Below are 288,358 nucleotides of genomic sequence, written 5' to 3' on the forward strand. Positions count from 1 at the left end.
AACAAGTCTCACCTCAAATTGTAATCCCCATAATCCCCACAAATCAAGGGCACGACCAGGAGGAGGAGGAGGCGGCGGCGGCGGCGGAGGAGGAGGAGGCGGCGGCGGCGGAGGAGGAGGCGGCGGCGGAGGAGGAGGAGGCGGTGGCGGAGGAGGCGGTGGCGGAGGAGGAGGAGGAGGAGGCGGCGGCGGAGGAGGAGGAGGAGGAGGCGGCGGCGGAGGAGGAGGCGGCGGCGGAGGAGGAGGAGGCGGCGGCGGAGGAGGAGGAGGAGGCGGCGGCGGCGGAGGAGGAGGTGGAGGATGCGGCGGCGGATGAGGAGGCGGCGGTGGCGGAGGAGGAGGAGGCGGCGGCGGCGGCGGAGGAGGCGGCGGCGGCGGAGGAGGAGGCGGCGGCGGAGGAGGAGGCGGCGGCGGAGGAGGCGGCGGCGGCGGAGGAGGAGGAGGAGGAGGTGGCGGCGGAGGAGGAGAAGGCGGCGGCGGAGGAGGAGGAGGAGGCGGAGGAGGAGGAGGAGGCGGCGGCGGCGGAGGAGGAGGCGGCGGCGGAGGAGGAGGCGGCGGCGGAGGAGGAGGAAGTGGCGGCGGAGGAGGAGGAGGAGGCGGCGGAGGAGGAGGAGGAGGAGGCGGCGGCGGAGGAGGAGGCGGCGGAGGAGGAGGCGGCGGCGGAGGAGGAGGAGGCGGCGGCGGAGGAGGAGGAGTAGGAGGAGGCGGCAGAGGAGGAGGAGGGCGGCGGAGGAGGAGGAGGAGGCGGCGGCGGAGGAGGAGGAGGAAGAGGCGGCGGCGGAGGAGGAGGAGGAGGCGGCGGCGGAGGAGGAGGAGGCGGCGGCGGAGGAGGAGGAGGAGGCGGCGGAGGAGGCGGTGGCGGAGGAGGAGGAGGAGGAGGCGGCGGCGGAGGAGGAGGAGGAGGAGGCGGCGGCGGCGGAGGAGGCGGCGGCGGAGGAGGAGGGCGGTGGCGGAGGAGGCGGTGGCGGAGGAGGAGGAGGAGGCGGCGGCGGAGGAGGAGGAGGCGGCGGCGGAGGAGGAGGAGGAGGAGGCGGCGGCGGCGGAGGAGGAGGAGGCGGCGGCAGAGGAGGAGGAGGAGGCGGCGGCGGAGGAGGAGGAGGCGGCGGCGGAGGAGGAGGAGGAGGCGGCGGAGGAGGAGGAGGCGGCGGCGGAGGAGGAGGCGGCGGCGGCGGAGGAGGAGGAGGAGGCGGCGGCGGAGGAGGAGGCGGCGGCGGCGGCGGAGGAGGAGGAGGCGGCCGCGGAGGAGGAGGAGGCGGCGGCGGAGGAGGAGGAGGAGGAGGCGGCGGGGGCGGAGGAGGAGGCGGCGGCGGAGGAGGAGGCGGCGGAGGAGGAGGAGCGGCGGCGGAGGAGGCGGCGGCGGCGGAGGTGGAGGCGGTGGCGGCGGAGGAGGCGGCCGAGGAGGAGGAGGAGGAGGGCGGCGGCGGAGGAGGAGGCGGCGGAGGAGGAGGAGTAGGAGGCGGCGGGTGGCGGAGGAGGAGGAGGCGGCGGCGGCGAGCCGGCGGCGGCGGAGGAGGAGGAGGAAGCGGCAGCGGCGGAGGAGGAGGAGGCGGCGGGCGGCGGCGGCGGAGGAGGAGGAGGCGGAGGAGGAGGAGGCGGAGGAGGCGGCGGCGGCGGCGGCGGAGGAGGAGGGCGGCGGCGGAGGAGGAGGAGGCGGTGGCGGCGGAGGAGGAGGAGGCGGCGGCGGAGGAGGAGGAGGAGGCGGCGGAGGAGGAGGAGGCGGCGGCGGAAGAGGAGGAGGAGGCGGCGGAGGAGGAGGAGGAGGCGGCGGCGGCGGAGGAGGAGGAGGAGGCGGCGGAGGAGGAGGCGGCGGCGGCGGCGGAGGAGGAGGAGGAGGCGGCGGCGGAGGAGGAGGGCGGCGGCGGAGGAGGAGGCGGCGGAGGAGGCGGCGGCGGAGGAGGAGGAGGAGGCGGCGGCGGAGGAGGAGGAGGAGGCGGCGGCGGAGGAGGAGGAGGAGGCGGCGGCGGAGGAGGAGGCGGGCGGCGGCCGAGGAGGAGGAGGAGGCGGCGGGCGGAGGAGGAGGAGGAGGCGGCGGCGGAGGAGGAGGCGGAGGAGGCGGCGGCGGAGGAGGTGGCGGCGGCGGAGGAGGAGGAGGAGGCGGGCGGCGGCGGAGGAGGAGGAGGGGCGGGCGGCGGCGGAGGAGGAGGCGGCGGCGGCGGAGGAGGAGGAGGAGGAGGCGGCGGCGGAGGAGGAGGAGGAGGCGGCGGCGGAGGAGGAGGAGGCGGCGGCGGAGGAGGAGGAGGAGGCGGCGGAGGAGGAGGAGGCGGCGGCGGAGGAGGAGGAGGCGGCGGCGGCGGAGGAGGAGGCGGCGGCGGAGGAGGCGGCGGCGGCGGAGGAGGAGGCGGCGGCGGAGGAGGAGGCCGAGGCGGAGGAGGAGGAGGAGGAGGAGGCGGCGGCGGAGGAGGAGGAGGAGGTGGAGGAGGCGGCGGCGGAGGAGGAGGCGGGGGCGGAGGAGGAGGAGGAGGCGGCGGAGGAGGAGGAGGCGGCGGCGGAGAAGGAGGAGGAGGAGGCGGCGGAGGAGGAGGAGAGGGCGGCGGCGGAGGAGGAGGACGAGGAGGAGGAGGCGGTGGCGGCGGAGAAGGAGGAGGCAGCGAAGGAGGAGGATGAGGCGCCGCCGCCTCCTCCTCCTCCACCTCCTACCGCCGCATCCTCCTCCTCCTCCTCCTCCGCCACCGCCTCCTCCTCCACCTCCTCTGCCGCATCCTCCTCCTCCTCCTCCGCCGCCGCCGCCTCCTCCTCCAAAATTCACGGAACCAGTAACATCTCCTCCACTGCAGTTAACAGCACTACTACCTGCCCATTTGCTCAAGTAAGAAAAAAAAAAAAAAAAAAAAAAAATGTTATTCTCGATTCCTCCTTTTCCTTCACATCCCACATCCAATCCATCAACAAGTCTCACCTCAAATTGTAATCCCCATAATCCCCACAAATCAAGGGCACGACCAGGAGGAGGAGGAGGCGGAGGAGGAGGAGGAGGCGGCGGCGGAGGAGGAGGATTCTAATTCCTAATCACACTAGCAACATTTCAAGTGCTCAACAGCCACATGTGGTAAGCGGCTTCTGTAATGAACAAGACAGACATAGACCATTTTAGTCATTGTAGAAAGTTCTATCAGACTTCTGCTCAAATGGGCTAAACTTCTACTTAGCCCTGCAGAGGCACTCCAGGTGACATCAGTGACTATAACCTTCTTTTGGGTGTTTCTTACATATTATTGTATTAGGCCATTCTTACATTGCTATAAAGAAATACCTGAGGCTTGGTAATTTAAAGAAAAGTTTTAATTGGCTCGCAGTTCTGCAGGTTGTACAGGAGGTATGGTACCAGCATCTACTCCACTTCTGGGAAGGCCTTAAGAAGCTTCTAATCATGGCAGCAGGTGAAAGGGGAGCAGGCATGTCACATGGCCAGAGCCAAAATGTATGTGTTGGCCAGGGTGTGGGTGGGGGAAGGCACAGTTTTAAATGATGAGATCTTGCAAGAACTCTATCACAAAGACAGCACCAAGCCATAAGGAATCAGACCCATGATCCAAACACTTCCCACCAGGTCCCACATCCAGCACTAGAGATTACAATTCAACATGAGATTTAGGTGGGGACAAACATCTAATCTTTATCATTCTGCCCTTAGCCCTTCCCAAATATCATATCCTTTTAAAATTACAAAATGCAATCATGCCTTTCTAATAGTTCCCCAAAGTCTTAATTCATTCCAGCATTAACTCAAAAGTCCAAAGTGCAAAGTCTCATTTGAGACAAGGCAAGTTCCTTCTACCTATAAGCCTGTAAAATCAAAAATTTTACTTCCAAGATATAATGGAGGTACAGCTGTTAGGTAAATGTTCCCATTCCAAATGGGAGAAATTAGCCAAAACCAAGGGGCTATAGGTCCCAAGCAAGTTTGAAACCCAATCTTAAAGCTCCAAAATAATCTTGACTCCATGTCCCACATTCAAGCCACACTGGTGCAAGGGGTGGGCTCCCAACGCCTTAGGTAGCTCTGCCCCTGTGGCTTTGCAGAGTGTACCACCCACAGCTGCTCTCAGGTGCTGGAATTGAGTGTCTGTGGCTTTTCCAGGTGCAAGATGCAAGCTGCTGGTGTATCTACCAACCTTGAGTCTAAAGAAAAGTGACCCCCTTCTCACAACTCCACTAGGTAGTGCCCCACTGGGAACTCTGTGTAAAAGGTCCAACCCCATGTTTTTCCTTGGCACTACCTTAGCAGAGGCTCTGTGTAAGATTCTGCCAGCCCCTGCAGCAGTCTTCTATCCAGACACCCAGGCTTTTCCATAAATACTCTAAAATCTAGGCGGAGGCTACCAAACCTCAACTCTTGCACTCTGTGTACCCACTGGCTCAACACCACATCGAAGTCTCCAAGACTTACAGCTTGCACTCTCTGGAGTGTGGCCCGAGCTGTACCTGGGCCCCTTTGAGCTGAGGCTGATGCCACAGTAGCAGGGAAGCAGGGAGCAGTGTCTCAAGACTGCACAGAGCAGCAGGGCCCTGGGCCTGGCCCTCAAAACTATTCTTCCCTCCTAGGCCTCTGATGAGAAGGGCTGCCAAAGATCTCCGAAATGCCTTCATGGTTTTTCCCTCATTGTCTTAGACATTAACTCTTGGCTCCTTTTTAGTTATGCAAATTTATCTAGCAAGTGGTTGTTTCACAGCCTGCTAGAGTTCCTCTCTGAAAAAAGCTTCTTCTATGTCACATGGTCAGGCTGCAAATTTTCCAAACTTTTATGCTCGTCTTCCTGTTTAAATGTAAATTTCTTTGCTCTGACATTGGAGCATAGGCTATGAGAAGAAGCCAGGGCACATCTTGAATGCTTTGCTGCTTAGAAGTTTATTCCACTTTGGTCAAGCACAGTGGCTTACACCTGTAATCCCAACACTTTGGGAGGCCAGGGCGGACAGATCACAAGGTCAACAGTTTGAGACCAGCCTGTCCAACATGGTGAAACCCCTTCTCTACTAAAAATACAAAAAATTGGCTAGGCGTGGTGGCAGGCGCCTGTAATCCCAGCTACTCGGGAGGCTAAGCAGGAGAATTGCTTGAACCCAGGAGGCGGAGGTTGCAGTGAGCTGAGGCTGCACCACAGCACTCCAGCCTGGACAACAGAGTGAGACTCTGTTGTTTGTTTTTTTGGAAAAAAAAAAAAAAGGAATTTCTTACATCTGATACCCTAAATCACTCTGAAGTTCAACTTTCCACAAATCCCTAGGGCAGGAGCAAAATGCAGCCAAATTGTTTACTAAGCCATAACATTCATGACCTTTGCTCTGGTTCCCAGTAAGTTCCTCATTTGTATCTAAGAACGTCTCAGCATGGATTTCACTTTCAATATTACTATCAGCATTTTGGTCACAATCATTTAACCAGTCTGTAGGAAGTTTCAAACTTTCCCTTATTTCCTGTATTCTTCTGAGCTCTCCAAATTCTTCCAACCTCTGCCTGTCACCCACTTCCAAAGTTCCTTCCACATTTTCAGGTATTTTTACAGCAGTGCCCCACTCTTTGCTACCAATTTTCTGTATTAAGCAATTCTTGCATTTCTATAAAGAAATATCTGCATCTCAGTAATTTCTAATGAAAAGAGGTTTAATTGGCTCATGGCTCTGCAGGCTGTACAGGAAGCATGACACCAACATCTGCTTGCCTTCTGGGTTGGCCTTAGGAAGTTTCCGATCATGATGGAAGGTGAATCAGGAACAGGCATCTCACATGGTGAGACCAGGAGCAAGAGACAGAGTGTGGGCAGAGGTGACATACACTTTTAAATGACCAGATATCATGAGAATTCACTCACTATTGCTAATACAGCACCAAGTTCATAGGGATCTACTCCCATGATCCAAACCACCTCCCACCAGGCCCCACCCTTAGCACTGGGGATTACAATTCAACAGGAGATCTGGCCAAAAACAAATATCCAAACTATATCAATTATTAAGAAATTTAATATATAATAAAGGCTGAAATAAACTGTACCTGTTCCTTTCAGACCTATACTGCCCCTCTAATACAAGAATTAGAAATCTATTGCCAATCTAGTTGATAAAATTGAGTTTTACTCTTACAAAGTTTTCTGAATCATAAAAATTAAAGCTTGCTTCTATTGTCAATGTGATCCCTTCCTTTGTATTAAGGCCTTTCTTTATGTATAGATATGTAAGGGAATACCAAGATAAACATCATCATTATAAAAATCTTTTACTTAACCGACTTAGCAATACACTAAGACATAATAACAAGCCTAGAAAATTAATCTAAGGAATAAACTATGCTGATTCTTTGTATGTAAAATACTAATCACTAGAGGCTTCACTGTCTGCAGTTCAATAATTTCTCTCATTTAATATCTCCGAACAGAAACCAAAGAAACCAAAATATCCAGTTAATAACTACATACTGATCGCCGTATAGCCATAAACACATAAGGTTTACATTCTCAGAAAACAAGCAAAAACATTAAAAAAAAAAAAAAAAAGCAAGTTTCTTATATTTCACCTTTATATCCATAAGAAACTGTAAAGTTTAATGGTATTTTTTTCCAAATTGTTTTGGCTTAACACTCTACCTTTTGTTGTTGTCTTTTAAATAGTAAACTGATAGTTTCAAATAATTAGGTTTGTTTCATTTTGCTTTGTTTTGTTTTGTTTTGTTTTAAGAGGCAAGGACTCACTATGTCGCCCATGCTAGAGTGTAGTGGCTATTCACAACCACAATTCCACTGCTGTTCAGCATGGGAGTTTAAGCTACTCCATTTCTGACCTGGGCCAGTTCACCCCTCATTGTGCCATCTGGTGGTACCCTGCTGTCAGGAGGTCACCATATTGATGCTGAACTTAGTGTGGATACCTGACTGGCATAGTGCACCACATCCCAGAATTCCTGGACTCAAGAGATCCTCCTGCCTCAGCCTCCCATGTTACTGGGACTACAGGCATGTGCCACCATGCCTGGTTCAAATAATTAGGTTCTAATTACATTTCCTTTGAGTTATACTTAAATATCAGTAACATAGGGTCCAAAATCTATGTTTAATAGAGTAGCTGCATATACCTACTCTAGAAATATATGAGCTCTTGTAGTTATATGAAACTACATTAAAAATGAAGATTTTGGATTCTGTGTCACATTGTGATCTTTAACCTTTACATATTAAAGAATTTTTTTAAAAAAACATAATCTCGGCCATTCAAACAGAAATTTATATTTTAAATAAACTGGGAGACATATATGGCATTTCATATATATAGGAGACATATATGGCATATGATATATGGCATCTATATATCATATGCCATATATGTCTCCCAGTTTACTTAAAATATAAATATAAACCAAATATTTATATATTTTATTACATATATATGGCATATATACACCATATTTTATATATATATATATCTCTCATATGCCATATATATGTGCATGGCATATATAGATATACATACAACTGCAAAAAATAGATTTGGAGCACTTTATGATTACAGGCCCTCTCAGGTCAACTATAAATTGAGCTGAGCAACTATTTACCATCTACAGAAAATACACATTTGTCTGTTAAAAGCAAATTAATAAATTTTCAATGTGCTCTTTGTTTACTGTTAACCCTGTATTCAAAGTCAAAATATCTATACATTTTACTACATCTATAAACCAAAACAAAGCTATAGAATGAATGACAATATACAAAAGAAGCAGCCTCCTACCCTTAGGGAAGAATCAGTTTTCTAGAGAGTCTCTTAGAGAAATGGTGCTGGGTTTGGAAGGACTATGAAAGCATGAGAAAGTAGTGGCTTGTCCTTTGAAAATATAAAGTTAGTACTTATTTGAAAACATTAATAGTTACTTTCTTCCAGGACATTTTTTCATTAATATTTCATCAATTTCACATGCTTTTAGAAAGGACAGTCACATGACCTAAAATTGGAAGATATTTTCAACCAGTATTTATTTAATAAGCAGTGTTACTTGTCATAAGCATTACAAACTCTGAATGGCAATTAAAAAATAATAGAAGACAGATTCAAAGATATATGGCAGTGTCAAAGAGGTAAAAAAGAATATTAATATCCCACCTAATGCTTTTTGACTTCTTATTGGAAAGTAATCTTGAAAAAATGCCTTTAAGGGTTATAAGTAGGCACATTTCTCTAGCAAAAACTCTTTAAAAAATGCATCTCGCTAATATTTTTAATTTACCAAAGGAGATGTTTCTACAACTTCTATGATGCACCATACTGCTGATTCCTTCATCCTTGCTACAGGCAGTTACATCAACGACTTCCAGGGACCATAACTATAGCACTTGCTGTCAGACAGATTTCACCTCTCCTTTTCTATTCCTTAATACCTGGTACAAAGCTCACTCACTCCCTTAGCCTCATCCTGCAAGGACAGCACTCCCTGCTGAAGGCAACCTTCCTTAGACCACTCTTTTATTCACTTGGGACTCTCTTAAGATGAATGATCAATTATCCTTGTAATTTTTTTAAAATAATCTTCAATCTGTCAGAGTTTATCTTCTCTATATAGTCTCACCATCTGGAATATAACACTGAGAGTGTAATAATCTTGCAGTTAATATATCAAAGAAGTAGATATGCAGAACCAAGTCCCCTTAGGCAGTACTGTCTAATAGAATTGTTTACAATGACAGAAATGGCCTATATGTATTGTCCAATATGGTAGCCACTAACTACATGTGGCTCTCAAGCAATTAATACGTTTTGGGGTTTCTTTTCATTCATTTTTAGTTAATTAAATTTAATAGCCACAGAGAGCTGGTGGCTACCATATTGAACAACAGGAAAGAAAACAGAGAGCTGCCTGTATTACCTACCTCTGTGGTATCAATATTAAAGAGAAAGGAAAAAAAGAGAGAGAAAGAAAAACAAAGGAAAGGAAAAAGAGAAAAGAAATACACCCAGGAAAACCTTTACTCCTCCTGCCCATTTCAGAAATTATCACTACTAGTATCAACACGAATCTGAATACATCGTTAATTCTCAAACTCTATTATATATTATATATTGTTAATTCTCAAACTCTAAGGTGAATTTTTAATAAGTTTTTATATCTTGTTAATCTAAATTCTAAACATGTCATGCAAATCTAAAAATATATATCCAGAATGTAGTAGAGAGAGACAAATAAATAGAAAGTATTAATGATAGGATAGGAAAAAAATAGAGTATAGAGCAAGAAGGTCTAACATATAAAATTAGAGGGGAAAAGGCAATACTTGACAAAACAATGGCAAAATTTTCACGGAATTTAAGAAAGATATCCATCATATTCAAAATGCTAAAAAAAAATCCCCATCAGAATAAAAAAAAAAGAAATCCCACCTAGACACATAAAAGAAACTCTAAAACATCAAAGACAAAGAAAACATCATAGAACCACACAAAGAGAAAAGTCAGATTACCTAGAAAGGAATGAGTTCTACTAAATGCCAAGTTATCAAAAAATAGCAATGAAAGCCAGAAGAGAAAATAATATCTTCAATGTGCTAAGCAAAGATATCTAAAACCCTCAATTGCATCTCAATTGCAGCCTAGGAAAGCTATCCTTCCAAAGCAAAGGCGAATAGATATTTTGATATCTTTCTGAGGTAAAGGTGAAATATCACAACAACAACAAAAAAATTGTGGGTCAACTTGATTAAATATAATATTGAAAAAAGAGACTTTCAAACCAAAAATTTTGCCATTACACTTTCACTAAGGTACCTTAATAATATACTTGAAGCAAAAATAAAATAAGCAGAGGGGGGAAAGATAAAAATCAAAAAGAATGATGTGCGTGGAAACATATATACATATACACATATTTTGTAATATGACTCAATAGTAAAATCTAACTTATTAAAAAGAAAACAGATACACTGAAATATCACTCAAAACTAGCATACAAGTGAAGTAAGATATTGAAGTATTATTTGGTTCAAGAGGAGATATTGCTTACTTTGGTACCTTTTAAGTACATGCAAGTTAAATTTCTTTTTAAAGTATGTTCGTGTAAAATTTCTTTTCTAAGATTAGAAAATGATCATTTGTCTTCCAAATTAGTAAATGAGGAAAAATAAAATAAGGAATTAAATATTAATCCAAAAGAAGTTAAGGAAAATAAAGAGGAAGGACAAAGCAGAAAGGAAGAAGCAGAAAGAAAAGATGAGGAGCAGCAGGAGCAGTTTAGTTTGGATGATGAACCTGGAAAAAGTAGCATAAATTAAAAATTCAAAATGAAATATCAGATACAAATTCCAAAATATTTTCACAATTGATACAGAAAGTTAAAACTACCAGGTAAAGACAAAGAGTATCAGACAGGATTTAAAAAATTATTCATATTCTATTTATAATAGATAATACTAAATTATAAGGTACAAAAATGATTAGTTGAAAAAAATATGAACAGTTGCACACCTCAAGATGGATACATCTATCCATCTTGAAACAATATTGAGAAGAAATACAAGTCTCAGAAGAATGCATGAAAGATGATCTATTAACATACAGTTAAAAAGCATATAAAATCAAACCGTATGTTAATTAGGAATACATATATGCTAAAATTATAATGGAAAGGAATGATAAACCCAAATTTCAGGACAGTGGTTACCACAGAATAGTGGGGGGAAGGGGCGCTTAGGAATGAATGAGAGTATAGGATTAAGAAGAGATGAAAGGAAGCTTCAAGCTATAGGCAATATTATATATCTCAGCCTCATTAGTAGGCAAGAAGATGCATGTTTTACTGTTATGACAAATTGTCTTTTGAAAATGTTTAATATTTTATTTAAAAATTTAAAGTAAGTCAAAGTATTTGCAACTTCACATTTCTGATCTTGAAAGACTTCCTCAGATCATGTTGATAAAAATGAGTACGCTGATCTCACTGCTTGTCACAAGTTTTTCTATTTCTATATTTACACATGTGACATATGGCATAAAACAGATCAACTCTTCCACCTGCTTTGTTTTTAACCCCAGAAATAAAGAAAAAATAGATTCAAAAAATGACACTGATTAAACAGAATAATGACATTCAAAGGCTGTTTACTTGTTTTGATGTAAACATATACTTTTCTGCAAAATTTTCCAAAATAATTTTCTCAAAATTATAGTTATCAACTTAAAAATCTCTTTATAAATCTATCAAAACTACAACTTTGTCAGAAAAAAATTCTTAATTTGAAAATGCAAATGTTAACTATGATTAATGGAAAATAATGCCTAAACTCTCAAAACACAAAAACCTGATAAGACTCGATTTTCTGAGACAAAAAATCTTGCCCTTGACAGACATGTCAAATCAAGAAAATAAAGATACCTTCTATCACTAATTTGCTCTATACATAGATGGGTATAATCTATAAATGCTTGATATCAATCATAATGTTACTGTCTATTTTTTCTGTTTCTACTCAAATGTATTCCATAATTAAAACATAATTATTGACTATGTCAAGATGCACTAAAGTAATATTTGATAATTTGAAGAAATTGATCTTGCCCTAGTGTTCAGAACTAGCTCCAAACTGTTACCAAGAATGCAAGATAATCAATAAATCACAACAAATAGAAGAAGTTTGTGATCTCTACATCAAATCTTCACAAAGCAAGGCAAATAATCTAGTATTTAGCATACTGGTTTTCACATAATTTACTAGATAGTAAAAGACTAATGTGACTCACAATTGCTAGGCAGTTTCAAAAGTTGAAGAGTGGCTCTAAAAATACCAGAGCCGAGAGAGGAGAGCTAATTGGGAGTACGGAGGAGTCTACTTTTTCCTTGATTTCTTTCTTTCTTTCTTTTTTTTTTTTTTTCCTAGATAGAGTCTCACTCTATTGCCCAAGCTGGAGTGCAGTGGCATGATCTCAGGCCACTGCAACCTCTGCCTCCCATGATCAAGGATTCTCATGCCTCAGCCTCCTGAGTAGCTGAGATTACAGGCACACGCCACCATGCCCAGCTAATTTTTTGTATTTTTAGTAGAGACGGAGTTTCACCATGTTGATTAGGATGGTCTCGATCTCTTGACCTCGTGATCCACCTGCCTCGGCCTCCCAAAGTGCTGGGATTACAGGCGTGAGCCACCGCGCCCGGCCTAATTGTTTTTTTTTTTTTTGAAACAGAGTTTCGCTCTGGTCACCCAAGCTGAAGTGCAGTGGCATGATCCCAGCTCACTGTGATCTCCACTTCCCAGGTTCAAGTGATTCTCCTGCCTCAGCCTCCCGAGTAGTTAAGATTATAGGCACGTGCCACCACACCCGGCTAATTTTTGTATTTTTAGTAGAGACAGGGTTCTGCCATGTTGGCCAGACTGGTCATGAACTCCTGACCTCATCTGTCTGCCTCGGCTTCCCAAAGTGCTGGGATTACAAGCATGAGCCACCGCACCTGGCCAAATATTTTTTCAAATGAACATATTTTACAGGCAAAGATTAAACTGGAAATCAAAGTCCTTCAGTTATGAATATACCTGTCAAATAAATTCCCTCATCCATTCTCAGTTTCTAACATTAGCCAAGGTAAAACTAAAAAAGGCTGAAATTAAAATCTCGTTGTTTCAATCAACAAATCTTTACAGAGCATTTCCTACATGCTAAACAGTGTGTCTGGTTAAAAAGAGGTAGATAACACAAAAGAAGCCCTAATCTCATGCCCACCATTAGTTTGCAGTCTAGAAGACAGACTAGAAAAAATAAAGTTGAAATATACTAAAATGTGTTTGTTTACTCATCATACTCCTCAGTTAAATGTGACTCAGTCTCACATCTCAGCAGGTAAGATCATTTTCTTTTAAACACTTGTATGCTCAAGGATTTCTGCATACTATATCCCAGCCTCAGAAATGTCCAAAGAGTAATAATCAGAGCAAATCCTTCTCCATATCAACTTCCAATTCTAGTATGCAATTCTGGCCTTCAGAACACACACACACACACACACACACACACATACATAATGTATCTATACATAACTACATATACATACATTCTTATGCAGAAATAATCATTCATTTCTTATACAATAAAAACCCGAACCTGGTCTACCTTAGATCCTCGTAGCTCTGAAATTCTTTGATTCTGACTGCTTAGGTATTTCCTAACAACTTCTGCTTTAATTTTTTCAAGAATACTCTTGTTTAGCCACCTACCTAATTCAGAGTTAGCATATAGCCTCTGAATAGATTGAAATCTCTCTTTTTAGGCACCACAATTAACATACATGATTTACTTCAGGTACATCTTCCTGGTTTTTGTTTTTGTTTTTTAACAAGTCTGTCTTCTACCAGGCAATCATCTGACAGGTTTAATAAGCCCAATGTATCAAAATATATTTATATTGATTGTTAAATTTTGTTCACAACTATTTCTCAGAGGCACCAAAAATTAGCCTCATTCCAAAACTGACTCATGGAAACACCTATGGTACTGTTTTCAGATAAAATACAGGATACTCAATTAAATCTGGACTTCAGATAAACAATTTTTTTTTAGTGTAATTGTGTCCAGCATTGAATATTTCTGGTTGTTCTATACTTTTATTTGGTAAATATAGCAAAAATAACCTATAGGCCCCTACAACAACATCATTTCCAACAACAGAAAAAACATAATTAGTAGTATTTCTTACTGTGTCAAATAAGATCAGCAAGTAAATATACAATGACAAAATTCAGGGTGAAACTCGGTCATATTAAATTAATAGCTTCTCATCATAACAGTTATTTTGTAGAAAACACCTTGTTTGTAGAAATTCTATGGGAGAAAAAAGTTTTTTGTAAAGTCCCCCAGCAATGTACCACTTAGTAATAAATGCAAAAGGTACTATTGAGACTATACTTCGTCTTGCATATACGTATTAGGTATTCAGTTTGTACCTTGAGAAACTGTTGGGGTTTAACAGGCAAAATGAAAAAAAAATATTAAATTAAAATAACACATTAATGACATCTGCCCTGTTGGTGTTCAGATAGATGAATTACCTCACGGGATTGCTGGTCAAAGACACTCGGAGAGACTCCAAGCATGTGACAAGTCTCTCATCTGCAGACCCCATTTTCAGCTCATGAATGAATTCCTGAGGTGAGATCTGTCGGCTTCTCTTAAGACTTCCCTATAAAATAAGTCAAAAAAATTTTTGATTAGTACTGCATGGAGACTATCCATTAAAAAATAACAAGATAATCCCCCTAACAGCTGCACATACTGCTATAATTAGCACTATTTGGGCAGGGGTGGTAGATAATTTCCTTACTTCTGCCCAAAAATCTATAAATTCATAATCTGTGGTATCCACAAAAGATAGTGATATAATATCAGAAGGTATACAAATTGAAATAACTGCTTTCTCAAATGTAAAATGTCATGGAGAACAACTGTGTAGTATAGAAAATATCTTAAAACATAGTAATATATTTTAGACACACACAAAATAAAACTCAAAACTCAATATAAGAACTACCCTATTAAAATTAGTATTCTGAGCAATGATGAAAAGGCTATTAGCCATTGATTCATTCAACTAACATTATAAGTTTAGTTCTAGGCAATGCAGACATATAACGAAGTCTGGAAGAAATGCAAGCAAGAAAATAATAATTTTCAGTACAGTCTAGTTCCTGTAACACAGCACCAAGAGACTCAAAGGAAGAACATCTAACTTGGCAGAGCAGATCAGGGAAGCTTGCATAAGAGGGATAAAGGTAAGTAAGCATTAGGGAGGCAAAGAATGAGAAAGGAATTAATTTCCAGACCAAAACATAACACTCACACACACATCCAGAGAAAAACAAAAACATATGCAACTGACAATAGGGGCCAGATCATGGAGTGATACAGCACTACTATACAATTAGTTTTCCCTGGGGAATTCTGGAAGAATCACTCCAGTATGAAATATGAATTAGAAGAGTTAGAGTTCACTCATTATTCAACAAACATTAAGTACCTACTAAATACTAGGTACTGTTTTAAGGACTGAGAATACAACAGGGATGAAATAAGAATAAGAGATGAAAATTCCTACCTACGTGTAGCTTTACTACATGTGAGGAGAAAAAGGTAATATATAAAATAACTAAAATGTGTTGTATTGTAAATAATAAACGTTGTAGAGAAGAATAAAAGCAAGAGGGAGAATAAGTAGCATCGTATGAGACATGCAATTTTAAACAGAATGGTCAAAAAAAGCCTCACAGAAAAGAATTCAAAGGCCTCAAACTTAGTGTTTAAATAAAAAGTCTAAAGGAGATAAGACAGCTAACCATGCAGATACAGGAAAAAATGCTGTGATGGAGGGGACTGTAGGTTTTACATCCGCTCAAAGAACTTGGACTTTTACTCTGAGATCAGAAACAGAGATCTGTTGAGAAGAAACCTATATAGCCTAGATAGGAAATGATGAGGATGATGAACTAACAATAAAGTCCTAAATTATATTATTTAAATTACAGATTAGCCATCCAATGGCAGGAAATGAATTGTATAAGTTCAAAAGAAGATCAGCTAAAGTGGCAGGAAATTAGGTGTTTTTCATGTCTTTTGTTTTTATTAATTTGCTATACGGTTATTCAAGAAAACATTCCCAATAAAGAAAAGCACTGTAAAGGCAGTTATTTTTATTCATGTCAATATCAAAGTCATAATTTAATAAAGAAGAATTCAATGGTAAAATCTCAGAAAATAAAAGGGGAAATGGTGAGAGTTATGAAAATGAACATCCAATTATTTTTATCATAGTCACTGACATCATTCAAAGAAGATATTAAACTTGCACCATCACAGCACTAATCAATGTCTTTTTTTGCTCTGAATTACCAAAAGATTGATTGCTCAACAGAGAAAACCTGGAAAACACAGAAAAGCAACAGAAACAAAGGTGCCTCAAAATAACTATTAATATATTTCTACATAAAGCATTTTTTCTCATATATATATACAGAATATTTCTATATTTGTATGTATTTATATTTAAAAACATGTATGATATGCTTTGGCTGTGTGCCCACCCAAATCTCATCTTGACTAGTAGTTCCCATAATCCCCTCATGTTGTAGGTGGGACTCAGTGGGAGGTAACTGAATCATGGTGGTGGTTACCTCCATGCTGTACTCATGATAATCAGTGATTTTTCACAAGATCAGATGGTTTTATAAGGGGCTTTTCCCCAACCTTCGCTTGGTACTTGTCGCCTGTTGCCATATAAGATGTGCCTTTGCTCCTCCACCTTCCACCATGACTGTGAGTCTTCTCTCAGGCATGTGAAACTGAGTCCATTAAACCTTTTTATTTATAATTACCCAGTCTTAGGTAAGTCTTTACTGGCAGCATGAAAACAAACTAATACACTTTACTTATTCAAAACATTCTTTGATACCTACTGTTCTACAGGCTACTGTTATCTTTAAGCAATATTTCATGAACATATTCCAATTTCAATAAATAAGCCATAAATAATATGACCTCTTCCTGCCTACAGACTAGAGCATTACTTAATTAGTCCCTTACTGTTGGGCAAGTAGGTTGTTTACAATTTCTTGATATCATAAATTTTTCAAGTTTCCTGTGCGTGATGCAAAGCCAATATTTTTATTCAAAAATATAGCAGCGGAGGTTAACTAGATGATCTCTTGCAGACCATTCTAAATTTATTACCGAAAAATATACAATTCAAGTAGGATCAAAATAAACCACAACTGAATAAACAGATTTTTTCTTCAACAATCTATAAGTAAGCTCCATGTAGCAAATACTTTTTAAGTATAATAATAACTAATAAGTGCATGTGCATAAAATAAAAGTGGTATTAAACGATAAAAAACAAAAGCCACTTGTCCTACATCTTAGCCGTGTCTCACAAAGGCAATAATCCTTAATTCCTTTAACAGTTTCTTCTGGTAGTTACTTAATATGTCTAAATAATATACCTGATATTTTTAGATTCCTAAATATTCATTATTACTTTAGATTTATATTATGAAAGATAAGGATTTAATTACCTTAAAACATTGGAAACTCTTACCTTCCAGCTTCTAAATAGTAACAGACTCAATTGAACCAAAAGATACCATTCCATGAAATGAGAGCTAATTGAATCTACATTGTACAAAGTCCTTACAGCAACATCCCTAAAGAGATGAGTTCAGGCATCCAAAAATTTTAATGCTTGAGTTCATTTTATCAACACTCAATTGGATATTTTATGTCCCCAATCATAAAATCATCCAATTACTATAATTTCCATGTTGATCAAACTGAACACTTTCCCACAATAATTGAGAACACAAGAAGTATGTCTGCCTTTTCTCTTCTTATTCAATATTGTAGTGCAGGTGTCAGCTAGTACAATAAGGCAATAATAACAAAAACAATAATAATAAACACACATTAGAAGTAAACCTACTTCTATTTGCAAATGACATGACTATCTACATGAATTTAACAAGGTCACAGAATAAAAGCTCAATATATAAAAATAATTTCTAAATCCAAATACTACCCGCAGTTGGAAAATAAAATTTTAAAATAGAATATTTTTAATAGCATCAAAAAAGGTAATTAGTGAGAAGTATAAAAAAAGAAAATACCTACAGATAGAACTACAACACATTTGTGGAGAGAAATTGAGGACAACCTACAAAAATAAAGATGTTATACCATATTCATAAATCAGAAGACTTAATTTTATTAAGAAATCCAGAAAGTACATTTTTCTGAAAAAATAATCTATAGATTCAATGTGATTACTATCAAAATTCCAACAAGTGTTTCTAGAAATTGAGAAGCATGTTCTAAAATTTATATGAAAATAAAGGAGATCTAAAATAGGAAAAACAATTTTGATAAAGAACAAAGTTAGGGGGATTACACCACCTGATTTCAAGATTAACTATAAAGTTATAGTAATCAAATTAGAATGGTACATGTATCGATGGAATTGGGAGTCCAGAAATATAATTCATATCATCAACAATTTTCACAAAAGGTGCCATGAAATTCAATGGAGAAGAAACATCTCTTCAACAAATGGTGCTGGAACAACTGGACTTTCATATGAAAGAAAGTGAACCTGGATGGTAGACCTAAAAGTAAAAGCTAAAACTATGAAACATCTAGAAGAAAACAGGTAAAAATCCTCCCTGCCTTGGAGAAGGCAAAGATCTCTTAAATAGGACACAAAAAGTACTAGCTATAGAACTAAAATACTGATAAGGTGTACCTCATTATATTCAAAAGTCTTGTATTAGTTTCAATAAAAAAATAAAAGGTAAGCACAGACCAGGAGAAAATAGTTGCAATACGTTTAAGAACTGTATAGAGTTAGAGATTTCACCTTACTTACAAGATAACTTAGCCTGTTACTATTTTATGGATGCTGGCAGAAAACACAAGACTCCTGGATTAGAGACAAATGACTTTACTATGCACGTGTTGAGTACCCAACCCACCAAATCACAGGAGGACAATGCATGGCCCATGATGAATGCCTGCACATGCAGTGGATTGCATTATAAGAGAAGAACACTGAGCTTGGGGGATTCATCAATTTTTATAGTGACCAGTAATAAGCACACTCATTGTGCAGAAGGAGGCGAAACCTCGCCTCTGAAGGCTATTCACTGCAAATACAAGTCTGAAAAATGGGATGGGTAAAGAGCAATCAAACCTTGCATTCTTGGCATAGCCAGCACAAAGATGTAGGGAAACTCAGGACTCATGGAAGACTGCCTCTCCCAATGATATATTTCATAAAGGATGAGTATTCAGAATAAAGAACTCCTATAACTCAATAGTAACAAGACAAAGAAATTAACAAACAGATTAAAAACTTTGTAACAGAAGATATGTGAATGGCCAGTAATCACATAAGGACACATTCAACATTTCCTGCTGAATTTCGTCAGCAGGGAAATTCAAATTAAAACCACAAATGAGGGAGTGCTACATAGTCCCTATAGTAGTCTCCTAGAGTGGTGAGAATCTGATACTCTTCGAACTCTTCTACATTACTGGTGGACATATAAAATGATACTGTCACCTTGAAAAATGTTTGTTTCTTTTAAGTTAAATATACATTGCCCATATTACTCAGCAATTGCACAGTTAGGTGTTAAGCAGGATTAAAAAAATGAAAACAATCTATGATGTATGGAACGCCTTTATTCTTAATAGCCAAAAACTGAGAACAACCCAAGTATTCCTCAACAAATTATAGTATAACCACACAATGGAATACTGTGCAGCGATAAAAAGAATTCACTACTGATAAATGCAACAAGATAGAGGAATCAAAAAATTATGCTAAGTTAAAGTAGCCAAACAAAAAATACACAGTGGATGGTTCTATTTATATGAAAAACCAAAACTAACCTGTCAATCTTTTCTCTGGAGCCATTAAAATTCAGGCACAGAAGCAGAGCTAGAGCTATTAATTTTTGGTGTTTTCGGCCAGAGGATGGGAATAAAAGGAGGCAACATTTTAAATAGGGCAGCAAATAAATCTAACCAAAAAAACGCTGGGAAAGAAAGACTAAATTCACTAGCTAACGATAATTATTTCAGCCATATTGGAAACAGTTTGTTGCCTCAAGGATTCTGCATTTGCACCTCAGAATCCTGCCTCTAAAATACTCCCCCCTTACCCAAACCCTCACCACCACTACTACACCCCTTACCCAGGCCTACTCCTAAACATTGGTTAGACCTGAGCTGAGAGTGACTTCCCACAGGAGGCTGCTCGTGAGCCACACAATGAGTCCCCTCCTCCAATCTATGGATTCATTTTTCATAACTCTTACTCTGTATTAAAATAACTTTCAATACTACTTATTATTTAAATGATATATTGAACACCTACTGTGTGCCAAGCAATTTAGATGATGTAGACACAGGAGCGAAATAAAAGTCAAAGATACGTCCTAGGACTTTGGTCTAAGCCAAAACATGGTACCCTCCACTTAGCTGGGGAAGACAGAATAAAGAGAGTGAATGATAGGGGAAGTAGTCTCTACTTGTGAGGCTAAGCATAGTGGCTCATGCCTGTAATTCCAGTACTTTGGGAGGCTGGGGCAGGAAGAGTGTTTGATGCCAGGAGTTTGAGACCAGACTGAACAATATAGTGTGAGACCCCATCTCTACAAAAAACTTTTTTTTTTTTTTAGATAGATATAGATATATTAGATATGTACATATACACATATGTATATATACACATACATATACATACACACACAGACACCCACATGCACCATCTTGTTAATTAGAACATCTACTATTGCTAAGGTGTTGTTACCTCAAACTGATATGTAAATTTTGGTGTAGATGTTGAAAAACTAAATTTTTTTTTTTTTATTGCATTTTAGGTTTTGGGGTACATGTGAAAAACATGCAAGGTTGTTGCATAGGTGCATACGTGGCAGTGTGATTTGCTGCCTTCCTCCCCTTCACATAGCAAAGACCTGGAACCAACCCAAAAAACTTTTTTTTAAACTAACCCAGCATGGTGGTGCATGCCTGTAGATCTAGAAACTTAGGAGACTGAGGTTGGAAGATAACTTGAGCCCAAAAGTTTGAGGTTGCAATGAGCCATGGTCGCACCACTGCACTCCAGCCTCGGCAACAGAGCAAAACTGTGTCTCAAAAAAAGAAAAGACCGAAAGAAAGAAAATATCACTTGTGCAGAGACCAGAATGAAGAGGCAAGGATATGGAAAAACTGAGAAAAGGAACTTCAAGCAACCAGAAGAGAAAATACAGGACCTTGTGGAAGGAATGAACTTGGCATATTTAGAGGACAGTAAAAAGACTAAGTGAACACGATAAGAGTTACAGATGACAAGGGCAGACAGAAAAAGGGGGGACTCCAATCTTGTAGGCAGGCAGTTGAAAAACTATAGCCTGAGGGTCAAATGTTTTTGTATGATCTTTGGGATGAGAATGATTTTTACATTTTCAAAATGCTTGTTAAAAAGAAGAGGAAGAGAATGAAAAAGGAGGATGAGGAGGAAAGAGGAGGAGAAAAGAGAAGCAGAAAGGAGGCAGAAGGAATGAGGAAGGAGGAGGGGATGAGGAGGAGGAATCAGAATCAGAAGCAGCAGCAGCAGCAGCAGCAGATGCAACTGAGACCATATGTGACAAAGCCTAAAATATTTACTGTCTGGCCATTTAAAAATGTTTGCCAGCCCCTGATAGGAAAACCATGGTAAGGACTTCAGGTTTTATTCTGAGCAGGATGGGTAAGTATTGGAGAGTTCTGAGTATAGAAAGTATAAGATGAAATAAACATTTTTTTTAAGGATCTTTCTAACTACTATGTGTTAACAGAGTATACATGGCAAAACATGAAACAAAGACATCAGCTAGAAGACTACTGCATTGTCTGGTCAAGAGCTGTTGGTAGCCTGGCATAAGACATGGGGATGGAGAGCATTAGATGTCCTCAATATGAAAGTAAATTTTCAATGTAGAGCAGATAGGAGGATGATAGTTTATATGTAAATATGAAAAAGTAAACTTGGAAAATATGCCCAGGTTTTTGTCCTCAGCAAGTAAATGAATGTTGTCTACTGATCACTGTGACCTTGAAAAGACTAGCTGTAGTGGTGGATTAGGGATAAGCCTGAACACAAATTCAAGAAGAAAAGCAAGAAGAATGGACAACTCAGGAGATTTTCTGTAAAGGGGAGATAAGAACTGGGGCAGTAGCTAGAGGGAATCCTGGGGTGTAATTTTTGGGAAGCGGGCAGAAAAAAAAATATGGTAATGTTTGCATGTGGATGAGAATGGCCAAGTAAAGGAAACAAAACTGATGATGCAGGGAGGCAGGTACAGACGCAGAAAAAACAGCAAAGAAAAACCACTTGAGTAGATGACAGAGGATGTGCCCTGCAATACAAGGAGAGAGACTGACCTTATACAGCTGGAAGGAAAGTTTATCACTGTAAAAAGAGCAAAAGCAGGGTTTAAGAGAACAGATTCTCATGCACTGTCAGATCTGGTGATTAGAAAGTGAGCTATGGCAGTTCTATTCTGATTACATCAACATTCTTAGTGATAAAAGCAGCAATATAATAAACTAAAAGTGAGAACACCAAACTGAAGGTAGGAATAAACTAAAAGTGAGAACACCGAGTTGAAGGTAGGAAATTGTTTTTAGGAAGTAAAGAAATGCAATAAAAAGGGTAATGTGGTAGGATATCTGAGCACTGTTAAGGGCTTTCTTGTTAACTGTGGTCATTCAAAAAAAACTAGTCAGTGTAGCAGCTACCTGCTTCCTCCCAGATGCATGCGTGCTGAGGTGCACGTGCAGAGGAGGGGGGCAAACTTAACCAAAGGCAGAGTTTATAGGAACAAAGAGGCAAACGAACTGATGGTTTGTGTGAGAGTAAACATTTGAGGGTCTTAAGTAGATAAGGAGAGAAGTAAGGGCGTGGCAGGAATGGGGAAGTGACAAACATGAAAAATGTAGAGTCAAATGATCAAAATTGTCAATGGGGTTACAGAATTCTAAAAGTGAAGATACTACGTAAGCAGGCAAGATACACAGTGCTCAGGAAAGGAAGTCTGTAAATCATATTTAGAAGTGGTATTTTACTGTCCCAGGTAGCTGAGACTGGGTGAAAAAACAAAGTTCACTAGGAGTGATAAAGTCAAGTAAATGAGAAAGTGGAATGCCGGACAGATCACCTATGTGAATAATGAAATCATTAGGGATGATGGAGGTGGTAGTAGCATAAGGAAAAGCAACCAACTAGGTACTCCAGTCTTCAAGGTATAAGAAGTCTGTCATACATGACAGCATCTCTGTGTGATGCCATCTTCTTTACTAGAATACATCCAGCAGGGCAGTGTCTGCTTCGGCCTAATTCATCACTGTGTCACCAGTCCTTTGCAAAGTGAATGGCATTCAGTGAATGAATGAAGTTATAATAAAATGGAAGGTATACATAGACTAAGGGTTAAAATAAGAGCCAAGGCAGGCAGATCACCTGAGGTCAGGAGTTCAAGATCAGCCTGGTCAACATAGTGAAACTCTGTCTCTACTAAAAATACAAAAACCAGCCAGGTGTGGTAGTGTGTACATCTGTAGTCCCAGCTACTTGGGAGACTGACGCAGAAGAATCACTTGAACCCAGGAGGCAGAGGTTGTAGTGAGCCAAGATCGTGCCACTGTACCCCAGCCTGAGAGACAGAGCCAGGCTCCATCTCAAAAAAAGAAAAAGGAAAGAAAGAAAAGAAATAATAAGAAAGAATAAGATAAGTCACACACACACACTCCAAAGTAAAGACATAAGAAATAGATGAGAGAGATTATTTTTCAATACAATTAACTACTTATTATTATATTACTATCCAAACACAGGTATAAAAGAAAGGAAATTGAGGGGAGAAAATAATGTATTACAAGAACAATCAGAAATACTCCTTTTAAGAACAGCTGTTTGTATTTCATTTTACATAACTTCAAAGGAAGAGGAAAGTAGAGGGAGAGGGGGAAAGGATACTCGCGGCTGCATATCTCTAAGTCCATTAGCCATGAAGATGAAAATACTTAGAAAGCTTTATCCCTTGTGGTATCAAAACACATTAGTGAGATAAGGATGTCTGCCTGACATCACAAAAATTAGAAGGATATTTATCCAATATAATTTTTAAATCCCTTAGCAAAGTTTATTCTAAAATATCAAATGCAGGATAGAAAGAAAAATACATAGATTCCTCTTATCATTTTCTTTATTAAATGTATTCTAAGGTATAAAAAGTAATGTAGCCTTTCCCATACTTATTTCCCTTACCATTTCTGTTTGTCTACAACTAAACACGCTTTCTTTTGCTGGGTAATGATTATGGGCAATAGTAACCCTCTCCTTTGACCTGTCTTGAAAAGATTATTTTGTCCCTACCTGAATGACTACATTTCATCTCAGTTCAGGTGTAACATTTATTCAGTGTACACTGACTCACTATTCTATCTCATTTGTTTGCTTTCATAGAAATGGTATTTGGAAAGGAAGTCTGTAAATCATATTTAGATGGTATTTGGAATACCATTTCTATGGCAAAAATACATTGAATTTCTAGCTAACAGTTATTTTTGAAATAACTGAATAGTTTTATACAACCATGAAGAATCTACCATTTACTAATGACCAGATTTTAAGATAATAAACATAAAAGAAACTAAATATAGAAAGTCTGCACATTCTGAAAGAAGGTGATACAGCATAATGCCCGTATCAGTCAGGACAGTGACTTGTCTTTATTTGCCTAATAAAGTATCTAACATATGGTAGTTGCTTAAAGCAAAAGTTTGCCTAGATTATCTGTGATATCAAAGGAGTCAGAAATTATATTCTTAAACACGACTCCAGTCACTGTAGACTGTTATTCAACTCACTAAACAATACCTTATTTCTCCCAGACAGTATCCTACACCAAAACTCACCATGCAACATCTTCAACTGCTGGTGATAGCTTAATCTTAAATCACACTTAAACCTATAGAGAAAACCAGTATTTTTTAACATGAAGGCCCATAATATATAGCCTCTAGAGATCAACATATCAAAATATCAGAAAACTGTAAGAATAGGTTGAAACTTTAATTTTTATGTGCAGTTACTAGATTCTAGATCCTTCTCCATAACATTTACTTTGTAATTTTATGCAAGTAAATTACATAAAACAGAAAAATGTTATCTACATAAAGCCTAAATAGTGAAAAAGCTTACATTCTCATAGTGATAACAGAGTTATACGCACTCTTACATGGGTATATGTGTCTATCTCTATGCCTGTAGGTTTCTATTTATGTTAATCTTTGGTTTTACAATTTCTGAATTCCTAGTACGTACTCAGGTGATGAGACTTGTGAAGAAGAATGAGATGATATGAAATGTCAAGACTATTTAAGGAAATAGTTTGCACTGATAGGAACAATATTTTAAGAAAAGAGCAGAGTCAGCACAGTACAAAACAAGGGTAAGCACAGTTGCTGCCAAGAGGGTAATTATAATCTAAATTACTATCATGCATATTACTATTAAAATGCATTGCGACAATTTCCTTACATTTTTCAAATGATTTCAAGCATCTCTAATGTCACTGATCAACAGAAACACTTAGCTGTCACTGCTGTATGAATAACTCATTTTCAGAACATATATAAACAGATCTCCATTGCCAATAAAATCTGTTATTCACAGATAATTTTATGCAAATTCATTGTAGAAACTATGAAAGCTGAAGAATATTGCAGAAAGGTGCATTCACCACCAAAATAAAGTTTAGCAAGGAATTCCCTTCAAGAGTTACTTGGCTTTTTAAACAAACATTTAATGAGTATCATTACGTGCCAAAAATTCTGCCTATAATTTGGAAGCTGGTTTTAGTGTACATTAAAAAGCTTAAAATTACTAACCATATTTTACTAAAAAAAGATAAAGTACAAATAATATGCTATTTCCCCCCCTTTTCACTTCTAAAATATCTCTATAAAGAATAATTATAATGATCTAATACTAATTTTAGACAGTTAGAAATTAACATGAAATAACAGAAGAAATTTGACACACAACATTCTATTATTATCCATCAATATTTAACCAGCATTGATCTCTATTCTAATGGAAAAGCTTTCTTGCATTGGCCCATTGCCTTCAATAAGACACTTGATTATTTAGACTATTTTACATATTTAAGAAGTGTTGCTTCAACTGCTGAATGCAATACTCCAGTGTTATAACACTTCTACTTGCTTACCATGACCAAAACTGAAGAATTCCTTTAGCTCTTAAGCCTCAAAAAGGATATACTATACATAACAGTCAACTGTTTCTCCCATAGCCAGAGAATACTAGTTTAAACAAACCAAGATGGAACACATAATGGAGTAGCATGCAATTATTAAAAAAAAAAAGACAGTATCTCTATAAGCTCATAAAATCATATCCTGAAAATCTTGAGTAACCAGAAAACATGCCAAAAAAATCTACAGTATATTACCTTATGCTTATGAAAGAAAGAAATTTAAAAATACACATATTTCCTCATTTGTACAAAAAGGCACAGGAAGGAACAAGGAACTGTTCCTTATACCTTAACTCTTCCATATACCTTCAGGATGGATGGGAATATAGTAGACAAAATAGGAGAGGAAATTTCCAGAGAAGAGAGGGGAAATTTCCAGAGAAAAGAGACTAAGCAACAACTTTTTTTGCATAGGTATTTTTTTTAAAGTTCTGACTCTTTTAGTATAGTTCTCTATAGAGTTATGACTTTTGGAACTATGTTAAGGTTTCATATACTCTAAATGATAAATATAATATCAAAGGGTGGAAGGAAATCCTAAAATTAATCCAAACACAAGAAACCGAATTGTATTTCAAATGAGTAATATCAGAGAAATAAGAATATGAAAATATGGAAGGATAGAATGAACCCTGTAATGTTACACTTTAACTGAAGATTATCAACATGAACTTGAGGTTTAATATATATATAATACATGTATTATCTATTATTTATTATATATGTTATATATTATATGCTATAAGGTATTATCTATATAGAGAGTGAAGAGAGATGGAGAAATAGAAGCAGAGAAAGGAGAGAGTCAGAGGGCTACAGATAGAGAGATACAGATAGATGAGAAGAGAAATAAAGATGGGCATGTGTATACACATATCATGTGTGTTCTATATACGGATCTACATATATTTCTATACATGCATATACTCATGTACATATATATGTGTATCACATACATGTAAATACATGTAAATATACACGTGTGTGTGTGTGTGTGTGTGTGTATCTTTTTTTCTTTCCCCCTAGCTCTGTCTGTAAGGGCCCAGATGATATACCATTAAAAGACCTAGCATCCAGATCTTGGATTCTAAATAACATTCTCCACTAAAAGGAACTAAGAGGAAGCAGGGATCCTTGGATAAATGCCTGACTCCAAGGCTGGGTATAGAACAGTACAGTACCAGATGATCCTGGAAGAAAGTGTGCAAGATAATGAGGAAGTATTTCAAAGAACGATAGGTACAAAATAAGACAAAGGAACTAGCTTGAAGAGATTTCTACTGGCCAAATCTACTGGAAGAGATAGGGAGTTACTACTTAAAGCATATGAAGTTTCCTTTTGGGTTGGTAACAATGTGCTGGAACTAGATGGTAGTGCTAGTTGCATTAACATTGTAAAGATATTGAATGCCACTGAATTGTGTACTTTAAAATGATAAATTTTATATTATTTAAATTTTGCCCAATTAAAAAAAGTTTTTAATTCTGCCTAAGAACTCGAACAAGACAAGGATACTCACTTTCACCATTTCTATTCAACATAGTACTAGAAGTCCTAGCTAGAGCAATCAGGCAAGAGCAAGAAATAAATGGTATTAAGAGGAAGTCAAACTATCTCTGTTTGTGGATGATGTTATCTTACAACGAAGACTCCTAGATCTGATCAATGAATTCAGTAAAGTCTCAGGTTACAAAATCAATGTACACAAATCAGTAGCACTGCTATATGCCAACAACCACCAAGCCGAGAATCAAATCAAGAACTCAATCTCTTTTCTTGTAGCTGTTTTACAACAGCTACAAAATAAAAATAAAAAACCAAGGAATATACTTAACCAAGGAGGTAAAAGATCTCTTCAAGGAGAACAAGAAAATGCTGGTTAAAGAAATCACAAACAACACAAACAGAAATAGATCCCGTGCTCCTCAGTTGGAAGAATCAATATCATGAAAATGACCAAACTACCTAAAGCAATCTACAGATTCAATGCAATTCCTATTAAGATAACAACCCCATTCTTCACAGAATTAGAAAAAGCATTCCTAAAATTTTTATGGAACCAAAAAAGAACCTGAATAGCCAAAGCAATATTGAGCAAAAACAACAAATCTGGAGGCATCACATTACCTGACTTCCAATTACACAACAGGGATATATTAACCAAAACTGCATAGTACTGGTACAATAGTAGACGTATAGACCAAGGGAACAGAATAGAGAATGCAGGAATAAAGCCAAATACTTAAAACCAAGTGATCTTCAACAAAGCATACAAAAACATAAATTGGGGAAAGGACACCTTATTCAATTAACAGTGCTGAGAAAATTGGATAGCCACATGTAGAAGAATAAAACTGGATCCCTATCTCTCACCATATATAAAAATTAACTTTAAATACATTAAAGACTTAATCTAAGACCTGAAATCATTAAAAGTCTAGATGAAAACCTAAGAAAAACTCTTGGACATCAGCCCTGGTAAATAATTTATGAGTGAGACCCCAAAAGCAAATGCAACAAAAAGAAAAAATAAATAAATGGGACCTAATTAAACTTAAAAGCTTCTGCATAGCAAAAACAGACAACCTACAAAATTGCAGAAAATATTTGCAAATTATGCAGCTGACAAAGAATTAATATCCAGAATCTAAAAGGAATTCAAATCAGCAAGAAACAAAACAGACAATCCCATTAAGAAGTGGGCAAATGGCATGAATAGACACTTCTCAAAAGAAGATATAAAAATGGACAAAAAAAATGAAAAATTGCTCAACATCACTAATCATCATGGAAATGCAAATTAAAACTACAATGAGATACTGCCTTACTCAGCTAGAATGATCATTATTAAAAAGCCAAAAAATAACAAATATCAGCATGTATGTAATGTAAAGGGAACATTTATACACTGCTGATTTAAATTAGTACAACCTTTACAGAAAACAGTAGGGAGATTTCTCAAAGAACTAAAAGTAGATCTACCATTTGATCCAGCAGTTCCACAAGTCACTTAGTCAAAAAGACACCTGGACATGTATGTTTATCACAGCACAATCCACAATTGCAAAGATATGGAATTAACCTAACTGCCCACCAACTGGTGAGTGGATAAAGAAATGTGGTGTGTGTCAGTGTATGTGCGTGTATATATATACACACACTGTAATAACTACTCAGCCATTAAAAAAGAACAAAATCGTATGTTGCAGCAACTTGGAGGGACCTGGATGCCATGATTCTATGTGAAGTAGAATTCAGGAATTGAAAACCAAATATTGCGTGTTCTCATTTATAAGTTGGAGCTATGCTATGTATATACAAAGGCATACAGAGTGGCATAATAAGCACTAGAGGATGAAAAATTACCTATTGAGTACAACGTACACTATCTGAGTGACAAGTGCACCAATTCCCAGACTTCACCACTATCCAATTCATACATGTAACCAAAAACCACTTGTACCCCTAAACCTGTTGAAATAAAATTTAAAATATTAGATTAAAAACTGTTAATATGATATGTATAAAAAGTATGATTTACATGTTCTATAAATGTATTATATGTTCAGGAAAAATTTATTAATGGTTACAAAACTAAAAAATACAAACTTAAAAAACATTTATAAAATATAAAAAGAAACTAATATTTAGTGTTAGAAGCCAGAAGTGACGCTGTCTTGAAGAGGAGGAAGGCTAGTACCTGAAACATTTGAGTTTGTGGGCTTTATCCTATTTCTCCAGCTAGGTACCGATTACATAGGTGTGTTTACTCATTGATAATTTATCGAGTGGTATCCTTAAGATTTGTGGATTTTACTATATGAACATAATCTAAAAGTACTAGACAACTATTTATAAATTTACAAATGTTTTATGCTTTATGCTATTTATAAGGTACATTCAAATCTAATTCTTCTGAAATCCTTAATTCAGGTTTTTAAGCATGTCACTTAAAATACTTTACACAGATTATCATTATATGTTTCCTTTCTGAACAACAAAATTACATGGAAAGGTCATATGGTGTCAGACAGGACCATTTATTCTTATTTAGCAACTTCAGTGTACCTGTAGTACTGGCAAATGTTTAATCTCACCTAAAAAACAAATTGTGATTTAAAGATTTAAAGCAGCCCAAAGTTGGGGGTGGGGGAGCTGATTAAATAAACATGGATGTTCTAATTTGCCAGCCTCTATTTGATGGTTCAGTGAAGGATGAAGATGTGTTCAGCACATCTGAACAGATTTTAAAAAATGCACTGATGCTGTTAGTCATTTGTTCATTATCGTCTTTATTGTGTTGATTATGTTTATATAAAAAGAAAAGCCACAACAAAACTTCATTGGGCATTTACCAACAAAAGGGGAGGAGGGACAAGAAAACACCAGCTGTTCTAGTCTTTAAAATTAGACAATTTGTTTTTCAATCCCTCCAGGTAATTGCACAATTATTTGCCTCCACAATTCAGAGTACTACCTTCAAGTGTCACTGTTACATTTATACTTTAAGTCTGTCTTCCTCTTTTTCTTCTTTCTTTTTCTTGATTTTTGGAAGAACATCACCTTGCCCCTTCATACGTACAAGCTAGCCTATAAATGTAATCTGTTTATATTAGTAAAAAGCTTAAAAACATAAATAGAACTAAAATCTAATTCACTTTCTAGATTATTTTTCATATAAATAATAGTATGAGCCAAATACTGGCAAAAAATAAATAGTAGCGAGGATAAACCAAAATCTTTAGATCATTGGATCATGTCCCACTAAGATCCGTTATGGGACTTTAGCCTCTGGTTTCCTCAGTATAAAATGCTCACAGTGGTTATGGAGTAGAAGAAGATGCAAAATTGAAATACACTGGGAAAACGCCTGCATTGTGGTCACAATAAGCAAATACTCTCTTTTATAACTAACAGTTTTTAAAGCTGTGCGGTTTATAGAGTAAAGCAAAAGAAGAAAGTACTGACCCACAGTTTGCGGGTTAGGGTAAGGGAACAACTTGACAAATGAATAGATCAAAATGAGAAACAACTGAAATCCAACCAAAAGAGTTTTGTTGTTCATTTGTTTATATTTCATTCTCCCTGTAACTAACTGGACAGAATGTCTCATAATGCCTTTAATATGTCCCAGAATCCTGGGCACTATTATGTTCTAAACAGATAATGTATAAATACTTCCTAAATACACTGGAGGGTAAAAAGGATAATAGACCTAAATTTACTAAATTACCATGCTAAGAAAATTCACAAACATGAAAATTTTAAATTTTAATAATATATAAAATTATATATAGTGATTTTATAAATTCATAATTTCTAGGATATTCTGTAAAAACCCAGCTATTCACCTAAAAGATACATTCAATAACCATATAAGTATCTATTATCTACTGTTATAATAACTACTGGAACTCAAAAAGAAATAAGAAAATTCTGCCCATGAGGTTCTCATCATCAGCTGAGTAAGAACATCTAAACAGTTAAAAAGTAAGGGAGCCTACACATGAACCTAGTCTCTGCGAGCAGAAGGGAAGATATCCTAATTGTTGCCTAGAAGGTCAGGAAAGCTTCCCAGCAGAGATCCTACAAGAACCAGGACTTAAAAGACCAGGATTGGAAAGCAGAATAACAAAGGCAATATGGGCCAAGGCAGAATCTGGTGGAAGAGCTGGTGTGTTTTAGGAGCTATATGCCCATATTACAGGTTTTATAGGAAGGAAGAGAATAAAAGCACAAAACACACAAGAACAAGAAAGTGAAAAATGCCTACCTCATACTAAGGAAAGGAGACTTTAACCCACAAACAGGATGGCACTGCAAAATTGATTGGAAGTCAAGTTTAAAAAGCTGTATGCACTTTGGAAGGCCGAGGTGGGTGGATCACAAGGTCAAGAGATCGAGAACATCCCGGCCAACATGGTGAAACCCGGTCTCTACTAAAAATACAAAAAATTAGCTGGGCATGATGGCGCGTGCCTGTAATCCCATCTACTCAGGAGGCTGAAGCAGGAGAATTGCCTGAACCCAGGCGGCGGAGGTTGCGGTGAGCCGAGATGGCGCCATTGCACTCCAGCCTGGGTAACAAGAGCGAAACTCCGTCTCAAAAAAAAAAAAAAAAAAAAGCTGTATGTTAGAAATATACTCAAGCAACAGTGAGCCTATCCAGAGGCTTATAAGGTTACAGAGACAAGGAGGCACGTTCAGGTGGACATGAATAAAAGATACATCTTCTCAGTTCTATCATAATATTAAAAAAAAAAAATCAAGAAAGAAACAGCTGGAAAAAGTTGCTATATTTGATCACAAAACACGCCCCTCCCCACAACACCCATCACCTCCACACATAAGAAGGAAACTAAACACATCTGACTTCAAGGAACTTAAAAGACGAAATATAGGGAGAATTGCTATTTCCTGTCAATAGACACACAGGAGCCTCTCTCAAACAATTTCACTCTTCTCAAAAATATTCAACTTTCTACTATCTAAAAAAGGTCAAAATTTTCCAAAACTTACCTTTCCAACCTCATATCCCATGGTTCTCTTACATGAGAGCTTAACTCCAGAGAGGGAAAAAAAAAAACAAAAAAAAACAAAAAACTTTCCAATTCAGCTATGCATACCATGATTTTCCCTATATACAAACATCTTTACTGCCTACACCCCCACCTCCAAATGTTCAAATCCTATCTGTTCCTTCCCAACAAAACCTCTTCTAACCCCCTCAGCAGGAGATAGTGCTGACCCTCAAATTCCTACCTTAGATTTATTTCCCCTGTTTTATCTTAATTACTTCTACCTTGTTTCAGTGACATATTTATACATTTTATGACTACAAGATTAAAGACTCCTTGGGAGTAAGATAAATGTTGGGTTTATCTTTATATGCATCTCAGAAGATAGAAACTCAAAATCCATTACAAAACTTTTTGTAATCCTTCCTTGATTAAAACCATATTAGGGCTACTGGCTAAAACAAGATACTTACACTCATTTATTCATTCTACATTTGCTGAACATCTATTATAAGCAAGCAGTGTTTTACATGTTAAAAATACAAAAATGAACAAAACCTGCAAAATTCCTGTTAAGCTCTGGAAATGGATGCTTGGGAATTTTACCAATTTGCTGGGTAATTCTTTCCAGAGTAGTTTTTTTATGATTACTACTTACATCAGTGTTTCTGTATACTATTTCCTTCCAATTACCTTTAAACCTTTACATTCTGATATCTATCAAGCACATCCCCTCATGAACATCATGAATAAATAAGGATATCTGTGCTAGTAGAAAAGATGAACATGTCAGATTCTCAAGTTCTGTGGTACTAAGAAGGAACTTGAACAAAAATACACGCATACCTCAGAGGTATTACAGGATCAGTTACAAATCGTGAATGATGAAGTAGATAGATATTACAAAAAGTGACTCGTGAACTTTTTGGTTTCACAGTACACAGAAAAGTTATGTTTATACTATACTGCAGTCTATCAAATGAGCAACAGCATCAGGTCTTAAAACAACATACATATGTTAATTTTCAAATATTTTGCTGCCTAAAAATGGTAACTATCATCCGAGCCTTCAGCAAGTCATATTTTTGCTGGTGAAGGGTCTTGCCTTCAATGTTGATGGTGGCTGATTGATCAGCGTGGTGGTTGCTGAAGATTAATGTGGCTGTGGCAATTTCTTAAAATCAGACAACAATGAAGTCTGCTGCATCAATTGACTCTTCCTTTCATGAAAGATTTCTCTGTAGCATGCAATGCTATTTGATAGCATTTTACTTTCAAACTTGTTTCAAAATTGGTGTCAGTCATCACAAATACTACTTTATCAACTAAGCTTATGGAAGATTCTGAATCTTTTATTTAATAATTTGAACAATGTTTATAACATCTTCACCAGGAGTCATTTCTGTCTCAATAAACCATTTTCTTTGCCCATCCATAAGAAGCAACTCCTTATTTGTTGAGCTTTATCATAAAATTGCAGCAATTGTCACATCTTCAGGCTCCACTTCTAATTCTAATTCTCTTGCTATTTCCACCACATCTGCAGTGTTTCCTTCACTGAAGTGTTGAACCCCACAAAGTCATTAGAGTTGAAGTCAACTTCTTCAAAACTCATGTTAATGTTCCTAGTTAGACCTCCCCCCATGAATTACAAATGTTGTCAATGGCATCAAGAATGGTGGATCTTATTCATAACATTTTCCATGAAAGGAATCACTATCTAGGGCAGCTATAGCCTTGGGAAATGTATTTCTTAATTAAGACTTGAAAATTGAAATGACACCTTGATCCATGGGATGCAAAATGAACATTGTGTTCACAAGCATAAAAACAACATTACTCTCCTGGCCAGGAATGGTGGCTCACGCCTGTAATCTCAGAACTTTGGAAGGCCGAGATGGGTGTATCACCTGAGATCAGAAGTTCGAGACCAGCCTGGCCAACATGGTGAAACCCTGTCTCTACTAAAAAATACCAAAAATTAGCCAGGCATGGTGGTGTGCACCTGTAATCCCAGCTACTCAGGAGGCTGAGGCAGAAAAATCGCTCGAACCCAGGAGGCACAGGTTGCAGTGAGCCAAGGTCGCACCATGCATTCCAGCCTGGGCAACAAGAACAAAACTCCATCTCAAAAAAAAAATTACTATTCTTATACATCTTCATCAGAACTCTTGGGTGACTAAATGCATTGTCATTAAGCAGAAATATTTTAAAAAGAATATTTTTTCTGAGCAGTAGGTCTCAAAAAGTGGGCTTAAAATTTTCAGTAAACCATGTTGGAAACAGGTGTGTTGCCATCCAGCATTTGTTCTTCCATTTCTGAAGCACAGGCAGAGAAGATTTAACATAATTCCTAGGGCTGAGGATTTTTAGAATGGTAATTGAGCACTGGCTTCAACTTCAAGTTATCAGCTGCATTACCCCAGCAAGGAGTCAGCCTGTCCTTTGAAGCATTAAAGCCAGACATTGACTTACCTGTAGCTGTGAAAGTCCTATATGGCATCTTTTTCAAATGTAAACTGTTTCATCTAAATCGAAAATCTGTTGTTTAATGTAGCCACCCTCATCAAAATCTATTGTTTAATATAGCCACACCTTCTGAATAACTTGCTGCCGTTGCTACACCAGCATTTGCTGCTTGCTTCAGCCTTGCACTTTTATGCTATGAAGACAGTTTCTTTCCTTAAATCTCATGAACCAACCTCTGCTAGGTTCCAACTTTTCTTCTGCAGCTTCCTCACCTCTCTCCACCTTCACAGAACTGAAGAGAGTTAGGGCCTTGCTATGGAATAGACTCTGGATTAAGAGAATGTTACAGCTAGTTTGATCTTCTATCTGAATCACTCAGATTTTCTCTATATCGACTGTAAGATTGTTTTGCTTTCTTATTATTTGCAATGTTCACTGGAGTAGCACTTTTAATTCCCTTAAAAACTTTTCCTTTGCATTCACAACATGGCTGTTTAGCACAAGAGGATTAGCTTTTGGCCTATCTCAATATGTTGACATACCTTCTTCACTAAGTTTAATCATTTTTAGCTTTTGATTTAAAATGAGAGACATGGGATTATTCCTTTCACTTGAACACTTAGAAGTCATTGTAGGGTTATTAGCTGCCTTAATTTTAACATTGCTGTGCCTCAGGGAATAGGGAGGCCCAAGGAGAGGGAAACAGAAAATAGCTGGTCGATGGAGCAGTCACAACACACACATTTATTAAGTTCACTTTCTAACATGGGTGTGGTTTGTGGCACCTTAAAACAATTACAAAAGTAACATCAAAGACTACTGATCCCAGATCACCATAACAGATATACAAACAAATACTGGAAAAGTTTGCAATATTGCAAGAATTACCAAAATGTGACACAGAAATATGAAGTGAACACACGCTTTTGGAAAAATGGCATCAATAGATTTGCTCAATGCAGGGTTTCCACAGACCTTTGTTTTTGTTTTTTTTTTAAAGCAGCATCTGTGCAGACCAATAAAGCAAAGCACAATAAAACAAGGTATACCTATATTAATAATAGTAAAAATACAACTATCACAATACAACTATTATAATTTCTTCTGTCCCCAATCTGATCTTATGTTACATATTTACTGATTGTTTGACTTCCCTATTAAAATGTAAGCTAATTACTATAGGGACATAGTCAACTTTGTTTATCATAATATGCCTACTGCCATTAACAGTGCCTGACACACAGCAATATTTGTCAAAAGAAAAATGAATGAATGAACGAGGAAGGGACAGATGAAACAATTCTACTAACCTAAGAGATACACTGCTTTTACAGTATTTCAAACTAAATGTCATGACTTGGAGACCTGACCCATGTCAACTCATCAACAAATTTTTATTTCTGGAGTTGATCTTTAAAAAATTTTCAGAAATTCCCAGAATAGTTCACAAATATGCTATCTTCCAAGTCCTGTCATTAACTACTAAAATAACTACTAACAGGAGAGAAAAGCACACCAATCACAGCTTTGGGCAACAGAAAAATGTTTGGGGTGAGTAGGTAATTAAATATCTTTCTAATTTTGAATGGAAAACCAAGGAGAAAATACAGTGGTCCTGTAGAGCCATTATTTAATCATTGTTTGGGATGAAATATTTCAGAATGATTAATATTCATGATGATCTGCAGAAACCTACACATTTCCTACAAATCATATATATCAAAATAAAATATCATTTTTAATAAATCATTTCTTTAGAAACAGGCTAAGAAAATACAAGAATATAGTATGACTTTCACAGAAATACAATTTTTTAGTGTCATTTGCACTCAATAACATGTATCGTAAGCAATAAGCCATTCACTAAACATAAAAGTAAATTGAGCTATCCTTGAAATACTACCACCCTCCAATCTAATAGTGGAAATGGAGTAATTGACACTTGGATTAATGGATTAATTTTCAATAATCAATAAAATAATAAATTTTTTAAGTGAGAAAAACATCCTATATGTTATAAATGTTGTATCTAATTTCTGATGAAGACAAATCACAAATTACAGAATGTAATATTCACCTTCATGAATTAATTTTTATAGTCGCCATATCACAGGTCATGATTCATACTTAAATACAGTGGTGTTGCTGATAAATGTTTAACAACCATTTCTCAGTAACAGAAAAACAGTTTAATATTGTTTGCCAATCTATGTGATGTAAATACTCCCAGATGGCTGATTACAAGCAACCAGTGCAATGTCACTGAATGCAAAAGAGAAAGTGAATCTAGAACACCACTGAAGGATATATTGTGCTAGACTAATTTGTGTTTGAGATATGCTGTAGTTATAAATCACTCTTATTCATCAATAACTTATAGTTCATATGCTACATTCCAGGCTGAGGATATAAAAATTACACAATCCCTGCCCTCAATGAAATTAAAGTTCTTATGAAAATCAGAAATGGCACAATGCCGAATGAATTTGAAACTGCTTAAAAATCTAAAACAAACTGATATTTATTTTTTCCATCTTAAATTGGCAACAGCTTACATTCATTTTAGATTGCTCAATCATCAATCTGATTTCATACCTATCTCAATATCATCAAGTTAACCAAAATGTTCAAAGTGACAATGAATTACAGATCTTTCCTAAAAGGAACTATACATTTTTATTAAAGTATGTAATTGGTATTCTAAATTCCATTTTTAAAAAATTATTTTCATGGCTGGGTGAGGTGGCTTATGCCTATAATCCCAGTACTTTGGGAGGCTGAGGTCAGAGGATCACTTGAGTCCAGGAGTTCAAGACCAGTCTAAGCAATACAGTGAGACACCCATCTCTACAAAAAATAAAAATAAAACATTAGGCAGGCCTAATGTTGTATTGGTGTATGCCTGTAGTCCCAGCTACTCTGGAAGCTAAGGTGAGAGGATTGCTTGAGCATGAGGAATTGAAACTGCAGTAAGCCATGATCTGCCACTGCACTCCAGCCTGAGCAAGTGTGAGATCCTATTCCCCCCACAAAAAAAGAAAAGAAAATTATTTTCTTACTGAATGCGACTCTATTTACATCTTCCAATGCATTTACTCAACCAACATTTATTAAGCCAAATATATACAGGTCTGATATGTATACATATTAGAGAAATAGGCATAAACATATCTCTTTATCCAACCAACATGTATTAAATGCCAGATGCAGCCATGGATATGTACATATAGACAGCTGACCCATTGCTAGGATGAGGAGATACAACTGGACTTAGATATGCCATTACCTTAAGCTAATTTCCTCCACAATAAGTCTATCTACCATCTTCAAACTACGCCCAGAAATTAGTTTTAATGTTTCTCAACTTCTTTAGTTTGAAAACTGTAATTTAAATATGGCATTCTGAAATCCGTTAGTCATAATTCCTAAAAGTAACCAAATCTATATTACCCTTTTAATATGGTTTTCTAAATAATTTTTAAACTCTTAACTTCTTTGATTGTATATATATCTGATTTTTTTTCATAAATCCACAACAGCACAATTTTTTGCCTAGTTTCTCTATCTCCTTCCCATCATAAAGTAATCCATGTTAAAAGCCTGGTATACATACTCTTTTGCATTTTATTCCCTACAGATAAAATCCTATATAGGTGTGTGCATGCACACATCATCTTAATGATTTTCTGCAGATTTGCTTTTCTCAATTTTCACCTTATGAAAGTTCCTCAAGTTATCTGGTATTCAAATTCATTCTTTTTAAGATGGGCATACTACTCCATAACATAAATAGTGGTAATTCACTTCACCATCTCCTTTTGTTTCCAACTGTTTTATAGCAGTAAATAATATTGCAGAAAACACATCTTTGTGCGTATGTCTTCATCTATTGGTGGTTTTATTTCTATATCATAGAGTTCCAGGAGTGAACTCTTGGGTCAAGGAGCATGTATATTTTCTTTTTTCATAGACACTTAAGCTAGCTTTATCAAAAATGCTATGTTATATCACAGGTCCAACAGCCATGTATGAAGGTATTTTTTCTCCACTAAAAAAGATACTTGGTAGGGATAAGGTGACTTTAATTTGGATATCCATACTGTAAGTCTTTACATATTTACTTATTTGAATCTGTTCTTTCTGAATTGACTTTTCAAATCCTTAGCCCGTTTTTTTTTTTTTAATTCCAACATTGATTTTAGGTTCAAAGGGTACTTGTGCCGGTTTGTTACATGGATAAACCGAGTATCATGGGGTTTGGCACACAGATTATTTTGCCACCCAGGCAATGAGCACAGTACCTGATAGTCTTTCAATCCTCACCCTCCTCCTACCCTCCACCCTCAAGTAAGCTCCAGTGTCTATTGTTCTCTTCTTCATGTTCATGTGTACTCAATGTTTAGCTCCCACTTATAAAAGCATTATTTAGTTTTCTGTTTCTGCATCAATCTGCTTAGGATAATGGCCTCTAGCTCCATCCATGTTGCTGCAAAGATCATGATTTCATCTTTTTTGTGCCTGTGTAGTATTCCATGATATATATGTACCACATTTTCCTTATGCAGTCCACTGTGGATGGGTATTTAGGTTGATTCCATGTCTTTGCTATTGTGAAAAGTGCTGCAATGAACATGTGCATGCATGTGTCTTTATGGGAGAAAGATTCATATTTCTTTGGGTGTATACCCAGTAATGGGATTGCTGGACTGAATGGTGGTTGTTTTTAGGTCTTTAAGGAAATGCCATACTGTTTTCAACAATGGTTGAACTAATTTACACTCTAACCAACAGTGTATAAGCATTTCTTTTTCTTCACGATCTCGCCAGCACCTGTTATTTTTTGACTTTCTAATAATGGCCATTCTGACTGGTATGAGATGGTATCTCATTATGGTTTAGCTTTGTATTTCTCTAATGAGTAGTGACATTGAGTACTTTTTCACATGCTTATTGGTTATTTGTATGCTTTCTTTTGAAAAGGGTCTGTTCATGTCCTTTGCCCATTTTTTAATGAGGTTGTTTTTTGCTTGTTGATTCAAGTTCCTTTTAGATTCAGGATATCAAACCTTTGTTGGATGCATAGTTTGCAAATCTTTTCTCCGATTCTGTAGGTTGTCTCTTTACTCCCTTGATGGTTTCTTTTGCTGTGAAGGTGCTCTTTAGTTTAATTAGGTCCCATTTGTCAATTTTTGGTTTTGCTGCAATTGCTTTTGCAGTCTTCATCATGAAATCTTTGCCAGGTCCTATGTCCAAAATGGTGTTTCCTAGGTTTTCTTATAAGGGTTTTTGTAGTTTTAGGTTTTACATTTAAGTCTTCAATCCATCCTGAGTTGATGTTGGCATATGGCATAAGGAAGAGGTTAGTTTCAATCTTCTGCATATGGCTAGCCAGTTATTCTAGCACCATTAATTGAATAGGGAGTCCTTTCCCATTAGCTTGTTACTGTCAACTTTGTCGAAGATCAGGTGATTACAGATGTGTGGCTTTCTCACTTCTCTGACCTGTTCCATTGATCTATATGTCTGTTTTTGTACCAATACCATTCTGTTTTGGTTAATGTAGTCTTATAGTATAGTTTGAAATCAGGTAGTGAAATGCCTCCGGCTTTATTCTTTTTGCTTAAAATTGCTTTGGCTATTCAAGCTCTTTTTTGGCTCACAGAAATTTTAGAATACTTTTTTTTTTTCCTAATTCTGTGAAAAATATTGTTGGTAGCTTGATAGGTATAGCACTGAATCTGTAAATTGCTTTGGGCAGTATGGCCATTTTAACAATATCAATTCTTTCTATTCATGAGCACAGGGTATTTTTCCATTATTGTGTTGTCTCTAATTTATCTCAGCAGTGTTTTGTAATTCTCATTGTAGAGATCTTTCACGTCTCGGTTAGCTGTATTCCTAAGTATTTTATTCTTTTTGTGGCTAATGTGAATAGGATTACATTCTTGATTTGGCTTTTCTGTTGGATTTTTTTTTTTTTTTTTTGGTCTTTTTTTCTAGCCAAGTCCTAAAAGCCCACTGCAGAGTATTGGTAGTAGGTCTTTGTCAAAGTCATTAGAAATATTTTTTACCAGATCTATTATTTGTCTTTTGCCTGTGCTTAATTTGACATAAAAACAGTTTTAGTTTTTTTTTTTTTAAACAGATTATTATGCCTATGTTTTATCTTAGTTTCAGGTTTTCAATTTTTGGAGAAAACTACTCTGCAGTCTGCAAAAAGGAAATCAACATTCAGAAAGAGGCCAAGGGAAGAGGAGAGAAAATTCTAGTCATCCCAAACCTTATCCCTTCCCTTCCAGATATTCAAGCCAATAAAATTTCCCTTTTTCCTCAGATTAACTCAAGTTAGGCTTCTATCACTGACAACCCAAAGAAATTTGACTAACACTGCCATGTATTAGTCAACTGAATTGTTGAGTTTGATACACTGCAGTTTTTATGTCAGTACCAGAAAATTGGTATTATATAAATTATTTTCCATTCTCACTACCCGTGTCAGTGTTCCTAAGTCTCCACATGTTTATACAAAGAACATATCATTACATGGTTTATTTTGAGAGAAATGGAATTGAATTATTTCTTGATACACAATAGCGGAAGCTTTTAAAATTGATGTATAATTGGCATTATTATTTAAATTACTCCTAAGAACCACAGTAATACACTTAGAATTTCCATTTGACAAAGTTTCCTTTTTCTTAAATACACAAAATTTTTATTCTCATTTCCACTCACCCAAAAGTTATGTATACAATGGTTAATACTTAATTTCAGAAAATATTTCCCATTTTACATGTTTGTTCACTAGCCTTAATCTCAGAGTCACTATTGTGTTATTTACAGATTGAGATTGTTCTGATCTATTTGGAGCCAAGGAGAAGCTGATCCCAAAGTTTCTCTTTCATTATCTTCCTTTTCTGATCACTGTACTCCTCTCCCATCAGGACAGACAGTATCAGTCTACATTGCACTTCTCAGAGTTCTATAATTCAGAACTGACTGTAAGAGAGTTGACCATGGCTTCTAAGGCCCACTATCCTTTTTCAAAGAGAATAGCTCCCCATTTATCTTTCACATACAGGGGCAAGGGAGGACTGTGTAAGACTCCATTTTTCAGAAAGGTTCCTGCACTGAACAGAATTTAAGAACCATTGTTCCGCATAATTATTTGTTTACATTTTCCAATCTCAAATGGGCCCTCAAGACAGCTTTCAGATATTTTTATCATACCCCATTTCCTTCAATGCCTCTTCAAAACCTATGAGCTCTTCTCAAAACTATCCTGAAATCTCTTCTACTCAGAATACATAACTTTGCCCCTTACTTCACTGATAATAGTGAAGCTCTGCAGTATAAGCTGACTCAAATTTCCTCTTTGTCAAGGAAACAAGTTTTCTTCTATCTATACCTGATCTCTCTGCCCAGAGAAATATGTGTGATTCCTTATGTTTAAAACTTTTAACCCTAAACCATCAATCTAATCCCAATACCTATTTGCCTCTTTTATCTTCAGTCTCTTTCTCCCTAGTGACTCCTTTTCTACAAACCTTTCAACCACTCTCTCTCTCACCCAAACCTCCCTCAATTCTGCTTCCCATCAGGCTACTAATTCATCCCTCAATGCTAACCACCAAACATCTGAGCAGTGTGGGGTACATTTGCCAACCCCCTTCCTCACTAGACACTCAATTCAGAAAGCTCCACAGATTTGGTTACCTTCCCCATGGGCCTTCTCTCATGGTAGCTCTTATAAATGATCAGGAACCTCCTAATCTACACATCTCTTCTCGATGTGCACCTGTCAATGCCCTGAAGCAGGATACTTTGTGTTTTCCTACCTAAACTGATCTTCCTAGACTAGCTCATCTAATTCTTCTCTACCTCTCTCCACTGTACCTATAGATATGGGTATACCTGTAGCACCAGGTCAGTCCTTTCATAGGTTTCTCCTCCTTTATCCCCTTAACAGAGTCTTTCACTATCACTCCATCTTTTCTCTCTTCTTAAGATAACTTCATTGTTAAGTTTTTATACATGCCTTTACACACATGAACAAGAAAACCAATCTATAGCAGACCATAATTAATTTTATTAATTTCAGGGGAAAATGTGTATTCCTTGCTCTTCTCTACAGAGAAGTACTCTATCAGACTTAACTTTCATATCTATGTACATTAAAATTTTCCTTGAAGTGGAAAATTGGATAGTAACAAGAAATACTAGATTACAAATGTATCTCCAATCAAACAGTACCTTATACTGCTAACTGTAAGTTATAGTTACTAAAGGTCTCTAACAAACCTCAGAATAAAAAGTTGAAACATAATCTGGACATTATTGAAATAAAAGAGAGATAATATCAAAAATAAGGCTGACACTTAAAAGATAACTAAAGAATGCACCTATGTTTAGTACTGCTAGGTGCTTTGCCAAATATATATGCCAGCCAACACACATAAAGTAATATTCATTTATTCTTCACAACAACCATTTGAGGTTAGTGTCTTCAATCTCATTATCAGGGACTGAAAATAAAGTAACCAAAAATGTTAACAACCGTTACCGCTCTTGGAGAAATTATGGATGGATTGCATTTTGTTTTTTGTATTTTCTACAATGATAATACATTACTTTGGAAAAGTTGTGTTCAGATAAAAATATCAGCCGGGCACAGTGGCTCACACCTGTAATCCCAGCACTTTGGAAGGCTGAGCCAGTAAGATCACCTGAGATCAGGAGTTCAACACCAGACTGGTCAACACGGCGAAACCCTGTCTCTACTAAAAACACAAAAACTAGCCGGGGTGGTGGCAGGTGCCTGTAATCCCAGGTACTCAGGAGGCCGAGGCAGAAGAATCACTTGCACCTGGGAGGTGGAGGTTGCAGCAGTGAGCTGAGATGGTGCCACTGCACTCCAGCCTGGGCAACAGAGTGGGACTTTCTCTCAAAAAAAAAAAAAAAACACAAGATGAAAATACCAAGTTTTCAACTGAATGGTTTTGGAAGCAGGAATTATAATTGAGTGGCATTTCCTGGTAAATGAAGGAATCAAAGAACTTTGCAAAACAGAAAATAACTTAATGTTATCAAATCCAGTCCTCTAATTGTTTAGAGTAAAAGAAATCTGTTTATGTAATAAACTCTCAGATGAACAACACATAAATTCTTCAAATATAAAATCATACTTTTCATATATTTTAATGTAGTAACATACCTCCTTCATGAGGTAAATAACCAGGCTAACTCTATTTTTCATTTATGGTGATATTTATGACATCCAGCATTGTAACACATAGGTAAATGCTTAATAAACACTATTTGGCAACGATCACAAACTGAACATTTATATTATTCATAGATTTACACAGATGTTTCCAAAACTTTAAATTCTGTAAATAAAAGGGATTATTAAATGAGTGCCAATTTACTACAAGAATATAAAATGAATCTGTGTGCTATTCCAAGTCACATTTAAAACCTTTGCAAACAGCATACTATTAGCTCTGCTGATTTGTTTTTATTTTTCCTAATTGAAATGTGGTCCATGTTATCAGGCCATCTGCACTGTGGTAAAATGACCTGGTAAACAAGGCAAAAATGGTGTTTCTCGGTTAGGAACAACATCAGATTTTGTTTCTGCTAAGAAAACATTATTCTTAAGGGATATTTTCTGGTACCAACACTGAAAACTTTGATAAAGAAAGTCACAGTAGGAGATGCTTGTTGCACTGTTTAGGTTGCCAGCTAAGATGCTGATGACAATCCAGGGTCTCTCCCATTAACTCCAGTAAGTCAGAGTACTGCGTTTTCAACACTGTGCTTCTGGCAATAATTCAGCACTCTAGCACATACTCAGGGCCCATATATCACATTGTACTCCTCTTACCTGCTTATACATTTTGTCTCCACTAAACTGTGAGCTCTCTGAAGTGCTAGAGATCTTATCTTATTCACATTAACTACTCCAAGTTTCTTATACTTAACAGAAGAAAGTCTGGATTATTTTAGCCTACAGTCAAGGAGCAATCGTTTACACTATGATTTACATCTCACCACTCCAGAAGTTAGATGTAATCCGAGATGGCTGCCCTTCCTATTCCCCTAGCTCTTTGTACTGCATTATCCGCTCCCCTTCCCGCCGCTTTTTTTTTTTTTTTGGTCAAAAAACGCTATCCTGAGACACACAAAAACACCAAAAATAAAAAGTCACCCATAATCTCACTACTCCTTTTTAAGTATACAAGGAAACGAAAGTTCTTGCCCCAGTTTCTCCAACCCTAGTGGAAGATGATCACTGCAAATGCTTTTACAAGTTTGGTTAGAATCCATCAAGGGTTTTCCTTTACACGGGCAGACACATACAGCACCAACTCATTCATAGGATAAACTCACACACTGTCTTTAACAAAAACTGGTTCATACTATACATATGCTTTTATATCCTTTTTAATATTAGGTAACTTTCTAAGTCAGATCTACCTCATTGGTTTTAATAGCTGTGTTATCCATCAACTGCATGACTGTACTACAAATTACTTAATCATGTCTCTGTTGATAAATATTTTTGTTTTAAATTTCCTGACATTTCACACAGTGATGCAAGAACATCCTGATATATAGATCTTTATATACTCAAGCTATTCTTATAAAATAGGTTCAAAATAGTGGAACTGTTACATCAGTAGGGTATACAAGTGTTTATTTTGATAGATACTGCCGAATTACACTAGCAATAGTTTGCATTGATATATATTTCTATACCCTCACCAAACATTTACTGTCAAAAATCTTTAGTTTCTCTATTATGACAGACAAAAAATGCTCTCCATATCTATTTTAATTTACATATTGAAATTGAATGTCTTTTCATATGGATGTATGACATTCATAATTTTTCTTGGGTGAACTGCCTATTCACGTAAAGTAAATTTCTTCCTATTGGTTATTCATCTTTTTCTTAATGATTCATAGGTGTTCTTTACACATTATTGATACACAGCAAAAATTTTCTTCCAGTTTTTTATTTCTTCTAACTTTGTTTACTCCCTCTCTCTCTATCCTTCACTAACCACACAAAAGGTTTTTGTTGTATTAGCAAATGTAGCCATCTTTTTTCCCTATGACTTCTGGATTTTAACCTGCTTAATAACATTCTCTCTCTCCAAGATTTATTTTGGTAATATCATCTCAGTATGATATTCTAATTTTCAGATAACTTATCTAGCCTCATGAGGTAAGTTTCTTTCTGAAGATAAAGAAAATATTAAAACTCCAGTCTTAACTATGTAAAAAGTTTCTCCCCTTTCTCAGTGTGAACCTCACTCAAATCTATAGTGGATGAACAGGGCTACAGATCTTCACCATTTTCCCACCTTATTCTTCCACTCCACCATGCCAACTCATCAGGTTTCCTCCAGTACCTTCAGGGCTGAAGACAGTGAAGAGGAAAGAGAGACAGATGCAGACAACTGCTGTAATCAAGCATTACTGTTATACTCTGGTGCCACAGTCCTCTACATGTAGCTGATATCCAAGTGTTGACTACATCTTCCATGGAATTTGTATATGGATTACCAATACAGTAAAGAAATACTACTAAAGAAATAGCAGTCTACCCTACATAAACTGTCCCTATTGGGGTTCACTGCACATACAGGGGAGCCCCTTGGGAAAAAACTCCTCCTAAGACAAGTCAGTCAATGCTTTCTGAAAGATCCACATCTGGCCAATGTTATAGCACAAGTCCAGCTTGTTCCAACTATAAGTCTAATCTTTTTTCTTTGCTCTGCCACCAAAGCAGCTCAAATAGCCTCTTGCCTTTAAAGCCTAGCAGAATGAATAAAGTCCCAATCTGTCTCCAAACTGGAAGGGATACACATCAACCTCTGAGTGTTTCTCTCAAATTACCACTCATGTGGCTCCAGTCCATCAGGAGGGGTCAGAAATAATATCATACCACTCTGACACCTCTCTCTCAGAAGAAAGCCCCTCTGTCAATCTTCCATTTCTTAAATTATTGTGAACCTTATCTTGTATAGTTTCAAGTAGATGACAGGCTAATGGTAGCACAGTAGGCTTCACAGTCTCTTTTCATGGCTGTGTTGTTTCAGCACCTGATAGCCTCAGCCTCTGGGCTTCTGTCAAAACTCTGACATAACAGGAAAAGTCATACTTAATCTTTCTGTTATAGAAATCTTGGTTTTACTGTTAAAATATTCCAACAGGCTTTTCAAAAATCAAAACAACCTTAATATTATAGGTAAATGCCCCATCTTTGGTAGGATTTTTATTCTTTCCTCATAATGTCTTATATATTCTAAATTTTCTATAACAATGCATCACTTTTGAAAGAAGAAAAGAAGATTGTTAAAATTGTTATATTTTAAATACCTTTATTTAGCACATTACCCATTGGTCACATTCTTAACTTGGATTTTGCTATTAAATAAGCATTATATAAAAGTAATTATTTAGAGACATTTTATTCACTCATGTACCTTTTTACTTATTTATTGGGCATTAAAATGATATCTGAATTCTGATCATACATCACAAGAAAAGCATTCCTTCTATAGCACTGTTAATGTGAAAAGTATATATAAATCATATACCTTTTTCACATAAGTAGACAAAACAAAGCAATAAAATAGTAACAAATTATTTCACCCTAGTTGAAGACTGCTTCATTAAGAGATACTCTATTCTTTAAAGTTGTATCTTTGATTTTAATAATTTTAAATTCGAGCATATGAATAAATGAATGATACTTGGAATGTTACTTGATTACTAAACAAGTTGATCTTAGAATTTCTAATCATTTTATTTTGATTACTGAAACAACCTTTGTGTCCTAAAAACTCCTCAAAAATAACGAAGAAAATGTGTAAAGATCATGAGCTATAAAATCTAAATAGTGCAAAGTTAAAATGAGAACACTAGTTCTCATCTAACTCTTCTCTAAAAGAAAACCAGACAAGAAGTATACTTTAGGAGAGATACATTTTGCCAACTATAAGATACTCCCGAATCTTAAATTATAATTAACTTCAGATTAAATTAAGGAAAATAAAAATTTGAGATAATGTAAGCCTCCCAACAAAATGACTCAGGAGATTATACACATGTATACCAATATCAGAATAAAATAAATTTATGACCTCAAAATAAAATAAATTTATTTAAGTTGCCATAAGAAAGCATGATCTTATCAATTTCAGAGTACTCTAAGAGAAGTGAGCATGTGTTACAGGAGGAGGCAGTCTGCACAGTACCTGCAAACATGTCCATAGACCTAAAGTGCTGCAAAATCACATTGCGACTCCCCAGGAAAGGGAGTGCCCAGACACATAAACATAAATATATAGTTTTTGCTGCAGCAAGAATTCTCTGCCTTCATGGAGCTTCTAATTTATCACATTAAAGGAAAGCACATGATGCTGGGTGCGTGCACAGTTGTAGGATGTCTATTAGTCTAAATATACACCCTATTATCTCCATAGTGGATCATCCAACAAACCTAGTAAGCAACTCTCTATCATCTGGCTTCCTGTGTAGCCTAGCATTATAAGGAGAGAAGAAACTACAAGAGTCTTCTTAAGAATAGTATTTCTGATTGTAAATTACTAAAGTGATATTTGGATTTTTATACATCAGTCTCCATCAAAATAGATAGTATGCCTGCTCATGGAACACAAACTGAATCTTTGTATGTTGACCAATCAAGTTTATGGGCCTCCAAGATCCCCATCAATGTGGATTCTTTTAAGGATTTATTTTGCCTGAATAACACATGACCTCAGTGCATGTCTTTTCCTCCAAGTGCAACATAAAAAGGGAGAACCAAAGCATTGTATATCTCATTCAGTGCCCTCAAGTACTAATTCAATAGGCAAAAAGGGTGGCAACGCTGAAGTCAAAACAGCAAATTACAACTGAGTACTTAAAAATGGCTAAAGGGAGAACAGGAGCTGGTTTGTGGTATAAGAAGGGCAGAACTAGTACAGGCAAGGCAAGAACAAAAAAAGAGTTGAAGTGGGCAAGGTGGAGGTCAGCATGAACTTTGGAGAAGTGTAATGGTTACTGCATGTTTGCACGTGATCCCAGAACATCCCTGAGTGAATATGGTTAAGTTCAGTTATACGGGACAGAATAGAATGGATAATTTAAAGTTAAAATTCAGGAGGGGAAATGGGTATAATTTTTAGAAGAAAACTAATGAATGGAATTATGTCATGAATCCAACATACCTAAAATGTGATAAAAATTAAAGAGAAACCAAACTGATTTCATTTGAGGCAAAATTTTCAAATGAAATAGTAATACATTATTTTATTTATATTTTCAATTCATATATATTTGAATTAAAACTCTATTACATATAAAATGAATGTAACAAATAGGAGGTATAGACATATTCACATAAAATATATATTAGCTAAGTAACATATAATCAACTTTTTAAAAATCAATGGGGTAAGTGACCTAAAGTTTCTGAAGACTACTAGACCTAAAATACAGGTGTTAAATCAGGAGGTTCTACTAATCTTCTACATATAAAAAGAACCTACATGAATAAAGCCAAGATTAGAAAAGTAGGTGTAAGAGATACAGAAAGAACCTATCCTTAGGTCATTTGAGAACCCAGATCTATGCCTGCCTCAAGTCAATACTAGGCTTCTCAGATGCACGAGCCAATATGCTCCGCTTTTGAGTCAATTTGAATTCATTCTGTCATTTCTGACAGAAAGAGAGCAAAAAACTTAACTGGGGGAAAAATAAAACAAGCTTTAGAAAAATATATTGCTATGACCCCATTGGAGAAAGAGTAGAAAACAAAGTTCACCAGAAAAAATAAAGCATGGATTTAGTTAAGGTTCTAGAGATAGATGTTCGTTATTAGGCTTTCCATTATTCTATTACACATATTAAGTAAGAGATGCTCAAAGCATACTGAAGGCTACACATCTACTTCCATAAAGTGAATTATGTGAATATCAAGAGTTGATGTTTTGTACCCCTGTTTATGAACTGTTATAATATCTGTGTTCATTAATGTAATCATATAAGAATCAAAGGAAAGAGCATTATTAGGGATCGAGAAAGACAAGATTAGGGTAAGTTGCTTAAAAAAACTTATTTTAAAAATTAGGTAAAGGTTTAAGGTAACAGAAAAAATCTCATTGTAAAAACCATATACATCTCCTATAAGTCTAAACTCATATTACTTCACAAGTATAAATTATTGGTCTACTCAAAACATACATAAATGGTGATCACAAATGATATCTTATGGGCATGTCTTATGTATGAAAAAAAACAAGAGCCACTCCTACTCAAAGAAAAGGGTTTGACTCAATTTCTAAAGACTGGTTGTGAATACATACTTGCATATTTCATGTGCAGGAAAAATACTACATGTGTTATTTTTTCTTATATTTAGTTTTGTTAACTTTTTATTCAACTTTTTATTCCACATATGAATCCGATTTAAGAAGGCTTCAACTGTAACATTTATTTACTCAGGCTCATTTTACACTTTACTTGAACTTGGATTAGAAGACTGAACTGTTAAGATTTTAAACATAGCCACTAGTCCATACTTACCCGTACAAAAACCCCTAAATTTTATAATTTAGTAAACTGAGTTAGAGAAGAATAATGATTTTCTGAAATCACAAAGTTAGAAACAACAAAGCTAGATTCTTAACTCCAAGAAACAAAGTATACTCTTAGGAGTTAAATAAGTTATTATAAGATATTGCAGAACACAACTTTAATTTTTACCGTCTAGAAAAAATATTTTGTATTCTTTGTTCCTATTTAAAAATCATTAACGTCGTTACCCTTCAAATAATATTTCAGTGATTTTCAGTATTTAAAAACAGTAGCAAAATACAATTACTCACCATTTTTCCACTTTATTTTACTACTATATATATAATAAAGCCCTAATGTCCATAACATTTTACAATGTGTTATAGAAATTAATGAGTTTAATTACTTAATCTGCACAGATCAATTTGAAATAAATTGAAAATGAACATACCATACACTCTACTTAATCTTGTTATAGTTTGGTTTCAGAATTCACTTTCTAATTTGAAACCAGTATGTTATATTTGAAAATAATAACTAGAAAAGTTTTACATTTCAGCTCAAATAAAGCAAAAGCAAATTAAGTAGGTAGAGTTCAATTAGTCAAAAGTTCTGACCTCAAGGTTAAAAAAACATCTTATGCTTCTATAATCTAAGCTAACTCATTTGACTTCTTTGTCATACTCATTTTTCTCTTCTTAAAAATTGAATGAAATAACATTACACTTTCTGTCTATAGGATAATTTTTAAATAAATTATAGGCACGAAAGGTAGATAAAGTAATCAGTAGATGAATTAGCAAAGGAAATAATCATTCAGTGTCAATTTTAGTTGGTTAAGGATGGCATGGAACTATATACTTAAGACAAATAATACACATATATCCAAAGTAATACAAGTATCTGCACAAAGGGATCACACATCACTTTTCACATTGCTAAGCCATTTTAAAACAGAAGGTGATAAAAACTCTTAGATGTCTATGAACTCCATTTACATGGAGTACATCACTAATTTTTTTAAATGCATTCATATTCAAATCTGAGAAACATGATTCTGAGCTCATCAGGCCTGCTTAATTGCACTAACATCTGCAATCAATTTAAATTCTTTAAGATAGTCTTTCACAGCGCTTGAAGTGATTTCATGCTGTGATAGCTTTAACACACTCACTAATTTATAGACATACACAAGCAGATGAGACCTATTTTTCCACGGGTGGGGTATAGTACTGAAGGGCAGTCTGAATTTCCCAACTATCAATGGGATTCAGAAAGGGATGCATCTTGCATAACTTACTGAACCTACTTAAGGAAATGGTAACACTGCATAAGCATAGCATAGAAATTAAGCTTAAAACTATTTGTAGGTCATGGACCATTAAGAGGTTTAATGAAAGTTTATGGATGAAATAACACCAAACCCAAGAGCTAACAGCTAAAAGTTACAGAGAAAAATGTCATTATTTTCTACTCTAATAGTTAGGGCAGGGGGGTGCTAATAACCCTGAATTGTTTTTTAACCCAAGACATAAATTGGCATAGAATTAAAATAATAATAACACAAGATTCAAAATCAGAAGACTAGAGGATCTAGGCAGATGGAGGCAGCAATACAGTTTTGAAAACTCCCCGATCTCCCACAAAAAAAAAAAGGTCAAACAACTAAATAGCAAAATCAAACACTCAACAAAATTGGGTGACAGAGTATCTCCTCAACAATCCTCAAACTACAGGAAGTGGAAGACAAACCACCAACAGCCACAAGATCGCACAGCAGCAACATCCATATGGGAAGAACCAAAGGGAAGCAACAGGGTAACCCACAAACATGAAAACAGGGTAACTCCAAAATGGCCCAGAGATTTCCACTGGACATCTCAGTAGGCCAATCTGAAAGCAGCAGCTCAAACTGGAAAGAGTATGGGTGACTACAAGAGACCCAGAAAAGATCTGAAGGAGCTGGAGCACTCCATGTCCCATCAATAGCCAGAGCTCCTCCAGAACAGAACCCTACCTTCAGGAGAAAGTGCTGAAAGTGAAATCAAAATTGAGTAGAAAATTCCTGTAAAAGACAAAAGACACCTCAAAGACAAACCCATAAATCAAATTGTAACTTACAGTTTCAAAGTGAGCTAACAGACATTAAGAGAATATATAAGACATAAAAAAATATTTAAAGTAGACTAAGACACACTCAAAAATGCAGTGAGGGAATTCAAGAAAAAAACAGAAATAAAAAATCATTTCAGAAATAAAAACTAACAAGGAACACAAGAATAAACATAATGTCATAAGAGATGCAGACATGAAATAAATAAAATTTTTTAAGCTTAAAAAGAAATAAAGAATAAGATAAAAGGCATTTGGGAGAAGACGGCATATTAAAGATAGACAAAAATCCAACATACAGATACCAGAATCCATGAAAAAGAAAACCAAAGCAAAAAACTAGAACACATCCATGAAAGAAAAAGAAAAATAAGAAAAAAAGAGAAACACAATAAAAGAGAACACCGCATACTTGATAATCCTAACTCAGACATTCCAGATAAAGACAGACAATAACTTATAACTAAAAGTTAGTTATCAGCTGACCTTTTGACAATAATGCAGTTAAGCTTTATACTAGAAAAAAATATATAGTATTATTCAAGGTCCTAAGTAAAAAAACATGTGAGCCAAGGATTTTATATCCAACAAAACTGACTCAACAATAAAGGGCACATACTATTATCAACATGCAAAACCCAGGAAATATTGTTTCCATGAGACCTACTAAAGAACAAACTTTGGACAAATAAAATGTCTGGAGAAATATCAACATAAGGATGGTGGTGAGCATTCAAATATAGTTACTAAATGAAGTTAAAACTATGTGCAGAAACCAGAAACTGGACCCCTTCCTGATACCTTACACTAAAATTAACTCCAGATAGATTAAAGATTTAAACATAAGACCTAACACCATAAAAACCCTAGAAGAAACTCTAGGCAAAACCATTCAGGACATAGGTATAGGCAAGGACTTCATGACTAAAACACCAAAAGCAATGGCAACAAAAGCCAAAATAGACAAATGGGATCTAATTAAACTCCAGAGCTTCTGTACAGCAAAAGAAACAATCTTTAGAGTGAACCAGCAACCAACAGATGGGAAAAAATTTTTGCAATCTACCCAACTGACAAAGGGCTAATATCCAGAATCTACAAAGAACTAAAACAGATTTACAGGAAAAAAACAAAAGTGGGTGAAGGATATGAACAGACACTTTTCAAAAGAAGACATTTATGAGGCCAACAAACATATGAAAACATGCTCATCATCACTGGTCATTAGAGAAATACAGATCAAAACCACAATGAGATCTCATGCCAGTTAGAATGGCGATCATCAAAAAGTCTGGAGACAACAGATGCTGGAGAGGATGTGGAGAAATAGGAACACTTTTTACACTGTTGGGTGGGAGTGTAAATTAGTTCAACCATTGTGTTAGACAGTGTGGCGATTTCTCAAGGATCTAGAAATAGAAATTCCATTTGACCCAGCAATCCCATTACTGGGTATATATCCAAGGGATTATAAATCATTCTATTATAAAGGCACATGCACACGTATGTTCATTGCAGCACTGTTTACAATAGCAAAGACCTGGAACCAACCCAAATACCCATAGATGATAGACTGGACAAGGAAAATGTGGCACATATAGACCAGGGAATACTATGCAGCCATAAAAAATGATGAGTTTGTGTCCTTTGTAGGGACATGGATGAATCTGGAAACCATCATTCTCAGCAAACTGACACAACAACAGAAAATCAAACACTGCATGTTCTCGCTCATAGGCAAGTGTTAAACAATGAGAACACATGGACACAGAGAGGGGAGCATCACACAATGGGGTCTGTTGGGGGGAACCAGGGGAGGGACAACTGGAGGTGGGAGGTTAGGGAGGGATAACATGGGGTGAAATGCCAAATATAGGTGATGGGGGCATGGAGGCAGCAAACCACCTTGCCATCTAAGTACCTATGCAACAACCCCACATGATCTGCACATGTACTACAGAACCTGAAGTACAATGAAAACAAACAAACAAAACAAAACAGAAAAACTAAATGAAGACTAAAAGGAAGAATGTGAAATGTTATGGCTATATCCTTGGTCAATGTAGATACAGGATGACAAAATTTGCAGTTGGAGACAGAACATACGCAAAATAAAAACTTTTTAAATACACATACACACATGCTTTTTTATTTTTCTATCTCTCCACTAAAAACAGCAATTAAATCAAAAGAACAGTAAATATCCTTGGCCCTCAGACTGTAAACTTTGAAATATCATTCCCCACACTAAAGGAAAGAGTCAATTGATACCAGGTCTAGCAGGATAAATATACTAGAGGAGCAGCTTGATCATCAGACCAAAATGAGTAGGAGCCAACTAGACAGGTCCCAATAGCCAAAGATGGGACACTTTGACCTTCACTAAAAATAATTGTAATGCATAAATTTTTAATATTAAAAATAATTGGTCATCTTCAGAGAATGACAGAGAATAACATCAATATGTTGAAAGCTGGTAAATAAAGGAAAAGAATCAAGCATTTATCCTAAATTTCCTATATCACAAGCTAACCAAACAGTGTATGAGAGATGTCTCTTTGTAAAAGTACTCCAATAAATGAAAATGAAATTATAGAATTCTAATTGCAAACCAGATTAATGAAAGAATATATTACTTCCTATGATCTTGGTAAACAGATGAAACCTGAGTCTGATCATGTCTCTAGATCTAGCTGTCTCTGTGCAGGAAATACAGAGGATAGGAAAACATGTTAACTTTACCACAAATATACAAATCAGTGAAATTCAGAATGTCCTGGATAAAATAACTGAAGATTAAACAAAACATAAAGATATTCCAAATTTTAAAATACAAGCAACAGCAGCACATCTGGTGGCCCCATGGATCTATCACTTGCTTCAATAGTGTTTGGACAGAACAGACCCAAGGACTTCCTCTCAAAAAACTTTTTAAATAAAAAAAGGCCAAGCACAGTGGTGCATGTCTATAATCCCAGCACTCTGGAAGGCTGAGACAGGAGGATCACTTGAGCCCAGGAGTTCAATATTACAGTGAACTATGATCACTACTGCACTCTAGCCTGGGTGACAGAGCAAGACCCTATCGAAGTATGGATGGATGGATGGCTGGCTGGCTGGCTGGCTGGACGGACTATAGTCTGAGGATACACTTTTGAGTGAGAAAGAAAGGAAAAAAGGAAAGAAAGAAAGGAAGGAAGGAAGGAAGGAAGGAAGGAAGGAAGGAAGGAGAAAGAAAGATAGATAGATAGAAAGAATATACTATAATCCAAGGATGTACTTTTGAGTGATAAAATTATAAAGAAACTCAAGGAAATGATTCCCATAAATTCAAGATAGTGATTACATTTAGGCTAAAATATACACAAAACTTAAAAAAGGGTTTTAAGTGGGACAGGGCAGATAGAGGGCCTTCCAGGACGACTGGCAAGGTTCTATTTATTTATCTGTGTGGTGTTCTCTTTATGATAATTCATTAAGGTACACATTTGTTTTTTGATGTTTTCTATAACTATTTTTATTTCACAAAGTTTTTTTTTTTTAAGTCAAAAACCCTAGTTCCTAGTCCTACCTACAGCATTAATGTGGGAATGTCACACACTCCCTCAGACCATTCCCTCATGTGCAAAATGTAGAGATGCTATAGCTTCCAGACCTAAAGTAAATAAAAAAACAACTGAACTACCACTAAGTATATCTACTAAACAAGAGAGTATAACAAAGTGATCCTTAACAAAAATGCAGAAAAAGTTTTAAACTCATCAAGGCAGTACAAAGCCGTTTCCCAATGAAAAAACATTCATAAATAAAATCTACCATTACAGTAATATACAAGGAATAGTCAAAACCTAAGATTAAATTTACTGTTGGACTATTTGGTTTCCACACCTCAACAAATCCTAAGAACAGATCCTTAATTTACTTAATCTACTCTGGAAGGCCTTCCGGTAATAAAAGCATTTGAAAAATTTTTGTATCACATTGATAGTAAGAGGCTATACCAACCATATTTATCGTCTTGAGGGTTGTGGGGGAAACCACTACACTGAGCTGGTTAGGAAATGGCAGTAAGTCAGGAAACCATTAAATTGGGAACAAATGCCTTTTGGGCATCAAGGTGATTGATTAGCCTATTAAAGATTTTTTTAAGTATGTATAGAATTTATGCCCTTAAGGAATAACTAAGAAATCAAAGGAAATCTCTTAAGTACAAAATAGCTTAGGTGTTTAAGTTTAATGCCACCAACTAGGAAGGTGAATTAGTTCACTAAAGTTTTAAAATCAGGTGTACTCTTCTCCTTACTGATACCTGCTCTATTGGGCATCTTTTTCCAAAATAGAACAGGTTCTTTTCTGTTACAATAGTTAACTTTCCCCTTTGATTATTTTTACTAGTGACCAAATGTCATAGGAACTTCTTAGCAGCTACCAGTATGTATGCTACTTGAATACTCATTTAGATGCTATGCATATGGCAAACTATCCTTGAAGCCACAGTGACTAGATAATAGTTTTATTAGTAAATGGTCCATGCTTAGCCTTTAAATTCTATCAATTCCTGGTCTCTTGTTAAATTAATGTTATACTAAGAGACATCTGGTGATAAGGCTCATCTTCTACAGCCCAATAGTTCTCATTCTTGGCTGCACCCTAGAATCACCAGGAGGGCTTTACTCAATATTGACGCCTGGGTCCCATCCACAGGAACTATTTTATGGACGTGTTAAATGCTAAAGCCTGGACACTGAAATACTTTAAGTTCCCCAGATGATTCTACTGAATATCAAGATCAAGAGATATTGCTCCTGGACACTTTTTCATCATTTCATCAATTACTTAGCCCCTTTGTTCACTTAAAGACACTGCACATATGTAGCATTTATTTTCTTAAATTTTCACTTTTTCCTTCAGAGGTTCTCCTACTTTTAAAAGGTCCTTTATATTTGTATATATGGATTTCATGTGTCTCTTGTGGCACTTTCAAAGTTATCAATACATTCATGGTTATCTGACATAAGTTTAATTATGTTCATAAAAATCTAAAAAGTAAGTACGAGCATAGCAAAATGTCTTAGGCCAAGAAACAACTCAGTGACAAAATGAAAACAACCTTGGATGACCTCTAATGCCAACAAGTGGTATAAACATCATTAACCAACTCAGGCTCTAATAAAAATTCAACTAGTAAATAGCAGTTTTTCTATATCTGATGAAGGCTTTAAAAGAAAATGCTACAATAAAAGAAAAGCTGTCTTAACTACCTACAAGATTTTTAAAAGACCTAAAGTATATAATTATAATGTGAGCCTAATATAATGTATTCCTATAAAAAAAGAAAAGATGATCAGTTTCCTTATTATCATCTACCTAAACAAAAACACAATACAGTAATACTAGAGAACATGACACAACTCATAAGGAATCTGGATAAATTTTAGCTCTTGGAAGATTATTTTAATTGTGCATACATAAAACCTATCCGATAGAGGGAAAAGTGAAAACTAAAGTGCCAGCTAGATTATTAGAAAATACTTTTAATAGGAAATCGGTTCATTGTGCTGAGGCTCTGAAATTTTCTGCTAGTCAGCAAGTAAGACCTGGAAACAAGCAGGCAAAGCATCATAAGCAAGGGCATTGTGTTTATCAGATATATCAAATGTCAATCACAACTATTTTACTAAGCTTTTTTGCTATGGGGTGTTCTTATCAAATCCCTAATCTTAAATAGAAGCAAAGAAAAAAATCCATGTTAATGTTAACAAGAATGTGTGAAATTTTGGTTCTTCTAAGTTTCTAGTGGATACAATATAAGCCTCCTTTAAGTAACAACAAACAAAAAGTGAGAGAAAATAAAAAGAACCTAATTTACTTGTACCTGATAATGTTTTCCAAAATTAACATTGGAAACTGTAACTCCACGCAAGAAAAACTGACACTGAAATCTATTAAAATGTCCTACTGATATTACAATATTAACAAATCAATGCTAAAACTAACAACTCAATTCACAGATTTTCCATCTAGAGAAAATATAGTCATCCCTCAGTATCTGGAGGATCGGTTCCAGGACCTCCCACAGACATCAGAATCCAGAGATGCTCTAGTCTCTGATATAAAATTTGCACATAACATTCACATCCTCCCATATACTTTAAATCGTCCCCAGATAACTTATGATACCTACTACAATGTAAATGCTATGTAAATAGTCATTATATTGTTTAGGAAATAACAAGAAAAAAAAAGTTGGGCATGTTCAATACAGACACGATTGTTTTTCCAAATGCTTTCAACCTGTGGTTAGTTGAATTCACGGATGCAAAAAACACATGGATACAGAGGGTTGACTGAATATATAAATCTAAATATATGACTAATATGTTCTCAAAACATAGTTCTTTTCTGATCAAAAAGAACAAAGTGGCTCTCCAGCTCCGGATCCTTTCACGAGGGAGGAAAATCTTTCTCAAAAACCCCCAAGTGGAAGTGCTCACCAGAGTGTACTGGACAAACCTGGATCACATTCTCATATCCTGGAAGTTGAAAAAATGTAAATCCGATATTTTCTGCTTCTAAATACGACACTTGCTTAATAAAATTTTAATAATCCTTCCTAATTGCACAAATTCCGTTTTATTCTTGTGCTACCTAAAGTCAAACTTACTAAGGTCTTACAAATAACCTAGTTTGATTGGTGGCATTTTTTTTTTAATTCTAAAAACCAACCTTATCTACGTTAAGCCCACTTTAAGGGTTAATACTTTCAGGGTTAAATATTTTCAAATCATACACTATAGACATCAGTACTATTTTCCAAAAAATAATATTAATGCTTACCCACAAAAGAGAACTTTGAAGCAAATTCCAAGCCTAAAACCATAACAAAAGTATATCTTTTTTATCCTCTATTCTTTTTATATCCTTTCTAGAACAACCTATCTTTGAAATTTGATTCTGTTCTTTTCAGATAACTTTTTCACCAGTCATTAATGTAAATAAAGTAGCATGACAAAGTCTGTACCCCAAAGTTAATAAAATGTGTTTCTACTTCCAGAGCAAAAATAAATGACTGGTCAGCTTGAACTTTCTATAATGGCAACCATCTGCCAAATTATTCAGAACCTTCCTAGGAAGAGCCATGATCCTCCACACACTAATTAAATGAGTCAATGCTGTAATCACACTTTAGCTAACTAATCTATTTCAATCCTGATAATTTAATTACCTAATTCTGGTAAACAAATTTCAACCTTAGTCCAAAATGATTAGAGGATTAAAGTTTAAAATGTGTGAATGCAAACTGAAATAGATCCACTATAACAAAGTTCAAAACAGTTTATTCGTTTCTTAAAACTATGTTTATTATCTCAAATTCAAGAATTAATATGAACTATCATGCCAAGGTTTTCTAAGCCAGTTCTAACCGATGTCATATCTCTTATATTAAATGAATTCCTACTTGTTAGATTTACAATTCCCTAACAGGGTAATCTTCACTGGCTACTCTACACAAAACATGAACATCATCTCCACTCACCCACTTTGTTATTTTTTCCCGCATCACATTTGACCTCCTATTATATATGTTTATGGTTTCTGTTATGTACGTCCAGTGCTGCTCCATAGGACACAGTGATAGACTGTCTTCGTGCACCATCTCTAGTGCCTAAAATGTTGCCTGACCTGCAGTGGTGCGATCTCGGTTCACTGCAACCTCTGCCTCCTGGGCTCAAGCAATCCTCCCACCTCAGCCTCCTGAGTAGCTGGGACTACAGGCATAAGCCACCACATCCCGCTAATTTTGGTATCTTTTGTCGAGACAGAGCCTTATTATGTTGCCCAGGCTAGTCTTGAACTCCTGGGCTCAACTGATCTGCCTGCCTCGGCCTCCCAAGGCTCTGGAATTACAGGCATGAGCCACCACACCTGGCCTTATAGACACTTAAAAAAACAAAAAAAAAGCCTTAGAAATGTAAACTTACAAATAGTAAATCTGTATATTTACTGATGTACTTTTCTCTATATTTTAAATTGTGGTATAATGATTACAATAACAAGAACAATAAACAAATTACAAAGAAAAACGATTGCTACCACCACCACTACCACAAGAGGCAATCACCAGCTGTAAAATATGTTGTGTTCAAGAACAGAAAATCAAACACCGCATGTTCTCACTCATAGCGGGTGTTGAACAATGAGAACACATGGACTCAGGGAGGGGAGCATCACACACTAGGGTCCGTGGGGGAGAACTAGTGGAGGGACAGCTGGGGGTGGGGAGTTGGGGAGGGATAACATGGGGAGAAACACCAGATATAGTTGATGGGTAGGAAGGCAGCAAACCACATTGCCATGTATATACCTATGCAACAATCCTGCATGTTCTTCACATGCACCCCAAAACATAAAACGCAATAAAATCTATATATAAAATATATATACATGTTGTATTCTAATCATGGAATAAACAATTTAATCTTGTTTTTATTATTATTATTATTTTAGAGACAAGGTCTCACTGTGTTACCCAGGCTGGAATACAGTGATGTGATAGAAGCTCACTGCAGCCTCAAACTCCTGGGTTCAAGCAATCCTCCCACCTCAGCCTCTCGAGTAGCCAGGACTACAGGCTTTCATCACTATATCCAGATAATTTCTTTTTTTGGTCAAGACAAAGTCTCACTATGTTGTCCAGGCTGCTCTCAAACTCCTGGCCTCAAGAGATCCTCCCACCTTGACCTCTCAAATCACCATACCTAGCCAATTTAACTCTGATAAGTACACTATATAGGTATTCCCATTTTATGGATAAGGAAATTGGTAATCAAAGATGTAAAATAAGATTTCCAAAGCCAAGCAGAGATACATAAGCAGATCCAAAACACCAGAGCTCTGACTCTTAAACCCCCAATACCAATTTGTGATATATAAGTATCATTAAAGGACAAAGGCAAATAGTATCAGTATCATAGTAGCAGGATACAGAGCCGGTCTATATAAAGAACTAAAAAAAGCACAGTACTCATAGTGATTTCTATACCTGAAGAACAGGCTGCCAGAACATGAGACATGTTTAAAAATTAAACATCACTTGAGTCTTTCTTTCAAAAGAAATACCTCAGAGTCACTGACTGGTCTAGTACATAAGTGGAGTTAAAGTATAAATAACTTACGTTCTTGTAACCTGAACTTAGGTTAAAATACACAAGGAAAACTAGTGTGTTAAGCTACTTTTTTCTAATCCAATTCTGTTGTAAACTGAGCCAAAATCATTTCCTACTGTCTTTCTACTGATTGCTTCTTCATTGGCTTCCATTTTACATTTTTCATCCAATCCATTTATTCACAATTTGTATATGACTAGTCAAGCTCATTTGTTGTTCCATGAAATAAATGCAATTGATTCTGTGTGCCAGTCATGGTTTCTTAGACATTTAGTCATTACTTCCACCCACATATTTCATGTTTCTCTAGAAAATTGGCAGCCATGTAGAGGCCTAATGCTCTTTTCAATACCAACATTTATAATTTGTTACAAGATAATTTTATTCATAGGGAGATTCACATTAAAGATACAATTCTAAGCCATTATTATGTACCCTGATGTAGACAGAGTAAAATTCGACTCACTTTTCTATAATACAAACATCACTCTGATTTATAAGTGACATTAAAAAATCAATAAATATATTAATTCACTAACAAGGAAAGGTGACAGAGTAGACCCCCTCCCACCGACCAGTGTTTCTTAGCAATGTAACTGGCTAAAAAACATAAGCAGCTTAAAAGTTATAAGATGAGAAATATTTTTAATTTAAACAAATGTATAATACTTGTGCCCTTAATTATATATTCAAAAGCCCTCTGATTACAGTTGCCCACAAACTTAAGTACTTCATTAGACAAATGTGTTGTTTTCCATACTGAAACATGTTCAGCAGTATTTTTCAACTTGACAGTTTTACTTACTGTCTTAGAAGCAGTATTAATGTACTGCATCACCATTTCTTTTTTGATACTGAAGTCCTTTTCCCGCAATGGTGCCTTTTTATCTTCATTTAAATTCATATCTTCCTGGAAAACACAATTAAAATGCCTCATTTTAGAATCTAAGGAGAGCAGCAATTCTACATGCACTACGAATGGAAAAATCAATAATTTGTGACTAAAGCAGCATTAATTGTTTTGGAATGATTTACGTGTAGTTCAGCCTGAAGGAAGGAGAGAGAAAAAAGCTGGAGAGAGAGAGAAGAAAGTATTCCAGATCATTTTAACAGGTAAAACACTTACCAAAAGAACCTTTAAAATTCACAGCAAGCAAATAAAATTATATTCACATCACTATAGATAATTAGACAGTTGCAGATTTCTGCCATTCATAAGGTCATTAGGATTCACAATTTCAATATATTTATTTATTTTTACAACAGCTGCACCTGAAGCTATCTTGTACTGCTTTGAAAGAGCTGCTCTTTTTGTCATAAAAATTAAAAACTAAATAAACCAATTTTCAGATTCTGATACTCACAAGCACATATCAAATATCCAGTACTGATTCTAGTAAAAGACAAAGCATTTTATAGTTTTGTCTTTTCCCTACTCTTATAAAAAATGTTAACTAGTTAATTTATTGAATGTTCATATCACATAAAAGTTGTACTTATAAAAATAGCCACCACCTAAAATCTAACATTGCTCAACAGCACCAACCAAAATAAAGGTTTAAGTATCCAAGATCTTGCTACAGGCTTAATTTTGACTAAAAATTCAAGTCAGGTATATGTTCACATAAATATATGAATTGCTCTTAATTAACTGCTAAAATAAGAGGCTGTTCTGGCTAAGGAAAGGGTGCCTGAGGTAAGACAGAAATGGCTAAAGGAGAAGGGCAGCTCAAACGAATTTCCTCCTGAACTTAGCCCTAAGTCATTTGTGATATGCAATGTGAAATACCTGAATGTATATAAACTACTATTCTACTCAGAATAGATCCATAAAATTCAAGACTTTGAATCACCGATGGAGCCTAGCAAGTTAAATTTCTTCCAGATTTTATAAGGGTGCTACATTCATCAAATGCTGTAGTTTATGCCTTCAGCTGACTCAATTCTTGGCTACCAAACTCTTCAAGCAATTAAAAGTCAAAATTCCCTTCATTTTACCTTGATAGAAATATTTAAGATCTTAGAAGATGTTCCATTTGACTCTACAATAAAAGGTAGTAATTAGTAATGTCACTTTTCCTGTTCTAGTTAGAAACACCCTGTTATGTGAATAATGGTTTGTTTTGTTTTGTTTTTTTCTCTAAGCTAGTGAGAGAAGGCTCAATAGGACTTAACACCACATAGGAAGCATTTTGGAAATTTTGGAAACTTCTGTAAGCATGTTTGTTAGTTGTCACAATAATTGAGGTGATGCTAGCAGCATTTACAAGGGTAGCATCACAGTTTGACCTGTACAGTAAAAACTACCTGTGCCCCATAAAGAGATTCACATACATTAAAAAGACAGAGAGAAAGAATCATCCTTAACTAAGCCTAGACTTTAATTCAATGGAACTGTTCTAGGACAAGTGAGTCCCAAATCTGGGGCTTAGCCCAGAAGGGCTCTTGGCTTCATCACAGGAAGAATTCAAAGGCAAGATGGTGGTATTACACAGCAACCTTTTATTGAATGGTGCTGCTCCTTGCAGAACAGAGCTAACTCAGGCAGTGTGCACAGAGTCAGAAATGTATGTGCTCTTGGCAATTGTAATTATACTCACTTAAAACCGCTTCACTGTATGCAAATTAGGGGGTGGGTCAATGTAAATTAAGGGATGGGTTATTTAGAATTTTCTAGGAAAGGGGTGGTAACTTATGGGCCATTGCCATGGCATTTGTAAATTACTATGGCACTAGCGGGAGTGTCTTATGCTAACGAGTAATGAGGGCAGCTAGGGATTGCTTTTGTCCCATCGGCCAGTTTTTTTTTCAATGCTGTCTGGACCAGTTTCTGTTATGATCAGCAGGGTTGAGACTAAAAAACAAGTTCTGCCAGTCTCCTATTCCAGAAATAGATGTAAAATGTAAAATTATTACATATTAAATACTTTGTATTGCATGCTTTTACTTTATACTGAATTTTCCAAAAATCAAACTATCCTGTAAATTATAGTTACACGGTGCTTTCTTTAAGCTTTACTAACAGTTATGCTTCATTCTTGAAATGTAGGTGTCCCAGGGAAATACTGATGGTGGTATTTGAATCCCCAAAACAGCACAGCTATATCAATCTACCAATCTACAATGACACTGCTGTACTTGCAGAGGTAATGAAGCAGAGATTCAAGTGTGTGAATTTACTATACCTTCTTGAGTGGTCATGGCCAGTTGTTTAAATTGAAATATATATTTTATTATAGAGTACAAAAAGACATTGATTTTCTTAATTTATGAACATAGGTAACATTATCTATAACGAATTTCATAGGAAAAAATGTAATGAGGCAGTTAGGTGATAACTGTTATAAAAGGTGGGGGAACCTGAGAGCACTGGGAAATTCTGTTTTAAATTATTCACTTTATTTTTATTTTCAGTGTAATGGCCAAACATTATCCAGTCTCTTTAGTAAATTAAAATACTTAATAGATACAGAATACCAAAAAAACAGAAAGCCCTTTAGTTATGGCTGAAATTGAAATACAATTTCAAGGTGAATAGTAGAAGGAATTTTTTTTAAAAGTCCTCTGCTTTCTTTTTGGAAAGACATCTTCGTGATAACACCAGTTCATACACAAAAGTGGTTGTAACGGTTAATTCTGGGGGTTGGTTACTTTTAGGTGTGATGGTTAATTTTGGGTTAGTCTTCTGGCTTAAAGGATACCCAGATGGCTGGTAAAGCATTATCTCTAGGTATGTCTTTCAGAATAGATTGGCACTTGAATCAGTGTACTGGGTAAGGAAGATCCGCCCTCAGTGTGGGCAGGCACCATCTTATCAGCTGATAGCTTGGATAAAACGAAAAGGTAGATGAAAGGCTAAGTCTCTCTCTCTCTCTCTCTTCTGGAACTGGAACAACCTTCTTCTGCCCTTAGACATCAGAACTCCAAGTTCTTCAGCCTCTGGACCCTGGAACTTGCACCAGTGGCACCCTTCCTGGAGTTTTCAGGCCTTAGGCCACCTCAGCCTCCAACTGAGTTACAGCAACAACTTCCCTGGTTTTGAAAACTTTGTACCTGAACTGAGCCACACTGCTGACTTTCCTGATTCTCCAGCTTGCAGACAGCATACTGTAGGACTTCTTACCCTTTATAATCATGTGAGCCAGGTCTCCTAATAAATCCCCTCTCATACAGACAGGCAGACAGGCGGACATCCTACTGGTTCTGTTTCGCTGGAGAACTCTGACTAGTAGAGTGATACACCTGGAATTAAAGGAGACACCCAAAGTTCTCCCAGCTGCTTTCTCTGGTTTATCCTGCCTCTTGCGCCTAAATATTATACTTACCTTCCTGACAAAAGTAATGATGACAGTCCTAGTGTAAAAACAAAAAGGAGACAAATAATACTTGCTCTAATATGGATGCTGTCCCATGCAAATCTCACAGTTAAATTTGAACCCCAGTGTTGGAAGCAGGGCCTAGTGGGAGGTGTCTGGGTCATGAGTGCATGTCCCTCATGAATAGATTAGTGACCTTGCTAGGGTAGAAGTGAGTTCTTGCCCTACTAATTTCCATGAGAGCAGGCTGTTAATAAGAGCCTGGCACCTCCCCACCACCTTCTCTCTTGCCTCCTTTCTCGCCATGTGATCTCTGCACCCACCAGCTGCTCCTTGCCTTTCATCATGAGTGGAAGCTCCCTGAGGCCCTCACCATGCTGGTCCCATGCTTCTTATACAGCCTGCAGAACTGAAAGCCAAATAAACCTCTCTTTTAAATTACTCAGCCTCAGGTATTCCTTTATGGCAACACAAAATGGACTAAGACAATACTACAAAAAGATTGGAATCAATTACATAACACACTAAACCTTTGTGAGATACCCACTAGGCATGTAACTTCATCTAACAGGTCATTTTCCATATGTCCAGGAGGAAATGGCATTTGAAAGAGTAAGAAAAGCTCTGCCCTTTAAAAAGAGAGAAAGAGAGATAAGGAGGCAGTAGAGAGAAAAAATATGCATGAAGGCATGAGGGGTACAGTATTTTTAGAATATATTTTGAATTTCTATTTATGGAAAACAAGGCTGAAAGAAGAAAATCCCATGAGGCAGATAGCACTTAACTTCTGGGAGTAACAAAGTCCTTGGAAATTTTATTGGGAGCCTTTTCCCCTAAAAATCGCATATCCATATTTTATGTTGAAATTCCAGAAGGGTTAAGCATCTTCCAAGGCTATCTAAGAAAATGGAGTTGGGAAAGGTCAGTGGGGGAAAAGTGAGCAAGCCATCATTTTTTTTTTATGTTTCTTAGTTTATATTTCCTCAAAATTATCATGTTGTATCTCCATTATCTATGGTCATGTTCTGTTAAAAGCAGAGCCTGAAACAGGGATTCAGGTGCAGGTGGGGCTGCTCTCAGGATAAAGGAAGTAAGACAGAAGAGGAAAAAAAAAAGACATACTGAAGGTGGCCTCTGGTGGATTCTCACTTCACCCTGAAATGCACCACAGTCAGGATGACCTGGAAGCAGAAACCAGCCTCCACAACCTCAAGTTAGTCATTAGCTGCAGAATCCTAGTTTTGATGAGGGCGAATCTCTGGAGAAAGGGGCATCTATAAGCCATTAGAAGCCAACACTCATCACCTGGGGCCTGGGTGCACCAGCCTGGTAAAAAGGGGCTGGGAGGGGGTACCAACAGTACCCACTATGCCATTTGAAAAGAATTCACTTGATATTAAAATAAGACTTCTTTCAAATAGAACTGAATAAATGTAGAAACACATAGAGATTGCCTTAAAAAAAAAGAGCAATATAAACTATTGTGTATTAACTGATTAACTGATCCTTCCACTCACACATAGGTCAATAAAACGTGCTGTTTTACTGTGCTACCACACTGCCTAGGTACAAAATGACACTGTAGACAGACTTTAAAACAGCTCTAAAATGGCCGTTTTACCTCAATATATCAGCATGTTGATATATGTATGTATCTCATTAAATGTCGATTATAGGTAAATACTTAGCAGGAAATGTAAAAAAAAACACAAATACATAAGGCTCAGTGAGTAATTTGAAAGAGGTTAAAATTTCCATGGATATATGAAATAAATCTCTACCCTTTAAATGGAAAAATTTATCAACTGGCTATTGGGCTGAATATATGTCGTTCAAAAAAATTATTTGACAAGTCACCTATTCAAAATTTTAATGTCTGAAGAGCATATTATTGTCTTTGATGTTAAAGTTCTGTTAATATGTTAACAATTTGCATTATGAATTATCTCATTTATAGTACTCCTTAATATACAGATGCTCAACTTACAATGCGGTTATGTCCCAAAAAAGCCATTAAAAATTGAAATGCAGAAATGCATTTAATACATCTAACCTACTGCATGTCACAGCTCAGCCTGGCCTCCCTTAAACATGCTCAGAACGCTTGCATTGGCCTACAGTTGGGCAAAATCATCTAGCATAAATGCTATTTTATAATAACATTTTGTATACACAGATGCACATTTTGTAGACATAGTGGGATACGAAAACACAAAGCACAATATCCAAAAAATGCTGGGGAACCAGTACAGGTGGTTGTTCAGCCTCATGATTGCATGACTGACGGGGGAGTTGCAGCTCTCAGTTTCTGCCCCGCATCACAACAGAGTGTCAAACTGCATATTGCTAGCACAGAAAAAGAATAAAATTCAAAATTCGAAGTACAGTCTCTACACAATGCATGTTGCTTTCTCACCACTGTAAAGTCGAAAATCATTCCATCGAACTGATGTATGTTGGAGATCACCTGTACATGTGTAGACATAGTTTTGCCAGGGAAAACTGGGAGTTGCAACATCAAAAAAAATAGTTTTCCTTTTGCCAATTACTTTCTAATTAAAATCTATACCTAAATGGAATCACTGTGCTGTTTTACTGTGCTAATCTGACTGGCACTAGAAATAGATTTCAGAAGTACAATACTTGAAAAACTTTTTTTTCTTCATTCAATACATAGAAACACAGCTATGCCATCCAAAAAGACCAGAATTTAAAAGACCAAATTAACATGGTACCAGAAAGTAAAAAAAAAGTACTCCAAAAGGAAGAAAGAAAGAAAATATGTCAAAAGGACATGAGCCAAACTGCAAAAGCTATAAATGGCCAAAACTGGAACAATTTGAAAAATAAAATGATAGAATTAGATTACAACCTAAAAAGCAAAATAAATTAAGGAGATGCTTTCAGACCATGCAGATATCCTGTTTCTCCTTAATTATAAAGGAAAAAAATAGTAACTTTACAAGGGTGGAAGCTGGCAGATGCCACCTTAACAAAGTCATCCGGGCTAACACCACCAATAATAGGACATATTGATACTTCATACCTCCAGCTATGATATAATGAGAAGGGTGATCACATCTGTAGTATTCATCCCAAAATAAACCTTAATCTAATCACAAAAATAAAAAAGTCAGACAAACCCAAATTGAGAGAACTCTACACAATAAGTAACCATAAATCTTCAAAAGAATCAAGGTCATAAAAGATAAGGAACTGTCATTGACTAGAAGAGTCATAACAAACAGATACAAGATGTGATCCTGGATTTGATACTGGAAGGGAAAAAAAAGGGACATTTGTGGGAAAACTGGCAAAATCTGAAGAAAGTCTGTAGTTTAGTCAGTGACATTGTCTGAGTATTCAATTCTCAGCTTTAATAATTGTACGAATGTTATATAAGATGTTAACATTGGGGTAGTTGGGTGAAAAATATACAAGAATTCTCTATACTATTTTTGCAGTTCTTCTGTAAGGATAAAGTTATTTTAAAAGATAAAATTGAAGTATTTTAATAGCAGAATTTTTTATAAATAATTTGGGGCAAAAAAAGAAAAACAGAACATCATTATTCAAAAAAAAAGAAGAAGAAGAAAAAGGAGATTTTTTTTTTACCTCCTCTAAATAAAAAGAATAGGTTTGTAGACTATTTGGCTATAGTAAATACACACTGAAGTGAAGGAGAAAAGGGGACTAAAGAAACCACAATCAATACAAATCCAAGGGTCCTAAGAGGAAGGGTTAAGTAAGTCAGACACAGGTAACAGAATTCCATTCAAAACCCAAACTTCTCCGACTGTTTACATTTCCGATTTTCATTCTAAACCTGTTCTATGAACTGACCTTCTCACCCATCCTCCCAGAACCATTTTACAAAGACCTCTAGGTATTCCTGTAATCTTAAATGATGGTCAAATTCTTGAGCCAGGTAGTGTGCTAAACATTTATAAGCTTTACGTAACTAATCCTCACTAATTTGAGGTATGTCCTCTTTATTAAGGAGAGAGCTGAGATTTAGGAAAATTCTGCAAGTTGACCATGGTTCTTTAACTTAGACTTGAACTCTGTTCTATCTTATCTTCCTCACTCTTATTTTCATATTATTCATCACTATTAGCATCTAAAATCCCTTTTCCTTGGGGCTAGTACCATCTGACTGAACAATTCCACTGCCATCAACTTGGGTTTATTCCTCTAACACTCCACACCTTGCTATCACCCACAATGGCCCTAGAGCCAGCTTGTCCAACTTGCAGCCCAGGACAGCTTTGAATGTGGCCCAATACTTTCTTAAAACATTATGAGATTTTTTTGTGATTTTTTTTAAGCTCATCAGCTATTGTGTTAGTGTCTTTTAGGTGTGGCTCAAGACAAGTATTCTTCCAATGTGGCCCAGGGAAGCCAAAAGATTGAGCATGCCTGCCCTAGAGTGTCCTTGGCTTCCCTGCCAATGCAACCTTCACTTCCACTGTCCGCAGCTACAGTCCTCATGACCACACCTGGACCTTTTCATTATCTAAAACCTGCTACACCAGAGGCATCATCAGAATCTCTATAATCCTTATCTATGACCTCAATCTTCCATTTTGTCACTTCTCCCACTCTCAGACCACCTTTTTCTTGACCCCAATGAAAACCTCCACTTTCTTGACCATTCCAATTTCTTCCAATGAAGGCCAACTGTTGATTCATCAATTCTCACAACATTTATAGTAAATCCTACTAGTCTCTTTTCATATTTCATATGGTACTTATTTCAAACCTTGGCTATTTTCCAGGAACTATGAAACTACTACTTCTGCCTATCACTCTCAGTAAGTAAATTTCAATTCCTTCTATGAAAACAAAGCTACAATTCCATTTCCTGCTGTTTCACCACTTTATTTACACACTAATATCTTTCCCTACCCAACCACTGCATCTATCCAAAGACAGTCCTGTTCATTTATGCTCAAGATCCCCTTTCCTCCCACCTCCAGAAAGGGTATTACACATCTATTATCCTCTTCTATTTTATTTCACTGAATTCTCTCAGTTGGTTCAGTATCAATATATAAGCAAGTTAATCTTTAATCAATTAAAGTTAAACAAAAAAACTTCCCTCAACTCTGGCTCTTTATATGTAACTCTCTCTTTCTCCCTCACGATAACATTTAAAAGAAATTTTTCTATACTTGATGCCTCTTTCACAGTGCATGGAACATGATGGTCACTTTTTAAATACTTGCTAAATAAAGATGATATCAGAAAAGTTCTCAAATAGAATTTGCTCATCCTATTTTAGGAAAAACATATGAGATGTAGGTAATCTTCTGAGAGATGGAACTGAAGCTGGAGATGATACAGACCTAGACTAGAACACTGAGCAATTGCTGCTCCTAAGAAGATTCTCAAGAATCTTCAGATAACAGTAATGGGAATGAGTTCCAACTCCGGGGGTAGAAATCTTCAGGTCATGACACTGACACAGAGATGGCCAAGCTAAAATCCATCATTTTTCAGGAACACTAGCAGAACCACACTAAACCTCAGTGACCTAGAACAGAGTCAATATAACGACTGACCCCTGCCAAGAAGTATCTAGTTGAGGAATGAATGGGACCAAGGTTCCTTCCAGATTTCACTTCATCATCCCTTTCAAACTTTCAAACTTATGACCTTGTGTGGTGCTGTGTCCACCCAGAATGAAAGGATAGACCTATTTTGTAATTTGCACAAGGACCAAATTGGTCAGTGGTGGTCCTGACCTGGAAACCAGGTCAAGCAAGCAACTTTTAAGACACTCCAAAAGAGTCTTCCTACAGGTTGCATGGGGCCAGAAGTTCCCACACACCAGCAAACTGCCAGTTTGCTACTGTTTTTAGGGACCCTAACTCCCTACTAGGCTGTTTTTTAAAGTGGTATAAAATAAATATTATCCACATTTTCTTTGGCAAAACTGAAAGGCGGAAGGATATAATTTAATACCTGTGCACATACATGCAACTAGTTGGAGCACTAAGGTGCAATCAAACAGAGAACAGCAATGAGAGAGTGGACATTTTTTTCAACTGAATTACACACGTTAGACTCAATATTTTCATTCATGGCTGTGGATTTTACAAGACAGCATACTCATTAAATTTACATACATCAAGTTGAGTGGGACAGTTAACACCATGGAGAGTCAGATTAAATTTACAATGATTGACTATTTGCAGAATTAAGTGAATATGTACAAGCAGCAAGTTGCTGAAGATGGTCAGGTGGAAGGCTATTCAGCCAAAAAGGAAAAACACTACAGACAGGCAGAGCATGACTAGCGTTACAAAAATGGATACAGGAAATATAGTACTATAATGGACCAAAATATTTGTATGGGCCAATAAGCATAATATTGGAAGACAAAAATTGAAAGCACTACAATAGCAAAACCAAACATTAATTCCAATTAAGTCAACAGCAATCACCTAATTTCAATATTATTATGTTTTGTTTTAGGGGTTAAAGCCAACATAATTTTTCTTGGTAGCAGTCTCTGTTTTGCTAGCATTATATTATTAAAACCACAAACTGGTTAAGCATCTTAAGAGGTGCGCAGTGATCCCCTAATTCCCTCTCTTGTGACAGAGCTCAACATCAGATATGCACAATTTTATCTAGAGTTCTGCTAAAAGTGTTATTCTGTTCTTAACTACATTTGAATTCATCTTCGACATCACACAATATCAAATAGTCGGGCTTTTTATTACACTAAGGGTTTTATTACCATAAATGGCTTAGTGCCAAATAAAAAAATAGATTTCATGACCTCATTCAAGGTCATTATACACTGTCAAATAGGGCAGACTAAATGAATCTTACCTAGTTCTGCAACTTAATAAATTTTATTCTTAGATTGGGTTTAGACATAATTAGAAAACTAAAAGATAAATACTACCAAGAATCTGGAACTTAGTTCTATCTTTAATACTACTTTTCTATATTCAAGATGTCTATAAAATACATTGAAGCTATAAAACAGCTATAAAATCTTTTGCCTATCAGTTTTGCTATGTCCTTATATAAACCTTTGAATAATCATTTTTTAACATAAATGTCATTATAAAAAAGGTGTATTTTTTGGTTTTACCAATAGTGGGGTTGACTTACTACTATACTATCCAGTAGACACTGGATTCCTCAATTCTCATTAAAATTAAAAGAAAGTCTCTGGCTGCTCATTAATAGAACAGCAGCCAGAGAATGACATTTACCCAAAGATTGATAATGAACTCATAAACACTATTTTTTGGCCAAATATTCTAACTGGAGAATATGGGCAGAGTGTAAACTATCTTAATTGAAAAGCACATTTCAGTTTATCCTAATGCAGTATCAAGGAACACACACACACACACACACACACACACACAAAGAAATTTAAATATCAGTTTTCTTTCACATACTGTAAATTTTAGCAGAACAGACAAGAAGTGAGCTGAATATTCAGAAAGCTGCACAACTAATTTATTTTGGAATGTAACCTTGCCAGGATTATTCTGTGTATGCTTAAGCGCATACGATCACAGACAACTGTTATGTAATCCTACAGATAAGAACACTTTCAGTGATGAAAAAGGGTTTTCATTCATATATTTGTTTTTCAACTTTTCTAAGTAAATTTCTTCATAAATTACATAAAGGATAAGATGGTCATTTGACTCAAGATACAACTTTTATCTTAAGGCCAATTTTTCTACAGAAAATATGACTGAGAAAAGGCCTTCACAGGTATACACAAATTGCCTGCACAGCTCCTAATTGGCGAAACAGCATGCTGAAATATTACCAAAACATTTACCCCTTTAAAAGTCCTCCCTCTAACCATTTTATTGGTGCTACAAAATCCCACCAGGCAAAATCCAATACACCTAAATCGTTTATTTTCTCATTTATCTGGATCTAGAAGAAACAACTAAACATTGACATTATCCCCCTGACAAACACAACCCATGAATCAACTTGATAATTGCCTTGAACTACTATACTCTCTCCCTCTTCCTCCTCATACTTCGATTATTATTTGGATTACTTTTAAACCACCTTTCCCTGAAATTTTCAATTTCTAGCCAATGGAGAGGGAAAAGAGTGACAAGTAATAAATCAGAACAAAGCATTCCCACAGAACCTCTCTCATTTTATCTGATCAAGCCTTAATATATTTTTTTAGTTTGTAAGAAATAGAAAATGTTCACAATACAGGAAAGTAGATTTGTAAAGAATACTAATACTTGAAATAAACTGCTGGTAGGAATCTATAGCAGTCAATAAACACTTAAGAGAATTAACACAAAGGGGTCTTTGTTGGTTTTTATTTTCATTCAGACTCCTGGTGACCCTTAAGATATTCCTTGCACACTCAACACAATAGGCATCCATTTATCTGACCAAAGTAATAGCTATTCATAAATCTTTAACACCAAGAATTAAAGAGAACAAAGAAAGATTGTCATTTGCATGTACCCAAAGAGTGGCAACATGGAATAAGCTTATCAAGAGGAACACTCCCCACCTCCATACCAAAAGTATCAAAAGAACATGGTCACATTTGATTTTTATCGGTTCACCTGAGCTCTTCTTTTTCCCTCTGAAAAAGGGCTCTTAGATATTAAGGTTTTATACATTTGTGGTGACTAAGACAACAGACATAAATGCAGAACTAGACAAACGAACTGATGGACAAAAATCAAACCTCAGAAACAAACCCACATGTGCAAAAACTTGATCTATAACATTAGAGATTTTACACATCATAAAAAAGAATGAACTATTCAATAAATGCTGCTGGAAAAACTATGTAGAAAGAAATTGGATCCACATCTCACATCAGACATAGAGATACATATTTCTAATAATTTTAAGTGAATATCTACGAGAATAGATTAATGATGTCAGGATTGATTTCTTCAATAATATACAAAAAGCACAAGCCATAAAAAGATTGATAAATCTGACCACAAATTTTACATTTTTGTACTTCAGCTCTTCATCCCCCCTAATGAAAGTAAAAAGACAAGATTCGGACTAGGACAAGATATTTACAACACATATAAACTGAACACATGAGTATTATTCAGGTTATATGGGAAATTTTACAAATCAATATGAAAAAGATAGAAATCTCAAACAACAAAATGGGCAAAAATATAAACAGGAAATCACAGAGGAGTAGACCAAAGGGCCAATAAGCATGTGAAAAGCTGTTCGGTCACATTTATAATCTGAAAAATATAAATTCTTTAAAGCATGAGACATACTGTTTACATTTGTTTACTTGCAAAACTTAAAAATCTAATACTAATGCAAACAGGGATGTTCTACAAATTAACCAGCCTGCAATCTTCCAAACTGTCAAATTCATAAAATTCATAAGGAAACATAGGAACTATTCCAGACTGAAGAAGATTTTGAAAACATAACTGAAGGCAACATATGATTCTGAACTAGACTTTTTCGCTATAAAGAGCATACTCGTACTGTTGGTAAAACTTGAATAGTGTCTGAGGTAGAAATTGATCATTGTTAACTTTCTGATTTTGCTGGTTGTATTGTGGTTATACAGAAGGAAGTCCTTACTTGTAGAAAATATAAACTAAAGTATTAGAGGATTATGTGTCATTGAATCAGAAATTTCCCATCAAATATATCAGAAGAAAAAAGGTTTTATTCCATACAACTGTATTCTTATACAGAAAAAAAAAATTTCTTTAATGTATGGGAACAAACTATTGGATTCAGGGTACTGTTCACCTCAGGGAAGAAAGGAAGATAAAAGTGGGGTTTAGAAGAATTACACAAGGGAGTTCAATTATATCTGTGGTGGTATTTTTTATACTATGTTCTATACTTTTTTTGTATGCCTGAAATACTTTATAATTAAAAAAACACTACAGAACAAAAATAGATTTCACTCTATGTTATACACTGAAAATTGTTTCAAAGTCAAATATGAATGCCTTTGGTATTATCTAAATTATGTTTCCCACACTGAAAAACCAGTATATGTATTAGATATAGATAGCAGGTTATCTAAGTTCTTACTGCCAGGACATACATACTTCAAACACATGCTTACAAGATGACGATGGCATTTTATAAGTGTGCTTTCTCCTACATTACAAAAAAGCCTGATAAACATCTTCCCAATAAAAGAATAGAGATCACTATTCATACTTAAGTACTTCATGCAATTTTATCAGATCTTTTTTTCCCATACTTACCACAATTCTAGATAGGAAGTCCAGAATCTAAATAATTTTTGTCAGAATGATTGTGGTATCACTAGCACTCATTTAATGCCTGTTATGATAGCATCCTGATAGACGAGTTTTCTTGCATAGCTTTCATTCTCTCAACTGATATAGTGAAAATAAGAAAAGGTACGAATGCATGAAAAAAGCTATCTTCCATTCATTAGTTTAATGTTTTTGTGTTATTGGGCTGACAAGCAGTTAAAGCTAATCTCCATCTAAGTATAGTGTCTAAGGTGAAGAGAAATATAGTATCCTAGAAATCTTAAGTTTGGAAGCTGCACTTAACAGACATTTGTTGGAACGATAAACCAATGGATGATACTGCATGAATTTAATCTAATGGGAAAACAGATATGTAAAAAATGAAAAGTGAAAAAAAAGAATGAATTTCATAAGGGACTCATACACAAGCAGTTCTGAGGCAGGTTTAAGGGGTCCTTAACTCAGAGAGAGCGTGGGAAGATAATTAAAGAAGAGTAATGTCTGAAATAAGATAAAAAGTATGTATAAGGCCAGGCGCGGTGGCTCACATCTGTAATCCCATCACTTTGGGAGACCGAGGCAAGTGGATCACTTGAAGTCAGGAGTTCAAGACCAGCCTGGCCAACATGGTAAAACTCCGTCTCTACCAAAAATACAAAAATTAGCTGCCATGGTAGCGCATGCCTGTAGTCTCAGCTCCTCAGGAGGCTGAGGTAGGGATTCCTTGAACCCAGGAAGTAGAGGTTGCAATAAGCCAAGATCACACCACTGCACTACAGCCTGGGAGACACAGCAAGACTCTGTCTCAAAAAAAATAACAATAAAGTATAAGAGTTCTCTAATAGAGGCATGGAGGGAGATAAATGGCAGAGAACACCGCAATATCCTAGATAAGAGGTCATGAAAGCTTGAACTAAAGCAGGGGAGAAATAAAATTAAGAGCTAATAAGGATAGAGAAGTAAATGGATGTAACCAATGCCTTAATGAAATCAAGTATGACTCCCAGGTATGATTTCAGTGTGGACTTCTCAGACAGGAAATTAAAAGTAAAGCAGAAATTTTGGTGGCAGGGTGCAGGGCAGGGGGGATGTATGTATGTTTAAGAAATATGATGAGTTCACCTTCTGATGTGTTGAGGTTCAGCTTCTTGTAGAGAGCTGGATTATAACTGCTTTTCTGTAGAAGAAATAAGCTGAGAAGGCTGATTTAAAGACATAACGGCCAGAATAAACTAGCCACTTCCAACTTACACCTATAATGTTCACCTCATTCAAAAAAACTACTTAAAGGTATCTAAGAGTTCAAGACTAATCACTGAAACTGACTTCAGAAATCTAAGTTGTAAATGCAGTGATGAACACAACTATTTCACATATCTAATAGTCATACAGAAACCAATATTGGCTTTCAGCTAGAATTTCAGTGTTTGCCAAAAGACAAATGGGGGGTGGGAAGAAAGCCTTTAAGTATAACTAAAAATTCAACACCACTTTTAAGATGCACACAGAAACTAGACTATTACCCAGAGACCAAGTAAATCAATTTCCCAAGTGAAATGAGTACGAATGTTGAAGTATTATACTGTACTTCACATTCGTTAAGTAATCAAGTCAGCACAGTCTTTCAAAGGACTGTCTTGAGGAGAGAAAAGAGGTGCTCTTCACAACAAAGTTGTTACTTCATGTAAAAATTACTAAATACCTTTGATAATGATAAATAAGAACAATCATTTTAAAAATTGCACAATGCCAAAGCAAAGAACCTAGATGTAAACTTTAAATGGTATAAAGCCTCTGTACCTACAAATGCTAAAAAGTTACTATGGCTGATTATTCAATGTTGCTTTCTCAAGAGAATTTTTATTAATAAAAATGTAATAGATATGTACAAGCCAAAACTAAAACTAGTTTAAATCTAGCATTCTCCACAGACATAGAAATAGCTCTAAATTTGTCAAAAATATGGTACCCTGAGAAGCTTGAAAAATATCCTAATCCACATTTAAAGAAGGTAGCAATACCCTTCTCGGCTTCAAAAGCCTTTCAGCTTCAGAATCAACAGCAGATTTTTCCCTACAGAGTATTGTAATATACTGAAAGAATCAGTAAGGAAAAGAAAGAACCTGTTTCTTTTTTTGTTTGGCGATGGAGTTTCACTCTTGTCGCCCAGACTGGAGTGCAGGGATGAGATCTCGGCTCACTGCAGCTTCTGCCTCCCAGGTTCAAGAGATTCTCCTGCCTCAGCCTCCTGAGTAGCTGGGATTACAGGCGTCCAAGCCCAGCTAATCTTTGCATTTTGGGCAGAGATGGATTTCACCATGTTGGCCAGGCTGGTCTCGAACTCCTGACCTCAGGTAATCTGCCCGCCTCGGTCTCCCAAAGTGCTGGGATTACAGGCGTGAGCCACCACACCTAGCCCTGTTCTTTATTTTTTAAAAAGGCCTTAATTATAACTATCTCATCCCTTAGCAAATGGGACAGCCCTGAGAAAACAACAATTTCATCTTATTCTGCTGAGTCACTCCAGTGAGGGTTTTCTCACAAAAATCTAATGCCTATAGGTAGACCTGCTTAAGGACGAACAAGTGGTCTGGCCTACTTATTTAAAAGGTATTCTATAAATACTTCAAAAATGCTGATATTCATCTGTCCTCTATTAGCCCTCTCCTAGCTAAGAGTAACAGAAAACTAGCATAAACTATACTCAGTTGTACTTGGTAGTTGTACTTTTAACTTGTGGAAGTAAAATGTGGCCTCCATAAATGTTTAACATCAGTGGGTTACTTACTCCACTTACTCAGATGCCACCCTCAATCATCATGAAAGTTTTTAACCTAGTAGCCAAAGTGAACCACAAAAGTACCATCCTGGAATCTCATGGATGGACAACTTAGGTGAGTGGTTCAATATATAGTAGAGAGATGAGAGAAAAGGGCACTTTATGATCTTGAGTCCTCAAAGATAGTAGTGAAGAGAGTTACCTTTGTAAAAGCCTCATTAACAGAGGCAAAGGCTAATCAAAAAAAGGTTAGGCACCCAGAAAAAGACTTAAAAGTGAGTTCAAGTCTCTATAGATATAAGTGTTGCATAAAGAACCTAGTCATCCTAAAAACTAAGGAATAAAACAAGTCAAGTCTAAGATCCAGCCCATAACAATGCAAACAATAGAGCACAATGACTATCATTTTAACATGGAATGGACTCAAACCACTTAGATCAGGGGTCCCCAACCCCGTTAGGAACTGGGCCACACAGCAGCAAATGAGCAGGAGGTGAGCAGCAGGCCAGCCAGCATTACCGGCTGAGATCCGCCTCCTGTCCGATCAGTAGTGGCATTAGACTCTCAGAGGAGCATAAACCCCATGGTGAACTGCACATGCTCCTTATCAGAATCTAGCTAATGCCTGATGATCTGAGGTGGAACAGTTTCATTCCAAAATCATCTCCACCGCCCCCCAATCACTCATGGAAAAATTGTCTTTGACAAAACCAAAAACGTTGGGGACTGCTGATTTAGATAATCTACTCAAGACAAAAATATACCATTCGATACTTTAGATTATTTGTTTTTATGCACTCTCTACAAAACCGAAACCTGGTATGTTGTTTTTCTTCAGATTTCATATTTTTGTAATCCAAAAACTCTTTGTGGCTAAGGTGCTATCTTAAGTGACATCAGAAATCACCCCACGGAATATGAATATCAAAAATGCTTAGAGTTCCATTAAGATGAGCAAAGGCTAAGGGTTTTTCCTCAAACATTTCCTAAAGAATCAAAATTCTTACCATCATTTTTTCAAAAAGTTCTAAGAGTTCATTCTCTGACAGTGGCTTTGCAAAGTTCTCCATCATCTCTAAAGGTGCTGCCGAGCAATCACTGCTTGCAAATGTAGTCTTCAGGCTGGGAAGTGGAGGTCTCTCTTTCTTGCTGCCTGGAATTCTTATGCTGGCAAATTTGTCCAGCTACAAAGAAAGACAGAATGACAAACATGTGAGTACTTCCTTTCTCAACTTTTATCTCATCTCAAAAATTAGAAAAACAAAGAGAGCCAAACACGTTATCATTGTGATTTCATCAAGAGGCATTCAACATTGGATATTGAAAATTAAAAATAATAACAAATAGTGGTAAAAATTTTTCAGGAACCATTCTATCTACAGATCAGACAACCTTGAAAGATTCCTTCTAATCTTCACACCACACATAAACTTGAGATTCTAATAACAGATAAATCGTTTGCTTTATATGTTACGAAATTAAGCCGTTTTAGAAAGATTACTTAGATAATTTAGTGTTGGCACCAAACTAGTACTCAGTGTCCCATCCCCTACCCCCTCCTTGTCCCTTTGCCTATTGCCCTTTCCATAATGCATACTATCTCTTGGAGTGGGGGTGTGAGGGGAAAATGATTTAGAAATTGTTAGGAATTGAATTCTACTTATATCTTCATAGCTTATTGGCCTGATAAACTATTTATCTTTGTTCAGGCTGGTATGTATGTGAACTTCTTGAATATCTACAGGGCAGAATGGTGAAAACCTTAGGAAATAAAGCTAGATTTTTGTTGCAATGAGATTTCTTCTACAACTAGATCATCAAATAGCTTGCTGATATTCGAAAAAGCATAGATATTAGTTTACAAAGCTAAGTATTCATTCATTCAAAATTATTTGAATTTCACAAGTTCTATTACTCATAAAGAACCCAGACTCATACAGTTCATGACTCATACAATGTTTCAGCAATCAAAAATGCAAAAAGTCTTAAGCTGAAGCAGGCATCAAGAACAGAAGTATACTCAAACAGCACAATCAGTGATTCCATGAGTTTTTCATCATTGCTGTATACATTTTTAATCTACTGTCTTCACCATGTACACTGTATGCAGACCTGTACTATTCATTATGGTAGCCACTAGCTATGTATGACTATTAAATTAAATTGAATGATATTGAAAATTCAGTTCCTTCATTGGACTAGCCACATTTCAAGTGCTCAAGAGCCACAGGTGGCTGGTGGCTAGCATACTAATACATATAGAACATTTCCATCACTGCAAACAGTTTTATTGGACAGAGTTAGTATAGCCATTAAAAATATCTGATACCTCAAAGTCTAAAAGGACAATAAGTCACAGTATTGATTACTCAAATCACTAAAGAAATAGGACTTCTTCAAATAATGAGACATACAGATAATATTTATCTTTCAAAATAGGTTTCTAAATTTACTATGAAGGTAACGTCTAGGAAAAACTCTGTGTATTGCATTCACCCATGGTCCATCTAACATCACTTAAACATTAAGTACTAAGAATATGACAGCTTCCTGTAGGATTTAGAAAGTTGTCATAAAACACCACTGCTCTCATTCTAACAACCGAAACAAACCAGAAAACATACAAAGTTATATTTGCTGCTGTTGTCCACCCAAGCGAAAACTGAGGACCCAAAGAAACCTACAAGAATAAAATACCAGAAAATGACAAGCCGCTCCTATCCCTGACAAACAGTTGAGGAAGCAGAATAAGTTAAACAAGGGTAAAGAAAAGCCAGCCACATTTTTAAGGAAATATTGATAGTTGCATGGGTGCTGGCATGGCATTAAAGAAATAGTGAGAGCTGCATGGGTGCTAGCATTAGAATTTCAAGGAGCCCCACATGAAGTCCCAGCCCTATGGCAAGTCTTCACCCACCTACCAACGCTTTCCCCCAGTCTTCACCAACTGGAGTAGTATGCCAATGGCTTGGAACAGAACAGGAAAGCTGTATGAATACTCTGTGAGGCATATGCAAACAGCTGCCCTCCAAAGGCCACAGACTAGGCAAAAGACTAGAGATAAATCCCCATGACACATTCTGGACTTTCAAAGAGCATGCCATAGTGCCATCTAAAGCTGGGGCAGAGTACCCGGTCAGAGAGATTTCCTGAAGAAATAGCCAGAAGTAGAACTGAAAACAAAAGAGAATTCTACATTAACCCTAAAATGGGCATTCTCTTTTCCCGAAAGGACATAATGAAGAGTGGACATTACATATGAGATGGATAATTTCAGCAGCGAAGTCACAGAAACTATTTTAATAAAAAGTAACAGATGAATTATAAATGAAAAATATATCAGAAATGAAGAGTTTTCTTGGATGAGCTTAACAGTAACCTGGACATAGCTCAGGAAGAATCAGTGAACCTAAACCCACATCAATAGAAAGTTCCGAACTCAAACACAAACAAAATAATGAGATTAAAAAAAAGTGAGTAAGATCTGAGATGCAACATCAAATGTTGTAACACAAGTGTAATTGGAGTTCAGAAGCAGAAGAGAGAATAGAAATGGTGCGGAAGAAATATTTCAGAAGAGAATGACTAAGAATTTTCCAAAACTGATTAAGTATATATGTATAACTTAATTCACAGATCCAAGAGGCTCAGCAAAACCCAAAAAGAATACAAAACACAGACACAGACACAGACACTCACACACACACCCCTACCCCTAGCACTTCGTGGTCAAACTGCTGAAAGTTAAAAATAAACAGTAAACCTATAAGTACAGCCAGAGAAATAAAAATACATTATATACATGGGAAAAAAATGATATGACAGCTAATTTCTCACCAGAAACAATGGTGGCAAAAAACAACAGAATGGCATCTTTGAAGTGCTGAAAGAAAGGTAGGGCTGACTCTTGCACAACACAGGGATTAGGCCAGTCAAAGTCCACATATAACTTTAGACTCCCTAGAAACTTAACTACTTATAGCCTCCTGTTGACAGGAAACCTTACCAATAACATAGACAGTCAATTAATACATTGTTGTATGTTATATGTACTTACTGTATTCTTACAATAAGTTAAAGAAAATGTTATTAAAATCATAAGAGAAAATACATTTACAATACTATACTTTATTTATCAATACTGTAAGTTTATATCATCTGTTCACAAGGTAAATTGTCTGCTGAAATGGTGACCAACGCAGCCTCAGACCTCAATCTATACAATTCACATATCAAGCAATTCACCTTTTTCTTGTAATGTCATGAGTTTTCTCTGATTCTTGGGAGCACTTCTAACATCACTAGTGGCACTTTGTATGGGTCCCATGGTGTTACTCAGGGTTTATGGTATTGCACTAAACACGATGAAAAATACTCAAGAACTGCAAGAGATCAGCTTTTACTGTAATACGCAATTTACTGGAGAGATTAACTGCTCAAGCGGAGATGATTAGTGTCACATGACATTTTAAGTAGATACTCAACACACTTGAGCTCACCGGAATAGCAACCAGAGGTGACTACAACATTAATACAGTAGTATAGTATGCGGTACAGTTAATTTTATGAAGTTATAGTTTAATACTCCATCTTTACATTTGTTCACATTTCTCTTGACTGCAAATGACACCATCCTTTAGTTCAAGTTTGTGTGCATAAGTTTTGATTAATTTTAACTTTTTATAATAGATTCGTAAATATTTTATGGTATTGAGAAAAGACTACTATTTAAATATATTCAAAACATATATAACTTTTTCTTAACTTTTTCGATATTTCTAATCAGTTTATCTGCAAGTTTTTTCGAATTATTGCAAATCTCCAAAAATTTCCAATATATTTCTTTGAAAAAAACCTTTCTGTAAGGGGGCCTGTGCAGTTCAAATCAATGTTGTTCCAGGATCAACTGTACTGTTATCCTGGGATTCTATAACCAATGAAACTGCCTTTCATTAAGTATAAGCAAAAGAAGGACACTTTCCAACAAAAACTGAGATCATCTGTCTCCAGCAGACCTGTACTAAAAGGTGTAAAAGAAGTTTTTCAGGCTGTAAGGAACTGATACACATATAACTTTTTCTTAACTTGTTCTGGGATGAAATCCCAGATCTACAAAAGAGAAATGAAGCGCAATGGACAGTTGTCTATTAAATGTTGGTGATACAAAGATAAATGAGCTATAACGTAAGACTTACTTTAAATAATTATCAAGTGGAGGAGACAAGCACATAAACAATTATATAGTTATACAGAAAATGCAGGAGGGATGTTAAATGTATTATAATAGCAAAAAAGAGTGGCATCTAACTCATCACCATAAGTGTTTCCTACTTTGGAATCAGTCAGAAACATAAAACTGTCTCCACATGAATATATATGTCCAGAAGTTATATCTCTATGTACATTTGTACTCTGATTATTAATGTTTGTTTAAAAAAACAACAGAGAGAAACAAACAAGAAAAACTGCTTTAGGAAATGGGACTGGTTAACTATCTCCCAAGTCACTACTTCATTGCCATCATTTCTGTACAGATAATATCAATTCCTGAGCACAGAAACTATCTGGCTCTTTACACACACACACACGAACACACACGCACCCAAATTAAAAAAAAAAACAGTGTAACGTAATTAATATGCCAAACTTATAATGAAGTGAAATTAAGCAAAACTTCATTAATGCAACATCAATATTATAAATGTAAACATGTCAATAAATGGGAATAATAAGCTTAAGCACCTCACAAGCTAATTTGTAAATGCATAACCTAATGGCTTTAAGAGTGACAGAAGATATAAAATCTCAGTTTTCACCAAAAACCGAAACTTTTTAAAATAAGAATCTCTAAAAGTCATAAAAATTAATAATATTTTTACTAATATTTACTGAGCCTTTTCTATATGTCAAGCACCAGCTAAGAGCTTGAAATGCAGCATCAGGTTGAACACATTGGTTTAATCCTTACAGTGAGAAAACTGCGTATCTAAAAAATAAAGAAGAAGCTGCAAAACAGTTTTGTACCTAACAATTTCACAGCACTGAGCTCAAAAATGAGATATAGGAAAAAAATCAGCCCTTTATGTTTTCAGGAGTAAAACTACACTTTTATCAATAATATAATTTGTAAAAGTAATAACATTAATAACAAAATATAATTATCATACCTACCCCATATGCTTAGCACCTAAAACTCTAGGGAAAGGATAAATTTTACCCAAATGGAAAAAAAAGTTTTAACACTACCACTAGCATAGATGGATGAAGGCAAGATAAGAAAAATTAGCATTCCCCTCTTCTAGTTTCTAAATCCACAGTGGTCAAAATAATATATGAGATATAAAAGGATCAATCACTATTTCATATTTTCAATATTATGCTTTTATTTCTTTTCCCAGATACGAAAGGATAAAAGAAAAAGATAAGGAAAGAATCATAAAAGAAAAATAAGTACAATCCTTCCTCCTATACTGGAATAGCAACTTGAATCTAGTGAATACCTCAGACTAAAGGTAAAAGCATTCCATGCTCTATTGAGCACTCCAGGTAGATTCTACAAAATCTGGGCACTTTAACAAAGCTAGGTGGAAAGTGAGCTTTACTATCAAATCATTTTAAATGTTTTAAAAGAAGTTTCGTTTTTGTAAAAGAGAGGTTACTATGACTCTATTCAGACATGGAAAAATCACTCCTAATTTATCTTTCATTAAATTGCACACACAACTTGCTTAAACCAAGGCACCATGGAACACTTGAGTAAACTTTAAAAATACTCTTACATAAAAATATGACAGGAATCCCCCAATATTGGTTATCTTGTATTTGGCAATTTGGCTGGGAGTTGTTTGTGTATATCACAGTTTGTGCACTTTCTATTTGCATGTAAAATTTTCATAATTTTATACAAAATTCTTCTCTTAAAATTGAGCAAGAAACACAACACAGATAGGTGAAATATACAAACTATTTGCCTTTGTTAAAGAATTAGTTAAACACATGCAAGACTGAGGAGATTCTGTTATAATGCCATTTGGAGGTGGTATACCACACTTAATTAATATGGCTTTGACTGTGTCTGGGGTATACTAAATTTTATAAATTAATATCATTTATCTTCAGGGGAAGCTAAATGAGCACCCTACTGAGTATTATCTCATACTGAGTATTATCTCATACTGAGTAATCACACTGATAATCAGTAATGACAGTTTAAATAAAACTAATTAAACAAAAAACAGGTTCAAAAAATCTCTATCTGAATTTTTAGTTACAGTATATTACTGTGAAAGTGAAAACTCAGTGTTTTAGGTTTTCAGTATTACATCTTAAATCCCAAAAGGGAAGTAATTTTTTTTATTTAAAAGAAAAGGAAAATATAATTAGTCATCTTTTTCACAAGTATGAAAAACTATGTATGATCATAAACATACTTCAATAGAACCCAGAAGGGAGTAGAAATTTTCATGTAATCCAGGAGAATTATTAAGCAAATAAAAGTTCCTTCTCATTATAGAATCAATTCTATCCAAACACATACCTAAAATACAGAAAAATATACTGCTTGAAATTATCTCATGCAATTTTAAACTATATTTAAGAGGAGGCAAAAACCTAACAACTAACATAGCTTGGCTCTTTAGTTAACTTTATTACTAACCTGGGAACTTACTGATTGAAAACAAGCAAGGCTCTGGAGTCTGACTTCAGAATCATGTCCAACAAACCTTCCATGATAGTACCTATCACAGAGAGGTGTTAACAGGAAATAAAAGTACTATTCACTCTCAGCTTTGGATGAAATGCCTCCCCTGACCACTCTATCTCAAGTAGTGCATGTATCTACTCCTTCTCCATCACAGCACACAGTACATTCTCTTATGATGTCCTTTCACATGACTTATGAAAATCTGTAATTATCTCATTTATTTTCTAATTGTTAACTCTGTCTCTTTCAAACTAAAATGTAAGTGCCATGCTAGACAAACCGTCAACTGTCTTAATCACTGTGGCAGCCTGTCTTTAAGATGGCCCCAGTGATCCTGACTTATATAACCAATAGGTTTTGTGGAAATTATGGAGTGCAATTTTCAAGACTAGATCATAAAAGATTTTACAGCCTTTGTTTTGCTCCCTCTTGAATCACTGACTCTGGAATATACCAGCTGCCAGATCATGAGAACACTCAAGAACTCCTAAGGGGAGGCAAAGAACATGACAAAAAATGGAGGGCTTCCACCCAAAGATGAATAGGTTTCTTGCCAACTGCCATGTGAGTGAGCCATCCTGGAAGTCCCAGTCAAGCCTTCACACATTCATAGATCCAGCCAACATTTTTTCTGCAAACTCAAGGCAGACCTCAACCCAGAACCACCCAGAGAAGTAACTACCAAATTCCTGACACACAGAAGTGGTATGAGATAATAAATGCTTGCTATTTAAAATCACTAAGTTTTGGGGCAATTTGTTACATACCAACAGATAACCATTACAGCCACGTTGTATATGCAGCCTACATGTGTCGGGGACCAGCCCTGACATGGACCGTGGGGGTTGCAAGAGATGTCGGAGACAAAGGAATGAGAAAAGATAAGCTAAGAGTGCATAAAGTGGGGAACAGGGGGCCAACTCGAGTATGGAGGCCGCAAAGGCCCCGAGCTCTGGAGACCCACACCATTTATTGGTGTACAACACAAAGCAAGTATGTGGTAGGGGTGCGGGGGGAGATAGCTAGAGAGGTTTGGCATTTCCTTTGAGGCATACAGAACAAATTTTATTCTAGATTTAATCATTAAACAAGCTAGAGAGGTCGTAGATAGGAGCCAGCAAGTCTGGTCGCATTCTTGTGCTTCCAAGAGGTGTTCCTCCCTTGAGCACAGAGCATGGCATTCCATAAGCTCTCTCCTTCTGTGCCAGATAAGCAGGTTATGCGACAACCTTCCTTCCAGCATACATGCACTGTTTCTACCTGATAGCTAGCAGTCAGTCAATTAATACTTGTTGAAGGTATGAACGCATGAGCAATTATTAGATGATAAAATATATAAAATATAGTTACCATCCCTGCAGGTGCTTACCATTTGAAAGAAAAATATATAATAAAGGATCATAATTTAAGGTACAATATTGTAAATGCCCCCAAGAAAATAAGCCAAGTGAACTAGCAACAGGAATGAATGATTAATTCAAGAGTGCAGAAAAGTACCTTAAAAGGGGCTTTGGAATGGGAGTACAACAGGGAACTTGTGATGCTGATATGAAATTATAGCAATGTTAACTGCTAAGCAGTAGGTCTGCTTGTTCCATGGCCTTTACATTTAAGCACTAGTGACATCACTGGTACAAAGATATATCATCATGGAGAGAAAAACTGACCATTCAATCTTGCAGGTATGATAAACTGAGGCCAGTTTTAGGCCACAGACTTATCACCCAGGAGCAATTCCTACCATTCCACCATTCTGACTTTGATATTCCTCAGTGTTAGAAATTTGGTTTTTTCAGCTCTTAATTTGTATTTTAGTGAAATTTATAAGAAGTTCTTTAGCCAGAGACTTCTTTGAAAAGACCAAAACTTACTGTTCCCTCCCTACCAAAAAATACTTGATCATCTACTTATAATATTTTGTCCACATTTAGGTTTCACATAGTATTTTAATATTATTAAATGAAAAACACATTTATGCTCTAAAATTTCTTCAGTTGCTTGAAAATAAGTTACAATATGCAATATGTGTTCTAAAGCCAGCTGTCATGCATGGAGTAGCATTTGGAGATGCTTGCAAAGGGAAGAACTGAGACCTCACCCCACCAATTAGCACCCACTTGCCAGTCATGAGTGAGCCACTTTGGAAATGGATACTCCAGTCCCATCAAGGTTTCAGATGATTATAATCTCATCAAAGATCTCAAAACAGAACCATCCTGTAAGCTGTTTCAAAATTTTTGATGCAAGAAACTGAAATACCAAGTGTTTATCATTACTTGAAGCCACCAAGTTTTGAGAAATGTTATATAGCAATAGATTATTAATACAGAACTCCTCACAGAATACTTTCAAATGTCTAAAATATATATATGAAGAACTAAAGTAAAATGAGGTAATCAAAATATTAATAAATTTTATTATATAAATGTTCTTCACTATTGCATTAAATAACAAAGGTAATGGCAAGTCCAATTTCGATATAGTGTCAAATGCAAACCATATTTTGAAATATCTTCAGTAACTACTGTGCTTTGAAAATATCTGTGATTTCTGTTGGTGATAAAGTCACAGGTCAAATACTACTGTGGGTTTTTCTGGTATGCTGATAGGTTTTTTCCTATATGCATAACTGAAAGAAATACTAAATTTCATTTACAGATTAAAGAAAAAAATGATTTAATTTTTTCTTCAATGACACCACGACCCTTTAGTGGTCCATAGATCACAAGCTAAGAACCCCTGGTAGGTAATAAAAATAATAGCAGAAATTGTGGTGGAAAAGAAAAAAGTAACTCAAGTTCCAATGCCTTCAGTGAATCAGTGGGAGGGACTGGAAGACCTACAGTTGAGACCACCAACAAGGAGGAACCAACAGGTTGTATACTCTGATGGTTTATGCTTCAAAGAGAGCTGGAAGCTTTTGAAGTAAGAAGCCACCAGGAAAATAAAGCCATCAAAGAACATCCATGTTTCAACTACTGCAAGGAGGAAAGAGAACATTCAAAGACGACGACAGACTTTGAGTTGCAAAGGGCAAAGTAGGAGGGTTTGGGAAGCCTGGAGGACTTGAGAGATAATATCAGATTAGAAGACTGAATGCACCTGAATGGTGAGAGAAGCAAAGGGGTACTTACTGATGATATGAATTGATTATGACTCAGCTCTGCTGAAAGGTGATTTGAATTGTGATAACTGTAATGAAAATTAATAAAGAAACCAAACCATGTGGACTGCACCTCCTTAATTCATCTTCTCTCTGTCCCTACTGCCGCTAGCTCAGGCCACTTCTAACCTGCCTCCATCTCTTCACTGCCCTCTCCCCCTACCATGCTACAGCAATTATCTACCCTAACACCACTTAATCTCCTAAAAATATAAATCCAATCATGCCCCTCACTCCTGTGGTTAAACTCTTTCAATAGCCCCTCATTACTCAAAGGATGACATTCTTGGCTCAAAGATCCATCTTGATCTGAACCTATTTCCTCTCTAGACAATCTCTTCACCACTCCGCCACCTTACACTGTATGATCTAGAAATAAAGAATAACTTAGAGCCTTCTAAACATGCACAGGCTGTTTCTTGTGCCTAATACCTACCCACACCTCATACCCCATCCCCTTACCTGGCTAATTTCAACTCAGTCTTCAGCTCCCAACTTAAACTATAGCTCATGTTAGAGCCCATTTTGATTCCTCAAGACTAGGTTAGATGCTCAAAGACTTAGTGCTTGCATCATATAATATGTATACAATTCTTTAACTGCTTGTGAACATATATGTTTACTGAACTAGACTTTTAAGTCCTTGAGAACAGGTACTATTTTATTCACTAAAACCATCTCTGAATTTACCACAGTTCTAAACATGTAGTGGATGTTATATTAATATTTGTTGTTAAGTGAATAAATTAATTAGCTTCCTATCTTCCAGGCCTGGAACGCCACAGCCATTGCTTCTTGCCTTGCTAAATTTTTCTCAACAATATTCTAAATAAAAAATAATTAACATAGCATATCAGGGAGAATGCCAGGTGTTATGTCTTTTATATATTAAATAGGAAAACCCAGCCTCTTCCTAACACTAATAACTTATAGTCCCCTACACTAAAAAGAAGCATAAATTTGTTACTTAATATCATGATATCAGGTAGTAAGAAAAATATCCATTCAAAAAGGAACATGAATATCATTGAAAAAAAATTTAACATTCAAGAAACCCCAAAGTTCTATCTATCTATCTACTCAAAAGTACAATTCTAACTGCATATATTTAAATATTAATACCATATACTTGAAAGGTAATGTAAATTAGCTCTGTATATATTACATTTTAAAGAGCATAGACCTATATTATCTATACACAAAAATCATCTGAAGACATCAATAATTGCTTTCTTCTTGTCAACCTGACATGCTTTCACTACAAATCCATTTCATTGGTATGCCAGAAGTAAAATTATTAAGGAGTAAAAAATTACACCAACTCCTGCAGCCCAGACTCCAACCTGTCCTTCAAAACTCAGCTGAAAAGTCACCTTCACATGAAGTCTTTCAAGATCAAATTAACCTTCCAGCCCCTATCACACCACACTGAAACTACTGATTATCTATGCATCCATTTCTCTACTGTACCCAGAGGACAGAGACCTTCTTTTTCCATATTTCTATTTCTAAAACAGTACTAGGCACTTAACAAATTCTTAATGAATGAGTGGACAAAAGAATGAATAAACAAGTCTGTACACCCCACTACATCTTAGTTTGTTCTACTCTGAGAGCTCTTGATCTTATTCCCAAGTTTGTGCTGATTTGAGGAGGAGCTCTCTAAACTATCCTATAAATATTTAAAGATTCTAAGATAGTACTTAAGTATTACTACTGAAAATTTAAGTACAGGAAGTCCTAATTAACTCATTATGGGCTAAAAAAGGCCCACCTGACTAAGTGAATAGTTTAAGTTCTTTAAAACAGAACTTGTTTTGATGTATTTTACATTCAGTTACCCCAGTCCATGCTGGTATTTCCACTTTATACAGAAGAGTATAATATGAATATATAGTTTTACTGAAAAACTGTGGTAGGGCAGACAGGGAAGGTCATACTTTTTATCACTCGTTGTTATTAACTTACCAAGGAAAATATAAAAAGTTAGTAAAAATAGAAAATAAATTATAATACAGAAAGCCTTATATCCTACTAAAAAAATAAGATAAAACTATTTTAAATGATTCTAGGTTGAGCTTTTATTTTTAAAAGCTACTGACTTATCTTCTATTACTTGACGTTAAAGGTAGGCACAAATTCAGGTAATGAAAGTCATTTTCCTTTCTTTCATAAATATGATGTCTAATTTAGCACATGTCCCACAAGACACATCACATCTAGGTAGGTACAGGTAAACAAAGCTCAGTCCTATTAGGCTACATTGAAGTTTCACAGAAATCACACAGTAATATACTAGAGTTGTTTGGTAACAGTTAGTTATACCGAGTAAGAAAGCCCAGAGAAGTCAGGAGGCGAGAGAATAGTGAGGTGAAAGCTTCCACAGCATGTGATTTCCACAGTGGCTCTATGACCCCAGTACCCTAGGGAACTTTGAGGAGAACGAAGAAAGCCTATATCTGTATTTGGGTGCAGGCTGCAGTTGTTCTGAGATCTGTGAGGTGTTTTCCATACAGAAAAGTTTTTCCAAGTCCTTTACAACTAAAAGTATCTCATATCCTTTAACTGTTGACCTCTCTCAGTCAAACACCTCACTATTTCTTTGGGATAGATCTTTTTCAGTTTTGTTTACTTGAAATATTCAAAATAGTTCATTTCTCATCTTAGAAAACATCTTAGATATAGTATGTCTTTACAATTATAATGATTTTCTCAGGATTAAGGTCAATGGCTATGATACAATTTCTCCTTTTCCATTTAAAAGTCAGGTGTCTCAAACAGATGGCATCAAGGGAAAAGCAGAAAATAATGAGATACAGCCTTGGTAACATGGAGAAACCCCATCACTATAAAAAAGAAATATAAAAATTAGCCAGGCAAAGTGGTATATGCCTGTAGTCTCTGCTACTTAGAGGTCTGAGCTGGAGCCCAGGAGGTTGGGGCTACAGTGAACTGTGTCTGCACCACTGCCCTGAGTGACAAAGCGAGACCCTGTCTCACAAAAAAAAAAAAAATTAAAAAAAATAAGATATACTTCTAGATTTTACACTTGGTGCTCTCAGTGGAGTAAAGGATAGTACTTAAATGGCAGTATAATGCTTTTGATAAAAATCATGTTATCTGGAGCCAATCTGCCAGAGTTATCCCATGGCTCCCTAAGACTCTTAACAAGTTACTTAAAATTTCTCCTCCCCCAGTTTCCCCATCTTTAAAGATGGGAACAATATCAGTGCTTACTCAGAGTCTTGGTGTTACAATTAAATGTATTTACATAGTAAACATCTGGACCACTATTTAGCACATCGCTAACAATTCCATAGTCCTTACCATAACTTAACACACAGTTCTTCTAATTAGCAAACATAATTCACTAGTTATGTTGTTTTGTTTTGTTAAGATAAGGTTTTGCTCTGTCACCCAGACTGGAGTACAGTGGCACAATCATAGCTCACTGTAACCTCAAACTCCTGGCTCAAACGATTCTCCTGCCTCAGTCTCCCAAGTAGCTAGGACTATAAGTCCATGCCTCTACACCATCACACACAGCTAATTTTTTTTGGTGGGGTTATGGGTGGTAGAGACAGGGTCTCCTTATCTTGCCCAGGCTAATCTCGAACATCTGGGCTCAAGCAATCCTCCCACTTCAGCCCAAAGTGCTACGATTACAGGCATGAGCCACTGCACCCAGCCCCCTAGTTATGTTTTTACACTCCTTAAGTAAAGTCTCCAGCAACTTGTATCTTTTTATTCCCTAGAAGGTTTCTGCATGCTAATGAGAGATGCATTATCAAGTTAGAGAGGCAGGGTTCTGCCATGAAGGCTTTATCTGCCATGTTAGACTTCACCTATATAAAACAGGTGCAATTAAAGTAGTTTCAAACAGCATAAAACATGATCAGATAGGCAATGTAGACAGATCATTCCGACAACTGTGTGGGAAGATAGCATTTTGGGTAGCAATTGGAAGCTGCCAGAGTCCAGAAAAGAAAAAATGAGGGGACTAGCACTCTGATAGAAGGAATCAAGAAAAAAGAGATTCAAGTAATAATTAGAAAGAAATATTGGAAAGGTGAAGCTACTTTCTAAGAAAATATAAGGAATAAAACAAGTTTACAAGGAAAGTAAAGGGTTTAACTTAGAACACACAGAGCTTCTAGAATAGATGAGATACCCAGTGAGTCATTCAGTAGGCCAATGAATTATCTCTCAATTGGAGGAAAAGGTCCTAAACAGAGATATACATGGTTAGCTGAAAACTTCAGAGGTGATTATCCAAGGAAAACACTACGTACTGAGAAAAACAGTAGAATCAGGAAAACAACTTAGAAAAAAACAATAAGGCAAAAAGAAAAAATTATGCAATACAGATAGATAATGACAGGTCAAAGGGGTATGAAATTGAGAAAATCTGATGTCACAGAAGTCAAGAAATCTTTGCTCTCCAAAGAGGAAGCATACATTACATCAAGTAGAGTAGGTAAATCCAATACATTTCCAAGAACTAAAAACTAAGGAAAGTTACTTGTGATTTTAAAATGTCATTTATGAAAGATAAAGAAGTCACAACAATCTTAAATATATATGTGCTTTACTGCAAAGCTTCAAAATACATGAAGCAAAAACTGATCGAACAGGAAAAATAAAATCTAAAATCACAGTTGCAAACTTCAACACTTCTGTCAATAATTATTAGAACAAACAGAAAATCAACAAGAATACAGAAGATGTCAACAGCACTACCAACCATCCGGAATACACACAAACATTAACCAAGATAGACCACATTCTGGGATATAAAGTAAGACTTAAAAATTAGAAAAAACAGAATTAATACAAACTATAGTCTCTGACCACAAGGGAATTAAATTACAAATCAGACACAGTAAGGTATCAGGAAAATTCCTAAATATCTGAAAGTTAAATAACACATACCAAAATAACCATGGGTCAAAGAAAATTAAAAATTAAAAAATATTCAACTCAATGAAATTTTTGTGGGATGCAGCTAAAGCAGCTGTCAGATGAAAATTTATACCATAAAAAATCTTTTAGCCAGGTGGAATGGCTCACACCTGTAATCCCAGCACTTTGGGAGGCCAAGGCAGGTGGATCGCCTGAGGTCAGGAGTTCGAGACCAGTCTAGCCAACATAGTGAAACCCCATCTCTACTAAAAATATGAAAAATTAGCTGGGCGCGGTAGCAAGCGCCTGTAATCCCAACTACTACGGAGGCTGAGGCAGAAGAATTGCTTGAGCCCGGGAGGCAGAGGTTGCAGTGAGTCAAGATTGCGCCACTGCACTCCAGCCTGGGCAACAAGACCGAAACTCCATCTCAAAAGAACAAAAACATTTTATGTTAGCAAACAAAGGCCTTAAATCAATGTCTTAGACTTCTACCTTAAGGAATCAGAGAAAAAAAATAATAAAAGAAGGTAAATAATAAAGGTAACACAAACAAAAACAAAAGAACTATAAAGAAAATGAGTGAAAACAAAAGCTAGTTTTTAAAGAGATCAATAAAAATGGCAAACCTCTAGCCAGACTAATTACAGAGAGAAAAACACAGAAAACACCAATTATCAATATGAGGATTGGAAAGGGGGTAATTAATATAGATCCTGCATTAAAGGGATAAGAAAATAACACAAACAACTTTATGCTCACAAGTTCAAAAATATAGGCAAAATTTAAGATATAGGTAAAAATTTAAATTTAACAATATAGGTAAAATTTATGTCCTTGAAAGACATAAAATACCAAGGCTCACTTAGAAAAAAATAAATTACTTGAATAGTCTTATTTCTAGTAACAGACATTTAAACAAGAAAATAATGGCAAATAATCACATTAAAAAATGTTCACTATTAGTAACTGTGGAAAGCAATTTGTCAGTTTCTTATCAAGTTAAACACACACTAACTATATGACTCCCACCAAAATACAAAAACATACACACACACACACACACACACACACAAAACACTGTACTCAAATGCTCATAGCAACTTTACTTATAACAGCCAAAAACTGGAAACAACCCAAACTGTTGAATAGTCAAACCAATTGTAGTATTACCAAACAATGAGCCTGACCCAAAGTCAACACACTGTGTGACTCCATTTATATGAAATTCTAATAAACTGAACTATAGATCAGCATGCTGATAAGTGTTTGTCAAAAGCCAAGATGGGAGAAGAGAATTGACTGCAAGGGGGCACAGAGGGAACAATTTGGGGTAATGGAAATATTTCATATCACAAATAGTGCACATATTATTGTATACACTTGTCAAAATTCATCAGATTATACTCAATACTGGTGCATCATATTGTAAGTAAATCATATCTCAATTTTTTAAAAACTTTCATTTTAGGTTAAGAGGTACATGTGCAGGTTTGTTATATAGGTAAACTCATGTCACATGAGTTCGGTGTACAGATTATTTCAGCCAGGTACTGGTCCTAGTACTAATACCTAATATATTTTTTTTTCTGATATTCTCCCTCCTCCCACCCATCACCCTCAAGTATGTCCCAGTGTCTGTTTTTCTCCCCTTTGTGTCCATGTCTTCTCATCATTTAGCTCTCACTTATAAGTAAGAACATGCAGTATTTGGTTTTCTGTTCCTGTGTTAGTTTGCTAGGATAATGGCCCCCAGCTCCATCCATGTTCCTGCAAAGGACATGATCTTGTTCTTTTTTATGGCTGCACAGTATTCCATGGTGTACATGTACCATATTTTCTTTATCCAATCTGCCATTGATGGGCATTTAGATCGATTTCACGTTTTTGCTATTGTAAATGATCCTGCAATCACCATAAATGCATGTGTCTTAACAGTAGAAAAATTTATATTCCTTTGGGTATATACCCAGCAATGAGACTGCTGGATCATACCTCAGTTTTTAAAAGTGTATGTTACTAATCATAGCACTAAATTACAAATGCATGGTTTACCAAGCATCTTACTTAATTTGTCCCTTAAACTAGCCCTATACCAAGGCTCAAAAGCTACCTAACTTACACAAAGTCACACAGCTAGTAAATGGCAGAGGTGGCACTCTAACCTGAGTTTCCTACATGCAACTATATATAATAAAGAATACACACTAATGAAAATGACTTCCTCTAGTTTCTGTGTAGGCCAATGTTTGGTTTTCTAGCTATAGCTGTTAACCATTTGTGGGTCATGAAATCAATTTAGTGGATTCAATCACCCTTTTTTTTTTTTTAAAGAATGGAGAGAAGAAAATTAGAAAGAAATGGAAAAAAAGGATCAGAGTTCATTTTGCTTAGAAATGTTAAGTATTGGTTTTTAAACTTTTGTTTCAACTGAGAAGCAGAGAGTTTAGGAGTTTATGCATGCCAGGCTACAAAATAAAATGTTATTTCTTACTGTAGCACCTAGTCGAAAAGATTTGAAAAACCATTGCTGCAGGCCAAACAAGGGATTACAACAGTAAAGCAGGCTGCAGTCAGATAAACAAAGAGATGAAGATCATAGAAGTACTGTACTGTAGACAAATGGTTGTGAAGGACAGGGGAGAAAAGAGCAAGTCAAAAACAACGCCTAGATTCCAAAGTCACTCAGTGGACACACTGATGGATAATTCAGCATTGTCACATCCACATTCCACGTGTTCCAAATTACCTTTTCAAACTTGTCTCCCCTCACTCTACCTCCTCCCAACCTTTTTGCCTCTATGAAGAAAACCTTCTTCAAAACCCAAGTATAAACAGTAGAAGTTATAAGCTAAACAATTATTTATTCACCTTTATTTATTACCCTAGCACCTAAGCTGCACTTTATACAAAGAGAATGCTCAGATATTTGTAGAACAAACACTGCTTATAGTCTATTAACTTTGCCTACGGACTCCAACACTATAGTAATCCTTTATTCCCTTAATGAGACAGTGAAATTCAATTCTGACAGTAATTCAAGAAATAACCTTAAAGTATGAAGTACTTTTGCAGACCTTTAACAAAACAACTTAAAGAGAGAAGTTTTTAACGTTAATGCTTCTCGTGATGTTTTCCATTTAGTGTTTCTAAAATACTGCTATTCAAATGTATGACTACAGCACAATGCTATTCTTATATGCCTCTCTCAAGCTCTGCCCCAAAAAAGGCTATTCACATTAAGAATTTCTACGTTGAAAGCATACATGCAACGTGTATGTTGTGAGGGAGCAAACTTCAAACAGAAAACATACTGCCAGCACATATCAAAGCATCATTGGCAAATGCTGCCCTGAGCTCTAAATACCAGAAATAGTTTAAAGAGCCCTCAAAATATCCAGCTACCCTTTCCCTTCTCACAACTCTGCATTGATCTATAACACATATACCCTGGAAGTCTCAGCTGCAAATGTGTCACACCACTACTCTATCCATACATAAGGAAATATTTTTAAAAGGGGTTAAAAAAAGACAGAACTGAATGCAGCAGGTCAACATACTTAAACCTAAGAATAAACTCACCAAAACTCTACGAGAAAGGAAGACACAGTATAACTAGTCCCAATTTACAAATAAATGAACAATCAAATAATTGATTTGCCAAGGTAACAAAGCTAAGAAGCATTAAAATTCTGTCTTTCAACAAGAATCTTCTGATTCCAGATCCAACAATGCTCTTTCTACACTGCATCTATCAACAATGAATAAGAAAAAATTTACTCTTTGGTGTCTCCTGTTGAAGATAGCCACACTTATTCTCAAATCTCTACAGCAAGAGATACAGCTGCCTAAACCAGGCTACCTGCCTGATCCTTCCCTGAACTAACTCTGGGCCTACTCAAGAGACAAGCTAAAGCACAAGATCAGAAGAGAACAGTGAGAGTGAGGAGACAGGACTTCCATCAGCAAGTCCATGTGAAGAGGGTCAATGAGGAATCCAGGAGAAACAGACATGTGTACACCTAAGAAGAAAGCAGGGGCAAGGAAACATTCAGCAATCCAGGCAGGTGGTCAGAAAGACTGACAGAAGGCCTTCATCACAGCTCCCATACCTTGTGCAAAAAAGGCAAGACTCTGCCTCTGGGAAGCTGACTAGGGACAAGCCAGGCTGAGAGCCAACACAAGGCAGGTTATTAGAGCAGTGACTCTTTTACTTGTTCAACAAAAAATTTATTAAAATACTCACTATGTACAGAAAGCATGCTAGGTACTAGAAGTATTAATTACACATCATCCCTGCCTTCAAAAGGTTAATCTATTGGCAGATTAGGAGCAGCTCAGGATTGCAACTCCCAGCAAAAGCGCGGAGGGTGAGTGGACGCCGCATTTCCAGACAGATTTTTATTGCCCACAGACCAGGAAATTCCCAGGCGGAGGAGCCCCACAGGTCGCCAGCGTGGCTGGTTTGGCCGGCGTGGCTGTTTTGGCCGGCATGGCTGTTTTCACCGGCACGGCTGTTTTGCCGGCACCCCGGTGCAGCAGTTCTCCATACAAAATACATGGGTCCGGCCACCGTTTTAGCCAGTGATTGGAGCTCCTGGGAAACAGAGTCACCCATTCAACTGAATAAAAAGGGGACTGAAACAGGGAGCCAGGCCAGGAGATTCCCAAGCAAAAAAGCACCACGAATCTCAGCGCAGCTGTTTCAGCTGGTGCAGTGGGTCACCGCATGGGAAATCACACAGATCCCGGTGCCTTTTCAACAGGCAACTGGAACACCTGGGAGACAGAGTCAACCATTCAACTAAAAAAAAAAAAAAAAAGGGCTCTGAGGCAGGGAGCCAGGTGATCAGGCTCGGCTGGTCCCACCCCCCAAAAAAAACAGCAATCGGAAACACTCTGGATTGAGAGTTTCACAGCAAGCACAGCTGAACCCGGGAGGGTCCAGCTCTGTGGGGGAGGCGTGTCTGCCATTACCGAGGCAGTCCACCGCTACAGAGGTAGGTTGCCATTGTGGAGGCAGCCCGCCATTGCCAAGGCAGTCCGTCATTACAGAGAGAGTCTGCCATTATATAGGTGAGCCGCCACTGCCGAGGCAGTTCTAACTAAACCTGTATAAACAGGACTGCAGGGAAGTTCACACGGCAGCTGGGCAGAGCCCATAGCAGCTCAGCAAAGTCTCTGCAGGCAGACAGTGACTAGGGCTGCCTCCTCGCTGGTCAGGGGAGCCCTAAAAAAAGCCAGCAGTGGCTGGGCGCAGTGGTTCACACCTATAATCCCAGCATTTTGGGAGGCCAAGGTGGGTGGATCACGAGATCAAGAGATTGAGACCATCCTGGTTAACATGGTGAAATCCCGTCTCTACTAAAAAAAAAAAAATACAAAAATTAGCTGGGCATGGTGGCACAGCTTGTAGTCACAGCTACTTGGGAGGCTGAGGTAGGAGAATTGCTTGAACCCAGGAAGCAGAGGTTGCAGTGAGCCAAGATCGCGCCATTGCACTCCAGCGTGGGTAACAAGAGCGAAACTCTGTCAAAAAAAAAAAAAAGCCAGCAGCACAACAGAAACGCATAAATAAAGCCCTAATTCACCTGGACAGAGAACCTGGGAAAAAAAAAGGGGGGGACTTATGACTTCTGCTGCAGCAGACTTACACATACCTGCCCAGCAGCTCTGAATGAACAACGGAGCTCACAGCTCAACACTTGAGCTCCTATAGAGGACACACTGTCTCCTCAAGCAGCTCCCTGACCCCTGTATATCCAAAGAGTCACGTCATAAAGTAGAGTTCAGACTGACATCTGGCGGGTATCCTTCTGGGACAAAGATAGCAGAAGAAGAAACTGGCAGCAACCCTTACTGTTCTGCAGCTGCTGCAGGTGATCCCCAGGCAAGCAGGGCCTGGAGTGGACCTCAGCAGTCCTACAGCAGAGGGGCCTGACTGTTAGAAGGAAAACTAAGAAATAGAAAGAAATAACTTCATCATCAGCAAACTGGACGTCCACTCAGAGACCCAATCTGAAAGTCAACAACTACAAAGACTACAGGTGGATAAATCCACAAAGATGGGAAGAAACCAGCGCAAAAAGAATTAAAACACCCAAAACTAGAATGCCTCTCCTCCTACAGGGGATCGCAGCTCCTCACCAGCAAGGGAACACGGCTGGATGGAGAATGAGTGTCATGAAATGACAGAATCAGGCTTCAGAAGGTGGGTAATAAGAAACTTCTGTGAGCTAAAAGAACATATTCTAACCCAATGCAAAGAAACTAAGAACCTTGAAAAAAGATTTGATGAGATGCTAACAAGAATAAACAATTTAGAGAGGAATATAAGTGAATTGATGGAGCTGAAAAACACAACACAGAACTTCGTGAAGCATACACAAGATTCAACAGCCAAACTGACCAAGCAGAAGAAAGGATATCAGAGGTAGAAGATCAACTCAATGAAATAAAACGAGATGGCAAGATTAGAGAAAAAAAGGTAAAAAGGAATGAACAAAGTCTCCAAGAAATATGGGACTATGTGAAAAGACCTAATCTACATTTAATAGGTGTACCTGAATGTGACAGAGACAATGAATCCAAGCTGGAAAATACTCTTCAGGATATTATCCAGGAAAACTTCCCCAACCTAGCAAGGCAGGCCAATATTCAAGTCCAGAAATACAGAGAACACCACAAGACATTCCTCAAGAAGAGCAACCCCAAGGCACATAATCATCAGATTCACCAGGGTTGAAATGAAGGAGAAAATGCTAAGGGCATCCAGAGAAAAACGTCAGGTTACCCAAAAAGGGAAGCCTATCAGACTCACAGCAGATCTCTCAGCAGAAACCCTACGAGCCAGAAGAGAGTGAGGGCCCATATTCAACATCCTTAAAGAAAAGAACTTTCAACCCAGAATTTCATATCCAGCCAAACTAAGCTTCATAGGTGAAGGAAAAATAAAATCCTTTGCAAACAAGCAAGTACTCAGAGATTTCATCACCACCAGGCCTGCTTTACAAGAGCTCCTGAAAGAGGCACTAAACACAGAAAAAGGAATAACCAGTACCAGCCACTCCAAAAACATACCAAATGGTAAAGAGCATGAACACAATGAAGAAAGGGCATCAACTAACGGGCAAAACAACCAGCTAGCATCAAAACGGCAGGATCAAATTGACACATAACAATATTAACCCTAAATGTAAATGGGCTAAATGCCCCAATCAAAAGACACAAACTGGCAAATTGGATAAAAAGCCAAAACCCATCGGTGTGCTGTATCCGGGAAACCCATCTCATATGTAAGGATACACAAAGGCTCAAAATAAAGGGATGGAGGAAGATGTACCAAGCAAATGGAGAGCAAGAAAAAGCAGGAGTTGCAATTCTCGTCTCTGATAAAATAGACTTTAAAGCAACAAAGATCAAAAGAGACAAAGAAGGACATTACATAATGGTAAAAGGATCAATGCAACAAGAAGAGCTAACGATCCTAAATATATACGCACCCAATACGGGAGCACCTAGATACATAAGGCAAGTTCTTAATAACTTACAAAGAGATATAGGATCCCACACAATAATAGTGGGAGAGACTTTAACACCCCACTGTCAATATTAGACAGATCAGTGAGACAGAAAATTGACAAGGATATCCAGGACTTGAACTCAGACCTGGAACAAGCAAACCTAATAGACATTTACAGAACTCTCCACCCCAAAACCAAAGAATATACATTCTTCTCAGCACCACATCATACCTACTCTAAAATTGACCACATAATTGGAAGTAACTCACTCCTCAGCAAATGCAAAAGAACAGAAATCATAACAAACAGTCTCTCAGACCACAGTGCAATAAGTTAGAACTCAGAATTCAGAAACTAACTCAGAACCACACAGCTTCATGGAAACTGAACAACTGGCTCTTGAATGTTGACTGGATAAACAATGAAATGAAGGCAGAAATAAAGATGTTCTTCAAAACCAATGAGAATGAAGACACAGCATACTAGAATATCTGGGGCACATTTTAAGCAGTCTCTAGAGGAAAATATATAGCAATAAATGCCCACATAAGAAGGAAGGAGAGATCTAAAATCCACATCCTATCATTAAAATTGAAAGAGCTAGAGGAGCAAGATCAAAAAAACTCAAAACCTAGCAAAAGACAAGAAATAACTAAGATCAGAGCAGAACTGAAGGAGACAGAGACACAAAAAACCCTGCAAAAAATCAATAAATCCAGGAGCTGGTTTTTCAAAAAGATAAACAAAATAGACCACTAGCCAGATAATAAAAAAGAAAAGAGAGAATAACCAAATAGATGCAATAAAAAACAATAAAGGGGATATCACCACAGATTCCACAGAAATACAAACCATCATCAGAGATTATTACAAACAACTCTATGCATATAAACTAGTAAACCTGGAAGAAATGGATAAATTCCTGGACACTTGCAGCCTCCCAAGCCTAAACCAGGAAGAAGTCAACACTCTGAATAGACCAATAACAAGGGCTGAAGTTAAGGCAGCAATTAATAGCCTACGGACCAAAAAAAGCCCAGGTCCAGATGGGTTCACAGCTGAATTCTACCAGACATACAAAGAGGAGCTGGAACCATTCCTTCTGGAACTATTCCAAACAATCCAAAAAGAGGGAATCCTTCCCAAATCATTTTATGAGACCAACATCATCCTGATACCAAAACCCGGCAGAGACTCAGCAAGAAAAGAAAACTTCAGGCCAATATCCATGATGAACACAGATGCAAAAATCTTCAATAAAATACTGGCAAACCAATTGCAACAGCATATCAAAAAGCTTATTCATCATGATCAAGTAGGCTTCATCCTGGGGATGCAAGGCTGGTTCAACATACACAAGTCTATAAACATAATTCACCCCATAAACAGAACCAAATATAAAAATCACATGATTATCTCAATTGATGCAGAGATGGCCTTTGACAAAATTCAACAGCCCTTTATGCTTAAAACCCTCAATAAACTAGGTATTGATGGAATGTATCTCAAAATAATAAAAGCTATTTACAACAAACCAACAGCCAATATCATGCTGAATGGGCAAAAACTGGAAGCATTCCCTTTGAAATCTGGCACTAGACAAGGATGCCCTCTCTCACCACTCCTATTCAATATAGTACTGGAAGTTCTAGCCAGAGCAATCAGGCAAGAAAAAGAAATAAAAGATATTCAAATAGGAAAGGAGGAAGTCAAATTGTCTCTATTTGCAGACAACATGATTGTATATCTAGAAGACCCCATCATCTCAGCCCAAAATCTCCTGAAACTGATAAGAAACTTCAGCAAAGTCTCAGGATACAAAATCAATGTGCGAAAATCACAAGCACTCCTATACACCAATAACAGACTTAAAGAGAGCCAAATCAAGAACGAACTGCCATTCACGATTGCTACAAAGAGAATAAAATACCTAGGAATACACTAACAAGGAATGTAAAGGACCTCTTCAAGGAGAACTATGAACCACTGCTCAACGAAATAAGAGAGGACACAAACAGATGGAGAAACATTCCATGTTCATGGTTAGGAAGAATCAGTATTGTGAAAATGGCCATACTGCCCAAAGTAATTTACAAGATTCAATGCTATCTCCATCAAGCTACCAATGACCTTCTTCAAAGAACTGGAAAAAATCATCTTAAACTTCATATGAAACCAAAAGAGAGCCCACATAGCCAAGTCAATTTTAAACAAAAAGGACAAAGTGGGAGGCATCACACTACCAGACTTCAAACTATACTACAAGGCTATAGTATTCAAAACAGCATGGTACTGGTACCAAAACAGAGATATAGACCAATGGAACAGAACAGAGGCCTCAGAAGCAACACAACACATCTACAACCATCCGATCTTTGACAAACCTGACAAAAACAAGCAATAGGGAAAGGATTCCCTGTTTAACAAATGGTATTGGGAAAACTGGCTAGCCATGTGCAGAAAGCAGAAACTGGACCTCTTCCTGACACCTTACACTAAAATTAACTCCAGATGGATTAAAGACTTAAACATAAGACCTAACACCATAAAAACCATAGAAGAAAATCTAGGCAAAACCATTCAGGACATAGGCGTAGGCAAGGACTTCATGACCAAAACACCAAAAGCATTGGAAACAAAAGCCACAATAGACAAACTGGACCTAATCAAACTCCATGGCTTCTGCACAGCAAAAGAAGCAGTCATTAGAGTGAACCAGCAACCAACAGAATGTGAAAAAATCTTTGCAGTCCACCCATCTGACAAAGGGCTGATATCCAGAATCTACAAAGAACTAAAACAGATTTACAAGAAAAAAACAAACAAGTCCATTCAAAAGTGGGCGAAGGATATGGACAGACACTTTACAAAAGAAGACATATATGAGGCCAACAAACATATGAAAAAATGCTCATCATCACAGGTCATTAGAGAAATGCAAATCAAAACTACATTGAGATACCATCTCACACCAGTTAGAATGGCGATAATTTAAAAATCTGGAGACAACAGATGCTGGAGAGGATGTGGAGAAATAGGAACACTTTTACACTGTTGGTGGGAGTGTAAATTAGTTCAACCATTATAGAAGACAGTGTGGCAATTCCCAAGGACCTAGAAATAGAAATTCCATTTGACCCAGCAATCCCATTACTGGGTATATATTCAAAGGATTATAAATCGTTCTACTATAAGGACACATGCACATGAATGTTCATTGCAGCACTGTTTACAATAGCAAAGACCTGGAACCAACCCAAATGCCCATCGATGACAGACTGGACAGGGAAAATGTGGCACATATACACCATGGAATATTATGCAGCCATCAAAAACGATGAGTTTGTGTCCTTTGTAGGGAAATGGATGAACCTGGAAACCATCATTCTCAGGAAACTGACACAAGAACAGAAAATCAAACACTGCATGTTCTCATTCACATGTAGGTGTTGAACAGTGAGATCACATGGACACAGGGAGGGTAGCATCACACACTGGGATCTGTAGGGAGGATATAGGGGAGAGACAGCAGGGGGTGGGGAGTTGGGGAGAGATAGCATGGGGAGAAATGCCAAATATAGGTTATAGGGAGGAAGACAGCAAATCACACTGCCATGTGTGTACCTATGCAACAATCTTGCATGTTCTTCACATGTACCCTAAAACCTAAAATGCAATTTAGAAAAAAAAAAAAAAAGGTTAAACCATTGAGAAAGGCAGATAATAAATGATGTTTTATTGAAGATATGCACTAAGCATCATGGTAACAACTCAAAAGTTTTTACCTTATCAAGGCCAGTTGCAAGGATAAGGAGAGAGGTGAGGAATTGGGGAAGGTCAGAGAAAGAGCTAAGAAGGTCCTCAATAAGGAACCCAATTATTAATTTAAGATAGAGCAACATGGCTTTTGGAATGGCATGCTGAAGCCTCCCCATTACTCTAGTTTCTAAAACTTAAGATAAAGATTGTGGGTTGGCCATGTGCAAGGACTGTCATATAATGAAAGTAAGGGCAGTGTTTGAAAGAGAAAAAAATACCATGTCCATAAAATATGAATAAACCTCAAAAATGTCATCATGCAGAATACCATCCAGCACTAAAAGTGAATGAGGCTGGTGCAGAGGCCCTACAATCTCAAAACTTTGGGAGGCCAAAGCAGGAGGATCACTTGAGCCCAGGAGTTCAAAACCAGCCTGGGCAACATAGGGAGACCTTGTCTCTCCAAAACATTAAAAATGAACCAAGTGAGGTAGTGCATGCCTGTAATCTCAGCTACTCAGGAGGCTGAGGTGGGAGGATTGCTTGAGCCCAGGTGGTCAAGATTGCAGTGAGTCTGCAGATCTCTCAGCAGAAACCCTACAGGCCAGAAGAGAGTGGGGGCCGATATTCAACATCCTTAAGGAAAAGAACTTTCAACCCAGAATTTCGTATCCAGCGAAACTAAGCTTCATAAGTGAAGGAAAAATAAAATCCTTTGTGAACAAGCAAGAACTCAGAGAGTTCATCACCACCAGACCAGCTCTACAAGAGCTCCTGAAGGAGGCACTACACATAGAAAAGAATAACCAGTACCAGCCACTCCAAAAACACACGAAAAGGTAAAGAGCATCAACACAATGAAGAATCTGCATCAACCAAAGGGCAAAATAGCCACCTAGCACCAAAATGACAGGATCAAATTCACACATAACAATATTAACCCTAAATGTAAACGGACTAAATGCCCCAATCAAAAGACACAGACTGGCAAATTGGATAAAAAGCCAAAACCCATCAGTGTGCTGTATCCAGGAAATCCATCTCGCATGCAAGGATACACAAAGGCTCAAAATAAAGGGATGGAGGAAGATTTACCAAGCAAATGGAGAGCAAAAAAAAGCAGGAGTTGCAATTCTCATCTCTGATAAAATAGACTTTAAAGCAACAAAGATCAAAATAGACAAAGAAGGACATTACATAATGGTAAAAGGATCAATGCAGCAAGAAGAGCTAACGATCCTAAATATATATGCACCTAATACAGGAGCACCCAGATACATAAGGCAAGTTCTTAAAGACTTACAAAGAGACTTAGACTCCCACACAATAATAGTGGGAGACTTCAACACACAATTGTCAATATTAGACAGATCAACGAGACAGAAAATTAACAAGGATATCCAGGACTTGAACTCAGACCTGGAACAAGCAAACCTAATAGACATTTACAGAACTCTCCACCCCAAATCCACAGAATATACATTCTTCTCAGCACCACATCACACCTACTGTAAAATTGACCACATAATTGGAAGTAAATCACTCCTCAGCAAATGCAAAAGAACGGAAACCATAACAAACAGTCTCTCAGACCACAGTGCAATCAAGTTAGAACTCAGAATTCAGAAACCAACCCAGAACCGCACAGCCTCATGGAAAATGAACAACTTTCTCCTGAATGTTGACTGGATACACAATGAAATGAAGGCAGAAATAAAGACGTTCTTCGAAACCAACGAGAATGAAGACACCACATACCAGAATCTCTGGGACACATTTAAAGCAGTCTCTAGAGGAAAATATATAGCAATAAGTGCCCACATGAGAAGAAAGGAGAGATCTAAAATTGACACCCTATCGTCAAAATTGAAAGAGCTAGAGGAGCAAGATCAAAAAAACTCAAAACCTAGCAGAAGACAAGAAATAACTAAGATCAAAGCAGAATTGAAGGAGATAGAGACACGAAAAACCCTTCAAATAATCAATAAATCCAGGAGCTGGTTTTTTGAAAAGATCAACAAAATAGACAGACCACTAGCCAGACTAATAAAAAAGAAAAGAGAGAAGAATCAAATAGATGCAATAAAAAATGACAAAGGGGATATCACCACAGATGCCACAGAAATTCAAACCATCATCAGAGATTATTACAAACAACTCTATGCATATAAACTAGAAAACCTGGAGGAAATGGATAAATTCCTGGACAGCTGCCTCCTCTCAAGCCTAAACCAGGAAGAAGCCGAAACCCTGAATAGACCAATAACAAGGTCTGAAGTTGAGGCAGCAATTAAGAGCCTACCACCCAAAAAAAGCCCAGGTCCAGATGGGTTCACAGCAGAATTCTACCAGACATACAAAGAGGAACTGATACCATTCCTACTGAAACTATTCCAAATAATCCAAAAAGAGGGAATCCTTCCCAAATCATTTTATGAGACCAACATCATCCTAATACCAAAACCTGGCAGAGACTCAACAAGAAAAGAAAACTATAGGCCAATATCCATGATGAACATAGATGCAAAAATCTTCAATAAAATACTGGCAAGCCGATTACAACAGCACATCAAAAAGCTTATCCACCATGATCAAGTAGGATTCATCCTGGGGATGCAAGGCTGGTTCAATATACGCAAGTCTATAAATGTAATTCACCACATAAACAGAACCAAAGACAAAAACTACATGATTATCTCAATCGATGCAGAGAAGGCCTTCGACAAAATTCAACAGCCCTTTATGCTAAAAACCCTCAATAAACTAGGTATCGACGGAACGTATCTCAAAATAATAAAAGCTATTTGTGACAAACCGACAGCTAATATCATACTGAATGGGCAAAAACTGGAAGCATTCCCTTTGAAATCTGGCACTAGACAAGGATGCCCTCTCTCACCACTCCTATTCAATATAGTACTGGAAGTTCTAGCCAGAGCAATCAGGCAAGAAAAAGAAATAAAGGGTATTCAATTAGGAAAGGAGGAAGTCAAATTGTCTCCATTTGCAGACGACATGATTGTATATCTAGAAGACCTCATCATCTCAGCCCAAAATCTCCTGAAACTGATAAGAAACTTCAGCAAAGTCTCAGGATACAAAATCAACGTGCAAAAATCACAAGCATTCCTATACACCAATGACAGACTTAAAGAGAGCCAAATCAAGAACGAACTGCCATTCACAATTGCTACAAAGAGAATAAAATACCTAGGAATACAACTAACAAGGAATGTAAAGGACCTCTTCAAGGAGAACTACAAACCACTACTCAACGAAATAAGAGAGGACACAAACAGATGGAGAAACATTCCATGTTCATGGTTAGGAAGAATTAATATCGTGAAAATGGCCATACTGCCCAAAGTAATATACAGATTCAATGCTATCCCCATCAAGCTACCAATGACCTTCTTCACAGAACTGGAAAAAACCACCTTAAACTTCATATGGAACTAAAAGAGAGCCCGCATAGCCAAGTCAATTCTAAGCAAAAAGAACAAAGCGGAAGGCATCACACTACCAGACATCAAACTCTACTACAAGGCTACAGTAATCAAAACAGCATGGTACTGGTACCAAAACAGAGATATAGACCAATGGAACAGAACAGAGGCGTCGGAGGCGACACAACATATCTACAACCACCCGATCTTTGACAAACCTGATAAAAACAAGCAATGGGGAAAGGATTCCCTGTTCAATAAGTGGTGTTGGGAAAACTGGCTAGCCATATGCAGAAAGCAGAAACTCGACCCCTTCCTGACACCTTACACTAAAATTGACTCCAGATGGATTAAAGACTTAAACATAAGACCTAACACCATAAAATCACTAGAAGGAAACCTAGGCAAAACCATTCAGGACATAGGCGTAGGCAAGGACTTCATGACCAAAACACCAAAAGCATTGGCAACAAAAGCCAAAATAGACAAATGGGACCTAATCAAACTCCACAGCTTCTGCACGGCAAAAGAAACAGTCAATAGAGTGAATCGGCAACCAACAGAATGGGAAAAAATTTTTGCAGCCTACCCATCTGACAAAGGGCTGATATCCAGAATTTACAACGAGCTAAAAAAGATTTACAAGAAAAAAACAAACAAGCCCATTCAAAAGTGGGCGAAGGATATGAACAGATACTTTACAAAAGAAGACATACATGAGGCCAACAAGCATATGAAAAAATGCTCATCATCACTGGCCATTAGAGAAATGCAAATCAAAACTACATTGAGATACCATCTCACACCAGTTAGAATGGCAATCATTAAAAAATCTGGAGACAACAGATGCTGGAGAGGATGTGGAGAAATAGGAACACTTTTACACTGTTGGTGGGAGTGTAAATTAGTTCAATCATTGTGGAAAACAGTGTGGCGATTCCTCAAGGACCTAGAAATAGAAATTCCATTTGACCCAGCAATCCCATTACTGGGCACATATCCAAAGGATTATAAATCGTTCTACTATAAGGACACATGCACACGAATGTTCATAGCAGCACAGTTTACAATAGCAAAGACCTGGAACCAACCCAAATGCCCATCGATGATAGACTGGACAGGAAAAATGTGGCACATATACACCATGGAATATTATGCAGCCATTAAAAACGAGGAGTTCGCGTCCTTTGTAGGGACATGGATGAACCTGGAAACCATCATTCTCAGCAAACTGACACAAGAACACAAAATCAAACACCACATGTTCTCACTTATAGGCGGGTGTTGAACAAGGAGAACACATGGACACAGGGAGGGGAGCACTATACACGGGGGTCTGTTGTGGGGGAGTAGTGGGGGGGACAGCGGGGGGGTGGGGAGTTGGGGAGGGATAGCATGGGGAGAAATGCCAGATATGGGTGAAGGGGAGGAAGGCAGCAAATCACACTGCCACGTATGCACCTATGCAACAACTTTGCATGTTTTTCACATGTACCCCAAAACCTAAAATGCAATTAAAAAAAAAAAAAAAAAGATTGCAGTGAGTCATGATTATGTCACTGCACTTCAGCCTGGACAACAGAGTGAGACCCTGTCTCAAAAAAAAGAAAAAGAAAAAGTGAATGAAGTACTGATACACGCAACAACGTGGATGAACCTTGAACACATTATGGTAAGTGAAATAAGTCAATCACAAAAGACCACATATAAAATCAGTCAATTTATATAAAAAAGTCCAGAACAGGCAAATCTATACAGTCAGAAAGTAGACTAGTGGTTACCTAGAACTGAGGGAATTGAGGGAAAATAGGTAGGACCATTTATGAACATGATGACAATGTTCTAAAATGACTAGTAATTGTTGTACAATTCTTCTAAATATACTAAAAACCACTAAATTATACACTTTTAATGGGTAAATTGTATGTTCCATGAATATATATCAAAGCTATTACAAATATACCATTGTATATTATCATAAAAATTCAAACATTAAAATTGCAGATGGTTTATCAGCCTTAAGAAGCCATTTGCAAGCTAAGTTAGCACAGTAAGTATATAAGACCTGAAGCACTGTGGAACAAAATTCAAGCTATGGCTGCACCACTTGCCAGCTAGGCAGACTTGGGCAAGCTACTTAATCTTTCTGAGCCTCAATATTGTCAACTGTAAAATAAAGACATCTACCTTGCAATGTGAGAAATAACTTCCATAATCTATATAAGTGCTCTGTATTGTTACCAATTTCTATGTATTAGTATATCAAAATGTCATCCAGAAAATTGTATGTAAATATGCTTTTCTTAGGTACTATTCAAAGGAATAAAACATATCAACATTCTAATACAATTTTTAAAATCATTCATGTGAAGATCTATGCTTCATCTTTGTATTCTGCCTTACCCAGGTGCATAAGACAGTACTTTGGATATTAGAGGTGCTGTTTTCTAAGTGTTACTACGTTCTAGGCATTCTTCTTCATGCTTCATATATGGTGAAGTTGAATCCAAAGCCTGGTCAATGGGGGGCCATGTTTTTTCCTCTATATCACACTTACATATTTTTGGTGTCATTGTTTATTTGGGTTTTGTTGTTATTCTTGTTGTTATTCCTTTACCATTAACCAGAAGTTACATTTAAAAATACATTGCTCAGAAAAACTTACTTGAGTATGCAAGAATCTGCTATAAAGTGTTACTTACTTATGAGAAGCCCTATTACTTTCAACATAAAAAAACATAGTAAGGCATGCCTGGTTCTCTCATTTTTAAGCAAAATTTTTTTAAAAAAATAAATGTATAATATTTTTGTCTGGTTTACTTTAATTAGCAACTACATATTTCTGAGAAGCTGACATGTCTTTAGCTATTTTTTACCTTTTGAAGTGTGCAAATCATTCCTAAAGAATGAGAGCTGATTTGAATAATTCAAAGTTGACTAACAATTTGTAATTGAACAAATTTTCTAACTTAACATATCCACCATTCACTTTACAACCTAAAACCAACAATTTAGTGTATTTTACCGGTTCTGCCTCTTATCTTAGCACTATAAGAGCAGTATATTTCCAATATATGTGACTTTTAGCAATTTCAGAGATGTTACCACACCACCACACATCAACGTTACATAGTTAGTTACAATTCATAACAAAGGAAAAGTTGAGGATAATCTTACCATATCATCCGTCAGTGTCCTAATATTTAAATGCTGCAAATAAAAAAAAAGCAATCATATGAGTAATTTATAACAGCTTTTTTATTTTAGTTAATAGGGTACATTCAAAATTCTTCAATGCTAACTTGAATGTAATTAAATTCCTGACAGTCCAATAAAAGCACATTATATATCACTTTAATCTCTTTCTCAAAAAGATGGACAAAAGTTATTCTGCATGCAGTAGCTCCAAACACTTAATAAAATTTTTTGACTTTGTAAACCTCACAAACTAAAAAATTAACTATGGTACAATAAATATATTATCCGAATTAAGAGTATTAATTACCATTAATATATGAACTTAGAACACAATGGATCTGTATAAGAATGAGGGTATAAAGTAAAAAAAAAAAAACAAAAATGAATACAATGAATATAAAAGATTTTAATATGATGATTTTCAGAAAATTTTTCATATTATAAAACAGTGAAACTTTAAATTTACCATTAGTATTCAGCATAACAGATAATGAAATCCTTTGCTGGCTTAATTAACTTAAACAATTCTGGTAATGGAGAAGAATGTACTAAAATGACTATTTGCATCTTTAACATCAGTTTGATTTATCACCAGTGGTGATGGTAGACACTTTTCAATTTCATTGCTAGCTTCAAGAACCCTTTTGCTGATTTCCTTGCTAGACAAACATAAGACCACTCTAGAGAGTGAATAAATTAGTTTCCTACAAAGTACAATTCAAAAGAAAAAATAATTATTTACAGAAAAAAACACAGAAATCTAAGTTTTGTAAGTCCCAGTGTCAGGCAAGATTTTGTACTGAAGTAACTGGAATCAATTACCAATTCTCCTTTCTCTTATTCACTGGAGCATTCAATTTTTAAAGGGGCAGGGAAAGGGTCAAACACGTTTTCTAAATAGAAAACCAGGTCTACTCTTTTATAAGGACAGGTGTTAAAAACATTATCTAACAGACTAAGTGGTACATAGTTAAATCAACGTTTATTTATTAGAATGAAATTTATCATTCATGTTTGTATACTCAAGTACACCTTCATGCTCATGAATCTATCTCAGTGATGATCCAGATTATAAATCTGTGCAATGTAAATCACTATCCCAGATTCTCTTCTCCCTTTCTTTCACCAGATGTTCCTTCTTCTAGTGGAAAGGAAAAAGGGTAACTGGAATCTAAAATGAATTTTGTGTATACCAAAGAAAATGTAGCCAAATGAATGACCATTAGCCATACCACTAGGCTCCAGATTGAACTGCCTGTTGAGTTAGAATCACCTACTTTGACCTGGGAATAAGGAAGTAATAATAGTGGATTAACTAAGGGTTGGTGTCTAATACCACGCTTATAGAATTTGCTTTTTTAACAATACTATCTTCAGCCTTTGAAATTAACAAGTATGCACAGTGGTCCTTAAAAGTGGTTGTAATCCTTACCATAAAGTCCATAAGGAACTTAGAGCCAGAGTATCACGTTGGAGACCGTTACTAAAATTAAACTCAAAAGTAGAGGGCTCTTGAGTTTGCAGAGAAAGGAGCTGGGGCAATGCCTGTGTGGGGTGCCTGTCCTCTAACAGCCTGTCGTATGTGTGCCTTCCTGCCAGTAGAGACTTCCAGCCTATTGCATTTGGTTAATCACATTTCACTCTTGCTATTCTACAATCAGAGGTATCGCCCCAATCACATCTCATGTCACTCTCCAAATGGTTCAAGTTCCTGTGACCAAAAAAAAGGGGGGGAAAAAAGTGTCATGTAGTGAACTTCTGGCACAATGACATGCCAAGCGGCCTCATGCTTAAAAAGTAAAGCCAAAGAAATAAAGTATAAAACTGAAATTCTATCTAGGATGGTAAGTTACAATAAAGAGAAAACATCTATTTCAACAAATAAAATATTCCGAAAAACCAGCTTGAGTTGCTTCAGGAAAATGCCATAAAAGTGATGTTTTAAAAAGTAAAAGACAATAAAAATAGATAAATAATTTTAAAATAAAATTTTAGAAATTTAAAATAAAATTTCTAGGGTCCAGACAAGATTTTTGGTCTAAAAACTGCATAAAAGATACAGAAAGTAAAAGTACTAGATGAGAAAATAGGAAACGTAAGTTACACGATGAAAAAATTCAGATATAAACATCCAAGAGAAATAATTTTATATACTATCCAAGTTCTAAAATTAGACAGTGTTTTAAAAGTTTCAGCTGGGCTCACAACATTCAAGAAAAAGAATAGCCACTCTTATGTAAAAACAAGGCAACCCAGGAATCCATTTTTGGTCATTTTTTTAAATATATTTATTCTGAAACTATCTCACTGAGGGTCTAGCTTTTTGGAAGATTTAATTTCCTAAATGCTTGACCTGTTTTCAAACTATATAAACATGTACATAAGCCCAGTTATTACCTGTATTACTATATTTCACAAAGAACATGTGATGAATCACAACAGAATTGAGATGCAGGTTTATCTTGCACGGAGAAGTAAAAAAAACTCAAAGGGATATAGATGTGGAAAGTATAACCGAGTCTGAGAGAAAAGAAGAAGGTCAAATTCATTATTCCTTCTCTTCTGGAAAACACTTACCTATCAATTCTCACCATCAGCAAGAGAAGCCAATAGGGCAGAAAATCACAGGAAATTCAAGGGTCCAGACAGGACTGGAAAAACTGACTAACAGAGTAAGGAGCTGGAAAACTGATCTGAGAATTGTGTTTCCATGTCAAAACAATAAAGTCAGAATAGTTTTCATTTCAAGATTTAGCTTGCTGAAGAATAGAGATTGCATAGTTATGTATACACATGCAATCTTAAAGAAACCACTAAAGATAGGCTAGCATTAAAAATCTAAATAAATCTAAGCACTAGTAATTTCCCATAAAAACTGGAATGTCTCATCATAGTTTACTTCAAACATGAAATAAAGAAAAACTAAACACTAAATACTTAGTGAAAAAAATATAAACACTATATGAAGTAGCATCCTTTTGTAGGATGTTTGAATGTTAATACTAAATTCAAGTTTATCATTAAAAAGTTTACATGATCTCAAGGTCCTGCCTGCTTGGCTTATACACGGAAAACAGGGACTATCCATGAAGTTGAAATTGCCAAGAGGAGGGACAAAGGAAAAGAATGACTGACTAAATCCTCAGATAATTCTGTGGGGTTTTAGCCTTACTTTTTTTATTTTTTTTGAGACAGAGTCTAGCTCTGTCACCCAGGCTGAAGTGCAGTGGCACAATCTCAGCTCACTGCAACCTCTGCCTCCTGGGATCAAGCAATTCTCCTCTACCAGCCTCCTAAGTAGCTGGAATTAGAGGCACCTGCCACCATGCCTAGCTCATTTTTGTATTTTTAGTAGAGATAGGGTTTCACTGTGTTGACCAGGCTGGTCTCGAACTCCTGACCTCATGATCCATCTGCCTTGGCTTCCCAAAGTGCTTGAATTACAAGTGTGAGCCACTGCGCCTGGCCTTAGCCTTACTTTCGTAGGTACAAACCTATAAGGGTAATATCCTTAATTAAAATAAGGAAAACCTTTGTAACACAAAAATACCGATTTTTTGCTGGTACTTGAGGTACTATTTAAAATGAAGTACTTCTGTTTTATAGCCACCAGCAATGCTCTTTACTATCTTCTAGTTCAGGAAAATAGGAACTGCAAACATCAATCCGGTTCATGAGTAGCCTTTGTGGGCATCCACTCCAAAAAGGAAATAGAAACATAAAATTGATTATTAAATGGAAGCAACTAGGAACACCTTTAAAAATAATAATAACCCGATAACAACTTTTTAAGGTTATTTTTACCAAAAAGAAAAAAAAGTTAGAAGCATACAGTTTGAAACATATTAAGACTTTCATATCTAAATGTGACTTTGTGACCTTTAGTTTTATCACCTGGCCTATGATTCTTACAGGTGTTCCTAATGTTTTATGGCATTGAAATCAAATAAAACTCATGATATTAAAATATAAACAGTTCTGTCCACAGGACTACTGGTAATTGGTTAAGGTGTGACATTAGGACTCTTTTCCTAAGCTAAAAACTCATCCTTCTTTCTATGGTCCTATGTTTCTCAACTTGCTAATTCTATTTTCTCTCTAAAAAGTAAGGAGAACCACATACAGATGGGTAACAATGTTTTCTGTTAATGACAGTTCCTAGGATGAATGGTCAAGAGGGTCACTCTGGAATTGAAAGAAGAAAAAAAGCCTTTATAGATTTTTCTTCAAAAGAACATAGGAGTCGGGGGGAAAAAAGTAGAAACACAGAACACAGGTCTCTATATTCCCATTTAAGCAATGCATCAAAACTTTTATTGAAGATAGTACATGCTGTCAAAAAATGGATTTAGAGCTTTCAGAGAACTGTGCTAAATGCTGTGAATATCAAGAGGCATGTGAAATAGTTTCCCCACTAACTTAGTTTACAAGTAACAAAGACAGATAAATTGTAGTACACAAAGCAATACACAAACCCAGGAGGTCCACACACAGTGAAAAAGATACCAAGCTGTAGCCCAAGACTTTTCACAAATTTTACGTTTTCTTTCATTGGTTAGCACATCTGAACCTGCAGACCAGCAAAGCAAAGGATCTGTCCATTGATATCATTAGGAACATGACAGCCACCCACAGATATAAGCTAGCAGGCTTATATCAATTTATTATTATCATCAGAACCAAATATGTGGTAGCATTTTTAAATAATCTTTGGCTGACACAGTTTAATTCCATTAAAATTTCCATCTTTTTCTTTTTTAAGACACAGTTCGCTCTGTCACCCAGACTGGAATACAGTGGTACGACCTCAGGTTCAAGAGATGCTCCTGCCTCAGACTCCCAAGTAGCTGGGACCACAGGCGTGCGCCACCACGCCCAGCTAATCTTTGTATTTTTACTGGAGACAGGGTTTCCCCATGTTGGCTAGACTAGTCTCAAACTCCTGACCTCAGGTGATCTGCCCACTTCGGCCTCCCAAAGTGCTGGGATTACAGGCATGAACCACCGTGCCTGGCCAAAAAATTGTATCATTTAAGTGGATCGTTATGAGGGATTACCAATGAGAGGAAAACTTGTAAGATTAAAGACTCAGACACAATTTTCATAAGCTAGATCCTCTAGACCAGCTGGTCTTTTCAGGTTTTCGTTCGTTTGTTTGGTGCGCATAAGAATCAAAGCAAGACTTTCTTTGTAAAACTGGATTACAGGGCCTCAGTCTACCAATATTCTTATTTAATAAGTCAAGTTGGGACCTGGGATCCCACATGTTTAACGAGTCATGCCTGTTATGATGTGGCAGCATGCCCAGGACCACGTGAGAAACTCTACTCCACACTCCACCACTATCAGCCATTAAACATTCCCTCAACCTGCACACATACAAATTTCCCATCATATGGCTCACTCTAAAAATCGGACACACCTTAAACAAGCCATATGAAAGGTACAGATAAGTATAAGAGGATTTCAAAGAAGTGAAGATAGGGAGCTGACAGAGTTGGGGCAAGCCTTACTGCCATGAAGTGACAGGTCCCAATTAATACTGTATTAAGACAATTCAACAATCTCTGATAAACAACTTTATCATTTATTTAAATGCTTCGTCTAAGACACAAATCATTCAGTCTCATAAGCATAAACTTAGTACCTAAGTATTACAGACTGTTCATTATATAGACTATGACATAACACCATTGCCTTGGCAAAATGAATAAATCACAGGTTACTGACGAAAGAAGGAAGGGAGGGAGGGAGGGGAGGGAAGGGGAGTGGAGGGGAGGGGAGTAGAGGGGAGGGGAGGGGACGGGAGGGGGAATCTTATAGGAAAAAAGAAAGGATCAGTCTTCTCTTAATCATAATCTATGACTGATGATAATAGGTTGAGATGTTGCTCAGTTTTGTTTTGAAGTCCAGATTAGATTATTCCTTTCCACCAATAATTTATGAATATGTGCTTCAATCTAATAAAATGTCTAGCCCACACAACTGTGTTTATCTTAACGCCAACACCAATTATAAAGACTATGGAAATTTAAAGTAATATTCTTGCCAGCCATGACACTAAACACACCTACAGAGTCTATCTATGGATCATCTCCCTGGCAACTACACAACACACATAGATGTGAAAATATTATTCTTCAAGGGCTCCAGATTTAACATCTAAGAAAGGTCCAAAAATAACACTGAAGCTTTCATAGCACTGAGGACAAGAGTAGAGCTGGCTCTTTGATACTACAAAGAAAAACTTTTAAGTTCACATGATTTTCAGTCCAAGGAGGAAAAAAGTGAAAGGGGAGATGTTAGGAACAGATGAGAATTAGGAAAAGCTCTCCAGCCTCTTTTAATCTGCTCATTTGTTCATAACTGCAATTCTGCCAACCTCAGAAAGACAAATATACCATGTATTACTCATTATCCAAGGCTTCTCTACTGTCATGCACCCCAGTATCCAGACCTCCCTATCCCTCAATTCCTACGTCGTGAAAGGTGAGCGAACAAGAGAGATCGGTTTTAAGGAGGAAGCATCATTCAAGTGTCCACAGAAGTGAAAAGATTCATTTCTCTGAGAACACAAGGTTTAAGGAGGCAACATAGCTGCTAGGAAAGAACTGTTTCTCTAGAAAAAATAATTCTCAAATTGCAGCTTGGAACTCTGACCTAGATTCCACCCCACAGAGGCTAGGTATCTAACAAGTCATTTTTCATTCTAACATAACTCCAATATTCTTTTTCCTTGAATGAATTCATTCAATGTTGGGGTAAAATCAAAGGGAAAAATACAATGGCTAATTTACTAACACAGCTTTTATATTTATTTTAAGATGGTCTCTTCGTCTATTCCAGTTCCTTTCACCTATAGTACCAGATCAAAAACTCTTTTGCAACATGTTGAGGGAAAAGCAAATCGAATCTCTGAACCACTTTACAAGTAGGTTCAGTTCTAGGTTACAGGAATCTAAGACCTTTTTCATCGTCTGGAGAAGGCTGAAAAGCATTTACAGCATTTGCTATCCAGAGAATTAGACTGATCCCAGAACTCCCAGAACCACTTGAAGCTTATCCAAACTACTAAATTACTTCTGAGAGTGGCTTAGCACCCTACACATCTTGTCTACGACACAAATTTAGATTGGATGGTCCTGAGACTAATAGAGCATCACCCATTCTTTCACATACATTTGAGAAAGATTTTGTTTATATTTCAGTATCACAGTAACAGAAATTTAGTTTAGCCATTTTAGAAACAATTTGGTAAAACAAGTCCCATGTTCACACTTTAACCTAATAATTTTACTTCTAAAATCTGTACTTGGGAATTAAGAAATACAATAAAAAGTTTATATACAAATATGTATCACTACAGCATTACTTTAAATGTTAGGCTGTAATCAGCCTAACATTCCCTCAAACATGGGAAAGATTAAATAAATCACAGTTCTGCCATATGGACTATAATGACATGGAAAAATGCTTACAATACAATGGTACATGAAAAAAAGTTGCATTTAAAATTGCTTATGTAATATAATGCCAACTTCATTAATGTATATATGTATAGAAAAATAAGACAGAAATCATAGGTAATTTTATACACCTGAATTGTGGGATTTGTTTCATATTTTCATGTATTTTCCCAGTAGTGTACAATGAGCACATTTACTTTAATACAAAAAGTTTTTTTAAGTTACTATGGATATTACTTTTCATATTGAGCAGAAAATATAGATTAGTTCCTTTTCAAATAAAAATGTATGTATTAGTAAAAAGAAAAAATAAAAATCTTAAAAAATCTAATAAATATTGTGTGCACAGACTTTTTAATAGGCTAGGCTTTTTAATGCATATTTTCAAGTATGTCAGAATATATTAAGCACATTATTCATTTGTTTTCTAATTCACATATATAAATTAACCAATCTCAAAAAGCTCCTTGGTTCTGTGAATTATTGATGTTGTCACCTGCTACAGACTTAATTCCAAGAAAAATATACGAATCACTACATCACAAGCACAAATCCTTTTGACACAAATTCAATTTCTGTGGCAACAATAATATATTGACTTTGCTTTATTTTTCTACTTTATGACACTTATTAATGACAGAGTTAAAAGAAATCTACATTTTTCTTTATTGTAAATGTATATGATATCATGCCATCTTGAGAAAGTTAGGGTAAATACCACTTACTAGATAATTCCTTAATGTAAATAAGGTCCTGATGCCAAAATATAAGAAATAAAATAAAGGGTTAAGATTTTTAAAGCAAGACCTAGTCTCATAATTCTAAGTTTCTTCTACTATACGATATAATTAGGCCAACAACATGTGTAAAACACAACATTAATGAAGATCCAGTCTCTGCCCTTAGGAACTTACAAACAAAAGAACAAGATAAACCAATAACCAAAATGCATCATAACAAAGTATTCAATGGTGAGTGGAAGAAAAGGCGAAGTCTCCACCTGCTAATCATACATGCTTAAATGCATGCTAATTAACATGCAAGCATTATAGCAATGATCTAAGACAAAATGCAAATAAAATTTTAGCCACGATTCAGGTAAAACTCGTAATGTAGAATTTGTTCTTCTAACAGAATGAGAGATTCCTAAAACATTCATGCATGCAACAACTGTTAATTAACATTGTTGTATTTTTGACAAGGGAGATAGCAATAAATTAAGATTTTTGCCCTAAAGGAACTTATCTTTGAGAAAACAGACAATAAGCACAATAAGTAAATTCTTACTTAAGATGTTAGAAGGTGATGAATGCTCTGATAAAATGAAAAAGTAGTGTAGGCCAAAAGGGTATGCAGGTTGCAATTTTAAATATGGGGAATTGAAGTAGGCCTAGGCCTCATTGACAAAGTGGTGTTTGAGCAAAGAGTTACCAGTGGGCTAAGGCGTCATCTATGTGGATGGGCAGGGGAGTGTTTCCAATAGAAACAATAGCCATAACAAGGCTGTCAGGAGGAGGATGCCTGATGTTCAAGAAACTAGGGAGCCAGTGTGGCTCCAACAGCACAAAACGAAGTCACGAGAGGGAAGGAGGAAGCAGATCATTCCCAAACCATTTGAAAGACATAGGCTTTTACTTTTCTAACTGAATAGTCACAAATATTGTGTTAGTATACAAATATAAGTAATCCACTTAACACAGTAAATAATAATCAAATCAGTATATTCAGCATATTATACGAATTATCCAAGGTGGTGGGGAAGGTCTGTACTCAAATAATCATTATTTACTTGAGGGCCCTTTGAGTGGCTTGGTTATGCTGCCAGGAGTCGTTTGCCAGAAGATATTAGAAATACTTTCAAAACACTGGAAAGCCAATAAAGGCAATTTTTGGAAAAACTCAGTTAATTCTATCAACTATTTTTTTTTAATATGGAATTAGTCGGGGGTAGAAGGACCAGAGGGTAAGGAAAACAGTATTTACAACCATTTAAACATAGCTCTGAGGACCCCTTGGAAGTTTGAGCGTCAGCCCTCAGAAGTCCTCGGAAGCATCTCCAATATGCCCTTTCCCTTTCTTTTTTTTTTATTTTTTATTATTTTTTTTGAAAGACAGGGTCTTGCTGTGTCACCCAAGCTGGAATGCAGTAGAGTGATGATAGCTCACTACAGTCTTGAACTACTGAGCTCAAGCGATCAGTCTCCTAAGTAGCTGGGATTACAGGAGCACACCACCATGGCCCATAATTTTTTTTTTGGTATAGATTGAGGCGGGGCGGCGGCGGCGGGGGGGGGGGGGGTCCCACTATGCTGCCCAGGCAGGTATTGAACTGAGATGGAGTCTTGCTCTGTCACTAGGCTGGAGTACGGTCGCGGGATCTGGGCTCACTGCAACCTCCACCTCCTGGGTTCAAGCAATTCCCCTGCCTCAGTCTCCCGAGTAGCTGGAACTACAGGCGCGCCACCACGCCTGGCTAATTCGTTTGTATTTTAGAAGAGACGGGAATTTCACCATGTTGGCCAGGATGGTCTCAATCTCCTGACCTCATGATGCGCCCACTTTGGCCTCCCAAAGTGCTGGTATTACAAGTGTGAGCCACTGCGCCCGGCCCAGCCTTTCTCTTTTAATACTTCCTAAATAATATCCATGTTAAAGCAAACTACCTTGGTTTCTGTTTATTTCTGGGCCTTGACCAAGACACTACGGCAGTCCTCTCCGTTTCAATACCTGGCTCACCTTTCAAATGCTGCCTGATTCAGGAAGTTTCTCTAAGCTTGCCCACACCAAGCGTGCCTCTCCTGGGACATCCTTCCTCGCGCCGTGGCACGATAAAGCAATATTGAGCACAGGTGAAGAGACTGAGCTCTGGGATAAAACTCACCTGGATTAGAATCCAGCTCTGATACCAATCATCTGTGTGATCTTGGGCACTTAAACACTGAGCCTGAATTTCTTAACTGTACCACCAGGCAAACAAGCATCTTCCCCATAGGCTTGGTAGGAGACTTAATAGAAAAGGCCAGTACACAAAATACTACACCTGAGTTTAGGAAACTTTGCCCAATGTTGTTCCACTTCCTTCACAATAAGATCCACATAAGCATCTCCTGGATTCAGCTCATCATCATTCTCCTCAAAGATACTCCCAACAGTCTTCTCCTCCTCTAGGGCCCCATAACCATTCTGTAATCCATCTAAATCCATTTTAAATGTGTGCTGCCTCTCCTGTGGGCTCGATTTTTGTCATGGTCACTTTACCAGCAGCTCTGTTTTGCTGGGTGTCAGTTATGTTGGACTGCCCTCTGGGGCCTTTCAAGTGTTATCATATTTCTTTGGGGCTCAAATATGGCAGTTAAGAAGTCTAAGCAGTGGCAGTTTCCTAATGCCATCCCCAGAGCCAGCATGCTGCCAGGGCCTCCAGAGACTCACAGTCAGATGCATGAATGAGGTGAGCTAAACAAATCGAGTAAGTACTGCAGATATAAATTTAGAGTAAGGATGGGTCAACCTTCATTATTACCAAGAAATAATCTCATTTCGGTCATCCCATATCCCTTTTGTTTATAACTCCCTTGGGTCACTGATCTTTGTTTGTCTTGCAATTTGTGTGTATGCCTCCTCTTCTGCTTGTATGTGGCGGGTACCATGTTCCCCTCAACTTTGAATCCCCAGCCCTGTCATTGGTGGAGGGAACATTTTAGGCAGTGGTTATCAACCTGACTACATATGAGAATCACCTGAAAGCTTGTTTTCTTTTCCCAATACAGATTCCTATGTGATATCCCAGGCCAAATGAATCAACACCCAAAGATGGAGGCTGCTGTGGATAATTTTAAAGATCCCCCAGGTAACTCTAATGTGTAACCAGGATATACACTACTAAAACTAGGCAAACTATTTTAGACTCAGTCTTTCAGTACCAAGACTATCATCAAGGAATCTCCAAAGATCCCCACAAGCAAACATGGTAGATGCCTGTGGGTTTATCTGCATCCTGCACACCATCTCTTCTCTGAGAATGCCTATGCCATAGAGGTGGACCCACCAGTCTTCACTGTTCCTTGTAAGCCAGCTCTTGCCGCAGCTAAACCCAAGCAGAGTCGATCAAATCCCCATTATCCCACAATTCTGGAATTGGAATTCAGAGAGAAAAATCAGGCCCTACTCTTGCATGGACCAAGGATATATATGTCTATCTGGAATTATGAGGTTCTAGGCTTGGCTATGTGAAGATCAAAGCAGTGGAAGCCACACAATGCAAAGAACCAACAGTGGACCTACGCCTACTGAGAAACAGAGAGATGCTGGATGGCCTGAGAGGGAGAAAGAAGCTGTCAGCTTTTAGTTCCTGGTTCCACTCCTACTTGAGTGCCAGCTTGATTCTAGGTGCTATTCCTGTATATCTTTAATTCCTCCTTTCAGGATTAAAGTAGATATTGTATAGGGGTCTGTTCTTTAGACCAAATGGACCTTTAACTGAGACAGAACCAAAGATTCCTAAATGGCCCCCTAGGTACCCATATGATATAGCCCACCTTATCATTACTACTACAACTTACTGTTATTAGTATACCCAGCAACCCTAAAATTTCACTATTATCCCCATCTTAGAGAACTGGAAATGGAATAGCACAGAAGTGCTTCCATCATAAGGGTTGATGAGTGTCCAGGCTGGGAATGAGTCAAAAATCCACCCTCATTCTCCTTCCTTTCCCTCAGTCCCCAGTACTATGATGGGACAGCCAACTGCTGAAGCAGTTTCTGAATTATTTATGGGGCAAAGAATTCAAAAATGAAATCTTAACAAGAAAGATGAGCATAATTCCCATTGGATGGTTATTAAATGGTAACAACAACACTGACTACAAAACCACACCTTAAAACCTCAGAGATTTACTTGGTATATTCTCCGGAGTTATTGGTGATAAAAAAAAATAAAGAAAAAAGAAAATAAATAATAAATAATAAACCTCAGAGATAAATGAGCATGGCGGGGTGCAATTTCTGTAAACTAACTAAAAATAATAAGAATACATAGTTTGCTAGGAGGTTTCCTTCTTTTAAGTTGCTCTCAAATATATAATAGAAATGAAAAGCTTTTTTATTTCTCTTTTATAGGTTTTTTTTTAAAGCTGTGGTATATACCACAAACCTTATAAACCATGCACTCCCAATTCAGACTGAAACATAAACCAAAATTATCCACATTCCAACATGTCACTAAAACATGCTTGTCAGGAATACAGCATAATACAACAGCTAAAGAAAATTTAATTTCTTAAATTACTGATAAAGTTTGAACACTTTCCAAATAACTAAATTACCATTAAGTTTTCTTGCATAATTTAAATAGTAGTTTTTATTATACCCTCTGAATTGTTTTATCTCTTAAGGAGAATCAAAAAGATGATTACATATTTATAAACTTAGCATCCGAAAAATGAAGAAAAAGCACAATTCAAGTTTTTACATGCTGTTCCAGTACTATGCATAAAATGTAGGTTACATTTTACATTTATTTCAGAAATATTAACCAAGCAGGATATAGTTACTCCGCATCTAAGTTACCAGGCCACCAGGTGAGGGCTGGCTCATAAAGACCTATAAAATATGGTACCTGCCCTGAAGAAGTTTACAATCCAATAAGTTCTAGCAGAACAAGAAATAGGCTGGGTCACTTATTTTCCCTTTTTGGTGATTCAAAAAATAATATAACATTAGTAATTGCCTGCCACAGCTAAACATAGTGAAAAACACAGGTTCATCACCTTAATGCTTTCCTTTGCACTTGTCATCCAAAGCAATGTAGGGAATTTGGAGAGATAAATCTAGAAGGGGATTTGATACAGAGCAGCCCAATACTGTACCTAATTTGCACTGTGCCATATGCAGTACAGTGAAATCTTAACACATTACATTCTATGTTGCAGTCTGGTTATGAACACACCAGTTTCTGTAGTCCAGCCACAAGCTCAAACAACTGCAGCCTAACTGTCCTTGGCAATCCTCCAGCAATGCCAAAGGAAACTTCAGCAATGATTCAAGCATATTTGTATAGGACTTTTAAAAGTACAATAGTTTTATATTGATTATGGCACCATTCAAACACACTAATTAAAAAAGGCAACAAGGGTTGCCGGAAGTCAGCAGCTGACAGCTACAGGTAAGGGAAGGCACCCAATGAGCCTCATAATCTAGTGCAAATTACTAAGCACTGTAGATCTCACGAGGATATGTAGATAATTTTCACATGCCTGTTTCTGTCATCACTGATGTTGTTTCACTCATAAACTTATTGAGGGTAGCTTTATAGGCTATAAAGGTGCATCATTTTTGCCAGAATAAAATGTCCATGTTATCTAGAAGGCTTAAATCATGTTACTGGAAGGTAGTCTATAAGAAACACCTGACTCACAGGTGAAGCCTCCAAGGGCCATTTAAACCTGACTGTAGGCCAATGTCTGTCAGCTGAAGAAGAACTAGAAACAAACAAAAAAATGCTGCCAAGAATGTCACAGGAAAACTCTCAGCATGTGTCTTCAACGTGTGCAAATTTCTATTTACAGAGAAAAGATCATTTGAAAAAAAAAAGGTCATTTTGGAAGACTGAGCAGCCAAGGTTCTTAAGAATAGGAGATTGGGACCAAAAAAAAAAAGGTAAATTTGTTCATCAGTCTACTTGGTACATATTGGAACTAGAGACTCAAATAGGGAAAATTTCCTTCTAGGCCTCCCCTTCCCCTCTCCAACACATCTATCAGATAAGTAAGCTTAACAGAAAATTCAATCTGTAAGGTACAGTACAATGAGATTAGTGCTATAACAGATACTGATCTAAGCATTCCAGAAGAGTTGCTTACAGATACCAGGGAACACCTCAGGGTCCAGATTCACTTCAAGCATGCACAGAGGACACTGGAATGGACCAAACAAGCACAGAGCAAAAGCTTTCCAGACAGGAGGTCTAGCTTGTAAAAATGCATTGCAATCATGCAGGGACATACAAGTAAATTGTGTGGATGAGGAATTGGAATTTCAGGTGGAAATTGAGGGATTCAATCTAGAAATATGGGTAACTACAAAATCATTAAATGACAAGATCATGGTACTCGGCCTTTAAGTTGTGAATGATGCAGGAGAGAAACTGAAGAGTTTTAAGCAGGTTCCATAATCACACTTGTGTTCCAAAGAAAACTGTTGTAGCAGCAACATGCTGGATGAAACAGAGTAGACTCAAGAACCAGAGCCAAGGAAATCAGTTAGGAAGCTACTGCAATAACCCAGCAGAGAGATGGAAGGTATGAGAAATGAGGTCAGGGACAGTAGGAGTGGAGAAGAGGCAAATGCTGTTAAGTACCCTGGAAGCATAACCAAGGTTGCTGGATAACCATTGGATATGGTAGTTAAAAGATCAAGAACTTGAGAATAAATCCAAGGATAAAATGATGACATTGACTAAGAGAATATAAAAGAAAGAAGTTTATGAGAAAGCAGATAAATTCAAGTTGAGATACGTTGAGTTTGAGATACCTCTAAGCCAACCATGTAAAATAGGTTGAATATGTTGGACAGAAGCTCAAAACAGCATCCTAAAATAAAGATGGAGTTTAAGAAGTCATCAACTTCTAAATCTGTGCTGTTCAATATGCTAGTCATTAGCCACATATGGCTATTTAAACACAACTTAATTCAAATTACATCAAATTAAAAATTCAGCTCTTTGGTAGCAGTAGCCACATTCAAGTGCTCAAAAGCCACATATAGCTAGTGACTATCAAGTTGAACATGGCAGGACACAACATTTCCATCATCTCAGAAAGCACTAATCTAAGTAGTAGTAAAAGCTAAAAAAACGGATGAGTTCACATTAGAATTACGATAAAGTAAAAAGAGAAAATCAAAGAGACATTACTTGTGAACACTCACGTTAAAGGGTAGGGAAGGGAATAACCAAACATCAGAAGAGAAGAACATGTTAGACAATGGTTTCAAGGAGGGCAAGTTTAGTACAAAATACAATGAAGAAGTTATATAGGGTGAGGCTTAAAAAAAAATCAGCATTGAGTTTGGCAGTTGTTGATCTGCCAAAGCAATTTGAGAGGACTGACAGAAGCAAAGGCAAGGTTGAAGAACCAATGAGAGATGGCTCATCCCTCCTTAATGAGTATACCCTCCCTCTACCAATGCTATCATAATAGCAGCAACACTCTATAGCACAGTGGATCATCATACGTAACCTATAATATAGATACTATTATTCCTGTTTCACAGATGAAGAACCAAAAAAAGAAAAAAATGCATTAATTCTCCAAGGTCACACAGCTATCAAACATCAGAACCAGGACTTAAGCCCAGGTTAGGACAGGCAAACTTGGCCAAGGTTGGGGGATGACTTGAGACTAAGAGATCAAGACCAGCCTGGGCAACATAGTGAGACCCCATCTCTATAAAAAATTTTCTTAAATATTAGCTGGGCATGGGAATGCACACCTATAATCCTAACTACTCAGGAAGCTGAGGTGGGAGGATCACTGGAGCCCAGGAGCACGAGGCTACAATGAGCCAGATCATGTGTCTGCCCTCCAGCAAACAGAGCAAGACCCTGACTCAAAAAAAAGCCCAAGTTAACTCCACAGCCCGAGTTCTTCAAGATTATGCTACATGAACTCCCCAGTAACACTGCAGCCTATCTGTTGATTGAAACCTCTCTTTCCCCATATGAGACTGAATATAAACCTCTTGAAATCAAGGACCAACCTGCATCTACTTGACTGTGTGCTATGCTCGGTAAAACTGACATTCAAAAATTTACTGAATAAATGAAAACAAGCAATGCACAGAAAGTGGCTACAAAGGAAGGAAGCAGAGCATGGTATTCAGAGACACAAAGGGTCAAGGGAAAGTTGAGGAGAGGGGTTGTTTGGTTTTGGTTTTCCTTCTGCTTTTTCTTTCACAATAGTAAACATTTCAGCATCCTTACAGGATGGAACGTGTAAAGAGTGAAAGCTTCCTTACTGAGTGCGCATGGGCCAAGAACAGCAATAAAGAGATTAACCTCGAACAGGAAAATATATTCCTTCCGTGGATATTGGAGGAGAAACGATGAAGAATGGTTGCAGATATAAACAATTACAGCAAGCTCTAGGAAAATTTTCTCTCTGAAAAAGGTATCAAGGGGCGTGCTAAGAGTCAGGAGCAATCATTTCTGAGATCTTAAGCGAATGCCGTGGTATGTTCCCATGTGGGAAAAAAGGAGGGGCTTGACATATACACACTATATCACTGGAAGGATAGAAAAGAGCCAGGTGCTGTGGCTCACATCTGCGATCCCAGCACCTTGAGAAGTTGAGGTAGAAAAACTACTTAAGAGCAAGAGTTCAAGATGAGCCAGGGTAACACGGTGAGACCCTGGCTCTACAATAAATAAATAAATAAATAAATAAATAAATAAATAAATAAATAAATAAATAAGCCAAGCGGTTCAGCATGCCTGTAGTCCCAGCTACTCCAGAAGCTGAGGTAGGAGGATCACTTGAGCCCAAGAGGTGGAGGCTGCAGTGAGCCATGATTGTACCACTGCACACCAGCCTGTGTGACAAAGTAAGACACTGTCTCAAAAAAAAAAACAATGATGTAAAAGAAAATAATAAGCTAACCAGCAGCCCTTGGGGCTGCTCTGACTACAGAGTACCCATCTTTTGTTTTTTCTCTGATACTTTCTTTCATGTTAAAAAAGAAAAAATAATAAATGTCATCATGGTGGGTGGTGGAGGGGACCTTACTGGTGGTCTGAGACAGAAGGGAGGCTTAGGGAATTTCCCTTTTTACTGTTACATCGTTGGACTTTTTAAGAAGTACATTGTTTTTCAGTTTATTTATTTTTTGAGACAGGATCCTGCACTGTTTCCCATACTGGAGTGCAGTGACACAATCATGGCTCACTACCACCTCCGCTTTCCGGGCTCAAGCAATCCTCCCACCTCAGCCTCCCAAGCAGCTGGGACTACAGGCATGCACCACCATGCCAGGCTAATTTTTTTGTATTTTTTGTATAGACGGGGTTTCACCTTGTTGCCCAGGCTGGTCTTGAACTCCTGGACTCAAGCAATCCATGCGCCTTGGCCTCCCAAAAAGTGCTGGGATTATAGACATGAGCCATTGTGCCTGGCCACTTTTTCAATTGAAAAAACCATTTAGGACAAAAAAGAATCAGGCCCATAGATGAGGTAAAGACAGTGATAAAAGTTTAGCATAAACACTGTGAGAAATGGAAAAGAAAATGACCAAAGAGCTAGTTAAACGCCAGGACAAATCATGCCCTATTCCCAGTTAACCTCTCTATGTCTCAATCCTATCATGTGCAAAATGACAGTAGGGAGAGTGCCCATTTCAGAGCACTATGTGAGGGATAAGTGATGAAAACAGTGCCCAGCCCATTGTATGAGCTGAACAAATGTAGCTATTGTGATGATGATTGCTATCTAGCAGCACCAAGGACACATAGATACCCGATGTCTAAGTGTGTCAGTTCACAAAGCTGGGGGTGGTTTCCACCAGGATGTAGGAACCCGGTTCAGCCACAGAAGCCTGCCAGGTTGCTCCAGGCTTGGAGATCTGAGACAACTGAACAAGGAGGCCAAAGGTTCTATTATTTATTGATATGCTACCTTATGTGAGGTGTGAGGAAGGGAGGAGTTTGAAGGCATCCCAGTTCAAAGGGAGCTCCATGGTTACTTTTGTGGAGTGTAGGTTTAGTGTGGAGCAAACGTTGACAGCAGGAGGCAGACAGAGAAAGAGAGGCAATGTCAAGGGGCTGGAGGTCTACATGAAACAGAAAGGAAGAGAATATATCCAGGCACCAAACCTCTGGTGTGTGTCCCACTGCAATGAATGACTGAGTTCCTGGACATAATCTCAGTGTCCCCCAGGAAAAAAAAAAAAGCTGTGAGGAGAAAGGAAGTAGGAAGCAAGAAGAAGAAGTTAAAATGCTGTCAGTAACTGGGGATTTAATACAATAGTGATGGGATCTCCCCTGTTGATAGTAGCTGTTACATATTCACTGTGCTGTGACTAAGCTATTGTAACATGCATTAACTCAACTAACCCTCACAACAATCTATAAGCATAGAGACTAATTACTTCCATTTTACAGATGGGAAAACAGAGGCACAAAGGTTGATAATTTACCCAAAGATATACAGCCACATTTGAATCTCCCTCAAGTCCTTTTTATCACAGTTTAGGGGTGGGACTTTAGAGCCACATTGTCAAGCCCAAGTTCTCCAATAACCCACATATGTTTCTGGTAGTCTTTCCATACCCTTGCCCACCACCACTGGGATCTCTTATAAAAAGAAATGAACAATTAGGGTATATTAATAACATTCAAACAAATCAATCATGAATGGATTAATGAACCACACAATATAAGGTTACAAGAGTACTTTGTTTAGATTTTCAATTAGCCAAGTATTCAGATTCCTTACTGTAAACACAAGTCAATACCAGGCTTGTGAAAGTGACTTCCAAAAGCTTACAAACACATGTATAAAGTAACTAAAAGCAGGTTCAATATAACATAACAATAAGAGCAAAATTATACCCTCAAAAGAGACTGAGTAGAGATAGAACACGGTTTTAACTGGAGACCGTCACCTTTTATAAAGAAGTGAAATTGTCACATTGAATTTCTCAATGCAGATTATATGCACTCCATTTTTTCATGTTTATTTCTCAGCCTGTCAATTTTTTCATTAAAAAAGAATTGTAATTGTCATTATGTAATGAATTTAATCAAAGGTTTTAATAAAAAAAGTTTAATTCTAAAGTCCATAATTAATGTCACCAATTTACAAATCTTTTATTTAAAAACTGAATGTTACAAAGTTTCATTTTATAACACCCAAATAAACAGCCAACATCGGAAAAAATGCAGCAATTACAGGATAAACTCTCCGTATTTTGGGAAGATACTTCATAATAAAATTAACCAAATAAATGCAGCATTATAGATCTCACAATTAATCCACTAAGGGCTTTTACTAAGGGCTTCAAGAAATTCTACACTATAACTCCTTTGAGAGAGCTGTAGTACTCTGAACAGGTATTCAGTTATCTCTAACTCAAGAGGGTGTGACTTAGATCACAGCTACTTAGGTATATCCCAAATCCCTTAGCACACAGAATGACCTCACATTTGGTATATTAAATCATAGTCTCCTCCTTCCTTTCCAGTATTTAAGATCTGCCATGATCCTCAAAGATGGAGAGATCAGAAAGCTACTGAGTTTTAATTCCATTCACAGATTTACTTTTAGGAAAAGAGATGTATATAAATTGGAACTCTAAAAATAATCAAAATTTAAAAAAAAAAAAAAAAAGCCTGGTAAATCCAGGAAATAAAGAGCAAAGATTAAAAGGAGATAAAGATAGGAAGAGAGAAAATGAACATTTCAATGGAATTCATATTTCATTTTTAAGCTTATTGTTGAGTATCCAGTGCTTTACACCTCTTTTGTGTGATACATATATGATAAAATTGTTTAAAGATTGCAAGTTTCTTGTTTACTCAAAAAGACTATTAGAAGCAAACTGTTTTGAAACACATTGTATACATCCTTCACTACTGATAAATACTAATCACTTTTATCTCATCACTAAACAGAGGACTAAGGAGGAAAACCTCTGCCTGGTTCAGGTACACATCTAATTTCTTGACTCAAGTCATCTCTGGGTACCCCAAACTGTGGTCTACAAAGGCCTTCCACAAATTCTACTTAAGTCTTAGTTTTTTCAAGATTATCTTAAACCTTAGAACTAAAGTAAGCCTATTCTGGACATTGTGAATGACCCATTCTATAACGACGTTCTGTCAGGAACTTTTGGTGACTATACTTGTATTTACTACCAAGATGGTACCCAATGAGGGCCAAGCAACATCATGACACACTAGATTTTCACAAGCTCTTCCACTTAGGAAGAATTCAGTTCCAAATGGCTATTTGTAATTCCAAAATCACACTACTCTGGGAACTATGCACCCACAGCTATGGAAAATTAGATTTCAAGAGAAAAATGAACACAGTAGCTGGTAGTATGAATTCTGATTTTTTCTGCTGCTTCAACAGTTTCATAACATTTACTAACAAATGTTTACAAATGGCTGTTTTCTTTTTAAAAACAAGTTTATAACAGTTCACTACTTCATCTACAGCCTCAAGCCAAGACCTATGAAAAAGATGGTGGTGTCCAATGACAAGGCCCTACTAACAGTGTAAGGCTGTCTTGTGAACTCCTCAGTCTACATGTATCTTCCTCAGCCTCTAGGATTCCATTTCTACCCAAGAATCAAATTGAAAGAAAGAAAAACAGCAAAATATACACGTATTTTTCCACTATTAAATCCAATAATGATGACTTAATTTCAGCAAAACATCATCAATTGCATTAAATTAATGTTGTTGTTAATTTGAATTTTATTGGTTTTATAGTTTTGTTTTGGATTTTAGATGTAAATCTGTTCTAGTTTTATAGCTATAAAAAGTAATAGGCATAAAGAGTTATACTTGGTTTTAGAACTGTACATATATTAGTAACATTATTTTTATTATTATTCAAGTCCATATCAGAGCATCACAAGAATTTTTTTTTCCTAAGTTTGAAGTTGTTTCCTTTATAGGTTCTTTTTGTAAGTTACATTTATACCCCAAGTTTCATCATCATATGAGCCCCATTTTAGAAATAAAGAACAGGCCCCTAAGAAATCTTCAGAAACTTGCTCTGACCATTCAGCTATCAGATCAGAACTCTGCATGAATCCAAATGTCACCTGGTATGCCAACATAAGAACTAAGAACAGAATGGCTCTGCCTCCACCACACCAAGAGGAAAAAGCCTGGTTCAATTAAGTTTTCCAGTATTAGAAAGTTATTCAAATATCCAGTGTATTCCTAATGCCCTAAAGTATAGAGAAAAATTGTACTGCTACTACTGTTACTAATGATAACAACAACAACAACCCTATAAATATTTACAAAAATCCCATAAATATTTACATAGAGGTTACAATGAGCCAGGTACTATTCTAGGCCCATAACATAGCTCTTAATCTTCATGACAATCCCATGTTAAACATGAGAAAGGGGAGGCACAGAGAAAGGTTAAGTAACTGCTCAGTTCTTAACTCAGTTCTTCACACAGCTAATAAGTGATATTGCTGGGATTCAACCCTGAGAGTGGTTCAAGTCACTGCTCATAAATGTTACTCATAATGCCTCTTCTACAAAAAAACTATAAGTAAAGATAGCAGTGGGTGTTTTGAAGAGGAAAATCTATGGCAAGCATTTCCAAATAGTTTTCACCAAGTACCCAGTAACATGAATGTTTCAGCACCAAAACCTATTTAAACTCTTAAAATAATGACTATTCAATTTGCTCTTTGAGAAAAATTACTCCCAATGGTAAGGTATTTCAATGCCATCCTGCTGCTACTGAGAGAACAGTTACCTTTGTAGATCCTGTTCAAAGAAAGCCCATGCTTTGATCCTTAATATCCCATGAAGTAAAAGGTTATGCTTAATCTATATTTTATAGATCTGAAAGTCAAATTAGTTTCTGACATAAACAAGAATATAAGAATAAGCATATTCTTTAGCATTCATTTTATTCCCAGTTTAGAGGATACTATGTGCTGAGTTAAAGACAATTATATTAGTGTAATACATAGCAGTTTTTTCCTGTATTATTCTGCAAGCATAAACAAGTTATACACATGTTAATTTACATTCTATATAAAAAGCCAATTTTAAATACAATTTATAAGGCAATAAATATATAAAGATTCTAGGACACAGCAATAAAGTTATGCCGTAGAGTTAATTCAAGACAACAATAATAAAAGCATGACAAATTTTAGCATTCCACCAACTACACAAAGGTGTTTCAGCTAACATCTGTTAAGAAGCAATTGCTACAAGATAGACTAGATGAGATGCAACGTTTCACCATGTAATAAATGTATGTCAGTTTGCTTGCTTCATAATTAAAGACATGAGTCTTTGAAAAAAGCAATTAAGCCTTGCTCTAAATGTGAGACAATCATCCCTACCCGCACCCCTTTTTACCCTCAAAGAAAAGTCCCAGAGTGGTCCAGGAGTATTAAATACCATATGTTATATGCTTTCAGCAACTAAATGTATCCCCCCAAAAGCCACTTAACATATATTGTTTTTTTAAATAAATCATTTATTTTTTTAAAAAACTGGGTTTTTCTGTTTTATTAACAAGACTAGAAAGGAAAGAAAGGCTGGGAAAATTCAGAGCAATTTCTTAGAAGAGCAGCCTTAATAAAATGATTTTACCTTCTTCTGAAGGTTACAATGTCTGGTGTGTGTTAGGCAGAATTCTGACATGAATAAAACTCAGTTGCCTAAAGCTTTCAACTAAGAACAGTATCTCAATTCTTGACAGTTTAACCCTAGGAAAGCTGAGAGCATGACTTAAACTGAGAACTCAATGAAGGAACAAATTCAAAAAAGCAAAAACAGCAGTCAGAAATCACCTCCATATTTTCCCAGCTTTCTAGCAACTATAAATATCATAGAGTAGACAAAACAAGAATGGAAGTTTTGTTTGTTATTCCAGTTGTGGTTTATTTTATTATTGTAATTTGGTTATCTTCTATCCTCCCAAATTACAATAAAGTGAAGGGAGAGATTTAAATGAATCTGATGATCCTCCTTATAACTACACCTAGCTTCATTTCTTATGGCAGGTGTAACACATTACCACAAATTGGCAGCTTAAAACAACAGAAATTCATTCTCAGTTCTGGAGGCCAGAAGTTCCAAATCTGTTTCACTGCGCCAAAATCAAGGTGGGCTGCTCTCCTTCTAGCAGCTCTAAGGGAGTGGCATTCCTTGACTCTTCCAGCTTCAGATGGCTGCATTACCAATCTCTGCCTCTGCAGTTACAACACCTTTTCCTCTTCTGTGGTAAAATAACAATACATGTGTTTGCATTTAGGGGCCACTGTGATAATCCAGAATAATCTCATTTTAAAATCCTTGATCATCTGTGTAAAGTCCTTTAAAAAAGAAAACAGGAGAAAAGGTATACAAATGTATTATGTGCAAGTGTGGCAAGTGTGGAGTTATGCAAAGTATGAAACTCAAAGAAGGGCCAGATGGCTAAAGCTTAAATACCCTCTTCATAAGGAACAGGGAAGTGGGGGATGGAAGGCAATTTACAGGAGGAGTAAATGATCTTTAGGGGAGATGAATGGACCCAAAGAAAGAGACAGCAGTCTGCCACAAAGTTTGTCTTGGCTCTGGGTGTAGTGTCAACTCTAGTCTTCCTTCCTTCAGTACGCATCTATTTGAGTTGAGATATCTAGGGAAGAGATTCACAACAGTTGAATATATTCTGGGGGTCTTCTGGAGAACACAAATCTTTAGGTAGATAGGGGAACTTCAGAGCAGACCCTTTCTTGCATTTCCGGCTCCCCAGGTTCTCTCAATTTGAAGTCCAAAGTGGCATATTTGGGGGTATAATTTTCTAAACCCTAACAATGCTTTATTTCTCATATTAGTATCATAAGTTTCAAACAGATAACTGCATTTTCTTTTTCTCCCAATACAAGAAGTCTGGTGGCAGGTAAGTTCCCAGATTAACCTAACCTATAGTGGCTCAGAGACCCTGATCCTTCATTCATGTATATACACACACACACACACACACACACACAGAGAGAGAGAGAGAGAGAGAAACAGACAGACAGACAGAGGAATCTCACTCTGTCACCCGGGCTAGAGTATAGTGGCGTGATCTTGTCTCACTGCAACATTTGCCTCCTGGATTCAAGTGATTCTCCTGCCTCAGCCTCCTGAGTAACTGGTATTACAGGCGCCCACCACCATGCCTGGCTAATTTTGGTATTTTTAGTAGAGATGGGGTTTCACCATGTTGGCCAAGCTGGCATCGAACTCCTGACCTCAAGTGATCTGCCCGCCCTGGCCTCCCAAAGTGCTGGGATTACAGTTATCAGCCATTGCACCTGGCCCCTTCCTGTATTCTTGCTCTGCCATAAGTAGCACAGCACATGGGCCTTGTCCTTAGGCTAGCTATCCCCATGATCAGAAGACGACTATGGCAAAATAAGCATCACATCCCGATGATGGCCAAAGGCAAAAAATGGACTATTGCTTCTTGTTAGCCTTTTTGTTTCAGACTTTGTGTTTTTCAGTGCTAGAATTTCCACTGTGATCTTTTTATAGTTTCTGTTTCTATGCTGAGGTTTCCTATCTTTTCATTCATTATGAGCATATTTCATTTATATTCTTAAACATGGTTATACAACTGCTTTAAAATCCTTGTCTTTTAATGTTTATAGCTGAGTTATCTTGAGGTTGGTCTCCATTGATTCCTTTTTCTCATTTGTATGGGTCACATTTTCTTGTTTTTTTCTGTTAAGTACATTTGCACTGTATCCCAAACATTGTGAAAGCATGGTGTAGGGACTCTGAATTCCTTTTGTTCTTCTGAGAAGTACTGCTTTATGTGTTTGTTTTAGCAAGCAGTTAACTCGGCTGAACTCTCAAACTGTACATACTGTCCCACCTGCTGGATGGAACCTGAAATCTGTTTAGATATTTTAGCCCTAGCTGTGCTGCTTGCAGTCTGTCCCACACATGTGAGGTTTAGAAATTTGAGCAGTCTACACACCGAATTTGGGTCTACCCATTTGTGGCTTCCTCTCCTTTCCAGGATTTCCTCCTCACTTATCAGCTATATGGTCACCGAACTCTGTTTTCTGGTTTTTTATGCCAGTACAACTGTGGGCTTCTATTCTAGTTTTAACCACCCCACATAACCCTGACTAGGGGCTCCCCTTAGGCAAAAAGCTAGAAAAAAATCAACTAATCCCTTCCTCCAAGTATTGACTCCAATAGCCATGACTTTTGATCACGCTCCAGTGTTTTAAGAGTTCCTTTTATAATTTTGTCATGTGAGAGGTTTGTGGTCCAATGAGAGCCACTCAGCCATTAGTGAATGCAAAATTTTTGTTAGTCCCTTTTTACAGAGCAAAGACGTGTTTCTCAGAATTCCCCAGCAGATTTCTCCTCTAGCTTACTGGCCAGAACTGTTTTCATCTGCTCTTTTTTTTTTTTTTAATTACATTTTAGGTTTTGGGGTACATGTAAAGAACATGCAAGATTGTTGCATAGGTGCATATGCGGCAGTGGGATTAGCTGCATTCCTCCCCTTCACCTATATGTGGCATTTCTCCCCCATGCTATCTGTCCCCAACTCCCCACCCCCCACTGTCCCTCCCCTATTTCCCCCCAACAGACCCCAGTGTATAGTGCTCCCCTCCCTGTGTCCATGTGTTCTCCTTGTTCAACACCCACCTATGAGTGAGAACATGCGGTGTTTGATTTTGTATTCTTGTGTCAGTTTGCTGAGAATGATGGTTTCCAGGTTCATCCATGTCCCTACAAAGGACACGAACTCATCGTTTTTGATGGCTGCATAATATTCCATGGTGTATATGTGCCACATTTTTCCTGTCCAGTCTATCATCGATGGGCATTTGGGTTGGTTCCAGGTCTTTGCTATTGTAAACTGTGCTGCAATGAACATTCGTGTGCATGTGTCCTTATAGTAGAATGATTTATAATCCTTTGGATATATACCCAGTAATGGGATTGCTGGGTCAAATGGAATTTCTATTTCTAGGTCCTTGAGGTATCGCCACACTGTCTTCCACAATGGTTGAACTAATTTACACTCCCACCAACAGTGTAAAAGTGTTCCTATTTCTCCACATCCTCTCCAGCATCTGTTGTCTCCAGATTTTTTAATGATCGCCATTCTAACTGGCGTGAGATGGTATCTCAATGTAGTTTTGATTTGCATTTCTCTAATGACCAGTGATGATGAGCATTTTTTCATATGCTTGTTGGCCTCATGTGTATCTTCTTTTGTAAAGTATCTGTTCATATCCTTCGCCCACTTTTGAATGGGCTTGTTTTTTTCTTGTAAATCTGTTTTAGTTCTTTGTAAATTCTGGTATCAGCCCTTTGTCAGATATAGACCAATGGAACAGAACAGAGGCCTTGGAGGCAACACAACATATCTACAACCATCCGATCTTTGACAAACCTGACAAAAACAAGCAATGGGGAAAGGATTCCCTCTTTAATAAGTGGTGTTGGGAAAACTGGCTAGCCATATGCAGAAAGCAGAAACTGGACCCCTTCCTGACACCTTACACTAAAATTAACTCCAGATGGATTAAAGACTGAAACATAAGACCTAACACCATAAAAACCATAGAAGAAAATCTAGGCAAAACCATTCAGGACATAGGCATAGGCAAGGACTTCATGACCAAAACACCAAAAGCATTAGCAACAAAAGCCAAAATAGACAAATGGGACCTAATCAAACTCCACAGCTTCTGCACGGCGAAAGAAACAGTCAATAGAGTGAATCGGCAACCAACAGAATGGGAAAAAAATTTTGCAGCTTACTCATCTTCTCTTTCTTAATCCCTTTTGTTCTGGGGCCTGCATACCCTGAAGGATTTTGCTGCCACACACTGGCTGGTATACATTAATAAGTTGGGTTACAGCTTATTCATCAAGCTTGTGAGCTTAGTTAATGCGTATCCACCCTCAGAGATAGACTCAGTCTCCATGTGCTGACCATATCACTGTCCAAGGCCCCAGATGTCCAGATGGGGCTGCCTCCTGGTGGAGTTCAACAGGCCCAGGTGGAGCCTGGTTGCCCCAGCCAAAGGACTGGAAGCAGCCACATTCCATGATCTGGGCTGGCTAGGAAGCTGAGCACAGAGTTCCAACACAGTGGCAGCCCAAACTCAGGCAGGCAAGCACTGAAGGGTGGTAGTTCCTCCTCCCGGCAGGGGGCTGGAGGCTATGAGTTACCCGGTCTCTCAGAGCCTGGGAGAGCAAAGAGCAGTATCTCTTTCAAACATTCTGCTATCATTAGTTATACCACAGCACAGTTATTCATTGGGTTTAACTGTGGCTCCTGCCTGGCCCCTCTTTGAAAAAAAAAATCTGTAAAGTCCTTTTTTGCCATATACAGTAACATTCCCAGGTTCCAGGGATTAAGGAGTTTCTATCCTTTGGAAGATCATTGCTCAGCCTACTACACTTGCTTCCAAGTAACCCAAAGTAATTGGCAGACATGCACCAATCTCCTTAAGCTTACTGAGATTTCATCTCTACTCAAAGTCCTACTATCTGTACAATCAACAAAAATTCTCCAACCTCATAAATCTTCTCACCTCGCAGTCTGCCTATAATCAGAATATCCATTCTATATTCATATTATATATTCATTAAAGGCATCACTAATTATTGCTAATGGTTCCTGGATGAGAAAAAAAGCAGTAAAGATTAAAGTTCTCAACAGCTATGGGAGATAATTCAGGACAGTGACTAAGAATGTGTACTCTGGGCTGGGCATGATGGCTCACGCCTGTAATCCCAACACTTTGGGAGGCTGAAGCAGGTACATCACTTGAGGTCAGGAGTTCAAGACCAGCCTGACCAACATGGTGAAACCTCGTCTCTACTGAAAATACAAAATTAGCTGGTAGTGATGGCACACGCCTGTCATCCCAGTTAATCGGAGGCTGAGGCAGGAGAAGCATTTGAACTCGGGAGGTAGAGGTTGCAAAGAGCCAAGATTGTGCCACTGCACTCCCATCTGGGAACAGAATAAGACTCCGTATCAAAAAATAAATAAATAAATAATAAAATTAAAAAAGGAATGTATACTCTGAAGCCAGCTTGCCTAGGTTCAAATCCCAGCCTCATGAACTGGCAGCTGTGTGATTTTAGGCAACGAATCTCTCTATGCCTTGGTTTCCTCCTACGGCAAACAAGGCTAATAATACTATCTACCTCACATGGTTGTTCTAAGAATTAGAGTTTATAATTATAACGCACCTAAAACAGTGCTTAGCTCACTCAGAAAGGCTAACTGGTATTACTATCAATGCCCAAACATGGTAAATATACAGAAATTAAAGGAAAAGGTGAAAAATCTAAAACCAAAACTGAAGGTACTACAATGACATAATAAATCAATAATTAACAATCTATTCGATGGAAATGATTAGATGATTTACACTGAAGTCCGTGAGAACTTTTAAAGAACTCTCCTAATTAAAAAGAAGTCTTTCATCAACTTGGACCACCACTTTACAGGCCCCCTTTAAATGGACTGACCTACATCCTAGAGATGGACACTTCTCCCAGAAGCCACATGTCCTGCTCTCAGTCTGTAGCTAGTGGCCGCCACCATCTGTGTGTTGTTAAGAACAACGGGAAACAGGTATTACTGAAAGGCTTTCCATAATCAGTAGGACATTTGTTCTGTTCTACAAAGGATATAGGACTCAGGTCCAGGAACTAACAGTGTGACCTAGGGCAGGTTCTGAGTTTAATGATCCCACTGAATTTTATCTGCCTTCACAAAGTCTCCGCCCAGATACTTGCTCTGTCCTCTCAGCCTCCTCCATGTATCTTCTATGCCCCAGTAGCTATCCCTATCATCTCTATACTCATGGCTTAAGATATTTCCAAATGAGACCAAGTTGGTTAATTTGCAATCAGCCCAAAGTCAATTGATTCATAGCACAGCGAAAGTATCATACAATTACAATAGACTAATTTCTGCTATCTATACTTACCTATGAGAAGAGGTTTCTATGCTACAAACTTTTTTACAAACTTTTTTACCCAACTCACAAGTGACTTGAAGCCCACAACTATAAACTTGGTAGAAAACAAGAATTTGTTTACCTGCTTTATCAGGACTCAAAGTAAAACAAGATTTCAGTGGGCACCAGAGCTCCTGCTTTCTTACACTAAGACAGAAGGGAGTGACCAGTTTACCACTCCATTCCACTACCAGCTTGCTGCTTTGCAGAAGTGTGCAAAACACTGGCCACCTAAATTATTCTTACCCATCACATCACCAACCTATATTACTTGCTCCAATCAAAAGCAGCTGCCTCAGGTTTGGATAATGACTGGGTGACCTGAAAAGATTTAGGATAACATCACTTCATCCAATCAAGAAAAAGCCAAGAACTGACTTGACATCTGCAAGAACAGTGACTGACTTCACACCTGCAAGTACAATTACTTTCTGAGGCATTGCTGGGACCTTTGATGGTCTCAAAGATCCCTCTCCATCCTAAAAACAGGAGTTACTGGTGTGCAATCAAGAGCAGTGATAGGCAGCAAACTGGGAAAAGCTGCTCAGGAAGCAGGCTTGAGACTGAGATACTGAGCTTTTAGGACAAGAGAAGAGTAGAGCTGTGCCTGGAACTTCTGCCCATCTTAAGATTCCCAGTTCAACAGGAAGGTGGTCCAAAATCAGTAGCATGCCCAGGTTCCTGGTAGACAGACTCAAATTCTCTCCAAAGAAAAGCATCCCTGGAATCCTACAGGTAAAGATAAAGCAACGAGCTTACAAAGATAACAAGAAAGACAGCAAGCCATCATGAATATGAGTCAATGTAGACAGCCCAGGTTACAAATAGCAGAACTGTCAAATAAAGAATAAGAACCACCAAGTAGGAAATGTCTGAAGAAATAAACGAATAAGAAAAACAAAGAACTATCAAGAATGCTCAGGCAGATTTGAAAAATAAGCAAATGGAACTTATTAAAATAAAAAATAATTGCTAAAACCAAATATTCATAAAAGTAGATTAGACATAGCTGATAACAAAATTAATGAACTGGAAGATATAACTAAAGAAATTACCATATAAGCAAGAATCTAAATTAGCTTCAAAGTACCAAGAGTCCAAATTACTTCTAAATTAATTGGAAGTCATGATTCAACTCAAACTCCCATCCAAAAACACAGTGTTTTAGATGTGTTTATTACCTTTACAACTTAAAAGTGTTATCTTTTAGATGTCATTTCATCTTTATGAGAACCCTTTTAACAAATGGCATGCTGAGGTGGTCAATGTGACGTACAAAGAATGAAAAACAGCAGAGAGACTAGAAATGAAATAATCAAATCCTTCAATGAAACTAAACATAACTATTAATTTAGATCCTGTTTTCATTAACTCCTTGCTGGGAATGAGTCACAGAAAATAACACCTCCTGTATTCTGGACCACAGAAGTTAAGACAAAATAAAATAAGATTATTAACCCAGAGAGTAGACTATAAAAGGAAGAAAAGTCATTGCCTTAGTGGATTCTTCTCACATTAGGCAAAAATCTTTCATTGGGAAGTTAATTCTGTCCTATTCATTCTTCAGATCTGTCAAGATAATAATAAAGTCCATATTTAATCTTTCTGCAAAATGTCAGTATTCCTATGACCATTTTGATGCTTAATTTGGCATAATTAATCTATGCTGTTCCTCATTTTCAGTATTCTGATATATATGGGCTTTCTTTTTTATTCAACTATTATTTTTAACTAAATGTTATAGTTAGCAACTGGTTCACAAACCATTATTCCCTTAATTTGTGAATCATGACTTAAATTTCTCACAATTTTTACTTGTCCACATAAGGCAAAGGCTGTACTATCACACACAAAAAAAAGTTTTTCCATATTCCTAAGCAAAATGGTGTAGTCAATGTGAAATTTCAATTATGTTGGATTCATCCCAAATCTATCAACCCTCTATGTGATTTATTTACATAAACGCACTGCAAAATAATCATCACTGCCTATACTTTCACTAGTTGATACCAACGAAAAGACAAGGTGTTAATCATGACACTTTCCTTAAGTGTTAAAGTAAGACAAGCAAACCAGAATAGCAAGTTTCAAATATTTAGAATTCTTTCCAAGATAAGCAAAACATTCTTTAGCAGTGACCACGCCACCCGCCAAGTTTCAAAACCAGCTGTTTCAACTTGGAAAATTATATCTACCTTAAAAGTTCTTATTAGATAAAAATATTAAGCAGGAAAAAAAAATCACCTAAAAGTTCACTTTGATATATCTTATAACTTCTTACACTTGGGAAGAAGGGAGAAGTTCAACTTAAAAAATGCAATGTCCACCGAGATGACGTCAATACATACATACATTTGAACTACTTTTTACATCAGCCTTAAGAAATCTGGGGACAAGACAAAGATCTGGGCATTTGCCACAGGATCCAACTAGAACTAGACTCGGTCGTTGTCAATCTATGATGACTAGCAGCACTGAATCTCTAGAATAAAATTTGCTCCCCCCCCAAGTCCCTGTGGGCCCACCCTCGTCGGTCAACACTACGGCGAAGTGGGAGCAGCCCCACCCTAGCTCCAGACGATACTTACAAACTTGGGGCGTTTCTCCCCAGGCTCCTCGGGGCCACCGGGCGGCGGAGGGTGCTGGGGGCCCTTCCTGCGCGGCATCCTGCTTTCCCGGCAACCGCGGAGCGAGGCAGAGGAAGCGTAGGGAGCCCCTGCGGCTGAGCTTTGGGCCGGGTGATGCAGCCGCGGCCGATGCCTTTCCATCTTTCCCCGCAGCTTCGGAGGCCGGAAAGAAGGTGGACACTTAGCAAGTTGCAAGCGGGGAGCTGAGGGATCGGCAAAGGTTTCCTTCCCGAGGTCCTCCACCCACACAGTCAGCACAGCCTAGCCCAACTGTTGAAGCCGGGGCCGCAGCCAACACAACTGAAAACTCCCGCCACCCTTGTTGGTCCGGGACTGACCAATCCCGCGCCGCCGGATCTATGACACGCTGGGGTACCGCCCCTTCCGGACATCGTGAAACATGATTGGCCATGCCGCCTGTCCGTGCCGCTGCTCAACCCTTCTGGCGGTCCGGGCAGCTCACCTTAAGGGTATAGAGTGGCGTCAGATTTAGAGGAGCGCTGGGGACCGTGGAGGAAGTCATTTGACTGTATTTCTTTGGATTCGGAGATAGGGTTCCAGCAGAAATGGAAGGCGGACGAGACCGGCCCTGGGCCACCATTTGATCAGAGCTGGAATACAAAACCATCTGCTAGGCCTCTCCTTGCACGTCTGAGGCTGGAAAAAGTAGTTCTGGGACTGGGTACGATGATGGAGGGGGTACTAGGCAGGACTAAACGACGGGGCCCATGATGCTCCAAAAGGAAGCCTTCTGGACGTATTTCTTGCCGAAGTGCTCACTCTGGGGTGGCAGAGGGGTCCACCCAAAATCAGACAGAGCTAGGCTAGGCTGAGCCTTTGAGAAGCTCACAGTCTCCTGTGGTTCGCAAACCCTAGCACAATTAACCAAGGAATGCAAATGCTATAGCAGGTGTTTTAGAAGTTCCTTGAGAACAAAAAGGGGAGTTATTAAATCTGAAGGAGTGGATCTGGAAAGGTAAAAGAAAGGCTGCACAGGTTTTCACTAGGCAGGAAAGAGTGGTGGGGCATTCCTTTGAAAGGCATTCCAGGCAGGAGCAAGGCCAAGAGAGCACAGAGGTGAAGAAACTTCAAGTTCACAAAGGGCCTTGAACTGAAACCATGCAAAAGAGTTTGTTGTGTAAACCCAAGATCAAGCTACAAGGCCAACACCGTTTTCTCACACATCAATGTATGTTTCCCCCCTTTAAAAATGAGCTTTTCCTTTGAACTATTCCTTTAAGATATCTATCTTCTGATTATATGGAGGTGGTGTAGGCCAAGACTCTGGGAAACATGCAGTATTGATTTTGGTACAAGAACAACTCTAGGTACTCTGAGGTGATTGGTACAGAGGTTCAAAAAATGAGCTTTAGTTCTGAGTAAGTCTTCACGCTACAGCTTTTCTTTTTTTTTTTTGAGACGGAGTTTCGCTCTTGTTACCCAGGCTGGAGTGCAATGGCGCGATCTCGGCTCACCGCAACCTCCGCCTCCTGGGTTCAGGCAATTCTCCTGCCTCAGCCTCCTAAGTAGCTGGGATTACAGGCACGCACCACCATGCCCCGCTAATTTTTTGTATTTTTAGTAGAGATGGCGTTTCACCATGTTGACCAGGATGGTCTCGATATCTTGACCTCGTGATCTACCCTCGGCCTCGCCTCGGCCTCCCAAAGTGCTGGGATTACAGGCGTGAGCCAACGCGGCCGGCCAGCTTTTCTTTTTTTAATATTTGTTTTACTGTGCCAGACTCTGTACAGCTCTGTCCTCAAAGAGCACATAATCTTTAGGGAAACTTTCAGAACAGCAAGGTCAGGAGAATTACAAGTAGTTCCTTATGACTTGATGACAGTTAGACCCAGATGCAGCTTTTATTCCTGCCATTTACTAGCTATTTGGTACCAGAGATCACGTTTAACTTTCTTTGCTGCTTCATCTACGAAAGTGGGCTAATTATACTAATACCTATGAAAGAGGGGCACTTTCAGGCTTAATTAAGATAGCATGTGTAAAGCCCTCAGAGTTTTCTCAATGCTCTCCGAGCCAAAGACTCCTAGAAGGAATACATGTAGTTGAACAAGTTGGGATTATTACTCAGGGAGGGAAAACATGCACTATGGGGAGCCAGGGAGTGTCTTAGGTAAATGGTACTAGAAAGCACTTAAAGGATTTGGGCTTTGGTTAGGTGATTTAGGGAAGACTGTAGAAAGAGGTGGGAATGGTTGCTCAAGATTAGGTGCATTCAGGAAGTGGAGACAGTTCAGTGATTATTTTAACTAGGAGGATGGCAGGCTAAAAAGCAAGCCTAAAGCCCTAAATGACAAAGAAGCATTAGTCACCCATACCATGGAGATAGGGGAATATTTGATTTTGAAAGACAAAACAAATTTACTTTAAAGATCTAATTGGCTTTTATTTGCATTCTCTAAAATAGAATCAGTGTTCCAGTGAGCTAAGCAGAGGAGATTGGCTTTATAGGCAGAAAAGAGATAGAGAAAAGAAATAAGGAATGAGAAGCAGATGAGTTGTTTCAAAGTTTCTTTCCTTATAGGGTTAAAATAGAGGGGAACTTTATTAACATACCAGCTCAGGTAAACTTGGCCCTTTCTGATTGGTTGCTGTGAATCTCCTCTCTTTTTGGATAACTGGCTGGTTTCAGAGTTGAGTTTGATTATGTGGCAACAAGCATGAGGGACCATTCTGCTTTGGTCTGGTCTGCTGGGGCCTAGCGTAGCAGATGAGTCCAAAACTAAGGTTAGTCTATAATGGTTTCCCATGAATTTATTTAACATTGATATTTTGTGATTTGCACACTGAGCTTGTTATTGTCTGTGCTTAGACAAAACATGGAAGTGGTCTTGTTTTGTCTCACTTCATCATGATCACAGAGTGACCCTGTCTGATATTGCTGTTCTGTGAGATGCTGTTCACCAGGAGAACAACATGTTCTAGCTGTGAGTGGCAGGCCAGTTTCTAAAAACACTGAGGCTTAGCTGTAAGTGTCACACTCGTTCCCTGATGTCAAGCACTGCTCCTTTCTTTCTCATGTCCTTGGCACATAGAAGGTACTAAATATAAATAAAAAGGAGCCATAATAATTCATTTTCAAGTTTACATAGAGCACTCTGAATTTTTTCTCATAGAAATACACTGGAACTGCAGTGTACCAATGAAAATAACATCTTTGTATAAGTTTTATGTTTTTTAATGTACATTTTATATATGTGCTTACAACATATTTAAACCTCATAACAGCACGCACCGAGCCTCAATTTGATCACCCAGCAAGATGATACACCCCACTGAGTCAATAGTCATGGAAATGCTACCTTCTGCCAGGCCTAGCTTGCAGGACTGGTAAAAAGTTGAAGGTAAAAAAAAGTCCTGGAAAAGCTTGGAATCTAGGAATACATTTCTTTCCTTTATCATTTCTGTTCCGTGTCAACATCCAGAAAATTACTAATGCCATTCTTTTGATGGTTCATTCTTACAGACCATGTGAGAAAGTTGTTGAAAGCTGAGGGAAGGAATTGATTATCCTTAATATCCTTAATCAATGTTTTAAAATGAGATGTCATTTATCCTCTTTAAATTGGCAAATAGTACAAAGTTCCGTGTCTCCAAGTTTTGGCCTAGTTAGGAATTCCTAGATAGATAGTGGAAGTGCAAAACTGATATAGGCACTTTGGGAAACAACTTAGTAATACCTTGTAAAGATGAAGGTATATGTACCTATGACCCTGAATTCCATGTCTAGATGTCTCCCTGGAAAAACCCAAACATAACACTTATAAAGATATTCCTTAAATACTTCTACGAATTATGATTATATGTGTATATATAGATAAATACAGACTTTAGCCCATGGGTCCTAGTTCATAACTCTCATAACCCTTGTTACAGCCTTTTGTTGTAATGTGGGAGTGTTTAGGCCACAGAAGTAGGCCTCAGGGAACAGAATCTCTCTCTGGGAACTTCTCCTGCTCTTTTTTCACCTGCCCAAGACAGGGATTTAATCTGATTTGGGTCATAAGACCTTCAGGCCAGAGAGACTCCTGCCCCATACTCTGGAAGAAGGAATGCTGCACAGAGAGACCAGGAAGAATTGGAACAGACAGGCTTTGCTGGGTTTAGAGCATACCCTTTATGCAATCACATTTTGACACAATTGTCCATGCTTCAATCATGGACAACCAATGAAGTCTCCATAAATGACCCAAGGACAGGCTTCAGAGAGCTAAACACGTGGGGGCTGACAGGAAGGTGAACAAAAACTCATCCACATGCTAGGAGGGTGGTGCACTCCAACTCCACTGGGATAGAATCTCATTTGGGACCCTTCCAAATGCCCTCATATATCCTATTCTAAGCACTTCAATATGCTCCCAAATGCCCATCAATGATAGACTGGATAATGAAAATGTGGCACATATATACCATGGAATACTCTGTAGCCATAAAAAAGGATGAGTTCATGTCCTTTGCAGGGACATGAATAAAGCTGGAAACCATCATTCTCAGCAAACTAACACAAGAACAGAAAACCAAACACCACATGTTTTCATTAGTAAGTGGGTGTTGAACAGTGAGAACACATGGACACAGGGAGAGGAACATCACACACTGGGGCCTGTCGGGGGGCAGGGGCCTAGGGGAAGGATAGCAGGGGCTTGAGGGATAGGGGAGAGAGAACATTAGGAGAAATACCTAATGGAGATGATGGGGTGATGGATGTAGCAAACCACCATGGCACGTGTATACCTACCTAACAAACCTGCACATTCTGTACACATACCCCAGAACTTAAAGTATAATGATAAAATATAATAATAATTATCGTGCCAACAGCACTGATTTTGCACCTTCATTTCAAACCCTCAGTGGCAAGATATAACACTGTTACTTGCCTTACAGGATTCGGCAAGATATGACACTGTTACTTGCCTTACAGGATTCGGCAAGATATGACACTGTTAATTGCCTTACAGGATTTGGCAAGATATAACACTATTACTTGCCTTACATGATTTGTGGCATGGCACTTTCCACACTCTCCACATGCTTGTCTGTCTTAAGATTGCTGCTGTTTAACAATATAAGGTTACATGGGAAAGAAGCAATATAGGTATAAAGAATGACCTCTGATATAGTCCCATAATGTGTGTGTCTACACTAAGGCTTCTCAACCTCAGCACCATTGATATTTGGGACTGGATAATTGTTTGTTTGGGAGCTCTCCTGTGCATTGCAGGATGTTTAACAGGATTCCCATCCTTTACTCAGTAGATGCCAGTAGCAGACCCATGGTTGTGACAACTGAAGATTTCCCCAGACGTTGCCAAATAACCCTCAGGGACTGAGTAATATTCCATTATATGGACTTAACACTTCCATTTGGCTTATCCACTCAGTTGATGGACATTTGGGACATTTCTACCTTTCAGCTATGATGAATAATGCTGCTACAAATACTCATGTACAACTTTTTGTGTGGACTTACATATTTACTTTTCTCCAGTATACACTGTTAAGGAAAAAATTATCCATGACACTTATTAAAGAAAGTAAGGTGGACTTTCTTCAAGAAGCTACCATCAAGATAAATATAGGGACCACTGCAATAGGGTTTTGCAGGGCAGGAGAGAAATTGGGCTTGACTTCTAATACAAGAAGGTCAAGTGGGGATTTATAGCCAAGGAGCTTGCGTTGAGAGGTCAGTGGACAGAAAATTACTAAGAAAAAACATCAGGGGTAAGGAGATTCTTGCTAAATCAACTCAACAGAATTATTGTTGAAGACAAACCAAAGTGATAAAAATAGTCAGATACCATTGGTGGAGGATACACTGACTTAGCAGGATTCTTCTTCAATCTGGATTCTACAAAGACAGGGTAGCTCAAGGTCAAGCCTAGTCAGAAAGAACTCAGAGAACGCTGACTCAAGTTTGGTTAAAGGAAAGAATCTTTGTCAATATGCAGGAGAGGAATTTCTGGGTCATACAGTAATCCTGTGTTGGAGGAATGGTGAGACATTTCCAAAGTGGCTGCACCATTTTGCATTCTCACCAGCAGTGCATGAGGGTTTTAATTTCACCACATCCTAATCAACAGTATTTTAAAATCTGACTTTTTGAATTTAGCTATCCTCGTGGGTGTGAAGTAGTTTTGATCTGCTGCTTATTTTCTGTTAAAAAAAAGTTATTGGAATATAGCTACACTCATTCTTTTACACATTGTCTACAGCTGCTTTTGCTCTACAATAGTAGAGGTAAGAAGTTTTAACAGAGATCACATAGCCTGAAAAGTCTAAAGAATTTGCTATCAAACCCTTTACAGAAAATGTTTTCTGAGCCCTGCTAAAGGATGTTTTTTCCCTTATTATATCACAATTACTTTTGTTCAGTTATTTCTTTTTCTTCAATGACAGTAGTATTCTAGTATAAAGTAAATGTTAATTTTGGACGAGGGTTCACAACTGAGCTAAGTACTTGCCTTTGCCATATGATACACCCTTACAGGCTTTAATACATTTTTTCTTTAACCTATTTAACAAGGTCAAGAAGGTCTTGCCATCATAACGAATCACTGTGGAGAACCAAGTTGATTTAAGGTACATATGAAAAGCAAAATCATAGCAGGGAGAGAGGGCAAAAAAAAGCAAAATTATTAAAGTTATTATATGGATATGTGATTCTTCTTAAAATACATTAAAGCAATTTGTGCCCTGATAAGTTTTCTCCAGGGTCTTATGCTCTAAGTTCAGATAGAAATTATTCTTAGGGAATGTAATTAGTATAACACAGTTTAATGTCATGCTTAATAGTTTCCCAGAATGTTTTGATTAGAAAATTAATCTGCCCCTGTTTGTAGATGATAGAGCCATTTAAAGGAGAACAGAAATATTCCTATTAGTTTGAGATACTTAACTAAGGTTCAATTGAAAGTGTTAGATGTCACTACCAGATCATATTCCCAGTATTAAATAAGTAGAAAAAAGGAATTAGGTAATTATTAAGACTGTTGTAAGATTACAGTTTAATTCCTTTAAAGCACAATTACTAAGACCTAAATATAATTTGTTGAGTCACTTGGAAAATAATTTGTCTGACAATAGCAAATATAAATTATGTCACTCAAAGCTAAAAATAAGTGTAAAATAAACGATGAGAATTCTGTGGTTCCCAATAGAGATTTTCAAATAGTCTATTTCTTTCATCTATATCTCTGTCTCATCACCACATATGGTTTTCTTTTTATCCTCAGGTGAATTGCTGTGTTGTGGATATTCCTTAAGATCAAATGTACATAAAACCTGTCTGTATCTACGTCTCTCCTTAGGGTGTCCATTTGTGTGCATTATTTGCTTTGTGTTTTGTTCTGTAACTGAACCCACTGTAACACAGTAGACTTAAAATTGTTGACCAAATTTGTTTTGTTTAAGGTATTGGTGTTTATATTTGGGTCATGAAAGAGTAATCTGTAATTAGTTACAATAGTTACAAGGGCAAATTTGTGTCCTTACCTTTTTGCTGAGATGTCTGAAATATTTACAGTTTCTTGTGAAATCAAGCTGTGCCTGCATGCTGTCCTGACACTGCAGTCACAAGTCACCAGAGAATTTTATACTGCCAGAGCCTCATTCTCAGTCTTTGATCCCTCTTTATTTGCTGCTGTTGATCACAGTATCCTTCTTGAGACTCTTTTCTCACTTATTTCTCTCATCATATCTCTAAAAATTCCCTCCCTGACCTCTGCTTGGGCTTTTCTTTCTCTTCCCATCTTCTAGTGGGATGGTATGCCTCTTTGTGTAGAATGCTTTGAGACAAAAAGCCCGATTTAGTTTCACAATGTGTGTACCTTCCAAATAATAAAACGACTGAAGGAGTGAATGCTTACACATAACAAATCTGCCTCAGTTTACTCATCTGCAAAATGAGGAGGTTAAATTGTATTCTTCAGACATTCAAACTGGGATGCTCAGAGCTCTAAGCTTTCACACCAGTATTTCAAGGACCACAGCAGAAGGCGAGGGAAAAGGCATCCACACAGTATGATTCTTACCCTCCTTCTAGTGACATTTAAACTGACTTTGCTTTTACCTATTTGTTTTATTATTCAATATAAAATGTGTAACCTGTTTGTTTTATTATTCAGCATGAGGTACCATGTGTAACAAAAAAAGAATAAAAACTTTATTAAATGAAATAGATTAAAAATCAGTGTTTCTTTTTTGTTTCAGTTTTAGAGATGAGGGTCTTGTGTGGCCCAGGCTGGTTTTGAACATCTGAGCTCAAGTGATCCTCCCACCTCGGCCTCCCAAAGTGCTGGATTACAGGCATGAGCTACCACACCCGGCCAAATTAATGTTTCTTAACTTTTTAAAAAATCGTCCTTTTAGGCTGGGCATAGTGGCTCATGCCTGTAATCCCAGCACTTTAGGAGGCAGAGGCATGCGGATCACCCGAGATCAGAAGTTCAAGACCAGCCTGGCCAACATGGCAAAACCTAGTCCCCACTAAAAAAAATACAAACATTTGCCAGGCATGGTGGCACATGCCTGTAATCCCAGCTACTTGGTAGGCTGACAGGAGAATCGCTTGAACCCAGGAGGTGGAGGTTGCAGTGAGCCGAGATTGCATCATCACACTACAGCCTGGGCAACAAGAGAGACACTCCATCTCAAAATAAATAAATAAATATAAATAAGTCATCCTTTAAAAAAATCTTTTAAACGTTTTTTCCTAATTTCCCTCCTCTATAAAATTTTAATACCTTAGATATACTGTATATGTTTATGCACTGTATGTATATCACTGCTTTATATCTAAAAAGAAAACACTTCTTTGCCCCCTAAGGACCAATTTTCATAACCTTGATATGTAAATTTTCATAATAAATTTTCAAGGGTAATATTGCCCCTCTGTACTCTAAATCCCATATATAACCCACTAAATAACTAGGTAACTTCAAGCTACTTTCTTATCCTTGAGAATCTCTATTTCCATTTACAAAACAGGAGACAGCACTTGGTACATATTACATACTCAGTAAAGGTTAATTTTTTTTTCACCTTGAAAGTCCCACGCAGTCTGACATTCTACGAAATTACAATTCTACTTAGATCTTCCCAATTTAAACATATAAAAACCACTTCTCACAGTCCTGCTGCTATTATCTTCCCCTCTCAATTGCCAGTGTCTGCCAGCATTAGTGCTGTTCTTTAGTATTCCAGGCAGAAATCCTGAATGTTCTCTTTGATTTTTCCCTCTCTTTGACAAACTACACAAATTCAAGGTAGCATAGGGTGAACAAAGAGTACCATCCCAAAACTCTGGAAAGGAGAAATGAAATATGTTGCCTCGCTGAGAATTAAACCAATTACATTAACATACAATAGGAAGGAGATTATATTTTGTTTGTTTTCTGAATTAAAGGACTGGTAACTTTGATTTCAAGAGTATATTAATCTATCAGCAAAGAAGAATATTCATCAGAAGTTTGGCAGTCAGAATTGGAAAGGAGAACAAAAATGAGCCTATACCATAGACATGTAAAAATCCAACACATTACAAATGTAAACTCAGCATTTTTGCCCCTACACCTGCCTCACCCAATAAACTCACCTCACTGAATAGCAACACAGCCTACCCAATTACCTAAGCAGAAATCTGCTCCATTTCACATCCAGTCTCTAAATCCTGTCAATTCTTCATCCTTAATATCATTGAAATCCATTCTCTCTGCACCATTGCCCTGCCTGAGAACAGGCTTTGCCCCTGCTCCCCTGGACAAGGGGAGTTTAAACTGTAACTCCCACAGTTTAAAATCCAGCGATTCCACCTCATACCCCTCCAGTATCTCTAAAGAATGAGAGGACGGAAGTCTCTCCAGGATAAACTACCACAAAGCAATGTAGCAATATTGCCTTGACTAGAAAACTGGCAGCAAACTAGTTAGAAAACTGACTAGAAAACTAGTTAAAAATCTTTTAACCAGTTGCTTTATGTCACAAAACCTACCTTCTGTTGACCTTAAAAGAAACAAACTGGGGCCTAGCCTAGGTAAAGGAGTAATCCCTGAGTTTGCTAAACTTTTACTTTAAATAACTTTGACTTGTTTTATTTTCAGTGACAAAATGTTTTTTATTACCTCTCATAAATAATTTGTTTGGGAACTCTTGAATTTGTCAGGGACATAACTACATGTGTCATAGTCCCTGTAGTTATAATGAAATCCTGGATTCAGTGACACAGAATGGCTAATTTTATAGGTCACATGAGCCTCAACTTTCTCATTCTAAATTTCAGTATACAGAGTATGTTGTAACACAATATTCTACTATTCTTAAAATTAAGCCTGATTCATAGTTCTGTATTGTTTCAATTACTACCTAAAGTCATGCACCACATAACATTTTGGTCAATGACGGACCACAAATACAATGGTGGTCCATAAGATTATTATACTGTGTTTTTCCTGTACCTTTCCTATGTTTAAGCATGTTTGAATACACACGTTTGCCATTGTGTTATAATTGTGTGTCTCTCAAATTCTCAAATATTAGAATGACATCTGTATTCTGAAATCCCAGTTTAGAAAGTTAGGTCAAACTCTAAGTACCATTTAATTTTAAAAAGCATTTGACTAAGCTTACTAAAGACAGAGGAATAAGTGGTTACTAAAAGAAAACAGACTGAACATTAGGGTTTAACACATATTTGAAGGAGGCTAATACATGTTTCCACAGTCTTATGATATTTAGGTGGGACCATTGGCAGGTGACTAGGACATGAAGGCAGAGCACTCGTAAATGGGGTTTGTGTCCTTATAATAGGGACCTCAGAGAACTTCCTTGCCCCTCTACATTGTGGGGCTATAGCAAGAAGACAAACAAAATAAAATAAAATTATAAATACAATATATAAGCAAAATAAACAAAATAAAATTATTTTCACAGTATTCACAGTATATTATACTGTGAAGAGTATTATATATATTATACTGTGAATAGTACAGTATTCAGTACAGTAACGTGCTATACAGGTTTCCACCTACGAGTAATAGGCTATACTACATAGTCTAGATGTGTAGTAGGCTGTATCACCTAGGTTTGTGTAAGCTCACTCTATGATGTTTGCACAATGATGAAATCACCTATGATGCATTTTGCAGAACGTATCCCCGCCATTAAGCAGTGTATAACTGTATTTCCTTCCTACATTTTCCTAGTCTCAATTTTCCTTTAAAATCTCTCCAAAACTCTTCAGTTTAAACCTATATCATCATTTTTTCTTCTTCTCTTCTCCTATAATTCTTTTCCTTCACCTCAGGTTGTGTCTTCATAAATAAGACTCCAAGATTTTTCTTTTCTTAAAGGCAAATACTTGAGCCTAATTATCATCTCACCATATGGTTTCTCTTCTCTTCTTTATTCCTCAAAACTATCACGCAGTTCTTCTGCAATTGCTATGGAAATTCACCTGACCTCTTCCCATTATATTTGTACACCTCTAAACTTACCATCTGTCATTGTCCTTCAGATGGTTACTAAATTCCTGAATTCATTTTAAGGTCTTGCCATTCTATAACTCTGTTTCTCACCTCTTCAGTTATATGATTCCCCAAACCTAATTTCCACTTCTTACTAACAGGAGAGCGTGAACCGTCATAAACAAAATAAAACATTCACTTTGACAAGAAAGAGTTGCAACTTACCCGTTTCCTGAAAGCGATCTTGAGCAAGGACAAACCATGTTGGCAAAGGAAGAAAGGAGGAGAGCTACTGAAGATGCTGAAAACACAATTCTGGTGCACCATGGCCCTGTTGAAGTACTTCTGAGATACGAACACCTAGGAGACTTGTCTTAGTCCATGTGGGCTGTTATAATAAAATACCATAAACTGGATAGCTTATAAACAACAGAAACTTATTTCTCATAGTTCTGCAGGCTGGAAACTCCAAGAAGAAGGTACCAGCAGATTGAGTGTCTGGCAAGAGACAGCTTCCTGGTTCACCGGCACATGTCTTCCTGCTGCAGCCTCACATGGTGGAGGGGCAAGAAAGTTCTCTGAGGTCCCTTTTATAAGGACACTAACCCCATTCATGAGCACTCTGCCTCCCAAAGGTCCTACCTAAAACCCACAAGACTGTGGGAACCTGTGTTAGCCTCCTTCAAATGTACATTAAACCTTATTGTTCAGGCATAGCATGTTTTCTTTTGGTAACCACATATTCCTCTGTCTTTAGTAAGTTTAGCCAAATGCTTTTTAAAATTATATGGTACTTCTAGTTTGGCCTAACTTTCTACACTGGGATTTCAGAACACAGGACTTCATTCTAATACTTCAGAATTTGAAGTACATGTTCTTTTCCATATAATTAGCACATATGATTTTAGGCATTTTGAGCATGTCCTCTTCCAGTCTCATTCTTTTGATGGAAAGTATTCTCATCTTTGAGTTCTACCTCGATATAGCAGCACCCAGCCCCTTCAGATGTTTTGGTTGATTATAGATTAATTTTTTTCTATTTCTCTGTATCTTTACTAACAAGTAATAATCAGAACCACAGACTGAATTTCATATATAAATGAACCATGCTTTTATATGGCAATGGGATACGGTTTTCATTCATTTTCAAAAGATTCGAATGTGAAAATGTACCAATTTCAAAATAGATAGCTTACCTATCAACAATGCATGAGTTCTTTTCAAAACAGAAAACTTCTTCTTCCCTCACCCCCTGCCCCCACCCCGGAGACGTGTCTGGCTCTGTCACCCAGACTGGAGTGCAGTGGCATGATCTCTCGGCTCACTGCAACCTCCATCCCCCGGATTCAAGCAATTTTCCTGCCTCAGCCTCCTGAGTAGCTGGGATTACAGATGCCAGCCACCATACCCATATAATTTTTGTACTTTTAGTAGAGATGGGGTTTCATCACATGGCCAGGCTGGTCTTGAACTCCTGATCTTGTAATCCACCGGCCTCAAAATTCTTATAGGAATACGTTGTAAGTAAAAGCATTTTATATACTGGAAATCACTCTAAACATACAAATTATAGGCTGAGCATGATGGCTCATGCCTGTAACTTTAGCATTTTGGGTGGCTGAAGAGGGAAGTTCTCTAGAGCCCAGGAGTTCGAGACCAGCCTGTGCAACATAGTAAGACCCTATCTTCACAAACAAATTTTAAAAATTACCTAAGCATGGTAGCACGCACTTGTACTCCCACCTATTTGCCGGGTTGACATAGGAGGATTGCTTGAGCCTGGGAGGTTGAGGCTGCAATGAGCAGTAATTGCACACCATTGCACTCTAGCCTGAGTGACAAAGTAAGAGCCTGTCTTCAAATATACATATACATACACACACATATATATATAAATATAGACATATATACATTAAAAATTACAATTATTTCTTGTACGTGTTATAATTTTCTCCAGTATATTTTTCTCTGGTATGCTATATAGGTATCAGAATATATAAATATATATATATGATATATAGTTACATACATATGAGATATAGTTATATAGGTACACAAATATATAGAATATATATTTTCAAATGTGTTATATTTTAAATTTTTATATTATTTTTATATTATATATTAAAATATAATTTATATATATAAGAAATAGATATATTTTAAGATGTTAACATTAGTTTTCATCCCATGGACTGACTATCTAATTGACGTTGTAAAGTTAGCTGAAAGCATGACAGATGGCAGGAAAATAACATTTAGTGTTAGAACTGTGTTATAAATCATTCATAAGTGAATATTTTATCCTTAACAGATAATCAGGGGTTGATAGTACCACAACCTGAGGACTGATAGAAAGTGTAGGTTCAGAGATATGTTTGTCAAAACCTCTTCATTGCAAGTCACAGATTCCCAATTCAAACTAGTTTAAGCACACAGGGGCATTTTATTTTCTCACAACACTGAGAAAAATACTTGGGAAGTTCACATGATAGAAGGAACTGGATCTGGAGGTAGTGATGAGGCCTGCCTACATACTTTACAAAATTAAAAGGCAAATTGCCTTATTTAAAAATTATTAAGAATTTCTAGATGGTAGATAGAGCGTGAAACCAAGTGTGGGGGCCCTTCTAGGATCAGAATTGTGTGTGACTGTATATTTGACATGTCCATAAAGCTGGTCCTGCTGGGGATTCAAGTCAACCAGGACTTACCTTCTCTCTTACAGTCTGAAATGTCTCCTATCTACTTTTCTCTGCTTTTCTTTTTCTTCTTCTCTGTTTTCCTCATTGTCTCCTACTGCAGAGGAGTTGAGCCCAGTCTTCTTCGCCAGTTCAAGCACATAAGATCTCAGAGAGGGCTCTGATCATTCAGGCATAAGTGAAAAGCCTCTCTGTTGAGGTGATCTGCAAGGGAGAGGTGGAGTTATCCTTGTGAAATAATGGTATGGAAGAGCTCCTCAAAGGAAATTGGAACGCTCTTACCAGTAAAAATGAGATGAAATAGTATCCTAAACAAGGAAAACTGAAATTACCACATAAAACCCACTGGGTTTGATTTGCCACCCTACTGGTTGTAGTTTTTTAATCTTTCTAATTGACAGTTGTGAAGATTAAACGAAATGATTAATACTACATTACAGGCATTCAACAAATATTAGTTTGTTTTATCTTTTCTTTACCTTTTTTTTTTTTTTTTTGAGATGAGTCTTATTCTGCCCCCTAGGCTGGAGTGCAGTGGCGCAATTGTGGCTCACTGCAACCTCCACCTCCTGAGTAGCTGGGATTACAGGTATGCACCACCACACCCAGCTAATTTTTGTATTTTTACTAGAGACAGGGTTTCACCATGTTTGTCAGGCTGGTCTCTAACTCCTGACCTCAGGTGATCCACCTGCCTCAGCCTCCCAAAGTGCTGGGATTACAGGTGTGAGCCACTCCACCTGGACTGTGTTCTATTTCCTAATGTTAGTGTGGGCCCCAGATAAAAAATTGTATCATTAATTTGGGGTAGAGGTATGGTTTTCAAATTTGTATGTAAAGATGAACTGCACACTGATTCTGGCTGGTTCTAAATCTCTTCTGCAAAACCTCTTAACATAATGGTAGAGAGAAAGCTGAAGGACAAATGGCAGGCCAGGTGACAAGAAACTTGTGTTTACAATATAAAGAGACTTTTTTTTACATTGTAGACTTGCGTTTACAATATAAAGGGACTTTTTATATTGAAACTTGTGTTTACAATATAAAGAGACTATGTGAAGGACAAATGGCAGGACAGGTGACAAGAAACTTGTGTTTACAATATAAAGAGAATTTTTGTGGAACAGGTTTTCCTAAATAGAGATGGTGCACATTATTTCTAGAAACTTTATCATCTGTCTTTTAACTCCCCTCAGTATAGATGGACAGTTTGTAATGATAAACAAAGCTGTTTTGAAAATTTGGAGATAACAAGATGGAATTTTAAAAATTTACCAAATAAAACTTTTTCAAGAATCTTAGGACAACCCTTTTTCTAAAGGTTCCCTACTAGTCATTAACTGTTCAGGTATCCTGCTTTATTTCTGTGCCTTTCTCATTCAACTTTAGGAAGTGTATTTCAGAGCTTCCTTTCTTTTACACACAGGTATACTGGTTACAGCTTAGCCCATGCATTATTGAAAGTTTATCAAAGAATATAAAGCAGCTCTCTATACCCTCAAAGAGAAGGACTAAAGTTAAATTTCTAGGACGAGTTGAATAGAGAATTTATTACAAACAAGAGAACTGGTAAAAGATAAAGTATAATCAACATTTTATTTTTATTACATTGGCAGAGTAACACAGAGAATTCACTCTTAACTGATATAAATAGCCAGTTTTCTTAAAAGCTAAACATCTTGAAAATTATCTGTTTAACGACCTTGAGGTTTTTTATGTACTTCACTTAGGTTAATATGAACATATCTTCAGAACTACATGGAGGACTAAAAAATTTTTCATCATGTCAGATGGTTGATAGGTCTTTTTCTGTATGTATGTTTGCAAAATATAATACCTAACTAAAAGGTTATAATCGTTTTAATGTGCACTCATTTATGGAACCTCTGTAAATATTGAATATTTTCTTCATGAAGGAAGCATGCTAAATGTTAAATACATGCCCTATTTCTCTCTCTTTTTTTTTTAAACATAAAGTCAAAGTCTTGGAAAAGCAATAGTCATTCCTGCAAAATGGATTTTCCCATGCATTCAGAAATAGCTGATACCAAAAAATAGGCAAATAAATAAGTCTATTTGCCTTAATTACCATGTATAAGATTGGACAACAGATGTTCTCCTCCATGTGGTTTGCTAATTTATTTTATTCTTTCTGTCCATTTACATGAGCCATTCTGAAAATTAGTATTGAGAAGGATAATCAAATTTTCTCCTCTTGATAAGTAAAATCTAATCTCTCTCATTAATATGTCATCCTTTCAATACCAAAATTTAGGGAGAAGAATGCCTGTTACCAACCAGAGTCTCATGTCATTCGCAAATAAAAACTCACACCAGACTTCAGCTTCATACGAAAATGCCAGCTTCATTTTTCCTTTTTTTTTTTTTTCTTTTTTTGAGATGGAGTTTTGCTCTTGTTGCCCAGGCTGGAATGCAATGGCGCAATCTTGGCTCACCGCAACCTCCGCCTCCTGGGTTCAATTCATTTTTCTAATAACAGCAGCAGGAAAACAGAGCTACTACCACACTATCATGTTCTTGAAGGGTTTTAACACTTTTAAAATATTATTTGGTCTTCACTCATATATTTTGGCAAATTCAATCATTGCCCCTTCCAATACTGGTGTACATACACATGTTCTCTGAAAGTCTGGAAATTTGCCACAATTATATCTGGAACCATGATTTAAATATGGCTAATTTTGAAAGAAATGAATAACTTCTACTTAAATTACTCAATATCAAGGATGTTCGAGAAAACCTTTTAAATTGCGATCCATTTTTCTATTATGTCTGCCTCATACAAGTAATGCTAAAGTGCCTCGGTACACTTAAGGAGGAAACTGACATGCTTATCCATTATATTGTATAGCTGACCAAAGACTATTTAAATTGGCTTCAAATTTTAGGTTAATGTTCTTACTGCTGTCCTGCTACTTACCTTAATCCATCTTAGTATTTTATGGTGTTAGATATTACTGTCTGCATAATGATCACAGAAGTTTTAAATGTAGTGCTTCCTTTCTCCTCATTAATGCTGCTACTAACTTACTTCTTAAGGGAAAAATGATCATATTAGATACATATTTCAAAACAGATAATTATGGTGTCAAATGATACTCCCCTATATGGTACTTTTATTAATATGTGATATATAACTTGATAGTAAGCACCTAGAGAATATGTACTGTTTACTATTTCTTAAAATTATAAAAATAAGACAAATGTGATAATAAAAATATTTAACGTTATAAAAGATGATAAAATACCAAGTAAAAATCTCCTGTTCTCTACTCCTAATTCTATTTGGCAAGGATAACCACGTTTAACTGTTTCTATTTCAAGTTCTACTGGTCATTACCTCCGAAATACTGAATTTTATGCTTAGGTCTCATTTTCTCAATTTATTGGTGCTTAGTTGTATCAACTGGCTATTATGAAAAAGTGAAAAAGTTAACTTATTTCTACCTTCTGCCATCTCTTCTCCTCCTCCCAACTTTTGCTAATGTTTATTTCTATCCAATTAGCTATCTTTTTTATTTATAAGTATACACCAAATATATATTTATCATAACTAAATAAATATAACATTATATATGTTTTGTTTAAATGCAGTCTTTTTTCTTTTTATTTTTTTCACCTAATTCTCCCTCCCTCAATTCAGAAATAGTCTCTTCCCATTAACACATATTTACAACCTATGAAGAATGCTTCAATATTTCTTCATGATTATATAATTATACAAAACATATACTTTGTTTAATGGATATAAAGTTTCAGTTTTGCAAGGTGAAAAGATTTGAACATGTTTGTTTTTGTTTTGTTTTTTATCGAGACAGGGTCTCACTCTGTTGCCCAGGCTGGAGTAAGGTGGCTTTATCTCAGCTCACTGCAGTCTCACCCTTCTAGACTTATGAGGTTCTCCTGCCTGAGCCTCCTAGGTAGATGGGACTACAGGTGCATATCACTTCCCCAGCTAATTTTTGTATTTTCTTGTAGATACGAGGTTTTGCCATGTAGTCCAGTTTGGTCTTGAACTCCTGAGCTCAAAGGATCCACCTGTCTTGGCCTCCCAAAGTGCTAGGATTACAGGCGTGAGCCACTGCACCTCTCCTGGACGTCTGTTCCACAATAATGTGAACGTATTTAACACTACCAGAAAGTACACTTAAAAATAATTGCCGGTTGCAGTGGCTCACACCTGTAATCCCAGCACTTTAGGAGGCCAAGGCGGGCAGATCATAAGGTCAGGAGTTCAAGACCAGCCTGGCCAACATGGTGAAACTCCATCTCTACTAAAAATACAAAAATTAGCCAGGGGTGGTGGCAGGTGTCTGTAATCTCAGCTCCTTGGAGGCTGAGGCAGGAGAATCGCTTAAACCCAGAAGGTGATGGATACAGTGAGCTGAGATCACGCCACTGCACTCCAGCCTGGGTGACAGAGTGAGACTCCATCTAAAAAAAAAAAAAAAAAAGAATTCAAGTTTGATAAATGTTTGACCAGGTGTAGTGACTCAAGCCTGTAATCCCAGCACTTTGGAAGGCTGAGGAGTGCAGATCATCTGAGGTCAGGAGTTCGAGATCAGTCTGGCCAAAGTGGTGAAACCCTGTTTCTACTAAAAATATAAAAATTAGCAGAGCATAGTGGCAAGCACCTGTAATCCCAGCTAGTTGGGAGGCTGAGATAGGAGAATCACTTGAACCCAGGAGGCAGAAGTTGCAGTTAGCAGAGATCATGCCACTGCACTCCGCCTGGGCAACAAAGAGCAAAACTCTGTCTCAAAACAAAACAAAACAAAACAAAATTATTACGATGGCTGGACACAGTGGCTCATACTGGTAATCCTAGCATTTTGGGAGGCCGTAGCTAGGGAAACTTCTGAGTCCAGGAGTTGGAGATCATCCAAGGCAACATAGTGAGACCCTGTCTCTACAAATAATTTTTTTAAATTACCAGGTATGGTGATGCATACATGTAGTCTCAGCTACTTGGGAAGCTGAGACAGAAGGGTCACTTGAGGCCAGGAGGTCAAGGCAGCAGTGAGCCATTCATTGCACCTCTGCACTCCAGTCTGGGTGACAGGGTGAGATTCTGTCTCAAAACAAAACAAAACAAAACAAAAAGATAAGATGTTAAATTTTGTTACATGTTTTTTTCACCACAATTAAAAATTTTTTAAATACATAATTGTATAATTGAAAACACATGTATGTGTATACATATTTATAATCATACACATATGTATCTATATACATATGTATAATCATACAGATGCAGAAATTCTTTACTTTTTACAGTTTTTATACATAAATTTCAGTTACCCTCATTCAATTAAATAACACTACTCCCCCAAAAACATGGGACAAATTTCAGTTGCCACGGTATATTAATGTGAATGATTGCATAAAGTATAAACTTCATTGCTAACTTGTTAATCTACAAATCACCATAGATAACAAATATACATCATGATTGGTAACCAATCATGTCATTTCTTAAAATCTTTTGGTGATTGGTCACAACATATTTTTTCATCGTTCATGCACAGACAACAAAGCATATAGTTGTGTTGCTTCCTTGTCTCCTTGAGATAAACACACATGACATCATACAAAAATGAATAATCAAAAGAGGAAAATGGTCAACAAAGATGAAAATGCTATAAATAAGTGAAAATAATGCTGAAAGAAAAATTTAAATTGATCATAAATGGAGTTAGAGAAGAAAATAGCTGGGTACAATGTAATCAATTCAGGTGATGCATTCATCCATGTAATCAAAAACCACTTGTACCCTAAAAGCTGTTGAAATAAAATTATATATACGTATGTTTAAAAAAATAGCTGGCCATAAAAATGTTGACACTGCCAATGTTGGGAAGACTCCAGCTATTGTGGCTATAGGAACTTAGTGAAGGTGAACTTATTGACTTAAATGAGAACAAAAAGGGTGATGTCCCAGAGGAAGCAACACCAACAAAAACTTCACAGTAAGGGAATTTCTGGAGATACTTGACAACATTGAAAGCACAATGGATAAAAAGTCAGAGCTGATCTAAACTTAGAAAGAAGTATGACAAATTGCCAAGGCATAGAAAAGTAGCTCGCTCAATTTGTAAGTTATACATTAAAAAGGCAGCACTATTGCAACTACACTTAATAAGTTTGCTTTAATAAGACTTTACAAAAAAGACGGTTTAATTTTTAATGCTTCTAGTATTTTCATTACAGTATACTAAATAAATACTAGTTTTAAAATGTTTAATTTTCCTACATATTTATAACTGACAGGAAAATAAATCTTAATGTTTGGACTGCATTTCCTAAAAGTCTCATAGTTTTCTCCATTTTCTATTAAGATCACTTTGCTGTCTGGCGTGGTGGTTCATGCCTATAATCCCAACAGTTTGGGAGGCCAATGTGGGAGGATCCCTTGATTCAGGAGTTTGAGACCAGCCTGAATAACATAGTAAGACCTCATTTCTACCAAAAAAAAATTTTTTTTTTAATTAGCAGGGGGTGGTGGCATACACCTGTAGTCCCAGCTACTTGGGAGGCTGAGGTGGGAGGATCACTTGAACCCAGGAGATTGATGCTGCAGTGAGCCATGATAGCGTCACTGTACTCAGCCTGGGCTACAAAGTGAGACCCTATATCAAAGAAAAAAAAGTCTCAATGACCAACAGACTATAAACTATGTTCAAATTCTTTAATAGTCAATAATAGTTAATTAAATTAACAATGAGATATAATCTTATCCTATCAGTCTGGCAAGAATTTAATAGCTCTAATCATTTCTGGTGAGGAACTTTTTAACTTTACTTTCCTTACCTTAACTTACTTACAGGTAATAGAGTGTATAACATCACAACCTTTTGGGAAATTTGTCTGATGACATTTAAGAGAATCTTTAAAGACCACATATTTTCAACCTAGCAATCTCATACCTAGGAATCCATTTCACATAAATATATCAAGCAATATTTAAGCTTATTTGTACAGAATGGTTATTGAAGCAATTATCATTGTCATACAAAAAGAAGCATTTTACTGCACATTAGAAGGGAATAGTTCAATAAGTTATAGTACATGTATATCACAAAATTAGCAACAATTATTTTAAAATCCATTAAAGCTGTATCAGTTGATTTAGAAAGATTTCCACGAAGAACTGTCAAATGAGAAAAACAAAATGAAGAAAAGTACAGGTAACATGATCAACATTAAACAATGGCCAAAAAAATCTAAAGAGGCAAAATCAATCTCTTTGTATGTAGGATAGCACTATTGAAATGACCATGCAAGTTAAAATCATGCAAAGAGATTTTTTCTTTTTTTGAGACAGGTCTTCGTCATCCAGGCTGGAGAGCAATGGTGCAATCAAGGCTCACTGTAGTCTCAACTTTCTGGCTACTCAGCCTTCTGTGTAGCTGGGACTACAGGTGTGTGCCACCATGCCCCGCTGATTAAAAAAAATTTTTTAATGGAGACAGGTCTTACAATGTCACCCAGGCTGGTCTCAAACACCTAAATTCAAGTAATCTTCCCTAAACTCAAGCAATCTGTGCTCCTAAGCCTCCTGAAGAACTGGGATTACATGCATGAGCCACCATACCCAGACAGTTTTGCTATTTTGTAATTACTGTTGTGTTCTTTGCCCATTTAAAAAATTGAGCTGTCTTTTTCTTACCCATCTTAATCTCCTTGTATGTTATAGGTTGAATAGCCAATAAATGTAGAAAAGAAAAGCATTTTGGATGGGCCAGACCTTGCTTTACTATTAGGTTGGTGCAAAAGTAATTGCGGTTTCTTTTTTTTTTCAAAAATCACAATTACTTTTGCACTATCATAAGTAGCAGAGTGTGCATTTATCAAATCAATGATATTTGTATAGGAAGAGGCAAATGGATCTGTAGAAAAGAATAGTCTCCAGAAACAAATTCAAGTATATATAATAGTTCATTAAACTTACTATATTCATTCATGTAGATGGAAAAAATGATCAATTATTGAATAAATGTTGCTGGCAAAACTGACTGATTATATAAGAAAAGTAAATTACTCCATTTTAAAAAGTTTATAAAAGATAGGACTTCAGAAAGACTATGAAGAAGGTGAGGAGGTTTAGTTGAATGAGAAGAAAAAGGCATATTAAACATAAGTGACAGTGAAAAATAAATTTTATATGGATTAAGAATATAAATGTAAAATGAAAAAACATTCTTACACAAATACCTGTGATACTATATGTACAATCTATGAAGAGGAAAACTAAAATTTCTGTAGGAAATGATGAGACATATTTGATTACACAAAAACTCAAAGTTTACAAAGTCAATAGACAAATTATATGTGTGTGTAAATACACATATAAATATGTATATTCATTATTGCTGCATAATAAATTACCTTCATAATATGTAAATAATACAATAATAATACATAACAAATAAATAATACAAAAATAAACAGAGCACAATTTACTATCTCATTGTTTCTTTGGATCAAGAGTCTTTTGCTCAAGATTCTCATGAGGCTACAGTCAAATTATGAGCCAGGATCTCAGTCTCAATGGAAGGTTCACCTCTGGAAGAAGGCCTTTCCACAGGACTGTCCCATAACCTGGGAGCTAAGCAATCCATGATAGAGCAGGAGAAAGCACTTAAGGTGGAAGTCAGTCTTTCTTATAATCTAGTCTCAAGTGAAATCTGCTTGTGCTGTATTCTGTTTGTTTAGAAGTTAGTAAATCTACCCCACGGGCAAGGTGTGGGGATCACACAAAATGTGAATAACAGGAGGCAGGGACCCGTAGGGATGATCCTAGCGGCTGTCTACCACAATAGATCACACTTATAATTTTAAACAATATACATAATTGAATCTTGTTTCTTTTATTTCAATATCTAGCTAATATCTCTCAAACACCATAAAATGAGGAAATTAATTCTCTCTACCTCCCTGGTGGCGACACACCCCCATCATTTCTATCAACTAGTTATGTTTACATTGTCAAAGTTTATCCCACTTACCCAAAAGTATAATTAAGTTTATTGACTCTTAAGTACCCCATCCAGGAACAGACAGGAAGTCTTCTTTCCCACATTTCACTATGAAGAGGGCTTACACCAGTGGACAATCCCCACTCTGGAAACTTTACTCTTCTGGCAGATTATTTCACTAATTATTTAACCCAGGACTGGGAATGAAGAAACTTGCACAGCTAATATATAGATATTTCTTCTCACAGTCACTGATTTCTGTCTCACTTCTCACTCCCTAGTTTTAAACCGCCAGTCTTCCAGGACTTGGCAGGAAATGGCCATGCTTGCTTCCACCACAGGCTTGTCTGTGCAGGTTTGGGTCTCTAAATTCTTCCACTTCAGCTTACTCATCAAGATGTTCCCAACTACTTTCTATCTTCTACAGTTCGTTAAGTATCTGTGGATGTTCCTTCTCCCGGTTTTGATTCCTTTCTTTTAAACCTGTCAAATTTAGCAGTGAGGGCTTGTAGACTAACTTTAGTGACACTAATGTTATATTTTGATAACCCACTACCATCAGATCCAGCTTTGTTTTCCAGTCTTTTATGAATTTTTTCTTCTATTTACTAATATTTCATTGGAATTCTGGGAAGAGTGGGAGATAAAGGCCTTTGGCTCAGTTTGCCACAGTGGAACAGAAGCAACTCTCTATATAGGCTTAAAACAACAGAAATGTATTATCTTACAGTTCTGGAGTTCAGAACTTTGAAAATGGGTCTCACCGGGCTAAAATCAATGTGTCCGGTAAGGCTGTGTTTCTGTCCGGAGGCTCTGGGGAAGAATTCATTTTTTATGCTCATCCAGATTGTTGACAGAATGTATTTCCCTGCTGTTGTAGACTAAGCTTCCATTCCTTTTCTGGTTGTCAGTTGAGGGCTGGGCCCAGCATCTAGAGACCACTCAGATGCCTTGACTCAAGGCTGTCTTCCTCCATCTTCAAATCTAGTGACTAAGGGTCAACATCTCTCAAACCGTAAACCTCAACTGTTTCTTCATCTATCATTGCATCCCTAACTGACTCAATCTTTTGGTTCTGTTTTTAAGACTCCTATAATTACATTGGGTCCACCACAATAATAATCTCCCTATTTTAAGGTCAGCTCATTAACAACCTTCATTCCATCTGTACCCTTTATTTTCTTTTCCTGTGTAAGATAACATATTCACCAGTTTCAGGGGTTTAGGACATGGACATCTTTGGTGGGCCATTATTCTCTCTACCAGAGTAATCAACATCCCTTATCATCATTTACTGTAAAAGGCAACTGTCCCATTCTAGTTATTTTAAAAAGTTTATAAAAGATAGGACTTCAGAAAGACTATGAAGAAGGTGAGGAGGTTTAGTTGAATGAGAAGAAAAAGGCATATTAAACATAAGTGACAGTGAAAAAGAAAACATGAAACATTAATTCATAATCTTCAAAATGGAATAAATAGCTGGGCAAGAATGTTCTATGTGTTAGATCATTCTACTTATAAGAATGAAAATATTTTTAGAGTAGAACTGTTATTTACAAATTAAGACAGATAGTTAAATAAATGTGTATTACTGGGACTAAAAATAGGTGTGGAAAAAATTAATTTGGTACAACCAGCAAAGATTTTTCTGGTTAAAATGAAGATGTTTCCAGTGGAACTATAATAAACCCTGAGATTTCAAAATGTTTTCTTAGAGAGTCAACATATATAATAAAGATAGTGAAACATAACTGTTTACTGGAGTATATAAAAATGATAATTTGCTATACAAGATTTAACTATCCCCTAAAATCTGAAAACAAACCCATTCATAAAATCCTTGTTTCCACATTTGCCATATGATAAAGCCAAATGTCTGCTCTGTAAAATAGTAAATATCATTTTCTTCATCATAAAGAAAAAAAGGATACTTTTTTGTTTTTTTATGGCACAGAGAAAAACATACCTTTTAAATGTCCCTTCATTGTTATTATAGAGTCATTTGTGTGATTAAATGTATTTGTAATAAATTTGCAGGTACCTTGTGTATTTCTAGCACTGCACAAACTGGATCATTAACTGATACTTGCTTCTAATCCCAGGTGAAATGAAGCTAAGGGATAGGTTCTGACTTCCATTTAAAAGTTGACTATCTGTCAATGTCACTTTACTATATTGACAAAAATAAATAAACATGTTCCATATTTTATTGATAGGTGAATACAATTCATCCTCAGTGCTAAGTTGACTATATATGGTGCCTAATAAGGTATCACATTGCTAAGAAATGTACCTTTAACATGTTTAAATGTGCATATAAATATTGAAAGCTGTTCTAAATATAAATTTGCTAGTGTTTCTTACAAACTGGAGAACTAAATATGTGACAAAAATAAAAAGTAAATGTAACTCACCAGGTTTGAATATGCACTTGATGCTCATATTTACTGTTCACAAATGCAAAAGTTACTCAAAGTAGACTTCAAACATCTTTAGGAATGTTAATTTTATTTAATAAAATTCTTCTATCTAATTTCTTTGTTCAGAGTACAATTTCTAGGTAATATTATTTTTTAATGACTATAATATCATCCTGACATCAAATGATAGTTATGGGGTTATGAGCATTTTTATAATGTCAGAATTTTAATATTTTAATTGCGAATTCTTAATAACGTGAATTCATTCTTCTGTGCTAACTTTGACATCTTTTCTTTTAAGAGGGAATATGTAATTTTATTTTAAGCAGAACGGAGTCAGTATTTATGCTCTTAAAAAATTTCCATTTGTTTCATTTTGTGCCTCTTCTAAAGAATGTTAGATTAATCGAGAAAACTTTTAGTTTGTTACAGGACTTTATTAGAAAGAGAATAATGACTAAGCCTCTTTCCTTTTTTCTTTCTAGCTGCATTTATTGAAGACTTCTCTCGTGGCATCTAAAAGACAACAAAACTAAAATCCTGTGAGATATGTCATTCTTTTATGTTTTATAGACTTAGTTTTTCAACTATAGTGGACCTTTACCACACATTTTCAAATCCCTCTTTTCCTAAATACCACTCTAATGCATAATTTCTGACATAAAATGATGATTACTAAACACAAAGTTTTTTAGCTGATTTGCGTTGGTCATAAAAGTTGCTAAACACAAAGCTTATTTGAATGTTCACACAGGATGGGTGTCCAGCCTTACCTCACTAGCCAAGGGACAGCTACCATGTAACACAAAGAACTAAAATCAGCAACCCCAGCAAAATTATAAATCGCAGTCATGTGTGCATAAGACCTTTCAGTCAAAGAAAGACTGCATATACGAGATGGTCTCATAAGATTATAAGGGAGCTGAAAAATTCCTATTGCCTGGTGACATTGTACCTGTCATAAAGTTTTAGCACAATGGGTTACCTTTTCTGTGTTTACACATGTTTACATACATGAATACTTCCATTGTGTTACAACTGCCTACAGTATTCAGTACAGTAATATGCTGTACAAGTTTGTGGCCTAAGAACAATAGACTATACCAATATAGCCTTGATGTATAGTAGGCTATACCATCTAGATTTGTGTAAGTACATTCTGTGATCTTCCTACAGCAAAATTGCCCTAATGAAGCATTTGTTAGAACATAAGCCCATTGCTACTCAATAGATGTCTGTATTATATGGCATGAAAATTTGGGATTATTGATGAGTCAAAAGTGGAAAAGTCAAATATGTGAATGCTTGAAAACAATTTATTAGGTATGATTTTTATAACTATTAATACTACTTGTGAAATTCTAATGGAAGGAAGTCTTTCTCTTAACATTTTACAAGTAGTATTAATAGTTATAAACTGGACACTTTCAGGAAAGAGCTGGAAAATTTGGGTCAGTAAGAGAAATGTAGTGACACAATGTGGTACACCAGAAAAGCCCTGGAGTATATTAGAGATTTAAACACAAGTTTTAATTTTTTTCTATCACTTCTCTTGGGCCTCATTTATTCTTTTAAATGAAATATTTTATTCAACGCTTTTAGGCTACATCCCTGGCAGAACCTAATTTAACTAAGAAAATCCATCAAGATGCCCTCAGTATACTGTCATCAGTCCTGGCACAAGATTTGAGGACTCCTGCCTTGAAGATCTGGGAAGAAGATGTAGGTGTTGAATTGGCCTAGCCATTGCTGTTTGTTTTGTGTATTGTATTTAACTCTCTCTTTATTGCTCTGATTTCCTGTCTGCTCTGTCTCCTCTAGAGCATCAGCAAATCTGACTTTTGACTTTGTCTATTCTCAAAACCATTGTATTTCAATGTATTGAAATATATTCAAATAGGTTGAGTGTATTTCATGACTATTGGCTTACTGTCTGTCTTAAGATCTTCTGTTCACCCATCCAGACCCACTCTTCACCCTTCTTTCAGCTCTGTGTCCTAGAAAGCTGATCTATACAGACTATGACTGTGAACACTTTTGTCTCCTGGCTTTCTGCTGTGTTCAGCCAAGGAGAGCCTTACTATAAGAGTGGACAGGAAGAGGAGGATGAACTTGAAGAATTAATTATACTGTCTCTCCACCATAGCACAAATTTTCAGTAAGGACAGTATTACCTCTAGGAGGGTAAAAATTGTCACTTAGGGTAAAAAAAAATCAGCAATTGCAATGGATTGTGGCTTCCTGAAGGGTCACGCTACAAAAACATATACACACTAAATCTATGGTATTAAACTTTCATGGGGGAGAGGTGATTAGATATAAAATATTTATAAAGGCTCCATCAGGCGATAGTGACCTACCAAACTCCAGACTTAGTATGACCTGGCTGCATCCTCCAACTCAAGGTCAACACTGTCCTGAGATGATGGGGTCGTGGCAAGGTAGAAAAGAGCAATGATGGGAGAGAGAAGAGGTGCTCTCTTAATTAACTTTAACCATTGAAAATTGAGAAAAGAGAATTAAATCCACCAACAGAAGAATGAGAAGTCCTCTCCTCCTTTCTCCAACCTTGATTTCTACACCTAATCTTCTTTTAATTTATATGCTTTCCCTGATCAAATCTTTACATATGAATCAATTCACATCACATTTTCTGATCTCATACCTAAAGAGGAAGTTTGAACAGAAACTGATGTCTAGAAAGTGCTACATTTTATGTAGCTCTTTCAATTATACACTCTTAATTGTTCTCAAAGTACTTTTGCATTATTTTACAGATAAAGATGCTAGACATAGATTGCTTATGTAATTCATCCAAGATCATGGCTGGTAAACAGCAGTATTAAAACTTGAATAATTTATAAAAATACAGATTTCACGCTTTTTCAATTTCAACAAGTTGCCTCGAGTTACTTGCTAATAAGTAAGTAGAAGGTAATCATTTCAAGATCCAAATAAGGCTGAGGTGTGGTGGCTCACACCTGTAATCTCAATACTTTGGGAAGCTGAGAAAGGAGGATCACTTGAGGACAGGAGTTTCAGACCAGCCTGGGCAACACAGCTAGACAGCATCTCTACCAAAAAAAAAAAAAAAAAGAGCCAGATGTGGTGGTGCATCTGGCATCTGTAGTCCCAGCTACACAGGAGGCTGAAGTGGGAGGATAACTTGAGCCCAGGAGTTTGAGACTGCAGTGAGCTATGATTGCATTACTGCACTCTCCAGCCTGGGCAACAGAGTAAGACCCTGTCTCAAAAAAAGAAAAAAAATTCCAAAGAATCCTCAATATGAATGAATCACTATGTTCTTTTTTTTTTTTTTTTTTTTGACACAGGGTCTCAATGCATCATCCAGGCTGGAGTGCAATGGCATGTTTTTGGTTCACTGCAACCTCTGCCACCTGGGTTCAAGCAATTCTCCTGCCTCAACCTCCTGAGTAGCTGAGACTACAGGCATGTGCCTCCATGCCTCGCTAATTTTTTTGTATTTTTAGTAAAGATGGGGTTTCACCATGTTGGCCAGGCTAGTCTTGAACTCCTACCCTCAGGTGATCCACCCACTTTGGCCTCCCAAAGTGCTGGGATTACAGGCGTGAGCCGCCATACCTGGCCCACTATATTCTTAAATTAGTTCTTCATCTTAAATGTTAGGTGATACAAAAAAGGTAGAGTACAATGACTAAGTCTTTTTTAGAAATTCTTAAAAGATGTTTTGTTGATTAAATATAAATAAGTGTTTTGTGGAACATTAAAAACAGGTATGGGTGCAGAAGGGTGTTAGCTCCAGTATAATAGTAGAGACTTAACTATATAATAACTCTTGAAAACTGCTCAGAGGAAAAAAAATGTACTAAAATCAAGAAATATGAAGAAAGTATTCAGTTTAAGAGATGTTAATTAAAACCCAGCATATCTTTTCACTTTTTTAAGAATGAGAACTCTGTAGAGCAGTGACTTGAGTATCTATCACTAAAAGAATTTTTGACAAATAAAATCTGTGTGGGAAATGAAAAGATGACAAGGAACCAAAGCAAACACATCAGATAAGGAGGAGGTACTTTAGATGAAAAGATATGTGTTTGCAAGTAAACAAAGTATGCTACTAATACAAAGGATTAACACTAATTAGTAGGATGTTAACAAATATATCAGGCGAAGGAGATTGCCAAAAGGAAATAAATTTGCTAATACATGAGGACAAGCATAAAACTATGACTGTGCCACTGAAGTCGTTTTTTAAAATTCTTTCTTTAAAAAGAAAAACAAAAAGACATTTTTACCACTGAGAAATTATAAAGATCTTGCCAAAGTAATAGTTGATAACATGATAGCATGGTAAGGAAGTTAGGGATTCTGGATACATGTAAATCAGCAGCCGCAAATGACAAGTTGGTCAGAGATGAAAAGCAATTAGACAGAGGACCTACCGGGTTCCTTGCTAATGTAATTGTTAAAAGCTGGTGGATATCTTTAGAAAGCATTTGTTGAAAAGAATTTTACACTGCTGAAGGAAAAGGTCATGGAACCAAAGCAGAGGGAATGACCATCTGGGAGATATATTGTTAACTATTAGCAAAACAGTGGTTTCACCACCACAGGAGAAAAACTATATATATCAGAAAAAAATAGTTCCAAGAAAAATGAATAGCAACACATTATCAAGATAAAAAATCCCATTCAAAATTATCTTTTGTAGAATTATCTGGAAAATGTTTGGTATTTCAACATTAATAATATTTCTGTGCTGTCTTCCTGAACTTTTTGTTGAAGAAAAATGAATTTGATTTAGATAGACTGTGGTCAAGAGGAATCAAAGCTTTCTTTATGTCTGTAGTAAAGATTATAAGATGAAAATATATCAGATTTTTTTAATGCAAGCTACTTGAATTTATCAGGGGAAAAACATAGCATGTATGGTCTCAACTTTTAACCAAACTGTTTTAGAAAATCAGATTAAAGATTTCTAACATTTCAGCTATCTGACATTTAGAAATAGTCAACATAAAATTTTTGAGCCAGAAGTTATTATTTTAAGAAATAAATGCATCAGTTTTGCTTCCATTCATAGCTTAACAATTCTTGAATGTATATATCAGTTAGATAAAGTAAGTTTCAACCGATAAAGGTACATTAGAGAGAAAAAGCCAACAAATATAATTTTTAATTTATGTTCATTTGTTTTGGTGGCTGTGTACTATTCCACAGTATCTTTTATGTAACTATTTTAAGTAGGAGTATTAAAGTTATCTGGCATATAAGTATAATAGTACTTATTTAGAGAACTGTTTATTAATCAGTTAATTAATCAACTCATCAAGAATATCTTTGAAAGTCATTGATGTTTAAAAAAATCCCATGTTAAAACAGTTTTATCTGTAAACAATTACATGGCATGGATTTCTCTCTTTGCTACCGCTTTCCAACACACACACACCCACTCACACTCACACTCACACATGCACAGAAACTTTAGAGTACCAAGGGCAACAATGCGTTGAAATCAAATACCAATTCTGGGGATGTGATGTACAGCCTGGTGACTGTAGTTCATAATACTGTATTATTTACTTGAAATTTGATAAAAGAGAAGAATTTTAAGTGTTCTCACTACCCTCGTCTCACACACACACATATACATACACAAATGAATACACACACATGAATGGTAACTATGAGTGGTGATGGATACATTAATTAATTTGATGTGGTCATCAGTATACAATGTATACATATATCAAATCATGTATTTTCCACTTTAAATACATAGAAGTTTCATTTGTCAATTAAATATTTTAAAATTTTAAGAGGAATGTAAAAAAGAAATAAAATATCAAGACCATGGCAATGATTTCAGTTTTAAAGAATCCCAAATAGAGTGTGTATTTACAAAATACCAAATCATTAATTGATTTCATTAATTTATACAAACAACTGCTTGCTTAACAGCCAGTTTAGTTGCCTAACCAAATTGATGTTCATTTTAGTTCAAATGTTTAATCTGGTAGCTTAATATAAATACTGCCCCAGTGTTTTCCCCATGGTTACTTTCAAGGTTACATTTCCCTCAGAGACTGAAGACATGCACCTACTGAACAAAGCATGCTAACCTTTCAGCAGACACAGAGGTAATTCTGGTGTGTTCAACAGTGATTTGACTCCTGTCACATGTGTCTGAAGAGCAAAGGGCTACGTTGAAAGAAACTGTCTAGAGAGTAAGTGTTTCAAATTCTCTTGAAAATTCAAACAATCCTGCAAAGGACAGGCATGGTAGAAAAAGAAATATCAGGTGAATAGGTTCTGGAGACTCTATTAGTTTGTAGAAGAAAAAGATGCCAAATGTGAAATATAAATCATTAGTTGAACCAGAAACATTAAATGAGTGTGTTTTGTGGAGACGTGCTGCTATGAACGTTACTGTAAAATTTCAGAAAGCCATTCAATTATGCCTGACAGCTTTTAAAATCCTGCATCTTTAGTTACATCAAAGTGTATTTACTTATTATGAAATAAACTCTGTTGACGTGTGTCATTGAAAAGTTTTTTGAAAACTTTCCTACTTAATCCCACTATTCAGATATCACATTTTCAAATCATTCACAGCACCAAAATTAAAAGCTGGAGTAATATCTAAATCAGAAAATTCAAAGGAATGATTGACATACTTGAAAACCTCCTAGGGCAAAGAAACCATGAAAGTAAAATAAAAAGTAAAAATTTTTTAAAAGGCAAGCAAAAAGCATGTTGAAAATTTTTATAGTGACACATAAAGCTAACATAAAGCAGACAAACATAGAAAAATGGGCTGAAAGCTGGGTGTGTGGCACACACCTGTAGTCCTAGCTACTTGAGAAGCTGAGGTGGGAGGATCATTTGAGCCCAGGTGGTTGAGGCTGCAGTGAGCCGTGATCATGCTATTGCACTCCAGCCTGGGTGACAGAGAGAAACCTTGAATCTAAAAAGATATTAAAAAATTTTAAAAAACGGCTGTGAATACAATTGGAAAATCTGGAGAAAAAATAGAAATTGTCAATAAACATTGGAAAAGATAACGTGACTAATAATCACAGATGTAAAAAGTCAAATATCAATTTGATATTATTTTGCTTATTAAGGTAATAAAGAAAAAATGAATAACCTATAATTGGCAGCATGTGGATAAACTAGGACTTTCACACATTGGGGTATATATGAAAGCAAAAATTTATAAAAGCAGTGAAATGATTCCTCTTTTACATCAAGAATAAAAGTAATTTGATACATACCTCTAATATAAACTTATCTCTTAGTACTCCTTTTGTTGTATCCCATAGGTTTTGGCATATTGTTTCTGTTTTCATTCATATCTAGAAAATTTTTCATTTTCTTCTCAATTTCTTCAATGACCCATTGTTCATTTAAAATCATATTATTTAATTTTCATGTACAGGTATATCTCAGAAAAGTGTGGATTCAGTTCCTGACCATTGTAGCAAATATTGCAATAAAGTCTGGAGACTAAGCATTTTGAATTCTCTCAAAAATTCAAACAATCCTGCAAAGGACAGATATGGCAGAAAAAGTATTAAATATTCTTTTAGATAAAGTGAGTCACAATATTTTGGTTTCTCAGTACATATAAAAGTTATGTTTACACTATACCATAGTCTATGAAGGGTGCAATAGCATTATGTTTTAAAAAGAAAAGTACGTACCTTAATTTAAAATACTTTATTGCTACAAAAACAAAAAAACAAAAAAAAACCTAACAATCAGCTGAGTCATCGGCAAGTCATAATCTTTCTGGTGGAGGGTCTTGCCTCAATGCTGATGGCTGCTGACTGATTACAGTGGTGGCTGCTAAAGGTTGGGGTGGCTGTGTCCATTTCTTAAAATAAGACAGTGTAGCTTGCTTGACCCTTCCTTTCATGAAAGATTTCTCTGTAGCATGTGATGCTGTTTGATAGCATTTTACCCACAAACTTCTGTCAAAATTGCTGTTAATCCTCTCAAATCCTGCCACTTCATTATCAACTAAGCTTATATGATATTTTAAATTATTTGTTGTCATTTCAACAATGTTTATAGCATCTTGACCAGAAGTGGATTCCATCTCAAGAAACCACTTTCTTGGCTCATCCATAAGAAGGAACTCCTCATCTGTTAAAGTTTTATCATTATATTGTAACAATTCAGGCATATCTTCAGGTTTCACTTCTAATTCTAGTCTCTAGCTATTTCTATCACATCTGTAGTTATCTCCTCCACTGAAGACTTGAACCTCTAAAAGTCATCCATGAAGGCTGGAATCAACTTCTTCCAAATTCACATTAATATTGGTTGATATTTTGAAGACCTTCCATGAATCCCAGATGTTCTCAATGGAATCCAGAATGGTGAATCCTATCCAGAAGGTTTTCAATGCACATTGTTCAGATACATCAGGAGAATCACTATCTATAGCAGCTATAGCTTTGTGAAATGTATTTCTTATATAAGACTTGAAAGTTAAAATGACTCCTTGATCCATAAGATGCAGAATGGATGTTGTGTTAGCATGCAATAAATACACTAGGCCAGGTGAGGTGGCTCATGCCTGTAATCCCAACACTTTGGGAGGCCGAGGAGGGCAGATCATGAGGTCAGGAGAGCGAGATCATCCTGGCCATCATGCTGAAACTCCATCTATACTAAAAATACAAAAAAGTAGCTGGGTGTGGTGGCCTGTGCCTGTAATCCCAGCTACTTGGGAGGCTAAAGCATGAGAATCGCTTGAACCCAGGAGGTGGAGGTTGCAGTGAGCCGAGATTGCGCCACTGCACTCCAGCCTGGGAGACAGAGCAAGACTCCATCTCAAACAAACAAACAAAAAACACATTAATCTCCTCACAAATTTCTATCAGCACTCTTGGATGATTAGGTGCATTGTCAACAAGAAGTCATATTTTGAAATGAACCATTTTTCTCTGAGCAGGTCTCAGCAGCGGGTTTAAAGTAATCAGTAAAGCATTCTTACACAGATGTGCTGCCACTCAGAATTTGTTTTTCCATTTCTGGAACATAGGTAGAGAGGATTTAGCTTAATTCTTAAGGTCCCTAGGATTTTTAGAATGGTAAATGAGCATTGGCATTAGCTTTCACTCACCAACTGCATTAGCCCCTAACAAGGGAGTCAGTCTGTCCTTTGTAGTTTTGAGGCCAGGCGTTGACTTCTCTCAAGCTATGAAAGTCCTAGATGGCATCTTCTTCCAGTATAAGGCTGCTTGTCTGCACTGAAAATCTGTTATTTAGTATAGCCACCCTCATCGATAATCTTGGTTACATCTTCTGGATAACTCGCTGCAGCTTCTAGATCAGCATTTGCTGCTTGCTTCACTTTGCATTTTTATATTATTGAGATGCCTTCTTTCCTTAAATTTCATGAACCAACCTCTGCTAGGTGCCAACTTTTCTTCTGTGGCTTCCTCACCTCTCTCAGCCTTCATATAATTGAATAGAGTTAGGGCCTTGCTCTGGATTAGGCTTTGGTTTAAGAGAGTGTTGAGGTAGGTTTGATCTTTTATCCAGACCACCCAAACTTTCTCCATAGCAGCAATAAGACTGTTTTGCTTTCTTATCATTTGTGTGTTCACTTGGAGTAGCACTTGCAGCACTTTTAACTTCCTTAAGACCTTTCCTTTGCATTCATGACTCAGCTAATGGCACAAGAGGCCTAGCTTTCAGAGTGTCTCAGTTTTGGACATGCCTTCCTCACTAAACTTAATCATTTCTAGATTTCGTTCATTTTTTTTTTTTTTTTTTTTAAAAGACAGAATCTTGCTCTCTCACTTAGGCTAGAGTGCAATAGTCTGATCTCAGCTCACTGCAACCTCCGCCTTCTGGGTTCAAGGGATTCTCTGCCTCAGCCTCTCAAGTAGCTGGAATTACAGGCATGCACCATCACGCCTGGCTAATGTTTGTATTTTTAGTAGAGATGGGGTTTCAGCATGTTGGCCAGGCTGGTTTTGAATTCCTGACCTCAGGTAATCCACCCACCTCAGCCTCCCAAAGTGCTGGGATTAAAGGTGTGAGCCACAGTGCCTGACCAAAGCTGAACTTTTTAAGAGAAAGATGTTTAATTTGAAAAGTTGGCTTTGCATGTTAAAAGCCAAATCCTTGAGATGTTAAAAATAAATGGTAGATTTGGAAGCATAATGTCTGGACAGGTTTTTCCCCTTACTGGACAGAGAAACAGGTTTATTTTTCACAGAGATGAGAGTAGTGGAGTTGGCTGCAGGTGGTGGTCTCTGAGAAGAAGTAACAGTTCTCTGCTGACCTTTTGGCCAAGCTTTGAAGGTGGGATGAGTAGGACCAGTAGAAATCCAATGAGTGTGGGTGGGGAACATTCATGGAGAAGGTACCTGTGTTTTAATTTTCTAGGCATAGCCCAGGAATACTGCAGGACTTTTAAAGAAACTTCCTGTTCAGCATGTATTAATATATTAGTTTCCTATGGCTGCTTAACAAACTACCACAAATTTGGTGGTTTAAAACAACACATATTTATTATCTTATAATTCTAGAAGCCAGAAGTCCAAAATCAGTTTCAGTGGGCTAAACATTGAGACAGATGAGAGAGCTTCATTCTTTCTGAAGGCTTGAAGGGAGGATCTGTTGTTCTTTGACTCTTCTGGTTTCCAGAGGCTGCCTCCATTCTTGGCTCCTGACTTCTTCCTCCATCTCTAAAGCCAGCAGCATAGCACCTTTGAATCTTTCTGTCTCTGCTTCCATCATCTCACCTCCTTTTCTGCTTCTCACTCTCCTGCTTCCCTCTTACAAGGTCTCTTGTGATTGCATTTGGCCCACCAGGACAAGCCAGTATAATCTCTCCATACCAAGGTCTTTAATTTAGTCACATCTGCAAAGTCCCTTTCATCATGTAAGGTAGTACATTCACAGGTTCTGGGGATGAGAATTTGAACATCTTTGGGAGTCATTATTCTGCATACTACCACATTACCCCTAACAGTGGAATAGCAATAACTGTTTTAAATGTGCCAGCAAATGGTCCCAAGAGCAGCTTCAGTTTGGGCTGAGAAGTCACAGACAGACTGATGGGCAGAATGCGAGAGGCCTTCTAATTGGAATAAGGAGGATGAAGAATGAGGAATCTGACAGGCAGATGTCAAGGAATGATTCCAGCCTCTTCACAGATGTAGCAAGTACAGAGGCCATTGTCCAAAGGACAGATGCAACTTTAGCCTTTCTGCTGTCCAGATGATTTTTACGTCATGTCTGATTATTGAAAAATTATCCCAGGTGAAGGGATGGAGAAGAGAGAGAGAAAAAAATCCTGAAGTGATGAGATTAAGTTAAACCAGAGTAACCAAGAAAACAATGGAGTGACTGAGTTGACCATGAATTGGCCAGATTGACTTTTCTACTAGGTGCAGATCTTAAGAATAAATGAAGTAGCATTTTAGAAAGGTAAAATTTTCTGCATCTTAGTAAATACTTTGAAATGCATAAATAAAATATATATGTATTGATAGGGAAATGTGTCAACAATATATTATTATATGAAAGAACCACATTATAAAACATATTATTATTATATTCAAATTGTTATATTGTAGTTACATGTGTTTATGCATAGCAAAGTGCCTCATTTATTTGCTTAGAGGTAAGGTCTCACTATGTTGTGCAGGCTGGTCTTGAATTTCTGAGCTCAAGTGATCCACCTGCCTCAGCCTCCCAAGTAGTTGGAACTACAGGTGCAGGCCACCATGTCCAGCTAGAAAAATGTCCTACAGTTTACATTCCTATTTAGACATGACTCTCTCTGGGCGATTAAGAGATTTTTTTGTGTGTACTTTTTATATTGATTCAATTTTAGATCTGTGCCATTGTCCTTACACTAAGCATGTACTGTTTGGATAATCGGTAAAAACAGCAGAGTCATTTCCTTCTTACAAAAAGCGATGGTAAAAGCTACCATCATTTGTTTTAGATAGTGAAATAGTATGTAAAGAACACTGAACAAAAATTGTTGACCACCAAATGAGATCAAGCATCAGTCTTCCAATTTACTAGTCATGTAACCTTGGGCAAGCTACCTACAATTTCTGGGCCCCATCAGAAAACCGGGGATAATAATGCACAGTGATACCAAATGGAAAGCAGTGGGCTTGACATTTAATGTGTTATTTAATTCTCAAAACAACTCTTGATGTGACTATTATCATCTCATTATGTGAAATCAAATAAAGAGACTATGTACTGCAGCTCTTTGAAAAACTGTAATAGAAACCTAAGATATTCCTGCAACATAATCAAGAAATGCTTACAGTGCTCAGCATAGATACAGATGCCACATATAAGCTCTTTAAACAATATATTGATAAATTAATTTTCAGTATGAATATTAGGCTTCTCTAAAAAGTCAATTTGAAATGACCCATGAGTTCTCTGCCTAAAGATAGCCTCTTTAAAACCAGACAATATTTCAGTGGTATACTTTCCTACCTGCTGGCAGCCTGGGCTCTTGATTAAAGCTTTGTTTTTGAGAAAGTTTGCTGTTCAGAGAGTTGAGTGAAAGTATCCATTATCGATTGTGTTTACTAAATTCAAGGTATTTGCTGTAGCAGCTCTGTGTGTGTTTGTAAACATATGAATATATATATGTTTTTATAATGTATGTAAACAAATTATCATTTTTAAAGCTTAGCTATTATTAATTACCTAGTACTCTGGTTAAGATGAGATACATTAAGGATACAAATTAAGAAACTAGGATCAGGAATATGAACCAAGTATAAGGCTATATAAAGTAAAAGTGTCTAGAAATATTCCATATAATTTAAATAGGAAAAACTAGTATAAATTCACCCTTTCTTATTAAAAACCATTAAGGCTAGAAATATTTTAGCATTCAGAATTGTTGGCTTTCAGGAAGCTACTTGAATGCTTATACCTTCTGTAATGTACTGATATATATTATATAACATCGCCAACAGGTCTGTGCCCTGTAATTAAGCACATTGTTACTTCTGCAGAAAAAGGAATGAATATTCATAGTAAGTTGGATAAATAAAGCCTTTAAATAGCCTTGTATCAGCTCAGGTTTTGCTGCCAAATGAGTTTGTACCAAACTCAGGGAAAACTTTTCAGTTAATTAAACTCCATAATGAGAAATGAGGTGCTTCTGTTTTCTCCAAGTTGTTTTCAGGTTTACATTTTCCTGCTCTTGATGATATGCTGAGAAGGGCAGGGCTTACGGTTGTAGAAAGAGATAATGTGAAGGCACAGCATTGACTCCTATCAGGAGCTTTATCGCTAGTGGTGATGAGTAAGTTGTCTATAGGGATGGAATTTCTTCCTTCACAGCATCAATGTGCACTCCTGAGAAGAATAAAATGTTCCCACGTCATTGGATGCTAAGAGTTGATCAACACTTTACTGTGTTAAGCTTTTAGAATCCTTTAGTTTATACGAAAATCTAACTCTTGGCCTCTGCTCCCTGGGCTTCTGCTAATAGTAATGCTTATTATCTATTTCAAGTTCTGATGACCTAGTTGCAATTATTTCTAGTGTTGATACACTTAGGACTGTAGATACTTTCATAATTTGAGTTATTATGTGAGTAAGGTGAGTAAAGGGTACATTTTTCCTGGACTTTGGATAAAATATTTCCATTAGCAATAGGCCAAACATAAATAGTGATAAGGTTGGAGAACAGTTTTCAAGGAGTAGCTTTAAAATCTTGCTTCAAAAGGAAGCAGAAGGCTGGGCATGGTGGCTCACACTTGTCATCCCAGCACCTTGGGAGACCAAGGCAGGTGACTCTCTTGAGTCTAGCAGTTTCAGAACAGCCTGGGCAACATGGAAAAATCCTGTCTCTATAAAATATACAAAAATTAGCTGGGCATAGTGGCATCCATCTTTAGTCCCAGTTACTTGGGAGGCTGAGGTGGGAGGACGCTTGAGATCAGGAGGTCGAGGCTACAATGAGCAGAGATTGAACCACTGTACTTCAGCCTGGGCAAAAGAGTGAGACCCCATCTCACATAATAACAACAACAAAAAGGAAGCGGATATCTAAGTATTTATGTCAACATTTAGGATATAATAATGGATGGAATATCCATGGAAGAGATAACAATGAGAAAGGATACAGAAACAGTTTTAAACTTCTTCCCACTCCTCAATCTTCCAGCAATTCTGTCAACACGGATCCAGCTAGGATTGATGATAATGGGCATGTTATATTCATCTAAGTGTGAGTAAGGAAACTTACAATTGAAGGTTAATGAGAGCAAAAGTTTGGCAGACCCTCCCAACAACCTCAAAAGGAAAGAATGGGAAAACTGAGACCCAGTAAGGTTAGATGACTTGTACTAGGATTATGTAGATATAAATGATAGCACCTGCAGACTTGTCTAGTTCAAACAACGAAATGAAAACGATAACTTGGGAAGAAAGAGAACTGTATTCAATGTACTCTCTAGCGAGCTTCTGGTGATAGCTATACTTTTAAAGTTATACATATGGAAATGTATTTTGTGGGGATGATTTTTAAAGCATAGAATCAGTGTCAATTTATGATCAGGAGAAACGGACTAAAATAGAAGAAGGGAAAACCTAAGAATGATGAAAACAAAGTCAACTTTTCTCCCCACCCTCCATATAGTCTGCACAGACATTATTTCTGTAGTTCTGGAATGGGAAGAAGTTGTATAACTGTGTGCAATACCCATCCAGTGTGACAACAGAGTGGGAGATCAAAATCTCCTAACCCGATGGCAGTTTTTGTTTCTGGTGACAGTGCAAAGAGCCAACAAAACTCTTGTTTACCAGCCAGTTTAAATTACTTTCTTGAGACAGACTTTAAGAGTAATTTGGTTCCTAATCTGTGCTAGCAAAAATACACCATTGTGCCTCTGTGTGTTTTATTTACTCTTCCTGGATTTCAAATCATATACCCACAGTCACCTTCACACACACACACACAATAACCCACACAAAATATATTTGGAATAGGACTTTTCCAGATCTAATCACAAATGATACATTTTTTAATGGGGGAGGTACAGGCACTGTGGGGAATAACAGCTTATACCAACTGGTCTTCTTAAACAAATGCTTGACCTTAGAGTGGGCTCATTAAGTGTTTTCTTATACAATTGGCTCCTTATTAACATAGTGGACAAAATTAATTTTTGAATATACATATTTGTTAAATTTTTTATTCCTAATGTGTTATACTCCTGAAATGAAAAAGAGAAAGTTGAATTAGATGTTGAACTGAGTGTTCAGGCATGATACACAGTAAGTCAAATTCACTGATGGCAACACACAGCAAGAAGTCACAGGAAGGGTAAAACCTCATGGATTTGATTACACCTGCTGTATATGCCTAGCTTGTTGTAGTAACAACAATAAAATATTCAATAAAATAAATTTTAAAATTGATCTGGGCACAAGAGACATAAACTTATTTTAACTAGATTTGTGATCTCCTGTTTTTCTCTCTCCAAATACGGAATAATTTTGTATGCCAACAGGATAAAAATTGTGAGAAAAAAAATTTTTTTTTTGAGATAGTCTCTCCTTGTTGCCCAGGCTGGAGTACAGTGGCCAAATCTCAGCTCACTGCAACCTCCACCCCTCCTCCCATTCCAGGTTCAAACAATTCTCCCACCTCAGCTTCCCAACCAGCTGGGATTACAGGTGCACACCACCACATTCTGCTAGTTTTTTTTTGTATTTTTAGTAGAGATGTGGTTTCATCATATTGACCAGGCTGGTCTCGAACTCCTGATGTCAAGTGATCCACCTGCCTTGGCCTCCCAAAGTGCTGGGGTTACAGGCATAAGCCACTGCGCCTGGCAGAGAAAATTATAAACAGAAGTGTCTCTAAAACATGACTTGTCCTCTTTATGCCTACAGTACATTAATACTACTGGACAGTGAAAAATTACTAGATTAGAATATAATGGTCTGAGGGTTACTATTCTAAAGAGCTCATTAAAATTGATAAGAGAAACACTGAGACCCCAATATGAAAATGAGCAAAGGACATGAATAAACAATACATGCCAGTGAAGATAATTAGCAAGCAAACATATGGGAAAATGTTTAACCTTACTAGTTATCAAAGAAAAACAAGCTAAAATAATTGTGTTAATATCCTACACCACTTAAATGGGTAAAAAAAATGATATTCTGGTGAGTTCTACCAAATATTTATGAGTAATTAACATTAATCCTTCACAAACTCTTCCAAAAAAATAGAAGGGGAGGAAATGCTTCCCAACTCATTTTATGAGGCCAGTATTATCCTAATACCAAAATCAGACAAAAACACCGTAAGAAAAGAAAACTACAGATCAATGTCTCTCATGAATACAGATGCAAACATTCTCAACAAAATACTAGCAAACCAAATTTAATAACATATAAAAAAGATTAAAGGCTGGATGTGGTGGCTCATGCCTGTAATCTTAGCACTTTGGTAGGCTAAAGCAGGAGGATTGCTTAAGCCCAGGAGTTGGAGACCAGCCTGGGCCTCATAGCAAGACTTTGTCTCTACTAAAAATAAAAAAATTAGCCACATGCAGTGACATGTGACTATAGTCCTAGCTACCTGGGATGATGAAGCAGGAGGATCACTCGAGCCTAGGAGTAGAGGCTGTAGTGAGCTATGATTGTGTCACTACACTCTAGCCTGGATGACAGAAAGAGACCTTGTCTCTAAAAACAACAACAACCAAAAAGACAAAACAAAACACAATAACAGATCACACACCATAATCAAACAGGCTTTATCCCATGTAACCAATATAATAGACCACATTAATAGAACAAAGGGGGCCAGGCATTGTGGCTCAGGCCTGTAATCCCAGCACTTTGGGAGGTCAAGGTGGGTGGATCACTTGGGGTCAGAAGCTCGAGACCAGCCTGGCCAACATGGTGAAACCCCGTCTCCACAAAAAATACAAAAAAATTAGCCAGGCATGGTGGTGCACCCTGTAGTGCCAGATACTTGGGAGGCTGAGGCAGAAGAATTGCAGAGGTTGCAGTGAGCTGAGATCGCACCACTTCACTCCAGCCTGGGTGACAGAGTGAGACTCCATCTTGAAAAAAAAGAAACACACACACAAAAACAGAATGAAGGGGGAAAAAATCCCTTACAATCTCTCAATAAATATAGAAAAGCATTAAGAACACACAACACTTTTTCACGAATAAGAAAAAAAAAAAACAGTGAACTAAAAATAGAAGAAAATTACTTCAACCTAATAAAGGCCAGCTATAAAAACCCATAGCTAACATAAAAACTAATGGTGAAAGACAGAATGACTTGTTCCTAAGATCAAGAATAAGAATATCTGCTCTCATCAACTCTATTTGATATTATACTAGTGGTACTAGTTAGAGACAGTAGGCAAGAAAATGAAACAAAAGACATTAAGATTGGAAATGAACAAGCAAAACTATCTCTATTGCAGAGGACATAAATCTAAAGAAAGCCACAAAAAACTATAATTAATAAATGAGTTTAGCAAGGTAACAGGCTATAAGAGCAACATAAAAATATCAATTGTATTTATGTAGACTATAAATGGGCAATTTACAAATGAAATTAACAAAGCAATTACATTTATGAAAGCATCAAAAAGAATAAAATGCCTAGAAATAAATTCAACAAAAGACATGCAAGACTTGTACACCGAAAACCAGAAAACATCATTGAAAAAGTTGAAGAAGACCTTAATAAATGGAAAGACAATTCATGCTTCTGGATTGGAATACTTAGTATTATTAAGATGACAGTACAATTCACATTAACCTGCAGATGCAATACAATGCCTATCAAAACCTCAAGCTGCCTTTTTAGGGGCACAAACTGACAAGCTGCTTGTAAAATTCCTATGGCAATTCAAAGAACCTAGAATAGCCAAAACATTCCTGAAAAAGAACCAATTTGGAGGACACACACTTTTTGATTTCAAGGTTTACTACAAAGATACAGTAATAAAGACAATGTGATAGATGGCATAAGGATAGACATATAGATCAATAGAATTAAATTGAAAATCCAGAAATAAATCCTGTACTTACAGCAATTGGTTTTTGACAAGAGTGCCAAAGCAATTCAATGAAGAACAGTCTTTTCAACAAATGGTGCTGGATAGCTACATGAAAAAAATAAAGTTGGACTCTACCTCACACAAAAATTAACTCAAAATGGTTTGTAGATCTAAGTGTAACAGCTAAAATTATAAGAGAATTAGAAGAAAACATAGGCAATAAATCTTTGTGACCCAGGAGTAGAAAATGGTTTCTTAGATATGACATCAAGAATAAAACTGACAAAAAGAAGAAAATAAATAAATTGAGCTCCATCAAGATTTAAAACTTTTGTGTTTCAGAAGATATCATTAAGTAAGTGAGAAGACAATGCCAGAAATGGGAGAAAATACTTGCAAATCATACATCAAGTTCCTGACAAAGGACTTTTATATAGAATATGTAAAGAACTCTTAAAACTTAGCAATAAAAAGACAAATAACTTGGTTAAAACACGGACAAGAATTCAAATAGACATTTTGCTGAGAAAAATACACAAGTGTCCAATAAACACATGGAAAAATCCTCAACATCATGAATCATTAGGGAGGTGTAAATTAAACCATAATCAGTTCAAATACTACTTCACGTGTATGAGGACTATTATAACCAAAAAAATAGATACATGTTGACAAGGATATGGTGAAATTGGAGCACTCATACATTGCTGGTAATAATTTAAAAAGTGAAGCTGTTTTGGAAAACAGTTTAGCAATTTCTCATGAAGTTAACCCAGAAATAGTTGCAGTTACTGAGTTATAGTTAACCCAGAAATAGTTATAGTTATCTGAGCTACTATAACTCAGAAATTCCACTCCTGGTTTTATGTCTAAAAGAATTTGAAACATTTCCACACAAAAACTGTACACAAATGTGCATAGAAGATAATAGCCAAAAGTGGAAGCACCTCAAATGTCCCTCAACTGATGAATCAATGAACCAAATGTATCTCCATACAATGCAATATTATTTGGCCATGAAAATTAATGAAGTATTAACTCATGCTACAACATGGATGAACTTAAAATATATTAGGCTCAATGAAAGAAGCCATTCATAAAAGGTCACATATTGCATGATTTCATTTCTGTGAATAGGCAGATCCATGGAGATGGAAAATAAATAGAGGTTGCCACAATCTGGGAGGAAAGGAAAATGAGGAGTGGCTCCTAATGGATATGGGTGATATATGAACAATATCTCAACAAATCTGTTCTTTAAATAAGTTGTATCATTCAATGTTGTCAAGACTGGTGAAACTGGCGCAATTACATATTACTAGCAGCTTAGAAACTGTACAATTATTTTCTAAGGCTTAGAAATCAGTACAATTATTTTCTAAGGCAAATTTGACTATACTTTCTACGACCTGTACAAGTCTTTCCATCCAGTAATCCTGCCCCTGGGAATTTAACCACATTCAGTGCTGAAACTATGAAGAAAGGTATATGCCTGAAGATTTATTCTTTATGATACTAAAAAACTGAAAACCTCGAGCATTGTACAAAATGAAGATACTTACCACTTTATCAATTCAACTAATTTTTCAAAAAATGTATGATCAGTTGTTAAGTAAAAATGTTTTACATTATATATTTTAAATTATTTATACCTACAGACAAGGACTGATAAAGAACATGAACTCAGGAAGATAAGGGGCCTGTTAGCTTGCTATACTCATTGGGATCCCTCTCCTGTATTTTTATATTATTTTTGTGATGATTGTGAAAGTACCACAATATTCTTTGCCATTATGATGCTGTCATATTGAAAATGTTTTAAAAATATTTTAAAGATGATTTCAGAGTATTTTTAAAAATTATGGTTGTGGGTGAAAAATGTGTGGGTACCATGGATATCTAGAAGATTATTCTAACCAGGAGAAAACATCAGGAGATCATAGCCACATTGGAAGATCTAGCTGACTCCAGTGAAGAAGTGTGAGGCAGCTACCTTTCCTGAAGAGCAGCTTGCCAGGACTTTTCCCCTGGTGGAACAGCCAGGCTGGTGGGGAGAGGTGAGCCCCTCCATCAACAAGGGGTAGGACCATAGACTTGTGAACCCTTAGAAGGAAATTTGTGATGATAAGAATGGTAACCCCGAGGAATGCTTCTTATGCGAATCAATGACAGGAGGAAAACACTGGATCTTAAAAATAATAATTATTATACTTTTAAGTAGTGATATAACATGTTCTTATAATTTTTTTAATTAAAGCATGACTATTGGCCAAGCGCGGTTACTCACACCTGTAATCCTAGCACTTTGGGAAGCCGAGGTGGGCAGATCACCTGAGGTCAGGAGTTTAAGAGCAGCCTGGACAACATGGCGAAACCCCATCTCTACTAAACAATACAAAAATGAGCCGGCTTGGTGATGTACGGTACTTGTAATCCCAGCTGCTTGGGAGACTGAACCAGAAGAATTTCTTGACCCTGGGAGACAGAGGTTGCAGTGAGCGGAGATCGTACCACTGCACTCCAGCCTGGGCAACAGAGCGAGACTCTGTCTCAAAAAATTAATAAATACATAAATAAATAAAATAAAAGCATGACATTTATATATTTATATTTGGTAAAGTACAACTAGGAGAATATTTATATAACTATAAATTTATTTTGCCAGTATTCAGATCAAGAGAGACCTTTTGGTGTCACCAGCAGCCTGCTCATGCCCACTTGCAGTTGATACCACTGCTGAAGACAACCAGCATCTGACCTGTATCTCCACAGATTAGGTTTGCTGCTTTGGAATTTCACAAATATGGCATTACTCAGTATGTACTCTTTTGCATCTCCCTTTTTCTTTCTCAACATTACGTCTGGGGAATTCATCCATCATGTGTGTGAGGCTGAGACTGACTGTTTTTCATTGTCACTGGACTTACGGTTTCTGCAATCTGCTTCCTGCAGAACATAGAAAAGTTAGTGCGTTTCCTTTTGTTTAAATTTCACTGTTATATAAAATAAATGCATGGTTAAATAAACTATTTTAAGAGGAGAAAGTTTTTTAAAAAGCCATTTAAGAGCATTTGACTACAACAGAAGGGCAGATGTAGTCAGCTAGAGAGCTGTCACTTCTGAGTAAATGAAATGGGCAGATGTTTGGGAAAATCAGTTGTGGTAATCCTGTGGAGGGTGTTGGCAGAGCTACAAAGCAGAAAGATAAAGGGCTGGCCAAAATGGTAAACAAAGGAGTCTTGCACTCCTGGGAGGGTTTGCAGGAAGCACACAGTGATCCTAAAGCCCTTTGTACTCCTGGGTTTGAGGCAGATGCAGTGCAATTCCAGTAGTCTCTTCTGTTATACCGTAAGCCCATCTCACCTGTTTCAGACAGATCAGTTTAGGTTCCTGCGGGAATGAAGAGGAAAAACTTTCTTTACAGTTTCAGCTGTCAGCAAGCTGCTGTTTGCAAATTCCAGGCTTCCAGACAACAGCAGGCAGGGTTTGCTCAGGAAATAAAAAATAGTTTCCTAACTGCTGTAAACCATGTTTTAGAGCTTGCTCTGGGAGGATATCAGAGGTTAAACTGAATAATATTAGTAATAGTAATGATAATATTAATAGTGTAAGTCTGTTCTTATCTAAGGGGGGAGATTGGGGCAGTTGTTTTCTGCATCCACAGCTGGTAACCTTCTCAGTGGTTTCTTTCCCTCTCTGCATTGACTTTCCCTCTGATTTTTCTGTACTGAATCTTTATTTCCTAGAAAGGTAAGGTAATTACTAACTTTTAAATATATAGAAGCTGGCAAATAAGCTTCCATTGACATAAAAAAATTCTTTGTCATAATTAAACATGTTAAGATATATAGAAAATATCTTAAAGTTAAATAGTTTCATTTTCTTCATAATTAAGGTAAAACAAAGTTATCTTCTAGTATATGTTAGCACTCTGTCACTAAGATCTGTGTGACCTTGAGAAGGGCTTTCTTGTGTCTGCTTCCTCAATCATAAAACTGTGAGTGTAAATTAAGAGATCTTTAAAGTGCATTTTAAAATATTAACAAAATTTCTAAATATTTTTAAATAGTGATATACTTTCTAAATCAAGTCCTGTAGATAACCTAAAAAAAATAAATTCTCCTTTGATATTAGACTTAGCCTTATATGAACATTAATTCCAAGCAGCAAACATTCAATTTGACTGGGAATTATGTTCTGTTCGAGTTTGGGTGCTACGTTTGGAGATCACGACGTACCCTACTAAAGCAGCATGTGAACACCAGGAAGAAAAATAACAATTACTTCTTGAAAAAGAGTGTTGAGATCATGATCAAAGACTGGTCTTTTTGGTTGAGATATAGAAAGTGCCAAATGTCAGATAACATTCAATTAATCTGAGACCCAGTGAACATTTGGGTCAAGCCAACAAATTTATCTTTATTTGAGCTCTTAGCAACCTGTATGGCAGGTGTTTATTACTATTGGACAAGTACCTTCTGTTTATCTGGAAAGCGTTCATTGAGACATGAGTCTCCATTATATAGGTGTGACATGATGTGGTAAGAAGTTGTCATGCAAACCCATGTTGTAAGGAACCATGTTTTATTAGGAGGAGATGATCATGATGAAGAATTTCTTAGACAAAATGTAGATTTGACTCATGTTTAAATCACCCCCAATTATAAGATCACCAGAGAAAATGTGTCATCATCCTCCATGGAATTGTGCTTATTTCAGGCAAAATTATTTCTGATGCATATCACTCCTTTCTTGATACCTGATAAATAATAACTCCAGCTGTCAAGTTCTGATGCAAGAGATGGAAATTCCATTTTTCTTTTCTTCTACAGGAAACACAAAGATCCTCCATGCAATCTTCTGGGCTATAGTCATATAGTATGATTTATGTATTTCTTGTATGTTTCTTTCTTTTTAAATCTGGAAGTATATTCTTTTGTTTTATTGGGCTATTTATTCTCTTGACATCTTTGGATGTGAGTTAATAGAACCATGATAAAAGGATAGAGAAGTAGAACAAACAAGCCTGATGGTGTAGATTTAGGACTGCCTGACAGATTAGGGATAGCAAGGAGAGGAACAAAAGATAAAATCACCTGATTCACGTGCACTGGGATGGTCCAAAAAAAACCTAGTGCTTGAAGTTTCACTATGCTGTAACTCTGGAAAAAGAAACACAGAAAAGATTAGGTTATTATTAAAGCAATTGAGAAAAAAATGTTTTTCTTTTAAAAATTAATTTTGATATACAAAATCTAAAAGCTTAATTTACCAGCCTGGAACAAGGCTTTGTGCTCAATGGGCATTTTATAAACATTTTTTACTTAAAGTCAGGGGAAGAGTTTATGGATGTAAGAATAATGGAATTGAGTGGACACACAACGATGATTTTATCTGCACAGAAGAGTATCCACTCCTGTTCTGGCCATGCCCCATCCATGTGGCTGAAATTGGAAGCTGCCATTGGCCTACAGATCCTGCTGTTGGTGATTGATGTAGAAATGGAAACCTAAATTAAAATAATCCTAGTGCCTTCCCTCCATGGTAATTGGCCCAAAGAAGAACACTTAACATAAGCTGAGCCACTTGGAGGACTTCCCTGGATTTGTCAAATTGGAACCATGGAAAGTGATAAAACTGGTATAACGTAAGCTTGAAAACTGCTGGCAGCTACTGTGCCTTGCTCCGTACTCAGGAGGAAATGAGTCTGAGATGGTGAAGTCAACCTGTGGATAGAGATAAGACCGGAAAGAGTCCTGACCACATTTGACCCTGGTTCCAGCTGTCCACTAATCCAGTTTTATCCCTGCCCCTTATAATATTTGGTCACTTCAGCCAACACTGTCCCATGAAAGAGTTTTAACTAACACAAGGAAAAATTAAACTTGAACAAGATAGATTTGGGAATAATCTAGGCTCTAAGCAATGGGAGGTAAAGGATTATATCATTCATCTTTATAATCACAGTGCATAAAATAGTGCTTGGTACACAGTTGGCAGTCAATAACTCTACAGTTTTTCAAAATATATTTATTAAGTGTCTGGAGAACATGCTAATTACTGAGAATAAAATAGTGAGCAAGACAAATGCAGTCCTTGCCCTTAAGAAGCTTTCAAGTGGAAAGCACAGAGAAGATGATAACTGGCAATTGTATTATAATAAAAAGTAGTACTTTTTTTTTTTTTAAGAGACTGGGTCTTACTCTGTCTCCGACACTGGAGTACAGAGGCATGATCATAGCTCACTTTAGCCTCAAACTCCTGAGGTCAAGCCATCTTCCCGCTTCAACCTTCTGAGTAGCTGGGACTACAGGCATATGCCACTGCTCTTAGCTAATTTTTTTTTATTATTTTTTATAGAGATGGTGTCTCACTGTGTTGCCCAGGCTGGATTTGAACTCCTGGCCTCAAGTGGTCCTTCTGCCTCACCCCCAAAGTGTTAGGATTATAGGCATGAGCCACCACCCTGGACAAGTAACACTTTTTTGATAGGGAAAATATATGATTAGTTATAGTTTTGGTGTGAACAAGTAGATAGCCTAGCTAATCCAAGTTAAAAAGGGAATTATTAGGTAATGGGTTGTCTCACAGAACACAAGAGGAGGAATGCAGCCTGACTTTTGGGAGGACAGGGACTGGGAACTGGAGTCATTGTCTCCCCAGGAAATGTTCTTTCTGACTCTTTTCTCTGCTTCTTCTTTTCTTTTTCAAAAAAACTGTCTTATTTGTCTCCAGACCAAGTGCTGTTATAAAACTGGTCACAGCTTTTAAGTACAGACCTGTCCAGAGAAGACAATTATATTGACCAGAATTCCCCTAGGAATATCTACTCTTGAAAGTAATGCTTCAATAAGCTCTTTGATTAGCTGATTGGCTTAGTGAGTGAGCCCTCAGGGCATGCTCAAGTCTGAAAAGATGATTGCTGTAAATTGCTATGCACAAAACAAGGAGGAGAATTAGTGTGGCCCAGGAGAGAGACAGAGCTGGGAAGGAGAGAAAGAGGGGAGGGACTGTATGAACTCTCTCCCCTCCATTCCATTTATAGCAAAGACTATTACAATTATAAGATACTGGGGATGATAGATATTTTACTGGAAACTAACAAAAGAGCTGAGTTGTGTGGGTTGCAGCAAAGCAAGACAGTACTGGGAGCAGGGACAAACAAGTCACACAAGCTAAAGGCTAAGCCACCTGGAGAGACTGACTCATTCTCTTTGTTAAATTTCAGACTGCCAGGAAAGAATTCTGGTTGGCTTATCTTGGAACAAGTGGGGCTGATAGAAGTGTGGGATTATGTACAAAATGACTGTTGGATCCACATTTATGTTGGGGTGGGCTGGGGTGTTACCAGTGGAACGTATCTGAGTTACTGGTAGCAAATTTGTATGAGTTTGCAGCAACCTCAATTCTTGCCTCCTAAAAAGAAAGAATTCCACTGAGGGGAATAAGGGAGAAAAACAGACCAAGGCAAGGTTCAGACCAGAAGTGGAAGTTTCTTTAAAAAGGTTTTAGAATAAGAAAGAAAAGAAAGTACACCTGGAAGAGACCCAAGCAGGAAACCTGAAGGACAAGTGTGGCATTTAACCTTGATTATAGGACTTTAAAGACTGGCCCACTTCTGATGTCTTCCATCCCTTCCCTTTCCCATGATTCTTCACTTAGGGTGGGCTGCCCAAATGCACAGTGCCCTCCTTATCCTTGGGAAGTGAACACTCGTAGTGCGTTTAGGACATTGTATGCATAGCCATCTGAGGCTCTCTTCCCTTTTCTGATGGAGTGCCACCAGAAGGTCATACTCTGCCATTTTGCCTTGTAATGCGCGTGCCCAGGAAGTTGATTTTTCTCACATCTGCATTCAATCAACACTTTAGTGCAACAGGTGTAGACCATCAGGAAATGGCCTCTCCCGGGCACTGGTTGCCAATTTATCACTTTTATAGATGCAATGTGATAACGGCCAAACCATCAGTCAACATTCTTGGTAGAGGGGAGAGAGCCCTCTCCTGCCCTGCTCACGCCTAACTACGTGTAACAGAGGGACAGTTAAAGGCATTTCTTGTGAACTGGCCAGAGCTTTAAAAGGTCTTCAATACAGGACAAAAATGGGTGTCCAGAATATATGTGGGAGAAACATCTCATCCAAGCTAAATATACTTTGAGTAAAAGAATTTAGCCAGGCACAGTGGCTCATGCCTGTAATCCCAGCACTTTGGGAGGCTGAGGCAGGCAGATCATGAGGTCAGGAGACTGAGACCATGCTGGCCATGGTGAAATCTGGTCTCTACTAAAATACAAAAATTAGCCAGGCATGGTGGCACATGTTGGTAGTCCCAGCTACTCAGGAGATTGAGGCAGGGGAATCGCTTGAAGCTGGGAGACCGAGTTTGCAGTGAGCTGAGATTGTGCCACTGCACTCCAGCCTGGTGAAAGAGCAAGACTCCATCTCAAAAAAAAAAAAAAAAAAAAAAAAAAGAATTCATACACAGAACTTTCTTGGATGGCTTGGCAAAAGCTGTGATAGACACAGAAGAAAGATAAAGCTATGAGTCAGTAGAAGTCTACAGTGAGAAAAAGACATGAGGTGAACAGAGAGTCAGGAGAATCTGCAGTATCAAGAAAAGTAGAAGCCAAGACAGAGAGAAACACTGGAAGCCTGTGGATGAAGACGGTGAAATAATGAGACACGATCATGTGGCAGCTGAAGAGTGTTCCAGTTCTCCTTGAGGTCTGACTTGGTGAGCAAAGGGCTATTATCCTGAGGCCTGGCTGTTTTGTTTAACTTCTGGATCTTTTTCTGTGTTTCTGTGTCTGTGTGATTGTGTATGTGTGTCTACCTTACCTACCTTCCTAATTTGTTAATGTATCCTTACAAATAACTCCTATTACGTAGATGTCCTCTGCATGTTTATGATCCTGGGAATCTGAGAGAGTTTAGTAACAAAACCACCAAGGAAGAAGGGATGGAAGAAAACAGAGAGAGAAAGAGAGAAAGTGAGAGAAAGAAGCAAGTGTGATCAGGGCTAGCATATTCATTCTTATTATCAAGTAAGAGCTAACTTCTGTCCTCCAATTGCTGTTTTTTTCTTATTTTGGTTTTCTTCCCCATCTCTACTTCTTTATTCTTGGTAATCCTTTCTCTCCTAGCCTCCAAATAAAAACCTAATCCTACCTATCTTTCTCCTTTCCTGTTCTATTTAGTTACAGTAATGATCAATGATGTACAGATGCTCACCAGGTTACTCAACACTTGACTCATGCAAATTTGATCTTATACAAACTATCACATAAGGAACATAGTGAAGTTTTAGAGATGTAGAAAATTTGCATTATATATGAAAACAAAAAGTAGCCGAGTGCATAGATGAATGTTAAAAAACAAATTGCCCAGAAAGGATCCAAGATGGTTGAATAGGAACAGCTCTAGAGTGCAGTTCCCAGTAAGAACAATGCAGAGGGTGAGTGATCACCACATTTTGAAACAAGTTTTTACTGCCTACAGACCAGGAGATTCCCGGGCTGAATAGCACCACGAGTTGTGAGCATGGCTGTTTCAGTCCGCACAGCGGGTCGCTGCACAAAAACTCACACAAATGTGGGTGGCCATTTCAACTGGCACCTGGAGTGCCTGGGAGACAGAGCTACCCATTCAACTGAAAAAAAGGGGGCTAAAACAGGGAGCCAGGTGATCTGGCTTGGCGGGTCCTACCCTCACACAGACCAGCAATCTGAAGTGCTCTGGATTGAGAATTTCACAGCAAGCACAGATGGACCCAGGATGGTCCAGTTCTGTAGGGGGAATGGTGTCTGCCAGTACCAAGGCAGTCCACCACTACCAAGGCAGTCCGCCATTACCAAGGCAGTCCACCATTACCGAGGCAGTATGCTATTACCGAGGCAATCCGCCATTACTGAGACAATCTGCCATTACCAGGGCAGTCTGCCATTACTGAGGCAGACTGCCATTACTGAGGCAATTCTAACTGTACCTCTGTAAACAAAACCACAGGCAAGTTGACACAGCAGCTGGGCAGAGCCCACAACAGCTCAGCAACACCTCTGCTGGCAGACTGTGACAAGGCTACCTCCTTGCTGGGCAGGGCATCTCTGAAAAAAGGCAGCAGCACATCAGGAACTTATAAATAAAGCCCCAGCTTCCCAGGACAGAGTACCTGGGAAAATAAGGTGGTTATGAGTTCTGCTGCAGCAGACTTAAATGTACCTGCCCAGCAGCTCTAAATGGAACAATGGAGCTCCAGCACAGCACTTGAACTCCTATAAGGGACAGATTGTCTCCTCAAGCAGCTCCCCGATCACCAAATATCCAAAAAAACACCTCATAAAGGAGAGCTCAGGCTGACATCTGGCAGGTATCCTCTGGGACAAAAGTAACAGAAGAAGAAACTGGCAGCAATCCTTACTGTTCTGCAACCACCGCAGGTGACTCCAAGGCAAGCAGGACCTGCAGTGGACCTCAGCAGTCCTACAGCAGAGGGGCCTGACTGTTAGACGGAAAACTGAAAAAACAGAAAGAGATAACTTCAACATCAACAAAAAGGACATCCACACAGAGACCCCACCTGAAAGTCACCAACTACAAAGACCACAGGTAGATAAATCCACAAAGATAGGAAGAAACCAGTGCAAAAAGGATGAAAACACCCCAAACCAGAAGGCCTCTCCTCCAAGGGATCACAACTCCTCACGAGCAAGGGAAAAAGCTGGATGGAGAATGAGTCTGATGAATTGGCAGAAACAGGCTTCAGAAGGTGGGTAATAAGAAGCTTCTCTGAGCTAAAAGAACATGTTCTAACCCAATGTAAAGAAACTATGAACCTTGAAAAAAGGTTTGATCAAATGCTAACAAGAATAAATGGCTTAGAGAAGAATATAAATGACTTGATGGAGCTGAAAAACACGAGAGCTTCGCGAAGCATATACAAATTTTAACAGCTGAATTGACCAAGCGAACAAAGGATATCAGAGATTGAAGACCAACTCAATGAAATAAAACAAGAAGGCAAAATTGGAGGAAAAAGAGTAAAAAGAAATAAATAAAGCATCCAAGAAATATGAGATTATGTGAAAAGACCGAGTCTACGTTTGATAGGTGTACCTGAATGTGATGGGGAGAATAAATCCAAGCTGGAAAACACTCTTCAGGATATTATCCAGGAGAACTTCCCTACCTAGCAAGGCAGGTGAACATTCACATCAAGGAAATACAGAGACCACCACAAAGAGAGTTCTCAAGAAGAGCAACCCAAAGGCACATAATTGTGAGATTCACCAAGGTTGAAAAGAAGGAAAAAATGCTAAGGGCAGCCAGAGAGAAAGGTCGGGTTACCCACAAAGGGAAGCCCATCCGACTCACAGTGGATCTCTTGGCAGAAACCCTACAAGCCAGAAGAGAGTGGGGGCCCATATTCAACATCCTTAAAGAAAAGAACGTTCAACCTAGAATCTCATATCCAGCCAAACTAAGCTTCATAAGCAAAGGAGAAATAAAATCCTTTACAGACATGCAATTGCTCAGATATTTTGTCACCACCAGGCCTGCCTTACAAGAGCTCCTGAAAGAAGCACTAAACTAGGAAAGGAACAACCAGTACCAACCACTCCAAAAATGTACCAAATGGTGAAGAGCATCGACACAATGAAGAAACTGCATCAACTAATGGGCAAAACAACCAGCTAGCATCAAAATGGCAGGATCAAATTCATACATAACAATATTAACCTTAAATGTAAATGGGCTAAATGCTCCAATCAAAAGACACACACTGGCAAATTGGATAAAAAGTCAAAACCCATTGGTGTCCTGTATCCAGGAAACCCATCTCACATGCAAGGACACACATAGGCTCAAAATAAAGGGATGGAGGAAGATTTACCAAGCAAATGGAGAGCAAGAAAAAGCAGGAGTTGCAATCCTAGTCTCTGATAAAATAGACTTTAAACCAACAAAGATCAAAAGAGACAAAGAAGGGCATTACATAATGGTAAAAGGATCAATGCAACAAGAAGAGCTAATGATGCTAAATATATTCGCACCCAATACAGGAGCACCCAGATACATAAAGCAAGTTCTTAACAACCTACAAAGAGACTTAGACTCCCACACAATAATACTGGGAGACTTTAATACTCCATTGCCAATATTAGACAGATCAATGAGACAGAAAATTAACAAGGATATCCAGAACTTGAACTCAGATCTGGACCAAACAAACCTAAGAGACATCTACAGAATTCTCCACCCCAAATCCATAGAATATACATTCTTCTCAGCACCACATCTCACCTACTCTAAAATTGACCACATAATTGGAAGTAACTCACTCCTCAGCAAATGCAAAAGAACAGAAATCATAACAGTCTCTCAGACCGCAGTGCAATCAAATTAGAACTCAGGATTAAGAAACTAAATCAGAACTGCAAAACTTCATGGAAACTGAACAACTGGCTCTGGAATGTTGACTGGGTAAACAATGAAATGAAGGCAGAAATAAAGATGTTCTTCAAAACCAACGAGAATGAAGACACAATGTACCAGAATCTATGGGACACATTTAAAGCAGTGTCTAGAGGGAAATTTATAGCAATAAATGCCCAAATGAAAAGCAAGGAAAGATCTAAAATCGACACCCTATCATCAAAATTGAAAGAGCTAGAGGAGCAAGATCAAAAAAACTCAAAAGCTAGCAGAAGACAAGAAATAACTAAGATCAGAACCAAACTGAAGGAGATAGAGACAAAAAAATCCTTCAAAAAATTAATAAATCCAGGAGCTGTTTTTTTGAAAAGATCAACAAAATAGACAGACCACTAGTCAGATTAGTAGAAAAGAGAGAATAATCGAATATATACAATAAAAAATGACAAAGGGGATGTCACCACCGATTCCACAGATATACAAACTACCATCGGAGATTACTGTAGAAAACTCTGTGCACATAAACCAGTAAACCTGGAAGAAATGGATAAATTCCTGGACACTTGCAGCCTCCCAAGCCTAAACCAGGAAGAAGTCAACACTCTGAATAGACCAATAACAAGGGCTGAAGTTAAGGCAGCAATTAATAGCCTACTGACCAAAAAAAGCCCAGGTCCAGATGGGTTCACAGCTGAATTCTACCAGACATACAAAGAGGAGCTGGTACCACTCCTTCTGAAACTATTCCAAACAATCCAAAAAGAGGGAATCCTTCTCAAATCATTTTATGAAACCAACATCATCCTCATACCAAAACCCAGCAGAGACTCAACAAAAAAAGAAAACTTCAGGCCAATATCCATGATGAACATAGATGCAAAAATCTTCAATAAAATACTGGCAAACCAATTGCAACAGCACATCAAAAAGCTTATCCATCACGACCAAATAGGCTTCATCCCGGGGATGCAAGGCTGGTTCAACATTCGCAAGTCTCTAAATATAATTCACCACATAAACAGAACCAAAAACAAAAAACCACATGATCATCTCAATAAATATAGAGAAAGCCTTTGACAAAATTCAATAATCTTTATGCTAAAAACTCTGTATAAACTAGGTATTGATGGAACATGTCTCAAAATAATAAAAGCTATTTACAATAAACCCACAGCCAATGTCATACTGAATGGGCAAAAACTGGAAGCATTCCCTTTGAAATCTGGCACTGGACAAGGATGCCCTCTCTCACCACTCCTATTCAATGTAGTATTGGAAGTTCTATCCAGAGCAATCAGACAAGAAAAAGAAAAAAGTTACTCAATTAGGAAAGGGGGAAGTCAAATTGTCTCTATTTGCAGACGACATGATTGTATATTTAGAAGACCCCATCGTCTCAGCCCAAAATCTCCTGAAACTGATAAGCAACTTCAACAAAGTCTCAGGATACAAAATCAATGTGCAGAAATCACAAGCATTCCTACACACCAATAACAGACTAACAGAGAGACAAATCAAGAGAGAACTCCAATTCAACTGCTACAAAGAGTATAAAATAGCTAGGAATACAACTAACAAAGGATGTAAATAAAGGACCTCTTCAAGGAGAACTACAAACCACTGCTCAACGAAATAAGAGAGGACACAAACAGATGGAAAAACATTCCATGCTCATGGTTAGGAAGAACTAATATTGTGAAAATGGCCATACTGCCCAAAGTAATTTATAGATACGACGCTATCCCCATCAAGTTACCTATGACCCTCTTCACAGAACTGGAAAAAGCCATCTTAAACTTCATATGTAACCAAAAGAGAGCCTGCATAGCCAAGGCAATCCTAAGCAAAAATTACAAAGTTGGAGGCATCACGCTACCTGGCCTCAAACTATACCACAAGTCTACAGTAATCAAAACAGCATGGTACTGGTACTAAAACAGAGATATAGACCAATGGAACAGAACAGAGTCTTTGGAGGCAATGCCACACATCTACAACCATCTGATCTTTGACAAACCTGACAAAAACAAGCAATGGGGAAAGGATTCCCTGTTTAATAAATGGTGTTGGGAAAACTGGCTAGCCATGTGCAGAAAGCAGAAACTGGACCCCTTCCTGACACCTTACACTAAAATTAACTCCAGATGGATTAAAGACTTAAGCATAAGACCTAACACCATAAAAACCCTAGAGGAAAGCCTGGGCAAAACCATTCAGGACATAGGCATAGGCAAGGACTTCATGACTAAAACACCAAAAGCAATGGCAACAAAAGCCAAAATAGACAAATGGGATCTAATTAAACGCCAGAGCTTCTGTACAGCAAAAGAAACCATCATTAGAGTGAACCAGCAACCAACAGAATGGGAAAAAAATTTTGCAATCTACCCATCTGACAAAGGACTAATATCCAGAATCTACAAAGAACTAAAACAGATTTACAAGAAAAAAACAAACAAACCCATTCGAAAGTGGGCGAAAGACATGAGCAGACACTTTTCAAAAGAAGATATATATGAGGCCAACAAACAAATGAAAAAAATGCTCATCATCACTGGTCATTAGAGAAATGCAAATCAAAACCAGATTGAGATACCATATCACGCCAGCTACAATGGCGATCATTAAAAAATCTGGAGACAACAGATGCTGGAGAGGATGTGGAGAAATAGGAACACTCTTACACTGTTGGTGGGAGTGAAAATTAGTTCAACCATTGTGGAAAACAGTGTGGCAATTCCTCAAGGACCTAGAAATAGAAATTCCATTTGACCCAGCAATCCCATTACTGGGCATATATCCAAAGGATTATAAATCGTTCTACTACAAGGACACATGCACATGAACGTTCATTGCAGCACAGTTTATAATAGCAAAGACCTGGAAGCAACCCAAATGCCCATCGATGATAGACTGGACAGGGAAAATGTGGCACATATACACCATGGAATATTATGCAACCATAAAAAACGATGAGTTCGTGTCCTTTGTAGGGACATGGATGAATCTGGAAACCATTATTCTTAGCAAACTGACACAAGAACAGAAAATCAAATACCACATGTTCTCACTTATAGGCAGGAGTTGAACAATTAGAACACATGGACACAGGGAGGGGAGCATCACACACTGGGGTCTGTTGGCAGGGAATAGGGGAAGGACAGCAGGGGTAGGGAGGTTGGGGAGGGATAACATGGGAAGAAATGCTAGATATAGGTGACGGGGGTAAGATGGAAGCAGCAAACTACATTAGCATGTATGTACCTATGCAACAATCCTGCATGTTCTGCACATGTACCCAGAAACTAAATATGTAAAAAAAAAAAAAAGTACAAAAATTAGTTGGGCATGGTGGCGGGTGCCTGTAGTTAAAAAAAAAAAAAAAGGAAAAAAAAGAAATCAATTGCCCTCCATCTTCTGTTGACTTGATGCCTCACATCACATTGCCATGTGTTACAATCACAGCTCCCCACCCTTGACTCCACCATAGTACAGGATGCAGTTAAGTGCTCTGACCCTGGGATCTGGCTAGTTGGATTTGTATTCTTTTTCTACCATTTCCTAGCTGAATGCCTTTTGGTAAGTCATCTAAAGCCTCTAAGCCTCAATTTTCTAATCAACGAAATAGGGATAATGTTTCCTTCCTCAGAGTTGTCATAAGAGGTAGATCAGGCATTGAGGTTCAGTGGCATAATCGGTGTGTGGTACTTATACAGACATAGATCAGGTACCCTCATGATAATGACAGTCTGTAGTAAATACCCTTGCTAGTAAATTCAGAGTTTGATGTTGCTGACCCTAATGGCAGACTTCTTCTTTTACCAACCTACATATTAAATCTTTTTCTACTTTTAAGTTATGGTAAAAACAGAAAAGAACAACTGCATAAACTAGAGAGAATCTGTCATAGCAGATCTAGCACTGTGGGGCTTCTGATCTAAGATTAGACTTTTTTTTTTTTTTCTTGAGAGAGTTAAACTGAGCTACTATAGTGATGAAGTGAATTGATATTCCTCCAAAATGCTTTTCCAGATGTTTAGCAAAGTTCTCAATTCCTTCTATTCCAATCATGGTCTCTCATTCTAAGTTCTCCTGGATTGTTAAGTGAAGGGGGTGGGTGGGAGAGGGGTGGATGGGGTGGGATACTTAAACTTGGTTTGGAGAAAGTGAAAGTGAAGGGAGGAGATTAATATTGAAGATTATAACCTAAATATTCTCCCTATAAATACAATTTCCTGCAGAAACTCAGGTCAGATGTCTTTAAGCTGCAGTACAGTAGAATAAAACATTCTCCATCCCTCATTGAATGGAGAATTTATCAGGCTGCATTTTTTAAAATCTCCTTTTGTGGAACTAGTGAGAGTCTCTGGGAACCAAGTTCATATCCATAATAATGAAGCTAGATAAGGGTACATGACTCAGATTCTGCCCATCAAAACAAACTATCCAAGCACCATGTGAAAGGCTTTGATAAGGCCCTGTGAAGACAGTTTATGCCGTTCATTTGTCATTGAATATGGTTTCATCCTTAGCACAACATTTTTAAACAGCTTGATTTAAAAAAAAAAATCAACAGTCCTTGAGTAAGAATGATATCAGGACCACAGTTTTCAATTTAATATTGAGGGCCCGTTTTCATATCTTTTTTAGCTTTAAACTGACTTGTATCATAGTCTAAATTCCAACAGTGACTTTCAAATGCTTCCGGATTAATTCTTTCTTACTTTTGTCATATAGCACAGGTACAGTCTCTTTTTCACTAGTGGTTTTCAAACTTGGGTTTGAGCTGAGGAATCTCTTATCAAATAAAATCTGACTCAGAACCCAACAGCATAATGGAACTGCTCAGGAATTATCTCCTGTCCGGAAAATCATTGCCCTATACCAGAAATACTTTCATTGACAGGTTTCCTAGCTAGAATAGAGGAACATTAAAAATGTAATTTGCTCAAAGAATAGAAATTTGTTAAGTAACACATGAGTAGAAAATAATATATGGTAACTGTATTCATGAAAAAGTTGAATTCCAGGATTAGGCTTTGTGGCCAGAAATACAAATGGCTGTAGGTTCGAGACTGAATTTCGCAATCTGCATTCTCTATCTTCTGCATGTGGGAAGGGCTGGGGCTCTGGAGCAGTACATTAGCAGTTGGCTCTCTTGCCTCTCTCTGGAATGGATATCCTCCCAATAATTCAAAGTTGTACATGTCCTAAGCCCAGGACTTTCAAACTGGGTAACTGATCCAAACACTGGGAATGTGTGTTCAGAATATAAAAAACAGTGGAGACAGTACAAATGATAGTGGCAGAAGGCAGACAAATGCCTAGGTAGATAGGGGCAGGTCACTGGTGAAACCCACCTTGGAACCAAAGATAGTTTACCGCCTGAAAACCAAGCCACAAGTCTCAGATAAATCCATGGATTGGATTGAGAATGTCTCTTCCCGTTCGGCACACTTCCCTCTGATTAATCTCCACCCTTCACCTATTTAACATATACCTACCCTTTCCTAATTGGCTTTTTTACACTGTCATGCCCACCTTTTGTGATGCCTGTGTTTCAGCCTCTTTTGCATACTTACAAGGCAATCAGCACATTCCTCCCCATTCTGACCCCATAAAAGCCCCACACTGAGAGACACAGTGAGAGAGAGAAAGACCACTCAACTTTGGGTGGGGGACCATCCTTGCCTCCTGTCTCCATTGAGAGCTGTTCAATTGCTCAATAAAATTTTTCTTCGCCCTCCTTACCCTTTGATTGTCAGTGTAACTTTATTCTTCTTGGATGCGGGATAAGAACTCAGGAACCACAAAATGAGGATACGAGCTGTAAAACAGGCAGGCTGGGGCACACCCAGCCCAGCTGTAGGCGGAGCTAGTGCACGAGCCAGGTGTGGCCTGGTGGGCTGAGTGGGTGAGATGCCTCCTGCAGCAGGCCTGGGGCCAAGTGAGGCCAGTTTGGGGGCATAGCTGGCCATGGAAGGCCCCAACTGGCAAAGTAGCAAACAAAAATCCTGCCATCACAAAGATATACTCCTAAGTTACTCTGACTTCAACATAAGACTGGAGAGAAAAGAATTTTTCTTCCAATACAAGCACGCCAAACCTTATTTTGCTAAAAGGAACTCTGATCTCAGAGGCACTATTCTACAAACAACAATCCCCTGGATTATATTTGAGATGAGATGAGCCCCCATTTTCCAGTTCTAGAGTGAGATCCTTGGTTTTTATAAATCTACAAGGGAAAAACATTTTAATATCTTGAACCAAGCTACCTGGCAAAGTAGCAGAGTTGAGCAGATTCAAAAGTAAGGCCCTACCTGCACAGTGCAAAGCTAGATGTGTCAAAGCATTATGAATTGTTCATAATATGTGACAATCATGATTACATATTTCAATGTTGTACCTTTGCATTGAAAAGCTTCTTTGCCTGAGTCTTCAGTTTCTCTGTTGTTCTTTCAAAGCAGGCAGCCACCATCTCTGAGAGCTGCTGCTATTATAGTAAATAAGAAGTTATATGCTTCCTGTCTGTCTCCTCATAACTAACGCCATTAAAGTTAGAAGAAACAGTGCTATGCTGAAGCTGGACAATACAGGCTCATTAGAGCTGACTGTTATATTTTCAGGAATTTTATTTTATTAGGTTGGTGCAAAGGTAATCAAAAGTATGTCAAAAAATGCAATTACTTTTACACCAAACTAATACATGCCATTATTAAAAATTAAATTGTATAACCTCAGAATTAAATACATTTCTTTTAAAAAATGTAACAAATAATCTGAACTCATCACATCTTAGTGATTTTACTACATTTTACAACAATCTATGCTCATTATATATGTTCATTTTATCTACATGGTAGAAATGTCATATAATAGTGTGCAACTTTTTCCCACTCCACATTCAGTGATGTCAGGTTGGTAGCCTGAAATCAACTGTGAGCATTTACACCATGGAAAATGGCAAACACAAAACATTAGGGCTTTTATTTCAAGAGAGCTCGTTGTTAAATGTTTACCATCACACCATTGACACTGAGGGTATGAATAGATGTCAATTCCTTTGCCAATACTTGACAAAACAATTACTTATGTTTACATGACTGGCTAGTGAGACTTTTTGCCATCAACTAGCTCTTTTTATAATGTTGTGAGCCTTGATACTCACAACTGAATTCCCTCATTCTCTCTTTATCACCAGTGAAAATTGTAAATCAGCAGCAATAAAGAATTAAATCGGGTTTCAACAAGAAATGAAAATGATGCCAATCAGCTATGTGGGTAGCATTTTATGCTGTTAGAAAAGTAGTAAATATATGAAACTCATAAATCTATTGCGTGAATTTATCAATAAGAGATGGAGAAAAAGCTACCACAAGGGGAGGGACATAAATTGTGCTTTGTGAAAGGAATGTACTAAAATAAGGAAATACACTGCATGGGTTCATTATTTGGTAATAATATGAGTTCGTTAGTTGCTATATATTTGCTGGGCAGTAGTTTGTCCCTGATAGAAAACTTTACTGAAGATCCTGGGATCAGGTCACAGAAGAATGATTTAGTGAACATCTAATGGCTATTGTCAATGTGCTCACATTCAAAGCCAGGCCCATCTGCAGCGGGGCATCCCTTGTGTGGTACCTTTCTGTTTTGTTTCCTTCACCAGGGAAGTCGCAGTATTTCTGCTCCCTGTGAGTCCAGGCCCTGAGCCCCAGAGACTATTCACCTCCACCTTATGTTCTCTATCCCTAGTCCTTGATGTTTGTCCCAGGATTAACCTTATTGCTGAATAACAAATCCTAATAACATTTTCATCGGTGAGTAAGGGGTGTATGTGTGTGTGGTGAGTATATGTGTGTGTGTGTGTGTGTAAGAGTTCTGTTGTAAAATTTCAGAGGGCCAAAAAATTCTGTGACAAATAGTATTTTAATGCAATCTATCTTAAAAATTAAAATTAATACAAAAAATCCATGATTCATAGAATATCAAAATCTGAAATAAAGACCGGATTAGACTTTAGGATAAGGGTACTGTTCCCACTAATGAACCAGGCAGGCTTCCAAGTGGAATGCCTTTATTCCCATTTTCTTTTGTCTCCTGTGAGTTTGCCCAATTAGCTGTTTCTTTTCTCTCCTGAATTTTCAGCTTCTGGTTCTGTATAGGCATTCATTTCCCAAAGCCTACAAACTTGCTGAAGTTCCAACCACCTTTGAAACAAAAACAAAAGCAAGAACTGCCAAATTTCAATTCCCTTGATTCTTCTGCTAACATCCCCCTCACTTTCCTTTATACCAAGTTCCTTGAAAAAGTAACCTGTGCTCAGTGCCTTTACGTTTTTACCTCCCATTTGGCATTTCCTCACTGCACAATGTTCATTATTCCTGTCTCTTTTGTGTGTGGGGTAGACAGGGTCGTGCTCTGTCACCTAGGCTGGAGTGCAAAGGCATGATCTCGGTCCACTACAACCTCTGCCTCCTGGGTTCAAGCAATTCTCTTGCCTCAGTCTCCCAAGAGGCTGGGATTACAGGTGTATACACCACCACGCCCAGCTAGCTTTTGTATTTTTTATTAGAGATGGGGATTCACCATGTTGGCCAGTCTGGTCTTGAACTCCTGGCCTCAAGTGATCTGCCTGCCGTGGCCTCCCAAACTGCAGGGACTGCAGGCATGAGCCACTGCACCTGGCCATTCCTGTTTTCCTGAGAAATCTCTTCTTTTTGACTTCTGTGGTATCACATTTGTATTATTCCATCTTCTACCTCCAAACATTCCTTCTCAGTCTTACTTGCAATCTCATTTATTTCTGCCCTTTCTTAAAATGTTGGCAATCATCAGGTGCTAGCATCATCCTCTGCTTCCCTCACCCTTCCTTCAGTGACCACATCAACTCCCATGAGAGAACTATCAAAAACAAGCATGTGACACTTATTTCCAGCTAGAAAGTCTCTCCTAGGATACAGATTTTTATATAGATCACCTACTAGGCAGCCCCTCTTGGCCACTCACAGACACCTCTACTTCAACATGTCCTAACACACTCGTTACGTAGCTCATTCACCACCACTGTGGCTGACTTTACCTCTACTATTTGTCTGGTTGAATGGCACTAGGAATTCAACAAGGAAGCATGAAGCCACTATAGAGTATTCCTTTTCCTCAAAGGCTGTAGCCCTGAGTACACCTAAAGACACCACCTCTGCCATCCGTGGAGCTGCCAGCAGAAGCTCTCAGAGCTTCACTTAGTGTTCGCACACAGAACTTGCAGGTCAACCTGTGATCCTGGAAAGACATCTCACATTATCACATTGTATTCTTCTTCTCTGCCTTCATCTTCTGCCTGTCTTTTTCCTGCTTCCTCTGTGTCAGAAGTGCTAGCCTTCCTGCTTCTGCCTGGATCTTTCTTCCTCCCATACACAGCTCCCCGCCTTTCTTCTGTCTACTGTTCGTCTGTCTACCGCTAGAAATATCTGTAATCGAGATCTTTCCTGACCACCCCACATAAAAATAGCAACCTATTCCCCTACTGTTCTCGTCTTCCTAACCTGCTTCATTTTCCTTCATAGCACTTACACACACCTGACTTATTTTGTTTATTTGCGTATTTTTCTTTGTTATTAAAATATACATCCCCCGAAACCAGGGTCTATCTCACTAACTATACTTTCATCACCTAGAACAGTGTTCAATCTTTAGTGGAGACACAACATACATTTATTCAATGACTCTATGATTAATTCCCACCATACCTACTCCTTCAACATTTATTGTCTGTATCAGTTTCCTTGGGAATTCCTCACATATTCAATGGCTATTCATGCAGCTCCTCACGCAGGCCTGCAGAGTGCTGGCTGCTGCCGTTGTCGCTGCGGCAGGACTCATTGTCTGCAGTCTGGACTCTTGCAATTGTCTCGTAATTGGTTTCCTTGCTTACAGTCAGTTCTCCTTTTTATCTGTTCTTCATGCTGTTGCTAGGTTGTCTTTACAACTTAGCTCAAATTGATAACTTCTCTGTGAAGCCCTTCTCAATAATTTCGGTAGAATGTCGTGACCTTCCTTGTGCCTCAATATGCCTTGTACAGATGGTTGTCATGGCGCCTATACTATGGCACCTTGCTGAACATATTTATATATCTGTCACATATTATTTGACTATAAACTCACTGAGGACAGATGCTGTAGTCTTTTATCTGCCCTGAGTTTTATTTATCCTCACTGTTTAACACAGTGCCAGGGCTACCATGAATGCTTGATAAATATTCGTTGAATAAGTAACATCATAGTATTATCAATAAATTAACTGTCTTTATGCCAAAGAGTCTAAAGCACTTACCCACAAATCATACTATGTTTTTCTAACTTTTAAAAAAATGATGTGAACATACATCTTTGTATGATAGGTAAGAAGGAGGTATTATTATCTCTGTCTCACAGGAGGAGGATTGGAATTATATCTGCTTCCTAAGATTAGTTTGCACCCATAACTGGATTGATAGCATCAAGTCTGGTGTGCAGATTATTAAATTGGATGCTGAGGGATTAGCAAAGAAAAGTGGAAACATTCTCTGCCTTCAAGGATCACATTACCTGAAAGGGAAGACAATACCCATAGAAAATAAGTAGGAAAATAGGTCTATTGAAGCTCTTTTAAACAATCCTAAAAAATGGACCACTCAGAAACTGAGACAGAAAAAGGAAAAATGCTGAAATGACCTCTGTAACCAAACTGGAACTTCTATTGGAGATCAGCATCCGTATTCAGATGACAGCTGCTCTACCCAGAGGGTCGTACGCAGGAAGACAAGTCACCTCTTCCAAGCCTGCAGTGCTCCCTAACGGCCAGCTGTCCAGAGCATGCAGCGGAATCACAGCATCCTGACAGTTTAATTCTGAGCGTCACTCCCACAATTTACCTGGAGGGGAGAAGCTAAAGGCAGAATGCATAGGGAAATGATGACGAATTCCTAATGACTATTCTAGGTTAAATGCCACTGACAAGCCAATGGGTAGAATGTTTCATTTTGAAGGAGGCTGCTAAAAAATGACTAACACCATATTTCTAAAACTAAATCAAAACTACCAGGGATTCAGCTTCAAAATTGTGATAGTCTGGTTTTCCGGGAAAATGACTGTGCACAAATAGAACAAGGCAGGGAAGTCAATTAACATTTCTAGGCATTTTTCATTTTTGAATAGTTCTTTCAAACCCTCTCCCTCAATGAATCCTCACAACAGTATTGGAAGATAAATATTACTAGTTCCATTATTATAGCTGAAGATATTGTAGAAAAGAAAGGCCCACATGAAAACATTATGTATTTCTATCAGCGTGGACTCATGAATACTTACGGTAATCAGTAGGTTATAATCTTAGTCTCATTTATTTTGTTGCTTTTCCCAGCTTTGACTATGGGGAGTTCCCTTAAAGGACTCTGGTGCCCTTTTCCCATGCCTCGTCATTTTTTTGTTTTCTTTTTTTTTTTAATCATTTCCTTACTTTCCAGCATCACAAGACATTTCAGGCTCCCTCGTATTTTTTTTCTCATCAACTCTGGAATCAGCCAAGGAGCACTGGTTCCTTTTATTAGAGAATGGTTTTAAAATGAAAATGAGATCCGAATGCTGGGTGGGCTCATTGCCAAGGTGTTATTGTTTCCGGGCGCTCACAGAGAAAACAGATGAGAAATATATGCATGTATACACATACGTAAGTTTCACATACATCCATCTACATCTTTTTATATCTCTAGCTATCTCTAAATATATCAAAAACACAAGTTCACACTGATACCTCAGATTCCAAACCACCACCTCAGGGTTCATTCTAGCCTGTCCTATCTCTGTCTCCAACAGTGAGGAACCAGACTCTCATTACCCCCAATATATTTATTTATTTGAGCAGTCCTAGAATATACACAAAGTAGTTATTGAATTGCTAACTCATACTCCAGTGAAAAACAGATTCAGTAACTAACAATATTTGTGAACAGTTTTTTTTTTGCCTTTAGCCTTACAAAATATAGTGTAAACACTGTTTTTCAAATTTGTTTAACAAATTTGTTTAATTTTCAAATTTTCAAACAAATTTCAAACAAATTTGAAAAACAGTGTTTTCACTGTATTTTGTAAGGTAAAGGCAAAAACAAACATTCGTATTTCATTTTGGATGTTCTCTACTTCCTAATTCATTTTGGCTATTTATTCAGTATGACTAACATGATCATGATTCTAAAAGTCAAAGCATATATATATAAAGGTATAATCAGAGAAATGTCACCTCCCTTCAGCCCTTGTTTGTTTCTGCTCTCCTGTTTTTTCTATTGAGTCCCTACCTACCTCCTTTAGGTAACCAATCTCATTAGTTCAGGTTTATTCTTACTATGTTTCTATTTGCACAAATAAGAAGATACATGTATATTTTCTTCCCTTCTTTCTTTCTTTCTCTCTCTCTCCTTGCTTCCTTCTTTCCTTTTCTTTCTTTTCTTTTTCTCATTCTTTTTCCCAGGCTGGAGTGCAGTGGTGTGATCATGACTCACTGCTGCCTCGACTTCCTGGGCTCAGTTGATCCTCCCACTTCAGCTTCCATAGTAGCTGGGACCATAGGCTCATGCTATCACACCCTGGTAACTTTTGTATTTTTTGTAGAGACAGGGTTTCACCATGTTGCCCAGGCTGGTCTCAAACTCCTACGCTCAAGAAATTCACCCACCTCAGCCTCCCAAAGTGCAGGCATGAGCCACCATGCCTGGCATTACGTGTGTACTTTTTAATACTATGTTATACACATAACATAACATCCTAGGATTACATTTGGTTTTTTCACTTAAAAGTATATCCTGGAAATTAATCCATATCACTAGTTTCTGACTGAACGTTTCTGGTCCTTTAGGTCACAAGTCTCTGCTTTGTCCTCCAGTTCTGCCAGAAGCTCAGTTCTCCAGAGAGCCTGTCTCCTCCTCAAGATCCCAAATTTGGCTGAGAAAATATTTGTCTCCCTTTTATTTTTGTTCTTTGAGGGGACCTTTAGTCTGTGTCTCTCTTGGGATTTAGATAGCACCATCCCTAATCTGGCTGAATCTGGATTCATCTTTGAGCCCTGTCACTTAAGGTGTTCAGTGCTGCTTCAGAGACCAGGTGGCTAGGGGGACGTGTGTAAAAATGGAAGAGAATGCACCAGATAAAGGTATGGACTTAGAAACGATACAGAAACATGAGGCCATCCATCTGGGACTGGCTTTACCTTATCTTACCCTTCCCCCTCCCCATCACACTATCTATTGCTTCTTTGAACCATCTCTACTTCTTTTCCTTTTCAAAGCAACTCTAATGTTTATTTCATCTGTTTCCTATGTATGCCAGTAGAAAGGGGATTATTTTTATTCTCCAAGGTTTCCCCTGTTGAATGAGGTCCCTTGATGGCAAACTTTCCAAATCAATTGTTTCCTAAACATATTTTCAAACATTCAACCAGCCTTGCTCTTTGCTACATCCTCTTTTGGGAATGCCTTTCTACTCCTTCTCTACTTGGAGAACTCTGGCTCAGCTGATAAATACATCATTATCTTTGCCACATGGTCCCAGTCTCCCTTTTCCTGGAAACCCTGTGGAATGAGTTCATCCCTCCAGTATGCTCCTACAGCTCCCTGTGTACTCCTTATTACGGCGTTTACCGCATTATGTCATTATATTGTAATTAGATGTTTGCAGATCTGTCTCCCCCCACTAGACCATGACTGCTTGAGGCCTGGGATAATTATGTTTTATTCTTCTTTGTGTCTCCAGTGCCTTGCAGTATCTGTCACATAGTGGGTGCTGAGTAATGTTTAAATGATTTCATTAACTATGTTTCTTTGTCACACATGCACAGTCATTTAGCACAGATACAGAAAGGGAACAACTCTAAAGAGACTTCACATGTTCTGCTAATGAGGAGGAAACTAAAGCACTATGGTTAAATGAGGAGTTTCTGTGTTTTAGCTGATGATTCGGTCTTACTCCACCCTTAAATTGAGAGAGGCACCAAATAAAATGGTCAGATTTTCCACAAACTCAACCCAGGCCAATTGGAGAAATTTCACTCTTGCCTGGACCAAAAAGTCTTAGAATTACGATGAAGGATAGGCTTATGGGATGGCTCTTCCTCTTCTAGGAGCATATGTCTATAATAATTTAAGTCCCATTGGCTTGTGTCTCAACCATGCAACTGGTCTTATAAATTTGACTTTTTAATTACTGGCAACTTGCTGACTTGAAATTTCTTAGGATCCTCAGAGCAAGGAAATAACCTTCTCCAGGAGAGAGAATAAAAATAAAATAAAACAAAAGCAAGTCTGGCACCCAGCTATGTTGGTGTCTTCCTAAAGTACGAACACCATTATAAAGGCTTTCTGCTTCTGTTTCATTATGTGACAGTCAGAGACTGTAAACACTGTCGGTGGCAGAGAAAACAGTGTCTAGAAACAAATAAGGAAAACTAAAGATGAAGCTGGGAATATGTGCACAGCTTATGCTTTTGTATTCTGTGGTCATGACAGCTTTTGCTCTTATGAAAGTACTGTGTGTGGTGTTCTTTTTCCCTGTAATGAAACTGTGTGACTTGTGGAATTTGCCTTAAAAAATGCAGTGAGTGTTTAATCGCTCAGGGTGTGAGTAACCACATTCTGTTCGACTATGCTTCCAGCCCTCACTTTCCTCCTTATCAGTGACAGTACTCCAAACACTTGTCTCAATTTTCAGATCAAAGCTGATGAAAAACAGACCTCTAAAGGGTTGAATTGCCTTCTGCGTTTTTGTTCATCGGAAGAAAATACCTATACCACTTGAAAGGACTGAGGTTTTTTTTTCGTGCCTCATCCGTAGATTGTAAATTCTGTTTTGCCTTCCTGCTTTGCTTATTTCTTACTCTGTCAATGTCATCTGCTTCATGAAATGTATCTTTTAATTAATTATTCTTGTCTCAAGTTGACTGCCGTGGCTCACTGTCAGGGCAAGAATTCATATCAGTAAAATAGGATATGTCGCTCAGTGGAAATATCTTGGCTTATTTCAATATGAAATTAACTTCATTTACCCAATAATCACCTTAACTGCTTTTTCAGATAAATATCTTTGTTGTTTATATTTTATTTGAAGTTGCATACAACCTTGCTTTTCTACAAAGAGCAGAAATTTGGAAACATGAGAACATTAAACTGTACAAGACCCTAGAAGTCTGATTGAAAAAGATTTAGAGGGAATTCTAAAGCTAGAAGCCAAATCCAACAACGCAACAACAATAACAATTCCATTCATATTCTGCTCTATGGGGAATCTCCCAAAAAAGGCCTCCCAGAAATGCATAATAAAATATGGATAGTTTTGAATAGGTTACACATGGTTTGCCTGAGTTTATTAAAACAATGGAATTGGCTATAAATAATGCAGAAAAGATTTATAAATCTTTGAAGATAAATAAATTTAAACAAATAGAAACAAGATGAGTGACAAAATAAGCAAACCTCTATGACTTTTCCAAAGGCAACCTTTAAAAACAATGGTAGATTTTCAAAGCTATTTACTAAAGTGAACAGAAACAAACATTGTATTATTGGAGAACGATAATTTAGTCCTGTTGGGAAGAAATTGAGGTTTGAGGATGCACATGTACTTGTAGAGTATTTCTGAAATGATGGTGACCAGAAGCATTATAAAGTTTAGGATTTTTTAAAAATTTTGTAATATTTGCATATATACAATGAGATATTTTAGGAATGGGATCTAAGTCTAAACATTAAATTCATTTATGTTTCATATACACATTATACACATAGCCTGAAAGTAATTTAATGCAATATTTTAAAATAATTTTGTGCAAGAAAATTTTGACTGCCACCTGTCACACGAGGTCAGGTATGGAATTTTCCACTTGTGGCATAATGTCGGCACTCCACAAGTTTCCTATTTAGAAGCACCTTTTTTTTTTGAGATGAAGTTTTACTCTTTTTGCCCAGGCTGGAGTGCAATGGTGAAATCTTGGCTCACTGCAACCTCTGCCTCCCAGGTTCAAGTGATTCTCCTGCCTCAGCCTCTCGAGTAGCTGGGATTACAGGCATGTGTCACCACACCTGGCTTATTTTGTATTATTAGTAGGGATGGGATTTCACCATGTTAGTCAGGCTGGTCTTGAAGTCCTGACCTCAGGTGCTCAGCCCACCTTGGCCTCCCATAGTGCTGGGTTTACAGGCATAAGCCACCATGCCTGGCCTCGAAGCATTTTTTATTTGGGATTTTTAGACTAGGAATGCTCAACCTATATTTCTGAAAAGAGGATACTCTTTTCAGTGTAATCCTTCAGGATGAAATTTGTACTCCTTTCCTAAGGGGAATGAAGGGTCATCCTTCTTTTAGTCCAGATATTAGGAGCACTGTAGTAATGCGATGTTTGATTACGACTGACTGCATGGTGTAGAAAGGTCACTGGTCTAAGAAGGAAGAACTGTAGGTTCTCATCCCACATGCATCGTTAACTGGCTTTGTGACCTTGGGAAAAATCAATGAATTTGACAAATATTCCTTAAGCACCTAGATACTATGCAAGATGTTGGAACTACAATGGCAATAGGAAAAGTTCCTTGACTTTCCCAAGAGAGACCGACAGTAAAAAAATAATAATAAAGAGCTACACGTGCAATAGTAAGTAACAGATGGGATGGGGCTAGGGACAGAGTAGGCATTTCAGGAATTTCAAGCCATTTGAGAGATTTGCTAGATTTGAGAATGCCAGATTTGAGGGTGCTTGACAGGTGGGCCAAAGATAAGGCTGGAGTCACAGGCAGAGACCAAATTGTGTAGTGTCTTCTGCATTACAGTAAGAATTTTGACCTTAATGATGTATCTAGTAATACTCAAATTTTAGTATGCAGCAGAATTACTTGGGGGAGTTTATTAACACTTGTACGCCTTTGAGTGACAGCATCAGAATCTCCAGTGGCAGGATCAGGGCACATGTATTTGACAAGCCCCTCAGGTGCTTCTAGTGTGCACAAAAGTTTGAGAGCCACTGGTATAGTCGATGGGGACCCACTGAACATCCTGGTGTAAGGGAGTAACACCAGATTTGTATTTTAGAAAGATCACTCTGCTGAGAGCATAGAGAGCAGACTTGAGGGGTATGATCCTAGAGCCAGGGAGACTGATTAAAAGATGACTTTCTCTATAACTCAGGACCCACCCTCCTCTCCAGGGCATATGTCTGAGAAAAAAATCCAATATATTTACCTTAGGAAACAGCAGAAAAGTGTTCATAGTAGCAATGTGTGTGTAGCAAAAATAATAAGACTATCTGAAATATCTATGAATAGGAGGATAAATTGATATTTTCCCACAAGAAAATATCCTACAACAGTGAAAATGAATGAATCAAATCTATATACAATTAAACAGGTGAATCTTACAAACACAGGGGTCCCCCTGTCTTCGGGGAATATATTCCAAGACCTCCAGTGGACGCCTGAAACCTCAGGTAGTACTGAACCCTATATATACTATGTTTTTTTCCTATACATAACTATGATAAAGTTTATAATTTATAAATTAGGTGCAGGAAGACATTAACAACTAATAATAAAATTGTATAATTATTATGATATACTGTAATAAAAGTTATGTACATTTGATCTCTCCCTCTCAAAATATCTCACTGTACTGTACTTAGCCTTCTTCCTGTTGTGATCTGTTGATTTGATAACTGAGACAGCTATTAAGTGACTTACACGTGGGCAGCATGGACGGTGCAGATACAGTGGACAGAGGGATGATTCGTGCACAGCCGGGGAGAAGGAGACAGTGCAAGATTTCATCATGCTACTCGGAATGGCATGTAATTTAAAACTAATGAATCGTTTATTTCTGGAATATTTAATATTTTTGGACCACAGTTGACCATGGGTAACTGAAACCATGGAAAACAAAACTGTGGGTAAGTGGGAACTACTGTAGAGTTTTGGGAGCAAAAAAGCAGTAATGAAAGACTCCATACTGTGAGAGTTGTTGAAATCAAAGTGGAGTGACTTATGTCAGACGCTGGCAAATGGAGTTAGGCAATCATGAAGTGGGTGGGGGGCAGGGAGGGGGGACTCTCACAAATATTTTCCAGAAACTATCCCAAAAGATTCTGCCAAAACCACAATCTTGCATAAAACCACCACAACCTTGCATACACACACACACACTCACACACACACACACAAAGAGAAAAAGAAATTACTTTTGTGAGGACATCTACCCAGCAACTGCCTCTCCCGTCTTGGACTGACACTACCCTTGTTAGTGATCCTTGTAGCCAAGGATAATTGTCTCACAACAACTTATGTCACCCTCCTCATTTTGCCTTTAAAAGTGCTTGTCTTTCTTTGCTTTCCCGGATGTGCCCATGGTTTGTCATAGCATGTGTGCCCCACATTGCAATGCCCTACTCGTTCCTGATTAAAGTAAATATTTTTAGAGAGCTTCTCTCTACTTGTTATTTAGGTTGACAATACTATGTGATACCATTCAAATATGGTTTTAAAGAGAACAAAATTAAACAGTCTAAAAACACACATTGTTTTTCAGCAAAGCAAGGGAATAAAATTACACAATTTAAGATAGCATTACCACTTGTAGAGGTCAGTGGATTTGGCTAAGGATAAAATACACAAAATCTTCAATGGTGATGATAACATTTTATTTCACTAGTTGAATGGTGGATTGATGGCTGTTTATGTTTTGATTATGCTTCATAACTTATATTTGGTAACCAGTCTGCAAAGACGGCTCTCCAAAGCACCATGCCTCCCAGTGTTCATGCGTTTGTATAGTCCTCTCCCACATTGAACCCGGGGGTTTAGTCAAGAGGATGGAGCAGAAGTGACACTGTGACTTCCAAGCCTAGGTCACAAGAAGCCTTGTATCTGCCTCCTGGGCCTCTTGGAACACATGTTCTAAGAAAGCAAGCCACCATGCAGGAAGTCCAAATATCCAGAGACTGCCATGTGAGGAAGCCCAAGTTAGCCACATGGAGAGGCTGCCTGGAGACAAGGGGTGTCTGGCTATCTATTCCCAGTGGAGACACTGGTTATATAAGTGAGGAAGCCATCATGGGTGTCCAGCACAGTTGAGTCTGCAGATGACTCCAGCCCCAGTCACCATCTGACTGCAACTGCATGAGAAACTCCAAGAGAGAACTACCCACCTGAGCCCAGTAAACCCTCAGAACTGTGAGAGAGAGTACATCACTGTTGTAAGCCACAAAGTTGGTTTGTCCTACAAGAGACAGCCAGAACATGCATTCTTTTGTATGCACCAAAACCTACAATTTTTTTTTTCAGAAATGAGATTATTAACATACATTGGAGTCAGACAGTTTGGCTTCAAATCCTGGTTCTACCACTCCTAGATTCTGTGACTTATCTTGAATAAGTCATTTAACCTCTCTAAGAATCAGTTTTATCATCTGAGAAATGGAGAAAATACTAGTTCCTACCTCATAGGTAAGTTGAGAGGCATGAGAAATACTGACTTTGTATATTCTTATCTAGGCAGAAGGTAGGGACATTATTACAACTTGTAGGAACCAGGCAGTACTACACAAACTTGCTTCCTATGTGGATCAAAAGAGGAAAGAAAAAAGCTTTTGTAAATGAAATGTGGATTATAGCTCAAGAACTCCTGTGAGTATTCATGGTAAACAGGATTCAGCTGGAACAAGTGGCTATAAAGTCTGTTCCCACTCTGTGGTTTTATGAAGATTCATTGATTTCCTGCAGTTTATTTCAGGTATAAAACATGTGAACTCAGATTTCTCAGAGATAGATTTCCCTGGTTATTTCCCTAATTTTAGCATTCTCTCTGTCCATGGCTTCCCTCTCCTGTGGAGCTCTCCACTTTGGGCCCAGTCATCTCATGTTAGGTGAAAGCAAAAAACAAAGGGGTCGTTCAGCCAATCCACTTGATGGCTGGTTAATCCATTGCATAGAAGGAAGGGGCAGGGAAGGAGGAACAGGAGACCGATTATGCTGTTCTTTCTGCAGGGGCATTTGAAGTCTGGGAACAGAAGCTGGACAAGTGACTCTAGGAAGCAATCTTGTTTGAAAGATGAATATGCTCTAGGAAAAGGTGAAATACAACCATTGTGCACCCCACAGATATCCTCAGAATATAATGAAAGCCAATTTCCACCCTTTCCCATTTAGCTTGGTCCACAAGCTACACGGTTCAAGAGGATTAGCAAAAAGCCAGCCAGGAGGTAAGCATTGTTCTAAAAAGCCTGTTGCCCGTGGAGCTTGTGAACCACAAAACATCAACATTGACATCAGCTGGAGGAGATCTGACGGGAATCAGGCATGGCATGACTGCAGGCTGCGTAGGGGCTAGGCACTCTATCTGCAGACCCTGGAGCCCACCGGGATCAGAGGATGACTTCCATCTGTTCTCCACAGCCACCGGGGCAGAAGAAAGAGGATGGGGTTATAATCCAGCAGGAGGTATATGGGTTAGATGAGCTCCAGAGGTCTCTTTAAGCTCTAATTCAATGAACAGTGTCTTTCTTATCTCCGAGAAGAGGTAGCATTTAAAAAAACTGAATGTGCTTTTTAAAAAAATTATACTTGTGAAGCATTTGTTGAAACTTCATAAATATCTGTGCTTTTAAAAAATTTTTATTGCAGTTAAATGTTCAGATTTGCTAGAGAGCTGCTGCAGAACTTCAGAGCTTTGTTTACATAATCTTTCTCTTTACAGATTCCTTCTTTCTTCCACTGAATTTTGAGGAGGAAAATAAGTCATTTCTTCTCCAAGATGTCCCTCTGCTTCCAGCAGTCTCCTATGGTTTTTAGTGGCAATCCTAAATGTCAGAAGGCAGGGTGAAACCTGTGGTGGAAACTTCAAGGTAGGCTCTTTCAATACTTAGCTAGCAAGGTCTTGCATTGTTTAGCCATGTATAGTATCTAGAGGATTGCTACTGTTCTCTCTTTCCTGTGAATATGGATATTCACATCTCTACCTCACTGAGCTTTCCTAATAAATTCCAATGCATTAAACATTTTTCAGGCCGGGTGGGGTGGCTCATACCTGTAATCCCAGCACTTTGGGAGGCCGAGGTGGGTGGATCACCTGTGGTCAGGAGTTCGTGACCAGCCTAACCAATATGGTGAAACCCTCTCTCTACTAAAAATACAAAATTAGCCAGGCATAGAGGTGCATGTCTGTAATCCCAGCTACTTGGGAGGCTGAGTCAAGAGAAGCACTTGAACCCTAGAGGTGGAGGTTGCAGTGAGCTGAGATTGTGCCATTGCACTCCAGCCTGGGTGACAAGAGCAAAACTCTGTCTCAAAGAAAGAAAAAAAGAATTGAAACAATTTTACTTACAGAAAAATGGCAAACACTGTATAAATATTTTTCCTAGAATCATTTGAGAATAAATTGTTGACCTGATGGCCCATAATCCCTAAATACTTTAGTCCAAGAGCATATTCCCACATAACAACAGTACAAGTACCCAAATCAAGAGATCAAAATTGATACTTTACTACCATCTAATTCTCAGATTCCATTCAAGATTTGCCAACTGTCATAATGATACTCTTCACAGAAAAAAATCTGGTTCAGAATCAAGTGTTTTAGTTAGTTGTTATTTAAGTTGCCTTCACTTTAGAATGGGTTTCTGCCTTTCCTTGACTTTTGTTACTTGGATACTTTTGAAGATCACAGATTAGTTGTTGTTGCTGTTTTTTTAATACAACGGCTATCATTTTGTTACCTCATGATTAGATTCACAGTATGCATTTTGGCAAGAATGCCACCAAAGAGATATAGGTTCTCATTGTATACTATCAGATGGAATGTGATTTTGATTTGTCTGATGAGCTGATGATGTTAACTTAGATCACACTATTAAAGTCACACCTGCCAGTCTTCTCTGTATTTACCTCTTCCCCTTTTAAATCAACAGATAATTTGTGGGGAGATACTTTAAGCTACATAAATATCTTGTTAGATATCTAACTTTCTATTTATGTCAGTGTGGACTCTTGAAGTCCTATTTCATTCAATGGATTATAATGTTACCATATTTATTTTGATACTCAAATGACCAGTGGGATCCCCTTGAAGGTGGTTCCCATGTCCTTTTCACAAGTCCTCATAGTTTGTTTAGTACTTTCTTACTTCCTGGCATGAGAAGATGTTCCAGGCTCATCTGGTCCTTTTTCTGCCCCAGTCTTGGAATCTGCCATTTCTCTAAGGATGCCAGTTCTTTCTAATGGAGAATGGTATTTAGAAACTAAGCTTTAGTTGCTAGGTATGCGCATGGCTGTTGGGGTATTGCTGCTCCTAATTCTCTCAACCCTTTCAAGCCCCTTCTTTACAGTTTAAGAAAATTACCCATTTGTCACATGTGTTGCAAATAGCTTTTCTCAGTGTGAAGTTTTTGTTTTGGCTTCATTTATGATAATTTTTTTTCTATTCAGAAATAATTGATCATTTCGTAGCCCAATTTGCCCACCATTCTTGTTTTTCTTCTGTGATTTATTAGCCATTGCACACTTCAGAGTTAAAAACATTTTTCCAATGTTTCTTCTAATTCTTTCATAGAAAAAGATTTTTTTTTAAGTCTTGAAGTACACATACTTGTATGTTGGTGAAGAAAAAATTCTGTTTTATTTAGAGAGCAAGCTCAGTGCCACAGACTGATTCACTGTCTGAGGAAAACCAAAGCCAGATCTAAGTTTTTGGATATTCAAGCATTTTGTAAACAGTTCTAGGAGTTCCTTATCTAAACTAGTGGTTTTCTTACCTTGGTTGACGATTATCACAACCTTAGGAGACTTTCTGAAACACGCTGGTACCCAGTATCCACCACACAAAGCAATTGAATAAGAACCTGTAGGGGTTGCTGGGAAAGAACGTTTTAAAAGTGCTCCAGGTGATCCTAATGTGCTGCCAAGACTGAGAACCAACTCAACTAATTACACTTCTTCACGCTTGTCTAAAATTCTACCATGAGTAACTGTTTCCTTCAGACTAAGCAATTCCTTTTGGTTATCATCTTTCTTGGTTATCTTCTTTTAAAACATAATTATTTTCAAAGATTTAACACATCAAGTTTCTAATAATTTAGACTAGTGAGTTTAGCAGACTTTTTTTTTTTTTTTGAGATGGAGTCTCACTGTCACCCAGGCTGGAGTGCAGTGGCATGATCTCAGTTCACTGCAATCTCCGTCTCCTGGGTTCAAGCAATTCCTTGCCTCAGCCTTTTGAGTAGCTTGAATTTCAGGCAGCTGCCACCATACCTGACTAATTTTTGTATTTTTAGTAGAGATGGGGTTTCACCATCTTGGTCAGGCTGCTCTCGAACTCCTGACCTCGTGATCCATCTGCCTTAGCTTCTCAAAGTGCTGGGATTACAGGCGTGAGCCACCGCACCTGGCCAGTTTAGCAGACTTTTAAAATGAAGACACAAGCATTAAAGTTACATTTATGTGTGTGTGGAAACTATCCACACAGCACACCCACTCTCCTGTGCTGGTTGTACACAGAAGGCAGCAGCTACCTAGGTAAAGGTGATATGGGTGGAAATGTTAATAGGAAGAAGCTTTGCCTTCAGAATAATCTCAAGGGAACACTTAACAATAGATTTGAAATTTTTGAAAACAAGAGCAAGCTGTGAGGTATGTGATGTTAAAAATATGACCCATTATCTATGTGATTATAAGCCAGTTACTTTGAAGAGCCTCAGTTTCCTTATTCACAAAAATGAAGCTGATATTAGTAGCTCTCTCATGAGATTGTTGTGAGAATTACATCAAATCATAAAGGTAAAGCCCTTTACAAGTACCTCACATAGCAAATATTAAGTGTTTGCCTTTAAATAAAGATAGCTACTTTCACTTCTTCTGGCCAGTACCACTTCTAACAGATAACTATTTCTGCATTAACCAAGTTGCACATTGGCTTAAATTTGCTTCTTGAGTGGCCTGTATATAATATTCAGTAATATCACTATTTAATATTAATCTTAGAATAAGAGTTTTGAGCTGAGACAGTTTTTTTCTCTTTTTTTTTTTTGGTAACAAGTATGTATTTCTTGATTTCTAAGGAAAATTCAGTAAAGGAAAAAGATACACTTAAAATAGGTTGAATAGGTAAGTTTTTTATCCTAATTGTTAGAATTATGTGGGAGCAACAAATGAGTCCAAAGTAGTAAATAATGCTGAAATTGTTTATTGCATTGAAGTTGCAGTGCTGTAACTCTTGCATTATCATGTGTATGTATCAGACTTTCTGGAAAAAGTAATGTCAGAACATGAGGCAATCGTGAATGTTACTGGACACAGATATTTATTATGGTGTTTAAATTCTATATACATACATATTTTTTTTTGGGACAGTGTCTTGCTATGTTGGCAGGCTGAAGTGCACACCGCTACCTCTGCCTCCCAGGTTCAAGCGATTCCCCTGCCTCAGCCTCCCGAGTAGCTGGGATTACAGGCGCATACCCATGCCTAGCTAACTTTTTGTATTTTAGTAGAGAGGGGTTTCAGCATGTTGACCAGGATGGTCTCCATCTCCTGAGCTTGTGATCTACCCACCTCGGCCTCCCAAAGTGCTGAGATTACAGATGTGAGCCACCGCACCCAGCCTTAATATTATAAATAAAATATTAGGTGACCTTATTTTACCTGATGTATTTTAAGAGTCAACCAACCTTGTGACAGTTTGAAATAATAGAGCATCTCAGAAATAGGCTCAGAATTATGTAGCCTGAGGCATGCACAATTTCCTGTGGTGTCAAGTAAAATGAATATGAAGTACATCCTTAATAAGTAGAAACAAAAACTGATAGCCCGTACAAAGGGGGAATTCTCTTAAGCTTTATATATATATGAAAAATCTATCAACATAGTTCTTTTATTTAAAGAAAATTGATGGTTTAAGTAAACTGTATTTATATAGCCATCAATTCTCTTTATAAAGATCTTTCCACAGGGAAATTTTTGCACCTGTTAATCGTTTCCAAGACACAGTCAGTTGACAGAGTTTATATTGATGCCTAAACCAGGCCACAGGTTGGAGGGTTTGGAAGAATACTTGCTTTCACCCAATAAATTTTTATTGAGTATCCAGGATTAATTAGCTCTATATTAGGGACTGAGATAGCTATGGGCTTGTATAATATAATAAAGGATATGTGAAATACTAGATAATGATAACCTTTTTTAAAAAAAACCTAAACTGAATAGAGAGATTTATTTGGATCGAAGTGGTCAAGGAAAGCTTTGTAAGATAGGACCCGGCTTGGAACTTAAAGTGTCTGGACAGATAGAAGTGGAGGAAAGAGAAAAAAGGCATTCCCTGAAGAACAATGTATACATATAAACTTAGAGATGAGAATAAACAATTAGCGTGTAGGGGCTACATTCATTTGTTATTGCTATGTAACAAATCATCTCCCAATGTAGTGACTGAAAACAAAGCCCATTTGCCCTTGTCCGTTATTGTAAGGTTGGATGGGTGATTCTGCTGATCTGGACCAGGCTCTGTCGTTCTCAGTTGGACTTGCTATCAGTTGGGTTGCAGTCAGCTGGAAGGTCAGGTAGGGGTGGGCTGGTCTGCAGTAACTCACATGTTAGGCTCGTTGGCTGGTTGTTGGTTGGTTGTTGGCCAAAGTGTCTCAGCTTACCTCTGTTTATTCTCTCATCTCCCAATTACTTGGTCTTTGCTTGTTCTCTGCACGTGGCAGGGATACAAGGGAGCAAGAGCAGGAGTGTTTCAGTCTCCTGAGGTGTAAACTTGAACCTGGCACACTATTGCATTTTGCTAAATTCTATTAGTCAAAGCATATCACAAGGACAGCCTGGATTCCAGCAGTAGAGACCTAAATGGGAGGAGCTCCACAGTCACATCATAAAGGATACAGGGAAGCCACTTTCGCGATCTTCCACATGGGCCATCTCACTGAAGTATGGAGGATGTGAAAAAAAAAATAGGGCAATTCTCTAGGGAGATTAGTTTGGCAATAGTCTACACAGAAATGAAAAGCCAAGGAAAAGACTGAAATTAAGGAGATATTGGGGGGTGCATCAGTAAACCTGGTGAGAGCTATTAGAACCATGACAAGGATGGAGGCAGTAGTGTAAGAATTTTTGTCGTTTTGTTAAAAGTAACTACCAAATAAATGGTTTCATCCCTTTGGAAATATTTGGGAGCATTTTTGAATTGATCTTGGCTCACAGTCATATGTTTCTGAATTGTGTCTTTTCCTGTCTGTATCTGTGAGCTGCAGCCTATCTGGGGTCTTTGGCTGATCATGAGCACACAACATGGTGCTGACTCCCCCAAACAGTACCATATATCCAGCAAATCTGCTAGTGTGAGTGCTTGGGGTACACATTCATCAGCATTCAGCTGTTCAACAACCAAAAGTTTTTTAATGGTGTTTGCACTCTCCTGAGTGGAAAGAGTTTCCCAGGAGATTTGACACAATATTCCAGTCTTGGTTTCTTGGATCCTGTCTGCAACTTCAAGTACTCTTATTCAAATAGTGAATGTGTTAAGTACCTTGCTTCATTCCTTTGTTTGATGGGACTGTCCCAAAATGACGTCATCAGCTATGAGCTGCTAGACATCATCCTGAATTAAACTTAACTCTACTTAGAGCAATAAATGATGGTGTTACTGCTTTTGACAACTGCAGACGTCACATCAGGTTAAAAAGGATAAGTGTATTTATAAAAATTCTAAGACTTATAGAACAAGTAACTTTCACAAGAATGAAACAAAATAAAGACCATACCGATTTTAAAAAGTGCTTTATATTTCTTTAGGAAGTCTGAAGAAAACTGTAATAATTGAGTTAGGTCTTGAAGAAATCTTAAGAGGTCACTCTGAGAATACTTGTCGTAGAAGAGAAAAATTAGTTAATACCAAGTAAAGATTTCAGATACTCATCATACTTTCCAAATTGATTAAAAAATTTATTACTTTAATAACTCAAAGTTCAATTGTTATTACCTACCTGATACTCTTTTCAAATGGCCACATTGTTTGTTCTAATGATTTTGCTTTTCCAAAGACAGTAACTCTTATATGCAAAATTTAATTGCTTCCCATGAAGGAAAGAGGAGATGATGGAAATGCCTAGTGTGGGGCTCCAGAAAAACAAAGCATTTATCTCTATTTCTGTCTGTTGAGATGTTTTAAGGTTAATAATGGTTAATAATTGGGAATTGCTCATTTTAAAGCCACATTGCATTAAAAAAAGACACATGCCTCCTGCTGATAGGATTTTCAGACTGCCTAGGATTTGTTATAATTTTGTGAGAGAAAAATCTTAATAGCTTAGTGATCAAATACATTATAAAATAATTTTAGAAAACCTAAGTATTTATAATTTTTCTAATTGTTCCTTGTAAATTTCACTTTCCCCTCTCATACAGTTATGCTATCAGGATTTAGAATTTTAAATTGCAGCTTTCATTCATTTTACAACAGTATGATGAACGTTTTATCTTCCCTGGGAATTATTATTTCCAGAGGTAATAAGAACAGTCATCTGTTATATGGTCTCCATTTCTTGAGTTGTTTTCTGTGCTTTTTGTTGTCAGCTCAGCAAAATTAATTAGATTAATTCCCTAAATTCTAGAGAATATTATTAGATATCAATTAAGCATTTATAAATGGTAATTTTAGATGGCAGTTTTATAGACTAATATTAAAAGAAAGTAAACTTACCTAGATTCATATATTTTAATTCTTAGTCTTTATCATATACCCCAATATCGATTAATATTTTTATTGTTTTTGTAGGAGTCTAGTAACAAGTTGTTTGTATGTATTTTGAATAAAATTTTAGCTGACTTTCCTCTTTGTTTATCTACATTTTCACATAGACCTAGGTACTGGTATATCCTCCAAAAATTAATTTTAAAAAAGCCACACATACCTAAAACAGATTGGTTACTGATTCTAAATGTCTTGCTAGATGCCCACTTATGTTATGCTTTTATTATTTTTAAAAAGTTATTCTTCAAAATAGTGTTTAAAAGCCAACATGCACACAGTTTAAACAGTAAGTAAAATAATATACCAGAGTTCTCTGCCCCACTTCCCAGCGTTTAGTCTTACTCAACCAGGATACCAATTCAGCTCTTTTTAAGTCTTTGGTAGATAACATTTCCCAGGTTCCTTTGCAATTATTTGCAGCCTAGTGATTGAGTTTAGGCCAGTGGAATATGAGTAAAAGTGATGTAAGCCACTTCCAGGCCTATCAAAAATTTCCTTGATACTATTCTCAATTTCCTGCTGAATGGAGGAGACTCAGGGACCTAAATTAGTGGGTCCTTGAATCACTGTTCGGAGGAGAGTTGGTCTCAAGAGTTGCTTTTAGACTGATGCATAAATGATAAACTTATTATGCCAAAACACAGAGATTTAGGGGTGTTTTTTTATAGCAGTTAGCTCACTCTAATAGACATTGCTTGATCTACTACCTTTTTTTTGTTAGTTTGTTTACTGTATATCCTCTAGTAGCTTGCCAAAAAGATACATGGTAGGTAACATTTCTAAGTAATTACATTTTTGAAAATGTCTTTTTAAAATTCTCACACTTGATGCAATAATTTGACTGAGTTTGAAATGTTGTTTTCTTCAAAATTTCAAAGACATTTCTTTTAAGCTTTCTGTATTGCTTTTTCTTTCCCTTTGTTTTCTCTGTAATCCCTTTCTAGAAATTCTTTTCTCATATCTGGAAACTCTACGCCTAATCAGCTTGTCTTATCTTTCTTGCTTTTCATCTATTTGTCTTTGGGTTCAACTTCCTTTATTTCTTTATTATCTTCAACTCCCAACCCTTCTACAGAATTATTTCTTCCATATTATTTTTAATTTCCAATAACTATTTTTATCTGCTGATTATTTCCCTCATCTTTTTCATGGATACAATACACAATATCTTTTCTCTCCTCTCTAAGAGTGTTAGTGGTAATTTTTTAAAAACTCTTTTTTTCTGCTTTCTTCATGTGCTCTAGATTTAGTTTTTTTTTCTTTTTCTCACATCAGACAATTTCCTCATATACCTAGTGGTCCTTAGATGTTTCTTAATATTTAACAGTGAAACTGTACAAAGCTGATTAGTTTTTAATCAGTTTTTGTTTCTTAAATATTTGGCAGATTTTTCTATGGGTCTTAAATACTGGCAGATTTTTCTATGAGTCTTTGAGCTGTATTGGTGATCAGGGTATATTCAACATATCCAGATTGTTTTCCCTGTAATGTTTCAGCCATTTTTAGTCCATCAGAAAGAGCAAGTCATTCCTAGTATGTGACATTTTGCCTCTGCTATTATGCAAGAAAATTCAAAACCAGTGTCTAAAAATTTATCATCAAATTTAATACAATATTTTCCTAGGTTGAGTATTGCATGTCTTTAAATGTAACCAAGAAGAGTAGAGGTTTGCGTCATGGTGATGGTTTGTTTTAAAAAGTCTTGTCAGTCATGATGGCTTCACTAATATTCCAAGAAACAAAGCACATTCATGTGGAAGCAAGATATAGGTAATTTTAAAAAATCATATTCATAATTTTGATTTGTTTTGACCAACTTGGAGTCACATCTTGGAATCACTGTTTTGACGTCCTTATGTGAAGAGAGCAGTGGAAATCTTATCACTGCCACTTTATTGTTCACCTGTATTTATATCCCTACTATTACTTTTGATCAGTGGTTTGTGTGTAGGATCCTTTTTTTTTTTTTTTTTTTTTTTTTGAGATGGAGTCTCGCTCTGTTGCCCAGGCTGGAGTACAGTATCACTCCATCTCAGCTCATTGCAACCTCCACCTCCCAGGTTGAAGCAATTCTGCCTCAGCCTTCTGAGTAGCTGGGATTATAGGCGCGTGCCACCACACTCAGCTAATTTTTGTATTTTTAGTAGAGATGGGGTTTCACCATATTGGTCAGGCTGGTCTCGAACTTCTGACCTTGTAATCCACCTGCCTCAGCCTCCCAAAGTGCTGGGATTACAGGCACAAGCCACTGCACCCTGCCAAGTTTGTGTGTAGGATCCTTTTAAGCTAGTTGTTCATTTTATGAATATTAGTTAATGCTAGATAATATAATACCCACTGAACAATATGTTATAACTGCAATATGTGGCTATAAGTTGAAATTTGACAGGAGAAAAGTGCCACTGTCAATGCCTCCAAGTTACAGAATGTCACACTGCCTTCAAAATACCTTTCATGTTATACCTCTGAAGCATCCACTAGACAGAGTGGGTGAAGGTGCCAGAGTTGATCTCTGTATTACATTTGCAAAATTTAATTTCCTACATTTTTTATAAAACAGTTTTTATAGCCACATGCGGTGGCTCATGCCTGTAATGCCAGCACTTTGGGAGGCCAAGGCGGGCAGATCATGAGGTCAAAGAGATCGAGACCATCCTGGTCAACATGGTGAAAATCCATCTCTACTAAAAATACAAAAAATTAGCTGGGCATGGTGGTGGGCACCTGTAGTCCCAGCTACCTACTCGGGAGGCTGAAGTGGGAAGATGGCTTGAATCTGGGACGTGGAGAGTGCAGTGAGCTTAGATTGTGCCAGTGTGGTGACAGAGTGAGACTCTGTCTCACCAAAAAAAAAAAAAAATATATATATATATATATATATATATATAAAAAACACAAGTTCTAATATTTTCTTCCATCACTCCCATGGAATGTTTTCATGTCTACTCTGGAGATGAGTCTGCTCTAAACCATTGTTCTTCACAGTGTGGTCCTGTGAAGGATGCTCACTAACTAGCTGAGTGAGCATCCTTCAGAAGACTCTTAGAAATGCAACATTTAGGCCCCTCCCCAAACCCACTGCATCAGAATCTGCAAAGCTAGATACTCAGGATAATCATACATACATTAAAGTGTCAGAAACCCTGGACTAGAATAAACTTCTGCCCCAGGTGGTAGAAGCCTGGATGTTGGCATTCTGAATATAGGGGCAGGGCTTGAAGATCCACCTTTCTTGTGCAGTCTTCCTTTTAATGCCCTTGTTTCGGCTCTATGCCTCACTCTCAGCAGTGGCTCTGTCCAGTGTTTCCCAAACCACCAACTTTTCCTGGTGAATTTCTTCAGAAATGGAATTTCCATAGAGGCATCTGGTTTTTTGAACCTCAGTACCTTCACGCAGACTTTTTCTGCTTTCCTCTGCCTGAACTTTTTTCTCCCTCCTTCTCTCCTTCACAGTGCCAATGCCTATTTGTCCTTTCAAGACCCAGTTCAAGTGGCAGGTCTCAGGAACATTTTCTCTGGCCTGGCCCCCTCATCATCCCTCTACCAATATAGACTCCTGAGTAACAGAAATGCCTCTTTGGAGGCAGTCACATTACCCCATGCTCACCTCCATCTTTTCATAGGAGTTGGTAATTGCTACCTTATCTCTATCTTCAACTGAACCGTAAGCATTTAATGGCCTTTACTTCCCTAGTACTCAGCACAAGGCCTGGCATGTATAGAAAGTTCTCACTAAATACCTGTCACATAAAACAATGTGTTTGGGCCCAGTGCAGTGGCTCACGCCTGTAATCACAGCACTTTGGGAGGCCGAGGTGAGAGGATCACTTTAGGTAAAGAGTTCAAGATGAGTCTGGCCAACATGGTGAAACCCCGTTTCTACTAAAAATACAAAAATCAGCCAGGCATGGTGGCACACACCTATAGTCCCAGCTACTCAGGGGGCTGAGGCAGGAGAATTGCTTGAACCTGGGAAACAAAGGTTGCAGTGAGCCAAGATTGTGCCACTGCACTCCAGCCTGGCGACAAAGCAAGGCTCTTCCCCACCAAAAAAAGAAAAAGAGAAAAAGAAATCTGTCTGAACCAACGCGGAACAGGTCTCTTCATCTATAGTGGAAGCACAGACACCCTATAAAAGTGTCCTCATTTATGCCCCAGCAGTATGGCAAATTTCTCCAGGCTTCTTTTGCTCTGGGTGACATTCCTGCCACCTCTAGTTTCTGATTTGCTGACTCATAGCTAGAGGTGCCCTCTCAGCTTGAACCCCTTGGACTGAAGCCAGTTAAGCTGCCTACCTAACTTTTTTCCACATTGACACTGTGTGCTAATTTTTCACATAATTTCAGCACCAAAGAATATACTTTTGTCATTTCAAGGATGTAGTAGAAATGAAATCATAAATGTTGCCTTTGAGAATTGACTTTTTTACTCAGCATAATTCTCTAGAAGTTCGCCTAGTTATTACATATATCAATAACTTGTTCTGATTTGTTGCTGAGTAGTGTTCTTTGGTATGGATGCACCATATGTTCATCTCTTCATCCATTGAAGGACATCTTCCCTTTCCCTTTCTCTTTCCCTCTTTCTTTCCTTCCTTCCCTTCCCTTTTTTCTTTTTCCTTTTTCCTTCCTTCCTTCCTTTCTTCCTTCCTTCCTTATCGCTCTCTCTTTCTTTCTCTTTCTTTCCTTCTTTCTTTCTCTCTCTCTCTTATTCTTTCTTTCTTTCTTTCTTTCTTTCTTTGTTTCTTCTTTCCTTCTTTCTCCAGGCTCTTTTTTAAAAAATATATATTTTATTGCTTTTTAGGTTTGGGGGTACATGTGAAGAACATGCAGGATTGTAGCATAGGTACATACATGGCTATGTGGTTTGCTGCCTTCCTCCCCATCACCTATATCTGGCATTTCTCCCCATGTTGTCCCACCCCAACTCCCCACCCACTGCTGTCCCTCCCCTGTTTCCCCTCCACAGACCCCAGTATGTGATGCTCCCCTCCCTGTGTCCATGTGTTCTCATTGTTCAACACCTGCCTATGAATGAGAACATGCGGTGTTTGATTTTCTGTTCTTGTGTCAGTTTCCTGAGAATGATGGTTTCCAGGTTCATCCATGTCCCTACAAAGGACACAAACTCATTGTTTTTTATGACTGCATAGTATTCCATGGTGTATATGTGCCACGTTTTCCTTGTCCAGTCTATCATTGATGGGCATTTGGGTTAGTTCCAAGTCTTTGCTATTGTAAACAGTGCTGCAATGAACATTCAAGTGCGTGTGTCCTTATAATAGAACGATTTATAATCCTTTGGATATATATCTAGTATTGGGATTGCTGGGTCAAATTGAATTTCTATTTCTAGGTCCTTGAGGAATCACCACACTGTCTTTCACAATGGTTGAACTAATTTGCACTCCCGCCAACAGTGTAAAAGTGTTGCTATTTCTCCACATCCTCTCCAGCATCTGTTGTCTCCAGACTTCCAGGCTCTTTTTCAAAATGACTTTATCATTTTACATTTTCATCAACAATATACAAGAGTTTCCATTTTTTTCATATTTTTTCTAGCATTTGGTGTTGTCACTATTGTTTATTCTAGACAGTTTGATAGATGCATAGTAATAACTAATTGTGGTTTTAACTTGCATTTCTCTGATGGCTAATGATGCTGAGCATCTCTTCATGTGTTTATTTACTCTCTGTATATCCTCTCTGGTGAAATTTCTCTCCATGTTTTTTGCCAATGTTCTGATAGTATTTTTTTAATGTTTAGTTTTGAGAGTTCTTTATATATTTTAGATACAAGCTCTTTGTCAGATATGTGGTTCACCAATATTTTCTGCCAGCCTGTGACCAGTCCTTTTGTCTTTTAATAAGACATTTCACCAAGTGAATATGCTTAAATTTTGGTAATGATCAATTTATCAACTTTTTTTATGTATTACGCCTTTGGTATCAGGCTTAAGAAGTCTTTGTTTAGCCCTAATTACTGAAGTTTTTCTGCTTTTTTCTTAAAAGTTTTGTAGTTTCACATCTTAAATTTAAATCTATTATTCATTTCAAGTTAATTGTTTGAATAAGATATAAGACTTAGGCCAAGTTTCTTCATGTTTTCTTAAACTTATGGCTGTCCATTTGATACTGTAGTTTGTTAAATGGATCACCTTTCTTCCATTGAATTGCTTTTACACCTTCGTCAAAATCTTTTAGGCATATATATTAGTCCGTTCTTGCACTGCTATAAAGAAATACCTGAAACCGGGTAATTTACAAAGAAAAGAGGTTTAATTGGCTCATGTTGCTGCAGGCTGTATAGGAAGCATGGCTGGGGAGGCCTCAGGAAAGTTTCAATTATGGTGGAAGGGGAAGGGGAAGTAGGCACATTTTCACATGGCCAGAGCAGAAGGATTTGGGGGTGGGGGGCACAGATGCTAAACACTTTTAAACAACCAGATCTCATGATAACTTACTATCACAAGAACAGCACCAAATCAGAAATCCATCCCTATAATACAATCACCTCCCACCAGGCCCCACCTCCAACCTGGGATTACAATTTGACATGAGATTTGGGCAGGGTCATATAGACCCAAACCATAGCAACATAATCTTGTGAATTTATTTCTGGATTCTCTGTTCTGTTCCATTGATCTATTTTCTGTCCCTCCATCAATACCACAGTCTTGATTCATGTAGCTATGTAATAAGTCTTAAAACAGGACTGATTCTTCCCATTTTATTCTTTTTTCAAACTTATTTTAGCTATTCCAGTTCCTTTGCATTTTCACATAAAATTTAGACTGATCTTATACTATTTATCTAACAAAAACCTTGCTGAATTGTGTCAAACCTGTGTATCAATTTGGGGAGAAGCAATATATTTACTATTTTGACTCTTCCAATCTATAAACATTGTATGTCTCTTCATTTATTTAGATCATTGATGTCTTACATCAGCATTGTGTGGTTTTTAGCATACAAATCATGTACGTCTTATTAGATTTACACCTAAGTATTTTTTTAAAGTTATTGTAGAAGTATCATGTTTTTAATTTCAGTGTCCATGACCAATATATAGAAAAATAATTGATTTTTGCGTGTAGATCTTGTATCCTGCCACATTGCTAATTTCACTTATTAGTTCAAGGAGATTTTTTTCTTTTGTAGAATTTGAAATTGACTTTCTTCTGTAATAAGGACTATTTTATTTCTTCTTTTCAGATCTGTTTGCCTTTTATTTCCTTTTCTTGCCTTATTTCACTGGCTAGAAATTCCAGGCTCACCGTAGCCTCAATCACCTGAGCTCAAGCTATCTTCTTAAGTCAGCCTCCCAAGTAGCTAGAACTATAGGTGCATGCCACCACACCTGACTAATTATTTTTATTTTTGTAGAGATAGGTTCTTGCTATATTGCTCAGATCTTTGTGTTATGATGAGTGGTTTTCAAATAAAATCTTAACCTTTTTATATTTTTAAAATGAGGCTCTGGATCTTATCTAAGCATTTTACTTTAACTATCTTCCTCTGTCAGGAAAAGGAGAAGCAATCTCTTTGTTATTGCCAGGTGGAGGCAGAAGTCCAAGCTTCTTTTGAAACCTGGGGAAAAGAGGTGCTTCACATTACTGCTGAAACTGTGGGACTTACGGTTCCCCCTGTGGTCTCTTTTGACACTGCAATGGAGATGGCCTTATTATTACTAGTTAATGGGGAAAGCCCCCACTATCCTTGGCTCCTCTTCTGACACCACTCCAGCAGGAAGAGGGAGTGGTGCCTCATTACTGCTGAATGGGGGTGGAATTACAGACTCACAAATGGTTTCCAGTACCCTCTCATTCTAATCAGCAGGAATGGATATCCTGGCTTCTTACTTGGCCTTCTTAAACAGTCCCCTTTTGGGGGTTTTTGGTCACTTAGCTATAGTGATGTATGGTTGAAAGTCTCAGCTCCTAAATCAGCCTTTGCAGGCATAAATGAGGGTGGGGCCACAGTCTTAACTGTGGTGCTTTGCTCTTATTGTCTAAAAGCTTTCTGCCTTGCTGGACTGTCCTTTTTCTGCCTTTGTAGAGATAGCAGGTTTTTGTTGTGGCATCTTTGTTCGTTTGAGCCCACTGGCATTCCAGTATTATTGGCTTCTTCAGCTCTAAGTCTGGGATTTATGAGGCTAAAAGAAAGTGTAGGAAACTCATCCCCATTTCTTTTCTCATGTCCCAAAATCTCTTTTGGTCTGTCTTCTCTCTACCTTTCAGTGTCTTCTTGTTTTTGTTTTACATATAATGCTCAGGGTTTTAAAGTTGTGTTTAACAGGGCAAATAGGAAAAACGCATCTACTCTATTTTCTCAGAAGCAGAAATTGGACACATTCCATTTTAAGATGAAGAAACTAAAACCTTGGATAAGGATCTGCAGCTAATAGTGGCATGACATAATTAGATCCCTACTTTTGCAACACTTCATTCAATGCTCTTATCATTGTAACAGTGAAATTTGGGTATCTTCTTGATACTGAAAGGATATGCACCCCTGTGATGATGTAACAAGAGACTGTCGTAAGAACACTGTAGGGACTGCCACTGCTCCTGGCAACTTTCTTTTTTTACTCTGTGAAGCAACGTCATTCATCTAGGTAATACCATATTCATTGCCTCACACCAAGGAAATCAAGGACATTGACACACCAGAGTGAAGTCAAGAGCCGAAGTTTAATAGGCAATAGAAGAAGAGTTCTCTGTGTAGAGTGGGGTCCTGAAGAAAAATGGGTTGCCAGTTCCCTGGTGAAATGCACGGGGTTTTATAAATGAGCTTGAAGAGGCAGTGTCTAATTTACATAGGGCCCAAAAGATTGGTCAAACCAGATGCACTATTTACATAGCATGTTAAGAAGCTGGCTGCCCCACCCTAATATTGTATTATACAGATGGATTCTCTGCCTGGCCAGTGCCTTGTTGCCTGTGCCTTTACTGTACAGGTGGTTGACAGAAGGAAAGCTGGAGCCTCCATGTTGAACACGCCTGGCCCCCAGGTAGCCTTTTCCTATTGGCACAGCTGCCAGCATTTACCTGTGCAAGCTTCCAGCTTGCTTATCTATGTCTGCAGCTAGATTTTACAGGCTGTTCTTCATTAAAAAAGAAATTATTTGGGGTCTGCTTTTTGTTGAAAGGGAAGCCTTACCAAGGACTCTCTTACCCTAACTGCCTAAATAATTTCTTTTTAGTTCCTGTGTCATCTGTATTCTTTAAGAACCTCGGCACTGTCTTAGCAGCATCACTATGTTGCCTGTCTCCAGTGATGGGTCCAGAGTTTCCATTTATGAGAGTTTGGAGGCAGGAATGTGAATTTAAGGCAGGGCCGTGGACTTACAGCTATAGCCTAGTAAATGTTCTGTTTTTACTCAATTATATATTTATAGGAGGTAGAATGAGAGATGGCTGATGGAAGCAGGAAGTGTTAAATTGCCTCAAGCAACTCAACCACCTGCTTTATGTATTTTTAAAATTTTATTTTATTATGGTATGAACACTTAATATGAAATCACTCTCTTGAATTTTTAAGTTGTATAATACAGTATTGTATTAAGTACAACGTTATACAGCAGATTTCTAGAAATTCATCTTGTTTAACTGAAACTTTATGTTTGTTGATCACTTATTTTCCATTCCCCACTTCCCCCAGTCCCTGGAAACCACTCTTTTACTCTTTGATTCTATGAACTTAACTACTTTAGATACTTCATATAAATGTAATCATACAGTATTTGTTTTTCTGTGCCTGAAAATATTTCACTTAACATAGTATCTTCCAGGTTTATCTATGTTGTTGCAAGTGACAGAATATCCTTTTTTTAAAGGCCGAATAATACTCCATTATATGTATATACTACATTTTCTTTATCCATTCAGACAGATTTGTTTTCATATCTTGGCTATTGTAAATAGTGTGTCACTTAACATGAAAGTACTAATACATCTTTGAGATCCTGATTTCCATTATTTGGGACAAGTGTCCCAATGTGGAATTGCTGGATGATATGATACATATATTTTTAATTTTTTGAGGAACATCCATAGTGTTTTTCATTACAACTGTATCATTCTGCATTCCCCAACAACAGTATGCAAGGGTTTCAACTTCCCCACATCCTTACCAACTTTTCCATAATTTTCCAACTTATATGGAACTACAAAAGACTATGACTAGCCAAATCAATCTCGAGAAAGAGGAACCGAGGTGGAGTCTTCACACTTTCTGATTTTAAATATATTATAAAGCTAAAGTAATCAAAACAGTATAGTACTCATGTATAAGCAGGCATATAAACCAGTGGAACAAAATAGAGACCCCAGAAATAAATCCATACATATATGGTCAACTCTTCTTTGAAAAGAGTATCAAGAAGAAACAGTAGGGAAAGAATAATCTCTTTCAGACTAGCAAATTATGTGGGAAAACAGGATATCTACATGGAAAAGAATGAAATAGAACCTTTATTTTAAGCCGTACACAAAAATCAACTGAAATGGATTAAAGACTTAAGTGTAAGACCTGAAACTATAAAACTCCTAGAAGGACATATAGGAGAAAAGCTTCTTGACATTGGTCTCAACAATGATTTCATGGAAACTATAGACTAAATGTTTGTATTCCTAAATTTGTATGTTGAGACCTGAACCCCCCATGTGAGAGTATTTGGAGATGGGGCCTTTGGGAGGTGATTAGATCATAGAGATGGAGCCCTCATGAATGGGAATAGTGCCCCTATGAAAGAGAACAAAGAGAGAAGTTTTATCCCTGTTGGTTATGTGAGGTTACATATGGAACACATGGAAGTGACAGTGGAAAATGGCCATCTATGAGTAAGTGGGCTCTACTAGATATTGAATCTGCTAGTGCCTTCATGTAGGACTTCGCAATCTCCAGAACGGTTAGAAGTAAATTACTGTTGTTTATAAGCGACTCAGTCTATAGTATTTTGTTATAGCAGTCTGAGCAGACTAAGACAATGGACGGAATACCAAAAAGCAAAAGTAACAAAAACAAAAATAAACAAGTAGGACTACATTGGACTAAAAAGCTTCTGCACAGCGAAGGGATCAACAGAGTAAAAAACCAACCAATAGAATGGGATAAAATATTTGCAGATCATATATCTGATAACGAGCTAATCTCCAAAATATAAAGGAACTCCCAACAACTTAGTAGCAAAGAAACTAATAACATGATTTAAAAATGGGTTAAGGACTTGACTAGACATTTCTCCAAAGAGTACATGCAAATGTCTAAAAGGCATATGAAAAAATGCTCAGCATCACTAATCAAGAAGTGCAAATCAAAACCTCAATGGGATATCACTTGTTGTTTTAAGCTATAATGATAACAATATGCTGATATGATAGCCTCTGTTGGTTTTAATTCATTAATTTAGGAGGAAGGTGGAATATTTGGTTTAACATAAATTGGAGGTTATCTTTGACATCTGAAGATTAAAGAACACCTTAATAAGTAAATTTGCTTATTTCCCCCCTACTGTTGGCATCAGGTACACATCCATATCCATATAAAAGCAGAATCTGTCACTTCTGATTTCCGCTTATCCTTGCATAAGTCTCAAGTATCAAAATTGATTTTTTAAAATGTTAATTTGAAAAACAGCAGAGATAAGATTCAAGGATGCTTGCTCTTAGAGAAGGATTATTTATTAAGGGAAAGACTTGTCTTTTGAAAATTATTATCATAATTATCACTAAGAACCAATTCTATATTTCTTATTAAGGCAAAATCCCTATTAGGCTAGCACAAGAAGGATGTTGATTGCAGTGGGATATCTGTCTGAGTGGGGCTAAGTAATCAGCTTTGAAATGTCACTCAGAGGGAATTAGCAGGGCAGAGGCTATTTTCTGGCAGATCTCAATATATTTCTTTTTTGAAATTGTCAAGGACTTGACATTGGCCTTGCATATATTCTGTGTAACCCCAGAAGCAATATTTAGGACTTGAAAAATTATATTGGAACAAAGAAAATAGCACAGAAGTCCAAGGAGCCACATCAACTCATTGACTATGTTGAGAGTCACTGAATCATGTACTCTTAAAGTCATTTGGTCCCAGCCCACACTGGTGAGTAATTCTCTTCTGCAGTCACCATGCTACAGTGACGTTTTTCCATCTCATGCTAGGAAAATTGGAGACCTGCAATGACAGCCTGCTTCAGTCTCTGTGTGCTGACTTTCTTGTCTTCATTTGTAGGGCTTGACTCTATTTCGTAGGGCCATGCGAGAGTTTTGTGGGTAAATAATGAGAATGCAATTTAGCTTAAGTTATTTAAAAACATTAAAAACCTCAATACAATAGGCACTTGACATTTTGAAAGGCTACATGACAAAACTTTTAATATTCTCCAGACATGAAAATATTGCTATAGAACATAATTTCTTCCTAAAGTGTGTCAAGTTCTCAAGTAGCAAAGTACAGCCACCCACCACTGAGTTTCCAGATGCTGAGAAGTTGACTAGTTTTATTCACTCCCTAAGAATTTGGTAAAACACTTTACCTCTGTAATTGCCACAGCTTATGCATTTCTTCATTCCTTTACTCATTCTACAAAACTGATGGCCTAGTCTGTGACAAGTTCTATACTAAGCTCTGGGTTCTTAAGGGAATAAAACAAATTTAATCCTTGCCCTTAGAGTGTTAACCATCTAGAGAAGAATTTCAAAACAAGAACAGAACAGACAAATAAATAAATATAAATTATGCTAAGTGCATGGAAGGAAATAAACACATGATACATGGTATTACATATTGCAGAGGAAGACCTCTATTTTTATTTATTTATTTAGAGATGGGGGTCTCGCTATATTGTCCAGGCTAGAGTGTGCTGGCTATTCACAGGCACAATCATCACATGATACAGCGCAGATCTCCTGGGCTCAAGCAGTCCTACGGCCTCCACCTCCTGAGTAGCTGGACTATAGGCATGTGCCACTGCACTGGGCTGCAGAGGAAGGCCTCTTTGAAGGAATGACATTTAAGCTGAGAATGGAATGGGTCACTTACATAAAAAGCAAGAGAAAGAGGATTCCCAATACAGGAACAGCATGTGTAAAGTCCCCGAGAATGGAAAAAGCATGGGGCATTTGAGGGTTGAAAGAAAGTCAGTGTGGCTGCAGAGTAGTGAAAAAGGGGAAGGGACCAGGAGATGGGTGAGTTTTGTCAGACAGGAAAGAGCCAAATCATGTGGGGTCTTTGTAGACCATGGTAAGGAGTTTGGATTTTATTCTTATGCGGTAGGAAGCCAATGAATGGGTTTTAACAGAAAAGTGACATGTTCACAGATCAGGTCAAACTCGTGGCAATCCAGAGCAGCCATTTTGCAGTAGGGTCTAGAATTTTCTTTTTAACTCCAAGGAAGGGCAGCCAGTAACCACCTGTGACATACGAAGATGACTGTAGTTGTGGAGGAAACTGGTTGCTGGAGTCATGTCAGTACCTGGTAGAGAAGCCTGCAAAATAGTCGATGTGAGATGATGGCTTAGACTAGAGTGGCAGTGGTGGAAGTGAAGAACAGTGGAAGGATTTGATGTACATTTTCAATGTAGAAATGACAGAGATATTGTGTTGATACGGTATGACCAGACTGAGTGCCGGTGCTGAAGTGGAGGAGTTTGGGAGACAGGAGTGGTGGGCTGCCTTGATTGTGCAGTTTGGGAATGCCTTGAGATGCTGGGAGACATTTGAGAGGAGGTATCTAGCAGTAGTCTGCAAACCAGAACTCTGAGGAGAGGTTTTGGGTATAAATTTGGTATTTGGGAGTGTATAAATGGAATTTAAAGTCATGGGAACTGAAGAGATCCCATAGAAAGAGGGCAATAAAGAAGAAAATAGAGCTCAGGACTAAATCCTGGGGAAAGACAACAATTAGAAGTCAAAAGGAGATAGGAGTCCACAAGGAGTGTCCGGAGGATTTGGCAAAGAGATAGAAGGAAACCCAAGAGAGGATGGTATTAATTGAGGAAAGAGTTAAGGGGAGAAGGAGAGAAAGAACGATAAAAGTGTCTATAGTATTGAATGCTGGTAAGGAAGAGGCTGGTTCCTGATTTCAAAGAGCATAAGCATCAAATCAAATTTAGAAGTATTTATCATATTTATTTCATGTGTATTTCACCTACCATCATGTTTCTCCTGTAGGAGTGATGACTGCTATCTGATTCATGAACACTGTCAAATTTCATTCTTAAAAAAAAAGCTTTAATCTTTTTTTCTTTATAAATTTTGACTCTCCCTGAATTCCCTGGATAATTTCCACAATTCTCTTTATTTTGCTAACATATGCAGAATTTATAATCCTCAAAAGTCTCTACTTTTCAAATGCAAAACTATTTTAGATGCAGTTTATTATCTTTTGAAAATTATCCATGTTCATTTAAAAACAGATTAGCTCTTCACCTTCAATGTATTTGAATTGTCATGTTACAGGAGACTTGGAATATTAAGCTTATCGGAAAGTTAGGACAAGTTTTCTCTAGAGGGCGGAGAGTAGTTTTAAATTCGAAAGTGGAAAAAAAAGTTCCATATCTTAAAATAGAAGCAAATTTTTTCTCTGTTTCACATTCTCTCAAGATATCTGCAATCCTTTTTAAACTCTCTATTTATTATTAAATACAAGCAATTTAGCTCCTTTGTAAGGTTATGCAAATAACTCATCCAGAATTAGCATTTAACATGCAGTTCTTATATCCACACAAATGTTTTGTATGAAGTTGTTTTAAAAAGATTCAAATCTTTATAATTAGGAAGGGAAAATATATTAATAGGAATAAAGGGATACTCTGCTAATCTCCCATATGTAAATTAGCTTATAATTTCCATCATTTACTTTGGAAGCAACAGAACAATGGAACTTTTATTCTTTAATATTGCTGTCTCTCTCCTTCTCCAGCCAGAAAGTCTGTGCTTATACATGTATATCTAAAGAAAAATAACAAGGAATGTTAAATATTTTAGTTTTATGGGAGAGAGATGGTTGGGTAACTTGTGAATGGGATTGAAGTTGATACTCTGCTTTGGCAGCCTAAGGGATAAAATGCAATGTAGACCTCTTGGGTTCTCGTTTCAATGGCTTGCATTTCCTTTTGCTCTTCGTTATTGGGACTGGATTCACTCCTGCCTGCCTGGAACCTTCCTGCACAGCTTCTCACTCCTTCCCCAATCTTTGCATAGAAGACATTCTCGTAGGATGTATGAGGAAACTGTTCATTTCCTTGAAGTGCTTTCTCTTTGCTTTAGTCTTTAGCTTGGTCTTTGGAAAAGAAGATCATGCCCGCTGTAGGTAGACATTGGTCAACAGCATAGTTCTGGCTGTGTTCTTCAGTCTCACTTATCTTCTGGAGCTTGGCTTGTATCTTCCAAGACACCAGAAATCAAGTGCACTGTCCTGGGAATTTATCATAACTAGGTAAATTGGAATTAGGATTGTGAAGGATTCAAAACCAAGTCAGACAAAACTGTTGAAAGGATTAAGTTGTTGAGTCTGGAAGTGGAAAGAGGATCTCTGAAGAGACTTTAAACAGAAAGTGGGGGCTGAGGCTGGGCACGGTGACTCATGTCTGTAATCCCAGAACTTTGGGAGGCCAAGGTGGGTGTATCACTTGAGGTCTGGAGTTTGAGACCGGCCTGGACAACGTGGTGAAACCTCATCTCTACTAAAAATACAAAATTAGCTGGGCATGGTGGTGAGCGTTTGTAATCCCAGCTAGTTGACAGGAGAATCACTTGAACCTGGGAGGTGGAGGTTGCAGTGAGCCGAGATCACACCACTGCACTCCAGCCTGGTCTCAAAAAAATAATAAAGTAACATAAATAGAAAGTGGGTTTAAATATGTTCCTCACAGTTGCCAAGTGGTAGAACTAGGAACATGGATAGAAATGTATCAGGGATACACGTTTCTCCTTCAGCAGACGTTGAAGAATCTGCCAGGTATTGGGTAGAGCTCTGGGAAACTAGATGCAAGGTAGAAATAAGCATTTTTTCACTTCAAGAAAGTTACTGTCCAGTGGGAAAGATGTGCAAGGAAACAATTATAATAGGTCATGATAAATGCAAACAATACATATTGTAGTCGGTGAGAGAATAGAGGAAGGCAGACTGTATTTGCCTTTGGGGCAAATCTGCTTGGGGATGCCAAGGGCAGCTCCTCCATCCTCAGTGACACCACTTCATTCAAAATTCCATTATCTTACATCTGAGTTTCTGCAACTGTCTCAGAGCTGGTCTCCCTGCCTTCAGCTTTGCTGCTTTAATTCTTTCATCCACACTACAGACAAAGTAAAATTTCCAAAAAGGAAAACCTGATTTCCCCACTAAAAGCCTTCAATAACTTTTCATTACCACAAAAACAAAATCTAAACCCTTAATTGGGTCCTTGCTTCAATCTCTAACCTTTCCTTGCTCCCCACATTTAAGTAAGTTCTATTTACAAAGAACTACTTGCCACTTTCCTAAATCACCATTTCTTCCTAACTCCTGGGCTTCTGCACATGTAGCTCTCTGCCTGAAACCAGCTGCCCTCAAAATCCACACATACAGAAGTATAAAAAGAGAACCTGTGTGTATACATACTGTGCGTATATCCATGCACACCCACCCTACACACTTCCCGTGTCTACCCTTAGCCTTGCTAACTCATTCATTCTTCCTTCTGGTCCACAACACCCCAAGACTGTTATTCCTCCTTGTGGGTACACTTCTGTGTAGCACCCTCTGTGCACACCTAATCAATGAACTCATCACACTGTATTGTACTTGGCTGTTTACTTTTCCATCTTTTTTTTTTTTTTTTGGATACAGAGTCTTACTTTGCTGCCCAGGCTGGAGTGCAGTGGTACAATCTCAGCTCACTGCAACCCCCACCTCCCAGGTTCAAGCAATTCTCTTGCCTTAGCCTCCTGTAACTGGGATTACAGGTGTGTGCCACCATACCCAGCTAATTTTGTATTTTTAGTAGAGATGAGGTTTCACCATGTTGGCCAGGCTTGTCTTGAACTCCTAACCTCAGGTGATCTGCCTGCCTTGGCCTCCCAAAGTGCTGGGATTACAAGCATGAGCCACCACTCCTGGCCCCATGTTTTTTACTGGAGGAAAATCTGCTTGAGTGTGGGGACCACATCTTATTCCTCATTATATTCCCAGCAGCTACCATAGTTTCAAGTACATTGTAGAATGTGACTATATATTTGTTTAATAGGTGAGTAAATGAATAAACTTTTCAAGAATGCTATCCAAAAATGTGAGATGGTGAGGTCCCTGTCTCTGTCAGTATACAAATATGTTACATATCTCAGTGGAGTGATGGTTCTAAAAACTTTGGAAGTTTCTTCAAACCAAAAAACTATGATTATATAAATCTGTCTTAGATCCTTGTTAGAAAGAGGTAGTAAATAAGTAAATAATCCACAAACTATTTCTTTCCTATGGGCAGTGTGGTGGTTAATTTTATGTTGACTCGACTCAGGTATGGTATACTCAGATATCTGGTTAAACACAATTTCTTGGCATGTCTGTGAGGGTGTTTCTGGAGGAAATTAGCATTTGAGTTGGTGGACTAAGTAAAGCGGACTGTCCTTCCCAATGTGAGAGGGCATTGTCTAACCCGCTGAGGGCCCAAATAGAACAAAAAGATGAAGCAAGGTTGAATTCTTTCTCTGTACCTGACTGTTTAAGCTGGGGTATTGATCTTCTCGTGCCCTTAAACTAGGACCCCATTAATGCTCCCAGTTCTTAGGCCTTTGGGCTCAGAGTGAGACTGACATCACCAGGTTTCCTGGGGCTTTAGCTTGCAGGTGGCAGAGGGCATGAAGAAACTGAGGCCCAGAGGGGTGAAGTGAGATGCTCTTAGTCACAGATAGACTCTCACCCCAGTACTTTCTACCACAGCTTACCATTTCACAGACAATGCTGCTTGGGTTATTTGGAATCTCACGGCCCCTCTTATTTCTAATTATTTTAGACCAGATTTTCCCTGAAAGAACTAAAGCAGGAAAAGGCACATGACAAACCTCATGAACACCAAACTAGGAAGGAAGGGGTGATTTATTCGGTCAGGAGCAGGGCGGCATAGTTGCCTAACAGCCAAACTCACCTAACAAAGAAAGTCCCTGCCCTTTTAAAGGCTTACAACTCTATAAATTGCATGTGAAAGGGTCTTGACCTATGAAGTAGGCGTGGGGTGGGGGTTTGATCCTGTTTAGGTAAAAACAGTGCCTTCAGAGAGATTCCGCCATACCATATCTGTGATCTGTAGATGGGATTGTGGTTAGCAGCAAGGGTCTTATCCTTAACCAGCTGGCGGTGCCAACTAGTCCCTCCTCTGGCTAATTTCTGACTTCTCCTTTTGAGACGCAATATTGAAGGCCGAAGGTGATTAAGGGTCTCCTTCCTCAGAACAAGTTCCTAATGACAGAACAAGTTCCTAATGACAGGTCAAAGCAAGTCTGTTCTGTCAAGGACTCTAAGAGACTCTTTCCTTCTGGCCTCTTTCTTCTATACTCGATTAACCAAGAGAAGTGACTCAAGGTGTGCTTTTGTCTTGAAAGCGAGAGGCCTCACAGCATCAACTAGGGGAAGGCGCTAAGAGTAAGTCTGAGGCTGACTTTCTTCCTCAGTGACCCTCAGGGTGGCCGTTCTTCTGGACCCACCTGGATTCCTCCTGTTGCTGTTGCCAGCCACATCCACGCCAACCTCCAGGTGTCTCCTTTTCACCAGAAAGGTCATACTATTTAGACAGGACTTTCCTCAGGAATGCGATGATTATTGTGAAGTCTGCATAATTTCACCTTTTGTCAGTCATGACGTAGCGGGACACGCCGCAGACAAAACCTGAAGGAAGTAGCTTTTTATGCGGCTGGGAAAGAACCGAGCTCCCTGACTAGAAAATCCTGGCCTCTTTTAAAGGCTCACCATGTTAGAGGGTACATGTGAGGGGGTCGTGATTGATGAGGTAAGCGAGGGGTATGTGACTTAAGTGGGGGTCTAATCATAATTAAGCAAGAACAATGCCTTCGGGGGAAGATTCCTCCATACCATGCCTGTGATCTACAGATAGGATAGGAACTAGGGTGGGGGTTTGATCTTTGACCTCCAGGTTTTGTCTCCTCCACTGACCTTGTGCCTTCTATTTTTAACTTTTACTTCTCCTTTGAAATGCAATGTAGAAGGTTAAAGGGAAGTGGTCTTAGAAGCTTAAGGAAGGGGTCTTCTTCCTCAATGAGACAGGAGTCCTCCTCCATCAGACGATAAGGGCTCCTGAGTTACTTTCTCAGCCTCACCAGCAGCTCCATAAGCAACCATCCTGTCCCTCTTTGTTGGTGCTATGAAAAGAATTCAGGTTGCCTTAATTAACAAGACATTGTAAAAATATATATGGGAATGAGGAGAGCAAGTGCCTCAGGGGATGAGAGAAAGGCCTACTTCCAGGCCTGGGGAGAAGGTTTGTATTCTGGTATTTTGTGATTAACATGACTTAACTTCTCTCTCCTGTTGTTTCTGAGGAATTTCTTTCTACATGTGCATTTTATACTTTATGACTATGGCATTATTAGAGTGTCTGCTCATTTATAACCTTTACTGCCTAATGGCCTCTGCAAATGACCTTCTCTGCAAGTCCTTTCCCCTTCAACCCCTCTGCTAATTGCTCAACTCTGTTTTTTATTTCACTTTCAAATTCCTGAGAGAAAAATCTCATTGCCCTGCCTAATCAACATCATGCCTTGCTAGACAAAGCTGTTCTGTCAAACCACCTAATAAACCTCTGGATAGCCTGTATATTGGCTGGCCTTTTATCACTTGTCCTGGGAAATATTGTGTTATATAAAATGTTATATAAAACACTTAAAAGTGGGAGTAAAGCGGTCACTGGGCTGCGCTTGGATCTGTCGCTGCCTTGGTGTCCCTGTCGGGCTTCCTAGCAGCAGCCTCACAGAAAAGTGAAAGATATCTGAATATATTTGGGTAACCGAAGATGAGAATGATGAGCCCATTGAAACGCCATCAGAAGACAATGGGACGGTGCTGCTGTCCATGGTTACAGCCCAGTTTCCAGGGGCATGTGGGCTTCCTTACAGAAATCCACCGTCACGATGTATGAGAGGTGTCCGGCTAGTAGAAGGAATGCTGCATGCCCCCAATGCTGGCTGGGGAAATCTGGTGTATGTTGTCAATTACCCCAAAGATAACTAAAGCAAAATGGATGAGACAGATGCTTCCTCAGCAGTGAAAGTGAAAAGAGCAGTCCAGAAGACATCCGATTTCATAGAGTTGGGTCTCCCATGGAAAACAACTGAACAGGACCTGAAAGAGTATTTTAGTACCTTTGGAGAAGTTCTTATGGTTCAGGTCAAGAAAGATATTACAACTAGTTATTCAAAGGGGGTTGGCTTTGTTTGTTTAACAAAATATGAAACACAGTTGAAAGTAATGTCACGGCGACCTATGATAGATGGATGATGGTGTGACTGTCAACTTCCTAATTTTTAAGCAAAGCCCAGATGAGCCTTTGAGAGGCAGAAAAGTGCTTGTGGAGCACTGGACAGAGGACATGGCTATGGATGGGCTGCGACAGTTCTTTTGTCAGTACAGGGAACTTCAGCACATTTGGCATTAACCCAGCCTTGATGGCTGCAGCCCAGGCAGTGCTACAGAGCAGTTGGGGTATGATGGGCATGTTAGCCAGCCAGCAGAACCAGTTAGTCCCATTAGGTGATAACCAAAGCCAAGGTAACATCCAGAGGAAGCCAAACTAGGCCTTTGGTTCTGGAAATAACTCTTACAGTGCTTCTAATTCTGGTGCAGCAGTTGGTTGGGGATCAGCATCAAATGCAGGGTCAGGCAGTGGTTTTAATGGAGGCTTTGGCTCAAGCATGTATTCTAAGTTTTCTGGCTAAGGATTGTAGACAATGGGGTTGTGGTTGCTTGGTATAGAATACTGGGAATTCAAATTTTTCTAAACTCATGGTAAGTATATTGTAAAATAAATATGAACTAAGAATGTTCAAAATTGGTTTGTTCAGTGTGGAATATATTCAGCGGTATTTTTGGCATTTTTCTTTAGAAAAAGACAAAGCTAAAGGAATTTTATATGTTTTGTTACATGAAAGGCTGAAATATCGAGTGGTTGAAAGTGAACTGATGTTCGCCTGATTGGTAAACCAACACACTACAATTGACATCAAAAGATTTCTCCTGTGATATTTTATCCCTGGACTTGTCAAGTGAATCCTTTGCATGTTCAGAATGGAAACCATTGATTAGAACTATACTCTTTCCTCCTTGTTTAAATTTGAACCCCACCATATGGATTTTTGTTTTCTTAAGAAAATCTCCTTTTGGGAGATCATGGTGTCACAGTGTTTGGTTCTTTTGTTTTGTTTTTTAACACTTGTCTCCCCTCATATACAAAAGTACAGTATGAAGCCTTCATTTAATCTCTGCAGTTCATCTCATTTCAAACGTTTATGGAAGAAACACTTCATTAAAAGTAGGGTTGTAAATATTCTGCCATAGGAATACTTCTGTCTACATGCTTTCTCATTGAGAAATTCATCATCATGCATCACAGGCCACATCTTTGATGGCGGGTGTACCATTTTTATCCACTACTCTTTATTTCATAGAGTCATATCAATGCTGTGAATGCAAGGCTGTGATATGGAGCCAGAGGGCTGTTTGAACCTTTGAAACCTTGTGTGGATGGTGCCGAGGCATGAATGGCTAGTATGAGCGAGAAAAGGAGAGAGTGCATGCAGAGACTTGGTGGTGCATAATGGATATTTTTTAACTTGGTGAGATGTGTCTCTCCATCTGTAGCTGTGGTGAGAGAGTGTGCAGAGGGCAATGATTGCAAATAATGTATGAATGCTTTTTGCATTCAAAGGACATCCACATCTGTTGGAAGACTTTAAGTGAGTTTTTGTTCTTAGATAACCCACATTAGTTGGATGTGTTAAGTAAAGCAATACTTGTACTCCCTCTACCCCTTTGTCGACTGCCGTGAATGCTGTATGGTGTATGTTCTCTTCTGTTATGATATGTAGTTGTGGTGATGTGAACTGAAACTGATGGGGTGGGAACATGGACTGAGCTTGTGGTGTGCTTTCAGGAGTACTTGGAAGCAGAGTTCACCAGTGAGCTCAGGTGTCTCAAAGTTCTAATGTCTGTTGGAAGTTCTATGTCTGTTAGCTACCCTTAAGAATGCTGTTTGCTGCAGTTCTGTGTCCTATGCTTGGTTGCTTTTTAAAAGAGTTGCCAATGTTGGAAATTCTTAAATAAAACTGATTTTAATAATAATAATAATAAACACTTAAGAGACTGTCTAAATCTGCCTTCCTTGACCAGTGGCTGTGGGTGGGGGATTCCTAGAAGAGTCAATAAATGTTGGCCTAAGTACCCTGTACCCCAGAAAGAAGTATGAATATGCTGATGCTGTTTCCTCTCTCCTTGTGAGACTTCACTGTCAGCACCTCACGTTCACGCATGAAATGAAGCGACTCCACAGCTTCCAGCCAGATAGTAAACCATGCTGCTCTTTCTCATCCCCCTAAAAGATTCCGGATCCTTGTTGAAATAAACTTTGGTAGCCTAAATGTGGAGAAAACTTCATATTCCTGTGTGCTCAGCTTTATTCCATACAGTAATTTAGGCAACAGAGAAAACTGGACTGTGGGACCCTTTGAACAAAACCTTAAATGCACTTTGAAGTGTAATTTAGTTTCAGAAAAAGTGATTATTGGCTAAAAATCCTACCTTGTGATAATTTGATGTTGTAAATGATGCAACTGCGCTTTGGCCATTTTTATGGACAAAGGTGCTCCTGAGTCATGGATGATTCATTCCTCACCGTACAAAGCATTTGGCATTACTAAATGAAGTTTAAATTGGAGAGACGCTATACATTACACATGGAAAAAATTTGCATTTTAACATCTCCAGAATGCTATTAAATATCTCAAAAAGATCCATAAAGGAAAGTGTGTCCTAGAGCTTGAAATAGAAAGTGATTGGAAAAGGTAGAAATAGAGTTCCTATTTTTCAGAACAGAGTCATATCATCCCATAAATCTTTGAAAAGAAGTTTTCTTGGGCTCTGCTCTAAGCATTCAAATGCTTCCCAGGAGCACCTTGACCTTAAATTAACATTTATAGAGTTTAGCTGACATGAAGCTTTGCAGTTTAATGGAAGGCTTAAAGTTGAAGAAGGTAAGTAGTCTAAATTGTTAGTGTATATTAAGTCCTGAATAAGGATGCATTTCTACAACTACCACCATTTTCATTTATTTCCCCCTCTAGAACAATAATAGCAATTGGTAAAATATATGAAATGCATTTTCTTTCATGAATAATACATTTTTATATGTTAACCTCATGGAAACAGGAGCAGTTCAACAGTAACAGCAGCATTAATGCTGTCGTCTTAAGAAAGGGTATACAGGTGACAATGTTTGCACTGTATTACCTTGATAGTGTTGTTTTCTGTGGAACCTGTGATTTAAATATGGGTTGTAAGAAATATTAACCAAGGGTTAAAATAATAACACGGCACCTTTAAACATGAAGAATAGAAGAAAACATATAGTGTTGCCTACAGATTCTATTACAGATCAAATGAAAATGAGGTAAGTTCCATTCTGCTTAAACCAGGAGTGCATTCTAAGTAGAATATGAGTGTCTGGGGAGTAATATATAAAGCATGAAGATGGTTTTTTAATACCGCTAATGAGTTGCCCCTTGGTTGTATTGCAGATAAAAACGGGTTTCCAATATACATACGCATTTCTACACTGCATAAAGCCTGATTTATAAACGTTCAGCATTAGTGCACAAAGGAAAAGTCCATTTCTCCAGGTGTTTAGTCTGTCAGAATAACAGTGACTTGGCCTCTTGTTTTTAAAACAAGAGGAAACTACAAGAATTAGTTCTGCTCTCAGACCCAGGCAAGAAGGCCCCAGCTCTGGGCCCTGGGTTGGGCTGGGAGCAGGGTAGCAGGGAGCCGGTCCTGTCCTCCTCTCCCCCTTGTGTATTGGAGCAACTTCCTCAAAAGTTTCTAAGCCCTCCTCACATAGCTGAGACCAGCCAGAGCAGCAGTGCCATCCCAGCAGGATGCGCTGAGCTGGACCAATACCTGCAGGGGCCCTGGACCCCATGGCTACCCATCATGACTACTCTCCAATCCTCTCTCCCCAAGTGGCAAGTGTGGAATCACCCAGATGCCCTTAGGAATTCCAGACTTGAATGTGTGGGGTTGTCGTAGGGCCCTGCAGCCAGGTGCCAGATCCCAGAGGACAGCCTGGTGAGCAAGTGAATCTTGCTGGAGGCTCAGTATTTCTTATGCTGGATTGTGTGAGATGAGCCATCAGAATGGCACTAACAAGCTGATTTTGGGTGACTCAAATTGTTTATGTAGACAGTAGCTCTTTAAAAATATATTTACAGGCTGGGCGTTAAGGCTCACGCCTGTAATCCCAGCACATTGGGAGGCTGAGGTGGGCGGATCACCTGAGCTCAGGAGTTTGAAACCAGCCTGGCCAACATGATGAAACCTTGTCTCTACTAAAAATACAAAAATTAGCTAAGCACGGTATCACGCGCCTGTAATTCCAGCTACTCAGGAGGCTGAGGTACGAAAATGGATTGAATCTGGCAGGGTGGAGGTTGCAGTAAGCCAAGATTGCACCACTGCTCTCCAGCCTGAGCAAGAGAGTGAAGCTCTGTCTCAAAAAATGATCAATAAATCAAAATGTATTTACCTTCCTCCTTCCACCCCAAGTTGGGGTGGCCCTGTAGTTGGTTACAGTAAGCAATAAAGATTACAATCTAGTCACTTTAAAGTAAGACAAGAAAGTTTCCCTTTCTTCAAAGTTGATGACATACACATCACTTATATAAGAGCCAGGAAATAAATTAGTTTATTATTAGTGGAATGTCTGTGAAAATGAGGCGCTTCATACGAAAAAGAAGGCCAGGTGTGGTGGCTCATGCCTATAATCCCGGCATTTTGGGAGGCTGAAACAGGAGGATTGCTTAAGTCCAGGAGTTTGAGACCAGCCTAGGTAACATAGTGACACCTTGTCTGTACAAAAAATAAACAAAATTAGCTGGATGTGGTAGTGTGCACCTGTAGTCCCAGCTACTAGGGAGGCTAAGGCAGGAGGATCACTTAACCCTGGGAGGTCAAGGCTGTGCCACTGTACTCCAGTTTGGGCAACAGAGTGAGACCCTTTCTCAAAAACAAAAGCAGCAGCAGCAAAAAGAAGAAGTGGCGGTGGCGGGGGTGGGGGGAAGAGGAGAAGGAGGAGGAAGAAGAAGAAAGAAAGAAAAAGAAAATACAAACCAGGACATATTGACAGGTACTTCCTTATGAAAACATTTATCATAGCAGAGAAAGCCAAATATCTTATCTAGATGACTTCCTTGCTTAAACTCTGTTTTGGACGTCTCAGACTCCTCTTGGACACTGACTCATGCCATTTTAATCTTGCTTCCCACTGTAGTTGCAGCTACTGTAAACAAGCTTGCACAAGCTTTGGCCCATTTTATGCTGAAAGCACTGCTTCTCTCCTAACCTGCCCTGTGCTCTTCATGCTGTGGTATAGGACACCTATGACTCTGGAAGTGGGTGCCAATGGGCAATGCTAAACCCCAGGGGAGATCCAAGGGACATCCTAGAGCCAATGGATAAATGCTTTTCCCCATGATCCTTTGAGTGGACACTCTATTTGGCCACCCCGGGTACCAGCATGGTAGAGCTCCAGTAAACCCACAGTGGTGACCAACTCAAGAAAGTATCCTTGATTTGCCTTCTCCTTCTTCCTTGTTTCAAAATCAGTAATCCTTCACTCCTGTTCCCTGGGATTGCTTTCCAAAATAGACTACTTGTACAAAAGCCTGAACCTCAGACTTTGTTTTCCCAGGGGGAAGTCAGGCTAAGACAGCAGACTCATACCACAGGTCACAGTAATCATTCCCCTGATTTCAAATGGCCTCTCCATGAATTATCTATCACTTAAGCATGTCTCAGTGCATCACAAAGAGCCCTTCATATGTGCATGTATTTATAAAGTTTATTAGGCTGCAATAAACACACATGATTATCCCATCACTTCCTGCTAAAGACTGTGATTAATAAAGCAGGGCCCATATCTCATGTTCCTTTGTTTCTCTCTATTAGCATCCAGGATGTTGTTCCAAATTCACTGAATAGTTGATGGCATTGGACCACTGGTAATCTGCAGACAGTGGCTGTATAAATATCTCTATTAATTGTAGACCTCACTCAATACAATCACATGAGTGAGGGCAAGAAAAATATTTTCCTCTAACATGAATATTATGAACAGGAAGGTACCATATTTTATAAGATATATAACTGGCTTTATAAAGATACAGACATTCATTTATCTTCTCCTTACCCATCAAATGTCATTGAAATTGGCATAAAATCACCAACTGCTGTGTTTGTGTGGAATAAAATGTTTGTCAGACTATTCAGAAATTTTCATCATTCCTAAGGTTCTGTGTTTTAGGGAAGACATTCACAGTTATACATAGTATAATTTAGATGACTGAAGCCAGGCTGCCAACATATTCAAGTTTCTTTCAGACTTATGAACATCCAGGATCCACAGAAAAAATAGAGAAGTGTTTGTTTAAAATGAACAGGCAAATCAAAAGTTATACACAGGCATACAAATACACTCTCACATGATCAATTAGGTCTGCAAGGTTTGCAGGTAGCAATTTTCTACAGTCCCAGAGGAAGAGTGGGATGCTTGTTTCTCTTGGACAGGCTTCATTGCTCTTAAAAAGGAGAAAGCTCTAGATAACATCTGGTAGTGAGTCATTATTGAAATACATTCTGGACACTTCTTCTTTTGGTCAAGCAGCTGGAATCCTTTTTTTTAAAAAAAAATAAAATTTTGATCTGCCAAATCTTCATCTTCCTCCAGTTTGGAAAAAAGAAAGCATGAATGGCAAATAAATATACTCTCTTTATAAGTACCTATTCTGTTCAAGGCACACAATGCAATGTTCTACACGTTATTCATTCCTAGCACAGTCACAGAGAAACGCACAACTGATAAGTTGTATATGAAAAGATGTAATCAGCACATTTACGTGCATTTTATTGCTATATATCTCCTATATCTTTGTTGTTAGTATCCTACATCAGTGAAGTTCTAGTTCAGAAAATAGAAGGAGGATAGGTATTTCAAGCAGAGAGATTTCATGCAGAGAATTATTTACTCAGGTGTTTGAAAGTTGAAAGAACAGAAATGGATTGTTGAGGTAGCCCTGTGTTAGTTAGGGGTTCTCCAGGGAAGCAATAGGATCTCTCTCTCTCTCTAATAGGATCTCTCTCCCTCTCTCTCTGTCTCTCTCTCACCCCCCGCCTCTTTCCCCTCTTTCCCTCTCTCCCTCTCCCTTCCTCCCTCTCTCCCTCTCACTCTCCCTTCCTCCCTCTCCCTCCTCCCCTGTCTTCCTCCATCTCTCTAGTCTATATAGATAGATAGATATGGATAGGTACATAGAAAGAGATTTATTATGAGGGATTGGCTCCTGTAATTGTTGGGACTGAGAAGTTTCATGATCTGCCATCTGCAAGCTGGAGGCCCAAGAAAACTTTTGGTGTAGTCATAGTCCAAATACAAAAGCCTGAGAAATGGGAACACTGATGTTCAAGGGCAGGAAAAAAGAGGGTTATCTCAGCTCAAGAGGATGAAAAACATGTGCCCTTCCTTAGCCTTTTTCTCTTATTCAGGCCCTCAATGGATCGAATGATGCTCACTCACATTGGTGAGGACACTCTTCCTTACTCAGCCATGAAATCTCTCTCAGAAACACCCTCACAGACACACCCAGAAGTAATATTTTACTAGCTCTCTGGGCATCCCTTAGCTCAGTCAAGTTGACACTTAAAATTGACCATCACAAACCCCGATGTTAGTAACTGCTGAGAGTAGCTACTACCCCGAGGCCTGGGGATACAAAAAAGAAGAGGAGCTTGGAGGAGGCCTCCACCTCACCCCACTGCTGATGTTAGTCCCTGGGTTGGGGGCATGTCTGGTGCCAGGAGTGCGAAAAGAACTTGGAGGCCATAGCAGTGGCTGTCCAGAAATTGGAGAACATGATGGAAATACCTTCTCCCTTCTTTCTGCCTTCCAATCTCCTGTCTGTGCTTTCTGTTAGCCTAAGAGAAGGTAGAAGTCAAGGAAGCCTTGGAAATGTTTTGTAAAAGCTCAGGCCCAGCAACACACAGCATATCATAAAAAAGTGGCTTTAGTGCTGAAAGACAATATGCAAATCATCAATCCATAGCTCTCCAAAAATTATTAGTTAATATAGTAACTTTATGTCTCAATTTTTGTACAAGCAGGCACATTTTACTTTTCCTTAAGACTCTTTGAAACCATTTATAGTTGTTTTATACCTTGGGACTTTGTGATCACAAGGGGTACAGAGTAAGGTTGGATTCTATCATTTTTAATACCCCTAGAATACGATTTCAAGATAAAAATATTGATGTTTTATTTATTCATGTACTCACACATTTTAAATTATGTTCTTGTGCATTTTTAATTTTGGCTTTTGGTATGATTATGATTCAACCAACAAATAAACAATTTTGGAAAGCTAGATGAATTTTCTACTGGCTTCAAATCTAAAGTCGTACAAAACGTCAGGGAAAGTTCAGCTTTCCAAATTCAATGCCAGAGAATGTGGTTTGAGATCTACTTTCATTAAACATTGTCACAGCCAGTTTTCCACAGAATCACAATGGGCTTGCATCCTTAATTGGATTTAAATTAGAAACAAGTACCCACTCTTCCTAACCTTTTCAATTTGTCACCCAATGGCCTTTGCCTAAAGATTCTCAGAGTATTAATTTCTTTATATATTGTATCTTTATACATAAAGAGGTGTTCTTTATTGACTATGACTAAGTCATGCCCAAAGTTAGAAGTAAAAATGCTCTCTTCATAGTGAGGGAAGCTGGTAAGCAGGAAAAATCCAAAACTCAAGGATACTTGGGTTCAAACTCAGTTATGACAACATCGATTGTCTGTGGTGTCCTTACATTCTGTATACTATTTTTATAGCGGAATTTCTCAATCTCAACACTGTTGACATTTCAGACCAGATAATTATTTGTTGTGGAGAGCTGTCTTGTGCATTGTATGATATTTAGTAGCATCTTGACCTCTACCCACCCGAAGCCAGCAGACTCCTTAGATCTTGTTACAACAACAATGTCTTGAGGCATTGCTAACACTCTCCAGGGGCACAAAAATGATTCCTCCCCCAAGCTGAGAATGTAAGTTTCTTCAACTGATTATAATTCCTTCCCATGATGATGTAAGCATAAGACGAGTGTCTGTGTGCATGTATATATAGTCCTAGCATATGCCCAAATCAGCAGATTAGTGCGTAATTGGTCAAAATAAGTGGCATAATCCCTTGGAATAAGTTAATTTTTTTGGATATGGAAACTTGCTGCTCAAAATGTGGTCTGATTTTAACATCAATTGAGATTTTTAATCCTGCATTTAAAATTTGGGTATTCTGTTCATCATGGATTTATTTGGTATTCATTTGGACTTTTCAAAATATTGCATTAAAATATTATCTTGATTACTGAATTTTTTGTCACCCCGTAAATTTTGTGCCTAGTCCTGGCCCTGATAGATGCAGAATGTCAGGCCCCAGATCAATCTGACTAAATCAGAATTTGCATTTTAGCAAGATCCCCAGGTAACTGAGATGCATAACAAAATTCAAGAAGCACTGCTGAAGTAGTGTTGGGATGGGGTGCAGGGGAAAGCAGGATTGGAGAGGACAGCATGGGGCACATCTCAGATATCTGTCCCTCAGGTCTTCCTCATGAGCCTTGTGGAACAGTGGCTGTGGAACAAGCCGAGGCTACCAGGACAAGCTGCTTTCACGAGGGGTCAGATGAGACATCTTTCTTTTTGATGCCTCCTTGATAAAGTGTGGCATAAAGTGGGAAACAGGAGCATTCCCCACTATCTCGTGACAAACATGGTGAAGCTTGCATGAGCAGTCACCAGGGAATGCGACCATCTTCTAGAATGACCAGCTTTCTGCTTTAGAAGCCCTGGATGACGGTGCCTTTGTGAGGAGGGTGCCGGCGCCCTCAAGTGAATCCGTGGGCCGTGGTGGGAATGAGGAATAGGAAAGGAGGGCATGTGTGAGACACTTAGAGAAGACGGGATCAGAAATACAGTTCCTGGGTGGGGTTTTCATAGGGACAAAAGTCTGCAGTATTTGGGCAGGGGCAGAAGCCAGTGAAGGTATCTGTAAATCAGGTAACTCCACTAGTAGCTATAAATTGGAGAGTCTTAGGTGACATTATTTATTTATTTATTCATTCAATTTTGAAATGTTGAGGGTCCCCTCTGCCTCTAGCAATGGCTGGGTAAACAGGGGTGACATGCATGTGGTTAGTCTTCAACAAATCCTAATTACATAAATGCACGGATCCTGGGATTGAACATTTGACTTGGGTCATATTAACACTCCTCTCTACATGAATAAATCACAGACCCAGAAACAGTTATTGCATATTGTAGCCCTACAGTAGCTGGTTCTTAAATCTGTGGCATCCCCTAGAACTCAGTGATTTTGAAGAACAGGCACATTTTAATGCATACAGAAATTGCATTAGTAATTGATACATCTCACACGTGTTTGTACTGTCCTGTTAAAGAGCATGTAGAGTTGCTATTGTGCTTAATACAATATAAAGTTGCTTAAAACTTTATTAGTTACATTTACGTCATTTGGTATATTCCTCTTTAGTGTATACCAAATGTATAATTAATTCCACACAGGAGTCTCTGGGTGTATGTGTGTGTACACACATTATGTTAAAAGTATATTAAATGTATGTATACTGTATATAAGTATTTTAAAGGGCTTCTATGCTTACAAAGCCAAAAACCCTAAATTGTGGATTACACTTTTATACTTCTATTTAACTGATGAGGACACTCTTAGAAATTAAAGTTTTGCTCAGATGATTAAAAAATATGCAGCATTAAAAGTTGGTATTAGAATTTTGTGCTTCAGACTCTCATGTCCTCAGGCTCAATTCTCTCTGCCACAGTAACTCAGCAGACAAAAAGTAAACTATAAGAAAGCAAACTATTTTAACTATGAAAGGTGACCTGAAGAAAAATCATTTCAAGACCAAGTTGGTTGCAGCAAAATTCATTAGCCTCCTCCAGGATGAAAGCTGGTGTCTGGGTGACGTTCCAAGGTTACTAATGCTTGTCAGTCCAACAACTTGCAGACTGTACATGATGGGGAATCTTTGGGGTTTGGCATCAAAGGAGAAAGGATGTAGAAATGGCCCTGATGGATGTTCTGAGGTTGTTTGATCTAAATCCAGAGAAAATAGCAGCTATCACAGCTGATGGAGTACCCGCTATGACTGGGAAGATGAATAGGACAGAGGAAAAAAAATTAAAGTCAGAAAAGCTTGTGCCAGACATTTTATCATATCTTTTTATTTTATTTTTCACAAACTAAGCTTGACAACTTGGAAATCCCTTTGTGCAGTTTATAAAATAATGAATTCTAAATGAGGGCCTAGATTCACCAACAGACCAAGCAATTATGTAAACAATTTCTGTTCCCCAATATGGCTCCCTGTCATTGCATTTTCAAGTCAAATCACTCGCACGAGGTGGAACCATAACATATATTAGCTATCAGACGTGGTGAGATGCCAGTTCCCTGACGTCCCAATGACAAGAAAAGTATCCTGTGTTATATTTCCACTTCTGATTTACACTCAGAGAAGAGTCAACTGAAAGACAAAAGTGCTACCGGATAATTTGTATTCTCATATCATTTCTCCTAGGTTTGGTGGCGTTTATTTTCTGATTTCATTACCATGGCTGTTTCTTGCTTTCAAGCTCCTTTTAAACACACACACACACACACACACACACACACACACTCTTCTTAAAAGTTACAATGAGTCATGTGGTTTCCTATGCGTCTCGTTTAAACTGTTTTCTCGTGTTAACGCTAGTCCTTTCCGTAGCTCACTAGCTCCTGGCGAACAAGCACCAAGTGTATTATGTCCTTTGTGTTCTCCCCACACAGTGAGTGTTCAATAAATACTATCGACTGACTGGCACATCTCCCTCCTTTTCTCTTTGTCTCTGACACCTCTGCTTTCTTTCAGAAATGATATTTTTTAAAGTGGCAATGTTCCCTACTTTGGACTTAAAAAAAAAAGCTCTTCTCAGTCTCAACCTTTTTCCTTATGTAAGATTTTCAACAATAGACAAAATACAGGTGGAAAGAAACTGATATTTTCCTACCCCTTAACAATAAATTCTGTTTTTAATTGGAGCATGACAAGTATCTCACAGAATAAAAGCTTTCTCTCCAAGAACAATGTTAGCGTGCACATCTCCATTGAAGTAGCCATTAAAAAATAATAATACCTCCTGCCTGTCCTACCCACTCCAACAACTCCTGAATTCAGGGCAGGGTATTAATGGGCAGCCTCTGCTTTATTTTTCTTCTATCAGGCGATGGGTCAGAGACACTCTCTATAGTCAGTGTTCTCTGTTGTTCTCTCACAGAACTTAAATAACAGTTTGTTCTCTTTTTGAACAGAAACCCAAACCACAATTATTTTTTTAACCTTCCCTTAGGAAGAGTCTTGGTAGTTCAGTGATATCCAGAAATATGGACTTTTCAGGAGACATAAAAGTGTCCCCTCCATCAACCTGAGCATTGTTTGATCTCATAGAGGCAAGGCAGCGTGCCTTTATTATTGTTTGCGTTCCTATTAAAGCTATTATGAGCTGTACAGTTGTGGGAGATGATTGTTCCAGGGAGTTTGCCCTCATGTCACATCCTTCCATTTGTGTCAGCCTCCTGGAAAAAGTGCAGGTGAGAAAATCTCAGCCTCATGAGGCACCTGCTCTTCACAGTCTGTTGATCCACTCACAGCAATTAGAGGAGAAAGCAGTGCTCTCTTTGGACCTGCTTCTGTATCCTGTTTCTTTTTTTCTAGAATTCCAATTTTAAAGCCTCTTGTAAGAAAAAGAATATTCAGGAAAAGAGAAGGCCATAAATAAAAGAAGGATTAGCACGACATGCAAAGATTTATGGAGATTTCTCCGTTGGTTCACCTGCTCACAGGTGCCTTCCTGGTTGCTGCTGCTGATGCTGTATCTCTAACACCCGAAGCCATGTAACTACTGCAGTTCCCTATCTATTTCAGACCTCGGCGATGCTACTAGAAAAAAACGACTAATGTCTTAGTTTGGCTTTCTTCAGAAGCAGAACCCCTATTACAAATTGTTTACTTAGGAGTTGTTCCCAGGAAATCAGGGAAGATGGTGCCATCTGGCATCAGAGGTCTGGTGCTTTACATAGTTATGGGGGATGTCGGGGATAGGAGTACAGAGTGGGATGGCTCTGTCTTCCTCATGGTGCTGGATCTATCTCCCTAGGTCTAGAAGCAGAACAACTTGTGGGAAAACAGTACAAAGAAAGTCAGTAGGGGCAGAGGTGCTGTGACCCCAGCCTATTGCCCAGGGCTCTTCCTCAGGTGGAGAAGGGACCTGGAGAGTGACATCCCCGTTGGGCCCAGGTTCAGCAGGATAAGCAGCCCAGGCTGTGGTTTCTTCAGCGAAGCCAGGACAGACACAGACAAAGGGAATCAACAGCGACTCAAAATCCCCCCTTTCACTTTTTGAACCGAAGAGAGCACACGGGATGAACTGGAGCCAGAACAATTGTTGGACTCTTAATTTGCTCCCTAAACATGTTCCTAGACTGTTCTGGGGTCAGGAAGACAAAAATAAGAGGCAGTGTCCATAGAATGTACACCAGGCCCTGACCTGCGGGGTAGCCACATTGGACACAGGAAGCTGAAGCACATGACCAAGCCCACACAACTGGCCCACACGGCAGAGCGGGGATTTGAACTCCAGCCACCAGACTCCAGAGCCCACTCTTCTGACCACTGCACACAGGGCCACAGGGACATGACATTTATTCACCTCTGTGCTCATCTCCACTCCTGTCATTTCCCCAGCATGCAGGAAGAAATGGCAGTGCAGCGTCTTAGGAACCGCAGCGCCTTCCTCACAGAGATTCTTGGATGTGGACATCATGCTGGGACTACCTTCTTTACACATTCTTTATTATTGGTTCCTGTAAGGAAAAACCTGGTTTACTAAAGGATGCAGGCCCAGAGCAGGATTCTTAGCATAGGGCAAAGGGCACTGTGCTGACATTGTAAACTCTTCATTGATTCATCTCTCACTTTTTCTACAACTTTGTATTCTTATTCCCACTTTAACACACCTATATTCCCCATTCAAATGATCCAAGTAAAGAAGTGGAAACCATTCCTCTTTCCAAGGCAATGACTACAATATGTAAAGGAACTGTATCCAGCATAACCCTTTGATAGTTCTGACTGGAAAATACGCTGGGTGTGATAAGTATTCAGGTAATTTTTTCCTCCCAGGAGAACAGGCATTTATTTTGACAGCTTATTTCACTGTTACAGTTAAAAGTTTACATTGTCAATTAATGGGAATACACCAGGTAATAGTCATGAGCTCTCAGGGGATCATCCCGAAGCCATTTCCAAATGTCCTTTATGGAAGCATATGGTCATATCCTCCACTTCATCACCAGGTCAATCAGCAGTTGCTCTTTAATATGGTATGTTCTTCATGCACCAGTGCAATTTCTAAGCTCTATCCCATTTGTTTTTCCCCCATGGTGCTTGAAAGTTGCTTAAGCCACTGATTATTGCCTTGCCATGAGCTCTGATCACTCTTCTGGATAGTAGGCATTCAGATGTCATCTTTAATTTGCGATATTAATATTGAACTCCATCACCGTTCAGTGGTTTTAGTGAAGTATTTACATATAGACTAGCAAAGTGTTTGAGCAGTGCTTTGAAAACTGTCCGTTCCTAATTGGAACCATAAAGTTTACCACAGCATCTGCATGACATGGATATGATTTCTGGTTATAAAGCAGCCTTGGAGGTTTACTTTAAAAAACAAAACGAGATGCGTTTTTGCAACTCTGTATTCCCTCGCCCGTTCAGACTGTTCCTGATTGGTGGTGACAGTGCTCTAAGAACTGCTTTTTACAACCTCACACACTTTTAAGAAAGATTAACTATCTCAAAGAGTTTTTACTGGGAATCACATTTAAAATTAATGAACTAATTAGTTAAGAAATGTATTACTTTATTATGGAAAGAGAAACCTGGCACCCTAATGATAGGATGAAATGCATGAAATGTCCTTTTATTTTATGACATTAGAGGAAGGTGGACTTGTTAAGAACATTTGGACTGCTACTATCAATTATATGATTTAAAGATGGCCTCATCCTGTGAGAAAGATGGATTAGCAATCAGTATTTGAGAGGCTTAAAAGGATGAAAGAGAGAAAAAGAGAAAAGAAAAAGGGAACATCTTCCGAGTTGTGTTGTTAGATGACCTTGCACCCTGGTATGTTTAAATTGCTTACTTCCTATAACTCTATAAACTTCTGTGTTTTCATTTGCTGGATTAGATTGAAGTGTCAGCTGTATTTGATGAATGGCATTGGTAATATATGTTCATGTTCGTCTTTGCTCTTTCTGCTTTTATTTATATAGTCAGTATAATTTATTTCTCCTGAAAAAAGCTTTCAGCAAAAAAGATTTTTTAACGTACAAATACTTTTTAACAGGGCTCTGGGGTTTGTGATGATCAAATCACTCATCTTTCCTCCTTCGTTCTAGGTATTTCTCCCCCCTCTTGCTTACTTTTAAATCTAGAGACTAAAAAAGAACATAGGAAAGCTCGGTGGTTGCACCACTGAGCATTGTAGTTAGCACTACAGGCAAGCCTCTCGCTCAGTCTATGCATATATTAGTGGAATGATATGAAGAATTGCATAATTATCTGGATAATTTAATTAAAGAATACCAGTCTGCAGCCTTTCCTTTACAAACACTATGTTCACTTCTAAAGCAGGCCAAGCATAAGACCGAGAATTTATTGTAGTTCTAGCTGATTAGAGGGAATTTGTTTCTTTCTAAGGTGGTATTGAGAAGGAATCTGTGGTGATCTTGGGGTGAAATTGGAGCACCTTGTTAACTGTATAACCAGTTACTCACTCTGGTTGTTTTATTTAGATCAAAATATTGTGTTTATGTTAATAGGCATGCCTACCTGTTTCAAAGTTCTCAGAGGGATAATTGGTAAAAAGAGGGATGGGTAGGGAATGGCGAACTGAAATCAGTCAGCCCAGTTCGAGTCGGAAAACTACAAAATGAGAGGTAGAGAAAACCGGAAGACATAATAAACACAAGGCTGAATTTGGTGGAGTGCCTTGCTCTTTCCTTTCTTTCTTCCTTCCTATTTAATTTTTAAAAAATACAAATGGTCTCAGACTTACTATTGCTTGCCTTAGTGTTTTTTAAATTTACAATGGTGCAAAAGTAACACATATTCAGTAGAAACCATACTTTCAGTACCCATACAACCATTCTAGTTTTCACTTTCAGTATTTAATAGATTACATGAGATATTCAACACTTTAGCATAAAATAGGCTTTATGTTAGATGATTTTGCCCAACTGTAGGCTAATGTAATTTAAACATGTTAAAGGCAGGCTAGGCTGCATTTTTGACTTAACAATTGTTTTTTTCAGTTTTACAATGGGTTTATTGGGACATAATCCTATCATAAGTCAGGGAGTATCTATATTCTGTCATCATCCTGATAGATAATATCATCTTTCCCTCATTTCTTTTTTCATCTTTGCCATCCAAGAATTTATCCTGGTAGTTGAAATCCAAGGTCTTTGTACTGTTTACCTAAAGGCTGTTGAAACAATGACAGATACAATAAAATGCCCAAGTTAAACCAGTTCAATCACAGAATAACAACTTGTACATAACTGCATTTCTGCTTTGCATATCCATTTGTCTCCGATCCACAGAAATAAAGATTACCATGACCCACTCATATACAACCTGTGTTCCGACTACCCCGGGCTTAGATCCTGACTTGTCTAGGACTCTGTGAAACAAAAAGAGATGATGTACATGCTTTTGGAAGACTCTGGACACATTTGTTCTGACACCAGAGAGTCTAAGAAGCTGAGCTTAAAAAAAATAAATAAAGAGAACATAAGAGTACCAAATTACAGTCCTGCATGACTGAGCACCAGATAGAAGCTCATGAATTTTAAAAATTAGACTTAAGTCAAATTTTATTTCTCATGTACACGTGGATAAAGTGAAGAATGTGTTTATCATTTTTAAATGAAAAAGTTTCTCAGTTGTGTGATTAACATGCAAAATGTGGATCAGATTCTACCTTTGCCTGTTCTTTTGTACAACACTTTACAGTCAGTTGTTATAATTTCTGTTCATTTGAGAAAAGTGTATGTTAGCATTTGGGCTAACTTAAAAATAAGGTTAATTTTAAAGAACTAGGTGTTTCTATAAATGCACAAGCAATCATTTGAGGATGCTTAAAATTATAGATATATGAAAATGTTTATAGCTTTAGCTCTAGAATAAATGTTATATTATGATCCTTAAATGTCTAATAGACATCTCAAATTTAACATAACCTAAACTGAACTCTTCACATTTTATTTCCCTACATCTTGCTCATGACTACTTCTGCCACAGTTTTCCCTTTTTTTTTTTTTCCAGTGTTGTTTGTTTGTTTTTTGTTTTTAGAAGAGGTCTTGCTATGTTGCCCAGGCTGGCCTCTGACCCCTGCACTCAAGCGAGCCCTCTGCCTTCGCATCCCAAAGTAGCTGGGACTACAAGAATGCGCCACCACGTGCAGCTCATATTCTTTCAGTTTTTTTTTATTCTTCCAGTTGTTCAGTCCAAACACTTCAGAGTCTTCTTGACCTTCTGTTTCTCTCTCACATGCCATAGCCAATCTTTCAGCAAACCCTATTTATTCTACCCTCAAAATACTCCTCAAATCTCACTACTTCTCCTTATCTGTTACTACCACTCTCTCTCTCTCCTCTGAATTCCCATAATAGTTGTCTAAACTGCTGCCTGCTTCCACCTTTGTTCTTGTAGAGTCCATTCTCAATAGAAAAGCCAGAGTGATTATTTACAAATGTACATCAGAGCACAGTTCTCATCTGCTCACACCCCTCCAGTGGTTTCCTTGCTTCCCAGGGTAAAAGCCAAAACTTGACAACACTCGATATAACATGGCCTCATTGCTTCTTTGACTTCATCGGTTATGCTCTCCTTGCCTCATTCCATTTCTGTCACCTTGTTGTTTGTGCTGTTCCCTGTTCCTGGAGCATTCTTCCAGATATCCTAACGGTTTACTCCATTATCACCCTTAGGTCTTTGCTCAAAGGTCAACTTATCAGTAAAAACTTTCTTAATTGCCTTATTTACAGTTGTACATTACACCTCCTGCACTGCCTGTCTTCCTTTCCTTACTTTTCTTCATTGTACACATTACTATCTAACTATATATATACATACACACACACTGTACATATACACACACACGTACGTTATATATATTATGTTAGACTGATATAGATAGTAATACTAAGATAAACATACTATGTGTGCATGCATATTACTAACATACTACATATATAGTCATTGTTTTTGTGCATGGATGTATATGTGTGTATACGTATACACACTAATTTTTCTTTTTTGTAGAGACAGTATCTTACTTTGTTGCCCAGGCTGGTTTCAAACTCCCAGACTCAAGTGATCTTTCTGCTTTGGCCTCCCAAAATGCTGGGATTGCAAGGGTGAGCCACAGCACCCAGCCTGATATTCTACTTTTGATCTACACACATGGCTATTTCATATGATTCAACTTAGTTTGTATCTACATTTCCTCTCTGTTTCTTACCTTTTGCCTCCTCAGTCTTCTCACCTCTTGGCTCAGCTCTGGTTTGTGTTCCTCACACTCATCCAACACCTCTCAATACCAGTGCCTAAGTGAAGAACTGACATGGTCAAGGTATCTCATGACCCTTTGTTCTTCCAGTGCTTGCTTCATAGCCCATCTGAGATCTCTCCCAAATCAGCCATAGGAGGTAGCATAGCAGTAGAAACATTGCAGGAGTCAGATGCATATGAGATGAGGACACTTACTTCTCCCATTAATCTCCCTTGGATATTTCTGGAGACTCAGGACCAGCATTTAAATTGGTCAAAGTATGTAGCTAGCTAACAAGCATGGTATTAATGCTGTCTTCCATATACCTTTGATGAACTGGTCATACATAACAGATGACCCAAACAGATGTGGTATAGTAACTTAAAATGGATTAATCATAACCAGAATAGGCCAAATTAAAGGTGAAGTTGGACACTGTGTAATAACAGGGCCTCGCTTTGGCCTTGTGGAAAATAAGAGAATGAGCTTTGGAGAAAAACTGGGTCATGGGTTAAGGGTAGGGCTGGAGAACTGAGTAGTAGGGATTACCTGGGAGTGTGATCAGTCTGCTTTACCCAGTTAAGAGGACACTTCCTAGTCAGCTTCTGGGTAGCTGTGTGAGCCAAGGTGGTCTTGGCTGGTTTTATCTAGCTGGCAGGGTGGAGATAGGGCAACAGGGACATAAATGGAGGAGATGGAAGGACTGGCAAGTTGGTCTTCCCATTTTCTTTGACCTTGGATAGAGATGTGGTCCCTGGGTCTAGCCAGGAGCCCACATCAGGCATGGGACATAAATTGTGTGCTCAGGCATCCTCAGCCCTGGCCCGGCTACACCTCCTCATAAACCACATGGACTTTCTGGACTTTGTTTCCCTACGGAAGACGAATACACAAATACTATCATACAGTATGTCTCCCCGCTCCTGCACTCCCCTAGTCTGGGCCCACTCCTCACACCATCTTTACTACTACCTTGAACCTGTGAGTAAGGTGGAAATCTCCTGGAACAAGGACAGAAAGGAAACCACTTCCTCTGATAATGCAGATCACGTTTTTTTGACCAAAAGATCACTGGAGAGAGATTGAAATAAATTTGTATGCAGAAGAATCTTTATGTCTTGTTTTGGTTGATTTTTAAAAACTTTTTATGTAAGATTCACAAATTGCCAGAGTTCCTGTGTATCCTCCTGTGTATCCATTTGGCTATCCCTGATGATAGCCTCTTACATAATCATAATATATTACTGACACTGATATCCTATTACTTTTTCTTTCTTTCTCTCTTTTTTTTGTAATGTGTCTGCAATGGGATACCCTATTATTAACAGACAGGTAGATCTTACTTTATATTGACAAAAGAAGGGCTTCCATCTTTGATTACATTGGCTTTTGTCTGGGTTAATGCAAAGCCACTCAGTGGCATCCTCTCTTCTGCATCTTCTGTCAGATTGACAAAATATAATTGTTAAGGATCGGATGGTTGGGGCTGGGTGCAGTGGCTTATGCCTGTAATCCCAGCACTTTGGGAGACTGAGGCTGGCGGATCATTGGAAGTCAGGAATTCAAAACCAGCCTGGCAAACAGGGTGAAACCTTGTCTCTATTAAAAATACAAAAATTATCTAGGCATGGTGATGGACACCTGTAATCCCAGCTACTCAGGAGGCTGAGGCAGGAGAATCACTTGAGCCCGGGAGGCAGAGGTTGCAGTGAGCAGAGATTGCACCGTTGCACTCCAGCCTGGGAGACAGAGTAAGACTCCATCTCAAAAACAAAGAAACAAACAAAACAAACAAATAAAAAAAGAGTTGGATGGTTAGATAGTGGATTAGCAAGTATGCTAAAATCTAATCATGACATCCCATTTTGCCTCTCTTTGGGTGCTGGCTCTTTGCTGATCTCTGAGATGTGTGACTTTCAAGTCAATGCACACTATCAAACCACAGATTCCCAGTGCACAAATATGTGGGGGATCAGCCAAAAACCAGCCTTTCGGCCGCTGAGTGTTTGTTAGTAAGAGGACAGGCTGTGCTCTAGCTAATCGAACTTCCATCTCTTTGAATCAGTCCCGGCTCTTGCTAGGGCATCATGCAGCTTCATCATTTCATTTCTCCTAGTCATCTGTCTAAGGCTGTATTATTGCAGTCTCTCCTATCCAGAAATTTGATTTTCTATGGGGATTGGCTGTAGATGGAAGTGGGTGATGAAACTGTGCTTTCAGGATGGGTCAGGTTTCAATGGTATATATTCTCCTGTCTCCTTCACCTACATATAGTATTTAAGTTTAATAGTTTCTCATATATTCCAGCCCCAGGAGTCCAAATTCCTTCCTGTACCAACTGTTTTGAAAAACTCTTCCAGGACTTCATGAAGATTAATCAGACACAAGGGGGCTTGCCAGTAGAAGTTGCAGCAGATTTCTTTTGTTGTTTCAACATCTTGTTTGCGTGGAACTTAAACAGATACAATCACCTTGGATACACCTAAAGGGCTTATCCAACAGTAAGACAACTGTTTCACCAGGTGCTGTTATATCATGGGTCCCATTAGGCTGTGGTTTGATAAATTTATGTTACCTGGACTGAGGCATGGGCCACCTTTCTAAGTCCACATCTAACTGTTGATATTTGAGGAGTTATTATTAATAGTAAGATGCTTATTATTGCCAATAAGACAGATAAGTTTTGTTGGCAAGATGCTCAAAACTTTTCTTTACATGACTTTTTTTTTTTGGCAAAAATGGAAGAGATAAGATCCTGAAGTTGTTTCCTGGCAAATGGAAGGAGTAGGCAAATTGACTTCACCATCAAACAGAGTTTTCTTTGGAGTGCTATAGTAATTAGAGTAGAAATTGCAGGCATATTCCTCAGGATATTATCTTCAGAGACTAAGATATTCAGTAGGAACCAAGATTTCAAAGTGATGTTATTGCTGAGACAGCCTCATGCAAATATGAAGCCCTAGAAATGACTTCTCTTATCAGTCTGAGATGAACCAGTTTTTGCAAGCATGGGTAACCTGGAAGAACTGAAGACTGATGCATTGATTTTTCATCCAGAGCAAAACATACATGTATCTCTGGCAATTTAGTGAAGAATATTTACAAGGAAACGTGTGAAAGCTACATGGAAGATGAAAGGATAGTCCGATGCCATGTAAAAAATTGAGAATATAAATGATAATCTTTTACTTCTTAAGGAAAATATGTAAAACAAAAAAAGAAATTTAACATCTCTTAGGATTAATCCCAGTCCTGGAGTCCGTGACAATAACTAATGCTTCATTGGGTTTTGCTTTTAATTTTAGCTCCCCACACCTGCCCCTGACCCTGCTGGCCCCACTCTCGGCAGGCAATCTTGCCTCCCAATTAATCAAGAAAATTTAGGCAATTGAGCACAATCTTTCTTAAATCCTGCCCCTCTATCTATAAGCTATTTACATTCATGGCTGCACTCAGGTTCTCTCACCCTGTCTCAGAGGCTGAGATGTTCCCTTTTCCCACTTAAGGCCAAACCTTCTATGTGTCCCTTGAGCCAGTCACATTTGGCCTCTTTCAGGACCTTGTTCTGTCTTCACACACTCTTCCTAGGATTCAAAAATGTATGCAGAAATTTCTACGCTATACTCAAGATTCTGGAAGAAATTTTTTCCTTTCATTGTAGTTAGCATTTTCCCAACTAATATTCTGTAATAGATTGATATTTAAATTTCTTTTCTTGGGGCCAAAGATACATTGAGAAGGGATAAAATGAATACAAATATCCACATCACATTGATAACTTCTTTTTGAAACATTTTATAAAATGTAAAAACTTGGTACCTATGGAAAAGCAATTAGAAACAATCTTTTCTACTTTACAAAGCACAACTCAAATCCCCTATTAATTCAGGAGGCAGTTTTATCTTATTTAAACACCTGGTTTTTATAACAGGACGCATATACTCTTATATGCTGGTATTTTGATAATTCACACTAATTACATTGGACTAATTTCTGTTTGAAGCATCTTTTAATGTGCACATTTCCTCTTTTCTGACAAAATGTGGTTATTAATAAAATATAACATTTAATTTTTCAAAAATGTTTAGGAAAGAAGTAAGCTTGTCATTTTCTCTCTCATCATGGTAAGTTGCTACCAAATAAGCTTTATATTGTTTTTGACCAAAACATTTTCTTCTCCCTGTCCACATTATTTGACAGAGGCATACTGACAACAATAATAATAATGACAACAAAATTAACATCAATAGAGCGTGTCACAAATTGCAGGGCATGTCACATTATCTCGTTTCTTTTGATGTCAACAGCGTGTGGCATACAGCATATACTGTTAGTGTCAGTAGCTCCTTTCTACAGATAAGAAAATAGAGAGGTAGGAATCTTAAGCGACACAACTGCAAAGAGACAAAGTTGCATATAAAACTATAACATCTGTCATTTAAAGGAGTAATTAAAGATAACACACTTGGCTTGACATCATATTTGCACATAAACATTTTTGAGGGGTATATGAAGTGCTGAACTGTTTCTGGCATAATTTGAGTAATTGAATATGCTTCTCAATTTTCACATTTGTGTATAGATGTAGATATGGGATAAGAAATTGTTTCTTGTATCATTTTCATTACTTATTTTCTTCCCAGTATTTACTTTGTGGTATTTGTTCAGTATTCCCCAAACACAGAGTCAGTGTTTGGGAAAGGCTCTCAGTTCACTGCTTTGCATCTCCTTGAAACTTCTAGAAGGAAAACTCTGGCCTCAGTGCATCCCTGATCACCAAGGACTAATTTTCTGTTTTTCAGCTTAGGTGAAACTTGGTTTTCCAAAATTGTTTCTTCTGAGAATTATATTCCTGACTGCAGCACCTATTCATCTTGCCTATCTGGGTATTTGAACATGAAGGCTAAAAATTCATTTATGCTTTTCATAATGTCACTGCCTTTTGCACATCATTCCTGGGTTTTCTCTCGCCTGCCCTTACTGCCTCCTTCAGTGAGCTTGTATTCCATCATCTTACATTTTCATAATATTTGTGAGCAGACCCTTCATTTAATTTTCAGCTTTTACTTGCTTTCTCATTGTGTAACGTCTTTGAAGTTCAGGCTGTAAACTTTGTCACCCTGTCTCTCTATTCTGTATCTTGTGCCTCTAATACTCGTTACTCTTATCTCTGATTACTTCGCCCAGGTCCTATTCTCTTGTAGTCACCCCTTTCCACTCCAGGGGCACCTACTGTTAGATCATTCACAGAACCCTGGGAGAGCAAATAATTGCTTCCTGAACACTTTCCATTTCTTTTCCTGTTTTCTCGCTTATCCCTCTATATTGTACTCAATATGGTCTCCATGTTTTCAAATTGCTTTTCTCTTTTTTCAGATTAACGTATGCTAATCATGAAAATTATTTGAAATAACTGTATCGTATCATCGCTATAACTCTGACTCAATATGTGGACTTTTATAGTCCCCTTTTTGTATTTAGAAGTTGCTCCACATCCCTTATTCTGATATGGTTCTTTGTTTTGTATGCTAAAACTAATTAAACCTAACTTACATAGAGTTCTTTTGACAACAGACCAAAGATAGACTAACACTTTCCTTTGCATTGCTTTCTGAAAATGGGGCATATGAAGCAAAACTATAAATAAGATTGAGGAAGTACATTTAATTGCTTGAATTATACCATACATTTGAAAATAATTAGATAATTTCATAACCTAAATATAAATGCATTACCTATTATCAACAAAAAAATTGAATTAGAATCATTATTGGGAAATTGGGTCAATAATATAAAATTTTAAAACATGTCTACATTTATATTTTGTTTATTTAAAAACAGCTCCTAAGTTTGCTTTAGGGAAGGTTTGCTTTTGTTGGGCGTGCCTTTCTATGGAAGTTTGTTTTTCTTAAACTTGCTTTGAGCTCTGTTTTCTTCTCTGTGTCCTGATCTTATCACATGCACATTTACATAAAATTCTGACTGTCCAATGCCTTTCTTACACATATTTTTCTGAGCCATATTTTAAGTTGCAGTGGCTTTGCATTTCTAACTTTTTTGTTTACTGAAAAGCTTTTTTTTTTAGGTGAAATTCACAAAACATAGCATTAACCATTTTTAAGTAAATAATTCAGTGGCGTGGAGTACACGCCCAGTGCTGTGAAACCAGTACTTCTACAGAGTTGCAAAACTTTTCATCACTTTGTGCCCATTAAGCAGTTGCTTCCCATTCCCAGCCCTTGGCAGCCATCAGTCTGCATCCATCTCTCTGAATTTACTTGTCTTCATATTTCATACAAATGGAATCATACAACATATGACTTTTCATGTTTGCCTTCCTTTACTTAGTACAGTGTTTTCAAGGTTCATCCACATTGTAGCATGTAAAACAGTATTTAATTTTTTTAATGGCTGAATAATATTCCACTATGTCTATATACCACAATTTGTCTTTTGTTCCATTTATGAAAATTTGAACTGTCCATCTTCTGGCTATTTTGAATAATGCTGTTACCAGCATGCATGTGCATGTATTTGTTTGATGCCTGTTTTCAGTTCTCTTGGGTATACATCTAGAAATGGAATCCCTGTGTGATGTGTATTTCTATGTTTAATTTTTTGAGGAACTGCAAATGTGTTTTCCTCAACTTTTAAAGTTTCTCTTTAACGCAAAATCTCGTTTTAGATGAAATATCTCTGAAAGTCAGTTTTCTGTGAATTGCACCCAGAGTCTTAAAATCAAATCATCAGCTAGGAGCAGTGGGTCATGCCTGTTATCCCAGCTCTTTGGGAGGCCAAGGAGGGTGAATCACCTGAGGTCAGGAGTTCAAGACCAGCCTGGCCAACAAGGTGAAATCCCATCTCCACAAAAATATAAAACTTAGCTGATGTGGTGGTGTGTGCCTGTAATCCCAGCTACTTGGGAGGCTGAGGCAGAAGAATTGCTTGAACCTGGGAGACAGAGGTTGCAATGAGCTGAGATTGTGCCATTGCACTCCAGCTTGGGTGACAGAGCGAGACTCCATCTCAAAAAAAAAAAAATATCGAAATCATCAATTACTTGATTTTTTTTGTTGACCCTTGAACAACATGGAGGTTAGGAGTGCTGACCCTCTGTATGGTGAAAAATTTTTGTGTAAATTTGATTCCCTAAAAACTTAACCACTAATTGCTTACTGTTAAACAGAAACCTTACCAAATAACAGTTGATTAACACATATTTTATATGTTATATACATTATATATTGTATTCTTATGATAAAGTAAGCTAGAGGAAAGTCTATGAAGAAAATCATAAGGAAGAGAAAATATATTACTGCAATAGTTTGTTCTCACACTGCTAATAAAGACATATCCAAGACTGGGTAATTTATAAAGAAAAGAGGTTTAATTGACTCACAGTTCAACATGGCTGAGGAGGCCTCAGGAAACACAATCATGGTGGGAGGAGAAACAAACACATCCCTCTTCACAGGGTGGCAGCAGGGAGAAGTATGAGCAAAAGGGTGAAACGCCCATTATAAAACCATGAGATCTCATGAGAAATCACTCACTATCACAAGAACAGCATGAGGGTAACTGCTCCCATGATTAGATTACCTCCCATTGGCTCCCTCCCACAACACAAGGGAATTATGGGAACTATAATTCAAGATGAGATTTGGGTGGGGACACAGAACCAACCCATATCATCCTTTCCTGGCCCCTCCCAAATCTCATGTCCTCACAGTTTCAAACTATAGTCATGCCCTTTCAACAGTCTCCTAAAGTCTTAACTTATTCCAGCATTAACTCAAAAGTCCAAGTCCAATGTCTCATCTGAGACAAGGCAAGTCCCTTCTGCCTATGAGCCTGTAAAATCAAAAGCAAGTTAGTCACTTCCTAGATACAATGGGGGTGCAGGCATTGGGTAAATACTCCTGTTCCAAATGGGATAAATTAGCCAAAACAAAGAGGCGATAGGCCCCATGAAAATCTGAAATCCAATCAGGCAGTCATGAAATCTTAATGTTCCAAAATGATTTCCTTTGACTCTACATCTCACATCAAGGGTGAGCTGATGCAAGAGGTGGGCTCCCACAGCCTTGGGCAGCTCCACTTCTGTGGCTTTACAGAGTATAGCCCCCTTTCTGACTGCTTTCATGGCTAGTGTTGAGTGTCTGTGACTTTTCCAGGGGCATGATGAAAGCTGTTGATAAATCTACCATTCTGGGGTCTGGAGGATGGTGGCCCTCTTCTCACAGCTCCACCAGACAATGCCCCAGTACAGAGTGTGTGTTGGGGCTCCCACCCCACATTTCCCTCCTGCACTGCCCTAACAGAGGTTCTCCATGAGCAAACTTCTGCCTGTACATCCAGATGTTTCCATACATCCTCTGAAATCTAGGTGGAGGTTCCCAAATCTCAATTCTTGACTTCTGTGCACCCTCAGGCTCAACACCATGTGTAAGCCTCCAAGGCTTGGTGCTTGCATCCTCTGAAACAATGGCCTGCGCTGTACCTTGACTCCTTTTAGCCATGGCTGGAGCTGAAGCAGCTGGAATGCAGGGCACCATGTTCTGAAGCTACATAGAGTAGGTAGGCCCTCTAAGCCAAGTCCAGGAAACCATTTTTTCTCTCCTAAACCTCTAAAGACCGTGATAGGAGAGGCTGCTGCAAAGGTCTCTGATATGTGCTGATGACGTTTTCCCCACTGTCTTGGTGACTGACATTTGGCTCCTCATTACTTACACAAATTTTGCAGCCAGCTTGAATTTCTCCGCAGAAAAATGGGGTTTCTTTTCTATCACATCATCAGGCTGAAAATTTTTCAAACTTTTATGCTCTGCTTTCTTTCGAATGCTTTGCCACTTACAAATGTCTTCTGTCAGATACTCTAAATCATCTCTCTCAAGTTCAAAGTTCCACAGACCTCTAGGGCAGGGGCAAAATGCTACCAGTCTCTTTGCATAGCAAGAGTGACCTTTACTCCAGCTCCTAATGAGTTCCCGTCTCCGAGACCACCTCAGCCTGGACTTCATTGTCTATACCATTACCAGCATTTTGGTCAAAGCCATTCAATGCGTCTCTAGGAAGTTCCAAACTTTCCCACATCTTTCTGTCTTCTGAGCCCTCCAAGTCTCTAAAAAGTTCCAAACTTTCCTACATTACCCTGTCTTCTTCTGAGCCCTCCAAACGTTCCAACCTCTGCCTATTACCCAGTTCCAAAGTCACTTCCACATTTTCGGGTACCTTTACAGCAGCGCCTCACTTTCTGTGGTACCAATTTGCTGCATTAGTCCATTCTCATGCTACTAATAAAGACATACCCAGGACTAGGTAATTTATAAGGAAAAGAGGTTTAATTGACTCACAGTTCCACAGGGCTGAGGAGGCCTCAGGAAACTTATAATCATGGTGGGAAGCAAAAATGTCCTTCTTCACAGGGCAGCAGGAAGGAAAAGAATACAAGCAAAATGGGGAAAAGCCCCTATAAAACCATCAGATCTCCTAAGAACTCACTCAGTACCATGAGATGGCATGAAGGTACTGCCCCCATGATTAAATTACCTCCCACCAGATCCCTCCCATGACATATGGCAATTATGGGAACTACAATTCAAGATGGGATTTGGATGGACACAGTCAAACCATATTAATTACTATGCATTAAATGGAAGTGGATCATCACACGGGTCTTCATTCTTACCATCTTCTTGTTGAGTAGGCTGAGGAGCATGAAGAGAAGGGGTTTGTTTTGCTATCTCAGGTTTGGTGGAGACAGAAAATCCATGTATAAGTAGACTCGTGCAGTTCAAATCCATATTGTTCAAGGGTCAACTATGTATTTGTTTGTTTTTTAATGATATGAGCTTCACGAAAAACATCCTTATGTTAAATCATTGAATACAGTTATGTACTAGAAAATAAAAGTTTCTCCGGAATGTTAGGTAATGGAGGAGGTTAAGTAACCGGTGACTTGTCACTGAGAGAAGGCCTAATGTCTCCCTCCCTGGGTCACCATAAAACTCACTTAGCTGCATTCTCAGGGACACAAGAAGATTCTACAATCTTCAAAGAGCATTATAGTAAAGTTATTAGTTTCAAGTAATTTTCATTTTTTATTGCCTTTACCTTCTTATTTATGTGTTCTTTAATATAACTAACTTAAATCTGACTTTGTAAGCAGCAGCAAGGAAGAATGCAAGAAAGAAAGAAAATAGGGATGAGGAAAAGAGAAGGAGAGAGAAAAACAGCTGAAGTAAAAAAAACCTAATGTAACATTAAGAAAAACATTTTAAAAAAACAGCTTTGGCCATCATTTGGTTTCAGGACTGCAATTAACCCCATCGATTATTCATATTGAGGACTATTTTCAATAAAATACTCCTATATTCTCTTTATTTTTCACAATTAATATTTATGTCTTTCCTGTGGAAGTTACCTTCTCTGTAGGAAATAAAAATAGCCAAAGAAGATACTCATTTTCAAGAAAAAAATTAGCCATCTCTTATTTGTCAGTTTAGGTATTTAAGCTTATTAAACAGATCAACGATAGATAAGCCTTTACATTTGAGTATTCTACTATTATTTCTCACTGTTAGGTAAGAAGATTTATTTTCATCAAACCCCTTGCAGTTTTCTGTAATATTTTAAGGAAAATTAAATAATCCTTGAGAATTGAAATGCAAGGATGAAATTACATACTATGGTGGTGATGCAATGTCACGTTTACTTTTATTAAAAATGAATATATTGGTTTAGATTTATTGTACAATAGTTTATGTCTTCAGAGTCCAAGCTTTAAAGGTTCATTCTGTACAGTAATACGTCAGTAAGATACATCTCCCTCGTCTGCAGGATCTCATTTATAAGCTAGGTTCACCTTCTGCTTCCTGCAGTAATAAATGTTTTTGCCTGCAAGATTTTAGATGAGATATTGTGTTCCTTCTCTTATCTCCCTTTCAAACTATTGCCCCATAGGAAGGGTGCTTCTTTTTTGTGACCTTTGAAAGAAAAAAACTCACTAGATTCATTTTTCCAAAGCAGCTCTTTTAATGTATTTGGAATTGCTTTCTGAATACTGTCTCTCGTGTTACTGTTGAGGTGTTCCGTTATATGTGAGATAGAAAATAGGAAAAACCACTTAGTTGACTTCTTTCTTCATTAAAAAAATATAGCTTCAATTCAATACAAACTGTTTTTCTCAGATTTCTATGTCTTTGAGGCTTTTGATGTTTAAACATATGACAACTGAGGAAAAGATACATTTAAGTATGCATAGAAAGCGTTGTAAAACATCTATCATTGAATTGCCTTAACACTCACTTTTACCTGACTCATTTTTTAACAGAAGCTGGTAAGTATATGCTCTTGGAGTGTGCTCACTTGTGTGTGCAGGGCAGAGTATCTCTTTGTCCTTCCACAGATTCTCTGTCCTAGCATACTGACAGACTCACTTCCTCACCATTGTGGGTCTAGAAGCCACAGGAAACCCTGTCAGCTTCCACAATGCACCACAATGCACCACAAAAATTGCTGGAAGATGAAGCAGACAGGATGCACCCAGATGCACCACCCTGAGGACATTATGTCGGGTTCATTTTCCAGCATTTTTCTGGCCAGTTCATTATTTTCTTTAGCTCTTGTTCATCTCTCCTTCCTGAGAGAAGGGCCTTCTGGGGCAGCGTTTCAGTGGGTTGTAGAATATTTGCAACATTCACAAAGGATGGCCAAGCAAATGTGCACTCACAACAGTGATACTGTCAGAAGGAGGTACACTTATTAGCTAAAGACATGAGCACTGGACCAAAGAAGAGCAGTCACCCAAAAACTGGGCCCTAGAATAGAGCAATTAACATCTCAAGCTTTTGTTTCCTCATCTATGAAACGGGGCAATATTAGCTGCATTGGAGCAGGTTATAACATTAAAAGAGTTATTGGGTGATGCATAAATGGTAGTTATTATTGTGTTGTTTTAAATGTATCTTAAACATAGAGAAAATACCATTTAAAACTCAATTCAATTTCACAGAACACATTTAATTGAAAAGTCTTTTAGGAGTTAAAATTCTCAAACTTGTATCTTCCAACATTTTCAAACCAAACATTAGATATAATAAAACCCTCCTGGAGGAGAACTTTTAGACATCCCAATTTGGAGTGCAAAACAGGAAGATAGGGGAAACATATTTTTATTTTCCTCTCAATTAATCTGTCTATGTCTCATTTCTACTTCTCCAGCTCTATGCAGCTATGTGGTATCTGGAGGCCCTTAAAAGATTTTTATTTTATTTTTCCTGAGACGATAAATATTTTGGCATGACTGATTCTCAAATGTGAAAAGACTGGAAATAGAGGAATAAAATCAGGCCTACCAAGATTTAACTGGAGAAAAAGACCAGTGAAGAGGGGCCTTAAAACCAAGTTATGTTGGGTTTAACTGTACAATTTAATTATGTTGCAGTGAAAAAAAACACATAATGAAAGTAACCATGCCAAGGACCTCATACAGAGCACACTAATGTTTTCATTTACTTTGTTGTATAAGGGAATAACTTTAGAATTTTCTACAACACAGAAGATAAAATAAGTGTCAGTCAGAATTAAAAGCCATTGTGTTCCTACTATGTGCTGGGCATTGTATTAGATGTTGCAGATGTTCCAGAGACAAATTAGCCCCTGACTGCTCAGAGCTAATGGTCATGGGAGAGAAATAAGACATTTTCAGAAATATCAAAACTATAAAGCATGTAGGAAGTGCAATAAAGGTTAAAAAAAGTATTTATGAGAACAAAAAATAATGGAAGCAAGCAAGGACTTCCTGCTGAGACCTTTAGGAAGGCTTTGCAGAGTGGTGGCATTTAAACTGGATAGGATTTCAGCAGAGGGGATTTGTGAGGTTAGGGAGAGCCAGGGCGAAAAAACAGAGTGAACAAAGGCATGGAAGCAGCAAGTGGTCTAGTGTGGCTGAATTTCTAGGGAAAGGGAGAGATGAGGCAACTGCTGATGACAAGATGGGTTGTATGGGGAGGGACTGTACATATTTGATAGACAGTGACAGGAAATGAAAGATCTGGGAGGAAGCATGAGAAGGAAAGGTCTCAGAGGACAAAAAGGCCAATGAAGAGGGGCTTTAAAACCAAAAAGAGAAAGTGTTTACTGCTGGTGGTGGGAGAGCAGCGGAAGAAAGAGACAAATAAAAGAACAATGACGAACTATGCCAGTAGTCTCCACTTGACAGAGATGTTTCTAGGCTGGAACGGAGGAAAAGAGGAGGTGTGAGGAGGGCTGACTAGGAAAGCAACATCCTTCAGCAAGCTGCTTAAATATAACTCTGTCAAGGAGTGTCTTTGACACTGCCTCCTCCATCTAAGTTAAGTCAGATTCCCCCAGCTATCTGCCCTGAGTTAGGATCCCAACAGGAAATGGGCGGCACACTCAAACTGGAAAACTGACGAGTTCAACAAGGAGATGATTCATGAAGGCGTATGCAGGGTTAAGGGAAACCAATAATGCCAGCCTGGCCCATGGGAGCTGTGACCACCCCCAGGCCTGAGTGGCAAAGAGAGGAAGTGGTTCCCAGAACCTGCAGAGAGAAATGCAACTACTGTCATACCATGGCCAGGCTGGGAGGGAGCTGGGACAATAATTACCCTGATCTTTCAGCCCTCCTATCTCCTGCTGAACCCAAAGGGAAGCCAGTGTGCAAGGGAACTCAGTGTTGCTGCCCAAAGAATCCAGTCTCCCATGGCACAGAGCAGAGAAAGGAGAGGACATATATGGAAGAGGAAATGAAGATTATCTATCCCATGTGCTCTCATAGTTACTATTTGTAGCCCTTGTCACAATTTTAACTAAAAAAGGGATTGTATAATTAGTTGTTTAGCATCTGTCTTCTCATTAGAATATAAGCTCCCTGAGGGCAGATACCTTTTGGGTCTTTTTCTCTGCTGAATTTCTGGTACCTGGTTCAATATCTTATATATAGAATGTCTTAAGAAATATTTATTAAATGAATGAATGAATAAATGAATTAATTAAAAACAAACTTTAATATCTGTTGTAGGTTTTTTGTTTTTTGTTTTTTTTGAGACAGAGTCTTGCTCTGTCACCCAGGCTGGAGTACAGTGGTGTGATCTCGGCTCACTGCAACCTCCACCTCCTGGGTTCAAGCCATTCTTCTGCCTCAGACTCCTGAGTAGCAAGCTCCTTACAGGTGCTTGCCACCATGCCCAGCTAATTTGTTTTTCTATATTTTTAGTAGAAACAGGGTTTCACCATGTTGACCAGGCTGGTCTCGAATTCTTGACCTCAAACGATCCACCTGCCTTGGCCTCCCAAAGTGTTGGGATTACAGGTGTGAACCACCATGCCAGACTTGTTGTAGGTGTTTTGAAAGAAACCACACACACAAAAAAAACCCACCTCAAATGAGATATACTTTGTAGTTGGCTTTGAATTCATTTTAAGCTATGCTTGGAAGAAAACTGTTAAGCTGAAAGTTTCTACACCTAGTTGTGGCTATAATTTTTTTTTCCACTGATTATCTTACCTGAAGTTAGGCCCTTGGGATAGATCTTTGTGTAATTAGCAATAGAAGGCTGAAGGTCCTGAATATCTGTCACCATTTCACATGTAATTCTGGCAGCTAGAACTGGAGGAAATACACTCACAGAGCACTTTCATATCTCTGAATCTTCTAGAGACTGCAAAAATTGCTTGCTTATTTTATTTGCCTTATGTTCATCAAATAAAGGTCAATAAATCTGTATTGACTAAAAAATTCACTTAAATCAGTAATAAGATTCTTTATCAATTACACATAGGGAGAAAGCTCTAACAGAGTGACGTAAAGTGTGAACTGTGGTGGATACAGGGGAGAGTTACGTGGTAGGGAGGGTCATTCATCTATTTATAATTATTTATCTTCTAGACACTGTGCTCAGTTCCTGGGATGTAATAATAACATCATAGGTGTAGTCTCTGCTCTACAAAAATTTCCAGCATAATAAGAGGCAGACAACAAGGGAACATAGTGAGATAGAGTTGCAGGGGAAGAGCTGTGAGGGAAGAGTAGACTGCTCCGTGGCTCTGGCAAGGCCGATGATTCAGACTTGTGGGTGCAGTCAAAGAACAGGAGAGCTGGAGAAAGTGACATCTGGGCTGGGGCCCAAGAGAGGAGTAGGAGGTAAGGAGATTTGGAGTATATGGTATGTATAATGGGATGCCAGTAAAGTGTGTGCTGCAAGATCCAATTTGCATTTAAACAGATCACTCTTCCTGGCTGCTTCCTGCAAAACAGATTGAAGAGGGGCAGGAGTGGAAGCTAAACCTGTTCAGGGGAATATTCCAAGTGTCCTGGAAGAGAATGGCAACTGCAGATAAGAAGAGAAATGGGGCCAGGCATGGTGGCTCACACCTATGATCCCAGCACTTTGGGAGGCTGAGGCAGATAGATCACATGAGGCCAGGAGTTCGAGATCAGCCTGACCAACATGGTGAAAACCCATCTCTTCTAAAAGTACCAAAATTAGCCGGGCATGGCAGCATGTGCCTGTAGTCCCAGTTACCCAGGAGGCTGAGGCACTAGAATTGCTCGAACCCAGAAGGTGGAGGTTGCAGGGAGCTGAGGTCACACAGCTGCACTCTAGCCTGGGCAACAGAGTAAGACTGTCTCAAAAACAAACAAACAAAAGAAATGGGCATATTCTAAATATATTCTAATATGTTGTAGTGACAAAGAGGGAATGAGATAAAGCAAAATATCACTTAGATTTTTAGGTACGTAGTGGTTCCATTATCCAAACTGTGAAGCCTGGAAGACAGTTTTGAGGGGTAGGGAATGCTTTGGACGATTCCATTTCTAGATGCACACTAGACAATGAAGTGGAGATATATAGGCAGTTGGATTGAATGAGTCTGGAGCTCAGGGGAAAGAGGAGAGTGCCTGAGATTAGGTTTGAGAGTAACCAGTGTAAAGGTGACGCTCAAAGCCATGGAGGAGGAGGAGGTTGCTTGTGGAAGGAGGGAGGTTGCTTGTAGATGAAACAAGGGAAAAGGAGGGAGCAATGGAGTACTCCAGTGTTTGGGGTGGAAGAAGGGAAGGAGGAACCAGCAAAGCGTTCTGAGGGTAGAAGGGAATCCCTAGAGTGGGGAAGTGTTAGAAACAGTTATCAAGTTTGTCAAAAATTGCTAAAAGGTCAGAATGAGGACAAAAAAGTATCCATTTTATTTGGCCACCTGGAAGTTATTAGTGACCTTGAGAGGAGCATTTCAGTGGAATGGTAGGGGCAGAAGCCAGGCCGAAGTTATTGGGAGACAGGATGGGAGTGAAGAAGTGAAAACAGTAAGTATAGAACCAGTTAAGGAGCATCTTGCAGTGAAAAGTGAAAAAGAAATAGGGATAAATCCAGTAGGAAATGTGAGGCAAAGAAAGGGTGTTGTTGTTTTACGTAGGACACAGCAGAGCCTGTCTGTTGTACTGATCAGATGAGCCAATAGAAAGGGAGAAATGGATGATACTGGAGAGAGGAAATAATCAAATGAATGAAGTCCTGAGGCGGGAGGAGATAGTATTCAAGACACAAGAAGGGGGAAGTATCAAGAGGAAGAAGTAACATAGAACAACCTGAAAAATAGGTAGGTTCTTCTATTCGGTAGCAGGAATAAGAGAGAGGTCCTAATTCTGTTCCATCAACTGACAGCAAGGAAACGTCAGCAGCTGGAGTGAGGAAAAAACAAAGTGTGGGAAGAGAGACTTGTGAAAGAGTGATTTCAGGTCAGGCGCACTGATTCATACCTGTAATCCCAACACTTTGGGAGGCCGAGGCAGGTGGATGACTTGAGGTCAGGAGTTGAGGACCAGCCTGGCCAACATCGTGAAGCCCCATCTCAGCCAGGTGTGGTGGCGCACACTGGTAATTCCAGCTATTTGGGAGCCTGAATCAGGAGAATTGCTTGAGCCTGGGAGGTGGAGGTTGCTGTGAGCTGAGATTGTGCCACTGCACTCCAGCCTGGGCAAAGAGCAAGACTCTGTCTCAAAAAAAAAAAAAAAAAAGGAAAAAAGGAATGATAGTACAACAGGGAAATTATAATTAAACATAACTTATTGTATATGTCAAAATAGCTAGAAGAAAAGATTTGTAATGTTCCCAACACAGGTAAAAGATAAATCTTTGAGGTGATGAATATCCCAGTTACCCTGATTTGATCATTCCACAATGTATACAGGAATCTGAATATTACATGTACCCCCAAAATATGTATAACAATTATACATCAATAAAAATAAATAAGTAAAAGAAATATAATTTAGTTTTAAAAAGAAAGTCGTCACTTAAACATGTCAAGGGGGTCAAAGAGTTATTACAGTGTCTATAGAGGAACAAGAGGGCTGGAAAGACAGGAGTTTGTATTTAAAAGGCAGCTTACTAGCCAGGTATGGTGTCTCATGCCTATAATCCCAGCGCTTTGGAGGGCTGAGGCAGGAGGACTGCTTGAGCCCAGGATTTCGAATCCAGCCTGGGAAACAGTGAGACCCTGTCTCTTGAAAAAAGAAAAGACCGCTTATCATAAGTGTGATTTAAGAGGAGTGCTGTTAGTGGTGATTAGGATGACTAGGCTGAGAGTATTGGTGTGGGTGGCTGGGGCAGGAGGAAGGAAAAGCTGCCTGAAGTTGAGGGGGCCAAGACCAGAGAGACTGGGATGTTTGACATCTTGTGATGTCAAAAGTCACTGAGAATGGTGTCAACTGCAGGGGTAGAGAGGAAGACAGTGAGCAAAATTCTTCAAAGAGAGGAGTCTGGGAAGGGGGTCAGTAGATGACAACTAAACAAGGGATGAAAATGTAGCAAATAAGAAGTTAGGAGTCTCAGAAGATCTGGGGCTTTGAAGGAAGAGAAGTGGCTTAGATAGGGAAATGAACATTCTACCCTTTACTTCTAGCCTGAGATTACGGCAGAAGGCCGTAAGGGAGCCATATCCTCAGGGAACAGCCTGGTTTCAGTTGTAAGCAGAAGTACAAGGTACATTCAGGAATTTGGAGTTACAGGGGAGTTTGCTGATCATGGATCTAGAATTCTGTAAGACAAAAGAAGTGCTAAGAGAGGAGAGGAAAGGCCGAGGGATTGTGTAAGATTAGGCGCTGTATGAGGGAGCATCTGAAAAGGGACTGGGAACAAGACCAAGGTGTGAGGGATAGAAATGGAGTCTTGCAAACAGACAGAAATTGGGCCCTTGGGAACTTGGCTAAGAAGGAAAAACTATTTCTTTTGAGGTCTACAAAATGAATGTTTCCCCCTCTATTACTCTGAAATTGATACTGGCTTTCTTTTGAGGAATGAAAGAGGTGCTAGGAAAGGTAAAAGAGAAGAAGTGCTAAAGGGAACAAAAATTTCTTTAGGTTATTTGCAAACTATAGTTTTTTTTTCTGATCAAAATATTATTGACTGTCTTTTCTGACAATTTGCAATGGATAGAATTTTTAAGAAGCAAGCAGCAATCCCTTAAATTTCTCCTGCTGGAGAATGCTACTGCTAGTATTTTTTGCAAACCTATTGGTTGCCTCCACCAACACACATTTGAATCTTCATTATGCAGATGTGGAGAATCACCATGGAGAAGGGGAAAGCTGAGAAAGCAAAAGCTCACATTCTATGGCTCTGATTGTCTCAAAAAGAAGAGGAAGTGATATTAGTGACAGAGAGTGGATAGAGTAGGGAGACTTGGAATTGTTAAGGAGAGTAGGAAATGCCCACGTGGCTGCTACAGTGACATCTACAGGAAATCAACATGGGAGGATGAGTAGTTACTGAGCACATCAATAACAGAATTCTGCTGATTTCCCCCCAAGATTCAAAAAGTGCATATTCTGCCAACTCCATCAAAACTAGAAAATGTCATTAGAGTGCATCACTTATTTAATAAAATCCATAGCAATTTTTATAAGATCACATCAGCCAAACTGAGTTTCAAATTATCTCCTGTAACTGCTACAGATATCATTGGTAGACACCATAGGATGATTCTCCTTTTCTCTCCAGCTGATGACTTAAGAAATGAAAAAGAAAGAAAAAAAGAAAAGAAAAAAAACCTTTAATTTAGATCTTGAAAAATATACAAAAATGAGAAAATAACTTTTAAGATGATGGTGGTCAACATATTTTGTCAGATGCCACATGCTTAGGTGAGAGGAGGCTGGATTTCCTAAGAAAATCAGTCAGTCTGTGTTTACCCTGAATTAGATAACATAATTGAGATGTATATAAAAGTGTTTGTATTTCTAAATCTCTCATAAACATTCTGAAATAATTCTAAAAGAATTCCTTAGGATTATTTCCCTAAACAAAACTTCCACATTTTGAGGCATTTATATACTCTTTAAAAAAGTATTTTCTTTAACTTATTTTCTCCCTTTCTTGTCTGTACAACTCTCAATAAGTCTGCCGCTAAGAATCTTAATCTCCAAGGTCATAATTTTTTTTCTTTCTTTCTCTTGACAGCACCAATGCATGAGGTGGCATCAGGTTCATGAAATTGTGGACCCAGAGAGTAGAGAGGTGGACAGCACCGAGCCAGGAGGGCAGCTGGGTCTGAGCCTTGGATGAGAAGGAGCAGAAGACGAGGAAATGAAGATCTCACACCAGAGCTCCAGCATCAGGGGGTCTGAGGCCCCTGACTAGAGGTAGGGACTGGGGAGAATTTGTAGGCAGGGACAGGACCAGGCTGCTGCAGATAGAGAAGGGGGCACTCACAATGTCAAAGAAACTTTATCTTCAGAAAAAACTCCCTGCCTGCCCCTGCTTCTGGTCTTTCTAAGGCCGTGGTAGCTATGGGCTAAATGGGCAGCACAAGACAGATGACTAGGATGAGGGCATTTCCCTCAGGTGCAACCTGAAAAAGAAATGCATATCAAATTCATGAATCTTGTCCCCCTGAGGTTTTGAATTTGAGATAAAAATTCTCCTGGGTTTGTCCTTACTGAATGGATAAGGGTTCCCAGTGCATAGGTTTTTAATTGTTTTATTCTGTTTTGTTTTAACTTAACCAGGCAATTATGTTCTTATCCATTATAAAGAGGATATCCTCAAAGTATATCTTCTGCCCATAGGGTCTTATGTCCTTCAAGAACCAAATTTCAACTCTTGAGTTTCTGGAAATTTCCCCTCTTGTTCAGATTTCTGTGTATTTATAGCTAATAGTCAAATCTAGGGATAAGAATAGTTACCTTTAGAGCAGTGTCCCATTAGAGTAGGTACTCAGTAAATTATCAGTTGGATTAATTTCTAAATGATTGTCATAATTAGCATAAATGAGCACATATCACACACCAGACTACATTTTACATTCCTTATTTCGTTGTATCGTCATAATAGTTTGAGATTTCTTTTTATCCCCACTTTATAGAAAAGGAAACCAAGTCACAGAAAGGTCATTCTGCCTCTTTCAGGATATACCAATTATGTGCGCTAGAAGTAGTGGAGCCAGGATTTGAACTCACGCAGTGTGGACCAAACCACACTGTCAGTCACTATGGTTCTAAGTCCAGTATGGTAAGAATCTAAGACGGAGTTAGGAGAAACCAAACAGGTATATAGGATCTGGGAGGTTTTAAAATTACATTGTAAGGATCCTTTTACATTTTTTTAAATAAAAAATGTCAAACAAATTCGAATGGTATAACAAACATTTGTGTGTCATCACTTAGCTCCAAAAATTATCAATCTTGCTTCATCTAAACCTGTAGCTCCCACCAATATCCCAAACTATTTGAAGCAATTTCCCAATAATACATCATTTCCTCTCTTAAGTATTGCTTACAGAGGAAATATAGGCTCCATAAAAAACTTGTCAATATTATTATTTCAGATGTAAAGAAAGTATAAAATAGTAAGACTATGCTGAGTCTTTAAGTGCTTAAC

General features: G+C 37.9%; 1 protein-coding gene, 1 long non-coding RNA gene and 1 pseudogene across 2 annotated transcripts; 1 reads left to right on the plus strand and 2 right to left on the minus strand.

The window, feature by feature from the left end:
- Positions 1 to 5,172: 5,172 nt before the first annotated feature.
- Positions 5,173 to 144,890, minus strand: LOC105710476 (protein diaphanous homolog 3-like). The gene is made up of 6 exons (XM_012442841.2): positions 144,549 to 144,890; positions 112,720 to 112,752; positions 80,052 to 80,228; positions 62,499 to 62,603; positions 14,015 to 14,140; positions 5,173 to 5,532 (listed from the first exon to the last, which is right to left on the minus strand). The coding sequence occupies exons 1-6, from the start codon at positions 144,726 to 144,728 to the stop codon at positions 5,173 to 5,175; spliced, it is 981 nt and encodes a 326-aa protein (XP_012298264.2). The 5' UTR covers positions 144,729 to 144,890.
- Positions 144,891 to 192,798: 47,908 nt separating this feature from the next.
- Positions 192,799 to 211,592, minus strand: LOC135271621 (uncharacterized). The gene is made up of 2 exons (XR_010339736.1): positions 211,379 to 211,592; positions 192,799 to 193,397 (listed from the first exon to the last, which is right to left on the minus strand). It is a non-coding gene; the product is annotated as an uncharacterized LOC135271621 (long non-coding RNA).
- A 32,772-nt stretch (positions 211,593 to 244,364) lies between these two features.
- LOC105710468 (TAR DNA-binding protein 43-like) lies at positions 244,365 to 250,006 on the plus strand (annotated as a pseudogene).
- The last annotated feature ends 38,352 nt before the right edge of the window (positions 250,007 to 288,358 follow it).

Source organism: Aotus nancymaae, unplaced genomic scaffold (assembly GCF_030222135.1).
Source record: "Aotus nancymaae isolate 86718 unplaced genomic scaffold, 86718_ANA_hifiasm-v0.15.2.pri h1tg000088l, whole genome shotgun sequence".
Lineage (NCBI taxonomy): Eukaryota > Metazoa > Chordata > Mammalia > Primates > Aotidae > Aotus > Aotus nancymaae.

Coding starts and splice junctions, on each gene's coding strand:
- LOC105710476 (XM_012442841.2), bottom strand. CDS start 144,728: ATGGAAAGGCATCGGCCGCGGCTGCATCACCCGGCCCAAAGCTCAGCC. Junction 62,604..80,051: donor AACTTTTTGAAAAAATGATG/GTAAGAATTTTG, acceptor TGTGTTTTCCAG/GAAGATATGAATTTAAATGA. Junction 14,141..62,498: donor TTAATACTGCTTCTAAGACA/GTAAGTAAAACT, acceptor CTTATTTTATAG/GGAAGTCTTAAGAGAAGCCG.